The sequence below is a fragment of the Ursus arctos genome, unplaced genomic scaffold, assembly GCF_023065955.2.
Source record: "Ursus arctos isolate Adak ecotype North America unplaced genomic scaffold, UrsArc2.0 scaffold_16, whole genome shotgun sequence".
Taxonomy (NCBI): domain Eukaryota; kingdom Metazoa; phylum Chordata; class Mammalia; order Carnivora; family Ursidae; genus Ursus; species Ursus arctos.
Window position 1 is genome coordinate 34,744,414 of NW_026622830.1, and position 250,551 is coordinate 34,994,964.

Genomic DNA, 250,551 nt, shown 5'->3' on the forward strand with positions numbered 1-250,551 from the left:
AAAAAGATATCTGCACTCCCATGTTAATTGCAGTATTACTCACAATTGCCAAAATTTGGAAACAACTTAAGTATTGGTCACAATATAAATAGACATACACATAGATCAATGGAACAGAATAGAGAGCCTAAAAATAAACCCACATATAAATGGTCAATTAATTTATGACAAAGGAACCAAGAATATACAATGGGGAAAGGACAATCTTTTTGTAAATGTTATTGAGAAAACTGGACAGTCACAGAGAACACTTTCTCTGCAAACTCTCCTATGACTCATGAATGAAGTTTTAATACTGAACCTGGCACCTCAGTTGTAAGTCTCTTAAACTGTTCTCTGCAAGCTCGGGAAGATGATCCATCAGGGGAGGACAGGAAAGGCCACGGCGTGCCATGAAGCTCATAAAGCAGTGAGCCCGGCATTTTTAAATTTTTTTTAAACTGGAGCTCACTTTAAAACCTGAAATTATTTTAAAAGGTAAGGACAGGTTTGTAGATTAATTGTGAGGATCCTTATAGATACAAAACCAAGGGACAACTTCAAATACCTAAACAGAAAAATATTACTGAGCTTGGATATCTGTTTTTTGGGGTTTTTTTAGATTTATTTATTTATTTGAGAGAGAGCATGCACTTGAGCAGGGGGAGGAGCAGAGGAAGTGGGGGAAGGAAAAAAAGCAGACTCCCCCCTGAGCACAGAGGCTCAACCTCACAACCCTGAGATCATGACCCCAGCTGAAATCAACAGTCGGATGCCCAACCAGCTGACCCACCAGGCACCCGGATATCTGTTTTTAAAAGCCCCATGCGGCTCTCATGTGCTGCTGCTGGGAGTGAAAATGCGTACAATCACTTTGGAAAACTTACTGGCAGTGTGGACGGGAGAACATGTATATGTCATATGACCCAACTATGGAATCCCCCTTCTAGGTATTCAATAGGAAAGCATATATATGTGCACCCGGAACACGTACAAGAGTGCTTAAAGCAACGCTAGTCGTAAGGGCCCAGAGCAGCCACAAAGCAAAGGACCACTATGGTAGAACGTTTAAGTGGCATATCGTACATAAAGCCCTACACAGCAATGCAAACCATGGAACCACAGCTATCACAACATAGTGGATAATCTCAAAATATAATGTTGTGAAAAAGAAACAAGAAACAGGGGTGCCTGGGTAGCTCCATTGGTTAAGCGTCTGCCTTCGGCTCAAGTCATGATCACGGGGCCCTTGCGTAGAGCTTGCATTGGGCTCTCTGCTCAGGGGGGAGCGGGCTTCTCCCTCTTCCTCTGCCTGCCACTCCTCCTGCTTGGGCGCTCTCTCTCTCTGTCAAATAAATAAATACAATCTTAAAAAAAAGAAAAAAAATTTAAATTAACAAACAAAAAAATGTTAGTCTATTGTCTTAGAAGTCCCCATCCTTGGGCTGGGGACCATAGGAAGGGCTTCTGTAATGCTGGCCATGTTCTGTTTCTTAGAGCACTGACTACCAAGTGTGTAAACTTTGTGATAAGTTCACTTATCTATCTGTTCACTTATGATTTGTGCACTTTTCTGTATGTACACTATGCATTGACAAAATTTACATTACAAAAAACCTGAGATTATCTTAAAAGTGACTTTCTACTTCTGAAGGGCTTGGTTATTATATTCAGTGAAGTGTTTGAGAGGAAAAAATGATTTGCTTCTGAATTTTTAACCTATCTTTGATCTGACACATCTCAGCTTAGATCCATTCTTTAAAAGATGATGGCAAAAGGAAATTTTCAGGAATATGCTGAGAAAGAAAAGCAGCATATGGTTTCTGAAAGGAGGGCTACAGCCTCCTACTTTCCAACTTCTTTGCACTAACCTGTGAGGCTCCTTGAGCAAAAGCCAATTCAATAATCAAAGAAGACCCTAGGGATGCCTTCCTTGTCCCTGCCAAGAGAAAACAGTTAAGGAGCAGAGAAGAGCCGAGCATTTTGGATACAAAATCAGAAGATGTGAAGAGAAGCCATGAGATTTCTAAAAAGCTGCAAGAACAATGGATGTGTCTGAGGGTGGGCCAAGACATCCTGAACCACCCACCACTAACTGCGTTGATGTAGATGAATTTTAAAATGGAGAACGAAAAGGGAGCCAGCTGCCAACTGCTTGGGGGATGAATCATCGTTGAAAATAATTAGCCCACATACAAGATGCCATTTCTAGGTGCTCCCAAGCTTGTTATTATTTCTCTTGTTCTATGTCTCCCCAAAACCCATCACCCAGTCCACCTCAGTACCTTTTTATTGCAATGTCTCCTGGTTGGGGCTCTGAGCCTGGCCACAGACAATTTTCATTCCAAATCCGGATTGTTTGTGGGAAGAAATCTGTTAAATGAAATTTTCCAGTGGCCACCACTGCCATTGCTCATTTTTTTCCCCTTCAACTTTTCCCAGTTGAAGTTCACTCCTTTTTATTTTTATTTTTTTGCAGCAACTTGTACTCTGCGATCTCTTATCCATAATGCCCAGATAGAAAAAGCCCTGAAAACTAAAATTTCTCTTACATTTAATGACAAAACCAGAACTCACATGAGACTGTTCATAATGTGTATTCATCTTGCTTACTGTGAATTTTTGTGTTTTATTTGCAGAGTTTTAAATGTGTTTGTTACAGGATGCTGCTTTAGAACTCTCTGGAGATGTGGTATGATTGGCCGTCTACGCACTGCATTACCTTTCCACACCCCACGAATTTCAGATTCCAGAACACATCCGGGATTGTGGAGCTGTAATCAAGAATTCCTCTTGAAGAGTAGAGATGAACTGTTCTGCTGCTAGAGGGATTTGGGTCACATTTAAATAATAGTCTTATGGCCAGAAGAGTTAAAACTGGATATTTTCTCCCATAAGACTATGTCAGGTGGTGAGACATCAGAACCAATATTTAACCTGGAGTTCCAACTTAAAAGTCAATCCCAAACTGCCTATAGGACTCTCACTCTCACATATCATATCTTTTTCCTACTGATAAAATAAGGGGGTAAATGGGGAATGTACCTCAACACATTTGGGGGGAGTCACCAGATTAGGAAGAAGAGAAAATGAAACATGAGTATTAGGGCAAACTTTTGATGTGCCGACTCTGATGTGTCTGAAGCCTGTGATAAGAACTCAATTCCTAAAGTGCTTTTCGTATAGAGTTCACAATTGACAGGGTTTTTAGAGTGATGGTTTAGGTAGAGTCCATTTGCTTCTTGCTTAAAAGGCTCCTCAATGTGACATAGATTATGAGACTTTCCAAACTAAGAAGGCTTCTGTGTTTCATTTGCTTGAATTTCCGAGACTGTGAGTTTCAAGTATGGCTGTATAGGCTGAATTGTAGAGAGGAGGTATGGTAAGTAAGCCACACTTTAGATCATTGATTCTCTCTTTAGATCTTGGCTACATATTGGAATCATCCTCTGGACAGCTTTTAGAAAAAGATTAATGCCTGCATCCCACCCTCAGAGATTCAAATTGTCTGGAGGGATACTTGGATATCAGAATTTTTAAAGCTACCAGGTAATTTGACTATGCAGCCAGGGCTGGGAATCAGTCTTTAGAAGAAGCCTCTAAGCAAACTGGAGGACTTTTATATATCATCTCCCCAGATATCTTTGGGGTAAGCCTTTATGATGATTTTGATGAAGCTATCATAGGGGATGTTATATCAGTTAGTTATTGCTGGGAAACAAAACCAGGGGTAAGGGCTAGACAGGAGATAAGAGGTTTTGGGGGTAGTTATGCTAATTAAGGATTGAAAAGGAACACCGTGGATGGAATGGAATGAGATTGACATCTGCTCACCATTGGTTGAAATAATCCCCATATTTCACTGATGAGAGAAGTCCTGAATCAGGTCCAGTTGTCATTCTGGGGTGCAGGGACCACTCTGAGTCCCTAGTTCTTCATCATTGTCAGCTGATTAGACAGTGATGATGAAATGCAACATTCAGTTTTAGTAACTTCTAGCATACTTCTAAGAGGTAAGACTTCAATGCACACACAGATCACTTAGGCATCTTGCTAAGATGCATATTCAGGGGCACCTGGGTAGCTCCGTTGGTTAAGTGTTTGCCTTTGGCTCAGGTCGTGATTTCAGGGTCCTGGGGTTGAGCCCTGCCCTACAAGTTCATTCTAAACTGGTGATATTTGGCTTCAGCCCAATATTTATTTTAACACTAGGTCATTTGGCTTTGAGCTAAAATGAGTATTTGGTACAATTCCAACGTGAATCTTAAGAGCTAAATAAAGGGAACTCCCAAGATCCTGGGTCAGGCACTGTCTAGGGGGCCTCAACTCTTGGTTAACTGAAGCATCTCACACCTCCCTACCCAGCCCTCTCACTAAGAATCTTGCGAAAAGTCAAAACCAATCCATTGATAGCCCTTCTTCCAAGGATTAGGTGAGGTTAGGGTTTCCAGATTAGATATAGGATGCCCAGTCAAATTTGAATTTCAGATAACCAGTGAGTTACTCTTCAGCGTAAGGATGCAGTGTGTGAGACATTCCTATATTGCTATCTGCTGTATCTGGCAACATGAGGTAAGGGGCCAGCTGCAAGAAACTTGTCATAAGACGGTGTCTCTGAAACTCATAATTCCGTACCTTTTAACACCAGATGGGAGGCTTCTAGAGATAAATGAGCATTCCCTTAAATTCATAAGGTATGGCATAAAAGCAATTTGGGAGGGGTTCCATTTTTTCTTAGTGGAAATATTACCTAGCCATCAAAACATTACTTTAAAATTGAGGAAGCCTTAGTGCCAGTCCCAGCTCTACCGTGGTCATGAACTGGGTATGAGATTCTGAGCTAATCATTTATGATATTTCATAGCTTGAAGGTACTGGTGCTTATAAATTTGTCAATTAAAAATGTCACCAAGAGGGGTGCCCGAGTGGCTCAGTTAGTTGAGTGTCTGACTCTTAATCTCACCTCAGGTCTTGATCTTAGGGTTGTGAGTTCAAACCCCACGTTGGGCTCACACCGGGCATGGAGCCTACTTAAAAGAAAAAAAGAGCCACCAGGAAAAAAGAAATGCTGCCAATTAAACTGACATAATGCAAAAATACCGTTGATTATAGGATGCATGTTTATTTCAGAGATATTAAAATGCGGGTGGGGGAGTAGAAATGAGTGACTCAGAATTGATAAAATATAATATTTTGACTTGCCTCATTTATATAATGAGAATAATTATCATTTACTCTACTGAATATACATAAAGATCAAACCAAGAAATTAATCATCAGCTTTTGTTTCTCAATCTAGTTCTGAATTGCACAACAGGGAACTTCAGCTTCCAAGGTAGAATTTTTCCAGCGAGTACTATCAAAGTAGCATAAAGTGAAGTTAAAATTTCTTGTAGTCATTTTAGGACAAATATTCCACTCATACAAAGTATCTAAAATAGTCAAAATCATAGGAGGAGAAAGTAGAAAGGGGGTTACCAAGAGTTGAGGGAAGGGAGATGGGTCATCAGTATTTAATGGGTTATAGCATTTCAGTATTGCAAGATGAAAAAGTTTCAGAGACCTATTGCACAGCAGTGTGAAAATCCTTTTTTTTTTTTTTTTTAAGATTTTATTTATTTGACAGAGAGAGACAGCCAGCGAGAGAGGGAACAGAAGCAGGGGGAGTGGGAGAGGAAGAAGCAGGCTCCTAGTGGAGAAGCCTGATGTGGGGCTCCATCCCAGAACGCTGGGATCACGCCCTGAGCCGAAGGCAGACGCTTAACGACTGCGCCACCCAGGCACCCCTAGCAGTGTGAAAATCTTAATGCTACTAAACTGCACACTTTAAAATGGTTAAGATGGTGCGGTACCTGTGTGGTGCAGTCGGTTAAGCATCTGTCTCTTGGTTGTGATCTCAGGGTTGTGAGATCGAGCCCCCATCCCCATCAGGCTCTGTGCTGGTCACACTAAGGTGACTTAGTGTGGAATTGGCTTGAGATCCCTTCTCCCTCTACCCCTCCCACTCGTGCTTGCTCTCTCAAATAAATAAATACATCTGTAAAAAAAAAATTGGTTAAGATGGTAAATTTAATGTAATGTGTGTTTTACAACAATAAAAAAAAAAGTATAGTCTTTTTAAAAAGGTTTTTTTCCTTTGCGGGTCAAAACTAACTCAGTCTTTTGCTCCCCTGGGTTAGGACTTGCCTTTATGATTATCATACATCAGAATCCAGTGTAGCTTAAGCAGAAAGTAGCTGGATTCGTGAATTTGTATCATCGACCCACTCAGCCATCCTTTGATCTACCCAGTCATCCATTCATCCATCCATTTATTCATCCAATAATCCACCCAATATTTACTGAATTTCTGTTCTGTGCCAGGTACTGGGATACACTTTGAGAAAACAGAGATGAAAAAGTACTTCTGTTCAAGGAGGTGCCCAAAAAAGTACTACAGTGCCCTACTTACTTAAGAGATCAGACTTTTGCGTCTCAAATCTCTGAAAAATAGCTCACATCTTCCCTCCCTCCCCCGCCCACGTAGAATGCTCTCCTTTCTCCTCACTGGCTACTCGAATCCCATCTACTTTTCCAAAGGCAATTCAAATCATCCTGTGGTATGAAGGCTTTCCTGGCTATTATGAATCCTCCTCTTTCCCAAACTCCTAATTGCTTAAGTATTTAATTGGGCTCCTAATTGGATCTTGGATAAATAAAATAAATAGTATGGTAGATGGTTATATGAGCTAAGAAGAAAAATCAAGCAGCAAGAAGGAATAGGAGTATCTGGGGATGAGGAGTGTTGACATTTTAAATAAGGTAGCCAGTGAAAATCTTAAAAGCAGAATTTTGAGATGTGACTTGAATTAAGTGAGGAATGGGCAATGTACTTGCGGGTGTGGCGTTCCAGGAAAAGAGAATAGTTAGTAAATAGCGCTGAGGTGGGAGTGTGCCTGGTACATGAGAGGAATAGAAAGGAGACCATTGTGGTTGTAGTAGAGTAAATAACAGGTAAAGTTGGGGAATGAAGTCAGAAAGGAAGCGAGGCCAGTTCATGTAGAGCCTGTAGGTTTTATTAAGAAAGTTGGCTTTTATTTTGAATGGCATGGGGTGTCATTGGACAATTCAGGCTGAGAAGTAACATGATCTACATTATATAGTTTTTCTTAACATTTTTAATATCATCTCTTTGCCGTCTGTGTTGAGAATAGACCATGGAGGTGGGGCATGGGGCATCTGTGTAAGGAGACCAATTAGGAGGATGGTACAATAATTTAATCAAAAATCGACTGGGTGGCTCAGTCGATAAGTGTCTGCCTTCGGCTCAGGTCGTGATTGGGGTTCCTGGGATGGAGCCCCTCATCAGGATCCCTGCTCAGTGGAGAGCTTGCTTCTCCCTCTCCCTCTGCCGCTCCCCCTGCTTGTGCTCTCTCGCACTCTCAAATAAATTTTTTAAAAATCTTAAAAAAAAAAAAAAAAGGAAATAATGATGGGTAGAACCTAGTGGTGGCAGTGAGGGTAGAGAGAAATAGTTGAATTTGGAATATGTTTATTAATAGAGCCATTAGAGTTTGTTGATGGATCAGACATGGGGTATGAAAGAGGGTCAAGAAGGGCAACTAACTGAGACTGGGAAGACTGTGGGAGGTGCAGGATTTGGGGAAAACATTACGAACTTATTTTTGTATGTGTTAAGTTTGAGAGGAGTATTCGATGTGCAAGTGGAGATATTGACTGGGCAATTGAATGGAAGAATCTAGAGTTCAGAGGAGATGTCAAGTTTGGAATATATAGATGGCATTTAAAGCCATGATACTGGATGAAATCAACTAAACAGAGAAAACTAGGTAGAAAACTAGGTAAAAAAGAGAAAAGATCCAAGAGCTGAGGTTGTTGGAGATGGTGCTATAATTATCTCCATCAGAGCAGAAAACTCTCACCTGTCAGAAGTGCTGTCCAAGCCTTCATGATCCTTAAAACTTAAGACATGATAGGAAATCCTCTGGAGTGGAAATTACAAATGTTCACTGGGTATTTTGGCATGAAGGAGAAAATAGAAGGGAGAGAGCTCTGGAGATCAAAATAGAGAGCTCTGTGAGCACTTTGTGATACCTGGAAGCTTCTTCAGTGTGCAGAGTGGGCACCACATATGTAAAATGCTCCTGTAGGACAAGTGAGAATAATATGAATAAAAAGCAATTTGGTAACTGAAGAAGGACCAATGTCACAAGGTCAATTCTGTGACACCAACTGGGTGTCCTGAAATTCAATTCTGACATAACTACCCAGAATTAACACAGACCCCTACAGGCTGCCCCCACTTCAGATCACAAATGGGGTTTCCAGAACATCTGCACTTCTAAACAGCTGGTTACAAATTCGGGAGTCCCACGACCCCCTCAGGTTTTCTGATTTGCTAGAATTTTCAGAACTCAGGAAAGTCTTATACTTACAATTATAGTTTTACTATAAAGAATACAGATCTGACCAATAAAGAGAGGCACACAGCAAAGTTAGGAGATGAGGCAGAGCCTCTATGCTCTCTCCTCATGGAATCCAGGCACGTTACCCCTTCTAGCACATCATGTAGTCGCCAGACGGGAATCTCCACCGGGCCTCTGAGCAATAGTCTTATGCATCAGCTTGACTGGGGCATGAGGTAGCAAGATGTTTGGGAGATAAGTCTATCCACACGCACACACACACACATACACGTGTGTAATTTGACCCCTAAACATCTTACACAAAAATCCATTCCAAATGGATTATAGATCTTATTATAAAAGGTAAAATAATTAAGCTTTAAAAAAACATTAAAAAAACAATAACTTTGGGTAGGCAAAGATTTCTTTTAAACCATATAAAACACTCCTATAATGGAAAACATTGAATTGGGCTATATTAAAATTACAAACTTCCGTTCATCAAAAAGCACCATGAAGGGAGTTAAAACACAACTCGCAGAAAAGAGCATTTGTAATATATATGTATCCAACGAAAGACTTTTGTCTAGAATATATAAAGAACTCCTGGGAAGCAACGAGTAAAAAGATGGCAATCTGATAGAAATAGGCAACAGACCTGAACAGACCTCTTACAAAAGAGAACCCCTAAATGACCATAAACATTTGAAAAGGTGCTAGGATTCATTAACCATGAGTGAAATGCAAATTAAAACTACACGCAAACCACAATACACCAGAAAGGCTAAAATTCAAAGACAGAAAATATCAAATGTTGGGTAGGATGCGGAACGACTAGAACTCTCACACTGTAGTTGTGAGCCATCCTGGTGTTATCTGCTAATGACTGTAAGCATACATGTCCATCGGTTTCATTCCAAGTGATCTACCCAAGGAAAATATGTACATAGGTTCACCAAATGACATGTACAAGAATGTTCTCGGTAGCACTCTTCATAATAGCCAAATACTGGAAACAACTCAGATGCCCCTCAACAGAAGACTGGATATAAAAGTCGTGGTTTATTAGACAATATAATTTAAAAATAGCAATGAGAATGAAATATTTACTACAACTTCACAAAGTGTGGATGAATCCCCAAACATAAGGACGAGGGAAAGAAGCTAGACACAGAGTCCTTACTGACCGTGTGACTTCATTTATATAAAGCACAAAACAACCAGGCAAAACGAATCCATGTGTTAGTAGTCAGAAGAGTGGTTTCTCTTGGGAGGAGGTAGTGACTGGAGGGGGACACAACAGAGAAATGTCCCGTTTTTTGATCTGGGTGCTGGTTACACGTGTTGGCCCAGCTTGTGAGTATTCACCAATTGTGCGTTTATGTGCACTTTTCTCAGTGTATGTTGTAGTGCAATGAAGTGTACAACAAAACAAAAATACTGTGCAGCCTTTTAGAAGACTGTGGCTCAGGATGTAACCACAGTTATTTTATCTAATGGGCGTGCTCTTAACACTGGTAGAGTTAATCAGATTTGGGTTATTTATTTTACATGCTCAAGTGGAAGGAGCCATCTAAGGCTGAGGCCAATCTTTCAGTAAAATGAATCATGATTGTTGATTACATTTCAAAGTGCAGATGTTCTCGGAGTGAGCCTTTTCTCAAATCCCTTTTCATATTTTGATTCTCCCATCAATAGGTGCAAAATCAAGTTAAATTCTGTTCACTGGGGAGCCTAATCGTTTTAAGACCTTTTGAAGATTTCTTTTTCCCCCCACTGTTACTGCTATTGTTTTATTTTTTTTCAGAGCACATACTTTTATTTATTTTATTTTTTACTGTGTTCAGTTAGCCAATATATAGTACATCATTAGTTTTTAATGTAGTGTTCAGTGATTCCTTAGTTACGTATAACACCCAGTGCTCATCATAACACGTGCCCTGCTTAATACCCATCACCCGGTTACCCCATTACCCTACCTCCCGAAACCCTCAATTTGTTTCCCGGGGTCCACAGTCTCTCATGTTTGTCTCCCTCTCTGATTTCATGACTCCGCTTTTCCATATTTATTTCTACCTGCGTTGGTCCAAGGTGACCAGAACTGTTATTTTCAACTTCATAGATTATAAGAGCAGTTGGAGGCAGAAATTTAAATGTAGGCTGTATAAATATTTCATGTCAAAGATCGGATCAGAAATGTGAGAGAATTAACATGACATTTAATAATTTAAGAGAAAAAAGCATTTCTAATACTGAATTGTTCGGACTTACATAAATTGTTACTGCTTTATTGTGATAGCAAAGTATTTTACTTTTCAAAGATATACAGAAAGAGAGGTTACAGTATAATGAACCCTCCTGTACTCATCACATAATTTCAACATTTATCAGCATAAGGTCCGTATTGTTTCATTGATACTCTACCTACTGCCTCTTTCCCCTCACAAGATGATTTTATTTTATTTATTTATTTTTTAAAGATTTTATTTATTTATTTGACAGAGAAAGAGACAGCCAGCGAGAGAGGGAACACAAGCAGGGGGAGTGGGAGAGGAAGAAGCAGGCTCATAGCGGAGGAGCCTGATGTGGGGCTCGATCCCATAACGCCAGGATCACGCCCTGAGCTGAAGGCAGACGCTTAACGACTGAGCCACCCAGGCGCCCCTCACAAGATGATTTTAAAGCAAATCCCAGACATCATAAATTATGTAAAGGCTTCAGTGGAGACATACACACATATCTTTTAAAGACTTAGATAAAGACTGTGATATCATTATCATATTTAAAATAAATTGATAAAAATTCTTTAATATCATCAAATAGTGAGTCAGTACTATAACTTTTCTTATTGTTTGTGATTATTTTTTTACAGTTAGGGTTTTTTTTTTTATTTTGTTTTGTTTTTTTATTCAGGACCTAGTCAGGGCACACACAGTGCATTTGATTACTATATCTCTTAAGTGTCTCTTAATCAGTAGGCTCCCCATCCCCTTTATCTTTTTCCTCTGCCATTATTTGTTGAAGAAACAGGCTGTGACACCAGAGTTTAATAAGTTGACTTTGGTATTATAATTCTGTTGGGATTCACATTTACTGTTATTCAAATGTAGTTTCTTTGTAGAAGTGAGAAACCAATATTCCCATTAAATTCTATGTCCCACCAGAAGTCCACTATGAAATGGGATTTTAATGCTATCCCATTAGTAAGTGGCTGTATCAGCAAATATTTATCAAGTGCTTGCTGTCTGTTAGGCGTAGTCTAGGCACATTACAAGCATTATTTCACTCAATCCTCACAGCTCTTCATGAGGTAGCTGTGATTATTCCCATTTTACAGGCAAAGAGACAGAGGCACAGAGAGTTAAGTCATTTGTCCAGTGTCTCTAACTATCGGAACTGGGAGGAATGGGATTACATTCAATTTGTTTAACATCAAATCCATGCTCTTAACAACAGCACCTTTCTATGAGCTTAAGCTTTTAGAAAATATCCCTCATATTAGGAGGTGTTAGTATCCAGACCTGACTTCCATATTTTTCCAGTTGTTTCTTTGTACACTTCTTCTTCTTTGTGTGGCTTGCGGGCCAACAGGAGAAATGCAGAATCTCAGGTCCCACCTCAGACCTTCTGTAGCAGAACCGTTGGAGGTGGGGTGTACCAAGTTCTCCAGGTGATTCTTAGGCCTGCCAAAGTTTGAGAGCCACTGCTTTACACTGTACCAGGCTGGGGGACAGGATAGCTACTTAATTCTTCTCCCTACTACTTTGGGGCCATTTAGAGAGGTATAAAGAGAATTGCAACTCTGGATTATGTCTTTGGATTTTATTTTATTTTATTTTATTTTATTTTATTTTATTTTATTTTATTTTTTAAAGATTTTATTTATTTATTTGACAGAGATAGAGACAGCCAGTGAGAGGGAACACAAGCAGGGGGAGTGGGAGAGGAAGAAGCAGGCTCATAGCAGAGGAGCCTGATGTGGGGCTCGATCCCAGAACGCCGGGATCACGTCCTGAGCCGAAGGCAGACGCTTAACCGCTGTGCCACCCAGGCGCCCCGATGTCTTTGGATTTTATGACCAGGGAAATAAAAATAAATGCTTCTTTCTCTTTCTGAGAGCTTTTCCCTATTTATCTTTGTTTCCTCTACCATTTTTTCATTTTCTTCCTCTTTCCACCTGCCCCCCTCCACCTTGAACCCTGTGCAGCTGTTGTGTTAGTTCAGAACTCTGGGGTTCTTAGAAATACACACCCAGTGTGACGGATGTAGCATGAGAAGCCCCTTCCTCTACATGTTTTGTCTGAAGTTGGCACCTTATCTGTTCACCTTCAAGGCTCAGCCCAAACAGCATTTCCTGGGTGACCCTGCCTTCACTGCCTCCTTTTCTCAGACAAACTCCAATCTCATTTCCTTTCTCCTGGCAGCCGTCATACACACATACCCCATACCTTCACCAACACTTTTATTACAGGGGACTGTACCAGATGTTTAAGTGCCTGACCCTACCCCGACTGGTGCCTTTTGAGGGCTGGCATTATCTTTGTACCTTTTTCCTCTGTACCTTGTTCCTCTGTCTAGCACACAGTAGGTATAGTGATTTCTGAATGAAGGAAATGAATGCAGTGAGTCTGGGCTTCAGCATTCATGTAATGGGCCTACTCTCCATGATGCAGGGGTAGGAGTGTGTATGTGGGTGCAGAGGCACAGGAAGTGGTACAGAGAGAGAGAGAGAAGTAATAAATCAGCCCAGGGAGGCAGCGTGATTTGAACATCGTGGCAGCCAACTAGTACAAATGAGGGAGACTGGAGTGGGCATTTCCTGCTGGTCAAGGCGTTGTTAACCTTAAAAATAAAGCAAACAGTTATTTTACCAGCAAAAGATGGGTTCATTTGGGAGTCACAGAGAAGTGCAACCCACACAAGCAAGCTTCAGCAAGCTTCATTGTCTGAGTTGCAGGGGTGGTCCATTTCTTACAGGAGATGCAATGTACATCTTTCCCCGTTGGGACCTGTATTTGATGATTCTTTCCTGTTGAGATTCTTCTGTTAGAGGTCTGTAATTGACAATTCCTGTAATTGACACTGAGTGGTAAGGCTCCCTCTAACAGCTTCCCCTTCTAGCCCACTTTAGTCAGGATTCCCTTGATTACTTTTCGCAGCATAAAGTGTTACAACCACTTTGGAAATACTTGATAAAAATTCTACCAGGAGACGTGCACGTGAGTGGCCCAGTCAGTTAAGCGTCTGCTTTCCATTCAGGTCTTGACCTCAGGGTTCTGGAATCTAGCCCCACAGGGCGTGTTGGGCTCCAGCCCCCACCCCTCCCCCCCTAAATAAATAAATAAATAAATAAATAAATAAATAAATAAATCTTTAAAAAATTCTACCAGCAGAATTATTCTGCCCTCCTGTCTCCTTTTTCTGTTTCTGAGTGGTCAAGTTTCACCCTATGGGGATTGGCAGCAGGTGTGGATAGAGACCTGAGGGGTTTAAGATTTGACTCAGTTCAAGATTTGAGCACAAGGGGCGCCTGGGTGGCTCAGTCGTTAAGCCGCTGCCTTCAGCTCAGGGTGTGATCCCACGGTCCTGGGATCGAGCCCCTCATTGGGCTCCCTGCTCCGCTAGGAGCCTGCTTCTTCCTCTCCCATTCCCCCTGCTTGTGTTCCCTCTCTCGCTGGCTGTCTCTCTCTGTGTCAAAAACAAAACAAAACAAAAAAACCCCACAAAAAACAAAACAGACTTGAGCACAAGATTTCTTCTTTTTTAAAATTTATGTTTATTCAATACAGAGAGGATGTGGGTTTTTTGTTTGTTTGTTTTTAGAGAGAGAGAGCTGGGGGTGGGGGGGCGTGGGACGGGCAGAGGGAGAGCAATCCCAAACAGGCTCCACTCCCAAAATGGAGCTCGATGCAGGGCTCGATTCCACGACCTGGAGATCATGACCTAAACCGAAATCAAGAGTTGGATGCTTAACCGACTGAACCACCCAGGCACCCCAAGCACAAGATTGTTTCTAACTCAGCAACTTATGTAAAACTCCTAGCCTTGGAAAGCTTTACTCTAGCAAGCCTATTCCCTATTGCCTTGAATCAACTTCTAAAAAATACTAGTTTACTATGATTATGATGGTGATGAAAGTAATACACACTCACGTAATGATTTAAAAAAAAAAACCAGAAAAGTTGATAGGGCCATCCCTAATTCCATTACCCAGAGAAAATCATAATTAATATTTCTTATGTAATTTTTTCCTTTTTCAATTAGGAATCAAACTCCACAGAATGATTTAATTGGAGTATCATCTAAAATTTTCAATCTTTTATCTATGTTTAAAATCTATGAAGTGTGGGGCCCCTGGGTGGCTCAGTCAGTTAAGGGTCTGCTTTCTGCTCAGTTCATGATTGCAGGGTCCTGAGATTGAGCCCTGCATTGGGCTCCTTGCTCATCAGAGAACCTGCGTCTCCCTCTCTGTCTGCTGCTCTGCCTGCTTGTGCTGTCTCTCTCTCTGTCAAGTAAATAAATAAAATCTTGAAAAAAATAAAATGTATGAAGTGATATGGGGCTGTGCAGTGTTGCGTAGGACTTTAAAATTCTTGGTAACAGGAGAGTATGTATAATTCAACAAACTGAAAGCTGCTTGCTCTGTAGTTTAGTTGAAGTCAGAGAATAGTCTCAGTCATTTCATAATTTGAAAGTCATATACATTTTAAGTGAAAATATTGGTAAGTGACCATTTGGTCTAAATGCTTTCCTCTTTACAAAGTGTATTTTTCTGGAGATGCCTGGGTGGCTCAGTCAGTTAAGCCTCTTACTACAATCTTGGCTCAGGTCTTGGTCTTGGGGTTGTGAGTTCATGCCCCATGTTGGGTGCTGCGCTGGGCGTGGAGCCTACTAAAAAAAAAAAAAGTGTATTTTTCTAAAAGTAAATAATTTGTTCTTATGTATAGAGTGACATGTCAAAAATCATCATAGGTATATTCATTTTGACATTAAATGTTCATAAAAATTATGCAATTTGGCAGGCAGGTCTGACAGTCCTAGGTCAGTCAAATGTTTTGCAGATTAATGATGATAAGTTATGCTTTTCATTGATCAGCCTAGTTGACTATATCCTGAATTCAGAGCTGTACAATGGCTGTTTGACATACCTTTAGGCAAATTTATTTTTGTAGCAATTGGAAATATATATAAAAAAAGACAAAGGCAGTAGTTTCCACTTCACTGAAAATAAAAGCATTATTTATCTTAAGAGTAGTACTCATTACACTTTACATTACTCTATTTAGATGGCAAGCTATTATTAACAGGAAGCAAAATGCTCTTCACAGCACATGTTCCAGGGTCATCATTAACTGTGCAAGACTAGCGCTTTTGTAGCCTTTCAGACATATGCTCCAATCTGGCTTGGTTATTCCTGCTATTTTCTAAGCTTGCTTGAAACATTTTAGGGTGTAGATCTCAAACAGGAAAACTGAAAAGATCTTTCTTATTTGGAATTGCCAGGTCCATGTTATATCAGTAGTTTTTTGGAAAATCCATTTAAACAGTAAAACTTAATGTTTTGAAATTTTATAATAATGACAGAAGAGCCTACACATTAAATTATTTTATACATGACTCATTTTCAATATAAGTTCAAGCATTTGGGGACATTACCATAGGACATACATTTCTTGGTTCTATATCTCAAAAGGTATGTTTCATATTGACTAGGAAAGGATACAAATCTATAAAACAAAAGAAACTAAAAGAATTTCTAACTATCCCTCTTACTATTCAAATTGTACTCGTACTAACCAATGCAGTGATGTCAGAAAAGGAAAGAAGGAACAAAACTTCTATTATTTGCTGATAATACAACTGTTTAGCTCCAAAGGCCAAGGGATTCTGACTTATTAATTCTAATAACTGACTTATTAGAACTAGTAAGGGAGTTTAGTAAGGAAGTTGAGTAAATGTTCAACATACAAAAACCAGTGCCCTTTTTATAGGTCAGTCATAATCAATTGAGAAATATGACATAAAGATTCTGTTCACAGCAACAAAAAAACTTATAAAATATCTAGGAATAGGGGCACTTGGGTGGCTCAGTCGTTTAAACATTTGCCCTCTGCTCAGGTCATGCTCTCCCACCCCGCCTCTGGGATCTAGCTAGGGTAGGGCTCCCTGCTCAGCAGGGAGTCTGCTTCTCCCTCTCCCTCTGCGCCTCCCCCCCTTCATGCTCTCTCTCTCTCAAATAAATAAATAAAATCTTTTAAAAAATCTAAGAATAAATTCAACAAAAGAAACATGCAAGGCACATAATGAAACAAATTATAGAAGTATTAAATAAATAAAATCTAAGTAGATAGAGATATATATCACTTTTCAGGTTGAGCTGCCTAAATATTACATAGATGTCAATTATGTATAAATAATGAAATCGCAACTAAAGTCCCAAAGGTTTTTCATAGAACTTATCAAGCTGATTTTAAAATTCACCTGAATCCCAGAACCTAGAACAGTGCCTGACCATAGTGGGGGTGTAATAAATGTGTGGTGAAAGGGGCACCTGGGTGGCTCAGTTGGTTGAACGTCCAACTCTTGACTTTGGCTCAGGTCATGTTCTCAGGATAGGATCAAGCCCCAGGGCTGGCTCTGTGCCCAGTGGGGAGTCTGCTTCTCTCCCTCTCCTTCTGTCCCTCCCTGTGCTTGCTCCTTCTCTCTCTCTCTCACATAAATAAATCTTTAAAAATAAATAAATGTGTGGTGATTGAATAATTAGTGAGTGAACAGCTTCAATAACTACCTATATGCAAATGACTCACATATTTGTATTTCTACCCCCAAAATCATCCTCTGAGCTCCAGACCTGTATATTTAATTGCCTCCTTACTCTCTTAACTTGATTAGCAAGAAACCAATTTAGGCTCATTATGTTCAAAACATAATGTACTAACCCTCTTGCAAATCCTGGCCTCTACCAGTCATCAGGATGGGTAAACTAAAAGCAGGGAGTTATCTCTAACCATTCAACTGTCCATTTGTAATTATCTAAATCATCACAAACCCCGCTGAGTTTATCTGCTGAATTTTTCTTGAGTCCATCTGTGTCTCTCCTCTATAGTGCCACCACCATCTGCCATAATTTCTCCCCCATTCTGATGAATAACTTCCTAACTAGTTTCTTCTCCTCAAACTCAGTACTTTTCCCTCTGCTGCCCTCCTACCTCAAAACAACATCATGATTTTCATTGCTTTTAGGATTAATTACAAGCTCGTCATCATGGCTTACAAAGTTTGGCTTGGCCTGGTCTTCCATGATATTTGCCCTCACTTCTGAGTTTTGGCCACAGTGACCTTTTGATTTTTGAAATATGTGATGTTCCCTCCTGCCACAGAACCTTTGTACATGCTATTCTTTCTGCCTGGAATCATCTCGTTTCTTCCTTATCCTAATTAACTCTACTTCTTAAGATCTCATCACAATCATTTTCTTAGGTAAGATCTTCCTAATTCCCATTACACTCTTATATCATTCTGCTACATAGCTCAAATTAAATTTACCCTTATGTGGATGATTTTCAGACGTCAAGCTCAATCAGAACAGGGACGATGTCTTTTTGTACTTGCTATGGTGTCCCTAGCTGTGGTGCTAGGTCATGAATAAATGAATGGAAGAATGAGGCTACATAGGCAAATACGTGTGCAATGGCTTGACATGGTCAGCAATCAATAGCTCTTCGCTGAATGAATGAGGAGAAACTTAATCTGGTTCTAAGTAAGTAAGAATCGTGGGTCAGAAAACCAACTGCAAGTGCTTTCTACTCAATTTCACATTTTGAAATTGTTTCCACAGAAGAGTCCCAATATTTACGTCAATGCATTACAATGAAAATAAACCAGAAAGGATTCAAACATGAGAAGAGAGATTCATCCATGCAGATAATCAACATTTAATTTAGAATAAAAAATGATGGAGATATTTCTTACAGTGCTCAATAAAAAGCAAAAAAGAATATTTAAACAAGAACTCAAATTCATCTGTGTCGTAAAGACTTTGGTTTCATGTACCATAAATATAAAGATAAAATTTTCCATTATACTTCATCATCATGTAAAAGTAGCCTAATTTAATAAGATGTTCATGCATAGCAGATTCCTAAGTAAAATAAATAAGAATGGCTGATAGTTTATCTTTAAAAACTGATAGAGAAATTTTTGTTTTAGTTTTAAAATGTTCTTTAATTTTGATGAGTAACTTGAGAATTTTCAAGTTGCTTATATAATCGTAAAATAGATTCATACTTATTTTCACATATACTTATTCATTTCTTGTAGCCCCAATTTTTAATAAGAGTAAAGAGATGCAAAATAGAAGTTTTGATAATACTTTAAGCACTATTGAGATCAAATGTTAGTAATTTGTTGACACAGATTAAATGCATTTTTCTTAATTTCAAGGAATATTTAATTCCTTTGCAATGAAATCACCCATTCCATACTCCTAGATATATCTGATACACTGATAACAAGTAAAATGTAGTACATTTCTCTGTGTTTCTAGTGAACCAAGACTGTCAGGGAAGTTTAATAAATATGCCCATTGTGTAGTCCCTGACATAACCCAAGAGAATTATAAGATTATACCCAGTTAAGTTACTAAGCCTATATGAAGACTTCAACATTAAGCAAATGATTCAATCTCCTTGTAACCCCTCCACCCAACTTTATAAATTTGTAATTTTTCCTTATCTCAATTAAAATTTTAAAATATTATTTTATTAATGGGTTTTGACAAATGTATGACATGTATCCACCAGTGCAGGATCCTACCAAGTAGTTTCACTGCTCTAAAATCCACTGTGCTTTGCCTATTTATCCCCCCCCCCCAATCTCTAGCAACCATTCATTTAAATTTCCTCTGTATCTGTTCATGGCTTGAAAGCTCATTTCTTTTTAGCACTGAATAATACTCCATTGTCCTTCATCTAAAGAAGGACATCTTGGACCCCTCCAAGATTTCCCCCCCCTTAGGCGAGACAGGACAGCTGGAGGGGGCTGGAGGTGTGTATTTCCCTTTCTCCACCTGGAAGGCTAGAGGGGGCTGGAGTTTCTCCCTTCACTCAGGCAGGTTTGGCTCTGATAAAACCCCAGCAGGTTTGATAAAATAGACTGAAAATTAATAAAAGGAAACCTTGTTTAGAATGGAATCAGGAGGTCAGCAGGGGGAGCTCTCCTACCCTGCTACAGTTTGTCAATCGCAGAAGATGTACCTTCCAAGTCAGTTCTACTTTAGCTGCTACTTTACTATCCCAGGAGGAGGAAGAAAGGTTCTTTTCCTCCCCTGGCAACAGCCCAGCCAATGAGAGTTGTCACAACTCAGCCAATGAAAAGCCACTATACTTTGAACTCCGAGTTTACTCCAATGGACTTTTTGCTTATAACAGCCTTTGATATTTCCCCCTTCTTGTATAAAAGACCATTCCTTTGCTTTGTTTTGCTGCATTGCCTGTGATTTTGCCTGCTTTTGTTGTGTAGCTTGTGTGTCCCAGAGGAATGCAATTCTCCATTATTCCCAGATAAGCCCATTTGCTGGTAAAATAACTGGCGGTTTTATTTTTTATTTTTTTTTTTATTTTTAAAGATTTTATTTATTTATGTGACAGAGAGACAGCCAGCGAGAGAGGGAACACAAGCAGGGGGAGTGAGAGAGGAAGAAGCAGGCTCCCAGCGGAGGAGCCTGATGTGGGTCTCGATCCCGGAACGCCGGGATCAGGCCCTGAGCCGAAGGCAGACGCTTTAACGACTGCTGCGCTACCCAGGCGCCCTAGTGGTTTTATTTTTAAGGGTGACAGGCATTGGTAAAATAATTTCTCCTGAGGGCAGGCCTTGTTACGAAGAACCATATCCACACGGTTCCTTTTCCCCTCTCCCTGTTGAAAACACAAGGAGATTTTTCTTCGATAGCCAATGTAAGTATCTAGTAGAGCTCTGGAGTGGGGTGAGGGTTAAAACTCAGAGAAGTATGACTTCCCCGTATGACTTGGTCCCCCTCGAGTTTTTAATTCTCAGACTTGTCCATACTGAGTGGACGGCAGTTCTTTACACTTCCAGCTCTCCCACCTTGGCACTTGTTCCCGGAAATGGTTTCTGATTGTGGGTTTCTCCTCGGATAAATTGTGATTCTCTGTATCTGTCTGTTTGTCTCCAGTTTTGGGGGTGGCTGTTTGCCCTGTGACCTCACTTCTCTGATGGACTGTGATACTGGTGATTTATAATAAATAAATTTGGTCTTTGTCCCATGTCTAGGACAGAGCTCCTAAAACCCTTGGAATTTTCTAAGTTTTGAGCGCTAAGTTGTCTTTTGTTATGTTAATGAGGTGACTTTTGGACTCTGCCTCAGGTTGGGGGCTGGTTGTGTGTGTGTGTGGGGGGGGAACCAACCAAGAATATAGGCATGGAAATTTCAGCCCCATCCTCTGACATCCTGGCTGGAGAAAGAAGCTGAAGTTTGAATCATTCACCTCCAGTCAATGATTTAATCGATCATACATATGTAATGAAGCCTCCATAAACCCCCAAAAGGATGGGGTTCAGAGAACTTCTGGGGTAGTGAGCACGTGGATTTGCGGATAGTAGTACACACAGAGGGCATTGAAGCTCTGGGCCCTTTCCCTTACCTTGGCCTATGTAACTCATCCGTCTGGCTGTTCCTGAGATACGTTTTTATAATAAGCTGGTGACCTAATAAGTTCTTTGAGTTTTGTGAGCTGTTGTAGCAAATTAAGTGAACCCAAGGAGGGATGATTGGAATCTTTGATCTGTAGCTGGTAGGTCAGAAGCAAGGTGATACCCTGGTTTTGCCAATGGCATTTGAAGTGGAGTGGGGGGGGGGTGTCCTCATACAGAACTGAATCCTTTGCCTTTGGAATGTGATGCTATCCAGGGATAGTGTCGGAAATGAGCTGAATTGCAGGACATGCTGCTGGTGCCCAGGGAATTGCTTGTTGGTGTGGGAACCTCACCCCCACCAAACACAACAGACACACACTGGGATTTGGTGAGCAGGACACCTTTTACAGATCTAAAAGTAGTTGTTGATTTCGTAGTTTGTGCAGCTTTCTACTTGTTATTAGGATGTAGTGGTGACTTTGAAGCTCCTCACATGTGGGATGAAAAATGGAAGTTGTAATATATTTTTAAAATGCTTAAATTCACTAATAATCAGGAACTTTAAAGTAACTACAAGACAACAATTGGGAAAAACAAGAAACATAATACATATCACAGGCAGAGACGCTAGGGGGTGAAGAGGTCATGGGAGATCATACTCTCATGCATTGCTGGTGGAAAATGTGAGTTGTTACAGCCTTCTGGAAGATAATTAGGCAGGATTTATTAAATGGTACACATTTTTTTCTGACCTAATACATTAGAATCATTAGAAGCTCACACAGATAAATGAAATGGTAAGTAGGTAAGAATATGTGTACGAAGTTGTTGGGAGAGGGTCCTCCGTCCATATACACACACACAGGAAAGGGTCAGGCATAATGATTTCCCAGGCGTAATCTCCCTGGGAAGGTGGATTTTGTTTGGCTTTAGAGAAGTTCCCCGGAGAAAGGGTTAGCTATAAGCCCTCAGTAGCCAATTCACTCACAGCTTTTAGGGATGGGTGCAAAAGGGACAGCAACATCATCCACTACAGCTTAGAAAGGCATATTATGTGACCTTGAAAATAATGAATCAGACTAGTTTCAGCTGACTTAGAGACATTTCTGAAAAAGCAAAGCTATGTAAAATGATCGATCTCTCTCTCTCTCTTTTTTTTTTTTTGACGAAAGCAACGTTTTCTCTCTATGTTTGTATTTAAGTTATGTGGGTAAAGAGAAAGTATAGAACATCCAATGGGTAGTTTATATGTGATTCTTGGGGAAAGAGAATAAGTGTGAAAATGATGCAGATAGAGATGCGGAATAGAAGAGAATGTTCGGTGCAGGGCAAAAGTGGGGAAAAGAGATTGCACTTTGATTATAATGAACGAACAATAAACGGAGAAATGTTTTGAAATGTTTGGTGGTACAACCCGGTCCTAGTGCTTCTGTCCCTGTTGGGCATATTCTGCTCTCTCGTGCAACTGTAACCTGGGAAGGAAGTTTTACAGCTTGGCAAATTTTTACCATCTGTAGTGAGTTGAATGGAATTGCCCCCAAAAGATAATGTCTTGAGTTCTAGGCCCCATGTCTGTGAATGTGATGTTATTTGAAAACAGGGTCTTTGCAGATGTAATTAACTTAAGGATCTTGGGGTGAGATCATTCTGGATTTAGGGAATGACGGGTTTCCTAATAAGAGAAAGGAGAGGGAGATTTGTGACCCTGAGACAGAGAGCGGAAGGCCCTGTTGAGATGGAGGCGGAGTTACTTCATTTCCCTCTAAAGTCACAATTTAGTGTAGGTAATGGTATGACACTGCTTTTAATGCACCTAGTCTACTAATGATCTCTCCAACAGAAGGCTTCATCTCTATATAGGAGTTTTCAGGGACTGCACCATGTTTTATGAGTATTAGTATATTCTTAATAATGAAGTATATAAATTTTCTTGTAATCTAAAGATACAGGCAGACACTGGGTTTAGATACATTTAAATTCAAATTTTGTAGGTAAGTGGCAAAAATTTCCAAGGATTATGGGATACCATAGCTACTAAAGTGGAAACATTTAACTACATGATTAAAAAATTGTAAAGATATCAGATGTTCAAACTTGCCTTTTCCTTCCGATTAAGAGATAGATTTATTTAGACAGCTGAAACAGGACCCTGTAAGAGATGTTTTGTCTCCTTGACTATTCCCTCAAGATTATCAGAAAGGAATGAATGACCTAACTAATTGGATGCTTGACAGGGCCTGCAGTAATTATGTAAGTGAGTTTCGTACACGATGCTCTTACATAATAACCTGTGTAGTTTATGTGACTGTAAACAATGTTGTTTTATTTTAAAGTTATCCGAAGAACTGTTCACCAGTGTGATGGATACAGGACATGATGGATCTTACAGAGGTACTTAAGTTTTCTCTACTGTCATGTGAATGCCTAACTAGCTTTGATTATACACACTAAATGAGCTCAAGGATACTGTGATAATAAAAGATACTAATAATATGTAATTTAAATGTCCTGGGGAAAATACTTCAATGTTATGGTTGATTTAAAATATCTAATATGTAAAGATTTTTAAATATAGTACAAATGGAAGAATTAAGGTGTAGGGTGTTTATAAGACCAAATAAGTATTTTGACTTGAAAGACTCTTTTCATTTGCTTTAGTTTTCCAATTCTTTCCTTGCTGCCAAAATCCTAACCTCTTTTGATTAATAAGATGCTAATCCCATTGGACACTTATGGCTCAATAGACTTGGGTGCTGCCCGTCCTGTAAGTCCCATAAAAGTGAGCAGCTGTCACTGACTTCATTCTCTTGTGCATTATTCTCCCCTTTCCTTTTCTGTAACTATCAGGGTTTCCTGTTCTATCTCCTGAGGAACCTCGTAATGCAATATTTAGACCTCAGTTTTATTTTAAGTCACGAAACAGTGCCTGAGGCTTAACTTAGTTGCTGTGTTTTCTTGTCATTTATTTCTGTCAAAATGAGTTCCTCTGAAATTATTTTCATCAAGAATTTTCATCTTGGGGTGCCTGGGTGGCTCAGTCAGTTAAGCATCTGACTTTTGATTTTGGCTAGGTTCACGGTCTCAGGGTCCTAGGATTCAGCCCCGCGTCAGCTCTGTGCTCAGTGGGGAGTCTGCTTGAGATTCTCTCCCTCTCCCCCTCACCCCGCTCACTCATGCTCTCTCTAAATAAATAGAATCTTAAAAAAAATTTTTTTTCATCTCATATTTTGCCATCTGAGTTTGAATGATGATTTCCTTGAACTATTAAGGACGTGTTTTTTTTTCTTTTAATTATTTACAGTATTTTCTACTAAGGATTATACACAACTTCAGGAAATGACTTTATGAGACTATTTCAATTGACATATTAAAAAATGAGAGCACTGATGTTTCACCAATGGCAAAGCTAAAAATGACAGAGCTAATGGCTATCATGGGAAGTAGAAGCTCTTAACCTCTAAGGTCAACTGGAGAGATTCACCGTGGTGTCCCTTTGTAGGGTAACTTGGAAATGCAGTAGAAGGCCAAGGAAACCCAGGAGAATTCTCATATTTCCATGTGACTTCCTTTCCCTCCCTCTCTCCCTCCTCCTCCTCCTCCTTTTCTTTCTTTCTCTTCTTTCTTTCCTCTTTCTTTTCTTTTCTTTTCTTTTCTTTTCTTTTCTTTTATTTTATTTTATTAGGGAGAGTGAAGGAGAGGGAGAGAATCTGAAGCTGACTCTGCACTGAGCACAGAGCCTCTTCTCACAGCTGTGAGATCATGACCTGAGCTGAAACCAAGAATCGGATACTTAACTGACTGAGCCACCCATGTGACACGCTTTCTTAAGGGAATGTAAAAGCCCCACTGTGAACATGTATGATAAAGAACACTGCCTTTATGTTTGAAGGGATGGTGGAAATGTAGAGGCATGGCATCAAGAATGCTTTTTTCCATCATGTGACCAAGTTTTCAGTACATAATTATAAATAAGCATTTGCTCCTGCCTTTATTATGTCTATTGATGCATAACAAATTACACCCAAAACTTGATTTAAGATTTATTATCTCACAGATTCTGTGGGTCAGGAATCAATCTGGGAGTAATTTAGCTAGGTTCTCTGCCTCGGGGCCTCTTGAGTGGCTGCCAATGGCAGGGGCTACTGTTGAGGCTCCACTAGGGAGGATATGCTTCTAAAATCACTCTTGTGGTTGTCAGTAGGATTCAGTTCCTTGTGGGCTGTTGGCTGGAAACCTTTCTCGGTCTCTTGCAACGTGGGCCTCTCCATAGGTGGTTTTCAACCTGGCAGGTGGCCTCCGTCAGGGTGAGTGAGTGAGAGATCGAGAGAAGCCCATCTTTTTACAGCATGACATCCCATCACTTCTGCTCTATACTCATTAAAAGCTAGTCATTCTGTCCCATGCACGCCCTAAGGGTGCACTACCAGGAAGTGAGATCAGGGAGCCGTCTTAGAGGCTTCGCATCACATACATGCAAAATACATTCACATACTCCCTAGATTCCCAAAAGTCTCATTGCATTATAATATCAGCTTGAAGTCCAGGATCTTAACACTGAAATCAGGTCAGCGTGGGCAAAGACCCTCAGGTGTAATTCTTTAAGTACAGCGTCTGGGATCCTCTCCATCTGTAGACCCAAGAAGCTAATGGGTCAAGTCATCTGCCTTCCACTCGCAACATACAATAATAAAGCAGGCATAGGAGAACTGCAGTGAGACATTCCTGTTCGCAAGGGGCAAATGGAGACTCAGAGGGGTCTCTACATCCAGCCCACACTCAAGGGGAGGGGGTTGTGCAAGGGTGCGAAAACCAGGAGTGGGAGGGGTCACTGGCAGCCATCTGAAAGGCTGCCAACCACAATGCCCTTCTATTTGACTCTAAAAATAAAAAGAAGTAAAAATTTAAGAGCAGTATTTTATGAAGCATAAGGTACAGCTGAGTTTACAATATATATTGCATTCCTGTGAGCTTGTATTGCATTCTTTTCTTTGGCTCAGGGTAAAAATTCTTTTGCATTACAAGAATATTGGAGGAAATTGCTTAAAAATTCTGTCTCCTTCTATCATGGCTATAGATCTGATCACTGACTCTTACACTGTCTAATTTTCCAAAAATTTTCAAGATGTTTTCCTGAGGTTTAATATCACATCTGCTATAGCTCCGTACTTATTCCTCAAGCTGCATTCTGTATTTCTTCTTCAGTTTATCAATACATTGATTGCATTTGCATAACATTCAAATTACATTCCTTGGTGAAACATTAGTGTCTCTACTTTGAATATGAGAGCTGTTCTGGTTTCTTCTTTACACTACTGAGTGAACTAGAGAAATAACTTTTCCACTTGTTTTCTCTATACTCCTTAGTTACTATATAAGTAATTTTTTCCCCCCTAATCACACATTTCTTCAAAGTAACACAGATGAAGAACTGTGATACAAACTAGAAATTTTAGGTAGGTCAGGTTCGACATCAGTTACTTAACCCCTGAATGGTAGTGCCGCAGGTAACGAACACTGAAATTTTACTAAATGTGCAGTTTGAGTACTTCTCTTGATGGAGCAATATGTATTGGGTGCTTTGTGATACTTTGGAATCTAATTTTATATTTTAAACATGTGTAATTACTATGAAAAAGTATCTATAATAAGCATATCCAAACCAGAACATAGATTAGGAAATTTTTTTTTAATTTCTGTATGTTCCTGAATGATGTCAAAATAATAACAAAAATTTAAAACAACATACAGTAGCATCTGTGGAAACCCTAAGATAACTATAATATCTTTAATAATAATGCTTCATATTTTTAATATTCTATGGCATTTCCATTTAAGAATCATACTTTTCCCCCTTCTATAAGTATCTGTATAATTTTATGAATAATCTATCCAAGTATGCAGAACAGGCCTTTGGGAGAGAAAAAAATACACTCAATATTTTTCTTAATTGACACCTGACTAGGTTTTTTGACATGCTATGCTATCAGTTTTTATCTTCAATGATATATGAAAGATCCAAAATCAAATTGGCTGTCTCCACAGCCACCTGCAGGCCACTAAGCTTAGCAGTAAAACAGTCCAAGGTCAGGTTGTTGGTTGAGCCCGTAGCCTCATGTGGAAGGCAGGTTTGTGGTGCAAAGGGATGCCGAGTAGTCTTCAAGAAAGACCAGCGGAGTTCTTCCTGGCTATTGTATAGTCCGCAGCCACATCTTGAAAGCAAATCTGGCCAGTGAACAACAGAAGGAGACTCTGCCTGAGCGGACCAAAAGTGTCCGTACTTCATGTCAGTAAGAACTTCACCTCCATCATGTTCTAAAGAGCCAGCGACAGATTCCAACGCACTGCAGAATGCTTCAGTGATTAGCTGAAGCTCTGTCTGAGTACATCCATCATCTTTGAGAATGCTTTCTGGCTCGTTACAGGTCTAAAGAGTAATAAAACCATTGAAAACACATACAGAGAAATATTATAAAAATGTTTCTTAAAAAATAAAATACTTGATCGGACCCTTATCATAAAGTTACTATTTATGTTCAGTTTCCTTAGGGGTTCAGCACAGTGCTAATGGGCAAGCATGGGCCAGCTGGCCAGGCTATTATTCCTCAACTGGGTTGGTGAGAGTATAAATATATACTAGTCATGTTATCAGAATGAATGAATCAGAATAAACCCCATCATCAGCTTACTCTGAATGACTGCCCAGTCGTGCCTCCTCAGTACATGATGGACAGGGCATAATGCATACCTCACAGGTTTTAATACACACAGGAGGAGGTTCCTGGAAGGCTAACGTCCAAATGAAGTACTTATTTAGAGTCGGCAGAGTGTCTGAGATTTGTTTAAAATGAGAACACACGTAATTATTAAGACAAAAGCCATTTAGGAACATGTGTAATTTTCACATCAATGTTTTAAAAATAAATAATCTCTTTAAACTAGTGAAATGGTAATATAATTTTAAACCTTTTTTTTGGTCCCACCATTCTAAAGAAGTTTCTCCTAGCAATTTCATGGCAGAAAAAGTAATATATTAACAAGCTAATAACTGAATGATAGTTAAAACCCATATCCAAATTATTTCAAAGCAGTGACCACTTTTTTTTTTTTTTCTGCCCAGGAGGTGTGAACCAGATGAGACCATCGCTACTGAATGTTCTTTTCCCATGTTTTCATGCTGTATTGTTTCTTCAAAATCCTACTCAAAAAACCTTCCTCCTCCAAAAAATTTTCTAGTTTACTTAATTCCATTTGCAGACTATATTATTGTGTGTTCAGCATCAATACATGGGCCTGATTTTGTTTTTCATAATGTATATTCTGATAACTTTTCATGAATGGGCTTTATCATCAAATAGATTTTAAATCATTTTGGGAAACAGGGCATATCTGTAAAAAGCATTTACTCTCTCTCTAATCCTAGTCAGCCGCTGGAAGCTCTGCAGTCTGTCTCTCTCTCTCTCTTATTTTTTAAGTTCAATGCAGGGCTTGAACTCACAACCCTGAGATCAAGACTTGAGCTGAGGTCAGGAGTCAGATGTGCGACTGACTGAGCCACTCAGGTGCCCCCTGCAGTCTCTTAATAACACTCCCGACTAACCAAAGGATCAGCTGCAAATATCTGGAAAACACATACCTTTTTGTATCCATTTTCCAAAAAAGTAGATCAGTATTTATGAAATAATTAATCAGAACTATAATGCACTAAATTTATCTATTATCAGGACATATTTTCCTAAATGAATAAAAAATACTCTATTTGATAGAATTTATATCATAAATGGATACCAATTTAAAAATTATAATAGAATCTAATACTGGGAATGCATTGTTAATTGAAACTAAGTCTTTTCTTGATAGTCCAGAAGGTACTGAAATATTTTGTAGAATCTTAACACTTTCATTATGACTATCAATTATGATCATACCACAGCAGTTGAAATCTCTAATACAACTTCCATTAACAGAATGCTTATTTCAATATGCAGTATTTCAACAATACTCAAAGAATGTGATCATTTGGTGAAAGGATGGATTAATAATAATCATTGTGATAAAGATATTACCTTATATTTGCAAGTGTTATTTTCCTCAAGTGTTTTCAAATACAAAATTGGAGTTAGGTTACTGAGAAATTAAGCATTAAAGGCTCCAGGGTATCCTGATTTGGTTTATTATCTCATAAAACAAATGTTGCTGAGAATTCAGGTAATCTGAGCGGGTCCATCCAACCTACCTTGTGTCTGATATATGCCGCCAAATGAGTTTCAGTACAGCCGCCTCCCAACAAAACGTACGGTTCCTTGATTGTCAGCTGCAAAACATGCAGTGCGGTTTGACATGTGAGCTGAAAAAGAGACGAATCATCAGAATCAGACATTGACATCGGATTCACAAAGAAATATAACCATGTTTTCAAGGGAACTTAGTAGACTCAAAGAGCTGGATTTCAATTGCAAAAGAACAGAACTTGTGTTGCCAAGGTTGTAATGTAACGAATACATTTTGGAATAATAAAGACCAGAGATTAAAGAAAAATATTTTAGCCAGATGTTTGTTTCCCTGGACCAGATAAGTATCATCTTTCATATGCACTTAGCTCTTCAAACTGAGATTCACAAATGGATGGCCTCAAAATAACTGGGTCAGCAAGGTTTGCTAGTATGTCTACTAAAAAAATTATTTCAGTCTAAATAAATTAGCTGTATACATGCTATATAATTTCTTTCAAGTTGCTATGGAAGTAATAACAGCTATAACCCAGTAGTAGTAAAAAGAAAAACACAGAGACCTTTCATATTTACCAAGGATATATCCTTGACTATATATGAATCTTTAAGTTTGTGACAATACCATAGGTTATCACTTCTCTCATAATGTATAAGTTGCATGTGTTATTGCTGGTAAAAGACAACAAACTCTATCAAGAGGTGGATGATGGGTATGGCTGGGGAACTCATTTTCTCGGTGAATTATTCATACACGTTAGCATCAAAGAGTACACAGTTCAAGTTAATTGCTAAGAAAAGTTCACATGTCAAGGACCTTTAGACAGCATGTGAATACTAGAAATAACTGGTACCACTCGCCAAGTCTCCTGTAATCTCACAGGCAAGTCAGTCAGCTTACTTAGGACATTAATTCTGTCATTTTTGTTGTTTTTGCTTTCTAAGTCACCTGGGGAAGTTATGAAAAACAAAACACATAGTCCGACTATTTAATCCCAGCCTCAGCCCCTCAATAATGGAATTCAGTCTGTGACCTACCTTTAGCTCATCCCAGGCAGTGTCATTTCTGTTGCAGAGAAGCAAACTGCAGATAGTTGCTTCATTAGGAATAAGATGAAGAAAATGTTTGAAGCCAAATTTTGCAGGGCACAAATCTTTCACGCTTCCGTAACTACTAGGAGAGATTGAGCCTAGGGAACCAATAGGCTGTGTTCCTATTTTTTAAAGTTCAGAAAAGACAAAACGTATGAGTAAAGATGGAACATAAAATAATTTAAAATTGATTCCTAGCCAATATAAAAGTCCCACAAGCATACACTTTAAAGCATGAAATATAGAATAAATAACGAGATGCTTTTTTTTTTTTTTTATATCATGTTAGTCACCATACAGTACATCTCCGGTTTCCGATGTAAAGTTCCATGATTCATTAGTTGCGTACAACACCCAGTGCACCATGCAATACGTGCCCTCCTTACTACCCATCACCAGCCTATCCCATTCCCCCACTCACAAGATGCTTCTAAAACCTATAAAATAAGTAGTATTCTGCCATTAAAGTGATAGAGAAATAAAGCAAAGCAGAGGTTCTTTTGGTTTACAGACTTCTTTGAACATCTGTTAGGAGCTATTTTGTACTCTAGAAAAAGGCACACAAAAATGTGCATACATTTTCTGGGAGCTTACAAAATTTGCAAGAACCCAGAAAATAATCACTCACTGAACAATTAAACTTCTTTGAATATTCTTCTTAAGTCGCAAACAATAAGGAATACTTGAGTAATCTGAAATTTAAGGATAAAAAAAACCACACCTACAGGTTGTGTTATTTCACTTGGTGGACACAACAGAGAATCTTGTAGATGAGCCACTGGACGTAAAGCGAGTCTCTCATATCATTTAACTTTTCTGGGTGGGCCTCCCCATAGGAGAGTAAAATGGGGATAATGTCTGCTTCACAAGTAAAGCAAATCAGATGTTCAATGCTGTGTATGCCATGACAAGCTTCACACACACCAGTGGCCCACGCACAATAACCCCACTACTTAATCCAGATCAGTAAGGAATTATTCCTGAAAGGGGGAGAAAGGAGGTAATGTTAACCTAGATACACTAGGGAGGGTGGAAAACATAGTTTACCTAAGCCATGGGCTTGGTATAATTGTTTTTTCCCTTCCTTTTTATCTCAAAAGGTCTCTGCTCCCAAGATCCAGGACTAAAGCTCTGGCTACTTACATCATGTTGTAGTTATATGTGGGATAAGTAGGAGTTGTGGGCTGGTGTGGAAACCCAGTGCCCACTTAAACCATTGTTTCTATGACAAATGTTAACATTTTAATTTCTTTAGAGAGGGAGTGAGTGAATCTTAAGCAGGTTCCACACCCAGCATGGAGCTTGATGCGGGGCTTGATCCCACGACCCTGAGATCATGACCCTGAGCTGAAGTCAAGAGTTGGATATGGATGCTTAACCGACGGAGACACCCAGGCACCATTTTAAAAACTAATCTGCAACACCCAATATTCACAACTGGAAAAGTCATGAAAAACCAGTAAATATTTAAAACTATGGGTGATCCAGAACATCAACAAGGAGTTCCATAGAACTATTTCCATTATTTCTTAATAATTTCCACTTCGACAATCATAGGACAGCCTTATAGAGATAAGGCAATAACCCAGATATTAGGTATTCAATACTGGCATTCATACTACTGCTTTTTGAAGATTTGTAATAACACTAAAAATAGTGAACTTTAACAATGGCTTAAGTCTGATAAATGTTGCAGTCGATCAGAATGGAATGACTGATAGGCTGTCAATGCAATTCAAAGGGTATTGAAAGTGGCTCAAATCACAAACTCTACATTGTCATGTTTCTTTGGCTGTAACAGATGAATATCCTTATGTCTGATTTTAAATGGTAAAATACAGTGAACTTCTTGCCTGTTACAATTCTGCATCTTACCAAATATTAGTCAATTCAACAGACATTTTAGAACACCTCCTGTGGACCAGGCCTGTTGTCAGTGCTAAAAATAAAAGACAATCCTGATTCTCAAGGAGCTCAGCTGGAAATATCTGGGATATTTAAAGCTAGTGCGTGTGCGTGCACGCACACATCCACCCTCCCACTCACCCCTAATTAGGAATTACTATTTAGGCAGTACAGTAGTGAAGAAGAAAGAAGTGAAGGAAAGGATATTTCAGCTGCAAAATTACCTTCTGAATATAATGTGATTTCTACTTGTAAAATTCAAGTAGAAGAATTTTGTGTCAAGTATGAAAGACCTTAGGATTATGAGGCTGTTAAACTTAATTGGAGGGTTAATGGTTTGAGTATAACAGACTCTGTAGTCCTTTCTGGGGCTGGAAAATACAGAGAAATCGCCATAAACACTCACTTTTAAGTAAATGAACATTATAGGATGTTTTTGAGAAGCCACCTTTGCTGGCAGAAATGATACGCATGCTGTGAGGTTGGCAGCTTCTAAAATTTTTCAAGATGTTAACAGTGACACACACCAAGAATGTCTCTGCTCAAAAAACAGTGTGATTTATTAACTGTAAGGGGCAAAAGCAGAAGGTGCTTTTTACCTGTCACTTTACTCAGGGGTTCCATCAGAGCCGCTCCAACTCTGTCTACGGCAATTACACGGTGCACACTGAGAAACTGTTTCAAAGATGGGTGTATAACTTTTTGGCACATGACAAGATCTACGTGATCGCTAACTAGCTGCCTTCCTAAGTTAAGCAACTGCTCCAGGACTGCATTTTCAAGAGAGACCCCGGAACTGACCACCACAGTTCCGTCTCCAGTATCAGAGAGATCTCCAGATAAAGAAGCACAAAAAAGTGCCACCTTGAAGGCATCTGATTTTTTGATAGGTAAGATCTTCATTAATTGAACTTCTGACACTTCAATAAGTATTCCAGGGAATACAGTAGAATCTAGAACTCTTTGACCTTTTAAAGGCACAATTATACTCTTTCCTAAAACGAGGCGGTCTTTGGCATTTTCTGGAATTGTAAGCAAGAAGGCTCTCAGAACCAAAGCACTGATATGGTCTGTCTCCTCTCTGGTGAGCATACAGGCAGGTTTACTTGTTACTATACTGCGCACCAAACAAAGGAGGCGCTGAGGACTGCTAAAGTCAACTAGAACTCGACAAGCACAGGACTCGGACTGGACGTAACTGGTGCAGAGGCGCAAAAGATGCTGGTTTAATTTAATAACAGTGGTGGGTGTCAAGCCTAGTCTCTGAACATTTTCAATCAGATTGCAGCAAAGAATGGCCGTGAATAAGCCACAGTCACTGAAGCACGACACGTGATTCTGCATGGATGTTGTCAAGATCTTTAAAATGGGATGGGTGACGGGAAGGTTAGAGAGCAGGGCCGATGACTGTGAGGTTGTGCACACGCAGCCTCCAAGGCCGTTGTGCACCTGCTTCAGCCTGCCTGAAGGGCCATAGCTCGATGTCAGGATTCCTTTCAAGACACAAAGTGTAGCCCTGACTCTCTCATTTGTCAGTGGTTCACTTTTACACAACGACGGCTTTTTAGCTTCTAAACGAGACATCTTATCAGGTGATAATTGGTGAAAACAGTTTTTATTTTGTTAACCATATTTTTCTATTTGTTGCATTGTCATGGGTCTTGACATTTAGGAAAAAAAATATTCTTTAGGAATGAAAGTCTTGAATATGCCGTACTGTGGCTATTAATTAAAGAGCTCCAGGTTTATGAAGCTAATTAGCATGTAATGACTTAATGACATATTAGTAATTACAAATATTTATTTTTACTTCATTCTTCAATATTCTGTTGTTTGCCTCTAGATTGAGATTGAGATTTTACAGATTGTTTTGCAGCCCTCTGTATAAAGTATGTTCCAAGATGGACACCTATGAAAGACACCCCAGCTACAAGAAGCCAGTTCTTTCTAATCCAGCTGGTGTTTTTCATTTCTTCTTTCAACATCAAGCTCAGATTCAAAGATGCTTCTTTCTATAAGAAATAAAGGAAAAACATTTTAGAGAAATAAGTCCAAAACATTTAATAGAATGCAGTTTAATATTTTGATGCTCTGCTCCCTCTTTAGAAAAAGGAATTACCAACTGGCACAAGCCTCCACAAAATGAGAAATGTAAATCCACTTAGACTAAACAATCATTCCTTTATTCTTCAATGAATCTCTCCAAGAAAAAGTACTGATATTTTAATAATTTTGGAATGCAGAACAACATCGCTAAAAAGCTTACAGTACAGTTATTTGAATATGATCTGCTTCTAGAAAAGAAATGCTGCATTATAAAACTCATTATAAAACAAAGAGTCTTAAAAAAAAGATCCCAAATGTTTTTATTCTCTTACATCAGGATTTAATATTATGTTTTCTTCTATAACTTTGGTTTACTTGGAAACTGTAGGTCTGAACAAAGATCCACGTACATCAAATCCTGCCTGTAAATACTTATGAAATAAGAGAACTGTTAGTCTCCCTACTATAGACACACTCTGTATTATATAGGCCATCTCTAGCTGTATAAATCTGCACAGCACATTGTCCCAAAGAATAAACCATGTTTTCAATATTTGGCTAACTTCAAAGTGATTTTCTATAGCTTTATTCTATCAATCAACAATTGTCAGTTTCAGTGTCCTACAACTGAATCCTCCCTGAGATTTTGGTTAATGACAGTAAATACAAAAACCAGGGAATATGCTGTTTGACAAAGAAAAATAGGATCTGATTTGCAATTTGACCTCAAAAGGCCTAAATACCATAAAATGTTGTAACAAGTGCACTCGTACTAGTCTTCTTAACAAGGCTGTAAATAAATAGCGTGCCTTGAGGCATAAAATCCTGACACTTCAATAATGTGTGGGGAAAAAATAAAAAAATCTCAGGTCATGGACCTTATCTGTTGAGGTTAGGTGGTTTGAAGGTGAAGGTTCAGCCAATTACTATTTTCAGGAATATGGTAATTATGCTAATTACTTGGACAGTATTTAGCATAAATAAAACTAAGTGGTCTACCAGACTACAGTACTACCTGAAGTAGACTATGTATGGCACAGTGTGATACAGACCAAAAAGGTGATGGAAGATGTGCAAAGAAGAGGTGAAGAGAGGGAGGAAGTGTCATTCCAAGTGTTATTTTGGTTACCACTCCTCCCCATTTAAAGGACTGTAACCATGGCAACCGAGCCCAAATAAAGGGAAGGCAATGCTGGCTAGTTTTCTCTCTGCAATAAGGCTACGGTCATCTTTTTTTTTATAAGACGAGGAAAAAAATCTTTCATCTTCTGCCAGGAACAGTCAAGGTACTTAAATATTATTTCAATGGTTATTTTAGATTCAGCAAAATCTGTGATATACATTTAAATGAAAACTTAGTGAAGTGACTTCCATACATTATTTTACATGTTACATGTAGCACACACCGACACAAACCACAAAGCATAACAGAAGCTGTGATCAAGAAAATGATTTCTCCAGTTTAAAAAAAAAAAAGCATTTTCAACATATAACAGTGACATGCAACTTTTCAAAAGTGGAACGTTAAGTTGGCACCTCTAACAGTCTTGTGGTAGTGAGACCAGTAACCACATCATTTGGCTCGTATCTCTATAAAATGAGAAAGGAAGAAATCATTGAAAATACTGGTGACTCCAAAATCATTTTTAGGATGTCAAAACTTGATGACTTGAGGGTCTAGATCCAGACAAAACAAGGTACAACTGAAAGAAAATAAATGAACCAAACACTGGGCTGGCTTACAGAATATGCTTGCAAGTGTCAGTTTAGATCTGTTAAGACCCTTTTCTTCCTAACACTGTGACCCACAGTTCCAAAGGCTACCATCACGTGAACAACTCTGACTTCCTGAATGCATAGGCCTGGCAGACGGGCTTTTGCAGTAATCAATAACGTAATTAAAGTTAACAGTAAAACTTACATGACTGTATCCTAAATTTAGACACACACTATAAATTATGATTTAAAGAAATATAAACCGGTAAAATTTTCTCCTAAAAGGAACCAGGTTTCCTTGGAGAAATGGCTGATTCTAGGTCTGAGACAAGAAATACACAAGATGAGCTGAGGACTTTTTTTGCGAAAAAATATACTTGAGTCATATCAAAGAGCACAGGAAAAAAATAGACACAGGAGTCAACTTGGAGGGCATCCAAGGTGGTACAATTTGAGTCTTAAAAAAGAATGATAGTCATACCTTGAGATAATTCAAATAATTTATAAACTCATGAATTCATATTGTCGTCAAACCCAAAAACCCTCATTGCTGTTAGGTACTAACTCACTTATATAAAAACTGATAGAGGAAATAAAGCAGTTATCTTGCTTTTCTTGATATATGCATTTTGAGGGCTAACTGAATAGCTGATGAGGGGAAGCTGTTCTAGCTCATAAATAAGGAAAGAATGATAGAATTTGAAGAGCATCATTTTGGAACCCCTAACAAATAATGGATTAGACCTTCATGGTGGTCAGCAAATTACAGCCCATGGGCCACATCTTGCTCATCACCTATTTCTGTAAATAAAGTTTTATTAGCTCATGCTCATGTATTATGTATGAATGCTTTTGTGCTACGACAGAAAGTTGAGTAGTTGAAATACTGTATGGTCTGCAAAGCCTAAAATATTTACTAGCTGGTCATTTATAGAAAAAAGTTTGCCAATGCCTACATTAAAACAATGATCATAATTTTTTTTAGAGACAGGGGGAGGGGGCGAAGAGAGAGGGAGAGAGAGAATCCGAAGCAGGCTCCATGCCCATCATGGAGCCTGTCACAGGGCTCTATCCCACAACCCTGAGATCATGACCTGAGCCGAAATCAAAAGTCAGATGCTTAACTGACTGAGCCACCCAGGTGCCTGATTGTAAATAAACTTTGTAATAGATTTTATAATGGAGAGATCAGACTGATAATGCACTTTAATCTTAGCAACACCGAAAGTGGATCAGACATTAAATCCGAAACAATGTGATTCACTAGGATATATACCATAGCACATACATGAAGTATTCTTTTTCAAAAAGAAAAAAAGTAAACCAAAGCAGGGCTTCTGATCTAACTACCAGATTATAGGAGATATGGGAGAGTGAGAAACTTGTTAAATGACAAAATGAGGACTCAATCAACCAAATTCAGAATGTGGGACACTCAAAAAGTAGCAGACTGGGTGGGGAAATGTAGTGGCTGAAAAGAGATATATCTTTAAAATGCAATGTGTGGACCTTGTTTGGATTCCAATTTCAACAAACCACCTGTAAAGGAGATTTTTTTAAAAGACAAATTTGGAAATATGAACATGGCCCTGGGTATCCAATGGTAGTAAGGAGTTACCATTAGTTTTTTCAGTGTGATAATGCATTTGTAGTTGTGTATTTATCCTTAACATTAAAGATACACACTGAAGCCTGGGATTTGCTTTAAAATACTGCAGTAATCAAAAAGGGGGTGGGGACTGAAGGCTACATAAAAGAAGACGGGAAAAATGGGTGATGGATACTAGAGAGTTGAATATACAATCCTCTCTTTATTTGGGGGTATGTTTGCAATTTTCCATAATAAAAAGTAAAAATTATGGGGTGGCTCAGTTGGTTAGGCATCTGACTTGATTTCAGCTCAGGTCATGAGTGCAGGGTCCTGGGATTGAGCCCCGCATTGGGCTCCATGGTCAGCAGGGAGTCTGCTTGTCTCCCTCTCTCTCTCCCCCTGCTTGCACCCCCCCCCCCAAAATAAATAAATAAAGCTTTAAAAAAAAGGAAAAATTAAAAAATAATCAGGGACAAATAACAGTACATTCTTTTGACAGAATCAGTGTTTAACTCACTCTAAACCTGGTTTTAACATTTCCTCATCCCAACGTTGTTCTAATATCTGTTTCTGCTTGCTTGATTGGCAGTGTTGGTTACTCTAAGACTTCTAAATACTGCAGCACTGACATCCAAAATCTCTATTTTTACTTTAATGTTTTAGAAAGATGCTTTCTTTTCTCAATTTTACTTTTCTTCTAGGGAATACCTCAATAACATTCCTTGTATTTCTTTTCACAGAAGGAGAAACTACTTTCTTTTTTTTCCGCTCTAAGTTTGGCTACCGCAGGGCCCCAAACTCTTATGAGAAGAATTAAAGGAAAAACATGATGTCATAAGTAATACACACACACACACACTATAAATATATATCTATATCGCACTATGTATGTATTGTCTCTCTCTCTCTCTCTAATGATTTCATTACAGTCTAGAAAAGCTCACATATAAAAATCAAGCATCTAATAAACTCTTTAACTCCCTGCTCATGTCCACTAAAACTCCCTTTATAAACACAAATCTTACACAGAATGTTGTAAGGTTACTCTTTTAAGTTATTAAGCTTCTGATATTTTACTATCTGGCTTTTTATTTTTAAACAATTGTCTAGTACTTTAAGCCATGCTCTTCCCTTTCTCTTTAAGAGCATTTAAAAATAAAATCTTGATTTAAAATAATGTAATCAGAAATTACATGATAATCTTATCGTAAGTCAAAATCATAGATCTCTTAAGAATGAGGAAAATCTTACTGAGGTCTTCCTTCTGTAAGAAGCAGACCCTAAACTGACCTACCTTATGCCAAAATTTAAAAAACATAATTACTCACCACAAGGTCAAAATGGTATATTAAGATAGCAAATGCTCCACAATTATAGAGCCACTGTTCTCTATCTGGGGGCAGATGAGTTTCATAATTCAGAATTTCTGGGATTTTAGAAAAATAATATAGTGTCTAGGACCCCTAATCAAAATATAGTGTTTAATACCCATAAGGAATATAATCATAATGTAACACTCATAATCCAACACAATAGTTCTGCAGTGAAACTAAATATTCATATTGGGTGGAGTAAAGACTGCAAATGGCCTCATGTGTTAATGTCAAGTTTTCTTATCAAAGGAGTTATGACAAAACCTTTTGGATTTTAGAACTTTTTGGATTAATAGTTAAGGGATTATGATCCTGAATTATGTAACTATATTCTCTTATTTCAGTGACTCTCAAAAGTAACAAACTATTTTGAAGGTAAAATATTAGATACTAGGGGTGTCTGGGTGGCTCAGTCAGTTGTGTCTGCCTTCGGCTCAGGTCATGATCTCGGGGTCCTGGAACTAGGCCTGCATTGGGCTCCTTGCTCAGTGGGGAGTCTGCTGGAGGATTCTCTCTCTGCCCCCCCCCCCCTGCTCGTGCCCTCTCAAATAAATAAATAAAATTTAAAAAAATTAGATACTAAAAAAAAATAGATACTAAAGAAGGAATACAATACAATTATTTGCCTTGGAAAGAAATAGAACAACAACAACAAAGGAGAGAACTTCTGCAAGTTGCAGATTTGTATGTTCTGGGATGGATTTATGTCAAGTAGACAACTGCTCTTTTGGACACACTCATGATCCTGGTGACACCGTTAGTGAAAAGGACACGGTAAGTAATGGCCTGACTGTCCTCCTTTCATCCAAACGACTCTGCAAGGCAAGTGCCAAAGGTCTCTATAGAACAAACGTTTCTAGAAGCAACTGTAGAATAATATTGTGCCAGTGGGTCATGATAAAAACAAGAGGTAACTTACAAACTTAAGCTTTTTCTTGCCAGAGCCCTAATTTTTTAATTTTTAGAAAAGATTTTATTGATTCATTTGACACAGAGCACGAGCACAAGCAGGGGGAGCAACAGTTAGTGAGAAGCAGGCTCCCCGCTGGGCAAGGAGCCTGATGCGGGACTTAGTCCCAGGATGGGGTCATGCCTGAGCTGAAGGCAGACATTTACCCAACTGAGCCACCCAGGTTTACTTTTTAAAGATTATATTTACCATTGTTGGAACATACCATTTGGGTGACATTAAACTGAACTTACCTGAAGATTCCAACCCTGCTATTTCCCTTCAATGTGATTTTTCTCGGGACATCCAAGTGCTGGACTATCTGGCGCAGAAATGTTGTCCTTATTAGGCATTTGGAAGACAGGGCTGCTCTTGATTCTGTGCCATCCCAAATGTATGAATCCAACTAAAGGTACCATAACAATCAGAACTTTGTAGTCTCTCCAGAAGTTCTGAAAGCTCATAGTACTTCAGCATCAGTGTACCTAGGAAAAGGCCAACAGGTAAAGAAAATAAGAACAAAGCAACTCGCTCAAGTTACATTTATGAACTGCCACAAGTAGAATACTGCACTCTAATAGAAGTTGACTATTAAACATTTTTGGGTGCAATATAGTGTAATATTAACAAAAAAGGATATGTTGTAGGCTCAAAGGGATAGCAGGAAGTCAGGCTTGAGAAACTTATAACACGATACAAACCTTTAGTTAGAGATTGTTAAAAGAGCCACATCACCTGCTAGTAAAGCTATATAAGCTCATGCATATATATCATTTTCTTTATATAATTAATTATACATTCTCTGAGCCACAGTAAATTAGATTTAAAAAATATATTTAGTCAGAATTTTAACAGAAAAATCAAATGGTAATCCTTAAATATGCACTAAGAATTCAGATTCTGCATTCTGACACATGTAAGTGATGGTGTTTCAACTGAGCCTGGGAGTCATGCATGGATTCCAATTGTAGCAGGTGAATACTGGTATGGACTCTGAATTAGGATGAATTAATGCCATTTCTATTTATGTCCTGAAGCACAGGATTTTAGTGTTTACCCTTAATACTAATAACTCTACCCTCTACCCAGTGTAACCCTCTACCCAGAGTGTAAACCCTCTACCCAGTTTACATAGAGAAATTGGAGCTAGTAACCTGTCTGTAGTTACAAAGCTTGGTTTTATTAAAAAAGATTCCTTTCCTCTGTCTTTGGTTTGGAAAGCTTGGGATGTGGTCCAAGAAGTTTGTTTTTGGTGATTTGTTGGGTTTGGGAACTCGAGTCTGGACAACCTCTAAAGACTAATTATACTTTTTAATTTAAGGGACACTCATTAGGCTTTAGTGATTAGCTTATAGACTTGTGATGGTATGAATGGGTCCACTTTCAAAGCTCCTTTCTGAGCACAGAAAGACATATTATTAATACTGCTCCATCATCTATGGAATATACTAAGAACTAGGTTCAATTGCATATATATGAGTTTCAGTATCATGCAGTCTCTTATGTTACAATAATTTTGTATGAATGCCACTAGAAAAATGTCTGAACAAAACTTTTACTTATTTTCCCTTTTAAGTCAAGATTAAAATATACTGCTAATGAGTTAAACACCTTAACTGTCTCAGTGTTCTATGTGTATTAAAAATAAACAGGGGGGCACATGGGTAGTTCAGTTGAGCATCTGGCTTTGATTTCCCCTCAGGTCATGATCTCAAGGTTGTGAGGGAGAGCCCTGTGTGGGGCTCCCTGCTCAGCAGAGAGTCTGCTTGGGATTCTCTCTCTCCCTCCCTCTGCGCCCCGCCCCCCCGCATGTGCTCTCTTTAAAATAAATAAATAAATCTTAAAAAACACAAAAAAACAACCCAGAAAGCTTAGAGTTATGCCTATGTACCTATATCATTTCCAGCATCAGAAACCATTTCTCCCAGTGTCCAAATTCACATTTTATAAGGACTTTGTTATAAAACTTAAACTACTAGACGGAAAAAAACAATGGCCTACTTTGTAACTGAAAGTATTTTATGCCTTTCTCCTGTTTTTTTTTTTTTTTTTTTTTTTAAGATTTTATTTATTTGTCAGAGCATGTATAAGCAGGGGGAGCAGCAGAGGGAGAAAAGCAGGCTCCCCGCTGAGCAAGGAGCCTGAAGCAGGACTCAATCCCAGGACCCTGGGATCATGCCCTGAGCTGAAGGCAGACGCATAAATGACTGAGCTATCCAGGTGTCCCATCTTTTTCCCACTCTAAAGTGCTCTTGTGTCCTATGCACTTTTTGCAACCTTTAGGGACCGCACCTTTTATCAATCAACTTATGTTCTATCTTTGGAGAAAGCCAATCACAATTAACTGGATCATTAAATTTCATTGTGAAGCCCACTGTACAAAATGCCTTTGAGATTTGAGGATACAGTAAAACCCTGGGTGATATGGGAGTAATGAGCAAAGAACTATAGTAAGGATTACTTCATAGAGAAAGAGGGACAGAGGCTGTACCAGTTAAATAGCTTGTGTTGACTGATGTGACGTTTTTGTCCGCAAAATACCTTCAATTAAAGGTTTCGAAGATATTGTCATTCATATCTAGTCTCATCGGTACTTAAGGTGACTCAAACACCTTTGACACCCTCAACATGAGGTTATCAAGACACAGTACTTTTAATGGATGGCATCTCTTCTAGTCACAGTTTACTTTTCCATGATGACTAACACAGTTCAGTATTTGTCAGCTTTTTCCTGAATTATAAGCTTTTAGGGAAATAGCTTATAGAAAAGAGAGTTGATTGTATAAAAGAATAAAATATAGTTGGGATGAAGAAGTCAGTAACTAAAATTCAGAACAAATTAAACTACGTAACAGCGATGTTACGTGGAATAGTCTTTCCACGTAGAACATTGTATATGATGCGATGTACCGTGAACCTTCTTTGGGAAGAGTCTTGGATTAGCATCAAGTTAGCTTACACTTAAAGACTCTTAGGGGTCATTCAAGGGTTAAGGACAAAGGAGGCATTCCATTTTATTTACATTGTGTTTAACAGTCTATTATCATTTCCATTCTATGCACCTTTTTCTACATTTGGGCTTGGTTAAATCTGGGAATTATTATCTATTTTGGTTGAAAACTCATTATTGGCCATTATCACTGAGGCCCAGTAACAGACTTCCTGGTTAGTAAATGATGTAGACTGATCTAATGATTAATTGCTTTAATGTTTATGCAACACCTACATGTCCCCATTTCCTCAGATTCTCCATATCTCATATATTGATTTGGCTAATGGGAGCGAAAGGCAGGTAACTATTTTCCAACGATTCTGTTGTACTCTGAGATGCTTGGAAAATGATCAGTATCAGGATGATAGGGCTTTTTACTTTATAAGATTAACTTTTAGAGTTTTCACATTTAATCCACGTAAAAACACTACCACACTGTATATGTAACAGTCCATCTCCACCAAGCCGGATGGAACTAGCAATCTTTAAAAATGGTACAGTAACTTTAACCTCCTTCATTTAATAGCTTTCCAGCATATCACATGCATCCAATTCCCTAAACAACCAACTTCCCAGGACAAGACATGTTAGACTTCACTGAATAAGGCTCATTATTAGTTTTAAGAAAAAGACAACATAGTTTTGAAATTTGACATTCCATGTGGTAGTGAGGTAATGTGTCCCTTATTTTGTTCACATCTTCTTGTGGAGCTTTAAAATACAATCAAACATATTTTGGGGATAAAATTTTAACACCTTTTCTCGTCTCAATTCTTCTGTGGGATTTTTTCAAAACGAAAATTAGCATCCTGCCATTTCTAATATAATATAGGCTTGCTTTTTAAAGTTAAGAAAATATAGAAATAAGGAAAAGAAAGCTAAAAACGTCTGGCCTCTTTTTGGTTTTAACAAAAATGTGATGACCATTTACATGCTGTTTTATAATCTTTTCTCCCCCCAAGAATATAAGTCTTCATTACCATTTTCAATAGCTGCATTGTTTTTGATTGTATGGAGATATGCTAATTTGATAGATCTCTGACAGAAATTTGAGATTTGTTTCAATGTTAAATTTATTGCTAAATATGCTATGGCAACAAGTATTCTTGTAAATATCCCAGAGTCCTTACTTACAGTCCCTATATGCTGCTTCTCAGGGTAATACTAAGAATTACCAGACTTCTTCAGTAACTCATTTTCCAAATGAACTTATGTTTTTAAAACCTTGACTTTTACAAAGGTTTATGGTGCTGACAAGGGACACTGAGATTCAATTTGGGAAATGGGAAATTAAGCTAAATAAATATAACTTATCTTGAGATGGTCCTTCCCTCAAATCACTTAGCAAGTCATTCCAACTGAGATGGAACTGTTTTACTGACCAGAGATTCCTGAGTCTGGAACAAAACAAGAATGCACTCAAAATGATCAGATTTGATGAAAAGTAACAGGCTGGTCCCTAAAAATAAGTCAGTCCTTGCTGTTTATTCATCGAGCTTTTCAAGTTTGGTTGGAATAAAGCAACAGAAATGAGAACAGAATGCTTTTTCCTCCTCCTTACCCCCCTTTGGTACATGCAACTGCCTTTTTCTTATCTTTTCTGAATCTTCTTTAACACACTCATAAACAAACAGAGAAGGCATGGGACTCTTGGAAAGATGAGAGAAAGGAAGAGAAATAAAATTACTAAGTTTAGGTCAAGTAAAACAGCGTTTATAGTTTTATTCATTGAAATGCCTTTTGTTAAATTTAAAATATGTTTAGAGGCAATCTTTTTTAAAAGATTTTATTTATTTGTCAGAGAGAAAGAGAGAGCACAAGCAGGGGGAGCGGCAGGCAGAGGGAGAAGCAGGCTCCCCGCTGAGCAAGGAGCCCCATGTGGGGCTCCTGGGGACCCGAGCTGAACGCAGACATGCAGACATTCAACCAACTGAGCCAGCCAGCTGTCCCTGTTTAGAGGCAATCTTACCATAGATTATGCTTTCATATACTCCTCTTTCAAAAATACATACCTTGCATTATTCCAAAGGTTTCACATTTTTTATCTCATTTTGTCTTCATAGCAGTTTTATAAGGCCACTTTATAAATGAGGAAACACTAAATGATTGATTCCAAGATTATTTTCCGTTAATTGTGGCACTCAGCTTGGGTTGTGAAGTGCTGAAAGTCTTGGCTGGTATTCTTTTAGGTTATTTTTAAAAGTCAAAAATTAGTGACCCAGCTTCGGCAGTAGAGCTAATCAGAATTTCCAGTGCATGATGATGGATGAGAAGAACATTCTGAGTGCATCGTGCACACTCGTGTCACTGAGGTCAACTATCCTAATGCATTAAGCCTGGCATGTTCTTCTGATTCTCATGTCAGGTATGTAAGAGGTAACAGTGGTCTTGTGTCAACTTGTCCAAAATTAGAGTCTATATCCTCCAAATACACTTCTGTGACCTACTAATAGTTGAGATTAGCTGTACTAATTTTAGTTTTCTTCAGCTTAGTTCTTAGAACAGAATGAATAGCAAGAGCTAATGAACAGAATGGGGAGAAGCTTGCTGTATCTCCACCTTAATAAAATATTGTAATCTTCTGAGTACATATAAATATAAAGGCCAAGAAAGGAAAACACTGAGATCACCACTTCAGGCCACAAATATTCCGTAAAGTCAAGGCATTACTGTGTCTAAAGCAGCAAGTTTCCCTCCCCCTAATTTGTATTACAGAAATTATTATCCCTTCAATTTCTACCACTAAGGCCTCTCACAGGCTTGCTGCAGCTTGTTACATTCCAAGCTAAATGAAGGTTTCTAGGTGACAGAACTGGACAGTAAGGCAAAGGAGAGAAAAGCAATTAAGCTTCCTACAAAATCCTAAACAGCCTAGCTCTAGCTATCAGTTTACTCTTTCTATGTAGCATCATGTCAATTAAAATTTTCAAGTTTTGTTATCGGCCATGACTAAATTAGGCCTACAACACCCTGGATGCAGGAAATACTCTGTAAAAGGCGATCATTTTGTCTACTGGGCTTGCTGGGCGCCATCTGCTGGTCTTTTGGACACAGTGTAAGGTAGATTCTTCAGGTTTTCATTACTACTCTGCTAAAAGTATTCGAAAAATAGTAATTTTTAAAAACTTCCACTGAATATAATTTAAACGTGAAAAGGATATTAGACAGAATGTTACACCATCAATTAGCCCAGATCTTGTGACTGTGATTATGTGATGAAGTTTACTGGAGCTGGATCATGCCTTTTCTTTTATGACAATGTTGGCTTAGATATTTGAAAATTCTTCATTTCTGAACTCCAACTTCTGATACTAAAAATATCTTGTTTTTATTTTTTAAAAAGATTTTATTTACTTACTTGACAGAGAGCGAGCATAGCAGGGGGGAGCAGCAGGCAGAGGGAGAGGGAGAAGCAGGCTCCCCGAGCAGGGAGCCCGATGTGGGGCTCGATTCCAGGACCCGGGGATCACGATCTGAGCAAAAGGCAGATGCTTACTGACTGAGCCACCCAGGCGCCCCTATGCTCAGTTTTAATACGGCAATTCAAATGTTGGCACTTTTTGTGCCACGTTAGAAGGACTGTGTACTGTCTTCATGTTTATTCAACTGAGTGGCATACTAGAGACACCAACAGTTCCCTTTTTCCCCTTTTCTATCTGTATCACCTAAAATAACACAATTTTGCTGAATTTTCATCTTGTAAAAACACACACATCAAATACATTACTGTCGGCTCTTGATGAACTGAATGAATCATACCTGAATTCCAAAGTTTCCATTTGGCAAAATCCTACCACAGTTCCCTCCTGAACCCTCAAGGTCAGTTTGACCTACACCCAGTAGCTATAGTGCTGACAGCATAGCTGGTCAGGAGTAGTCAAGAGCACAGTGAAGGTCAGCATAGTTATGTATAAGTATTTTATGGTCTCCGCTATCTCCCCCATCACTGTGAATTCAGTGTCTTTATAAATAAATATATACTGAAAGCATCACATGTTTTGTATGGGAACTTTACTAATTGTCCAAAATGTGAACAGTGAATGAGTGATCAGACACTAATGAGGAAGAGAAAATAGCTTACTGCAGGCTGTGGCTTATCAGAAACAGTGTAGTGTTCTTTATAGAGTTTATACTTAATTTATTATACTTAAGTATACTTAAATGCATTCTCTTTTAAGTATACTTAAGTATAAACTGTATAAACAACACTACAACCCTTCCATTCCCTTTGTTTTTACACCGGGAGGCTGAGGTTGGTAGGGGAAGGGGAGTGGGTATCATGTTGAAAGCCAGCCTGTTCCAGCTTAAATGTGCAGTTAATTGGCCCCTTAGTGCTACAGCAGTGACTATGTACCCCTAGTTAGCCCTGAATCCCTAAAAAGGTGATTTCTATCTTCATCATTTTCAAGAACTCTATTTTACTCTTCACCTGTTTCTACAGCTAAGCTAATGGCCAGAAGAAAGTGTGGCTATTGGGTATTAATTACCACCCTCAACTTCCTGTCTCACATGTAAAAACCAATCCATCTCCGCTCTCATCTTAACCTCCTTCCCTGCTGTCTCTGCAGGGTTCTAACTCCACTATCCCTCTCTTACATCTCCCACCTCCCACTTTCGTCTTCCTCCTCTGCAAAACCTGACCATTCTTCCCCATTGAAAAAGAACCAAAACAAGTTTCCTGAAGCAACTGCCCTTTCCCAGTCTCCCTTCCAGCTACGACACAATCAAATCGGATTCCTTTCAAATAATGAATCTTTTCCTAGAGTCACTTCCCACTGCCATTTTCAAACTCAAGTAATCCGCTTTTGTTCTACTCTCCATGGAAACTGCTCTGACTGCGAAGATCACCAATCTCTCCCTTTACTTGATCTCTGAAGCATTTTGATGTGTTCTGGAAACTCACTTAAGTACTTGGGACTCTGGTCTGTTCCTTGTCAGTCTCCTTTAATGGCCCCTCAGTTTCCACCCACCTATTCACCCTTATCAAAGATCTGTCCTTGGTCGTCTCTTCCCGTGTTCGTTCCCTGGGTGGTTTCAGTCACATCCAAATCTTCTATTACTGCACATCCATTAATGATGGCTGGACCTTCATCTCCAGCTTACACCCACGTATCCATCCAACTGCTACTGTTCACCTCTAGCTGTACCCACCAACAGTCTAAACTCATTTCATATAAATATGAATCCTCTTTCATTCCCAAACTGCTGTTCTACCTCTATTAACTGTTTTGGTTGAAAAAAAAAAAAAAAAAAAAGCATTACCTACTAAGCCTTTCAATTCAGAAGCCTGGATATAGTGGTCTCTGCCCTCTTCCTTGTATTCCTCATCAAATCAGTCCCCCAGCCCTGCCACTTGACATGATAATCTCATATAACCTCTCCCCACAGTCACAGTCCAGATCCTCATTACTTCACATGAGGTCCTTGCTTATAATCCAGTGGCTCTCAAAGTGTGGTTCCCTCAGCAGCAGCACCAGCATCACCAACTTATGAGAAATGCAAATTCTTGGGCTGCCTCTGACCTACCAAATCAGAAACTCTACGGTGGGGTCCAGTAATATGTGTCTTTTAAGTTGAAGTTTGAGAACCACTGCTCTAGTTTGCTCTTCACTAAATATACGCCACCCACTTAACAGCCATCTTGCAAAAAACCAAATCTGGTTGTTTATACTTTGCTTAGAAGCCATTTGTGATATTTTTGATCAGAAGGTAAAATCTAAATTTCTTAGTACAGCACAAGAGGCCCACCAGGATCTAGTTCTTGGTTACCAGTTTTCAGAAGGTAAAGCACAGCAAATCATTTCAGTAAGAATGCACTGTCGTGTAGTGGGATTAAGGGGATGAGCTGTGGAATCCTACTGCCTGAGCTTTCAGTCGCCACCTCAGCACTTCACAACTAGCTGTGACTTTGGATGAGTCCCTTAACCTCACTATGCCTCAGTTTCATCATCTGTAAAATGAGCGTAATAATGATTTCCACGTCACAAGGTCGTTGTGAAGTTAGCACAGTACTTGGCACTTAGTCTAGACTCATTGATTTAGCTATTACTCTTGTTTTGATTATTTCAAAAGGAATAGAGCCAACCTAGAGTATAGCAAGAACAGGAGAGGACTGGAATGACTGCCCAGACTAAGAGAAGTAGTCCCCATAAAGGAGGCTCGCTTCTCTGGGCAGTTTTAGTTAGTCTAGATGTGAATAAAAATGCCCCGATTCTTATGAAAGAGCTTCCGAAATCTTTGGGGTTATTTTGATTAGAGAGGGGTGGAACTGTAATCAGATTCCAGGATGTTATAGGAAAGGTAAACTCCTACAGTGAAAGCCAGGAAAGCGAATCGTGAAGGAAACAGGAAAACTCAAAGAGCAAAGCAGCAAAAACAGGGTGAATAATTTATTTGTTTCTTTGATAAGTTAATAGAGTCCTAGTGGACTATATTTTCAGAAATGTTGTTGGTTACTTTTTTTTTTAAGATTTATTTTTTAGAGAGAGAGTGAGAGAGTGTGAGCACGTGAGCGTGGGGGGAGGGGAGAGGGAGAGAGAGTCTTAAGCAGACTCTGCTGGGCCCAGAACCCAATGGGGGGCTTGATTTCATGACCCTGAGATTGGGACCTGAGCCAAAACCAAGAGCTGGACCCTTAACCCAATGAGCCACCAGGGAGCCCCTAGAAATGTTACTTAACAGCAAAGGCATTAAGTAATGATGGGAATCCAATTCTAACCACCAAAAATTAGTTATAATCTGGGGCAAATCACTTCTCTCCTGCTGCAATTTAATAATCTGTAATATTAGCTATGTTATGAAGATCACTACATGTATACTTACATACTTATTGCTTAGTACAGTGTCTATTATGTGGGAAGCACTCAATATATGGCAACTATTACTATTGGAAATATATTATCTTTAATACAAATTAACAGAAATAGGCACATCTGGAGATTCCTGTCTGATCAAAGCAATTATGTATTATCATCTACTATTTCAACTAATATTGGGTTATAATTTATAAAACTGAAGAATATTGTAAAGACAGATCCCAAAACAGTGTTTCTATCACTTAGGGCTTATCAATTTTCACTTCAAATATGTGTGAGATTAATTCTATTCAAATGTTTACTTAGGTGCTAGCAGGACACTAGGCTGGGGAGGGGGGTGGGGTGGATGTGGTGGGACAACTAAGATGAATAAGGCATGGTTCCTGTCCTCAAAGAGAATATAAGCTTAAGAAGAGAAAGGCAAAATCCAAATAAAACCTGAATAAATGCTGTATACGAGCAAAAAAAAATACTGTAGAGATGAAAAGTCTTTACCAAGTTGACTAATTTTTCAAAACTTCTGGACTTCTCAGTTTGTCCTCTATCTTCCTCTGAATTAGTCTCCATCTATTTTTACGTACTCCATCTTTAGTTATAGCAGCGGGCTGGTATGTATAAAATCCAGTAACAGCCACCCACTGTAACAGAAGGTAGCAGCCATTTGTTTTGTTTCTCTGTTAAATTCTCAGTGCATAGCAAGAAGTGGAGCACCCTCCTCCCCTTGTCCTACACAGGGTGGCTCATTCTTGTGCTTCAGCTCTTAGTTCAGATGTCACCTACTCAGAGCGCCTTTCTCTGAGCACCCAGTCTAAAGTTTCTTCCCTCTCCCACCCCCATTATTCCCTAACACATCCCACCATTACTTGCAAGGCCCTACTGTTGTGGTGAATGCTGTGATGTGCCACCTCGATCCCTTTTAAGAATGAAAGGCTTATTTCCCCAGCTCTTGGGACTGCTAAGACAGCCCTCAGTTGTCAGTCTTGGCTGAAAAGAGTGGAAGTCACACTGTCTTTTCAGGACCACAGGCATCCAGTGACTGCCCAGGTATAAAGGCCTGGCCCTTCCCTCCAACTTGAGACACCTCTGAAGGGACAGACTGAAGGCACAAACCAGCACCAGAGTTCCCTTGGGACTACACTGCAGCTTAACTTTTTCTACCCCCCGATTCCTGCTTCCTTTATTACCAAGGGGTAAGATCCAAAAAAGTCCTTTCTAATAAACATCCTGCCCACAAATCTACTCCTTAGAGTCCACTTCCCAGGGAATCCAACCTAGGATAATCTGGAAACATCTTGTTCTTATCAGTGTACTTGTTTGTTTCTTCTCCCATCACTAGAACGTAAGCTCCATGTGGTCAGGGACTATGTCTGTCTTGGTCACTGCTGTATCTGCTAACTCAGCACAGTGTTTTTTATATATATATATATATATATATATATATATATATATATATATATATAAATATAAATATACATTGACAAGGTTAGTGAATGACTGAAACTGCCAGAACTGAGAGCCTCTGTAACAGCAACAGTATTTGGGTATGGTCCTCTTTGAGATGATGATGCACATGACATGACCTACGAGGTTTTCCTCTCAAAAGGATTTCCATCCCCATAATGTCAAAAGTCCTGAGTCCTGCTTCTGCTTTCACACGGTGGGCACTAACCATGCTGTACAACAGTTCTGACGTCCAGTTCCACGTCAGAAAGTGGCCCTCACCCCCTAGACACAGGCGTATAGTGCCCTCTCTGCGAAGGAGTTACCAACGAATTATAACAGGTTCCAGCCAGCAAGTGGCAGCGCAGGTGCAATCTGTGCTTTCACTCAACACCTTTTCCATCTCGACGGTGTGGCCGCGCAGATGGGAGAGGGAGGAGGGTCTACACCTGGAACTCTACCCACACGATTGGAAAATCTCCTTGCCATCCACATTTCTTTCTTCAGCAAGCATTTACTGCCTAAGGCTATGTTTAGGATAGTTCTTTAATCTTCTAAGGAGCCAGCCTCCTCCTTGTCCCCGCCCCCAAATATCCTTCAGCGAAGACACCAGTGACCTTTCTGAGAGGGGGCAGGGGGCACCAACAAGCCCACCTCCCGTCTCTTCGGCCAGGCAGAAAGCAGGTTTTTCCACCTGAGGTTCCAGCGCTCTCACCTGCCCACCAGCCGCTGAGCCTCCCTAGGCCGCCGCCACCAGCTGGCCCCAGAGGCCGACCCGCACGCAGCCGCCGGAACCCGTCCCGGCAACCTGCGCTCGGCGCTTGGAGACAGAGCATGCGCAGCGCTGTGGTTGGCTCCGGCGCTGCTGAGAATCCGCTTTTCCGTGTTTTAGTGAGGTTCTCACCCCAGAAAGCCTTTGGCAGAGGTCGGAAAGAGCCGGGGGTGGAGCTTATTCAGAGTCCTCAGTAAAGAAGTTGAAAGTAAAGAATTTAAATAACATCAAGTGGAGGTGTTAGGGCACAGTATCTGCCTTATGGCGCGCGCTTAAGAGCTATTATTGAATGAGTGACAAAGTAGACAACGGTTCCCCACAACACGCTGGCCTCCCAGATTGACCAATCACAAGGCGCCTGAGTCGTTGTTTGGCGCCAACTCCCCGCCCCCTTTTACGTCTGCCTCCAAAACGAGGAGAAAAGGAAGAGCTCATTATTCCTTCCCTGGATCGGGTGGGAAAGTAGACATGCGCAGTGGGAGCGGGTCGCTTTCAGAGAGCGTTTGTTCGCGGCCCTTCCTGTGGGGCTTTTGGGAGGTCGGCAGTTCTCCAACTCTTTCTCTTCACAAAGTGAACTTCTTAGTTCGAGGACAAAACTTTTATTTTTCTGTAGCATTCGAAAGAATTATGGAGGAAGTAATGCGTATCGCTATTTTAAAGTTTATCCGGCACTGTGAAAGCCACCTTTGCTTTCCGACGTTTTTTGTAACCGAATTCTTGTTGCTAGTAATTATCCGGTATCAAGGTGCTCTGTACCACAGAAACGTTGGGTTTTATTTTTCTTTTTCTCTTGGTCTCCTCCGCCGTCTAGCACTATGGGTAATCGTGATTCGTTACCTGCCAATCATATTCACGGCGTTTTTATGCTATGAATAGCCCGCCTTAGCCGCCATTTTTGTTTTGGGCCCTCCTTGAAAAAAAAAAAAAAAAAAATGGACGGAGGCCATTTTTCTTCGGGGAGGATTCCTCGGGGTGTCCCGGTCCCTCGCTCACTGTTTCACCGCCATCTTAAGTCCTGGTTTTGGCTTCAAGCAGTCGGTGAGGCCGCTCAGGTCATCTTGTGTTTGGGCGGCGGCTGCGTTTTCCCAGCGCACGGGGAGACCCTGGGAAAGGGGAAGTTAAGGCCGAGGCTTGAATCCCCAAAGCATCTGAAGGTGGGCTTGAGAGCCTGCTCCCTGTTTAGTCTGAGTTTCCTCAGCCAAGTACTACTCCACCAGTGACCCTGGACAGTAACAAAACTAATAAAAGCCCGAACCCAACCCCTGCCACCATCATAGGTAAGAACGTGGTACTCCGAACAATCTAAGATGTTCCTTCACTTGAACTATTTGGCCATCTCACCTCCCCGCTGTGGTGTTTTTTTTTTTTTTTTTTTTTCTTTTGGTTTTTTAGCCTTTTCTGAATTCTTTTCCCTGTGCCTCCACCTTTTTTCATTGTTTTCAAAGTGCTAAAGAGTTGTCAACATAAGGGTGCGGGAAACCTGGGCATAAAAGTGGGAAGCATTGGGGCGCCTGGGTGGCACAGCAGTTAAGCGTCTGCCTTCGGCTCAGGGCGTGATCCTGGCGTTACGGGATCGAGCCCCACATCAGGCTCCTCCGCTAGGAGCCTGCTTCTTCCTCTCCCACTCCCCCTGCTTGTGTTCCCTCTCTCGCTGGCTGTCTCTATCTCTGTTGAAAAAATAAATAAATAAAATCTTAAAAAAAAAAAAGTGGGAAGCATTGATCTGGAGAATTTTTTGGTTTTTGGGGAAAAAACGAAGTACAATGAATGGGCCAGGTATTTGTATCAAACTGTGGCTGCCCACAACCATTTATACAGATACAGTCTCTTTTCAGACATTTTTAGATTATAAGTATGGATTGTTTTTGTGTATACTGCCCGTTCACTCATTTATTCGTTGCATTTATTGCGGACCTAATGTATGCTAGGCCATAACGATTCTGCAGTAAACCAAAACGAAAAAACAACCCCTTTCTTTCTTGGAGTTTACATTCTATCTGACCTCAACAGCTACTAGGTTGGGGCAAGTAACAATATTCTGTGTTTCTTAGCACTGTTGGACTATGACAGGTATCTCCTTGCTTCTTCCTTGATCTCCTCACCTTCCTTTTTTTTTTTTTTTTTTGTGCTAGGAAGAAATTGTATTGACACTTATTTCTTGGGTCCTAGATGCCACCGTATTTGTAGAACAGGTGGCTAATTTTATGGCCAATGTTCCAGTTAACTTAGAGTTTGCTCAGAGTGTGGTCTACTGACCACCTTCACCTTGGAGCTCCTTAGAAACTTTAGTCTCAGATCCCATCTCAAGATCCACTGAATCAGAATCTTTCCTAGGGAGTGCTCCTTCAAATTCAAGGAGCGTTAATTCGGGACACGAAATAAAACTATAGAATGTCTCTTTTCAACCTGTGTTTCTTAAACAGTTCACAATATATTGTCAGTTTATTCCATGTTTTACATGCAGTGGACATATGACATGTTTTCCTGGGCTTTAATTTTTTTACTTTTATTTATTTATTTATTTTTAAGAGAAGGGGAGGGAGGGGCAGAGGGAGAGAGAATCCCAATTTTATTTATTTATTTTTTTAGAGAGGGGGGAGGGAAGGGAAGAGGGAGAGAGAGAATCCCAAACAGGCTCCATCCTTTGGAGCCTGAGATCATGACCTGAGCTGAAACGAAGAGTCTGAAGCTTAACGGACTGAGCCACCCAGGCGCCCCTTTCTTGTGCATTTTATCCATCAACCTGATGTCAAAATAACAATTTAGTGTTCTAAAAAATTGAGAATTTGTCAATCTGGTATATTGTTATGTGTGTTGTCATGGCAACACCGGTGTGCATATTTTTCCTCTGCATATTTTTACTTTTAATTTATTACAAGTTGAATTCAAAAGCCTGCATGTGTTCAACAGTTCAGTATTGATTTGGAAAACCTTGGGCCATGCTTTACCAAAGTTTTTTGTGGCATCTTGCTCTCTTCTGTCTTCCTCTAATGAGAAATCTAATCATTTAAGAAAAAGATTCCAGGCCAATATCTGCAGAATTTTAGACCCTGAGGATGGAATTTAGGGACCAGTAAGGTGTTTGAGAGAACAGCAAATTACTTTTATGTTTTTCACATGCTGTGTTTAGATTTTTCTAAATCCCAGGTGGATTTACTTCAAATAATTAGGACTTTGAAGGCACTGGAGAGAATTGGACTGGAAATGTGGTGAACCAGCTTCCTAGGAACCAGTCAACTTGCCATTTAATTGTTCTATGTCCTCAGTAAATTGTCCAGCTTTTCTGTATTGTTCTTCCACCTATTAACTGGGAACAGAATGAAGGTTGTGTTGTTGTTTTTATTTGGCCTCATGAGTTTTTCAAAATTAAGCAAATACTGAAGTATTGTGTAAGTATAATTTATATTGCTTTTGATTTTCACATTTTTTTTTTTTAAAGATTTTATTTATTTGACAGAGAGAGAGACAGCCAGCGAGAGAGGGAACACAAGCAGGGGGAGTGGGAGAGGAAGAAGCAGGCTCATAGCAGAAGAGCCTGATGTGGGGCTCGATCCCAGAACGCTAGGATCACGCCCTGAGCCGAAGGCAGACGCTTAACCGCTGTGCCACCCAGGCGCCCCTTGATTTTCACATTTTAATCTTACATTGTGTATGCCAGTAGAGCACAGTGGGTAAGGAAATGAACTTCAGAGCCGTATTCCCTGGATTCAAATCCTAGCTCCTCCACATACTAGTTGTGTGACCTTGAATAGATTGCTTAACTCTGTGCTTCAATCTTCTCATCTGTAAAATAGGGTTGATGTGAGGGTTAGGTAAGTTAATAATAGAAAGATAGCTTAAAACAATGCCTTGTGCGTGATCACAGCTATGTACACATTAATTGTTTTTTGTTATTATAATTAAATCTTTGGGTTATTAAAGTTTTGTTCATTCATGAAAATCACTAAGGGAAAGGGTATTACCGTTCCATGACTTTAGGACATGTACCTGTTGGGAAGAGAGGGGGGTGGTCTAAATGTTTTAGGAAGACGAATATTTTTTTTTAAATGGTCTTTTTCTTTTAAAATAGCCTTATTTAGGAATATGGGCATATCTTGCTTTATTGTGCTTTGCAGATATTGTCTTTTTTTTACATATTGAAGGTTCAGGGCAAACCTGTGCTGTGCAAGTCTTGGTGCCATTTTTCTAACAGCATTTGCTTGCTTCGTGTCTCTGTGTCGCATTTTGGTAATTCTCTCAATATTTCAAACTTTTTCATTATATTTGTTATGGTGCTCTGGGATCAGTGATTTCAGCTTGCTGAAACCTTAGGTGATGGTTAACACTTTTTAGCAATAAGGTATTTTTTAATTAAGGTATATACATTTTTTTTTAGACATAATGCTGGGCCACATTTAATAGACTATATAGTATAATTTAAACATCACTTTTTTAAAGGAATATAAGACTTTATTGACCACTGTTTACCAGTATTTACAATAAAGTAAACAATATACAGTTGGATAACATTCCGACTACAAAGTTATTGTTTTTCCTGGTTTCTGCTGAACCAGTAACTCAAATACTGAGAAGACTGAGACTACATGTCAGGAATAAGTTGGGATAGGGAAGCCTGGTGGCTCAGTCAGTTAAGCATCTGCTTTCGGCTTGGGTCATGATCCCATGGTCCTCAGATCCCGGCCCCCATCAGGCTCCCTGCTCAGCAGAGGAGTCTGCTTCTTCCTCTCCCTCTTCCCCTTCCCTGGCTGTGCTTGTTCGCTCTGTCTCTTGCTCTCTCTCACACTCTTTCAAATAAATAAATAAAATAAAATAAAGGAATAGTTGGGATAAAGAGAAAACATGCAGGTCAAGAATTCAGATTATAGAAATCTGTCCACCCATTTATTCTAGCAGGTGCTAAATTGTCAGCATCTCTACCCATCTGATTACGATTAGGTTTCCATGAACAAAGTTTTAGACATTCCATGAATCATGACCTTTTAGGCAGTACAGCACACGGATTTCATTTTCTTAAAAAGGAATGGTTCACTAGAAGGAACTTTTAAATGTCTGTTTAAGTTTTGCTTATCAAATTAAAACGCACAGGGACTTGTCTAGTTTTGTCATTTGGGTGGGGAGGTTGTTGGTGGTGATAAAATTTTCCTTTCAGGGATCTTGCAAATAAACTTGCATTTATATGACTGTAGATAAGGATATGGATTCTGATATGGCATCTTTTAAATTGTCCAATTTAAATTGTTTACATAATATTTAAATTGTCCAATTAATTACAAAGCTTGAAAGGTTAGGGCTTCAGGAAAAATTTCAATTTAGTTTTAAGTGATTTTCTTTTTTATAAAAATTATTATTTTTAAAGATTTTATTTATTTATGTAGCACAGAGGGGGAGAGAGTAGCAGGAAGCTGGACTGGACGCGGGGCTCAATCCCAGGACCCTGGGATCTTGACCTGAGCCTAACGCTTAACTGACTGAGCCACCCAGCCACCGCTTAAGTGATTTATTTCTTAAGTTACTGAAAATGATAGCATCCCAGAAACACAGGTTTATCCATGGTTATAAAATGCTTCCCATTCACTACACGTTGGTCCAGTACTTTTTCCACCACAAATTTTTCGGGCTCTGCCTCTTCTGCTTTTTTACTTTTTCCGTTCTGTTTCTTTCCCCTCTTTTGCAATGTAGTTTTATTGGAGGCCTTTTTTTTTTTTTTTTTTTTTTTTTGGCAGACTTGCATAGCTATTCACTGCCTCCGAGCTGCTCCAGGTCTCCGGTCTTAAACATCACTTTCATATGCACTGGAGAACCAAAAAATTCACGTGATTCACTTCATTGTGATAATCACTTTTTTGTGGTGGTGTGGCTGAACCAGGAATATCACCGTGTTATGTCTGTAATTGTTATACAGTAAACTGTATATTTTTAAAGTGTGTAGTTTGATGTGCCTGACATATATGCTGGTAAAACCATCACCACGATCAAGGTACATTCCCCCAAATGAACATATCCGTATCCCCCAAATTTCCTTTTGCTGTTTTATAATCCCTCTAGCCTCTCTCTTCCAGGCAACCACTCATCTGCTCTCTGTCAGGGTAGATGTCACTGTAGATAAGTTTGCATCTTCTAGCTCATCTAAAAGGAATCTTACAGTCCGTGCTGTTTTTTGGTGGGGGTCCTGAGAGTCTGGTTTCTTCTCATGATTGAGAGCCTGCTTTATTGCAAGTATCAGTAGTCATTTCTTTTTAATCGTTAGGTAATATTCTCTTGCTGGATGTCCTGCAATTTGTTTACCCATTCACCGGTTGAAGGACTTTGAGGTTCTTATTTTCACAGCACTCCTTTCACATTGCTTTGTTCTCCAGCTTATTTGAAGTGGGAAAAAAGTCCCATTCTTGGGTGTCCATGCCTTCTATGTACACTAAAACCAGGAGGTGACGGTGGTAAAATGGGTATGTATGGGGAATTTTTACCTTTGCCTTTGTTAGTTTATGGATTAATGCTTTCTGAGTGAAACATGTTATGGCTTTTTAAAAATGCAAAATGCATGCCTTGACTCTTCAGTGGGCTGTAGCTCTTGATGTGTACATGCCTAGTCATCTTAAGCTGTGTGAAATCTTTAAAGCCTACTATTTGTATATTACCTTTTGGAGACTGAAAACAAATAATGAATGCACACTAAGAAACCTACCCATCAAGCAACAAAGTAGAGATCTAAATGGAGAGTACTGCTCATTTAATGTTGGTGTAGGCACATTTCTGAAGTCTCTGCTTCTGTTATATAGAAAAGCAGTGCCTCCTGGTTATTATGGTATTGACATTTTGTGCTCAAATACGTCAGAACTGGGAACTAAAATTGGATTTGACTTAGGTTAGTTGTAGGATAATATGTAGAATATTGCTGTTATGATATCTTGGGCATTTAAGTTGATGTGTGTCACTGTGTTGATTCTTTAGTTAGAACTAAGTTTGGATTTTTTGTTTTGCAATTAAAAAATTATTTTTAAATTTGCATGGGGTAAAATTCATTCTTTTTGGTATACACTTTCATGAATTTTGACCAGTGCACTGAATTTTGTAACCATGATGTCAGTCAGAATGCAGGACAAGTTCATTATCTCCCCAGGTCCCCTCAACCCCCTGCCCAAACTCCCTCCTGCTGCTCCTTCAGTAGTAACTCTCTCCTGTCCCCAGCTTGGCAACCAAAGATCTGCACTCCATCCCTGTAGTTTTCATGTGGAAAGGATTAGATTTTAAGACAATTATGTTAATGATTATCAGAAGTTTTTTTGTGCTATGAAGGTGACTGAAAAATAGTTATCAGAGTGGGGCTTGGGGCTTGGGGTATGAAGTGAGTTGATTAGGTGCTCTTTGTGCCCTGCAGTGTTTATAATGATGATTGTTAACAGAGACCAAGAAACTGATGTAAGAAAGATGTTAGAGTTAGAAACCAACGGCCAAGAAAGAATTCTTGAGACCTCTTCGGTGCAAAAAGGTGACTTTATTACAGCACAGGGACAGGACCCGTGGGCCTGAGGAGCTGCACTGAGGTCATAAGGAGTGGCTCATAATATACTTTCAAATTGCGAGGGTGTCAGGGATAGTGGAAGCCTCTCAGGTATTTTGGAAGCAAGGTTTTCAGCATCCTGAGGGGGCTAGCTATTCTTAGGAAAAGGTCATTTATTACTGTTTAGTAAAAACTCAGTCATGAGACCCTTCAGATGTATATCTGTGGGTCATACATGACTGCCAACATGTATCTTGGCGGGTAGAGATAAAGGAAGTTTCCAAAGGAATTTTTATATGTTAAAGGAGGCTTACAGTGTCCTGGGGTTCGTTCTAAGGTTGCCAGAGTGGCAGCATCGAGGCAGTTGAGTCCCTAGAGGAATGTCACTCTGCCTGTTTCAAGGACTTATCACTCCCTGTAAGTATAAGGAAAGTTAATAATTGTTCTTCTGCCTTTGTTTCCCACATCACCACCACTGATGTCTCAGGAACTATGCCAAGTATTACCTGTCAGATCTTATGTAGTTCTCACAGGACCTCTGAATAGACACTCATTATTATCCCACTTCATAGATAAGAAAACGAGGGACTTAGAGGAATTGAATAGCTTGCCTGAGATCACTTGAGGAGGCAGGATTTGAACACATGTCTCTTTTACTAGAACCCGAAGGCCGTGACTGCCCCCATGAGTGGGTGCCTGTATCTGTTTCTGAAAAAGTATTAAATAAAAATTAGACCTTGCCTATTAGTGAAGCATCCCATGCCAGGATCAGTGAGGATTTTCTGTGCCCACGGCAGGAAGTGAGGGGCCCAGATCTTGGGCCAACTGGCTGGATTAAGGGTGTAGAGTGTCTGAAAGGTAGGACCATTCCATGAATTTGTGGTAGAGGATTTCAGTATTTGACCTACATTTAAAGACAAAAAGAAAAAAAGTCCTAATGTTTTTGTCACTTGCATTATCCTTCCTCTGTTAGAGCTTCCCTGTTTGTTTTTTTTTGTCTTGTTTTGGTTTCCTTTTTTACAAGCTGTTTTTGGCATTCAAAATTACCATAGGAATAATAGGAAAAGCTGATTCTCTCTTAAAATAAAGTTGCCTTCTTAAGCTTTATCTAGTTGTCAACAGCAAGATCTTTGCTCATTTGTCAGTTTTCCTTGGTATTTTTGTTAAAGTTTGTGATTCCTTCCTTGATACTGGTTTTTGGGTTTTGTGGGGTTTTTTTTGGTGATAAAATTAGATTGTGGGGCAGAGAATGAAATGATTTCTCATTCTTGAATTATGGTTGTTCCTTTAGGAGTCCTAGGGTCTTTGTTGTTTTCTGTTTCTGCTCCCATAGTTAGCAAAAATTTTTTTTAAGATGAAAAAAGGAAGTATAATAATTTATTTGATAAAATTTGAAATCCAGAGATTTGAAACCTAAAGTTAATTTCTAGCCTTCTTAATCTGGAGTAGTTGCTTTGGCTTATGACACAGGCCAGCAAATCTAAAAGGAAGACAAATGTGAACTTCAGCGTGACTTGGATTTTCCCACAGAATAATCTAGAAGGTCACTGACTTTCTTTATTAGCGTTTATCTCTGCTTTGTATTTAAATGACAGGACAATCATGTGATAATGTTTAATCTACTTCCATTCCCTCCCAAAATTAATTTTCCTAAGGATCTTAGGATCTTTCCGTCTGTATGAAAGACATTAATGCACACATATTTTTGGTGGGGTCATACTCTATCAAAGTCTCCTCTTTGTGAAAAGAATGACTGTTTTCAGGCCAGAGAAAGTGGGCTCAAGAATGCAGAATAGAGGATGAGATGTTATTTGCAAGATTTATAATATACTTTAGCTTCTCAGGATACTTATGTAAATTATATGTTTCAGATATTTGAAAAATTGATCTTTTTGGAGATTGTCCTGAACTTTTTAAAATCAGGCAATAAACTAAAAATTCTGCTGAACTTAGACTTCAACTGGAAGCTCTGATAGCAAGACTTTTTTTTTCCCCAAAGATTTTATTTGAGTGAGAGAAAGCGAGAGAGAACGAGGGAGGGGATGGAGAGGGAGAAGCAGGCTCCCCACTGAGTGGGGAGCCTAATGTGGGGCTCCATCCTAGGACCTCTGAGCCGAAATCAGATGCTTAACCAACTGAGCCACCCAGGTGCCCCTGATAGCAAGAGTTTTTAACATTACACTTTAAACCCCGGGCACTGAGCTTGTTGCTCCCTCTTGAAAGGAGCAACTTTAGGCCTAGGAAATAGTTTTTTAAGATGCATACTTGCTTTGTGTGTGTGTGTGCACGCGCGTTTATGATGACCAGTAAAGCAAGTCTAGAAAAACCTCAGGATGTTCCCAGATTTAAAATGGAATGAATACAGAGGCTAATAATATCTTTTCCATTCAAATGAATGTTAGAATGACCGTATTTTAAAAACAAAAAAAATCATGCAGCGAAAAACTCACATTTTTGGCCTACACTTCAACAATACCTCTGATCTGTTGCCCATTATTTTCAAGAGGAAACACTTTGATCTTCTGTTTACAAGTTTATGTGTATTACAACTCTTTCAACTTAGGCTGCATGATACATTCAACTTAAGTGTTATTTATGTATTGAAATAGGTCCAGAGTGCTTTGACTTCTTTTTAAGAAAGCTTAATGTGGAATTTGAGATTTGGGGACAGTAAGGATTTATTAGATAAATAGGTATAAATCTAACACCTCCCCCCCCCAAAACAGTCTGTAGACCCTTTAGTACCATCAACAGGCTCAAGTCAGCAAACTTTTTTTTTAATGTTTTATTTATTTATTTATTTGACCGGGGGGTGGGGGGGGGTGGGTGGGTGGGTGGAGAGAGTGTACAAGCAGGGGGAGCAGCAGGGAGAGGGAGAAGCAGGTTCCCGCTGAGCAGACAGCCTGACCGTGGGGCTCAATCCCAGGACCCTGGGATCATGACCTGAGCCTAAGGCAGACGCTTAACCTACTGAGACACCCAGTTGCCCCAAGTCAGCAAACTTTTGATGCATACCTGTGCCGTGCACCAGGTGTCAAAGAAGACAGGGATGGACCTTGTCCTCAAGACACATACACTCAGACAGAGGAGAGAGACTGAGGACCAGAGTTATGTGTAATTCGCTGAGCTAAGCAGGAGAGTAGTGGTGGTGTGAGGTGCCCATGTAGCCCAGAGAAGAGAGTGATTCAGTCTGGAGATTTATAGAGGCCTCCAAGGGGCAGGTGGTGTCTGAGTTGAGTTCCGGAGCAAAGCTCCCCTTAGCAGTAGAGGACATTCTCCAGGATTGCCTGTATGGGTGATGGTGGGGAGAGCTGCATGTTCAAGGACAGATGGTGGAGGTGGCTGTGTGGGGGCACTGAAGCTGTGGACTTGCCTGAGCCGGGAGATGGAGGTGTGGGTGGAGGGCCTATGGAGTGTGGGAGAGCCAGCCAGCAGTTCTGTTTGGAGGACTCCTCAGTTACCTCCAGTGATGGCTTTGGGGATGGAGACGTGCAGAGATGAAAACAGGAGGAGGTACTCTAAAAGGCTCTGGTTGTGGGGACCTTCAGGATAACCAGCTCCTTGGGGTCTGGGACTTCTGGCATCTCCAAGTAATGATTTTTCCTTCTCGTGGGAGGCAGATGGGTCCGTCTTTGACTTTCGTCTGTTCGGTCCCAGATGATGGATGGGCTGTGTGCCTGAAGTAAGAGAAGAGAGCAGAGTGTGTGCTTTCCCCAGATTCCCTGGTAAATGGTCTTTCTGTATTTAGATGTCATGCTTCTCAGCTTTTAAGAAAGAATAGTGAGAGACATGCCCCTCACTTCCCCAAAGGAGGTAAGAGTTATGATTGGTTGTTGTGCAGTGCTTGTAAACGCATAAATAATAGAAGGGATCAGGAAATTCTTCCACCTCCACTCCCTACCACCTTGCCAGACCTGCAGACTTGGCTAGGAGACAGGGGCGTCTTGCTCTGGGTACCGCTTTTGTCTATTTTTCTATTGGACTGTTTAATTTTGGAGTGTCGTCCTTTGCTGGTTATATGTCTTATAAATTTCTTCCAGTTTGTCAGCTGCCCTGCCCCATTTTTTTATGGTGTATTTTGATAAACAGAAGTTTTAATTTTTGTAAGCTTTTTATTTTGAAATAATTGTAGATTCACAGGACGTTGGCAAAAAAGGGGGGATCCTGTGTACCCTTCACTCAGTGTCCCCCCAGTAGTAACATCTTGCATGCTTATAGAGCAACGATTAAAGCCAGAGAATTGACATTGGTACAATACACAGAGTTTATTACATTTAAGTAGTTTTCCATGTATTTATTTAGTTCTGTGCCATTTTATCACATGTGCTTGTTCATGTAACCAACACCAACCACAATCAGGGTACAGAACTCCACTGCCATAGGCTCCTCCTTGCTACCTGTTTATTTAAAGCCACATACCCCTCCCCCATTCTTAATCTGTGGCAACCTTTAATCTGTTATTCGCTTCTTTCATTTTGTTATTTCAAGAATGTTATATAAATGGAATTGTACATTATATAGCCTTTTAAGATTGTCTTTTATTCATTCAGCATAATTCCCTTGAGATCCATCCAAGTTGTTACCTATATCAACAGTTTATTCCTTTTTTTGCTGAGTAATACCCTATGTATAGCTAGCTATACCACTGTCTGTTTAACCATTCACCCATTGAAGGATATTTGGGTTGTTTCCAGTTTTGGGCTATTATGAATAAAGTTTGCTGTGAACACTTGTATACAGATTTTTATGCGAGTCTAGGTTTCCTTTTCTCTGGGATAAACTCCCAGGAGTGAAATTTTTGTCAAATGGTAAGTGCATACTTAGTTTTATAAGAAACTTACCTCTCTTCCATTGTGGCCGTACCACTTTTACAGTCCCACTGACAATGAGAAAGCCATTTTCCCTGCATCTTCATCAACATTCAGTGTCACCACTGTTTTTTATTTGCATTCTGGTAGGTACGTATCTCATTGGAGTTTTATTTGCATTTCTCTGATGGCTCATGATGTTGAGAATCTTTTCACGTGCTTATTTACTGTCTCTGTATCCTCTTAGGTGAGATATCTGTTCACGTCTTTCACCCATTTTCTGATGGTGAGTTTTGAAAGTTCTTTATAAGTTCTAGTTATAAGACTTTGTTGAATACATGCATTGCAGATATTTTCATCTAGTCTGTAGGGAAGTTTTAATTTTAATATGGCCAAATATACCATTCTTTTTCTTTATGGTTTGTACTTTTTGTGTCTGGTTAAAAAACTCCTCCTTTACTCTGAGTTCTTGAAAACATTCTCAAAGAGGTTCTGTTTTTTTACATTTTAGTTTTTAGTCCATCTGTAATTGATTTTTGTGTGTTGTGTGAAATAGTGCTCCAATTTCATCTTTTTCCAAATGGATAAACAGTTGTTCAACCACAATTTATTGAATGAGTATTCTCATTTCCCACTGATCGGCAATGCTGCTTCTATCATCCATGTCCATAAGCGTGGAGGTTTGTTTTCTAGTCTGTGTGGCCTGTGCCTTCGGACTGTTTACCCCTTTGCCAGTACACATTATTTTATTTACTGTAGCATTGTAGTTTTGCTATATCTGGTAAGACAACCCCCCTCCTTTGTTTTTCTTCTCTTTTCTCTTCTCCTTTACAAGTATCTTAGTCTTCTTTGCTCTCAGATTCCCTGTTCAGGATTGTGGTTAGAATTGCATTGTTAGAAGAGCAATTTGAGGAGGTCTTCCGCATTTCCTATTAAATTTATTCCTAGGGTCGCCTGGATGGCTGGGTTGGTTAAGTGTCTGCCTTCATTCAGCTCAGGTCATGATCCCAGGGTCCTGGGATTGGGTCCTGCATGGGCTCCTTGCCCCATGGGGAGCGTGCTTTCTCCCTCTGCTGCTACTTCCCCTGCTTGTGCTCACTCGCTCTCTGACAAGTAAATAAGTAAAATCTTAAAAAAAAGAAAAAAATTATTCCTAGATATTTTATATTTGTTGGATGCTAGTTTAAAAGATATTTTAAAATCGACATTTTCTACCTGTTTCAGAGAAATTGTTTTTAATGGTTTGTCATGAAGCATGTTTGCTAAATTTTTGTAGATGCTTTTTTTTATGATTAAGAAATTTTTTAAAAAATTTATTTACTTATTTATTTATTTATTTATTTATTTATTTATTTTTTAAAGATTTTATTTATTTTTTTGACAGAGAGACAGCCAGCGAGAGAGGGGACACAAGCAGGGAGAGTGGGAGAGGAAGAAGCAGGCTCCCAGCGGAGGAGCCTGATGCGCGGCTCGATCCCAGAGCACTGGGATCACGCCCTGAGCCGAAGGCAGATGCTTAACGACTGCACTACCCAGGCGCCCCTATTTATTTATTTTTAATAATATGGTGATCTCTACACTCATTGTAGGGCTTGAACTCATGACCCTGAGATCAAGAGTTGAATGGTCTTCTGACTAAACCAGCCAGGTGTCCCTATGGTTAAGAAATTTCTTGGGGTGCCTGGGTAGCCATTTTATTACATTCACAATGAAGTCCATGCAAATCCATGTAAGAGAGGCTTGGAAAATACCCCATTAACCCGACAGGCTTGGTCCCTTAGGTTTGTGGCCTTTTCTGATTAAGTTGCAGAACCTAGGATGAAAAGGGAGCCTAGGAAGATGGGCACTCTGACAGCTCAAGGAAAGCCTAGGAGAGCTGGCAGAAACCTCGGTGACTCCACTGTTGAGTAGCAGCTCGGACGGGCATTAATATGTGTATTGCCCAGTGCGATGATCGGTGTCTTCTGAATATCAAAGAAATATTCACCATGTAGTATTTTTTTATGAAAGTCTTAAAGATTCAATATGCTTTTTGGAAAATTTCCTTAAAAACAGCAAAAATAAAGTGGTTGGGTGCATAAATGACCCTGCTCCTGTTATCTGGAATATTTCTTCATCCAACAGACATTTCTTGAGCACCCTCTAGTGTCAAGCAGTGCTCTGAGGGCTGTTCACCTTTGAGAACCTGTTCTACCAAGATGGATAAGAGTGCTTTTACCATATTTGGGAAGTAGCAAACTGCTTCAGTTCACCTTTTAGTTCATTTCTAGCACTTGACCCTAATGATGTAACAAAGCAAAAGAAGTGTATCTTCCTTATCTAAAATGACCAGCAGATTTGCAGGCTCAAGATCGAACCAGGTGGCTACCCAGATGTTTTTTGGGCTTTACGTTGGTGGACTTTATTTTTTTGTTTATAAAGATGTGTGCCATGTCACAAAGCACAATGGCATATTAAATTCATTCAGACTACATTTCCTTAGCTGTAGACTTCCTCTTCCATTAGCAGGAGAGAATCACCACTCATGTAGCTCTATTTGAAATCTTAGTCTGTTGGGATCTTGTGCCTTCGTGGTGGGAAGCAGGGAGGGGTGCGGTGTTGAAAGAGGGAGAGTACACATACCTTGACAGTCCAGTTAACAATCGACCTTGGCAGTTCTGCAGTTGGCAGATGGTCTTAGTTTGCCCTCAGCTGAGTTGACAAGACTCTTCTCTTGCCCTTGACTCTCAGCTGTGAGACCCTGGCCTGGTCTTACAAGTATACTCTTTAGGGGAGTAGATGGCAGGGCTGAGAGTAGATAGTTTGGGAGGTCTCTCTAAGCCCCAGAGTTGTGACTTTTTGAGCCCCCAAGCATTGTGGAAACAAATGAAAAAATAATATATATTGAGAGGCAGAATGCCACATGATATTAAAAAATGGATTAAAAATAAGCAAAATGTAAAAATATAAAATAGGTGAAGGGAATTAAAAAATATGTATGCAAAATGTATAATATAGCTCCTTTTCCCCATGTGGCCTATTTTTACATTAGTGGATCATATTATATAAAAATGTATACTATTCGGTCCTAGATTCCTACAGATCATATTTTTGAGATTGGGCTTTGATGATACTTTTTGAAGTATCCAGTCCTTAAAAAAATGCAGCTCCTCTTGCTTTACTGATAAAAGTGAAAAGAAAAAAAAATGAGTACTTTAAGAAAGAATACTGGAACCTTATTGTAAGTTGAAAAATGTAACCTTCACTGTCATATGGCCCATAATCTAATGGCAGATATGGTTCAAAAGCCTTGCTGCAGCCTCCAGTGTGGTCCACCTGTCCTTCGGGAAGGGAAGGACATGTGGGAAAACCAGCGTACAATTAAAAAATAATTTGATCACATGCTTCAGTGTGGTTGGGTACTTGCTGACAAAACTTTCTCCCTTTTCTCTTTTTTTTTTTTTCCTTAAGATTTTATTTATTTATTTGACAGAGAGAGAGATAGCCAGTGAGAGAGGGAATACAAGCAGGGGAAGTGAGAGAGGGAGAAGCAGGCTTCCCACTGAGCAGGGAGCCCCATGCGGGTCTGGATCCTACAACCCTGGGATCATGACCTGAGCCGAAGGCAGACGCTTAACGACTGAGCCACCCAGGCGCCCCTTTCTCTCCCTTTTCTTTATCAGTGGAGCACTTAAGCACCCTCCAGTGAGGGATTCCCTAAATTCTTGGCAGAAGTTATTTAAACCTAATGTAGTATATTTAAGGGGACCAATTTTGTGTTTATCAGGCTCAAATAACATAAAGATCTACCTAAAGTTTTCAGGGCAACCTTTATAAATGTTGTTTTCAAACACATGTTCCTGATTCTCTAGGAACTTATTTTTTCCATTTACACCTATTTCTAAATGGGGTTACTAGGTGAATGTCCTTCAGAACTTTTCTAAATCAAATGCACTACATCATTCAGAGAATAGAAATGAATAATTAAAGAGATTTGGGGTTTGGATAAAGATGTTTTCATCCATTAAAAAAAAAAAAAAAAAGAATCCGGGGCGCCTAGGTGGCTCAGTTGGTTAAATGTCTGACTTTGGCTTGGGTCATGATGCCAGGTTTGTGAGATCAAGCCCCTTGTTGGGCTTCGCACTCAGCAGGGAGTCTGCTTCTCCATCTCCCTGTGCCCCTCCCCCTGCTCCTGCTCTGTCTCTCTCAAATGAAATCTTTAAGAAAAAAAAAAGAATCAAAGGTTATTACATTTTGAAAAAAAAAATCATCCAGTTTTAAATCATCACCATTGAGTAAGTAGTTGTTAACACTCCTCAAGGGCCTAGTGTTTATAAAGGTTGCTTCGGGGGTTTTCATATATCATTGTATTTAATCCTTTTGATAATTTTGAATTAGCTATTACTATCCCTATTTTTTAAATTAGTAACCTGGGACACAGAAATAAGTGTTTTTTGTAATGAAACCAAGTACACTCAAATTGCACTGTCCCTTATGGTAGCCACTGACCACAGGTGTCAAACACTTGACATGTGGCCAGTCCAAATTAAGATGTGCTGGAAACATAAAATATACACCTGATATACCTGACTTCAAAGACTAAGGTAAAACTCTAAGAATGTAAATATTTTTATAGTGATTACATGCTAAAATGATAATGTGTTAGATTTATTAGGTTAAATAAAAAGATTATTAAAATTAATTTCCTCTGTTTCTGTTTACGTTTTTATTAACTGCAACTGCTAGAAAATTGAAAAGTACATCTGTGGCTTGCATTCTATTTCTGTTGTGCAGTGCTGCTCTAACATCTGTGCACACAGTTGAAAAAGGCAAATAGTTCCACGTGCAAGGCTTGTGAGTTAAGGTGTCCTTTTAACCTCATTCCTTCCCCTAGAGCAGCTCTCTTTACGTTGCTCTTCATGTTGGAGCCAAATTTAGCACTTAACAGTTGGGTCCAAATCACTAAATTACTTGCTTTATTTCTGCTTTATTATTTCTGTTGCCGTGGTGGTTGTTACTGTTTTGTATTGATTTTAGACTTTGCTTCTGAAACATCCCCTTAGCATTTAAGGGAGCTCTCGCTCAGTTTAACCCCTATGCCCCTGCCATGTAATACGCACATACACACACATTCCCCATCCTTGTAATATTGTTGTAAACGTAACATTGCTTAGGTCAAGATTCAGTGTTTGTTGTCATGACTACACATGCTAGCCGTAACTGAGCTGTGTATGAAGTACTTTTTATATTTTGTGCATGATTTTTGTTTATCCTAGGATCAATAATTGCCTTGTTATTATTCAGTTGCCCAGCTTTCCATGTTCCTGTCCTAATTCAATCTCAGATTCTCCACTAGTTGTCTAAGGTTAGTTTTGCATGCTTGCAGATGCTTTTGAAGATGCATTTCCTGGAGACTTGGAAACTACTGTAGCCCCCACTCATGGTTCTCTCTTGCTGTAGTCCATGATCTCATGCTGCAGGGATCTGCTTTTGCCAGATCCTAGATTTCCTCTGCCTTTTGCCTGTCTTGGCCTTCCTGTTTCCTCTATCTTCCTCTTTCTTGGTTAATTTCCTCATTTTGGTGAAGCACATCTTTAGTTAAGTTTCCTGAGAAAGAATGCATGGGACTTAAATTTTTTAAGACCTTGCATATCTGAAAGTGTCCCCTCTCCCTCATGTTTAAATGCAATTGGAGGTTGGAAACAATTTTCTTTAGAATTTTGAAGATACTTCTCTATTGTGTTTTAGTCTCTGGAGTTGCTTTGAGCCATTTGGAACCAAACATTCATTTACCACTCCTTCCACCCACCTCCCACCCTCTTTTAAAGATTTTTTTTTTTTTTTTTTTTTAATCTCTAGTGCCTGATGTTTTACCATGATATATGCCCAAAATGAGATGTTTCCATCCACTCCTGTACTGGTCCTTTAATTTTTAATTTATTCTTATTTTTCATCTTTTTTATTTTTGCTGATGACTTATTGAACTTGGTCCTCCAGCACTTCTGTTATATTTTTTTTATTTCAGCTGTCACTTTAGTTTGTTGTTTTCTGAAAGTTTCTTATTTTTTGTTATTGTATTTATTGCTTTATGGTTGCATTATCTTCTGTCTCCCTGATAATAATGATAGTTTCTTAAAAAATGGTTTCCTTCTCCCTGCATAGTCTCAGTTTTGGCCAAGTAGTTTCTTTCCTGTTTGTTTTGTTTTCTTTCATGATAGAGTCTTTCCTTAGATGGCCAGTGATTACTGGTTGTTTACTTATATTTAAGAGTGGGGTATTAAAAAGATGGAAGGCAGTTCTCCGTGCAGATGTGGGGCTTGTGAGGGTGCGCTTCACTTTGGAGCCTTCGTCTAGGGTGTTTCCTTGGGGAATTCCTGATGTCAGTACTTCTAGATCTTACCTTTTAGGTTAGTCCAGTTCCCTGAATGGTTTTAGTCTCCTATTTGGAGAGGCTAGGCAAGGTAGAGGGGTGTATTAGACAAGGTCCTCCAGAGACCCAGAACCAATACAAGGCATATATAAAGATTATAGGAATTGACTCATGCAGTTGTAGAGACTGAGAAGTCCCTCGATCTGCTGTCTGCTAGCTGGAGAACAAGGAAAGCCCATGTGTAATTCATTCTCCGTCCAAAGGCCTGTGAACCCGTAGTGCTTAAGTCTGAGGGCAGGAGAATAGGGTGTCCCAACTCAAACAGAGATTGTAAATTCACTCTTGCTGTAACTTTTTGTTCTGTTTGGGCCCTCAGTGGATTGAATGACAGCCACCCACATTGGGGAGGGCCATCAGCCTTACTGAGTGTATCAATTCAAATGCTGATTTCTTCCAGAAACACCCTCACAGATATACCCAGAAATAATATCTTATTAGTTGTCTGGGCATCCTTTAGCTCAGATAAGTTGACACATGAAATTAACCATCATAAGGGACATGCGGGTTGGGGAAGATAGCAGTTTGTAAATGTTCCCTTAATTTTCTCTTTTTTCAGTAGGGTAGCCCCTACTTTATGCTGTGCCTGGTGTTTTCCAGACCAGAGATCCTCTGTCTTACACTCTCCAAAAAATAATTCTCTATGTTTCTGCAAGGGTGAGAGAGGGCAGTTGGCCTGGCTGAGCACAGTAAAGGGGAGTAGACTCTTGAACAATACAGATATGAACTGTGTGGGTCTACTTATACATGGATTTTTTCCCTATAAATACAATACAGTAAATGTATTGTCTCTTATGATTTTTTTTGGGGGGGGAGGAGCAGAGGGAGAAGGAGAATGAGAATCTTAGGCAGGCTCCATGCCCAGTGTGGAGCCCAACACAGGGCTCAGTTTCACAACCCTGAGATCATGACCTGAGCCAAAGCCAAGAGTTGGACATTTGACTGACTGAGCCACCACCCAGGTGCCCTAATGGTATTAATTCTTTATACATCTGGTAGGATGCATCTGAGCCTGTGCTTTCCTTTGTTGGTGGTTTTTAAGTTACTAATTCCATATTGTGTGTGTATATATACATACATACATACATACATACATACATACATTCATACATACATATATGTAGGCTCCACTCCCACTGTGTAGCCCGACGTGGGGCTTGAATTCATGACCCTGAGATCAAGAGTCAGATGCTTTTCTGACTGAGCCACCCAGGGCCCCCGATAAAAGATAAAGATAGATAGATAGATATTTTTTTAAAAAGATTTTATTTATTCGTTCGACAGAGAGAGACAGCGAGAGAGGGAACACAGGCAGGGAGAGTGGGAGAGGAAGAAGCAGGCTCCCAGTGGAGAAGGCTGATGTAGGGCTCGATCCCAGAACGCCAGGATCACGTCTGAGCCAAAGGCAGATGCTTAACAACTGAGCCACCCAGGCGCCCCCGATAAAGGATATTTTTAAGACCAGTTTTAAGTAAACATTTATCTTGCAAATACTTGGTGTTGTTTTATTATTCAGCCAACCTTTCTCCTATATATTATCCAAATAGAAAGAGATTTTGATATACCTGCTTATAAATTTTTTTCTTCTGTTAAAGGTCTGTTATTACTCTGGAATCAGTAAGCCATGGCGTCAAAGAAATTTGCCGTTAAAGTAAGTAGTGCTTAATAGTCTTTAAAATGGTTAATCATTTTCTAATATAACTGAGTTCTGTGTTCACTGACAGTTGAAGCTCTGAACTTGCTTTCTACTGTTTAAATTAGTGTCTTTACTGAAAACTTTAAGTAGGTGATTGAAGATTCGCATGTTAAGAATGGCGGGGACAGAATAAATAGTTCATATGGTTATGGGAGTTTCTTGCTTCAAGTCTTCTGTAAGATGCCTTTAGGTCATAACTTGGTCCTTAATGTTAAAAATTGTCATTCTCATATGTATGTCTGTGACATGATTTTTGATTATGACAGAGCAGAGAAAAATGAAGTAGGCAGCAAATGCTGCAGCTGGGTGAATGCCAGGTTTCTTGCCTGGCTGCCCTCCTTTCTTTTCCTTTTTAAGTATCTCTTCTCTATCCCCTGGCAGCTGGGGCTGAGACCTTGTCAGGTGTGTGGGGGGGGGGGAGGGTGGGAAAACTATGTGTGAAGGGTGGTGGGAAAGGAGAGGAAAGGAACTGAGAAATAGTGACCATGAGGTCTCTGAGATGCCTTCATCTAGGCTGGCTGTTGAGGACATTTTTTCTGTGCTAGTGTTAAATTAAGTACATCCAAAAACATCAAAACAGACAAATTACGGTAGCTAACCAGATCAGATACTACTTAATATTGTAGTTATATCTTATTTTTACGAAGTCCTGGCTTATTAGATTTATAATGTGTTTATAAATGTCATTGCTTATCCACGTGTTCTGTAGTATTTCTTTTTATGAGAGATTATAAGTGGTGAACTTTCATCATTTGTCTTTCTAAAAAATGTATTTTTGTCTTAACTCTAGAAAGTTGGTTATAGAAATCTAGGTTGAGCATTATTTTTCCTTGGCATTTGAAGATATTTTTCCATTGTCTTCTGGAATCTGTTATTGCTACTGAGAAACTTTGTAGTTACTGATTGATGTTTAAAACCACCTTAAAACTTAGTAGCTTAAAACACAAGCCATTTTGTTTTCTCTTGTGATTGTGTAGGTTGCCTGGTATCATTTGGGTCATTTCTCTTTTTGATGATGGCTGGGTCTGCACTTACCTGGGAACCCAGTTCAGCTGGAACATCAAAGAGGACATGCTCACACGGCTGTCACTTGATACTGGCCATGGTTGGGACCCCACCTGGGGCTGTTCATTGTTGCCTGTCAGTTCTCATTCACATGGCTCCTCTCTGTGGCTTGGGCTTCTCCTAGCATGGTGGCTGAGTTTGAGGGATGGTGTCCCAGAGTTGCTAGAAGAAAGAAGGTAATTTGCCAGTTCTTTGAAGGCCTGGGCTCGGAAGTCTCACTTGGCACTTCTACATTCTGTTGGTCAGAGCACTCCAGGGCCCAGCCCAAGGGAAGCTGCAGCTTTTGATGTGAGAAGCAGCATGTGCCCACAGGGAAGCGAAGATTTGTGGGGGCGCATCTGTGGAGACTAGTAACCACAGAAGTCTCTCACCTGCCTCATTGTGATTTCTGTCTTGGTTATCTTGGTTATCAACTTGATTCTTTCTAGCTGCTCTTAAAATTTGGTTTTTGGCTTTGATGTTCTACAGTTTCACTATGAAGCCTCAAGCCATAGGCTTGTTTTTATTTATCTGGCCTGGGATGCAATGTGCATCTTTATTTGAAAGATGCAAGTCTTTTTATCAGTTTTGGAAAATCTGAACCGTTTTCTCTTCTGGTACTGCTCTTTATCCTCTCTGTTCTCTTCTTCTGGAACTCTTATGCTAAGTTTTCTGGGTAGGCTCATATAATAGTTTCTTATGTGTGCGAAGGTGATATTAACTTTTCCAAGACGGAGGCCTTGCAGGCTGTCTGTGTGCAAAGCTCTGCCAAAACTGGCAATGGCCCAGGAGGGCCGACAGTTCTGGTCAACCACAGATTTTGGACCCAAGGTGCCTAATTATGCGAGATGAGGCTCTTGATTTCTAAGCCATACACACTGGGGCAGATTCTGCTGCCTTATTGCCCCATCTCACAGCCACACCAGCAAGGCTTGGAACTTAGCTCCTAGATCATGCCAGACAGGGGAGTTACTCCATCCATGAGTATCAAATTAGCAAGTTAGGGATGCAGACAGCATTCTGACACATTATGTGGGTGAGTGTGTGCATCACATGATTGTATCTGTGCCTCTGATCACACAGGCAAGGGTCTAGCGCTTCCCTAATCATGCAGCTTAAAAAGCCCCACAGCCCAAGCATTGGGATCCAATTCTGGATGTCTGACATCCTTCCTGCCAAGTTGTCTATGCTGGCCTATGGTGTCATGGGCAGCAGGGGACCTGTGCACCTGCTACCGATGCTGTCATCAGGTGCTTTTTCTGGCGAATGCTGCTCCAGTAGGCTTGTATGAGTGCTGCTTGGCCATTTGCTTTTTCTTGTTTCTCTTTTTGTCTCCGTGTTGCATTCAGAGTGCTTTTTATTAAACCTCTTCCAGTTTGTTAACATCTTCTCATCTGGATTTAATTTGTTGTTTAATCTGTATTTAATCTACTCTTTAACTGGTTTATTTTTAGTGACTGTATTTTTCAGCTGAGAATTTGTGTTTGGTTTATTTTTTTCTTAATTCAAATTCTACCAGTTCTTTTTTAAATATACTTGTCCTATTTTTAAAATGTGTTTCCATTTCCTTTTATCTTCTTTATTTCATAGTCTCTTGTAGATTGTTCTGTTATTTCCATTATTATTTACTAAGTGTGGAATAAATTGGTGAATGAAATTGCTGGATTGTTCATGTGTGGAATTTTTTATTGTGTACTCATTTTCAGTCACATCCTACGTGTGCATGCATGCACAGATACACATAGACAAACACACACACACACACGGGTGGCAGGACCTATGAGCCTGTAGTACAGTTGAGCAGTTTCAAGTTTACTTCTGCTGGAGCCACTGGCATTTCAGTGGTTTTGGACCAGGCTTCACATTAATTTCATGGCTTGGGATTCCACCACCTTGTGGACAGTGCAGCTTTGCAACCCACAACAGAGTCTGGTGCAAGGTTGGTGTTTTTAGTATTTTCTAGTGTTTTCCATGCTGTTCTCCCTTCCCTTCCCTCCTGCTGAAGCCCTGGATGGATGGCAAACTTCCATGTTGCTTCCCTTGGTCTGTAAGCAGTGATTTTTTTTTTTTTTCTAGTTGCATTTTCATGAAGGTCACAGTTTATCAAGAGAATGAAGGAGAAAGCTCCATGGAATAGTTCCTGCTCCAAGAAATGATGAACAGACTTAACCTGTATGAACCAGAGAGTATTACATGAGGATGTCTACAAATCCAGTACTTAACTTATGTGTCAAGCATTGTACAAAGAACTGAAGTTGAAGTTCTTCACAGCTCTGGGCTTAACTGAAATGAGTTCCTTCTGAACTCTTCCTGCTCTTCTACCACTTTTGGGCATTAGGATCCCAGCTCTCGGCTATCCTGGCTCCCACATATGTTGACTGCCAGGCTCAAACCTTCCAATGGGGTGATTTTTTCCCTCCCCTCTCCCCACTTTATTGAGATGTAATTGACATATAACATTGTGTAAGGTTAAGGTGTACAATGAGGTGATTTGATAAACATATGTGGTGAAATGTTTACCATGATAAGGTTAGTTAACACATCCTTTACCTCACATAATTACCATTTTGTTGTTCTTATGGTGCGAACATTAAAGCTCTACTCTTGTAGCACCTTTCTAGGATACAATACAGTATTGTTAACTGTCATCACCATGCTATACGTTAGATCCCCAGAACTTACTCGTCTTACAACTGGAAGTTTATACCCTTTGACCAGCATCTTTCTATTTTCCCCACTACTTAGCCCCTGGCAGCCACCATTCTGTTCTATGAGCTTGATGTTTTTAGATTCCATTTATAAGTGAGATCATACAGTATTTGTCTTTCTCTGACTTGTTTCACTTAGTATAATGCCCTCAGAGTCTACGCATTTGTCACAAACAGCAGGATTTTTTTTAATGGCTAAATAATACTCCAATGTGTATTTACACCACATTTTCTTCATTCATCCATCAGTGGACACTTAGGGTGTTTCCCTGTCTTGCCTATTGTGAATAATGCTGCAGTGAACATGGAGTACGGATATCCCCTTTGAGATAATGATTTCATTTTCTTTGGATATATACCCAGAAATGGAATGGTTAGATCACATGGTAGTCCAATTTTTAGTTTTTTGAGGAAGCTGCATACTGTTTTCCATAGTGGCTGCACCAGTTTACATTCCCACCAATGGTGCACCAGCCAGGGTTCCCCTTTCTCCACATCCTCACCAGCATTCTTTATCTCCTCTTTTTGATAGTAGCCATTCTAGCAGGGGTGAGGTGATATGGTTTTGATTTGCATTTCCAAAGGAGCGATTATTAGTACTGTTAAGGGTGTGTTTATTTAGGAGTCTTTTCAAACAGAGAACCCTCTTTTGGCTTTGATTTTTTTTCCCCTATAGTGTACTTGTTTTCTATTTTATGGATTTTTTAAAATGATTTTCTCCCTTGTATTTTCTTTGAGCAAATTTGTTCTTCACTGTCAAGTTTAAGGTGGGAGCTTAAGTCATGGATTTTGAGCATTTCTTCTTTTCTAATATATACCCTTAAAGCTATAAATTTTTCTCTTTAAGCCTTTACTGCTTTAATTGTATCCCTCTTGTTTTGTTAGAGATGAAGTTAAAGTAGAGATTTTGTTTTTCAAATAAACATATTTTCTAATCCCCGCCGTGATTTCATTTTTGAGTGGGAGAAAGAGCAGAGGTAGAGGGAGAGTGAAAATCCTAAGCAGACTCCACGCCCAGTGTGGAGGCCGATGCAGGAGTTGATCTCATGACCAGGAGATCATGACCTGAGCTGAAACCAAGAATGAGAGGCTTAACTGACAGAGCTACCCAAGTGGGCCTGTGATGTCATTTTTGATCACCGGGTTATTGAAATGTACATTATATTGTTTCTAAGTATTTGAAAATTTTCTAATCATTTTGTTGTTTGGCATAATTCCTCTGTCTGTTTTGGAAAGTGTTCCATAAGCACTTGAAAAATGTGATGGTTGTCAGGTGCATTGAACTATATATGTCATTTAGATCAGGTTGTTAATTTTGTTGTAACAATTTAATTTTTTACTAGTTAGTAAATTAGTAATCTAATATTTACTAATAATGTTTTTGTATTCTTTGGGTAATACCTAGTAGTGGAATTACTGGATCATCTAGTAGTTCTATTTTTAATTTTTTGAGGAACTTCCATACTGTTTTCCACAGTGGCTGTACTGGTTGTACTCCCACCAGCAGAGTATGAGGGTTCTGTTTCTTCACATCCCTGCCAACACTTGTTGTTTCTTGTGTTTTCAATTTTAACCATTCTGACAGGTAAGGCAGAACAGAGACATTCTCAGAGATGCAAAGTCTAAAAAAATTCCCTTCTAATGTACCCTATTTTAGGAAGAATGTGGTTTTCCAAAATGAGGGAGTAAACAGAGAAGGAGTGAGTTATAGTGTGGTGGGAAATAGGGAATCTTGTAGGTGAGCGCCTGAGCAAGCAAATCTCATGGTGATCAGCAGTGTGTCCTGCCTAGAAAGCAACCAATCTGATGGGCACGGGACATAGAGTTCCATGAAAGATGTCTCCAACAAGAAATGAAAGGATGAAATATCTTATGTATTTGAAAGTAGAGGGGAGGTTTTATTAGGTCTGTCAGAGAGTGTGGGAATGATTAGTGATAAGAATATGGGAAACTAAACAAAAAAATGAAGCAACTCTTCCTATCATGTGCAAGATTAGACAGTAAACATAGTACACTACATGGCTCAGCTTTGAGCAGGGGGTACATCTCATATGTTGTAAACTCCAGATGTTGGAAGTCTGGGGAAGGTGATGTGCGGGTGGGTGGTGGGTTGTAAGCATTGTCTTCATTTTCAGTAGATAGTATGTGAAGCTGAAATAATAAGAAATTGGTAGTAATAACATAGTATTTTGAAACATGAAAGTAAATACCAGATCAAATTGCTGAAGTTTTCAGTGTGGCTGCTCTTGGTGAGAGCTGGGGAGGGTAGTGACAGGATAGGGCAGAGGAGGCCTGTTTTTGATAAGGCATTTTAATCTGTGTGTATACATCACTATAATCAGTAATTAAATGAGTAAGTAAAGTTTAAAAGGAATTAACCTTAGCAAATTTTCATATAGATGCATGTACTTTTGGCTCTCTGGATTGAAAAATACTTGGATAGAGCATGGTTTCTAAAGTAATAGAAAACCAGATGAAAACCAGATAGTTTGCCACTTGCATCTCAGTTGTTTATTCTGAGATTTTCCCTGGAATGGTATTAATTATCCATGCAAACAGCTTGTCCTTCTTCAAATGAAGAAAAGTCTTTTGACCTTCCTGCGTATAAGAGAGCTTTTTTTTTCTTTTTTAAACCGCTGTGTCCCTGTCCTTGAACTCTTTCTTGTAATTGTCTCCTAGGCCAGAATTCCAGGAAATGGCAGCAGTGAATGAGGTGACAGAGTCCTTGGAACCACGGCTTTCAGGGTCTCTTGACTTCTGGGTCACTACAACTTGTGGCAGGGAGATAAGTCCTATACTTCCATGACTCCTTTTTCAGTTGGGTGTAGTGGTGACAGATGACATATGTGTCCCTAAGGCTCCTTAGGGATCTTAATTCTAGCTCTGCACCTACCCCAGTATTTTAGAATTGCCAAATTATAAATTGTTTAGGGGTCAGGGGCCAGGGGTCAGCAAATTATATCCCACAAACTAGCCTCTTGTTTTTGTAAATAAAGTTTTATTGGAACGCAGCCGCTCCCATTTGTTTACATATTGTCTCTGGCTGCTTTTATGCTACAGTGACAGAGTTGAATAGTTGTAACAAAGACCTCATTGCCTGCAAAATCTGAAATATCTCTCTTTCTCAGTAAATCGTGGTTTAGGTATATAATCTATCTCTTAAAGCACATCTCAATTCCTGCTAGCCACAATGCAAGTGTTCAGGAAGCACGTGGCTAGTAGCAGCTATATTGGACACCATGGGTCAAAATCTGTGCTCCTCCCTCCTTGCCCCTTGTCAGGGTAAGCTTTCAATGAAGTTACCTTGGGTTAAACTGGCTTCAAGGGTGGATAAATTAGCAAGGCCAACACAAGGCCATTTCCTTTGCAACTGGAAACAAGAAATAGACATGGACATAAACTGTATTAATCATGGACTTTTATCCATGTTTTAGAAGTTTTAGTTTTAGTAAGAAGAAATCAGTAAAGAAATAAATAAAATAAATTTGAATAATAAATTATGGGCAAAAGTATCAAATCAGTATATGTGGTGTTTGCCTGTGAAAAGTTTATGGGTCTATCCTCTGCTTTAAAGGTACTTTTAAAAGTATGTAATGTTGCCAGGTCTCACTCCCAATAATAATTACATCTTAGGATTTAAAATTTTTAGCTCGGGTTCCAGCAAAGCACCACTTTGAAAGGTTCCTACCTCATTGTCTGTCTCTGTTTGTAGATCATTTCCTCTGCTTCCTGCATCTGTTTTCTTGGATTAGTTAGGTATTACACCAAAGTCTAGAATTCTTTTGGCTACAAAGCCTGCTCCGCTGCTTCCCCTCCCCCCAATCTACTTTATTGTGGGTGGGAAAATTTTTGTTGGGAGGGTTTGATTAATTAGAAGGGATTCCTGGCTTCCCTAGCAGTGGCAGCCTGGGAAGATTACAGAGCCTGGCTTAGTGACAGGCCAATCTGTATTTAAGGAAAAACTCGGACCAGACAGATTTCCCTGGAATGTGGATCTGGCTTTGTCTTCTTTCACAGAGAATGTGTAATGACCCCCTCTTCCTCCTTCCCACCCACTCCAGGAGACTTAACGCTTTTACTTTTGCTGTTGATATTTGTCCAGTCTTTATTCTGGGGAGGGTGGGGAGCTGGAGTTTTGGGGTAGGAAGACTGAATCATTTTCTGAAGCTAAGGTAACAGGTTTAAGATTTCATTAATGTTTAGGAGGAGAGGAGAGATTTTACCTTTTTTTTTCCTTAATTTCCCTGCATCTTTACTATCTGTACTTTTCTTTCTACTCCTTTGTAGCTATTATAGTTTTATGTACTGCTCTGAATTTCAGTTAACCTTAGTCTCTGCATTCCTTAGAACAACCACAAAAAGAGAAATATGTCCAAGAATTGACAGTAATTTCCCTTTTGTAGTAAAAGTGAAGAGCGGTGCTTTGAACTTTTAGAGAAAGAAAGTTGAATAGCAAATGGGCTTTTGTCTTGCTGGCTTGCCTCAGTGAACCACTTCAGTTCTGTGTCCTAGGTTTTTTAGTCTACCTAAAGGGGAATGTGGTAGTGATGCTGTCAGCACTCGTTTGAAAACTGATGCATTAACTTCATGTATGACATTGAAAAAAAAAGATTTATAGGAATATTTTCGTACCAGTTGAGTTCTAGATAACGATTTTCTACTAAATTTTAAGAATAAAACTGAAGTGTCCTAACAAATCACAGAAGTTTTAAATGGTTACATTCTTTATTAGAAATGAATGAGGAGTGTGCAACCTTTGTCCCTGGGAATGTTTTTGCAGAGGCATTTCTCTTTGTCTGTTTATCAAGGTAAATTTCTTCTCCTGTTACTTAAACTCTTCATCTTCCTGTTCCTTCTTAATTCTGTCTGTTCCTTGGGAGAGCTTTAAGTTTTCAAGACCTAGAGTCAGGAAGAGTGTGCCTAGTGGCGAATGACATGATCCAAGTATAGTAGGCTGCTGTTTTTCCCCTGTTGCATATTATGTGTTCTATTACACTGGCCGTGCTGGAAACTGCAGTCAACTAAATGTGTCCTGATTACTTGATAGACTCCAAATAAAAGTCACCGAGTTCACCAGTGGTCACCCAGTTAATTCTGCCTCAGGCTTAAAGCTCTTAGGTTCCTTCTCACTCAGTAGGGCATTTGCTCAGAGTGTTGATGACTTTGAAACAAAGTTCTTGTTGGATTTGAAATGAAACTTCCTTTCCCAAGTGTTCTCTCTGTCTTTCTGGCCAGACACCCAGTTTCTGGGCTCTCTTTTCCCAGTCCCTTCCTGTGTGTATAAGCTCATGTATTCTTTTCTTGGATGATTAGAAAGGGCTTAAATACAACCCTGGCTTCTCATCCTCTTTTCAATTTCAGCTTTCCACATGCCTCCTTTAAATCTCTGCCTGTATTGATCCCTAAAACCTCAGACAAAGAATTCAGTGTGTCATAGTTTTCTTCTAAACTGGCTTTTGCTTTGAATATCCGTGATGTTATTTTCACGCATCCCAGGCTTGTCAAATTATGATGTCTCCTTGTCCCGTATTCAGGGTAACCTGTATAATGCATCCACTCTCTGCAGTGTCTTGGGCTTGCCGCTTCTGTCTTCTTTTCTTACAAACTCAGCCTTTATGATCCTTGTGGTTTGTATTTCTTCATTAATCTCTGGATAATCTCTATTCCTTTCCTGTCCTGCCATTCCAGTTTATCTAGACAAGTGCCAGGATACTGTTTTCTTAACACCATTTTCATCATGTTACTTCCTTAAGTGATCAGATTAATTCCTTTTGTTTAATCAGATCTGATCTGAACTCTCTGGCTAGCTTTAAGGCACTCTGATAACTGTTCTCTCTTCCTCTTTAACTTTGACCCATGTTTTCATCTTGGAACTTGGGAACATGGCCCACCTTTTCCTCTGAAACTGATGCCTTTGCATTTCCTGCAGTGATCTAGCCTGTGGTTTTCTCTCTTCCTGTTCTCCCTTACCTTTTCTTCCTTAGTCTCTGTACAATGGCTTGTACCAGGTTTGATTAATGACTGGCTTTTCCTCTGACACACAGTCTACACTTGCATTGATTTTCCTTTGTTCCTTTGACTGCTATGTGTAGCTTATGTTTTCTGTATGATCCCCAATTGTTTATATATATGTTTACACATGGTTTTGACAACATACTGTACCGGCCATATTCCCTAAGAAGAAGGACGTGTGCTCTGCTTCTTTCATATCCACATAGGCCTTGAGTAATCTGGAATATTTCTGAGGTGCTCAATACCCCCTCACTTTCCTTATTACAAAGATGAGAAGTTTCTTCCTCATGGCTCATGGAGAACAGGGAAGTCACTTGAGCTTAGAGTTATTTCTTACTGGTGTTTTTTTTTTTTTTTTTTTTTAGTTCCAGACAGGGAATGAGTGTTGTAATCATCAATTCGTGGTATGTTTCTTTTGTTAAAAAAATTTCACCTCGACCTATTTCTCCTTTTAGGAGTCCACAGTTCCACTTTGAAAATATTTTAAGTAATTCTTTTGAAAATAGCCTCTGTTAATAGCCAAAATGACAATGTGTACAGTTTGCTTCTGTTGGTCTTTTAGGAAGGTGTATTATTTCAGTATAATGTTAATTATTTGGACATTATTATAATATTTTGTTTTAATTAGCACCTTAGCTTTAGACCTTGATATTTTAATTTTTCCAACATACATGCATGTGCTTTGTATGTTATAGCTTATTCAAGTTTAAAAAATAAATCTGGGTAGAACAGTAGACTCAGGATCTTTCTCCAGATACAAGAACTCAGTAAGTTCCTTGGATTCTCTCTGAAGGCTGTAGAGGGCATCATTGTTCTGTGTTTTGTTAAGTATGTGTGTCTGCAGACATCGTGATTCAAGGAAACACAGCAACTAAAGTGCTTTTAAAATCGCTGGCTCATTCCTAAATTATCATGACATCCTAAATGCGGGTGTTTGTTTGCCTGGGAGCTGTGTGCACGCTCTCCTCCATGGCCTGTTATGCCTGTGGATATTTCGTTTGCTCTTATAATTGTCCTCACCAGGAAACAACCACCACAATTAACGGCATCGGTAGAAAACAAGCGCCACAACCCAAACTATCCAAAGTGGCCTCAGAGAAAACATTCTTAGAGTGACATAAGCCTGCCTCTGGTGTACTTCCTTTCCAGATTCAGGAACTGGAAGTGATAGGTTGAGAGTGAGGATCCCCCTTGTCCTTGGAAAGCTTTGGCAGCCCAGCCCAGCCCTGGTCCTAGCAGTAAAGGCTGTAGGGTTTGTTGGGAGTGGTACAAGTCCTTGAAGCCAAGGGGTTACTATACTTAGTTGCTCTTCCTACTCACCTGCCTTATTGCTATCACTGGTCTTTTTGGGGACGCATGGTTGAGGAGGTGGGGTGGGGGACTACAGAGCATTCTTGCATTCTTCAGTCCCTGGGAATTGCATGCAGATGACATTCTGCTGAAATAGCTGTGTGCAGCAGTCCAGTCAGCCAAATCATGGAAGGGTGTACAGTGTTCGCTTACTGTCCTTTAAAAGTTTCTCTTGTAGTAATAATGTCTTGGAATATCCATGATTAAGTAATATAGGAAGCTAGGCCACTGCATATATCACTTTGTCACGTGTGAGTAGCATGTGACAGTAACATTCTGATTTTAAGACTACAAGAAACATCAAGTAATGAGTTTTTCATGGTGACCCTACATACTCACACAGGCATGTGCTATATTTTGCAAGTGTGGTCTGAGATGAGAAAGAATGTTACACTGTTTCCCAAAGGTGTAGTGTCATATGGATGCTGGCAAGGCATATGCCAGACCTAATATCCCCGTTCTCATTACCTGAAAATTCACTATATATTATGGATAATATTGAGGTCCTATCTAGTCCTAAATTTCTGTGGTTGGCTATATTCTATTCATGTTACTTTAAGTTCTCTTATATAGAACTTCTTGAAATTTAGATTATCAGGTTTTTGAGAAGAGGATTCTAGAAGATGAAATTAGCATCGGACATTTAATCAGATTTTCTGAATTCATATTGTGGTTTCACTTGTGAAAATTGGATGATTTGGGGCTAATCCCGTTACCTCTGGGTAACTTCATTTCTTCAACTCTAAGAGAGGAATACTAGCACTATATGTTTGACAGGGTTTCTTGTATCAGATTTATAATAAAGGACAATGCTATGAAAGTGTTTGGGAAAATGACATTTTATACATGTCATGGCCTTCAGTGATTATTTTACAGTGACAATTTGTACAGGAGTAGAGGGACTTGGAGTCAGCATCTCACTTCTTCCTGGTCTCATAATTCTTTGGAGTGAGGACTAGTCTAATTCTTTTCATATGGGAGGTGTCACTTAGCAAACTTTCATTTATGCTGGCACACAGGGCCTGGGGTTAGGCACTAGAGACACAGACAGGGCTGATGATCACCCTTCCCTATCCTCAGGAGGATTTGCAATGAGAAATGAATGTGTCAAACGGTAAATAGCAGCTTCGTGGAACACAGATATGCCAGAGTACCCTGCTTAGCTGACTTGTTAACAAATGAGTGTAGTAGTCCCCCTTTACCCATGAGAGGTACACTCCAGTACCCCCAGTGGATGCATGAAACCACAGATAGTATTGAACCCTGTATATATATACTATGTTTTTTTACTATATGTACATACCTGTGATAAAGTTTAATTTTTAAACTAGGCACAGTAAGAGAGAACAACAATAGTAAAAGAACAGTTATAACGATATACTATAATAAAAGTTACATAAATGTGTTCTTTCTCATAATATCTTTTTTTTTTTTTTAAAAGATTTTATTTATTTATTCAACAGAGATAGAGACAGCCAGTGAGAGAGGGAACACAAGCAGGGGGAGTGGGAGAGGAAGAAGCAGGCTCACAGCAGAGGAGCCTGATGTGGGGCTCGATCCCAGAACGCCGGGATCACGCCCTGAGCCGAAGGCAGACGCTTAACCGCTGTGCCACCCAGGCGCCCCGCTCATAATATCTTATTGTACTGCACTCATTCTTCTTGTGATAATGTGAGATAGTGAAATGTCTACATGATGAGATGAAGTTAGGTGAATGACACAGCGTTAAGCTCCTATTGGCTTAAGCTACTACATATTGTCAAAAGGAGAATCATCTGCTTCTTGACCTTGGGTGACTGTGGGTAACTGAAACTGCATAAGGTGAAACTGTGGACAAATACTGTACAGTGATTTTGTTCAGATTTGTTTTGAATGGGATGTTGTGGCAAAGCTGTAGGTGAATCAGTCGGTTTGGTATCCTATTTGTGTGTCAGTTGATGTGGTGGATTACAGTGGCAGGTGGCCAGGGCCAGAAGTCAGGGGACTTAGGTGTTAGTCCTTGCTATTCCTGACTACGGCCAGGTGAGTTCACCTTTCTTGTTTTAGTATCTACAGCTGTGTAGTCAAACAGCCCCAAACTTCATAATCCTATGGGTCAGACAATCCAGCCGGGAAGTTTTTCTGCTTTATGTGACATTGGCCCGGTTCACTATGCATTCAGATACCAACTTGGCTGGAAATCTCAAGAAGGCCTCACTCACATGTTTGGTTTTCCACCATATTGGCCCCTTTCTTTGTTTACAGGGTGCTTCATGATTCAGTAGTCTAGCTTGAGTCCCCTTACAGCATGGTGGCTGGCTTCTCCAGAGGACGTGGCAGTGGAAACCACTAGGCTTCTAAGGGCTGTGTCTGGAACTAGTAAACTGTTTCTTCCACCGTATTTTATTGGTCAGCAGATCACAAGGTCAGGAGGAGAGGAAATAGGCTCTGCCTCTTGATAGGAGGAGCCCCGAACATATACATATATAGAGGAGGTGAGGAATTGTTGATGGCCATCTTTGGAGATTTTTTACCAAAGTTCCCTTATCTATTAAATGACGTGTTGAATTAGCGAGTCTCTAAGGATGTGCTCGCCCTACATTTTTATGATTCTGTAAATTTTTATTTGAGGAATTTTTTGTGTATGTTATAGCGGAAAGAATTTGGTCTTTGGAGACAGAAAAGCCTGGATTTAAATCAGGGCCTTAACATTGACCTGCACTTTTGAAAATTTACTCTTTCTGAGCTTTTGTATTCGTCTGTTAAATAGGGTTAAATAAATAGCATTAACATAAACTCTCTTCTGGGGTAAGTGTCCATCTTAGCACAGAGTCATCCCTCAGAAAGTGTTAGCATTTTTCTCTTTCTTTTTTGTTATCTGGTATGGGTCTTTTTCAAAGCCAGTAGTAGTTGAAGACATTAATTGCAGGCTTTTTTGTTTAATTCTGGTATGAAGATGTTCAGGTATTTAATCGCGTTCTGTGGGTGCTAGGATATTTTTGTGAGATCAGGAGCTCAAACAAGATGATTCAGTTTGTTTAGCCATGTTGGTGTTATGAATTATCCCTAGAACACCACTGCTGTTTAGAAAACATGCTTAAAAATAACTAATTTGAAAATATTTTTTGGTCTGTGAACAGCTGACTTATTTGGCATTTCTAGTATCTTTTGTCTGGAAGAAAGAAAAAAACCATGTGGGGTGGCCAGCATTCTGTCTGGAGGTTTTGGACTGAGAGAGTACCTCGCCCACGGGCCAGAACCGATAGGTGAACTGGGCCATGTACTTCCACTGCCATGTGAAATGGGTCCAAAAGCTCAGAGACTAAGGGGAGTAAGAGGAAAGAAAGATTGTATTCTCTAAAGCACTGGTTCTCAAAGTGTGTTCCTCGGACCAGCAGAATTAGCATCTCCTGCGCTAATGGGGGTGTGTATTTTTGTCATAGTGTGATTGTGAAGGTTAAATGAAATGATTAATGTAAAGTGCTTAGCAAAGGTAATCATTTTCGTAAATATTGGACATTATAATAATATCATCAAAAATGGTAATCATTTTGATTAATTTTTCTTCCGGGTTGTTTCAGGCAGCAACTTATTTCACACTTCTAAAGCTGCCAGAGTTCTTATTAGTCCTTTTTAAAGTTTTGCAGATGGTCTGTCAGTCTAGCAGTATTTCATGTTGTTAAGTAAATGAAGACTTGTTTAAGCAATGTCTCAAGGTGCTTCTTACAAAAGCTTATAATTCTGAAGAAGATATTCCTCAGTCTAAAGTGATGTTGAGAAATCATATAACATAGTTATGCAAATAGGTTCAAAGCCAATGTTTGTGGGAGTCATTAATGCCGTTTAATGAGTCCCTAGGCAATGTCTGAACTCTGGAGTTTGCTTTTAAGAGCCATTCTCTCTCTAGATCTCCTTTCTTTCTTCATTTTAGATCTCGATGTCCTTAAACAAAAGTCTCTGTGGAGGTTTTTTTTTTCTCCTTTTTTTTTCCATTTGTGGTCACATAAGGATCATGGTTAACCCCAAAAGGAAGGCCAGCTAGGCTGTGGGGGCCCGGGTTGGGGCCTGGAGCCTCTACACCTCAGCCTGCTGCCTTATTCACTTCCTCTTTTTCCCTCTTACCACTATGTTTAAGCCAAATCCCAAAGTGAAAAGCAGTTTATTTGTCTTTGGGGCTTGCTGATTCAGAGGCATGGGTGCTCTCTGGGATGTCACTGTCTGACCGCTGAGCTGTCAACCATCCTTTGGCTGAGCTGTCAGCTTTCTTCTGGCGCCTCCTTCTAGGACTAGAAGTGATTGTTTTCCCCAAGGAAGCCTCGGGTTCAGGCCATGGCCAGTGATTGACAGTTTGTCATGCTTGTACTTGCTCCTCCTGGCTTGAGTGTTGGTGCTCGTCCTCTTGTCGCTTGCCTTCTCTGGGCCAGCATGTAGAGTAGCTCACATCAAACTGCTGTTCCCTTGGAGGATGAGATACTCAGGCAGAGCCAGGGGCCCTAGAAAGCATTCTGCTTAGGCTTTTCCACAGTGGTCCCTGGAAGTGCTCACTGTGTTCCATGGAAGGACCCAACTTCCCTGTCCCTGTTCCAGCTGAATGGCCCAGCTCCTATCAGTTTAATGTATTGACGTTCTGCATAGAATTTAATGGGGGAGGGAAGGCATAGAACACATTGAAGAGTACTGATGTAGTCCAGCTCCTTCACAGAGGAGGTCAGAATCCCTGTGGAGCAGAAGGGGAAGATCTGAAAAGTTGCCCAAGAGAATTTTGTGCCCTATGAAGAGAGTAAGGACTATTGGACTGGTGGTAGTGAAGGTTCATTGGAAGAAGAAACAAACCTGGCAAACTGCCAGGGCTGAAAAAGAGTACTTTATGATAAGGGAGCAGAAGTGTCTCAGAGTACCCAGCTTGGAGCTTCGTGAAGGCCTGGAGACAGCTTTTGGCCACCATGGCCCAACTCCACCATGGGCCTTTCTTTAACAAGCATCTTCCTGTCATTCTCCCTCGGCTGGTATCTTTCTGCTTCCCTGTGCACATTATAGAACATGATGGCTCCTCGCCTCCCAAGCGTGATATATTTTACAACTTCTGGAGGTGAGCGTGGGTAGGTATCCACCTTTGCTCCAGTGACTGTAGAACAGGGGCAGTGTCAGTACATATGTGGCTGGTCCATGCCTGTACCTACCCTAGGGCATGGCAGTTGTTAGGAAAAGGGGCACAGAGTACCTCAAAAGTTATACAGTAGTACTTAGGATTTAGAGATTTTACTATAAACTTTCTCCTTGGCAATCCTATAGACAGGCTTTCTTACAGAACGTAATAATGAGTACTTAAAGTTTGTAAGAGGCCTCAGGGGCATCCAGGAGGTAGCTGGAATAATCTGACCCTTGAGAAGGTTCTCTTGGTTACTGGGGATGAGGATGATCATAATTAGGGCTTTATTTAGGTTGCAACTTGCTTTATTGTTGGTATGCATGTTGAGGTGTTTTAAGATGGTTCCTATCCCACAATATTTATATGTTATGGTCATTAAACCAAAATATTGCAACAATCAAGAAAAGTATCAAAGAGGATGTCATTCTACTAAAATTTCTGAATGTCTGCTCTACAGATGACATTGTGAGTCAGGAGAGGACCCAACCTTCAGTAGCGTCAGTCTGTCATTAAATCTTAAACTCCAAAGCACTGAATACATTCCAAAGACTCAGCTCTGAGTCTGCATATTTGATTTTGACTCAGCATTCCATTTGTACTTCCTCCAGTGTGTGAAACAACCAAAACTGAATTGTAGCTTTTGTATTTTTAATTGTCACCAAGTTGTGGTGCTAGCCACTGTGCAAAGTCTTTTAACAGCTGATGAAATGCTTTTTTAAAGATGGCCTGATGGGATCAGATGTTGCTGCATCATTTCCAATGCTGCCTGAGTCTGTTTCACTTCCCACAATGACTGATTCTCCATCTGCCATGACAGTGCATTCCTGAGCTGCTGCCCCCTCACTGGGTTGGTGACTAGAATGTTTATTTTTAGGAAAAATTAAAATTATCCAGAGAAGGGTGTTGTCTATAAAATGTACATGAATCAGCCCTTCACTGCAGGAATCAGGGAGGGTCGTTGTGTGTGTGTGTAGACCTTAAAACACTTTTCATGGAAAATTTTAAAACTACCAAAATGGAGGAGTATAATGAGCACTGTTGTACCCATCACCCATCTTCACTGTTGTGGACAATTTTAAATTAAGAAATACACAAGTTGAAGGTTTAAAAAAAGTGAGTGGTGCCATGTGACATTAATACTTGTGTGTTGAAACTCAATTTTCCAAATTTCAACGCTGTTAATAATTCTCCTTCACAAAGTCAAAAGAGCCTTCGTTCTTTCCTTCAGTTTTCAGTTTCAATTCTAAGAAATACTATTACAAGTATATTAGTATAAGGGATCTTACTAGGGTGTTAATGTGGGTAGCCCATGACAAAAGCAGCCACTAAAACTGTTGAGTTTGGTTGTCTAGGTTCTGAAAATATCTTTTCTGATTTCTGATTTTACTTTGAAGGGGATTCTTATTGGAGTATTGCATGGTAGTGACATGGACCTCCCTGCTTTCCTTACTCTTTTTTTTTTTTTTAAAGATTTATTGAGATTTATTGGAGAGAGAGATCAAGAGTGGGGGAAAGGGCAGAGGGAGAGAATCTTCAAGTAGACCCCTCCGAGCGCAGAGCCCGACTTGGTGCCCGATCTTACAACCCATGAGATCATGACCTGAGCCAAAACCAACGGTTGGATGCTCAACTGACTGAGCCACCCAGGCGCCCCCCCTACATGTGGGATATTGATTCCTTTTCTCCAACATGGGAATAATGTGTCAACCTTCGCAGCATTGTTACATAAAAAATGTCTAACCCAGTGCCCGGCAATTAGTAAGCGTTCACTAAGTAAGTCTTAGCTATTAGTAATCACGTTAAAGACGCACACAGCTGGGAAGCAGAGCAGTTCTGAGATTGTGTAGGCTCCTTCCTGCCCTCATCAGGAATTTCATTTCAGCAGCTTAATGTGTGAAGCGCAAGCGGGTTGTGGCGGGGTTTTTTTGGTTACAGGCTCTTAAAAGCTTTTGTGACAGCAAAAGAAGGATACTCACATTTACTGACTACCTACCTATGTTTGTTGCATATTAACCTATTTAATTCTCACAACACTGCCAACTGCACTTTACTGTTGATAGTCATGGAGGTAAAGGGCAGTGAGGTTGAAGAATTGGCTCAGGTCAGAGGTCAGAATGGTGAAGGCGGGTTTCAAGCCTGGGATCTCTTATTGAAAAGTTGTATGCTTTGATGAAGAAGGTAGAGACTGCTAGGTGCAGTCTTGTAAGCAATTGGTTTAGAATTGCCGTTGACTGGTAATAATATGACTTCTTCTATAGATTATAATTTTTAATGTCAATAACTATATTACTAACTTTTACTAGCTGTATTAAAACCCCTATCTTGGGAATTAAGTAGGGCAGATGTAGTTATTAAAGAGGGAACCCTGGAGTCCCCGATTCTGGTTCTTTAATGCCCTCCCCTTCAAAAAAGTCTTTTCGGGAAAAAGATGCACTGAAGACCATGTTGGTCAAAGGACAGTTTTGGGCCCCATTCTCCTTAAGGAACCAGGCCACTTCTGCCAAGCCCTTCTTCAGGTAGGTGCCCCTCCCAAGGGAGGGATTCTTTTTTTTTTTTTTTTTTGAAGATTTTATTTATTTATTTGACATAAGGAGATAGCGAGAGAGGGAACACAAGCAAGGGGGAGCTGAGAGGAGAAGCAGGTTTTGCTGAGCAGGGAGCCCGACACAGGGTTCTATCCCAGGACCCTGGGATCATGACTGAGCCAAACGCAGACGCTTAACGACTGACCCACCCAGGCACCCCTCAAGGGAGAGATTCTTGAGCTCCTTTCGCTTACCAAATGGATGGAGTGAGAGAGAGAGAGAGAGGAACAGTGAGAGGGGGAAGGAATCAGTCCTAGAGCAAAAGGCATGCTGCCTCCATAGTTAGGTAAACGCAAAAGAAAACTGCCTGAGAGCTAGAATTCCAGGGACAGGCTGCTCAGTCCTCCCTGAGCTAGAGCCTCTGCCTAGATCCTGACCTAGTTTTGGGGAAGAAGTTAGGGTGACCTTGAGAAGTGGGTGGGATCATTGAGCTCCTAGATGCCAGCAATGACTATGGCTTCTTCCCAAGATGACAAACCTGCCTCTCAGGTTGGGGACAATTTGGGTAATCAGTTGGTGCGGATACAAAGTAAAAATCAGTGTCCTGTAACTGCTAGACTCTTCATATACTTCTTTTTTCCCTTTGGAAAATAAAAAAAATTCTGAAATGCATAAAGAAGAAAAATTTCCTTATGCTCACCACTCAAATTTATATTCTATTACCATTAACATCTTGGAGTATTAACCTCTAAGCTTTTATTTAAAAACAGACAATAGCCTTGTTTTATAAAAACTTGTTTTCTAAACAACAACAACAAAAGACCCATTTTCATTATGAAGAATTCAAAATGTGAAAAAAAAAAAAATCACTCCTGGGGTGCCTAGTTGGCTCAGTTGATTAAGTGTCTGCCTCAGACTCAGGTTGTGATCCCAAGATGGAAGCCACAACCTTTTTGTAACCTAACGTCAACATGATACCATCTCATCACCTCTGCCACATTTTGTTTGCTAGAAGCAAGTCATTAAACCCAGCCCATACTCAAGGGAAAAAGATTGTAGAAGAGCATGAAAACCAGGAGGCAGGATCATTGGGGCCATCTTAGATGGTGCCTATCACAACTTCTTTGCCATTTTATTCTGTTTTATCATGTCTTTGGGTTCTTGAGTTAATGAATTTTCTCCCTAGCCCTGAGTTGCTTTGTTTCCTGAAGCAATTAGATACTCCTGTTTCTCACGTTGTTTCCTTTTAAGTTTGGCATATGCCTTTTGCATGTTTGTTCCTTTTTTACATTGTGCTTTTCATAGAAACCCAAAGCCATGCTATTTATTTCTATCTCGGTTTTCTATCACTCTGTTCACACATTCTGTTTGCTTTGATATAGTGGGAATGACTTTTTTTTTTTTTCATTCTTCCCTCTATCTGATGCCAGTTTGATTTCCCCTCGAACTGAAGTTTGAGGATTGGGTATTTTGGCCAGTCCATTTTTATGTAGCTGTAAAGGATGGTCTCTGGAGGAAGAAAGCTCAGTTGCAGTAAGGAAGTTAATTCCACTATGCCTGGATTCTACTCTCTTCTGAGGTTCTGTTAGAGGTCCTGTGCCAGAGTTCATTCCTTGTTGGGGAGGGGTGGGGAAGGGCTGGATCCTCTTCCATGAGGACCTTCTGTTGTTAACTCTGCTTCCCAAAAGGCCATTTCCCGTATTTACTAGAAGGAAAGAAAAGCAGTTTTGCTGGACTAAGCAAATGGGCTGAGGGAACATTTTGGGGGTGATTATGCTAAAACTTAATTATGATGACAGTTGCACAACTATATAAATTTATTAAAACTTATCAAATTGGGGGCGCCTGGGTGGCGCAGTCGTTAAGCGTCTGCCTTCGGCTCAGGGCGTGATCCCGGCGTTCTGGGATCGAGCCCCACATCAGGCTCCTCCACTGGGAGCCTGCTTCTTCCTCTCCCACTCCCCCTGCTTGTGTTCCCTCTGTCGCTGGCTGCCTCTCTCTCTGTCAAATAAATAAATAAAATCTTAAAAAAAAAAAACTTATCAGATTGGCAACTAAAGACAGGTAAATTTTATGATATGTAAATTAAACCTAAATAAAGCTGTTTTCCAAAACGTATTTGTTCAGTGTGCTTTTTTTTGAGAATTAGAGGTATGAAAAATAATTTTCAGGATGGTGATGACTCAGTAGTCCCAACCATTCATGTTTATTAATTTAGTGGATATGTACTACCATGAATAAGTAAAACCAGAAAGATAGTTTTATAATTATTATGAAATGAGTTAGTTGGTTCTCTTTAGCTTCACTAGCGAACAGTATTGATTGGATGGTATGTAAATGAAAATGTCCTACTGAAATGTTGCAAAAATGCAAATTAGATTTTATTTACTTCCCAACTGTAAAAGAAACCAGTAGCAAAAAGGAAAAAAAAAATTCAAGTAATGCTTTCCTAAAAATGTTCTATGATGAGCTAGGCTTTTATTTATGTAGAGTCCAGTAGAGTCAAATCTTAATTGTAAAGATTGATGTATTGTGGATAAGGAATTACAAAATAACCTATATTTCTTTTAGCAGGAGCTTTATTCATTTATCTAAGGTGTCTTTATTGGGGGCTCATTACTCTGGTGATGAATTAGATGCAAAAAGCTGTATGACAAGCTTGCCACCAGTTAGCCTTCCAGCAAACAGATGGGTAGAAACTTCTATGTGCTTGTCACTGTTAGGTACTGTGGGACATACTAAAACTGTGAGGTCCTTAAGGGAAGAGCTGTATCTTATGAATTCCTTTTTATACCTCTGATCCTTTGTATATCACAGGTGTTCTGTAAATATTTAATGCATGAGTGAATGAAAGAATAAGTAAGATGTACTCCTTATCCTCCAGGAAAGTATATTCTAGTTAGAAGATGTGCATATGAAAAAGATAGCAGGTAACACAAGACCCTTTACAGATCCCAGGTATTCACGTTGTCTGTGTGTGCCTGAGAAAGGTGTAGGGTGCTGGCAGGAGTGCTCGGAAAAGCTGGGAGAGATAGTGATAACCAGGTGGGTCCACCTGCATCCCTGAGTAAGAATAGAGAATATACTTGGGAAGGCTACATGCACCGGCTCTCAGGTAGAAATGAAGATAGATTTTTGGGGGACCTGGGAGACAGGACTGATTCAGTTATAGAGGAAAGAACTGGGGAAATTGAGTTGGATAGAAAGACTAGCTGCAGTGCCCAGGCCTTGAAAGCCCAAGGGAGGAGATTGGTTTTGTTTCATTGAGCACTAGGGAGTCAGTGGGTTCTTGAGCCAAGACAAGATTAGATTAAAATTTATAAACTCACCCTTAAAGTTATTGATCGACCCTGTGGATAATTTGGCTGTTTTTCGCATCTCTTATGTGCAAGATGCTTATGGATTTAAGAAGGTTTGTATATTTGGTTGTTGCATTTTTTTTTCTGGCACCTTATTATGCAAAGTCGTTTTTTAATTTTCCTACATAGGGATTCTGACATAGTCTAATATAAACAAAAATATTGTATTTGAAACAGGGAGACAGAAATTCATTGAGGGTGTTGTGTGCAGAACATAGGTAGGAGTTGGGATGTGAGGTACTACACAGGATGTTCAGACCATTCAAGGGAACGATGAAATGCTTCTGGAGACAAAGAGAAGGGACTAGAAGATGGGACCTGTGTGCTAGGCACTTTCCTGTGTTTTCTTTTCGTTCTCACCACCTCCTGGTAAAAATTGTAATCCCTATATACAGAGAAGAAAGGAGGCTTAGGGGCTGATGTATATGGACGTGAGCACTCAGTCATAGGGTCTGGATGAAATTGTTGCTAGCGTGTTGATAGGAAAGGCAATCAGTTCTTATAAAATGACTCAGTATTGTTACATCTTTTCTGGGATAATTGATCAGGCAGAGGACATAACCAGGGCAGTCCCAGTGTCCCTGTTTACAAAATGTTAAACTCCAAGATAATTAATAGTCCTTTAAATGTTGTTTAGAATCAAGTTAGTTACCCTAAACACTCAACCCTAGAGTTTCTTGGAAGGTTTAAAAATTGCCCTTTGGAAGGATTTCTAGTCTGAAAAAGATTTCTCCTGTTGGAACAAAGTAATGCCCCAGATTTTGCATTCAAACCTACTTTGTTTCTTTCGAATAATCAAATGAAGGATGTAAGTAAGTGTATTGGTGTAGTTCCCTTGATCATTTGATTTTGATTCATCAGTGTGGGCCTTGGTGTCCTACTCATGAACAGATGTTTCTATTAGAGCAGCCCCCAGACCTTGTCAGCTGTTCTCTCTATCCCGCACTGTAGACAACTCTTCTTCAGGTAGTGGCTCTTGGAGAGTTAACAATGACAGCAAGGACAACCACCACCACCGCCGCCACCCCTGCATCCAGTCTAATCCCGCCCCGCCGTTATTGCTCTTATTTACTCAGACATTTTTTGGAACTGTAATACTTGTTAGATCTTGTGCAGTACAATATAATTCCCAATTTTCCAAGGCCAGCTGTAGATCAGGATTCTAAAGGCCTTAATGGAAAAGGGCGGGTATGTGTTTGTTAAGAGGCCATTTAGAGAAATCAGTTCCATGTAATTTTTAATACAGTTCTTTGGGTAGACTTTTTTATGACTCAGTGTTACAGATGTCATTAATTTATAATGGAAAATAGACAATATGACAATTATCTTCAGACTCAAGAATACTTAGGCACGGGGGTGAGTGATGATTGAACAGACTGCTGCGAAATGCCACTGTCAGGGTGCCGCTAAGCTGAAGGACGGGCCTGGGCCTTGTTGCCTCTGACCCTGCTCAACTAGCGAGCTGCTTACGTAGGTAGCCTGCCGGCAGAGGTCTGCTGGAATCCCAAGGCCCTCGAGGTGTTTTCTCACCAAAGGAAATTCCACATGTGCATTTTCTCTCCTAGGCAGGCCGAGGTGTGTGAGATGGGTTGTCTTGGACAATGTGGGAGATACTTCATTTGCTCTTCATCCACAGCCATGTTTCCACATAGTCCCCTCTGAACAGCAGACATTTTAGATGGGGGCCAGCCTGTGGCAGAAATATTTCAGGCATTTTTGTGAGGGAGGATGTTAAAATACATTGGTGAACATTTACTGACCAAATGGTAAAATGTTTTTCCCTCAGCTCCTTTTTGAATGTTTTATGGGCTTTTGCAAAATCAACTTACTGTGGCTGGGAGAAGTCCTACCTGAATTTGTAAGTAGGGCCTGTCATCTGTGGACCCCGCAGTGTGCAGTATGTGCCAGTGACAGAGAGAACCTTATAAATAAGAAAGACTCCTGGCATGGAGATAGGAGACCTGGGGTCCTCTCAGGTCCTGAGTGGAGTTCTCTCATAATCCTTGATATGTGTTGAGTTATGTCCCCCCCGAAAGAAATATGTTGAACTTCTAAGCCCCAGTACCTCAGAATGTAACCTTATTTGGAAATAAGGTCTGTAAAGAGATAATCAAGTTAAAATGATGTCTTTAGGGTGGGCCCTCAGCCAATATGACTGGTGTCCTTATAAAAAGAGGAAATTTGGCCACAGACAGGCACAGAGGGAAGACAGAGAACACCTACAAGCGGAGGAGTGAGGGACATGGAATCTGTCCCATGCCAGGAGTGAGGCATGGACTAGTTTATCCCTCACTGCACTCAAGAGGGAACCTACCTTGTGGCACCTTCATTTCAGACTTCTAGCCTCAAGAACTGTGAGACAATACATTTTTTTTTGTTTTAAGACATCCACTTTTTGGTACTTTAATATGGCAGCCCCAGGAAATGAATACAGTCCTAACCTCCTCGCTGCCCCCCCCCCAAGCCACAAACTTTGAGTGAGCCTGTCAACCTCGTGGACTTCTGCTTCCTTATTTGTCAAGTAGCAGCCTTGGAGTAGATGATGTCAGGACCTTCCTGCTCTGACATTTGATGATTAATACTTCAAAAAGTGTACTCCATTTCCAGCAAAATAATAATTGCTATATTTCTTAATGTAGCTAAAACACGCAAAGAAGACGTTTTTTTCAGTTCCCAATTTTGTTCTTTTCATTCAGGAGTCATTCTTGATACTTCCCTTAAGCTAAAAGATTGGGCAAGGCTGTCCCTTCCAAGTTGACACACAAAACAAATGACAGATTGTCTCGTCCGTATGTGATACGTAACCAAAGAACATGTCACTTGAAAGCATGCAGCTACATTCTATTGGTTGGAAGCTAGCGTATTTTGGGAGACATTTCATTAATTTTTCTTCTTTACATCTGTTGGGTGATTTCTTTTAGATGTCCACAGGCTTATTCTGTTTTTCTCAAAGGAACCCGCCACATAGATACAGGCCACTCAGGTATTTGCTAGAGGCCTCCCCTTGGTGACCAGTAGTGCAGCAAGCACCCTGAGCACTGTGGAGAGTTCTTCCAGCCCAGTCTCACATGTGTCCAGAAGTTCGGCCTGGGAGCTTGGTCTCTTCTTGGTTGACTTGTCAATAGGTGATAGTTGTGTCCACTGATGCAGCAAAATTAAGCCATTGTATTTAGTGTGTCCTAGAGGAATGCAGTGAGGAGACAGTTGCCCACCTCTTTAAGAAATGTCTTTCCTCAGAGAATTGGCAACTGAAACCTATAAGATATGTTTGAAATAATGCTCCCTTTGGATCTTCTCTGTAGTTTTTTTAGTTTTTTCCCTTAGTCCCTTTATTTTTATTTTTTATTTTTTTTTTAAAGATTTTATTTATTTATTTGACAGAGATAGAGACAGCCAGCGAGAGAGGGAACACAAGCAGGGGGAGTGGGAGAGGAAGAAGCAGGCTCATAGCGGAGGAGCCTGATGTGGGGCTCGATCCCATAACGCCGGGATCACGCCCTGAGCTGAAGGCAGACGCTTAACCGCTGTGCCACCCAGGCGCCCCCCCTTAGTCCCTTTATGATAGTGAATGTTTTTCTTTGCTTTTTATGTGCCTTAACCTTGTTAAGGAAAGATAAGTAATGTAAAATTATTTTCCCACTCTAAAGAAAAAATGTATATGATTCAAAGTACAGAAACGAAATCTTTTAAAACAAGGTAATGTAAAGTTTAATAGCACTTGCCCTCCTATCTGAGGCTCTGTCATCTTCTTCCTATTTTCCTCAGAGCCCTTTTATAACTTCTTCCTCTGTTAGGATATTTTGTCTTCTCAGTCTGTTAGGATTAAAAGACCAGAGGGTCAAGTTGGGCCTAGGGAAATAAATTCAAAGGGGAATGGGAATAGCCATGGTAGGATATGGCTGGGTGGGCCTTAATGGCTCTATTTTCTTTGTACTCCCTAGTGAAAGGGGTAGAGAAATGATTAACTTGAGGACAATTGCACTATATTCAGCCAAATTAAAGGCAATGATTTTATTCACATTTATTCACAAGCTTATCTGGTTCTTCAAGAATTACTGTGCTGTCTTCTGAAAGTGTTTTAACACATGTGGTGTTATCATGCATGATGTCTCACTCTTGGCTTCCAGTCTGATTGAAATGGTCTTCTTCACTTTTTTCTACCCCACCCATTTATACCTATAGGTCAAAGCTCAGGGAAGGGCCTAAGAATGTCCTTAGTCTTAATATTTATTCTGAAGAGGCTCCAGTGAATCACCTGTATGGGTTAGAAAGAACAACGCACCTTAGAAAAATACCATCACTGTGAGAGGCCTTAGGAAAGAATTTCTACGTGAACCTAAAAACATGGTGTGTTTTGAAAGGACATATTTTTAGTACTTAAAGTAGTGAAAGCTCTCTCTCTTTTTTTTAAAGATTAAAACTTTGTACGCCAGTTATTTATGACTATAATTTTATTTTGTTTCTGAATAAACTATAATAATTACAGTCTTCCATTTCTGGCTCTGTGCCTGGTTCTTTCTTCATGCTGGGTCTAGGCCTCTTCACTGGCTTAAGCAGAGTAGCAGTGACAAAGGAGATGGTCAGCTAATTTGTCCATGTCATTTTCTATAACATTTTCTTATGGTGTCAAGCGTGGATTAAAAATAAATAAAATTGATGAAGAGTCATAGTCTCATAGATTCTTTAGATTTAAGAGTCACAGTCCCGTTGATTGTTCTGACATCGCATTGTTGAGACCACTCGTTCTGTGAATTTTACCAGCTCTTTAATTCCAGAGCCTTTTCTGGAGACCTAGTATTTTGGCGTTTTATTTCTCCCTTTGCGCTTTTTCCAAAGGACTCTGAAAGAATGGAAGGTCTTGAAACCCAACCATTGGTGCTGCTATTAGTTAATAGAAGTTGAAAAGATTTGATGGGTCTGCAGTTTAAAATTATTGACCAAATAGTGACTTAGATTTTTTTTTTCATTGTTGTTTTTTTGTTTATTTTAAAGTGTCTCTGTCAATTTTCCTTCTCCCTGTGAGTATGGTTTCTCATGGTGAGAGTCCAGTTTGCATTCATTATTTGATTTGAATGCTCTGATTCAGTGCCTCTCAACTTGTTTTCTGCTACAGCACAGATGGCTTTCACATGCCTCACACACTCACAGGGGGGTATCCAGGGCTATGCAGAATTCCAAGCAAGCTACTTGTAATTCCACCCCTTTCTTTCCCATTCAGGATAGTACAGTCAGTGAAAAGCAAGTGAAAGAATGGTTTTATCACATTGCTGTCATTTGGGTCCACTTCTTAAAAAGCAAATGGTTACAAACTTTGGCACTCGATTATTGTCTTTCTTTAGTCATTTGTAGATTTGAATGTTTCTTACTAACAATTTATTTGTATCTGACATACTTAATAAAGCGGATAATGACATAAGCAACACCTTTGTACTCATTCTCCAATTTGAACATTTCATTAACATTTTGCCAAATACAGGCAGTATCTGTGAACTTCTCTTTAAGAATATGGAGTTAATACTTTTATGTTCTCTATTTCTCCCTCAACTTCCCTATTTTCTATATTATGATTTTATGCAGTAAGATTGTTCATGTTTATCCCCTGTAATCATGTTTATGATATTGTTTGGTCTTAGTTCTTTGTGTAAATGGGTTTCATGCATAACACCCCATCCTTCCCCTTGACCGCATTTTCGCTGTTTACCCCTCAGTGGCCAGAGTTCCTCATGCAGAATAATTTTTAAGAATGGCTCCTGGATACCATTTTCCCTGAGGGTTTTTGCTTTTTCCTTTTTGGCATATGCCTTTCTGTTGTCTGTATTCTGGACCGGCAATTCTGATGGGTCTCTTTTCCTCAGAGCTTTTGGACTTTGTCCCATCATCTTCTCCATTAACCATTGTAGGGAAGCATTATCACCTTGGGGTTTCCCCTTCATGACTGGATTTTTGTGTGTGCCTGAGTTCTGTAACCTAAGCGTCTTTTAAGCAATTATGCTGTATCGGTCTTCCCCAAAACATCTATCTTTTAGATCTGAAGATTTATTTATTTCTTAATTTCAGAGGTAGTTTCTTCTATTACATCTTTAAACTTGTGCATTAGGTAATAGTTTGATACATACAGAAGAACATCTGTAATGTATTTGTAAACTATGAAGCACTAAGTCAACAAAAATTCAGGAACCCATCACCCGACATCATAACTAGTATAGTGCCAGTATCATTGGGTTAAAAACATGGCAGACACATTGGAATCTCCTTATGTACCTCTCCTCAACCTGTAATTCTTTGGCCTGCCCAGAAATAATAATTGGTATTTATTATTTCTTTGTATGCTTTCATAGCTTTTCCACAAAGCAAACATGTCTATAAACAGCATATAGTATCGATTTGCATGTTTTCAGACTTGGTATAAATGGTATGCTGGGCATAGTATCCTGCAGTTTGCTTTTACTCTCATTCTTAGGTCAGTGATACAACCATATTGGGACATGTAGCTCTAGTGATGGGTCTGCTGGGTAGTTCTGTTTTCTCTTTCATGACTATATGCCATTTATTTTCCCATTTTTCTGTTGAATTTTTAAGTTTTTTTCTAATTTTGTGCTATTCCCAACAGTTTGTGATGTGCATGCTTGTGTATTTGAGGGAGTGGAGGGTTGTACACAGATGCTGGTTGCTCCTAGGAAATGTGCCCAGATTGGAATTACTGGACTGCAGGGAGCTGCTCCTTCTTCACTAGACACTGCAAAGTGCTCTCCACACTGAAGTGCCGGTTTTCCCTTCCACCGGCAATGTTAGAGAATTTCCTCTTCCTCACATCCTTGGGAATTCTTGGTATTGCCAGAAATTTTACTTGTACAGTCTTATGGGTATGAAATGATATCTTACAGTTGATTTTTATTTCTTCTACACATAGTTCATATCTTTTACTCATTTTTCTGCAGGATTATTTGTATTTATCTTTTGATATAATCTTTATCCTATGTATTCATCTTTTGTCATTTGTATGTATTATAGATACTGATCTGTGACTTTTTTACTTTGTCTCTGTGTCTTTCATGTAGCCCAAGTTTTAAATTTCAATATGGTTAGATATATCAATCTTTATGGTTTGTGTTTTTTAGGTCTGGTTTAAAATATCCATCTTTCAACCAAAATATGTCCTATATACAAAAATTTTAGAGTTCGGGTTTTCATGTTTAGATCTTTAGTAGTACACCTGGTATTTAGTTTTGCGTATGACATCAGGTATCTACTTTTATTTAATTCCAGATGGAAAGCCAATTGTCCCAGAACAACTTATTCTTTCCCCACTGATTTCTAATGTTCTTCTGTCATATGTTATGATTCTAGGTATACATAGATGTATTTTTGTATTACCTTTGTCTCTTCCTATGCCAATGCCAACTTTTTAAAAATTGAGATATAACTGACATATAACATTATATTACCTTCAGATGTACAACATGATTTGATATATGTATTGCAAAATGCTCATCATAAGAAGTCTAGTTAGTATCTGTCACCACACATAGTTAACGAATTTTTTCGTTGATGAGAACTTTAAAAATTTCCGAATTATTTATTTATTTATTTGAAAAGTGGGGAGAGGAAGAGGGAGAAGCAGACTTCCTGCTGAGCGGAGAGCCCGAGATAGGGCTCGATCTCAGGACCCTGGGATCATGACCTGAGCCGAAGGCCGACACTTAACTGACTGAGCCACCCAGGTGCCCCTAACTTTTTTTATTTTATTTTTTTAAGATTTCTTTATTTATTAGAGAGCAAGAGTTCGCACATGCATGCACCCACTGACACATATTCATGGGGGAGGGGCAAAGGGAGAGGGAGAGAGAAACTCAAGCAGACTATGCTCATTGTGGAGCCCATGTGGGACTTGATCCCATGACCCTGAGATCATGACCCTAGCTGAAACCAGGAGTTGGACACTTAACTGACTGTGCCACCCATGTGCCCCTTTGAATGAGAACTTTTAAGATGTACTCTCAGCAACTTTCAAATATACAAAACAGTATTATTAACTGGAATCACCATTGTACATTACATCCCTAAGACTTACATAATAACTGGAAGTTTATACCTTTGACCACCTTTAATATCAACTGTTTCATTTACTAGAACTTTATAAATATTCTACCTTTTTATTCATTTTCAAACTTGTCTGCTCTGGGGCCTTTGATATTCCTTAAAAATTTAGGATTTTGATTCAAGTAATGTTGATTTTATTCATCAGTTGGAAAGCATTGCCATTTTTATGATTCTGAGTCTTATCTTTGAACCAAGTCCAAACTGGCTTTATGCAAGATCTTTTATTAGCAGTTTTATTTCTGGGCTTTCTGTTACTGTTGTTGCTACTACTACTGTAAATGGGATCTTTTATTCTGTTTTGTTTTGTTTTGTAATAGGTTATCACAGGGTTTAGGAGAGTTCTTCATTTTTTTATAGATTGGTGTTGAAACCACAAAACTTACTGAACTCTTTAATGGTTTCTCTGAGGTTCTTTTTTTTTTTAAATGTAAACACTAACCATTTACAAATAAGTTCAGTTCTGTCTCTTTCATTTAATTCTATATATCCATTTTTATTTCTTGAATCACTGCATTGGGTTGGACCACTGATACAATGATGAATGGATGTAGTCTGTACTTGTGTTGTGCCTGACTTGAAAGAATTTTGATCTTAGTATTAAGAATAGCATTTGTGTTAGGTCTAGATAGATACTGCTTTTCAGATCAAAGAAGTTTCCTACTGGTCTGGTTTGTAACCATGCTTTTTCATGAATGAGTGTTGACATTTATTGAAGATTTCTAAAAAGCATTTATTGAACTGATTATATTTTATTCTTTAGTCTTTTGATATGGTATATTTTATTAGTAGATACTCTGATTTTGTTGATATTATTATTCCTGGGATAAACTCTGCTTTGATTGGCCAGTATTACATTTTAGGATTATTATAACTATTTTAATAAATGAGCTTTAACTTTAGGATTTGTGTGTGTGTGTGGTTTTTTTTTTTTTTTTTTTGGACCGTCTTTCTTTGTTACTAATCTCACTAAATTAGTTGAGTAGATCACCCCCTTTTTAATATTCTTTAGTGGGTTTGCATAAGATTGGGATTATCTGTGTCTTGAAGACTTGGTAGAACTCTCTTGTCAAACTGCCTAGGTCTGGTCTTTGGGGTAAAGGATGGGAATGTAGACTTTTGATTATTAGCTTGTTTTCTTTATCTCTTACTGATTTGCACACATTCTAATATTTATTTTGAGTCCATTTTAGGAGTTAATATTTTTCTAGAAAAAACAGCCATTTCTTCCATATTTTCACGTATATTGCGATAGAATTGAGCAATAGATTTTTCTTCCTTTCTTCTTTCTTTCTTTCTTTCTTTCTTTCTTTCTTTCTTTCTTTCTTTCTTTCTTTCTTTCTTTCTTTTTCTTCCTTCCTTCCTTCCTTCCTTCCTTCCTTCCTTCCTTCCTTCCTTCTTTTCTTTTTTCTTTTTTTTTTACACACTACTGTTGGAGTGCCCAGGTGGATCATTTGGTTAAGCATCTGACTCATGATCTCAGCTCAGGTCTTGATCTCAGGGTCATGAGTTCAATCCCTGCATTGGGCTCTGCTGGGTGTGGAACCTACTAAAAAAAAAAAAAAGGTCTTAAAAAAATGCTACTGTGTTTAAGGTTATATCATTGTTTTATCCAATATTATTTGTGCTAGAGGTTTGCCTACTTAATTTGGTTTTGTTAATATTTGCTATTTTTTTCATTTTCTGTTTAATTTCTACTTTCTTTATTCCTCTCACTTTTCCCCCCTTCTTCTTTCTCTTCCTCTTTCCTTTAGTTTGCTTTGTCTTAAATGGAAATCATTTTGGTTCCTTCTTATGTTTTAGAAAATACACAAAAGGCTCTAAAATTACATCTATATATTACTTTAACTGCATGTTATATTTTTTGATATGTAGTTCCTTAAAACATTATTAATTTCTAAATATTTTGTGATTTTTTAATTTTTATTTCCTAACTCCTGATTTATTTAGGATTGCATCTTAAATTTTTCAAACAAATAATTTTAAAGAGCATTTATATTGTCATTTTCTAATTTAACTGCTTACATTACGATTAAGAGAATGTGGTCTGTATGATCGCAGTTGTTGGACATTTGTTGAGGTTGCCTTTCTGACGTGGTACTTGGTCTGTTTTTGTAAATGTCCCGTGTATAACTGATAAGAGTTAGCATTCGGCATTTATTAAATGTAAGATTCTACTTAAATATCAGGTCAAGCTTATAAATTTTATTGCTCAAATATTTTATTGCTCAAATATTCTGCCTGATTTCTCAGCTTTTGATAATATCTCTTACTGTGGTTAGAGAGTGGTCATTTTCTCCCTATAATTTTGTCAGTTTTTGCTTCATATATCTTGAAGCTGTGTTGCTAGGTACAAATTCATAATTGTTCCATTACCCTCCTGTATTTCTCTATTTTTATTATCAAGTATTAGCCTTTAGTGATATTAATGTTTTTTCTCTCAGATAATATTTTGACATTGATACTCCGTTTTTGTTTTGGTTCAAATTCTCAAGATAATTGCTTTTCCAACTTTCTTTGCCTTTTCTCCTTCATAAGCAACAGATAGCTGTTTTTCGTTTGCTTCATTATTTGCCTAGTATAATAATACGACCTCTTCATTGGTTACATTTATTACAAATATTGATATGTTTGGACTTATTTCAACAACAGTATCTTTTTGCTTACCATTTATTTATTTTTAAAAGATTTTATTTGCCAGCGTGCGTGCGTGCGCGTGCGCAAGCACAAGGTGGGGGAGGGCAGAGGGAGAGGGAGAAGCAGGCTTCTGGCTGAGCAGGGAGCTAGATGCAGGTTCCATCCCAGGACCCCTGGGATCATGACCTAAGCTGAAGGTAGATGCTTAACCGACTGGGCCACCCAGGCACCCCACCATTTATTTTCTTTATTTTTTCCCCTTTCCTGCCTTCTGCTGGATTACTAAAAACCTTTTGTTTCCTTCCCTCTTAAAGTCCCTCTTCTGTTTCTGTTTCCTTCCCTCGAAGTCCCTCTTCCCATTAAATATATATATTATATATATTTACATATATAATATTTATATTTATATATTTATTTATATTTATATATTTATATTTGTATATGATTATATATTTAAAATTCTGTGCTTACGGGGCTTATTCTTAATCCTGCTTACTATATAGTTAAAGTGATATTCAACCACAAGTAGAAACAAACAAATAGGCACAATTTTCTTACACAGCACAAAATCTGGAGATGGGCCTGCCATCAGGGACTCTGGCTTCTTCCAGCTTTCTGCTGCATCACCCCCAACTCTTGGCTTCTCCTCATTCTTGCTGCTTCACTGCTGCAGGCTGGCAGCTGCACTTCCAGCCTTCATATCCACCCATCAGGCAGCAAGAAATTGGGAAAGGGCAAATGGGTGAAGAAAGATGCACTTACCAAGGAGTGTTCCCCGCCCTCCCCCCTTTTTTTTGGTCAGAAAAACAAAGGCTTTTCTGAGAGCACCAGCCGAGACTTCCATTTTGTTGGCCAGAGTTGTGCCATGTAGCCTTCCACAGCTGGAAAGTGGCTGGGCTGAAATTGAGAATAGGCTTTGAGGTGAGGCCATCAGCAGTGTCTTCCACACATACTTTAATCTAAAGTTTTCTGATAAACTCTGTCTGCTGTAAGACTTTATGATAGCTTTTAAGCATCACAGCTCACTTTTAATTTCTGTATTTTATGGTTTCTGGATTTATCAGTTTGCTTTGTACTCAAAGGTATTTTCATCTGTGGAATCAAGTCTTCCAATTTTGGAACATTCTCCAGTATACTCTCTTCAGATAGTGCATTTCTACCATTCCCTCCTCTTTTCTTGCCTGGAACCCTTATTCCAGCCTTATAATTCATCTTCTGTGACAGATGTGTTCTGTCATATGTATGTATTTCTCTCTTTCTCTTTCTGCTGTGTTCTGGGGAAATTCCCCAGAACTATCTGCCAGCTTACTAATTTTTTTTTTTTTTTTTGTCATCTCATTTCAGTCTAGACTTAATGCTGTCTAAAGATATTTCAAAATATTTTCCAAGATTTCGAATTTGTTCTTTTGGTATTTTTCATATCAGTTTCTTTTTTTTTTTGTCCCTTCCTGTATTTTTAATTTCTTAATATTTTAATGAAAGCTGTCCTTTTATTTCTCTTTAAACTTCTCAAACATTCTTATTTCTAAGTCTGCTAGACTTTTCCAGAAAAATCATTTTTCTTATTGACTTTGTTGTTCACCTTTCTTAACGTTAGAGTTCTTCATATACTTTGAAATTTGGGTTTGCCAGTTCCTGTTGGGTAGGTGGTGGGCGTGGCTGCTCTGCTGCCTCCTCCGCCACCGCCTCTGCTGCTGCTGGTTTTTGGTTGTTTCATTTTCCTCTGTTGCCCTCTGTATGAAATCTTTACTTCAGTTCTTGCATTTTCTTAAAAGCTCCTGAGAACCAGCTCTCTCTTCCTGTTGCTCCTCCAGCATGGGATCTAGAGCCAAATCACAGAGAATGTTTAGTTCCAAAGCTCACATTTTTCATGTATTAAAGTCTTTCAGATTAGGGTACACAGCATGCACACACACATGCATTCATATATATGACTGAAAGTATCACAAAACAATATTTAGCTTTTGTAATTTTTAGGAATGTTTCTTCTTTTTAACATGTAGTAGTGTACTTTGCTTTATTCAGTTCCAGAGTGTTCACTGTATTCAGTTAAACAAAATACTGATTGTAAACCCATAAGCTGATTTCAGGACCCACTAATGGGTTATTGTTTGGAGAACAGTTTCTACCGTATATGTGATAATTTCTATGAAAGTTAACTATTGTGCTTTATCTTCCTATTTGTGTTACTGGCACAGGAAATATTGAAACATATTAAAACTATTACCTACAGACAAGAGAAACTTTCTAGTGACCCTGAAAATGTTAGGAGATGTTATACATGAGAACAATGTAATTATTTACCCCTTTTCAGAGAGTGTGGCATAAAATCTATTTGCTCTGAAATCAAAGCTATTAAAAAAACTTTAAAAATGTCTTTAAAAATCAAAATGATAAAAGACAATTAAATGCTTCCATCATAAACTATAACCTGGGTTTAACTGGATTAAAAGAGTAACTAACTACAGCTAGCTGTGATGATTGCTGTGAAAGGTACAAATAAACTCAATAACTGAATGCAAGGAAAGGTCGTGTCAATGAAAAAGGAGTATCTGTGGTTAAAATATTGCACGATTCTTAGACGATTAATTTGAGAAACACATACCATTTCGTCAGGAGACCAGAAGATTATTTAAAAATCCTGACCCTTTATTGTTATCTGAACTCTGGGGATAGAAAGAGAGGGCCTTGCATTTATGATGTTCTGTGTCAGGATCCTGCATGTGGTTTTTTTTCATGTGTGGAAAAAGAGGGACTTTTCTAGAGGTCTACCCTTACATCCTTTGCCCCTCCCCATGCCCCAGGTACTCCTTTTGGGATTCTGTTTTGTAGCCAACTTTGTTTTCTGGGGTCATGTTCTTGCATCAGGCATCAGATGCAGAATGTATGGTGGAAGTGCAGGTCGAGGCCAGTTCTGTGGAGGGATAGAGCACCAGAGTGCTCTAGAACCAGTCTGTCTTTTCCTGAGTTCATTTGGCCTGGGCTTCTGTCTCCACTGGCCTGATGATGTTTGATGAGATCAGTTGGTTGTTTTGTTTACATGAATAATACCTAAAAGTAAATCATGGAAGTTCTCAGATGAAGTGCTGGTGCAGCCATATGTACCTGCATCGATGGTGACTAAAGTAGGTGAAACTCTTGCAGTCACTGTATAACTGGGAACACTAGTGGTGGTGGCAGTGATAGTGATAATGATAATGATGGGTAGCATGTGCATGTATGAGCCCTTTCATACACATCCGCCAATGAACTAATAAGCATTTTACATGGAGTAGCTCATGTAAGAGCCACAACCACAGCTGTCTTGTGACCTTTCACCTTTTCTTCAGATGGGAAATTGGGTGTGATGGTTAATTTTATATGGGCTAGGCCCTAGTGCCCAGTTTCTGGTCAAAGACCAGTCGAGATGTTGTTATGTCAATATCTTTTACATGAGATTAATATTTAAGTCAGTAGACATTGAGTAGAGCAGATTACCCTCCCAAATGTGGGTGGGCCTCATCCACTCATTTGAGAAAGGATTAAGAGAAAGGATTGAGGTCCTCCAGAGGTCCTCTACCTTCAGATTGCCTTCTAGTCTCAGGCTTTCCACTTCAACTCAACCCTGGGTAACTAGACTGCTGGCATGCCCTGTATATTTTGGACTTGTCTGCCCCCACAATTGTGTGAGCCAGTTTCTTAAAAACAGATCTCTCTTAGTACACACTCATGCCCTATTGGTTCTGTTTCTCTGCAAAATCCTGACTAATACCCTGAGATAACCCCCATGCCCTCTCAAATTGTTTAATTCCGGAACCTATGCTCTTAACCAATGTAGAAGAATTTTCACCATATACTGATGATTCTATTTAAATTTGAATTTTATTTGTTGTCCCCCCACCTCCTGGTCTGTCCTCTCAAAAAAAGTAATAGTGAGTAGAAGGAACTTGAGCTGAAAAAAATGAGCTGTTTTCCTCATAAATTGAGTCCACCTTCACTGAAGAGTTGGGAGTTGACTTGTTTGCATTTGCCAAAGAGCTCGTAGACAGAGACAAAGTGTTCACGTACCACAACAGAATATCCTTCCTCTAGGACTGTTAACAGTTAATAAGCACTTCTCTGTCCACAGAAGTCTCCTGTTTTACCTCCTCTTCACAGTTACCACTCTACTTGGTTCTTGAGGCTGGCAGGCAAAGGCGCTCATCTGTCAAAGCACTCAAGACTTACTGTATGGCCACAAAGAGATGGTGGTCATGCCGGATGGCAGGTTATACTTACTTCTACTTACCTAGGTAAACAGACTTAAAAAGGTCTGATGTTGAAATCAGAATTGTCACCATCAAGAAAAGTTTATGTTCTAACATATTAATTTCTTTTCATTTTCTTCTGAGATACACATATTTAAAAATTTAATAATTTAACAACATAATAATTTAATAATCATTTAAAAAAATGTACTTCTACCTTTCACTGTTTCGACTGCCTATATAAAGATGTAATTAAGGGGTACAAGGTATCAGAATTCTGATGAAGAGAGTAGACCATTTCTCCTTAAATAAAGATGGATGTGATCATTGATATGCATGTGGTTTCACTAATAAGCAAATGGCCAAATTTTTCATTGGGTAGTGCTGCGAGAGCAGTTAATGAGTTTTTTCTTTAGGAGACTTACTCAGAAGGGGAGTTCATTGACTGTACCACGTTGTCCAAGATTTGTAGTCCTCAACACTAGCAAAGGTGTGGCTGTTGCTGCATGAGCCTCCTCCCTGGTCTCGCCTTGGCTGTGTCCTCTCCCTCCATGTAGTGGCCAGAGTGATCATGTTTTTTTTTTTTTTTTTTTTAAGGTTTTATTTATTTGACAGAGAGAGAGACAGCCAGCGAGAGAGGGAACAGAAGCAGGGGGAGTGGGAGAGGAAGAAGCAGGCTCCCAGCAGAAGAGCCTGATGCGGGGCTCGATCCCAGAATGCCGGGATCACACCTTGAGCCAAAGGCAGACGCTTAATGACTGAGCCACCCAGGTGCCCCCAGAGTGATCATGTTAAACACTTGTCAGATCGTGTCACTCCAACGGAGTCAGAGCCCATGTCCTCAGAGCCCTGTGAGATCTGACTGTTGTCTGTGTGCATGTGCATGCTTGCCCACATGTCCACTTGGTTTCAGCCTCACAGGCCTTCTTTTTATCCTTTGAAGGCTCCGGCCCACATCTCATGGCCATTGCTTTTGCTCCTCCTAGAATGCTGCCTAGAAGGCCTTCCCCCAGATAGCTGCAGAGCGTATTCCCTGTCCTTGACCTTCTCTTTGAGGCCTTCCTCTACTCCATTTAATCCAATACCACCCCTGTTCTCAGCATTTCCTATCCTTTCCTCTGCTTTATCCTTCTGTACTACTCAAATCCTTGCCTAATTTTTTATTTTATTTTTTTGTTTGTTTTTTTTGGTCTGTCTCCATTACAATGAAAACTCAGGCAGGGATTTTTACCTGATTTATTCACTGCTATATCCTTAATGCCCAAAATAATGCCTGGTACATAGTAGGCGCTCAGTAAATATTTGCCGGTGTGTACAAGTAGCTCTTCAAAATGTGCATCTAGCTCTTTAGACTTGATTGTCTATACCACCTTTCTTGTTATTTGACCTTGGTGTTGGTGACTGTGACCGGGTTCTCTTTCTAGTTATAGTGCCCTGGGCTGTCTTAGATACATGCTCCTCCAGTGTTGTTACTTCTGTGGGCCACCACCATAATGGCCTATTCTACTGTCTGTCCCCCTGCCTCCTGTTAACTTAGCAGGATTCTCTCTGGGTGTGAATGGGATCCTTCTGTGTGCCAAGGTTTAGGCAGAGCCCTAGGATGTGTATGTTGCAGTCTTCTTGGGAGCTCCCAGGTCTCCAGACCTGCTGTCCTCTAGAGCTTCCCAGGGGTAAGGTAGCTACTGAGTCTCCTTAACAGCTGGTAGGTAGCTGATGGGCCGATTTTAAAGATCTTTTAAAAAATTTTTTATTTATTTTGAGAGAGAGAGAGCGTGCTTGCGTCGGGAGAAGCAGAGGGAGAGTGACAAACAGATTCTGTGCTGAGTGTGGAGTCTGATGCAGGGCCCAATCCCATGACCCTGAGATCACGACCTGAGCCGAAATCAAGAGTCGGATGTTCAACCTAGGTGTACCTAATAGGCAGATTTTAAATACGGAGCCAGACATTGCCAGGTGCTGAGCTGCTCCCCGGAGAAGTAGCCACACATGCTCTTTTCTGTAAAACTGCTGTTGAGGCCATCCTGCTGCCCCCTAGCACAGGAGGATCTGCTGTGTGTACTCTGTGCTTTCACAGGCAGCTTTGCTTTCTTTTGAAGGACAGCTCCAGTCACAAATGTCATGACTGTCTGTCAGAGAGAAACTGTTCTTTGTATTAGTTTCCCGGGGCTGCTGTAACAGGTACCACAAATTTGGTGGCTTAAAAACAACCATTTACTGTCTCACGGTCCTGGAGGCTGGAAGTCCAAAATCAAGGTGTCAGCAGGGCCGTGCTTTCTCTCTGAAGGCTTCAGGGAAGGATCCTTCCTTAACTCTTCTTCTGGTTTCTGGTGTTTGCTGGCAATTCTTGCTTTTCCTTGGCTTGTAGACACATCATTCTAATCCTTTCCGCCATCTTCACACAGCCCTCTTCTCTCTTTGTGTCTTTTTTTTCTCCTCTTACAAGGACACTGGTCATATTGTATGAAAGGTCCACCCTACTAACCTCATCTTCACTTGATTACATCTGCAAAGACCCTGTTTCCAAATAAGATCACATTCACAGGTACTGGGATTAGGACTTCAACATGTCTTTTGCGGGGGACACAGTTCAACCAACAACACAGTGAAGAAGGAGCAGCAACCAGATAGAAAGCCTAGAAATTTTGTATGGGTGGAAAGTTGAGTTGACCTCTTGGCCCCCTTGAGATTCTGTAAATATGTTTGCCTTTACTGTTGGCTTATCCTAGGACTGGGGTCTTTCATCTTCAGACCCTGGAGTTAAGTATGTATACCTTCTTTATTCTTTGGGTTTCAGGAGTCCTGGGAGAATAGGCAGATTAACTGTGAATGGAGAAGTCCCTGAAATGACAGGAAGAACCCCGTCCTGCAGGCATAGGCTGGTCCCTTGTAGGAGTTGCTGGACCTCTGGTGAGATAGATCTGGAAAGCTGCATCAGGACAGTGGACATGGTGGAGAGATGGTTAGAGTCTTTTGAATGTAAAGAGCCCCTTCTCAAGGGCTCTCCCAGACCCTTATGCTGCCTCTCCAAAGGTGTTCTTAGTGCTCCTTATTTCAATCATTGCTCTGTAGCATCGTTGTGTCATAAATGGGAGGGACCAAAGATGCTTGGTGGAGTTGGAGAGGCATATATCCACCATTTTCCTCTCATCACGTCTCTGCATTTGGGGAAGTGTAACATTGAGCTTAATTCCTCTTCTTTTAGTGCAGGAGACCATTACTGGATGTGTGTACAGGAGTCCCAGCAGTTAGAGAGGGGCCTCTCAGAGGCTTGTGGGATTTTCCTGGCCAGAAATATGGTGGCTGCAATGGAGGGAGGCCAGTTAAATGGCTATGATCCACCGTCTGCAGGGAAGAGTGCAACACACACCCAGTAGGGCTTAGGTAGCCGGAAATGTGGCAGCTCCATACCCCCAGAGTGAATTTTAAAGTTGACTTATTTACACTGTTGTCCTAGCAACAGGAAAACTGTTCTGACCTATAGCTGTAGACGAATGTAAAAGTAACTGTAGAAGGAAAAAAAAAGAATGCCAGGAAAAAAAAATTGTAACGAAGTACCATTCTTTCACTTATTCAGTCAACTGAGAATAACAATTTGTGCCTTTGGCAGTCAAATGGGAAATGGCATTTCAGGTTGCAACATGAACCTCCTTACATTAAGTGATTTATTATTCTTTTTAGGTATAGTGTACTGAGAACCTTTTTCAAGTGGAGAGCTATTAAAAATGTGAGAACCGGCAGTCCTCACTAACCTGAAGCATTTGGGGACTTAGAGGAATGATAAATGCAAACAGCCCAGAACCCAGAAACTGTCTTGAGCATTTAAACCCTAGACTCTGGGAATGAGTGTCTTCAGTTAGTCAGATGTAGATAATTTTTCTTTCTGTGAGGTCTTTTTTCAGTTATATCTTGTCTGGACAGGGCGGAGCCCCTGCTTAAATTCTATTTCTAGCTTGAAGAAAGACTGAATTATTGTAGACCGAAGCCAGCGCTACTTAGAAAGCGGAAAGACAGAGGAGACAGGGCATGTCTTTCGTTTGGCCGGGCTGTGAACTTGGGGCCCCGCCTCTGCCGGGTGCTTTGTGTAGGCTGCATAAGGCCTCGGTTGAGCCACTGGGCCCAGCCTAAGTAACGCCTCTCATCTCCAGTGTATGAAGTTCTGTGCTTGGGAACCCTTTCCTGGATCTTCCTATCACTTGAGTCTGGGCTTGTAGTTAACACTGTGTGCTCAGCAGATTTGTATGTGATTGTGAGTTGAAATCTCTAGGCCGAAGACCTTAAGCTATCTCTCTCCTCTCTCTTGTGCTCCTTCTCTCTTCCTATTTAGTATATATGTTTCTATGTATTATGTCTATGCAGATACAACCCAGTTATAGCAATTTTTTTTCTTCAAAAATATATTAAAATTACATTATTGGACACTCGCCCTTCCTTCCATTCCCCCACTGTCCCCCCCACCTCCTTTAACCTGCCCATTTATGAGTTAGTCCTTGCATAGTAACATCTCGATTCCCAATTTGGCTGTGGAAGGACATCAACTAGTTTGTTGCATGCCGCTCCACTTCGTATTCATGGTTATGATATTGAAACTTCAGGACCACACACAGATAGCAAAGTCTCTGGCCACTTAAGCATGTAAACAGTCTGGCTTTTTATAAAGTGGAAAAATATTTCTTGTGCACTATTTTAACATGATCAGCATGTTGAAACTTGGTGTGCAACTGTGTCAACATTTCTTTGGCTGGAGAGAGCAAACCTGGAGAGCCTCATGGTAATATATAAAATGCAAAGCTGGTTTGTTTACTACTGGGATTTGGGCAGCAATTACAGTCTGAAGTTGACTTCCAAACTTGGGATACAGAATGAGTGAAATAATTATTTTTGCATCATGATTATGCTAGTTAAAATAATGATTCCTTTTCAGATGGCTATGATTCTTCCAGGGAATTAGAGGAAAATGGGTAGCTAAATTCCCATGAAGTCCTTTTATAGAAAAACTCACATTAGACCTAGCCCCATAGTGTCTTCTTTTGTTTCAAATATTTACCGAACACCTCAAATGTGTCAGACTCTTTTCTACCTGCTGGGTGTGGGGTTTAAACAGGATAGACAGGCTGCTGCCTCATGGTGCTTTCCTTGGCTCTCGGACTCTCCTGGGGAAAATAGTAAATAAGTAATCAAGTAAACAAGAAAGACGGTATTTGTGATTGCTCTGAAATGGGTTTGTTCAACATCGGGTGTTTATTGAGGGCATTGTTGAGGCCCTTCAGGTACGTCAGTGAACAAAACCAATTTCTCCTCTGACGGAGCTTACATTCTGGTGCAGGAGACAGGCAATAAGCAGTAACCCAAATGAATACCTAAGTTACATTGTGTGGTGGTATGTAGTAAGTGCTATCCAACAAGAAAAAGCAGAACAAGGTAAAAGGCATCAGGAGGGGAGGGGAGCGGACAGGTTGTAATTTTAAATCAGCGACCCCAGAAAGCCTCACTGAGAAGGCTTGAGGAGGTGAGGGAGTTAGCTTAGCCGTGTCTGTGGACAGAATGTTCTAGGCCCGTGGGAGACCAATATGTTTGAGAACGGCAAGGAAGCCAGTGCAACTGGAGAGGAGTGAGCCAGGCAAGAAGAGGAGGGGCCACAGACACATACTAAGGATATCAGCATGAAAGCCTGTCAGGAGTTGTGACAGAATGACAGAGGCCATCATGCTGCCCCATGAAGGCAGGAGGTGGGGAAATGGAACGGGAGAGGCAAGAGGAGGCTTGGGTAAGGTTGTGTGGTCTAGGTGCGGGCTCTGGGTTTCACTCTGAACGGAAACAAGGTAGAAGGAGATGAGATACCTCCTTCCTCTTCTTGTCTGAAATTTCAGAGAATGGAAAAAGCATGCAGCTAAAGCACACAGAAGGATGGAGGCTGTGGAGGGCTGGGACCTGATCTGCTCCCATCACTGTGTCCCCAGCTCAGCCCAGCCCAGCAGCTACCAGGCCCCGCAAAGCAGGAGATACCTGAATGGATGGACACATGCACCAGTGATTTCGTGACATGACCTCCTGGGGGACAGAAACCCATCATCTTTTATTTTTTGAGATACTTGAATACACACATACGAATCCCAAGAATAATATAACAGTACTATTTATATACCAGTCACTCAGAATTTACAGCACTTAACATTCTGGCATAGTTGCTTTCAGCCTTTGTGAAATGTGTGTGTGTGTGTGTGTGTGTGTGTGTGTGTGTGTGTGTGTGTATGTGTATGAAAGTTCTTTTCAATACCAACCTCAGTTGCTTTCCCCACTGTAGAGGTAGCCATGTCGTGAGTTGGCCTAATAACTTTTTAGCAGATCTTCTGTTTTTTTTGGTTTATGTCTGGGGAAGGGGAAGGTGGAGAAGAGAGCCAGTGTTTTGTGAGAGGCTCATGGCAGGCGCTGTGGCTCAGCATTCCCCTGGCTGGAGTCAGCAGGAGTGTCCGTGGACACAGAGTCTGCTCTGGAACATCAGCCCAGCTCAGCAAGCACCTAGCTTGGGCTTACCATAGTGTTAGGGATGATGCCAATGTGGGCAGAGCGTACAAGAGCCCAGCCCCGAAAATCCCTGCCTTTCACCAGCATTCCTCTAACATGATATGTCCTGAATCGGTTTGCCCTTACTCCTGATACCTTCAGCAGATGAGGTGCTTAACGTGGGTCATTCTCTCAGATAACTGAAACTTGCCCCTTTAAAATTTTGTTTTATGATTTTTTAAAAAGATTTATTTAGAGAGAGAGCGCGCATGTGAGCGGGGCTAAGGGTAGAAAGAGAGGGAAAGGGAGAGAACCTCCACTGAGCGCAGAGCCCAACTCAATCTCAGAAAGATCCGAACCGAAACCAAGAGCTGGTTTTTTTTTTTTTTTTAAAGATTTTATTTATTTATTCGACAGAGATAGAGACAGCCAGCGAGAGAGGGAACACAAGCAGGGGGAGTGGGAGAGGAAGAAGCGGGCTCATAGCGGAGGAGCCTGATGTGGGGCTCGATCCCATAACGCCGGGATCACGCCCTGAGCCGAAGGCAGACGCTTAACTGCTGTGCCACCCAGGCGCCCCAAGAGTTGGGGGTTTAACCAGCTGAGCCACCCAGGCACCCCTCGCTTTTTTATGTGAAACACTTTTGGTAGAAATTATCCTCAAATGTCTCACAGGTTTAGATTTTCCTGACTTCTCAAATGAGGTCTGTTAACCTTTGGTGTGAATTAACCAGGATCATTCCTTTGAACACCTGTAACTATGTGCATTAATGGTCACAAGGGCCATGGCCAGCTTGCTCCCACAGTAAGTGACCCCAGACTGCTTTGCTAAAACTTCTGCCTGCTTTTGCTAACTTGTGCAGCCTCCCTCTCCACTAGCCACCAGCTCTCCCTTCTTGCTGTTGTTAGCCTGCCGCTAACACTCCTTCAGTCCCACTTCTCCTTACTTCTGAGTTCCTGTCTGCTTTGGCCTGGGGAAGTAGATAACCAAATTAAGAGAATTCTGGGTCAGGCTAAAGAAGGCTCCGCGTGAGTGGCTCTCCACTGAGCGTTTGCTTTGGGCCTCAGGGGTTAACTCAGGGCATCTGTTAGACTTTGCGGTCTGACATCCTGATACTGGCCCACAAACTTGTTTGGACACATGGTCTTTTTCCAGACAGCCGATGCTCAGAGCAGGAGAGCCGTGTGAGGATAGCCGTGTGAGGCTGTGTAAGCATTCTGTACTTGCTCACCACAGTGGGTTCATATTCCCCCTACTGTGCCACAGCGGGGCTTTACCTCTCCTTCCCTGAGTTCTTCCCACAGTGTCTGACCAAGAGCTTGGGGCACAGGGCCTCTCAGCTGCCATGATGGCCTCAAGTTGTAATTCAGCATTAGAGAAATCCAATTGTAAGATTGTTGAGGGAAGTCGCTGCAGGATCTATAAAACTCGTTCTTTTTTCTAAAACCAGCCATTCAGTTCTAAAGACAGCGGGGAACATTGAGATGATCTCATTTCAGCTCCTAGTTTTATAACTGAAGAAACCAAAGCCCCAAATGAGAAATGACCTGACCAAGATCACCCATGTCAATGGCCGCAGACTGAGGAGCGTTCCCACCATGGAATATAGTCTGGCTGCTGTGCTCACAGGTGCCCTGTTTTTGCTGCGATGTGTCTGAACACCCTGGCTGCCACGTGGGAATGCTTTGGCAGCAGTGTCAAGTAGATGGTCTCCTGTGCATCGTTTCTGAGGCTTGGTGGGATATCACCTCTGTGCGGACCAGATTTTCTACTGGCTAAAAGAAAGTGATTTGGAAACTATTCACTGTGTGGACAAAGGTTTATCCAGAAAGATGTTCATTGTGGCATTATTTATAATAGTGAAAAGTTAGAGACAGTTGGTCTAGTGTTGAGCTGATGAATAAATTTTGAAATAGCTATATAATTATGCAGCCATTTTTTTAAAAGATATTATTTTATTCGACAGAGATAGAGACAGCCAGTGAGAGAGGGAACACAAGCAGGGGGAGTGGGAGAGGAAGAAGCAGGCTCATAGCAGAGGAGCCTGATGTGGGGCTCGATCCCATAACGCCGGGATCACGCCCTGAGCTGAAGGCAGACGCTTAACCGCTGTGCCACCCAGGCGCCCCATATGCAGCCATTTTTATGCAGCCATTAAAATTACATGTACTGAGTTGCTAATAACAAGGACTGTAGCAAAGTCGCTGGTCATTTTTGAGCCGGATGTTATAATACTAAGTCAAACAGGCAGAATTAAGGAAGAAAAACAGTAGAAAAACTATATACACTATGACCCTAACAATATAAAAGTTTAAAGAGAAAAAAAACTGAAGAGGGAATATTCCAAAATGAGGCTGCCTTTTTTTGTGAAGGGCTTTCTTATTGTTACTTCCTTCCTGTACTTTGCAAAATTTCTAGAATGCCCATCTATTGTTTTTATGCATTAAAAAATATTCTTTAATGGGGTAGCAGGGGTGGGGAGGCAGAAACAACTCTGGTTAGGGAGACAAGATGAGAAACCATATTTGCAGTTCCCTGGACACAGTAGTGAGAAGCCACATGGCTCACACAAAAGACACACACCTGTTACGCTGTACATATACCAGGTGGACTTCTCTTATAATGTGATCCCTAAGTGTAAGCTAGCTGTGTTGTTTGTTACTTAACCAAAGAAACTGTGATTTGTTTCAACACTAGAGGGAAAACAGAAATAACTGGCCACATTGGATTGATTTCTATACAGACAGTACCAAACTGTGTTTTATTTATTTTTGTGTTTAAGATATTTCCAAGAGTAATTTTTAATATAGTCGTGTCTTGGTGAATTTAGAATCCAGTCATCATATAAGCTGTGATTCCACTCTATGTGGCTAAAAAATGAATGTTGTTATTGGTGTGCTTAGGCAAGCCCTTGAGGCCTTGCAGTGTAATCTTTGCCCTTGCATGAGGGGTAAAGAAGCCGGGGGAAGAGAGTATTGTTATCTCGTACCCCCCATCACGCCAGGATAGCCCACCTCCCCAGTATTGGGTAAAGAGGGAGAAAATACAGAGAGCTAAAGTTTATTCCCTAGCTACTGTATGCTAGATGGGCAGTACCAGATTCTAGCAGATGCAGTCTCATTGACTCTTTCCTATCTTTCCTGCAGCGTTTTGAGGTAAGAATAATTATCTCCATTTTTCACATGAGGCAACTGGGACTCAGCCAGCACTTGGTAGATTTGGAATTCATACCCAGGTCTGCGTAGGTCAAAGCCCAGATCAGTCCTTCACTTTCTACAGCGCCTTCAGGCAGCTCACGCTCCAGGGAAGTCAGGAGAGAGCTGCTGGCTGAGTATTGGGGTCATTTGTTGCCAGGATGTGTGGCAGTGAGGCAGTGGGGGAGCTGCGTGGTTCATTGTAGCCCCATCCTGCTGGCCTCAGTGTCAATGTTGTTTGGCCAGGATGGCAGATGTGGAACAGGGGTCCAGAAAGCTGCAAGAGAGATTCAGACCCTTGTCTTCACCTCCTGCTGGCTTTCTAGAAACTGTGGAGAAGCATAGAGGAAAGGATCTCTGGGGGTCAGGACAGCTCTCTTAAGTGGCAGTGAGAGCATGGCCATAGATGAGAGCATGGGATGGAGAGGAGGAGGCTGCTGTAGACAGTAACTTGTTTTTGCTTATTAGGGTTGAACTTCCTCTTTTCATCAACCACTGGTTGGTATGTTTCCCATGACTGCTTTCAGATTGGACTTTTAGAGCTTTGATTCCACCTGCTGGGATGGATAAGTATGCGTCTGAGGTCCCCCACTAGGAGACATGGTGCTCGGTCCTCCAGACCATCTCCTCCCTTCATTTCTCCTACCCTCACCCTTAACCCCTTTCCTTCTGCCTAGATCCCTGGTCATTTCTCACCAAGTCCCCAGTGCTGCTCCTGCCTGGGCTCTGGCACCCTTGTTCTCCGAAGCTGGTGAGCATCTCATTGTGGCACAGAGCTGCCTTCAGAGCTGCCCTCACTGTTTCTCCTGCCTTGTTGCCTCTACGCCTGGTTTCCAGGCAGCCTTGGGGTAGGGAAAACAGCCTGAAGTTAATGCCGTCAGCTGGTCCACATATGATCTTGAACTTGACCCCTCAGAGTCCACTTTGCCGTGCTGAAGAGTCCTACACACCCAGCAGGGTTGACTTCAGGGTTGTGTGAGGAAAAAATGTCTGAGAAAGGGCCTAGTGCTCCTCCTTCCCTTGTTCCCACTTCATTCTCTTCCCACGCGGTCTGAGGATCCTAGCTCCGTAAAGCCGTCTGATAAAAAGTACAGTGGGTTGGCAGACTGTGGTCTCCTTTAGCTATGAGACGTCGGCCAAGTTACTGGTATTCTTTGAGTCTGGGAGTAGAACTACCCCCCGTACTGGGTTTTGTATTGTGGTTGTGCTTATAAACTGTCAAGTACCACACAAAGGAGTAGCAGTTGTTACACATTCCAGTGCCTGTCCAATCTGGGGGAGGGGACTTAAGAAGGATGGCTTGGAAGATTTGATAACCTGTGAAAAGATAATTTCATACTTTCAATTCAAGAAGAAGACATGGACTATGTGTATTCTTTTACCTTTATACACTTATCTACCCCCAGCCTCACTGGCCTCTTCATAGTGTTTTAACTGCAATTTTTCTGTAGCAAATGGGCTGCTTTCTCCTCCTCCTCTTTCTGATCCTCCATTTAAAAACCAAAACCAAAACCAAAACCAAATCAAAACAAAAAACCCCTTTTGATTTGTATTCCGATCCTGAATTAATAACCCTCAATCCCTTAAAGCACTAAGGAGCGCGTGAGTCTATACTCCTTGTGGCCACGCTTACCTTTCATCCTGGGTAACTGGCAGCTGGGCCTGCAGGCCTATTATACAGCTGGCGGTCTTCCATCCACCATGATCTATGAGGAAGCCTCATAGCTTGTCCATAAATGATAAAGCAGGCTGTGGTGAGAGGGAGCCAGGGCCTAGCCTCAGGTGCCTGGCAAATCATCAGTGGGCCCAGCTTGAATGGACCCAGCCAGAATTGGGCACGGTGTGCCTCTGTAGGATCCTGCCAGCCAAAACCATCAGGTCTGTTGTTTGGGAGTGGGCCACTTCCTAGGTTAATCCATCAGCATTGTGGCATTCATTAGTGTCATGTTCTTGCCCCTCCATTCACTTTTCTGGTGAAATGGAACCAGCTTGCTTTCTTACTCTGTTTTGAGTTGCCGGTGGTCCAATAAAACGTCAAAAGTTTGCAATAATTGTCCTCATAATCTGCTGACATCTGTTTAATCTCTGGTGTTTCAGATTTCCCTATCAATGAGATGTTAGGTACTCATCTCTCAGGCACATGTAAGATGTTCTTGAGCATGGTCACAGAAGAAACAACATTGAAGTCATTCGATACAAATCACTAAATTCTGCAGCCCCCTCTGCATCCTCTCTGGCATAGGGTCATGACTCCTCCGGGGGCAGTGTCAGGGATTTTGAGGTCTACTTTATGAGAGCATCTGGTTATCTGCTTAGGAGGCTAAGACTTCCTAATGTCAAGTTGAAATCTGCCTGTCTGAAACCTACCCTTGGTTTTTTAAATTTTGTCAACAGAATATGTCTATCACCTCTTTAATACTAATACTAATGATTGATTTGATAAAAGCAACCATCTCATTTGATGCTCACCACCAACCTTTGAAGAAGGTACTGTTACTACCCCAGTTTCACAGACGAGGCTCGGAGGTGAGGACCTCAGTTAGGTGGCCACCCTCAAGAGCAGAGCACTGAGTCACCACAGCATGACAGCCCTTCCTGTGTGCCAAGACCATAGTCCTAGCCTTTCTAACCCCAAATCTTTTCTCCTTATATTTTAAGTAGTTTTTTTTTGAAGATTTTATTTATTTATTTGACAGAGAGGGAGAGAGAGAGCGAGCGAGTGAGCACAAGTAGGCAGAGTGGCAGGCAGAGGGAGAGGGAGAAGCAGGCTCCCCACTGAGCAGAGAGCCCAATGTGAGGCTTGGTCCCAGGATCCTGGGATCATGACCTGAGCCAAAGGCAGATGCTTCACCGACTGAGCCACCCAGGCGCCCCTGTATAGTTAAGTTCCCTTGACCATTCCACATGTAGTAATATTCCTAGACATGACACTCAAGTATTCCTGCTTCTTTGGATCCTTTCTAGTTTGACAGAATCTTCTGAGAATTTGGTGCCCATAAGGAAACTGCATTTTGATAAATTTTAGTTCATTTAAAACATGGAGTTGCTATATAAGAAGAATCCATGCTTATCGTAAGAGAAGTAGTTTGCTGTTTTATTCTTTTCAAAGAATAGCACACAACTGTGTGCCTGTGGGCTTGGGAGGCAGTGTCTCTGAATTACTTGAGCCTAGAACAGGGGTTGGCAAACTTTTTCTGTAAAGAGCCAGCTACTAAATATCTTAGGCTTTGCAAACCATCCGGTCTCTGCATCAACTTAACTCCACCCTTGTTGATGAAAGCAGACATTGACAATGTGTAAACAACTGAGAATGGTTGTGTTCTGGTAACACTTTATTATAAAAAGCAACAGCTGGGTTTGGACCCTGGATCATAGTTTGCATTTAATGGGGTTTTCCTTGATGGTGAGAAAGTGTTTACAAGTGGGTGTTAAGTAGGACAGTCCTAGTTATTTTGGCATAATTATTAATAGCACCCTCTTTCAGTTTTACGTGTCTTGGTCATAAATTAATATATTGTCACCCTAGTATTATGTCACCTTAAAGTTATTAATGAGACTAAGATGAAATAGAAACTTTGGTTTCTGTCCTTCCTTCACTCAGTTATTTTGTGTTGCAATAGTCAGGACCTCACTGCATCAAGTGACCTTTTCATAGATTCTTATCCTGTTCCAGTCCGGGAAGAGGGCCTGGCAGTGGAAGGAAGGAAGGAGGGAGGGAATACAGAGCCCTCCCAGAGAAGTATCTATAGCTCACCTTTTTTGCAATACTGCCTATGTGCTGGGCACTGTACAGGGGCTAGATAGGGACCGTGTCATGAGATGTACCCTAATCTCATGAATTAAGTATGATTATTATCTTCACTTTACCAATAAGGAACCTAAAGCACAGAAGGTTAGGAAATTCTCCCAGAATCACAAAGCTAGTAGTTGGATTTGGGTTCAGACCTGGACTGTCTGACCCCAGAACCTAAGCTCTGAGGCTGATCAACTGTGAAAGAATTAAATCTAATAAATCAGTCAAATCCAAGCAGGACAGGATTGGGATCAGGTGAAACCTTGCTCTTTTCCAAGGCAGAAGAGATGGCAGACATCACCTCCTACCTTTTTCATCATAGGTATAAATATCTTGAAGGTCAGTGAGTCTTAGGTAGGACTTTTCGGTAAAGGAATTACAACATCGTTAGGCCCTTTTGGTTGAAAGAAGCCTGAGGGCATTGGACAGACTTGAGGCCAAAAGATGCCAGATGGACTAAGGACATCCTTGGACTTTAAGGGATATAGAGTTTGATGGGTTAGGGGCTACTTTTGATTAGAGCTGCCTCTGGCCTACTCAGGTCTTTGGCTGGCTGGCCAAAGGATGAGAAGTCGTGGCTTTGCTTCTCACTGGTCATCGCTCCTCTCAGCAGAGTAGAGAAGCAGTGTTCAGCACAGCATCTGCCTGGGAATTAAGATGTGTGTTTCCTTAGGACACCTGTGGCTTCCAGATGGAGAGGGAATGACCCATATCAGTCTCTGGACTCATATAGGTTAGGCCCGCATATTTCCAGCTCAGTGATTTAAAGAGAACACCAAGTTGTATATACTTTTCAAAGGGAGTTGCCTTCTTCAGATAAACATATGCCAAAAGGAAATCTTTAAAAATAATTCCCATCAACTCTTATTATTTCTGGGTGGTATTTTTTTGTACAGTTTCCAAAGCAGTGACCCTAACTACAATGAGAACGGTCATTTGGAGTTTTTGCAAACTACTTACTCAGAAGTGCAAAGCAGGGTGCCTATAGGTTTGGTTACAGAACTCATCCCAAGGGTGGGAGGTGAGAGTGGAAAACCAGTGGGTATGCCTCCTGACCCCTGCTTTTTAACATGTATTCTTCGAGGTGTATTATAGTTGGTGTATTTTCCCAGACTTTCAGTGTTGCCCCAGGACAATTGTCTAAGTTCATTTTGGCATCAGGACAAATGAGAGGATGTTTCCTGTTTGCCTGACTCTTGCCCCAACTTCTTTCTCTGTTCTGTTAAGCTTTTGGCTAAGCTCTTTCCTCTTGTATTCCACATTTTAACTGATGTTAGGGCACCAAGTGCAAAAATCTGCAAACAGTTAGCTTTCATGTTTGAGCATTTGGGTTGGAGCATACTAAAGTTAAAGTTCTCATAGCATGGAAAGATCACCCTCTGTATAATGCATTAAACATTTAATAACTGTACTAATAATCCCAAACACTTTTAATGGGCCACATGGGAGCCTTAATGTGGTAAAAATGTATTTCTTCACTGTCAAGTTAACTTGCATCAAATTGAGAGAAATTCCTCGAAGCAGCTTTGAGGGGCTGGAAGTTTATAAGGTTAGAAACAAATAGCATATTCTGAAAGTAATTTTTATGTAGAAAAAAACAATAGAAATAAAGTGGGTATTATGAAACTAGTGCTTTGTGCATTTCTTTGCAGTTTAAGACTTTTGAGGTTGGGGAGAGGTGTCCCACCAGTGGGGTGCATCTGCTGTGTGTCAGGTTAAATGATCATGAGTGCTAATAGTGGCAAGACCGGTATGAGAGCACAGGTCTCTCTGGCCCCAAGACCTTCCACTTTGGTTGCGGAATGTGGATTGTTTGAATTTGACCTCCCTTGAAGTATTTTTTAAAATACACCACCTTTGGAAGGAAAAGTCAGAGGCTGATGCTGATGCGTATATTGCATTAAATTGAATTCACATTTATTTCTAAGTGGAAACGTTTTTTAAGAAATTGTTTTCTGGTGAAATAGGTGTGCATTTGAAATGATGCAGTTGCTTTCAGAAGCTCAGAAAGGATTGATTGATACAAGGACAAAGTCCAATCATGTAATTACCAATTTTACGTCGTTTTGGCTTATTTAAAATAGCCTTGGCTCCTGACTGCTAGGGAAATCCAGTCAAAACACTTAAAATTATAATGTGCATAAATGATGGACTTAGGAAACTGATATTTCTCAAGTGTTGGGAAGGAAATGATGTCTTCTGAATAAAATTCATGACCTAAATATAGCTCATCAGTTCACTAACCTGAATATTATACTTGAACTTTTTTTTAGCTTGAAGATTTTGTTGTTTAGTTGAAAATGTCAGATATTTGCATATATCATCATCATTTTAGGTCTGTTTGTATGGTTGATATCAGAATATCGATTAGTTTGTTCTTTAAAGCCTTTATTGTAAAGGTGATAAAGTCTTTACAGCTGATTTTGCTGTGTTGTTAGTTACCTGCGATCTCTCTCTCTCTCTTGCCTCCTGTGGTGATTTTTGTCCACTCCCATTATACCTGCCCTGGTAGTGGCTTCTTTGCCATGTTTAGGTGCACACACACACACACACACACACACACACACACACACACAAAATGTGGATGCTGACAAGTTTTTAATCGTTCAGGGGAGATTGAGTTTTTCACTTCAGAGAAGATAGCAGGCTGTTGACTATGGATGATAGATAAGGTAGGTAATGTTATTGAGCAAAGGGAAGGTTATGACTGTGAGGCTTATAAATGGACTCTGGGGTCTGTTCCAAAAGAGAGATCCCTGCATGTTGGCAGCATTCAGAAAAGGACATTATGCCTTCTAAGATGTATGTTTGTTTGCATGTGTCAGTTTTGGGATGTCTTAGAACAAGCAGGTCAGGTTCTTGCTTGAGGCCCCTTTTCCACCAAGGTGGCTCTAACAGGGAGAAACCCAAAAGCTCACCCCGCTGAAGACAGCCACGAGACAGACAGACATCAAACAATAAGTTTGCTGCTTTGTTTTTTAGAAGGAATTTGCTGGCATTAGCAAAGAAAATCCCAGAGTGGCTTAGGTTGTCTCCATTGGCTTTTATTCATCTTTCCCTTTAACAGAATGAAAAATGTCTGGGCAGTTACAGCTTTGTTCTAAAGTGGCCCATAATTTTGTCTGTGTTTTACATCGCAGTGGATTCTTAAGACCAAATATGGGATTGCTTCTCAGAGAAGTCTCCTTTTCTTTCCTTTCAATCTATACAATATTTAATAGATTTATTTTGAGGTCAAGATTATCTTTTAGGTCAACGTGCAATTTAAAACCTGATAGACTGGGGGAGAGTTAAGATGGCGGAGGAGTAGGGGACACCTTTTTCAGCCGGCCCCCTGAGTCCAGCTGGATAGGTACCAGACCAGCCTAAACATCCACGGAATCAGCCTGAGACGCAGGATGATACATCTGGATCTCTACAAATGAACATCTCCAGCGCTGAGTATTGAGGTACAAAGCGGGGAGCCGTGAAACCGCGCACAGATATCGGAAGATAAACGGAAGGGGGAGGGAGCCGCTGCGTTCGGGCGCCGGGAAGCGGCAGCCACCTGCACGGGGGACCGGGCGGACTCGCAGACCGGCACCTGCGAGAAAACAGACTGAGACCGTGAGCCGGGAGCGCGCGCCACCAGGCATCTCCCGGAACACCGGAATCCCAGTGTGCTCACTGGATCCAGACTGAGACCGGGAGCTTCCGGAGCGTGCGCGGGGCGGCTGGCGGGCCACCTGCACGGGGGAGCGGGCGGACTCGTGGTCGGCACCCGCAAAACAGCAGACTGAGACCCTGAACCGGGTGCGCGCGCCACCAGGCTTCTCACGGAACTCCGGAATCGAGGTGTGCTCACCGGATCCAGACTGAGACCGGGAGATCCGGGAGCGCGCGGGGGCGGCTGGCGGCGTTAGAAACACAAAGGACAGAGACGCGCTGGCCCTGGAAGTGAGGGCAGGGACGCCGGGTATAGGGCGCACATCCCGGGACGCTGCAGGGTTGAGCAGCACCAACAGAAACAGAGTTAAAGTGGCCAGAACATCAGTGGAGAACGGGCCGCAATCCCTCTGTTCTGTGACAATTCGGCCGCTGCTGCTCTGACTCTCAGAAGAGGCATAGCCGGCCGCCAGGGAAAGCTGCCAGAGAACAAAAGCCTGGAAATACCGGCTCACAGCGTGCCCATCCCCATCCCCCCTCGCAGGGGACACGGAGACTCTAACCAAACAGGGTTGCCTGAGTATCGGCGCGGCAGGCCCCTCCCCCAGAACACAGAAGGCAGGCTGAAAAGAAGCCCACAACCCGGGGCGCCTGGGTGGCGCAGTCACTGAGCGCCTGTCTCCGGCTTAGGGCGTGATCCCAGCGTTCCGGAAAGGAGTCCCTCATCGGGCTCCTCCGCTGGGAGCCTGCTTCTTCCTCTCCCACTCCCCTGCTTCTGTTCCCGTTCTTGCTGACTGTCTCTCTCTCTCTCTCAGATTAATAAATAAATAAAATCTTTAAAGAAGAAGCCCACATCCCTAAGATCCCTATAAAACAAGGGACACGGCCTGGGATCCAGTCAATAATTTGGGCTCTGGACAACCCCGCAACCTCTCCTCATCAGAATGACAAGAAGGAGAAGCCCCCCCCAGCAAAGAAAAGACAGTGAGTCTGTGGCCTCTGCCACAGAAATAATGGATATGGATGTAACCAAATTATCAGAAATGGAATTCAGAGTAACGATGGTCAAAATGATGAGTAGAATTGAAAAAAGTATTAACGAAAAGGTTACTGAGAATATAGAATCCCTAAGGACAGAAATGAGAGTGAATCTGACAGAAATTAAAAATTCTATGAGCCAAATGCAGGCAAAACTAGAGGCTCTGACGGCCAGGGTCACCGAAGCAGAGGAACGTGTTAGTGAATTGGAGGATGGGTTAATAGAGGAAAAAACGAAAATAGAAGCTGGTCTTAAAAAAATCCACGCCCACGAATGTAGGTTACGGGAGATTACTGACTCAATGAAACGATCCAATGTTAGAATCATCGGCATCCCCGAGGAGGTGGAGAAAAACAGAGGTCTAGAAGAGATATTTGAACAAATTGTAGCTGAAAACTTCCCTAATCTAGCGAGGGAAACAAACATTCGTGTCCAAGAGGCAGAGAGGACCCCTCCCAAGTTCAACCACGACAAACCTACGCCACGTCACATCATAGTGCAATTCGCAAATATTAGATCCAAGGATACAGTATTGAAAGCGGCCAGGGCAAAGAAATTTCTCATGTAGCAAGGCAAAGGCATCAGAATTACGTCAGACCTGTCTACACAGACCTGGAATGAGAGAAAGGGTTGGGGGAGCATATTTAAAGCTCTTTCAGAGAAAAACATGCAGCCAAGCATCCTTTATCCAGCAAGGCTGTCATTCAGAATTGATGGAGAAATAAAGACATTTCAGAATCGCCAGTCACTAACCAATTTCGTAACCACGAAACCAGCCCTACAGGAGATATTACGGGGGGTTCTATAAAAGTAAAAAGGCCCCAAGAGTGATACAGAACAGAAAGTCACAGCCAATACAAACAAAGACTTTACTGGCAACATGGCATCATTAAAATCATATCTTTCAGTACTCAGTCTTAATGTTAATGGCTTAAATTCTCCCATAAGACGCCACAGGGTTGCAGATTGGATAAAAAGAAATGACTCATCCATTTGCTGTCTACAAGAGACTCATTTCGAACCCAAAGATGCATTCAGACTGAGAGTAAGGGGATGGAGTACCATCTTTCACGCAAATGGACCTCAAAAGAAAGCTGGGGTAGCAATTCTCATATCAGATAGATTGGATTTTAAACTAGAGACTATAGTTAGAGACGCTGAAGGGCACTATATTATTCTTAAAGGAAGTATTCAACAAGTGGATATGACAATTATAAATATATATGCCCCCAACAGGGGAGCAGCAAGATACACAAGCCAACTCTTAACCAGAATAAAGAGACATATAGATAAAAATACATTAATAGTAGGGGACCTCAACACTCCATTATCAGAAATAGACAGAACAACCTGGCAAAAACTAAGCAAAGAATCAAAGGCTTTGAATTCCATACTCGACGAGTTGGACCTCATGGATATATATAGAACACTACACCCCAGAACCAAAGAATACTCATTCTATTCTAATGCCCATGGAACATTCTCAAGAATAGACCATGTTCTGGGACACAAAACAGGTCTCAACCGATACCAAAAGATTGAAATTATCCCCTACATATTCTCAGACCACAACACTCTGAAATTGGAACTCAACCACAAGGAAAAATTTGGAAGAAACTCAAACACTTGGAGACTAAGAACCATCCTGCTCAGGAATGACTCAATAAACCAGGAAATCAAAAATCAACTTAAACAATTTATGGAGACCAACGACAATGAAAACACAACGGTCCAAAACCTATGGGATACTGCAAAGGCAGTCCTAAGGGGGAAATACATAGCCATCCAAGCCTCACTCAAAAGAATAGAAAAATCTAAAATGCAGCTTTTATATTCTCATCTCAAGAAGCTGGAACAGCAACAGAGGGACAGGCCTAATCCACGCACAAGGAAGCAGTTGACCAAAATTAGAGCAGAAATCAATCAATCAGAAACCAGAAGTACAGTAGAGCAGATCAACAGGACTAGAAGCTGGTTCTTTGAGAGAATCAATAAAATTGACAGACCACTGGCAAGACTTATCCAAAAGAAAAGAGAAAGGACCCAAATTAATAAAATTATGAATGAAAAAGGAGAGGTCACGACGAACACCATTGAAATTGGAAGGACTATTAGAATTTTTATCAACAGCTATATGCCAATAAACTAAGCAATCTGGAAGAGATGGAATCCTTCCTGGAAACCTATAAACTACCAAGATTGAAACAGGAAGAAATTGATTTCTTAAACAGGCCATTTAATTATGAAGAAATTGAGTCAGTGATAAACAACCTTCCAAATAACAAAACTCCAGGTCCGGACGGTTTTCCTGGGGAATTCTACCAAACATTCAAAGAAGAAATAATACCTATTCTCCTAAAGCTATTTCATAAAATAGAAACAGAAGGAAAGCTACCAAACTCATTCTATGAGGCCAATATTACCTTGATCCCCATACCAGGCAAAGACCCCCTCAAAAAGGAGAATTACAGACCGATTTCCCTAATGAATATGGACGCCAAAATCCTCAACAAGATACTTGCTAATAGAATCCAACAGTACATTAAAAGGATTATCCATCATGATCAAGTGGGATTCATACCTGGGATGCAAGCGTGGTTCAATATTCGCAAATCAATCAGCGTGATACATCATATCAACAAGAAAAGACTCAGGAACCATATGATCCTCTCAATTGATGCCGAAAAAGCATTTGACAAAATACAGCATCCTTTCCTGATTAAAACCCTTCAGAGTGTAGGAATAGAGGGTATATTTCTCAATCTCATAAAAGCCATCTATGAAAAGCCTACTGCAAATATTATTCTCAATGGGGAAAAGCTGGAAGCCTTTCCCTTAAGATCAGGAACACGACAAGGATGCCCACTCTCGCCACTATTATTCAACATAGTACTAGAAGTCCTTGCAACAGCAATCAGACAACAAAAAGGGATCAAAGGTATCCAAATCGGCAAAGAAGAAGTCAAAATGTCTCTCTTCGCAGATGACATGATACTCTATATGGAAACCCAAAAGAATCCACTCCCAAACTATTAGAAGTTATAGAGCAATTCAGTAATGTGGTGGGATACAAAATCAATGCTCAGAAATCAGTTGCATTTCTATACACGAATAACGAGACCGAAGAAAGAGAAATTAGGGAATCCATCCCATTTACAATAGCACCAAAACCCATATGTTACCTTGGAATTAACTTAACCAGAGACGTAAAGGACCTATATTCTAGAAACTATAAATCACTCTTGAAAAACATTGAGGAAGACATAAAAAGATGGAAAGATATTCCATGCTCATGGATCGGAAGAATTAACATAGTTAAAATGTCCATACTACCCAGAGCAATCTACACTTCCAGTGCTATCCCGATCAAAATACCGAGGACATTTTTCAAAGAACTGGAATAAATAGTCCTTAAATTTGTATGGAAACAGAGAAGGCCCCGAATCTCCAAGAAACTGTTGAAAAGGAAAAACAAAGCTGGGGGCATATCAATGCTGGATTTCGAGCTGTACTACAAAGCTGTGATCACAAAGACAGCATGGTACTGGCACAAAAACAGACACATAGACCAATGGAACAGAATAGAGAACCCAGAAATGGACCCTCGGCTCTTTGGGCAACTAATCTTTGATAAAGCAGGAAGAAACATCCGGTGGAAAAAAGACAGTCTCTTCAATAAATGGTACTGGGAAAATTGGACAGCTACATGCAAAAGAATGAAACTTGACCACTCTCTCACACCATACACAAAAATAAACTCCAAATGGATAAAAGACCTAGATGTGAGGCAGGAATCCATCAAAATTCTAGAGGAGAACATAGGCAGCAACCTCTATGACATCGGCCAAAGCAACCTTTTTCATGACACATCCCCAAAGGCAAGAGAAACAAAAGATAAAATGAACTTATGGGACTTCATCAAGATTAAAAGCTTCTGCACAGCCAAGGAAACAGTCAGAAAAACTAAGAGGCAGCCCACGGAATGGGAGAAGATATTTGCAAAGGACACTACAGATAAAGGACTGGTATCCAAGATCTACAAAGAACTTCTCAAACTCAATACACGAGAAACAAATAAACAAATCAAAAAATGGGCAGAAGATAGGAACAGACACTTTTCCAATGAAGACATACAAATGGCTAACAGACACATGAAAAAATGTTCAAAATCATTAGCCATCAGGGAAATTCAAATCAAAACCACACTGAGATACCACCTTACGCCAGTTAGAATGGCAAAAATAGACAAGGGAAGAAACAACAATTGCCGGAGAGGATGTGGAGAAAGGGGATCCCTCCTACATTGTTGGTGGGAATTCAAGTTGGTACAGCCACTCTGGAAAACCGTGTGGAGGTCCCTTAAAAAGTTAAAAATTGAGCTACCCTATGATCCAGCCATTGCACTACTGGGTGTTTACCCCAAAGATACAGACGTAGTAAAGAGAAGGGCCATATGCACCCCAATGTTCATAGCAGCATTGTCCACAATAGCTAAATCGTGGAAGGAGCCGAGATGCCCTTCAACAGATGACTGGATTAAGAAGTTGTGGTCCATATATACGATGGAATATTACTCAGCTATCAGAAAGAACGAATTCTCAACATTTGCTGCAACATGGACGGCACTGGAGGAGATAATGCTAAGTGAAATAAGTCGAGCAGAGAAAGACAACTATCATATGATTTCTCTCATCTATGGAACATAAGAACTAGGATGATCAGTAGGGGAAGAAAGGGATAAAGAAAGGGGGGGTAATCAGAAGGGGGAATGAAACATGAGAGACTATGGACTATGAGAAACAAACTGAGGGCCTCAGAGGGGCGGGGGGTGGGGGAATGGGATAGGCCGGTGATGGGTAGTAAGGAGGGCACGTATCGCATGGTGCACTGGGTGTTATATGCAACTAATGAATCATCGAGCCTTACATCGGAAACCGGGGATGTACTGTATGGTGACTAACATAATATAATAAGAAATCATTAAAAAAAAAAAACTGATAGACTAATGGGTTTAGTAAAATAATTTCCGAGAATGAACGTGGGAGGGACTGTGTGTGTCCACTGTGATCACTTTAAGTAGTCAAGCCATTGCCTTTGAGAAAGCTTTCATAAGAATTTGTGAAATTGTTTAAATCAGTCATTTCTCTTGACTTCATGCCATTGTCTCTTACTGGTTCTTTGTTTTCTTATAATAGCACACAAAAAAGACCGATTCTCTAATACCTGTTGTCCTATGGTCAGCACCATACTGGGTACCACCAGAGGCCAGGTGTAATGCTGCACCCCTCAGTCTGGCTTGACGAAGGGAGATTCAGAGAGAGAGAGAGAGAGAGAAGGGGCCAGATTCAAGATAAAAGATAGACATAGGCTAGAACTTAATTTGAGGTAGGGATGAACAGAAACGATGTGTCAGTAAGTATCTTTCCATATATTAGAAATGTAAAATGCCAGCATTTATTGAAAGTGTAAGTGTGAAATGTTTGCTTTAAGGAAGTGGGCATATATTGTTGGTTAGAAGTTTGGGTTCTAGAGACAGATGGCCCAAGTGGGACTCCTGCTCCCTTCATCCAGCCCCTTGACTGTAGGCTGCATACTAACCGCCTGGTGTCTAATTTCTCACCAGTTATTTGGAGAGGGGGAGGTGGGTGATAAGCCCTGCTTCATGGAGTCAGTAGATGAGTAAGTGAGGAGAGCATTTCCTGTACTAGTGCAGTGCCTGGAATTTAGGAAGCCTTCAGCATGTGCTGATCGTGGGGGCCCTGTGTCTGGGGATGCTGGTCAGTGACTAGTGCTGTTGTTCATGGACAAGAAATCTGGTTACAGCTTTGTCAGTTTACCATCAGTGTGATCCTGAGCAAATCTTTAACTTCTTTAGGCCTCAGTTGGTTTCTACGTCTGTAAAATAAGGTGTTTGATACCCAAGTTCCTACCAGAACAAAAATGTTATGTTTTTAAGGTGAAATTGTGTTTCTCCCTCAAAACAGACTAAGAATGAAAAGTACTTTAATAATTAATACTCTATTTAGTAAATTAGGTGTTCTGCTAGGAAGTCGCTTTTACTAACTTTAAGAAAATGTTGATTAAACTGACATTGTAACTTTCCTGCTGTACATTGAATCTGTCTCTTCTGACAGATGACCATTGTTCAACCAGTATTAGAGGCCTTTCTAATGAAAGCAGATGATGTCTGCCTAACGATGATTAATACTAGTCATGGAAAGGTAGTAATGAGTTTGATGTTCTTCCTTGCTTGGTGTTCTGAAAGTATCCTTTGTCTAAATTCACTCTAATAAAGTTATTGTATTGGAGACATTTTTTAAAAGTCTGCTTTATTGAGGCATAATTTATACACAGTCAAATGTACCCATTTAAGTATACAGCTGGATGAGCTTTGACAAATGTTTGTATCTATGTAATAACCACTGCTTTATAGACTTTTTTTTAAAGAGTTATTTATTTGAGAGAGTGTGTGCACGCTAGCTCAAGGGGGAGGGGCGGGGAGAGAGAGAATCTTAAGTAGGCCCCACACCCAGTGTGGACCCTGGCGTGGGGCTCGATCCCACGACCCCGAGATCATGACCTGAGCCAAAATCAAGAGTCAGATCTTTAATGGACTGAGCCACCCAGATGCCTCCGCTTTATAGACTTTTAAAAACAACTTTATTGAGATATAATTCACATACTACAAAATTCTATGAAAAGTGTATAATTCAGTGGGCTTTAGTATATTCACAGAATTATACAACCATTACCACAGTGTAATTTTAGAGCATTTTCATCACCCCAAAAAGAAACCCATAACTATTAGCAGTTGCTTCTTATTTTTTGCCCTACCTCCTGCCCTCACTCGTAGCCTTAGACAACCATCAGTCTGCTTTCTTTATAAATTTCCCTGTTTGGGACATTTCATATAATTAGGACTGTACAGCATGTGGTCTTGAGGGACTAGCTTCTTTTGCTTAGCAAATTGTTTTTAAGGTTCATCCATGTTGTGCTATGTATCAGTACTTCATTCCTTTTTTGATTGATAATCCATTGTATGGCTCTGCCACCATTTATTTATCCATTCATCAGTTAATGGACATTTGGGTTGTTTGCTTTTTTGGCTATTAGGAATAATGCCACTATAAACATTTGACTTAAAGGTTTTGTGTACACTTGTATGTTTTCATTCTCTTGGGTGGAATTGCTGGGTCATATGTTAACTGTGTGTTTAACTTTTGGAGGAACTGTCAAACTTTTCCAAATAGGCTGTACCATTTTATATTCCCACCCACAATGTAGGAGGGTTCCATCTTTCTCCACATCCTTGCCAATACTTATTACTGTCTTCTTGATAATTGCCATTCCAGTGGTGTGAAGTGGTATCTTATTGTGGTTTTAATTTGCATTTCCTTCATGGCTAATGATATTTTCAGGTACCTGTTGGACATTTATTGATCTTGTTTGGAAAAATGTCTATTGAGATCTGTTCATTTTGAAATTGGGTTGTCTTTTTATTGTTGAGTTGTAAGAACTCCTTATATATTCTGATTAGATACATGATTTGCATATGTCATCTCCCATTCTGTGCATTGTCTCTTTCCTTTTTGATCATGTACTTTGAAGCACAAAGGGTTTTAATTTTGACAAAGTCTAATTTATCTTTTTTATCACATGTGCTTTTGTTATCATATCTAAGAATCATTGTCTCACCAAGGTCATGGAGGGTTACGTCTGTGTTTTCTTCCAAGAGTTTCATGGTTTAGCTCTTACCTTTAGAGCCATGATCCGTCTTGAGTTAATTTTTCCATATGGTTTGAGGAATGGGTCCAACTTCATGCTTTTGCATGTAGATATCTAGTTGTCCCAACCCATCTGAATGAACATATGTTTTCTTTTCTTTCCTTTTTTAATTCTTTCCTCCATTTAATTGCCTTGACATCACATTACAGACTTTGAAAGAAAAACAGTAGCTGCCTGTCCCACCTCGCTCTTTACGCTGTTCTCCATAGAAGTGAACACTCTGAACTCTTTTATCTGTTTCTTCTGGTTTTTACCTCCATATATCTAAGTAGCATGCTTATATGGCAATTTCTTTCTTTATAATTAAACTCAGTACATTTAATTTTGATACATTTTATAGGAATCCATAACTTGTCTCATTATTTTGACAGTATTTTATGTTTTTATGACAGTGTTTACTGCTGAGCCACATAGTATACTCTGACTACATTTCTTTTACTGTATCATTTCTGTTTTCCTTGGAGTTAATTCCTTCCCCCACCATTTTCAATCCCCTGCCCTCTTTAGCAGTCAGGCTGATTTGTCCTTACCCACCAGCATTTCTTTAAAGTGCCTGCCTTTCCAATTTTCCAAATGATCAGACCCAACAGATAATCTTTCTATTCCATTCTTTCCCTTTGTCTTTCTGTCTTTTTTGTTCTGGGAGTCATCTGTCCTGGATTCCTCTCTCGCTCCATTCATTCCAGGCTGGTCACTCTCCAGGATTGCTGCCTTCCAGAGACTTCCTGTTGCTTTTTCTTTTAGGAGTCCCCTTCATGCTCCCCTGCCTTGGAAGCCCTGCTTCCTAGCCTAGCATGAATGTTTCTATCAGAGATCCTTTCTGTGTAGTTGAGGTACCTGATGCCCAGATTAATGAAGCTCCTTATTAATATCCTTGAGCTAATTAGCTTTTCTCCTCTGCTCCTGGCTACTGAAAATGAAATAAAGTCAATTAAAAATTCCAAGTCAAGAACAGCTCACTTACCCAGAAGGGCAGTCTTATTCACCAGATCTATAACTCTGGGAACCAAGAAGCTACCAGGAAAAGACCAGAAATGGTGCCTTATCCCCAGATATGGCCACTGAAGCTCAAATACTTTGCTCACTGCATCTCTCTTCATTCAGGTCTGCTTCTCTTTTGCATGTAGTTCTAAAGTACTTGACTATTTGGCTTTCTAGGGTAAAACAGATAATAAGTCAAAAAATTTAAAAATCAGGAGCAGAGGAAATGCTAGAGATAGACACACTGTGAACAGTAAGAAGTGCCAGTTAGCTAACGGAATAGATGGGGACATTATTTTAAAAATTAATGTATAATTAGTAAAGACCTGATGTATGTAGAGAGTATATATCATGTAACATTATTACAAAAAGTTCTGTGTGTGTCAGAATCACATGCAGATATCACTTCGTTACAGTGCTCCTCAGTGGCCTGCCTCCCCCCAACACCTTCCTTTCTGAGATACTAAACAGCTCCTTTGTGCCAGCCATTATGCCTGGTGCTCTTCATGAACACAAAGCGTAAGGAGTAAGTCTTAATTATCTGGAAAATTATCTTATATAGAATAATGAATTTGTCACAGTTACAAAAAGAAAGGATTATTACCTTATATTTTTATGAGAATAGGATACTTGGTGGACTCTGGACTTAATCTCCTTTATTTCCTTTTGAAAACACATTATAATGACTGTCCTTATAAATGGCATTTGTCACTAAAACTATTTGTGTTCAGTAAGTAAAAAAAAGTATATATACATGTGTGTATATATATTACCATATCAATGATTTTTTTTTTTTTTTGAGAGAGAGAATGTGCGTGTGTGAACAGTGGGGGGCAAGAGCAAGAGAGAGACAGAGAACCCCAAGTGGACTCCACGCCCAGCACAGAGCCTGATGTAGGACTTGACGCAGGGCTGGATCTCATGACTCTAAGATCATGACCCAGGCTGAAATATTCTGATGCTTAACTGACTGAACCATTCAGGGGCCCCTCAGTGACAGTTTCAAAAAGCTTGAATTCTCTCCTTCTGTCTTTTCTCCCATCTTATGTTGTAACAGTGTCTTAGTTAACCAGGAAATCTATTATTACAGCATGCTCTGATTCTAAAAAAAGAGTTTTGTATAATCTGTTTAATAAAAATAAACTGAATATGTTCATTGGAGCGCTGTCTTCAAGTCAGACCATTTCTTAGAACAAACCATCTGGACATGGTCTTCGCCATGATCGGGACTGGCCCCTTCATATTGTCCAAGGAAGGAGACCGAGGTTAGGAGTTTTTGAGTGAAACAGGCCTGAAGTGGAACCGACCTACCCGGCTGTGCCATCATCTCTGTTACATCAAGAAGAGACAGCTTCATTGTGGGATCTGATCAAGACCTTGCCCATTAAATGGAACTCGTTAGAACTTCCATTAGCCATAGTCATGAAGAAGGAAGAAGCCACTGTGGCAGGTGCTAGAGATCACTGCAGTAGACTGGGTGGCCGCTTGAGGCCAAGTTCAGCTCAGCAGAGGCTGAATAGGAGTTTGATGGCATGTGTTGTGACATGCGAGCATTGGAAATAATTATTTGTAAGATAAAACTGGAAAATGGCTGTTTCGATCTTTTGCTGTCAATAGAAAACATAGGTTGTGTTGCGGTTAATATCAAGGGATTATTAGTGTCACGTTTTTCTTGGGATCATGGATCTTTTTGTAAAGATTTATTAACACCCTCCCTGCAGCACATTGGTACAAATGGATGGTTTTCCAGCCTCTTCTCTTTGTCCTCCCATAGAGTGGGGGTGTCCTCTTGGTAGGAGCCTATCTCCCACCCTCCCTGCCCCCCATCCAGGCTGCTCAACAGGGAGCAAGGAAGGAGATACGAAGGAGAGAGGGAGATAACATGGCCCCTGGCCTCCTCGGCCCATGGGTACCAGTGACGCTGCATAAAACTAAAACCTGGATTTTGCTGACCCATTTTTTTTCTCGCCCACTTGCCTCATTAAATGGCCTTTGCCCACCCAGGTCTGTGTGTTCCAGGGGAGGAGGGGTTGTCCCACGTGTGCTTATGTATCAGCCCAGGTGGCTGCTGCTGGTCTTCCCCAAAGAACACCTTCCTTATTCTTCCTCGCCACTGAAGCACCTATTCCATAATCCACCCGTGTGACAATCCCAGCTACAAAAATAATGAAGGAAACATGCCCCGATGGTGGGGAAGGGGTCCCACCACAGGACTGGTTGGGCCTTTTGTGAATACAGACTTTAGTAGGATCTCAGGTCACAGCCATGAAGCTGGACGCACAACCCCCTTCCCTTCTGCCCTAAGCTTTTGCTTTCTTCCCTGCCATTTAGCCTCTAAGTCTCCCATTCACTGGTCTTCCCTGCTTTTGCTAGACGTGCCTGTGTGTGCAAACAGAGGTCTAATCTTTCATCTGCGTCAGACTTCTTGGTACTGGATGGATCAGTGGGGACAAGTGTATGGGGAAGGTGGCCATCACTGCCTCCCTGACCAGATGGATCTCGAGCTCAGATATGCCTGAAAGGGACACTTGGCCACAGATATTGTAATGGTCACTGAGACATGGAAATTGTTGATAGCTTTCTCCTGGCAGAAGTTTATATTAAATTTGTTTTTTTTTTTAAGATTTTATTTATTTGAGAGAGAGAGAGAGAGCGAAGGAGGGGCAGAGGGAGAGGGAAAGGCAAAGATTCCGTGCCAAGCACAGAGCCCGAATGCAGGGCTTGATCTCATGACCCTGAGATCATGACCAGAGCCAAAACCAAGAGCCGGATGCATAACTGACTGAGCCACCCAGGCGCCCATATTAAGTTTATTTCTAACGATGAAGTTGCACTAAGCCAGTTGGGAGGAGGGGAGTTGATTGAATTCATTCAAATCATATTTCACTGATTTTCATGCTAATTGTAGATTGGCTAAATTTAAATTTATCTCCTCTGTATGGGGACACAATGAAATGCTTTTGTATTTATTTCTCCATATTTATTGAGGTACAGTTATATGGAGAGAGATTAATTATAGGATAAATTAGGTCAGATTCCCTTCACCCTTTTAAATGTTATGTTAAGCCATGATAACTGTTTCTAATATGAGACCCTAAGCACTGGGGAAGGTGGGGACGGTGACTGCTTCTTCGCATCATCCTCCCCAGCACCTGGCACGGTGCCTGACACCAAGGCACCTGGTGCTGCCTTATCGAATGAGTGAAAAATTTATTGCAGGAGATGATACGATAGAGCTGTCTGCTGGAGGAGGTATTATGTAAGAAACTCATGTTAAGCTTTAAAATTATGAGATTAGGAAATCTTTGTATGAGTTATCTCTCATATAAACAATAACTCACATTATTAGCTACAGCAGAATTCTTTTTTGAATCTATTAAATCCATTTTTTTAAAGGATGTGAACCATAGGAGAAGTATTTTTTATAAAATGAATGAGGAGGAGGAAGCAGTGAAGTTTGATGGTTTGATTTTGTTCCTGCCGGGCACGAGCCTGGGAGGGCTGGGCTGGCTGGGGGCCCCCAAAGACCCTCAAGATGGGAGATGTGGAGGAAGCAGAAAGGTCTGGCAGCTGGGCTCAGCCCGGGGCTGTGTGAGGGAAGAAAGCTGTAGGCCTCATGGGGTTCTTAGTAAAGTGGACCAGCTGTGTCCATTTGCCATTTATGACCTATCGCAGGGGTGGTGCACAGAACTCTGTGGCGGGGGGAGGGCCTGTGCTGCATTTCACAGGTCAGCTCTTTGGGCTTCGGTGTGGTTCTTCTCAGGCTCCCATGCAGCCCCATCATTTCCCGGTTCACGTGTTAAAGGTATGGCGGGCGAGACGCTCTGGACCACCTGCCTTGCCCCAGTTCCACATTGCTGAGGAACATGAAATGACTGTTCCATCAGCTCTGGCCAGGCCTGGAGGGGGGAGTCAGACACAGCCAGGGCTCCACACAGGGCTCCCGGGGGCCTGTGCAGTACTGCCGAGAGGATGGTCCTGGGGAAGACATTTAATTGGAAATTCGGTTTACTATGCACATAAAAATGTCTTTGATGTTTAAAATAATTAATATTTTTGTGAGTTGCTTTCAAGTTTTTATTTGACCCGAGGGGGGTGTGGGATGGTACTGGAGCCACGGACACATTAGGCAAGATGCGTAAGTTCAGGAGACAACAGCAGTGTCGAGAAGAGCCGGGCATCCACCGGTTACTTGCCATTTGGTCTTCTCAGAGCCTTAGTTAACAGCTCTCCAAAATGAGGAGAATGATTTGTGCTTGCCCATGTTTTAAGATTCTGTGCAGATTAGGTGACATTTTGCCCCAAACCCTCATCGTCTTACTTTGTATACTGTCCCCCGGGGTCTTAGTTTCCCAGCTTCTGTTGTTACCTGAACCCTGGTGATACCAAGAGCGTACAGCTAGCCCAAATCGCCAGGCGAGGCCTCTGCACCTCACATCCAGAAGCCTCATCTCCTTCCCTGCCGCTTGAGTGTTTCTGGAACTTCTCCCTTCTCTTCTTGTTTCTGTTTTTTTTTTTTTAAAGACTTTATTTATTTGAGAGAGTGAGTGAGAGAGCACAACGAGCGGGGAGTGGCAGAGGGAGAAGGAGAAGCAGATTCCCCGCTAAGTAGGGAGCCTGATGCAGGACTTGATCCCAGGATTCTGGGATCATGACGTGAGCCGAAGGCAGACGCTTAACCGACTGAGCCACCCAGGTTCCCTCCTCTTGTTTCTGTTGCCATTGTCTTGGTTTCCAGGTGGCACCTTCTCTGTGGCCACTTGGCTATTTCTCTCTTCTTGCAGCCACCCCGCCCTGTGGAGCGGGTGTGATTTTTGTTACTTATCTGTGTGGGTGTGTCTGTGTGTGCACGCATGCACGTGTGTGTATGTTCATACTGTATGATTAAAAGTCCTTAGCACGTTATTTAAAATAGAAATAACAAAAGATGGAAAATGAAAGAAAAGCTTTATGTTCTTGTCCAGTCTACCTTTTTTCTTTCAAGTGTGTTGTCTTTATAGTTGATGTATATATTTTTTATCCTTTTATATATGTTAATAGTTTCACATGTGAAACAGTACTGCAGGGACTTTAATGAAAAATAGCAGGTCCCTGGCTCCCACTCCTCATCTCGAAATCCTGTACCTCAAAAGATACTTCTTTTTAGCTCTTTATATTGTAATTTCTTGATTTGCCAAATTTTGACATTATCTATGCACTTCTGTAGACGGAAACTGGCACTCTTACACCTCTTGCTTCCCACTGACCCACATAGAAACTTGTCCTGTGTCCTCCATAGTTGTTCCACACTGTTTAGCTAAATCTGGCTTTGTTGTTTGTATTATTATAACTGTACAAGTATTTTCACTGCTGTACCAAACTATACCATGGGTATTTTCTTGGTGTTAAAATATTTTGTGTTTCCTGGAATTTGGAGTTGCTTCTGTTTGTTACAGTTTTCTTTGTTTCTGTCACTTTTTTCCTCCCACATTATCCAAATGAACTATAAAGTCCTTCTGAAGAACATTTTCCCATGATCAGCACTATTGGGTAATATTATTGGTACATTTCTTTGTCTCTTCCCAGAGATGTTATCCTGCTTTCTGTACTGGCTGCATATGAGACTCAGTGCCCAGGCTTCATCCTCGATTTCTCCTCACCTCTCTCCTATGTTAGATCCTCTTTCCTCTTTCTCTTGCCTTACTCTTTCCACCTTATATTTGTTTGGTGGGACAAACTTCTAGTAACTTCCTGAATAAGGACTGTGGATTTAGGGGACAAGACTTGGGGTTTTGTGGTCAGTGCCTCTCTGCCAGCATCCCTGAAGCTGAGCATCAAAAGGGTCTCACTGTCCCCTGAAGTCCTCTCCCCTGCTCCTGCTGGGCCTGTGGGTTGGTCCTGTTCATCATGGCCGACAGGTAGAGCCTCATCTTACCCACCACACCCTCCTGCATAGTTCAGCATCACTGTGACCTTTCACACTGTTACATTTGTTCATGCTGTGCCCTCAGGCTGAAGGGGTTTTCTCCAGCTGTGTACCTGTAGAAGTCTAGTCTGCACGCTAGATGTCTATTCAGGTGATAAAATTATAATTGAGAAAGAACATCATTTCTACTTTTGTTCAGCAAAGCACAAAATGACAGTTTTCAAGCAGGCTTATGGCAACTGTTGGGTTAGGGTTTGTCGACTGCCCTAATCCTTTTTGGAATGAGCGAGGGTATAATTCATCAGCAAATACAGTTAATACTGTTTCAGCATAGCTGGTGACTTTCGAAATGGTAAGCAAACTAACAAACGCTGGCTGTCTGAAATACATCTTCAGGATTGCCATTCAGGTATTGTTTCCATCAAATTATTTTTGATCTTCTGAGATAATTTTTGTAGGCCTCTGTATTAGTTTCCTAGGCTGCCTGAACACATTACTTTCAACTAGGTGACTTAAAACAATAAAACAATAGAAGCTTATTCTCTCACAGTTTGGGAAGCCAGACATCTGAAATCAAGTCTGAAGTTGGCAGGGCGTTGCTGCCTCGGGAGGCTCTAGGGGAGAAGCCATTCTGCGCCTTTCGCAGCTTCCAGTGGGTGCCAGCGCCCTTGTTTTCGGACTGCATCCCTTGCTTTGTCTTTACATCACCTTCTCATCTGTGTGTTTGTCTTCTCTGTGTGTTTTGTAAGGACACTTATGATTGGATTAGGGCCCATCTGGATAATCCAGGATGATCTCTTCATCTCAAGATCCTAAATAACACCTGCAAAGATGTTTTTTTCTAAATAGAGTAGCATTTGCAGGTTCTAGCAATTAGGGCATGCACCGTGGAGGGCCACTGTGCAACCCAGTACGGCCTCTAAAGCACAGTGTCGTTTGAGATATGTTGTCTCTGCTGCTAAAATTGTTCTCTGGTCACAGTGATCACACATCAGCCAGTATTTCCCCAGTTCATTCGTTACTTAACAGATAAATAGATCGTGAACCAGACCCTGCGCTAGGTGCTGGCTTTATAAAAGCCCACACAGACCAAATCCCGACCCTCCAGAACCCACAGTATTATGAGAAAGGCCAGCTTTCTCATGAGGATTCTAATCTATTACTTGAGTACATTTTTGAGTAACTATAGACATAGATTTGGAAATACAAAGGGAAATGCTGGCAACTATAGTAGACACAAGTGGAAAGTGCAGAGAGGTCCCGTCAAAGGACTACTGTCATGGTTTACCAACCAGACGTTGGTAGTGTGCACAGTGGTTTGATGATACAAACAATGTCAACTCTTTGGTAAAGCCAGGTGTTGAACCTTTCTACAGAATCATCTCATTTTTTTAATAGGAGCCCTGTTACTTCTTGCCCTAAAAATTTATTCTGTCCCCAAGGAAGATATTTTTATTTATTTTTATTTTTATTTTTTTTAAAGAATTTATTTATTTATTCGACAGAGATAGAGACAGCCAGCGAGAGAGGGAACACAAGCAGGGGGAGTGGGAGAGGAAGAAGCAGGCTCACAGCAGAAGAGCCTGATGTGGGGCTTGATCCCAGATCGCCGGGATCACGCCCTGAGCCGAAGGCAGACGCTTAACCGCTGTGCCACCCAGGCGCCCCAAGGAAGATATTTTTAACAAAGCAAATAGAACGTGTACCCTTCAGCCTTTGGAAATGCTTTATTCCTTTCCATTGTTTTAGGGTACTTGCCTACACTGAAAACTACTTCTTTAAGATATTCTTATAAGACTCTCTTGGACTCAGTTAATAAGGAAGAATAATTTATAAATCCAAAATTATCACTTCTATTAAAGGTTCTAATCCAAGATTTCTTAATAGTGAAGTGTGTTTTAGACAAGTTGTTATGAATAAAGGACCTGAGTGTGTCAGTGCTTTCTTTACTGGGGGAAAAGAAAAGATTGACACACATTTAAGGTTATCCATTAATATAATTACACCTGTTCTTTTGCATTTCATTCTGCATTTTCATTTGGGGAAGAAAAGGTGGAGGGACAGCTGGCATTCTGTAATTGCACATCACAGCCAGGCTACCGTATCTGTGCACTCCTGGGAGTGGGTCACAAATGTCATCCTCTTTCTTGCATGTTCCAATTAAAAAAACAAAAATGAAAACAAAAACGTTGACAGACCTGGTGGTTCTGCCTTCCCCAAATAACTGATCATTATGGGTATTGTGTAACCATTTAGAATTGATTTTATTTTTAACTTTTGAAGCTAATTAAAAAATAGTTTTAAGTTCATAGAAGATAATTCAAAATGTGTTATTAAGAAATTCTCTAACATTGTACTGTTCTCACAATTTTTCTGAAGTTTCAAATTATATCAAAACAAAAGATGGGGTGGCTAGGTGGCTCAGTCGGTTAAGCGTCGTAGTCTTGGTTTCTGTTCAGGTCATGATCTCAGAGTCATGAGATCAAGTCTGTCTCCCAAATAAATGAATAAATATATTTTTAAAAAAAAGCATCAAAGCAATTTTTAAGAGCTTTATGCTCATTACAAGAACTGGACCCTTCATGGGAACATGACATCAGTTTGACAAACATCATTTTTGAAATGTAATTAATTTTCATGGTGTGATTAAATTATTCAAGTGGGATTTGTCCCTTCCATAATCACTCATCCTCTTGCTCCTCTTTTTTCCTCTCCACCTGATACTCATGAGTAATAACAAATGCACCAGCTAACATTTATGAAGTAGAAAATAATTTTACTTATGTTACCTGGGAGAGTTAAGGGGCTTGGGGCCTTAAGCTTCATTGACCTTTGCTGTATTTGTAGATTTTTCTTTTCTTTAAACTCCTGGGAATGTGTGTTATTGTTATGGACTAGGTCTTTGGAGTGCACTCTGGGTCTTTCTCCTTATGTATCAGGACAAGGGAGGAGGGCCTAGACTTGTCAGCCCCCATCTGAAGACCCAGAAGACAAACCCCTTGAGTCCACATGAAGATCCATGCCCATCCAGAGTCACTGGACATGTTTGGTCGTGTTCGGTGTCTTTGCAGTATGGGATTTTCCTTCTGAACATAGATGCAAACATCTCAGATACCCTCAAACTATGCGACCAAATGCAACCCAGCTCCAAGTTAGGAGGCTGTCAGGTACCCTGGAGCTTTCCCTTCATGTGCATGACTTATAAATGTGACAGTGTTAAATTTCATTTTGATCTGTGCAAGGAAAATTACATGGTATTCATCAGTGATTTATTCAGATGGATTTCTATTTGCTTTGTAATAATAAGTTTAGGATAGTGTCTAACAAAAAATATTCAGGTATTGTCCACTGCTTTCCTTTTATTACAAGTCTAGTTTCAGGTGGAGTATGTGGATATAATTTTCCTTTCGTGGTGACAAGAGTTATTTAATTTTTATAATTCAATCATATATTTTGTTCTTTAGCCTTTTGGTAGAAGAAGATAACATAAATGGCTCACTGTTGGAAACTCATTCTCATCACTTTCTTTTTTTTCAAGTACTAGTTTTGTTAGAATTTCGTATCACTAAGAAAGAAGGAACTGCAAAATCATTGAAAATTCAAGGACCCTGTTCAAGGATTCAAGGACCCTGTTCCATAATTGCTATCGTGTGAAGTGTTCTTTTCAATTCTAGTTCACCTGGATGGAAACCAGCTTGGGCCAAAGTTAGCATTATCCTTGTTGCCAGGAGAATTTCATGAGTGCAGGAAGCCTTTTCAGTCTCTGCCCTCAGAAGAGACTCACTGTGGCAGTTGTTTCTGGTTCTCCACTGATGGAGAATTCTAAGACCATGTGCAGGCCCCCGAACTGCCACCTATGGGACAGGAGTTGTGAGTCAACCAGTGGAGTTAGCACTATTAAGATTCTAGTTTTCTCTGCTGTAGCTTTGGCTGCCTAACCAGGGCTCGGCCATGGGATGTGGTGGTTACCAGAAGCTCTAGGAATCCATATTGGGACCCTGTTATGAACAGGCTTGGCACTTCATTTAATATTTAAGGGAATCCACTTCATAGTAAAGACAAAAAAAATTGCTAAAAAGCTTTGCAGGGGGATGAACAAAGACTGTTTCTGGAAACAAAAATAGCATAAAAAGGCTTTCTTATGTTACCTGCCCCAGAGTTAGACAGAGCAGTCTCTGAGATACAGATTTGTTGGAGTTTTGAAGCACAGTACTGTACTGGTTGGGACTGTCGTTTATTGTTTAGTCTTTATGTTTCTGGTATGAGTTTGTGTGTTTAGATGATTCAGTGAATCTTTGAGCTTTTTCCTTTGTGAGATCTGTTTGCATATTTGGAAAGGTCTGTGAACATGGTACCATTGGTGTTTTGTGGCTTTGCGCTTCTGATTTCCTTCTGAAGCTGCCACCATGACGTTAACCTTTGATGAAGTTAAGAGCATCAGAGTGTAGAAGAAAATGATTACCAGTGGTTAATAACGTCCCAAAGTTTTAGGAGTTTGGGAAGAGTGCCCATTTCCATGAAGGAGTCTGAGAGCTCACGTGGGGAGAAGCTCCCTGACCACATGTAAATTGAGAAATAGATTTCAAAATCAGTTTTGATTAAAATGGGAATTTGAGCCTGTCGCTGAGAAGCAGCCATCTTTCTATAAATTATTTATGGCATGAGCATAAGGGTTTGGGGTAGAGGCTGTAGGCCTTTTTCCATTTTGCTTCAAAAACTGGTTTGATTATAAAGAGAAAATAATGAATTTTGGTATTGAAACAAATTTCTTAAAGGGAGGTTTTAGTTGCTAAAGTGATTCTAAAGTGGAAAAATAAATGATTAGTAAATACTTTCACCAGTAATAACAACCAGTGTTGCAGCCAGATTGTATGTAAAAATAGAGATGTGGAACCCTGATGAACACAGTTTATCATATTAGGCACATTTTGAGACGTTTCTTACAGTGAGTACCTCAGTGGCTTTTAAGGAGCCTGTATTTGTAGAGTCGTCTGCTTATTAATGCATACTTAGATTTATTCCTGGATAACTAGGTTATAGTGTATCTTTCTGTTTAGACTGTACATGGAGAGTCCACTGAGCAATATGACATGAGGGAGGAGGGTCCTAGGAAACAGGTTCTGGCCAGTAGCCCAGCTTGTGGTGTTGACCCCTTTTCTGGGCTTGGACCTCTCCCCACACCTTGGCTGCTATATCTTGCTATGGGATCAGACCCTCATTCCCCACCTGCTTCCTGCTCTGCCTTTTCAGTGAAGTTCAGATTCATTTGGGAAATTAGAAGTTTAGACTGACAGATACAGAAGCTGTTTATGCTTGAAAAAAATGAATGCTTGAAAAGATGGTGTATTCTCTGCTTTCATTGTGCAGGGTTTGATATATATCTTACAGGTCACCATTGTATATTCTGTGTTCTCTGTGGTCTTATTTTTTGCCTCTCTGATCTGACATGGGCTGAAAGAAGTGGATTCAGTCTTCTATAACTTCTGTGTTTCTCTTGCTATTTGCAGACATTTTATTTATTCAATGACTATATAGCGCTTGCTTCCTATGTACCAGAGTGGTTCTCAGCTGAATGAGACTGACATGTTCATGGTCTTACGGAGGTGACATTTTAGGGGAAAACAGACATGGCACAAGGAAAAACTCAAGATAATTTCAAATACTAAGCTGTGTGATGAAGAAAATAAAAGGGGGTAGTTGGAGGCGAGTGACTAGAGGTGGCTCCAGGTTAAACAGGATGGCCAGGGGTGCCTGGGTGGCTCAGTTGATTGAGCGTTCGACTCTTGATCTCGGCTCAGGTCTTGATCTCAGGGTAATGAGTTTAAACCCCACACTGGGCTCCGCTCTGGGTGTGGAACCTAGTTAAAAAAAAAGAAAAAAAAATTAAATAGGATGGCCAGAGAGCCTCTATGGAGGAGGAGCATTCCAGTTAAACAACCAGGGAAAAAGAGCTAGGTGCCTCCTCAGGGGTCTGGGAAAAGTGATTCTTTTTTTTTTTTTTAATTTTTTTAATGATTTTTTTTTATATTATGTTAGTCACCATACAGTACATCCCCGGTTTCCGATGTAAGGCTCGATGATTCATTAGTTGCGTATAACACCCAGTGCACCATGCAATACGTGCCCTCCTTACTACCCATCACCGGTCTATCCCATTCCCCCACCCCCTCCCCTCTGAAGCCCTGTTTGTTTCTCAGAGTCCATAGTCTCTCATGTTTCATTCCCCCTTCTGATTACCCCCCCTTTCTTTATCCCTTTCTTCCCCTACTGATCATCCTAGTTCTTATGTTCCATAGATGAGAGAAATCATATGATAGTTGTCTTTCTCTGCTCGACTTATTTCACTTAGCATTATCTCCTCTAGTGCCGTCCATGTTGCAGCAAATGTTGAGAACTCGTTCTTTCTGATGGCTGAGTAATATTCCATTGTATGTATGGACCACAACTTCTTAATCCAGTCATCTGTTGAAGGGCATCTTGGCTCCTTCCACGATTTAGCTATTGTGGACAATGCTGCTATGAACATTGGGGTGCATATGGCCCTGGGAGAAGTGATTCTAGCGAGGGAACCTCAGGAAGGGGCTTTGGGATGGAAACACACGTGGCATTTTAGAGGAACAAGTTTTGCAGCTTTTCCATCTACATTAGCATGCTATCTCTTACTAGGATTCTCAGGATAGTTTAAATTTCTTCATAGCTTTTATCCTCTGCCATTATAAATGCCCTTCTTTGGTTCCATTTAATTCTCATTGATGCCAAGTAACAGTTTCTGACATTGCCTCCTGGAAGTTGGTAGGTTTGCATTTGCTGCCTTTATGGAACTCCTGGTCTTCCTGGAGTCATCCAGATGTTTCTCTGGTTGACCGCAGTGGTCTCCAAAGTTAGTGTGCATATGCCACGGTGAGGGGGCACTTAAGTAACCCACTGTGCTGTGGAAGAAATATTAGAACTTTTACCTGTATTTAGTTTGGTTGACGTCAGTGCCCTCATGATGTGGATGCCCCAGAGGGTCGTCTGGGAAGGTGACATGAGGGAGGGAAGGGCTCCCCTTGTGGAGGGCGTGACTGTGGTATCTTCAACCTGCTGGCTCATGCTCATGCTGGGACGCAGTGTGGTTGTTTCAGAAAATACCACCGGTCTCCAGGTCCCACCTCATGCCACCCCCATTGTTGTGGCATTTTGTGAAAATAACCAACATTTTGAATAGGGGTTCACATCCTTTTAGTATCCCTTCGCTGCCACCAGGGTGGTGGCTATACCCAAGCTGAAATTTGTATTCAGAGATTTTAATCCATAAGGGGTAGGAGCTGACAAAAAAAAAAAAAAAAAAAAAGGAGTTTTATAAGCCACAAGCAGTATTCTTTTGTCAAGAGGGAGAAACTTCATATTTCAAAACCTCTTAAAAGATGGTATTCAGAATACCTGCTTTGGATGAGGTATTTTGGCTCTTTGCTCCTTCGGCAGTGGTTTGCCAGGTAGACCTTCCCCCAGCCCTTTTCTGGGAGTGAGAGTCTTTGTGCAGAGCACAGAGTGCATCTCAGCTGAGGGGGGGTAATGATGATGGGGAGGAGATGATGATGATGGGGGGGGCGGGTGGAGGCCTTCTGCTCCCTGCCAGAGTGCATGAATCAGGTTTGAGCTGAAGAGGGTGGGGTGAACAGGGCCAGAAGCTGAGATCAGGAGAAGATTTGTAAAATTCTAGGCACCCTCAGGGTCACACTGGGACTCAGGAGGGACGGCTGGCCCAGAGCTGAGGAGCGGGGTACACTCCATGCCTCCTTCCTTCCTTCCTGCGGTGCACTCATGAACACCTTCTATGGGCCAGGCACTGCTAAATATTAGGGCTTTAATAACTAGCAAAAATAGAGGCAGACCTCATCATCTCTTGGAAGAATCTGGTAGTCAGATCAATGACACAGAAGCAGGAAAAGTTGCAGTCTTTTTTTTTTTTTTTAAGATTTTATTTATTTATTCGATAGAGATAGAGACAGCCATCGAGAGAAGGAACACAAGCAGGGGGAATGGGAGAGGAAGAAGCAGGCTCATAGTGGAGGAGCCTGATGTGGGGCTCGATCCCATAACGCGGGATCACGCCCTGAGCCGAAGGCAGACGCTTAACCGCTGTGCCACCCAGGCGCCCCGGGAAAAGTTGCAGTCTTGAACCGTTGTTTCGAAGAGAGGCATATGATGCTGTTGGCAAGGTAAAGGGTGGGACGCTTGGTCTGGAGCCCTCAGAAGGTATCCATGAGGAAGAGGCTTGAGCCAAGGCTGAATGAAGCCCTGGTGGGAGTCCAGGGGGAGGTGGGTGCAGGCAGGGTCGGGGAGTGCCTTCCAGCAGAGCCAAGGTCCTGCTCCGTGTTCAGCTCCTGGCACAGGGTGGGTGTCTGGTATATGTTCAGTAAATAAAAGTTAAGTGAATGAAGGCCAGCAGTGAGTGCAGAAACAGTGGATTGACATGAGCCTGGAGAAGCTGGCAGGAGCCAGACCTCACAGAGACTTGTAGCTAAAGAGACCATATATATGGATTGTTGTGGAACTATTAATAGTTGTGTTTGGACACTAGGGCATAAAATGAGACTGACAGGCAAACTAGGATGTATGATCAGCCTCTTATAGGCCACCATAAGGAATTTAGTCTTTTTTTTTTTTTTTTCCTGAGAGGTGAAGGCCTTTCAAAAGGTTTTCAGCTTGAGTGGAGGGCTGGAGGCAGGTCCAGTCTTGATCACTCTGGCAACGGGCTGGTAGCAGGTTGAAGGTGAGTGGACTTAGGGGATCTTGGGAGACTGGTGCAGTTAAGGGCCATGCAGGAGGAGGTAGTGGCTTGGACTGGAGGCCGGGATGGTGGGAGATGGGGGAAGGACATAGGATGTGGTGATTTTTGCACGTGGCTGCTCAGGAAAGGGAGGCGACAGGGTCTCAGAAGTGGACAGCTGTTGGGGGCTGGTCTGGGGAGAATGTATAGTTTTGGGCAGGCGGAGAAGTCAAGGTATGAACTTAAGAGCTTTCATTCTTTGGCTTGTGAATTCCCAACCTCGGAGGTAATAATGCAGCTCCACCAGTGTGGCATGTGCTCGTGCCCCGTCCCTCTTCAAACTCCCCCCAGCCCCTCCCACCTGTTCACTGCTCGCTTATGCCTGAAATTGGATGAACCAAAACCAAATCCTTTCCTTCATTGGAGGTAGATGTGTTTAAAAAGCAAACACTGAACTAAGCGTGCAAGCCAAGTGAAGTGTTTGTGAAGGAGAGGAGGTTGGAGAATGCTTCGTTTAGAAAAGCTCGAAGACCCTGAGCTGGAAAAGGACTGCTGGAAGAGAAGAACGTGGAAACACTCGTGAGGGAGAAAAGGATCGCAGAATTGAGACTCCACCAAAGGGGTCTGAAAAGCTTGGGTACTACAAGTGAATGTGAATCTGAATTTAGAATGGCTCTTACGGTACCTCTAAGTTGCAGACTTCTAATGTATTATTTATATATTATTTGCTATCTGGAGGTCTTTAACAGACCCTCTTGTTTCTGGAGTGGGAAGAGTTTTGTGGCTAGTATGACCAGGGAGAGAAGATAACTTCAGAATGTGTTGGTTGGGTTGCAGTGAGCAATAGTTCTCCATCATCAGTTGGAAATATTGGAATGATTTGGTCTTGCAGCCGCCTGTTAATTCATTCCAGAAAACGGAAAGACAAAGGGGCTGGTCTTTGCCTGTGAGATACTTAGAAGCCAGCAGTCCTGCCAGCCGTTTCCGGAGGTCTGACTCCCTTGGCAGGTGATACCTGGACTGGAGGTAGCTGCCACAGTTTGGCAGCACGCCAGCGGGGCCACCATTGCCCTCTTCTGGTAAGGCACTCCTGCTACAAACGTGCAGAGTTTTACAGAGCGGGAGAATTCAAGCTCGTTTTTCACTTTTGGTCAACTGTGCTTTGCCAGCTGGCATGAATCCCTCTAGTGAAATGAGTGTTTGGTTTGAAACGTTGTAATGTATACTCAGACCATGGAACCATGTGAGGGTCTAACCTTATTTACAGTTTTGGCTTGTGGGGGCTACCTTAGATATCCATATCATTTTCCACAGTTGGGCCACTTTCTCTTTGGCAAAAAAGATTCCTTTCGGTCTCTTCTCTGCCTATGAAACCCTGTCTGACTGCTTCATTAGCTAACACATGTGTGAATTTGCATCATCGATAATGGCAGCAAATGCAAGGAACATGGTTTTAATAAAATTTTAGTATCTAATATCTCTGAAGCATTAGGGCACAGAACATTATAGGCCTGGGATAAACAATTCATATTCAATAGGGGTTTTGTAGCATTTCTTGGTGACATATTTACAAAATTTATAATTTAGAGATGAGTTTATGTTACATGGTAAAACTTAAGAATATATTAAAACAACTCCATTGGGAAGGGGCAGTGAGAAGATGGGGTTACTGTGACGGTTTATGCCATAGCTCAAGGACAGTTGCTGTTGTCCAACTGGTGCTTATTCTTCTCTGATCTGTTTTTGAGTGGCAACCTCTCTTTTCCTACCCAACAGAAGGTAAGGGCTCAGATGAACTCAGTGGGCTTTGCTGTTTAAAGGAACCCTGTTGAGAATCCCTAGAACGGAAATACTGTTTTGTGAGGCATTTAAGCATGTCCTTAGCATACCCCCTTTTAAAATTTAGGTTTTTTCAGTAACCCATTAAGAAGCTCTTTGGCATTTAAAATCTGAAGAGTATCACAAATAAAAGCTAGCTACCATACTAATGTACTAATTTATATAAAATGTAATTTTTGGTCACTAAGATCTAAACACATGGTGTTGATCTTTTTAAGCTGGAGCAATTGATATTTACAGTTCTGTTGATCAGGGTAATGTTTCTAGGAATTCAGTAGTCACAGGACAGGCATCTAGTAGTCACGATCTCATTATGATATGAATGATGTGTGAGAAAATTCCTTAAGTACTACGCGATCCACCCCTCTGCAAAGACCCTAATGCAGATTGCCCAAAATAAAAACTGTTAGATAACTGTCTCTCAAGAGAATGAGCAGTTCTCGTTTAGATTTTTAGAAAACTAAGGATATAGTCTATTTCTAAAATATCTGTTCAAAATTCCTGCATTGATCCTTTTTTGTTTCTTTTTTTCTTTCTTTCTCTCATTCATTCATTCCTTGGTTTAGGCCTTGTTCAAAGTTAATAGTGATAGAAGAATGCTTCAAAGAGTGGGGGCGGTCTGTCAGTTGGTCAGGTGATGAATCATGGAATTGAACTGTTTTACCAAATTAAACCTTTAACCCTATTTTTTTAAAAGGCCCTTACTGACAAAGTCTGGCAAGGTCAAGACTAAGAGGACCCTCTTTTTCTAGACAGTTGGCAAGATGAGCAGCAGCCTCAGCTCTCTCTTCTGGCTGGGCATTTTGTAGTACTTCTTTGACTCTGGACCATTTGACCCTCTCTCTCTTCCTCCTCTCAGCTGGCCTCAGATCCTGGCAAATTCTCCAGTGCCTGAGAGGTTAGCTGGCTTCATATAGTAATTTCTAGAGCAGGATTTCTCTGCTTGAGCACTAATGATAATATGGACCAGGTGACTCTTTGTCGTGGGCTATTCTGTGCATTATAGAATGTTTAGCAGCTTTTCTGTACTCTCTCCTACTAGGTGCCAATTGTGACAACCCTAAATGTCTCCAGACATTGCACATTCGGGGTGGACAGGTGGTGGAGGATGGTGGTGATTTTGCCTGAGAACCACAGTTCTGGATTATGAATGATATATTCCTTCTTCTTTAGCCTTATTACTTGGAGGTACACCGCACTGTCACACTTAATCAGTAGGTACTGATGTAGGACACACGGTGTATTTTAGCCAGAAGGTTCCTTAATTTGAGGAATTCAGGGTGGGAAATAGGTTTCCTGTTGAGGGCTAATGCCCAAGGCAGAGTTAATCAGGAGGTACATACCAAAAATAATCTGATTTAACTTCTTTCTTCTCACCAAGAAAAATATTTAGTTCCCGATTTTATTAAATTAGGAGCAGGCATCATAAAACTATTTCATAAGAATAACTAACTCTAAACTTTATACTTGTCATATTAAGGCAGAGATAATGAGGAAAGACTAGAAGCAGGCAAATGATGTATAGAGATGAGGAAACAGAATTTGATTTGCAAAGAAGGAAAATGAGTTTGAGGAGAAGAGAAAAGAGATTGAAGGAAGGAAGATGTTAGGTGATTTTGAATGAAGAATCATTATGTGCTATTCATCTCGTTGTAGGGTTCTCATTTCAAAATTTATTCATTCATTACCCACAATATTTTCAGGGGATTAGCAGACTTAACCAGTGTTCATAGATCTTCAGTTGCTGTAATTCGTAAATCTTCAGAGAATTCTTGGACGGAGAGAATGAGAAAGAGAGAGAGAAAGAGAATGAAAATGTGTGGTTTGCTGGTACAAGGAGGATTATTATACTTTTGTTTGTGGGGGTAAAAATGACCAGTGAAATATCAGCACTAAGGGTAAGTGGAAACAAGCAGATGCCAGGGTCTGCCTCCCTATCTCCAGTTTGTAAGAGTGTGTGTAATCTCCAGATTTAAATAGTTTGAACCACTCTTTTCTGCAGTGGTTCTCAACCTAGTTAGCATATCACATCAAATCGGGAGTTTTTAAAATATACTGGTACCCAGGCCCCATCTCAAGAGAATCTAATTAATTGGTCTGGGGTAGAATTTGGACATAATCTTTAAAAATTCCCCAAGTGATCATAAGGCACTGCCAGGGTTGCAAACCCCTATTTCTAGGCCAGTGATTCTCAAGGTGTGGTCTCCGGCCCAGCAGCATTAGCATCTCCCTCACCCCCGTGAGTAGGTTAGAAATGCAAATTCTTGGCCCCACCTCAAGCCTATGAAATCAGAAGACTCTGGGGGTGAGCCTTTGCAATCGGCGTTTGTGACGCACCCTCCTGGTGAATCTGATGCACGCTCAGGTTTAAGAGACAGTATTTCAGGCAGTGGGTAATGGTGCTTGGAAGACACCGAATCCTGAGAATCAAGGATATGTATATAATAGTGGATGTTGGAAATACTACTGTAGAGTCAGTGCTACTGTCTTCAGGGTTCAGTTGCCTCAGGAGACTCTTCACTCACCCAAGGAGGAATGCCTGGGAGCTGTAACTTTCCACTGAGAGCCTTCACAAGGCTTAATTGCTAATGTGTAGGTCGCAGCTGATACCAAGTTGTGCCTCCCACTTGTTCCAGAGAAGCTTTCAACCTCACTCTCAATATTCTTAATTAATGATCTTCAGCTTCTGAAGCCATTTCATCAGTGGGTCTCCTGTCCCAGCACGTTTCCCCTCTGAGCAGTCCTTGAAGAGGGTGTTATTCCCAGCAGTCAATTAGAAAAGGAAAGTAGAGGTGGCTCTAAACAAGTCCTGTGACCAATTAACCACCTCCCTTTATTCCTCTTTGTAGTTCTTTAAAAATGGGTCAGGGGGAGAAAAAACTCGGGCTCTCACCAGCGGACCTCGCCTGTGTTTGTCTAACATTCTTCTATTCCACTTGGTATTTCAATTTCCTGCCTTAGGCATGAATTGGTTGAAAATTCCCTTTGAACTCTTGCTCATTTTGTAGAAACTTGATGAAGTAGTGATGAGAGTAGTTAGGGGATTGTGTCCTGAGCTCTGAGAAGCAGAGCAGGGTAGGAAGGGAAATTCAGCACCACACTTAAAAGGTTCATTCTTGGCGAAAGCCATGGGATTAGGAATGATTATTGTGGCTGCAGTAATAATTTTAAGAATTCTCCTTGAATCTTGTTCCCTGATTGGATAAAGCAGGGTCACAGTGAAAGGGGTGAGAGGTGAAGGGAAACTTAAACTTCTTAATCCTCTAATTGGCGGTAACAGTTTTTATTGCTTCATTTTCTGTTTATGAGGAAAACACCTTTACATAAAACAGTTCTATTGGATCAGCACCATCCTTGGTAAAGTTCATAGAATTTCCCAGGTTAGTCCCTATCATTCCCTCACATGCTGTCCTGAGGAGGCTTCTGGAATTCCCTTCAGGTTGGGAATCCCCTTGCATCACTGGGCACTTCCTAGTATGGGGTTCCCGATGTTGTTTGCTCTTTTGGTTTTATTCTCTCACTAAAGTAATAGAACCAGGATTTCTGACCTAGGAGTCACTTTAGGAAAGTATCTATGCTGCTCAATATGGTAGTCACTAGCTTACCTGCAGCTATCCAAGATAATAAATTAATCGCAAATAAACCAATTAAATTAATTAGAATGAAATAAAATTCAAAATTGGCACTAGCCTCATTTCAGGCCTTCTTATGGCTTGTGACTTAAGGTATCAGACAGCATAAAGAACATTTCTGGGGTGCCTGGCTGGCTCAATTAGAAAAGCATGTTAAAAATAAAATAAAAAAAAAATTCAGTCACCAAAGAAAGTTTTTGGGCAGTGTTGGTCAGTTTTGTGACCCTCAGTTGTTGGGATACTGAGACCAAGAACAAGGTATCATTATTTGTTAACTACTCCCAATTTATTCATTAACTACTGTTTGTCATGGTACTCTATTTTCTTCTCCTTGAATTTAATCCTGACAACATCTCTGTGGGAACCGAACCCCATTTTACAGACAAGGGGATGAAGACGCAGAGGCTGAAAAAACTTGCCCAGATCATACAACCGTAGAAGGGGCAGCCGTTGTTGGGACACTCATCTGCCTGATTCTAAAGTCCAAGCTTTCTTTGTTAAGGTGTCTCTCTCTCTCTCTTTTTTTAAAGATTTTTTTTTTTAAAGATTTTATTTATTTATTCGACAGAGATAGAGACAGCCAGCGAGAGAGGGAACACAAGCAGGGGGAGTGGGAGAGGAAGAAGCAGGCTCATAGCAGAAGAGCCTGATGTGGGGCTCGATCCCAGATCACTGGGATCACGCCCTGAGCCGAAGGCAGACGCTTAACCGCTGTGCCACCCAGGCGCCCCTCTTTTTTTAAAGATTTAATTTATCGATTTGTCAGGGGGGAGAGAGAGAGAGCACAGGTAAGGGGACTGGCAGGCAGAGGGAGAAGCAGGCTCCCCTCTGAGCAAGGAGCCCTAAGTGGGGCTCAATCCCAGGACCCTGGGATCATGACCTGAGCTGAAGGCAAACACTTAGCCAACTGAGCCACCCAAGCATCCCTGTTAAAGTGTCTCTTAAGAAGATGAGTTCTCTGGCTCTTGAGGTCAGTAAGCCCATATCTTTAGGGGTACACTAAAAAACTCCAAACTGTAACCAGTGGTACTTTGGATGATTTAAGTGGCTAATTGATAAAATGGAGCAAGTCAGTAGCACATCTTTTCCTCTGTGATTTTCATCACTCCTCACAATTAGACCAGTGACCTGTGATAACAGTTTATGCAGTTATCCGTTATCATGTGCTTTATGCTTTGATCTCCTGGGTTGGGTGGTGAGCACACCTCCTCCCATGGCGTATCATTTTCCCCTCGGAAAGTCTTGCTTATGTGGTTTCTCAGCTCTTACCTGGTTCTCTATTTTGTAAGGCCTTTACTGAAGAACTAAAAGAATTATTTTTCTACCTTTAGAAGTCCTATTAAGGGGCACCTGGGTGGCTCAGTCGGTTAAGCGTCTGCTTTCAGCTCAGGTCATGATCCCAGGGTCCTGGGATTGAGCCCCACATAGGGCTCCTAGCTCAGCGGGAAGCCTGCTTCTCCCTCTCTCTCTGCTGCTCCCCCTTCTTGTGTGCTTGCTCTCTCTCTGTCGGATAAATAAATAAAATCTTAAAAAAAGAAAGTCCTGTTAATATTATTTCATCCTGGTTTTTTCTTCTTTTTAAAAAGGTGAATCATTCGGCCTTCTTCAGTTGATCCTTATAATATGATTTTAAGTGTCGTTCTTATTCTAATACAGCTTGTCTCAATATGTATATTGAAACTAATTGGACACTAAATGCATAAAGCATAGTGATCATAATGTTTCCTCTAGCTGCTCCTGTTAAAGGAACGTAAAATGAAAATGCCATCATTGGCTGCCACAGCATTATGCTGCCCGCTCATAGTGCTGACTCTTGTTAAGAGTACCTCTGTGCTTGGACGGTTGGTATTTTGGAGCCAGAGGTTGGCCCTTACATATATCCTTGTTAAATTTCATTTAGTTAGATTGATCTAACTACTTTCTTTAACTCATCCTCATACCCTGATTTTGAGTGTCTCTGAGTCACAGATCCAGTTTTGTTTTGGGGTGGTTTTTTGGGGGGGGGGCAGGTCATTTTTGCTACCCCAAATATTCACTATTCCATCCTATACAGTATTATCCACCTTTTTTGTTGACACTCTATCTTCACACCTTCTTCCATGTCACTGCCAAGAATGTGGACTAAGACCAAGGTCAAGGCAAAAGCTCTTTATCATCCCCTTCCATGTTTTTCTATAGCCATTCATGGCTCCTGTGGTTATGGCTGTTGAACTAGTTATGAATCCACCTAATCATTGTTTCTTCCACCTCTATTTTTCTGGTTTTTCTTCACCAGCATCTGTTTGTTCATTCAGAGATTCATTCATTAATATTTATTGAGCTCCTTCTGTGTCCCAGGAAGGCCCTTTTGGAAGTAGAACTGTTAACAGTTTTGTTAATAGATTAGGTGTAGACTATGAGAGAAGAGCAGCATTAAAGATGACTCTACAGTTTTGGACCTGAACAACTGAAGAGTTGCCATTTACCAAGCCAGCTTAGCAACACCTGGTGGGAGCGGGGTTGAGGGTAAAATATCAATAGTTTGGTTTTGAACTTGTTAGGTTGTAGATGCCTGTTTGATGTCGAGTGTATATATGTGGAGCTCGGGGGAGGTCCGGGCTGGAGCAGGAACGCTAGGTGTCATCAGCATGTGAACTGAAACCTGGACACTGATGAGGGTGTAGGTGGAGACGGGAGAGGTCTAAGGACTGAGCGCTGGTCAATTTAGATTTAATGTGATGGGGATGAGCCAACAGAGAAGACCAAGAAATAGTGGCCAGGGAAGAGGGAGGAGAACCGGGAAAGAGGTGAGGGTTTCCACGGGCACATGGAAGAACCACTTTCTTAGATGGCACTGAGAGGTCACATAACATGAGGACCAAGAACTGACCATTGTACTTGGCTACATGAAGGCCATTGGTAATCTTAACAGAAGCTGTTTTGGTGCAGTGGTTCAGGCAAAAGGAGATCATGGGACACTGCCTCATTCCTGGCTGAGGTTCACACTTGCTTTGTCAGCCACATTTCAGCAGTCATTGCAGTCAGGGAACCTTGTTAAAGGGCAGAATGAAGTTAGTTTTTCATACCTTGGGTTTTCTTCTAGATCCCCTCTAATCTGTTAGGGATTAAGTTTATAGTTGCCAGATCTTTCTCCCCCTTTTGCAAATTGCAATGTCATTTGCTCCCTCTAGGATCTCATTGCAACTGCAGTGCCCCCTCATCATCTCTGTGGCCGAGCCATGTACAGCGCCCATCTCCTTGTGCCCTGGGACAGCTTCCCTCCAATCCAGTGATCTGACTTCACTTAAAGGACGAAAGTGCCACTATATCACCTCCCTGTCTGTGTGGGGCTTACAACCTCCTTTCTTTGTATTTCTGCCGAAGGCTCGATCTCAATCTGGCATATAGGTCATGTTTTCCAGTGGATTTCTATCACCATCTTTATCATCCTAAGCCAGAGCTGAGTTTTTAAGGTTCTCAGCAAGACATTATTGTATCTGTGGTTCTCAGCCCTGGCTGCATATCACTTTCACCTCTAAAGAGTTTCTATGCTTTCTTTTTAAGGAAAAATCATAATTTGAGTTTCTTAAAACTCTAAAGGAATTATTTTATCATTGTGATAAAATTGTGATGTTCTTTACTTGTGAGTTTTAGAATTGTAATATTTTCACAGTTCTGGTGTGTTGCCACCTTCCATAATTTTACGTGATGAAACCCGATGAGATTTTTTTTTCTTCCTTTTTTATTGTAACTTCCCAAAATTTCCTGTATCGTACTGAGAATGCCGTAAATGGTCTTCAAGGAGACACAGTGGCCTACAGCAGTGGTTCTTAAACTTGATCATGCACCAGAATCACCTGGAAAACTTGTTAAAACACAGGGTATCCCTAAAATTCCTGATTGGGTAGGTCTGAATTTGCATAGCAGACAAGCTCCAGGAGATTCTGATGCTGCTGGTACTTTGAGAGCCAGGGCTCTCTATCTAGGCTTCAGTGGGTTAATATCCTTAAGATCGTGCACACAGATTGCTTTCCTGAACTGGCAGAACCAGGAGAATAACTATGGCCACGGGCAGAGATGAGGTTTGCACTTGACTTGGCTGGGTCTCTCTGAAGCTCTGGTAAGCTTGAGCCGTGCTGAAGTGGAAACTTCTCATGTGCCATAGGTCTCAGGAAGTCCTCACTCTGAGCTTGTGTTTTGGTTTGCAGCCATATGCTTGAGTTTTTTGTACCCTCCTGTAAAGGTTACATGTAGCCTCATCTTTGGCCCCTTTAAGTTGCCTTCAGAAGCACTACTTACCCTGGCCCAGTTTAGAAGAGCAAACTTAGCCCCTTTTATCAACAATATGTACACAATATTAATACTCCACAAAAAGTTAAATGACAACTAGATTGAACAGAGAGTGCCTGTCGTAGCTTTATCTGGCAAGTCCTTTGTTGTATTTGAAAGTAGATGAGAGGATTCCAGAGAAAACATACTGATGTGGAGGATTCCTTAAATTGTTTTACATTTAACCAAATAAACAGAATTCCTCTAGGTCACCCAGATTCCCAGAGTATTCATCAAACACTCTGTGTCCCCCATGCCAAGGAGGTCAGAAAATTGTGCCATCTATCTTGTGTCTCCCTTTCAGTGGTTCTTAAACTTGATCATGCAAGAAATTTCAAGAAATTTCCCTCCAAGATTGACCACCCTTTAGAACAATCCACGAATTCTAGGCATTGATCACTAGAGGAATATTTAGAGGTTTTTTTTTTTTTTTTTTCATTCGGATTCATTTATAATTGGTCGTAAATTTCTTTAACTCATAGGCTGCACTGCTTTTATTCTTCTTGATGTTGAAGAACCAAGATTCTCCAGGGATATGAAATAATATTTTCTAAGATGTTAATTTTTAGAGAGTTTAAAATCAAACCCACATTCCAAAGTTTCTTGATAACACGTATGCTGGTTAAAGTTTTGAGGGGAATTTGTGGGGACTAACACCCCTGTTTATCAAATTCCATTTTCAGATTGCTAAGTGGTTGGCCGTAGTTGGTCCTGAACACACTCCTGACAGTCTTAACTGTTGCTAACTATGAATGTTGCGTGTTTTTCTAGCCACTTAAGACTCTCTCAAGACAAGTTCCCTATAGGCAGGCACATAATAATTTCTTTCAGGTTATCTTTTCATTTCACATTCTCTGTTGCAGAAATATGGGAGCGGAGTGTTCATATTTTTACTCTGTAATCTGCTGTGATTACAAGCCATCTGTTGTTCTTCTCAGAGGCAGTGTGTGGCCAGAGTAAAATGGAACGAAAGAGTTATGAGGCATTTATTAGCTCTTAGTAGGAATAGGTGGAAACCTGTGCCCTATCTGTTTGTAAATCTTATGGAACTGACAATTCAGAGTTCATTTAATATGCCCTGGAATTGGAAGCAAATTCTACCTTGGGAGGGGGGAAAAACCCCAGAATGACCCATTGAGCTCTTTGTGTGGCTGGCGCCGTGCCGGAGCTTCGCACCTGCGTGCCCTCATTTCGTGTTCGGACACCGCCATGAGGTGTGTTCCTCGCCGTCCCCGTTTCCCATTGCAGGCGCTTCCTCTGGTCTGGGAGAATTGAGGTGCAGGGCAGGGGTTTAAAGTCAGGTCTGGCCTCCTCCCCAAGTCATTGTGCTCCCTGTTGCTGCACACGCTCTGCGCACACCACAGGCCAGTCCCCTGAGGAATGGCGGCCTGCCGGTGATGTGTGAACGAAGAATTCCTTGAAAATCGTCAGGGAAGGTGTCTGAAGGAATGAAGTCAGTCCTTATCTTTCAAAAGGAGTGGCTGAAGGCTTATGCCTAACAGTACTGTTCCTGCCACGGTGGGTTTTAGAGTCTGTGATTCAGCCCTGAGTGCTACTTAAAGGTTCCAGTGGCGTCTGTTAAATTTAAGCATCGCTTTATAATATCTACCACTTTAGCTGGCCTTTGCTTTATTCCCAGCAGAGCTTTACGTCCCTTCCCAAGTCTTACCCAGGAAGACTGTGAGCCACTATATGAGCACTCGAGGCCAAAACCCCCAAACTCTTTCTTAGTAGGAGAACAGAGGCAATTTACTGAAAGACATCAGCCTCTTACTCAATTTTTTCCTCCTTGTCATCAAACCCATTAGCTCTGCTTCTCCGTGTTTTTTCTCATTCCTTTGTGACTTGGATCTTACCCATGTAGAGTCTTTCCCCATGTAACAATAAATCTGTTAACAAAAACAAACAAGTGACTGGAAAGGTGTACATCCCTGACCTATAGCCAGAAGTCCCACAACAGACACCGAACAGGAGAGAGAAACTCCTTCCCCTTCTGATTCCTTTTCACCTGAGACAAGTCACCTCCTCCCCTGCATCCCTTTCAGCCCGTAAAAGTTGAGCTCAAAGGACTAGTCATCTGTTTGCAACCAAGGAAGGCCCCACACATGTTCCCTTTATGGGGTTTGAATTCACACAGTCCACCAGGGTTTTGCCTGATTGGAAGGTGGGAAAATAACTGTGTGGCATGGAGGAGTGGGCATTGCAGCCTGTTTCCTGGGCTTCTGGGGTGACACTTTCCTGGGGTGACACTATTCTGTTCATAAATAAGGGAACCTTAGTTGCAAGCCATGAGACTGATTCTGTGGTGTTTCTTATTCTGAGGACAGGGTGCAGGTAAGAGGAAGGTAATCCCTCCTAGACAGAGAACAAGGCAGACGTTTAAGTAATTTTTATCATTGATATATTTTTTAAATTCATTTAACAAGCTGTCTTCACTGTCCTCTCTGTGCCAAGCCCAGTTGGAGGCAGTGACAGGCCAAGGGTAACAGAAGGCAGCTCCTCCCCAAAGGCAGCCCATGGGAGATGGGTGGATGCCGCCATGTGTTTACAGCCTGTGGTGATTCCACAACGGAATCATGAATAAAGTGCTGTGGCAGCAAACAGGAGCTTATTCCTTCCTGAAAGGTGTCAGAGAATGCTCAGGGGAAGGACTCGTTGGTTGCTAAGGTTTTTCCTATTGCGCTTGCGTGGCCCATGGTGAACTGACGCAGGACGAGACAATGCGCCAGACGCAGTGTGGCTCTTTCGTAACCTATACATTGGGGCAAATGTGTGCAAATAGAATTCAAACAATTATGGTAAACTGAAACACCACCAGGAGGTGGGAACTTAAAGTGGAAGGCACCTTGAAGGAGATCGAGTTGTGGTCCCTCCTTTTACACAGAGGGAAACTGACACCCCGAGAAGGGAGGTGGCACACCCCTCCGAAACTGGGGCATCATCAGAAGAGATTTGTGGCCTTGGACTTCCTGTGTGAGACCCTTCTTCTTTTTGTCATCAAAGGGCTTTCTCCAGGCTTTCTCTGTGTGCTATGATCTTGAATTCAGGCTGTGTCTCATTCTGTTACTAAGGTTATAGTGTTCCTTCCACCTGGCCTGACAAGTATTGCCAGGTTGGCAAGGCACCACACCAAACAAAACCTAGCCATGATCACCAGGGATCTTCTAAAAGTGAAAGAGAGCAGAGCTCTTCAATTTCTCAATGTTTCCAGAACACTGACTGGTAATCGTTTATGACTCTCTGGGTTGTCATGAGAGTCAAATGCAATAATGTACAGAGACGGCTTCACACAGTATCTGGCACACAATAAATGCTCAGTGAATCTTAACTCTTGTTCTTGCCAATTTGTTCACCCTTGAGTTTTTGCATTTAGATTAAGGGAACAGTGTATTCCAGCGGAATGACTCTTTTTTCTCTCCTCTCCTGACCTGTCTGCTGTTTTATATTGTATATGCCATCCTAAAGGTATGCTGCTTGCTTTTCTTGATTGAGCTTGGATTCCTTGGGCGAGTATTGTAATAAGGAGCAGGCTAAGGGGGTTAAATCGACAAAAGATTTGTGTCAGCTTTTCTTCTGCTTTAACTCCAGGTAAGGATTGTTACTGTCCGGGGACCACTGTGCCTCTCCCCTCCCCCCACCCCGCCCCACCTTCAGTGTGATTTACTGCCCTAGTGCTCTTCTGCATTCTTTCCCTTCCCCTTTTCCTCCTGCTTCTACCAAACTAGCCCTCCTGCCCCAGTCCTTCTGCAGTAGGGTTTTGCCACTACCCTGCCCTCTTACCCAAGAGGGAATCCCACACCAGCAGCTTCAGCATCTGAACCCTTAGTGCCTCGCTCCCAGGATGGAGTAAGTCACTCTGCTCAGGGAAGGATGCTGAGTGACTCCGGGCAGAGTCCTTGGTTCAGTCCCCTGGCACTAATGGCTAGACACAGCTGCCAACACTCACCCCAGAGGGAACAGGTGCAGTGGGGTAGGTCCGGGCTAGGCAGCCTTAAATGTGGCTCCACATGGCTGCTGGAAGCGAGTCTTTCGAAGTAATGCATGGCAGTGGGCTTTGGAGTCTAAGAGATTGGGGTTTGATCTGGGTCTGTCATTTACTCACTGTGTCATACTGGACCAGTCCTTACCTTCTCAGATTCCACTTCCTTATCTATAGAATGTGAGTAGCAGTTGTGTCTTTTATAGGCTAGTGGTGAGGATTAAATTGACTACTGTAGGTAAACTTTATTAGTACAGTGCCTAGAACATAGGTGCTCTGTACACTGTGCTTTTTCTTGAAAAATCACGCGACTTTTTAATTCCACGTTGTAACATATTGCAGTTTATTTTGATATGAAAATATTTAATACATTCCTTAAAGCCTTTTAGTAAAGTTGATACTTCAGGAAGAGAATTGCCGTTTTGTTTTTGTTTTTGTTTTTTCATGAAAACCTTCAGGAGAAATGTTTTTCTAGATTTAATATTTAGGAATGGTCAAATTATCCTCAGTACTGATTCATTCTCAGAGCCAAATGTTGCAGAGACCTACGACCATGGTAAGAATGTTGTACAGACCTACCATTGGTTTCATTTTATGTGTCTACTCTTGTTTTTCTTATTTCCTCTGTTTTTAGTCTGTGCCTTGTTAATCAAACCTGCCTTAAATCCTTGATGACAGGTGAGGATAAAATGCCAGTGACAGAACAGACCCATCTCGATGAGCTGCCTGTGGACAGCCCCAGGGGCATGGTTGACACTACTCACGTGCCTAGAGCACCGTCTTTGCTCTTCCTCCTCCTACACCCAGCCACATCCTCTTCTTTCTCTTTTGAGTTTCTCTGAAATCTGCCCCTTCGTCTTCACCCATCACCTTCCATTGTCTCTTATTTGGGTTTTTGAGGTGGCTTTACACCTGTCCGCATGGTTCCATGATTTCGCCCCGCCAGCGCACACACCACTCTCCTACCGGAGAGAGCTCTAGAGCCTACAGCTTTTCTTGTTCCCCCTTGGCCTGACCCATTGGCCTCATCTGCTGACGTTGCCCTGTTTCTGCTCACCGGACTGTTTTGACCCCAGAGCACACCAAGCTGTTCAAGCCTCTTTCCATGTGTGGGTGCTGTTTATTTTTCTTTCTCCACCTCTTGCCCTCTTCCTCAGGACTTGTCTGAGAGGTCATACCCCTCAGCCCTAGCCTCCCCCCAGCAGAGTTGCAGCCTGGCCACCTCTGGTCCTCGGGTGTATGCTGTGTTCACACTTAGCTGCAGTGCTCTGTTGCTGCCTCAAGTTCTGGCCAGTGCCCCTGTGAAACTCAGCAGGTGTTGAAGGAACGAGTGAATGAGAGAGAGAGAGAGAGAGGGAATATACACGGATCTCGCCGCCTGAGCCTGCTTCTGAGATACCTACATGTATGAGAAATGTTAGCATTTCCATCTTTATTTTACACATAAGGTAAAATTAGAAGATAAGCTCTTCCACCCTTGGCGGTGAGTTTAGGGCAAAGTAATTGTAGGATCCTCGAATTCTCTTTTTTCAAACTATAGAAAATGGCTGCCACTGGTGATGGGGTAGTTGTTGCCACTCTACAATGATGAGGGAGGAAGTTGTTCTATAATGCATCAGTGTCCTGGGCTGAGTTGGAACAGCCTTGTCCCCAGAATGGGCTCAGCGCGCTCACTTAGCAGATAAGGCTGTGGTTTGCCCAAAATTCAGAGCCCATTTATCCTGTCTTCGTTCATTCATTCCTTTCTTCCTCCTATTAAATATTAAGCACTTGCCCTGTTTCCTTCCCCTTGAGAAAGACTCTTCAGGCAGAGCAGTGGTGGCCTGGATGCTGGAGGGCAAGGCCAAGATTAAAGCTGTCTGTACACATACACACACACACACACACACACACACACACACACACACACTATTAAGCACATTTTGTGAGCTGGTCCTGTGCCGATTGCTGCAGTGTAGAGTCGAATGAGATTGGGACCCTGTCTGTCTATACCAAGGAGCTAACAGCCTAGCAGGGATGGCCCCTACATAGACCAGCCGTTTAGTGCAGGAATAAATAAGCATGTAAAGCATATGCCTGATCCAGAGGAGGAAGTGACAAACTGTTCAGAAAAGCTCCACAAAGGTGTCCATGCCCTTGCTAAGGTTCGAGGATGCATAAAAGTTCACTAAACACAGGAGCATTGAGGTGCGTTAGAAGCAGAGGGCAGAAAAGAGATTGCTCTGATAGGGGCATTGAGAGTTCATGAGATACCAAGAGAAGCAGCCCTAATATTCCAAGCGGGAGATGATAGGAACTGCAGAACAAGAGACGGGGGTGTGTTTAGCTCTTTAAGAAGTAAAATTGACGAGACTTGGTGACTGATTGTGGAGGGTTAGGGAAAACGAGGAGTTAGGGTTGACTCCCAGGCTTTTGGCTGAAACCTCTGGGTGGAGGGGGCTAGAAGCTGGATCAGATCCTGGCCTGTTGACTCACAACCCAGGGCATGGGATGCGAAGCTTTTTCTAGTAGCCTTTGGTCTGTTAAAGAGATAACTTGGCCCGTGTAAAATGAGCAGCTCTGGTCTAAGAAAGAAGTGATGGTTAGTGTGTTCCTCCTTTTTGAAGAAAGCTGGAGAGTTTATCTGCTGAGAGATGAAATGACCTCCTAATTAAGGAGAAGTGAAGGCTGTGCTTCTGGCAGCAGTAAAAGACCCCCCCTTCACCCCACGACAACGTTTGTTCACTCATGGGAGCAAAGCTTTGAGAGCAAGGAACTTCAGAAAGGCAAAATCTGTTGCTTAGTGTGGGAGTTTGAGAGAGCTCTTGCTGGATAACTCAGAACTGCTGGCTGCAGAGGGAGAAGCCTGCTATTGGGGGCGGGGTGGGGACTGCACGCGTGCCCGATTGGGGAGTCTGGCTGAAATCCAGGAAACTTTGAACACCAGAGTAAGATTCCATGATTTATTAAAAAAAACAACAACAACAATGTTCTCATCAGTCTGTTTATAATCAAATGTGCACTAGGTTATTTGTGATCAAAATTATGAAATGATGAGAAAATACCAGATTGGACCTTGCTATTTAATTCTTTAGAAAGCTACCATTATATACTATCAATTCAGATTGTTCAAGCATCACTTTTTTTTTTTTTTTTGACTATTTTAAAAGATATTTTTGCTAATGGAGAAGAGGTTGTAGAGAACTTGGTTTGAGGAGTCAGGATTAAACACTTGCAGGAAGCCCAGTAGATGTGTGTAAGGCACATCCCATAGCTTTGGAGAGGCTCTTGTTATGCCATCTGTGGAGACTCAACAGATAGAATTCAGAGGGTCACTGAACTTGGGTGGGAACAAAATTAGTTTTATTTTACCAAATTCTAATCAATTTATTTTTTATTATAAGTTAAATATTTGTTTATTTTAAAGATTTGTTTATTTTAGAGAGAAAGAGGGTGCGTGTGCGCGCACACCCGCGCAAGCGTGGGGAGAGGCATAAGGAAAGGGAGAGAACCTCAAGCAGACTCTGTGCTGAGTGCGGAGCCCAACATGGGGCTTGATCTCACAACCCTGAGGTAATGACCAAGAGTTGGGCGCTGAACTGACTGAGCCACCTAGGTGCCCCATAAGTTAAGTATTTAAAACACAGTAGTATTTGCAATATACATCACCATTAGAATCATAGCTCTTTTCATATTATATTATAATTGTAGCACATATCTGAAGATATCATTTATGCTTATCTCTACTTTGAATTTATGGTGGTTATTAGATCTACCACTTGTGAGAAGAGCCAGTGCCTAATAAACAAGTATATACATTACTAAATCATACACAGCATTTTTTTAAATTTGGATAATCATACTTCAGCCAAATTGGTGTTTTTTTTAAGTCCTATGCAATGTGTTTCATGCATTTAAAAACATTCTGAGCAGATATCTTCAACTTCACAGCTGCCCAAAGAGGTCCATGGCACACAAAAGGTTAATAACCCCTGGCTAAGATCCTGTAGTTGTGGCATATGACCTCCACCTGGTGGCAGCATACTCCTGAAAGGTTAAATCTATAATCAGCATTGTGAAGAAACTTTTAAAATAACAGTGTACTCGAGTATGGTTTTCAATCAGTTTTGACCACAAATCCACAGTAAGAAATAGGTTTTACATCATAACTCATTATACTCATATATAAGTTTCACAAAATAAGACCTGACCTTACCATGTGACTTACTGATATTTTTTATTCTATTCAAATATTCCCTTTGATTCTCTTTCTTTAAATTAAAATACTGGTTGTTACACAGTATACCACAGTTCAGTGGGTTACGCTACACTGTTTGACATCATAGGAGACCTTCTTTCACCATATTCCATGATTTTTTTACCTGGTGAACTTCACTTTGGTCTTCTCCGAAATACCCATACGTTTTCAGGGACATGATACATTTCGTATAACTGTCAGTAAATATAAATGTGTTTTTTACACAGCTTTTAAAAAATTATTTATTAGTGATATATAATTTATATATGCTGAAATGAACTGATCTTCAGCATATAACCCACCAAGATACAGAACATTCCCATTACTTCCCATCACCACACAAAGTTCTTCTGTGCCTGTTCTCAGTTCCTCCCTAGGTAATCACTATCTGATTGCTTTTGTTTTTTTTTTCAATATTTTTTATCTATTTATTTGACAGAGAGAGAGTACAAGCAGGGGGAGTGGTGGGCGGAGGGAGAGGGAGAAGCATGTTCCCCGCTGAGCAGGGAGCCCCATGTGGGGCTCAATCCCAGGACCCGAAGGCAGACACTTTAACTGACTGAGCCACCCAGGCGTCCCGCTATCTGATTACTTTGACCACAGATTTAGTTTTGCTGTTCTAGAACTTTATATAAGTGGAATCATACAATATGTATTCTTTTAGCCTGGCTTCTTTTGCTCAACATAAGGTGGAGATTAGCCCGTGTTGAGTGTATCAGTAGTTTTGTGAGGAGCATTCCACTGAGTGAATGTCCACACTTTGTTTATTCTCCTGTTGATAGACTTGGGTTGTCTTCCGTCTTAGCTATTATGACTAAAACTTCGATGAACATTTGCATACAAGTCTTTCTGTTCACATGTTTTTATCTCTCTTGGTAAATACCTAAGGTGGAATTGTTGGCTTAGTCAGTAAATTAAATGTTATGTTTAACTATAGGAAACTGACCAGCCGTTTGCCACTGTGGTCGAACCATTTTACATTTCCACTAGAAACGTACGAAAGTTTGGGTTGCTCCACATTCTTACCAACATTTGGTGTGTCAGTCTTTTTAATTTTAGTCATTCTGAGAGGTACGGAGTTGTATCTCTTGGTGTTTTAATTTGCATTTGTCTGATGACTGATGTTGAACACTTTTTCATGTGTTATTAGCTGTTTGTTTATCTTGCGAAGTATCTATTCAAACTTGGGTTGTTTGTTTTTTTAATATTGACTTGTAGGAGTTCTTTATTTTGGATGCCAGTCCTTTGTGTCAGATACACGTTTGTGAATATTTTCTCTCAGCCTATGACATACATATTCATTTTATTAATGAGCAAAGGTTTTCAATTTTGACAGAGTTCAATTTAATATTTTTCTTCTGTATTTTGTGCTTCCTGGGTCCTAAGAAAAATTTTTTTTCTGTTCTAAGTTTGGCAAGACAGTTTTGGTTTTTATGTGTAGGTCTGTTATCCATTTCAAAATAATTTTTGTGTATGGTACGATATAGGTGTCAAGTTTTATTTTCTTTTCATATTTATGTTTGGTATTCTCAGGTCATTAGTTGAAAATACTTTCCTTTCACCATTGAATTATAGCACAGAATTTAAAAAGGAAAAAAAAAATAGCCAAAGAGGTGCAGAAGTGATATTTTCCTACAGGCCATTATGGACTCTTTGGGCCTCAGAGACCATCCCCAACCTGCAGTCTTGGTCTTTGATTCCTTTCTGAGGTAGCTCATCCACAGTTATCTAGAGATTTTCAGAAATTACTCATAAGGTGTGAGGATTTTTAAGGCTACAGCATTTTACAGGGTCTATAGCTGTGCCACAGAGCGGCTAGCCACATATGGCTGTTTAAATTAAATTAAAGTTAAATACAGTTTAAAATTCAGCTTCTCAATCACAGTAGCCGCATTTCGTGTGCTCAGTAGCCACACATGGTTATTGGCCACCCTACTGTACAGCAACAGGAAGCAGGATTTGGACAGTTTTATAGCATATTTTAATAAAACTAATTTACTTTTGATAACTCTCATTGAGCATCTACCTTCCTCTCCTTAGTTCTTTTTCGTGTGTCCTCACTTCCATTTCTATTCCCAGCCATTCCTTCTGTCTGTCTAAAAATGCAGTAGCTTGTATCTGTTCTTTCCTACGTAGAAGAAAGACTTGCCCTGACTATCCACGGAACCCTTCTTTTCTGGAGCCTACCCAGGACTGACCTATTTGACTTCTTTCAATGTCTGATAGTCTTCCAACTGCCTCTGGATGTCTTGAGCAATCCCCTGTCAAGGCGTGGCCCAGAGATAGACATTTTGTCTTTACTCTCATGACTAAAATTATATTTCTCCTTAGCATTTCTACCCTAAATATTAAACTTGCAAAAACTAGTGGGTTTTGACGTGTAGCCCTGCCCCATATGAAGGTTTCTGTCCACTAGGGAACTTTGTTGCCATTTCATCATGAGCAACCACATCGGAATTTGTGAGATTTTCTTTCATTGTTTGCTGGGTGTGAGCTAACTCTGCCATTAATGTCTTTTTAGTGTGGGAATTTTGCTGTCCTGGTGGATCTTCACATACTGCCCCAAGGGTCAAACAAAGATACCAGCTGGTTTTCTGAACAGAAGAAAGAGGTACCACAAAACTTTTCACTGTTTAAATGCAAGTAGCTGCTGCTAGAAGAAATAGTAACTCTTTACAGCTTTTATTTTCGTTTGTGGGCAAAAAATATTGAATGATATTTAACCCTTGAGAAGCAGTTGTTATATTCCCAATGACAGACATATACTTGCTTCTTTTTTCCTGAGAAAGAGACCCATCTATATATTTCATAAGCTGTATTATTTAAACCAGAAATTTTCTACCTTTTTGTTTTGGGGGAAAAGGCTCATTATAATTAAAACAGAAGAAAAAGGTAAAATAAGGGTTCTAGGCAAGCAGGGATTTTAATCTACATGGTTGTAAAGGACAGACCGAGCCCCTGAAGCAGGCGTGGGGTGAACGCAAGGCTGATCTTTCACCCCTTGAAATCAAATTCTTATTTAATTCATAAATTCTCATCATCCACATTTGTGTCTTCTACCATACTTTTATTAACAGGAGTCTTTGATGGCAAGTGTGGAGATGTTTGACTGTATTCCCTCTCACTGTGGTCAGTGGAGGCAGAAGGCTGGATGGTCATGTGATGGGAGCCTGGGGTTTGATCTCTCTGGGCCTCAGTCTCCTTATCTGCAAATGAAAGAGTTCCACCAGAGGCCTTTGAGTCACTGGAGCTCTCAGTGTCCGTGATCCCACCCCAGTGCTGCTGTGGCAGAATGTTGGCGAGTGCATCTGGCTCTCCTCACGTGCTCTGCTTCCTTCTCTGTGTCCTTGCACTAAAAGGCGGGGGGAGTGATAGAGAGGCAGTGGCTCTCACGTAACTTTCACAATTACAGCACTTTGTGTCGTCTGCGGTACTTGGCACAATAGCTTTTTAGAGCTAGGAATAAAAATAAGTTTTATTGAAAGGTAGCATGTGGAGAAGAATCTAGTAATAGTGGCAACAGAACAAAGCAAAAAAAATACACAAAAAACAAGAAACCTTTATTATGGTGACTGTATTTAGTCAACTTCAGAAGACTACTAGAAAACAAAAACTCCCTCAAAGAAAATTTGTAAGTAAGACATTTGCAATCACAAGGTACTAATATAATCAGGACTTGGCTGGGCACTATTGCACTGGATATCTAGTGGCCCACGGCTGAGAGAAGGCAGGCACAAGATTCGGTACAATGGGATTTATCGTTCAGGTTAATAAATGGATTTACCTCTTCAGGACTTAATATCTAGTAAGCCAGCGTCTCCGACTACAACTCAGCTCCATGGAATTCCAAATTTGGCTTACCAACACTCTGTTTCCCCAAAGGGACGAATGCTCACCTGAGGGGACCTCACCCCAAAAGTCTTCTGACTTGACTGACATCAACAGCATTCTAGAATCCACTGTTTGGGGCCCACCTTTTCTTTCATTCTCTTCCAGCTCTACCACCTCAGCCTTAGCCCTTTCTTGTTGATATGTAGTCAGTTTTGCCAAGAGTCAGTTGATTTGGAAGGCTTTAAAATAAAGCTATGAATATGTGAATCACCTCCTAGCTGAAACATGAGGCTAGATTTTTCCAGGGTGCCACACACAGCTGTTGCTGCTCCACCTAGTACTACGTCCGGACAGCAAGGCATGACTTAGCAAAGGTGCTCAGTGCACGATTGGACCTGCAGAGCTTGGCAGGTCCAGGTTGGCTGAAAGAGGGCAAGTTATGCCAGCAAGCCAAGCTTCCGTCTCAAAGCAAAGCAGATGGTCTGCTGCTTATACTTGAAGTTGTTCCTTTCAAGTTTGTTCCCTGACATTAAAACTGCTCTGAGAGAGAGAAACAGAGAAAGGAGAAAAGCTAGTCAAGGAGAGGATATGACTCTAGCCTGCGTTCAGTGTTTCAGTGCTTTCATCTTTTTTTATTATTAGATCATTTCATGACCAATCAGTTTGATTGCATTTTAGCAGTCGCTTTATATAGTGAAAGTCTTAAGAATGTCCAGTTCCTTTTCAGAAAAAGGAACTAATTGCATGTATTAAACCCAAGTTTATTTTGAGTCCAGCACGAGTAGTCTTTGTACCCAAACAGGCAAACTTGAACTGTTTCATTTGTGAACTTGAGAAAGCAAGCGTGAGCCCCCGTTAGCCTAGAGGTACTGTATGTATCTCTGTCCTCTTGCTCACCGATTTCAGCTTGGTCTTCTTACGTGTCCTTCTGGGATAGCTGGGAATTTGCCTTCTCTTGCATTGCTCTGGTTCTGAAGAGAATGCTGTGCTAAGTGTGGTGTGGTCAGTTCCTAGGGTATCTTGACCACACTGCACATGGTCTACCTTCCATTCGTCAAACCTGACTCATAGAAGGAAAGCCCCGTAACTATAGGGAGAAAGTTTGTGTTGTATGGGCCTTTGTTTTATTTTTGTCGTACTATTTTTAGTTCTAGCCTTATAGGGTATTTATGGCCAAATTTTAACAATCTCTGTTTCCATGTATGTCTTTCACATATTTTCTAGCTCAGTCATAGTTGAACCCTGCATGTGAAGCAAAATTCTTTAATTGTTAAAACAACAGTATGAGGCAAGGCTGCCTTTCTGTTGTGTGAACAATGCCAAAACGCTCAACTGTAAACGGATATCTCTGTATTCCACAAGGCACTGCATCTTTGGGCTGCAAAATGAGAGCAGGAGAGAGGAGACCAGTGTTTACATTTTATGTAGATCATGTTTGTGAATTAAATCAAGGATTTGCAGTACTGTTGAGGAGTGTACGTATTAGCAAGAAAAGAAAAGTTTGGCAGTCATTGCCCTGCAGGGCTGCTTAGAATTTTGTTCTTGTTTTAATGTATGAAGATTCTAAGAGATCAACCTGAGATGGCATTGAAGAAACCAGTGAAACAGGTTTGAGTTGACCTCGGCAACTCTGAGCCTTCTGCAGAGGCTGGGACTTGGACCAGAATTATCAGTCCTTACACACTGGTTTCTTAATCTAAGTTAAGAAATTCAGATTTGTGTGCCATTTTCCCCTTTCCCTGCATTGGCTACATGTCTCTGGTAGACAGTTTCTTCCTATTGTGTGGTGGACTTTTTAAGAGTTTTGTTTTTCTTTTCATAAGTAACACTGATACATAAAACAATAGCTCCAGAAATTTGCTAGTGGTGTGGTATGTTGACATTGAATTAAAACCATGTGTTTCTGTTGCCTAATAAATATTAATCTACTTTAGAGAAATATGAGAAGTTAAATTATTTTCACCATTAATCGGTGGATATAGTGCAGTTTTCACAAAGGCAAATGGGCATATACAGTATCATCAACAAGAGCGTGGAAGAAAATCACAGTACTGGTTTCCAGGTCTCTCTTCGGCCCATCACTCAGTGCTGTTCCTTTTTTCAGTAGATTTCTAAACCCGAGGTCAGAAACTAATGAATGGTGGTGTTTAGGTTAAAAAAGGTTTTGAACCAAGTTTGAAAAATGGGAAGTATTCGAATAAAAATCACCATGGCTGGCTCCATTTGAACGAATTGGAAGAGCTAATGACCCTGTCCCTTGTATCCCCACATGACAACAGTCCACTGAAAACCTTGGGGGAGGGACTGCCATCCCCAGTGTTGCCTGGCCACACGGGGCACTTCACTGTTTTTATCCTCCTTTTAGAAATGTGAAAGTGAGGCAGAGGGAAATGAAATTAATTTCTCAGGCCACAGAGTAAGCCAACATCATGGTTTTGAACAAACCTCAGTAGCAAACTTAAACCTGGGATGTTACCCTCGAGCACAGATAGCATTCTTTTCAGCTTTCACAGCTAAGTAAAACAAACAAAATGAAACGTTCAGTGTTGACTTTTTAATATGCACGATGTTGACTCTTTTTGCATTGCATTACATGAGAAAATTATATCTCATTTTTCAATTTACTCTAGGAAGTCTGTTTACTTTTAAGAGAAACCATTGATTCAAGAGTTAAGGAGTACTTGGAAGTTCGTAAACAGCACAGGCCATCAAATACAGAATTCACAAGATCCAGTCCCTTGACCTTAAAAGGTAGGCACTGAGTACTTTGATTTCGGATAAAATTTCTGCTTTGTAGAGATGGCAATTATGTTTGACTCTGTCATGTTAGTACAGTGATACATTTAAAAAATATGTTCTAATGAAGATGCTTTGTTTGGGTAAAGAAAATTAACCAAAAAGCCCTGGAGGGTTTTTAATGGTAGGCAAAATATATAAAAATGGAAAATAAAACATTCCTAAGGAAACTGTAAATACTTTAAAGGATTTTTTTTGACAAGTAGTCTTACAAATAGGTTTACATTAATGCTGACTTGATTTGGGGCTTTATGCTTTTTTAAATGCTTTCATATATGTCATCCTATTTCAGAGGTTCTCACCTGGGCGTGATGGGTCCCAGGGGACATTGGGTTGTCATCGAGTGGGAGGGGTGGCAGGGAGCTACTGGCATCTAGGGAGTAGAAGCCAGGGATGCCACTAAATATCCTACAATGCACAAAAAGCCCCCCACAACAAGGCATTATCTGGCCCAAAACATCAAGGGCAGTGAGGTTGAACTATCCCTCCCTATTTCCTAATAACACGTTGAGAAGGGTGATGTCTGAGTTGTAGGTGATGAAGCCGAGGATCTACAAGATTAAGGGTTCACCCAAATAAAAGATCATCATTTTGAGGACAGAGATGATCTTGTTTATTTGGCATCTTCCCCCGCATGCCCCCCTCCTCCTTACTTAGCCCAGTGCCGGATACATGGATTCAGTGACTTGTTGAAGGAAACCGTACTTGGGTGACAGGTGGCAGAACCTGACCCCAGACCCAGCTCTTCTGACTCCTAGCCCACTGTTCCTTCCACTCTGCCATTGTTGTGTTTTTAATTTTTTTTTAACTTTAAATCAGTGTTTCATAACACTCTTTGTGGTACAAATAAGGTTAACCTTGTGTTAATCCTCAGAGGGCAACACTGGACAGCCGTGAACTAGGTTATGCTAATGCAGCACCCCCTTAGGAGAAGAATTGTGTTACGTAACCCCCTTTGAAGGCATACTTAATCTCCAGTGTTCACCTGGGCACAGCTGATAAGTAGGCAGACAGATTAATTTAACCCTAACTGAAAGCCTCGAACAAATGGAATTTTCAGTCCAAACAATATTGTATTAGATGACGCTTTCTGGTATTTTGCTTAGTAGTAGGATAAAGCTTGAGAAAAGCCAGAGGACCTTGTATCCTTTGTACCCCAGCAGACCTGGCTAGTCTCATTTTCTGACTGGTACAAAAGGAGAAGGACAGAGAACGTTCTCAGACCTCCATTTCTGGTGCGGAGGTGGCATGGTCAGTACTGATTCTCAACTAGCCCTTCCCCTGGCTTCCTCTACCACTGAGTGAAAAATGCTAAATACTCAATTTCCCAGCCTCTCTCACAGTTGGGGAAGATGTGTTGTGTGTTGTTCTGACCCCAAGATGAAAATCAAAGTCTTTCTTGGGCTCATGTGGGCAAGAAGTTTGTTTTTATTTGAATGAATGAATGAATGAATGAATGAATGAATGAATGAATGAATTTATAACAAGAAAAGCGATCTTTCTGTACATACAAAAATTTTTTTAAAAGATTTATTTGAGGGGCGCCTGGGTGGCAGAGTGGTTAAGCATCTGCCTTCGGCTCAGGGCGTGATCCCGGCGTTATGGGATCGAGCCCCACATCAGGCTCCTCCACTGTGAGCCTGCTTCTTCCTCTCCCACTCCCCCTGCTGTGTTCCCTCTCTCGCTGGCTGTCTCTATCTCTGTCGAATAAATAAATTAAATCTTTAAAAAAAAAAAAAGATTTATTTGAGAGCAAGCGTGCACACGTGAGTGGGGGAGGGGTAGAGAGCGGAGAGAGACTCCCCAGTGGACTTTGTGCTGAGCGTGGAGCCCAGTGTAGGGCTCGATCCCACGACTTTGCAGTCACAACCTGAACTGAAACCAAGAGTCCCACGCTTAACTGACTGAGCCAGCCAGGCGCCCCATGCATAGAATTTCATAACCTATTTTTTTCACCTTACATAATATAGAATTCCTTTAAAACCTATACATCACCATTTTTTAAATTGTTTTAATGTGGTAAACTATACATAAACTTGGCCATTGTAACCATTTTCAAGTGTACAATTTAGTGTCATTAAGTACATTCACATTGTTGTGCAGTCATTGTCACTCTCTATCTCCAGAACTTTTTGCTGTGCGAAACTGGAACTCTTTACCCATTAAGCAGTACCTGCCCATTACTCCCTTCCCTGGCCCCTGGTAACCACTATTCTGCTTTCTAATTTACTACTTGAGGTACCTCATATAATGGAATCATGAAGTATTTATCCTTTTGTGTCTGGCTTATTTCACTTAGCTTAATGTTCTCAAAGTTCATCTCTGGTATAGAATTTATAAGAATTTTCTCTCTTTTTAAAGCCGAATAATACACACACACACACACACACACACACACACACACACACACACTTTGTTTGTTCATCTGTCATAGGGTAGTTGGGTTATTTCTACCATTTGGCTATTGTGAATAATGCTGCTGTGAATATTTGTCTTCAGATATCTCTTTGAGTCTCTGCTTCTTTGAGTATATACTTTGAGTATATACTTAGAATTGCTGGATTGTATGGTACTGGTTTGTTTTAATTTAATTAAATTAATTAATTAATTAATTTTTTTGAGGGACTACCATCCTGTTTTCTGGTGATTACACCATTTTACATTCTCACCAAGAATGGGTCCCAGTTGCTCCATAATCTTGCCAATACTTGTTTTCTGTTGTTTGGGTAATAGCCATCCTAATAGATGGGAAGTGGTATCTTATTGTGGTTTCAAATTGTGTTTCCTGCATTTGTAGTGATTTTGACCATCTTTTCATGTGCCTATTGGCCATTTGTGTATCTTCTTTGGAGAAATGTCTGTTTGTGTTCTCGGCCCATTTTTTATTGGGTTGTTTGCTTTTGTTCTTGAGTTGTAGGAGTTCTTTTATATATTCTGGATATTAATTCCTTATCAGGTGTATGATCTGCAAATATTTTCTCCCACTGTATGTTGCCTTTTCACTCTCGATAGTGTCCTTTGATGTGGAAATGTTTTAAATTTTGATGTAGCCAATTTATCTATTATTTTGCTGCCTGTGCTTGGTACTATATCCAAGAAATCTTTACTGAATCCAGTGTCATGAAGCTTTTCCTATTTTTTCTTCTAACAGTTTTATAGATTTAGCTCCTTTTAATTAGGTCTTTGATCCATCTTGAGTTAATTTTAAGGAAAGGGTCCAACTTCATTCTTTTGCATATGGATATTTAGTTGTCCCAGCACCATCTGTTGGAAAGTCTGTCCTTTCCCCCTTTGAATGGTCTTGGCTCCCTTATTGAACATCTTTGATCGTAAATATGAGGGTTTCTTTCTGGGCTCTCTATTCTGATCCATTGTTCCATATGTCTGTCTTTATGCCAGTACCACACTGTTTTCATTACCATAGCTTTGTATTACGTTTTGAAATTAGGAAGTGTGAGTCTTCCAACTTTCTTAATGTTTTTCAAAATTGTTTTGGCCGTTCAGTGTTCCCATCACCACTTTTAATGACCGTGTAGTATTCCATTAAATATCCATACTCTGATTTATTGGTGGGACATTTAGGTTGCATTTAATATGCTCACTCTTGTAAACTAATGGTTCAGGGGATATCCTGATGGTATACATGTCAGCACACAGCAACTCCTTTATAATGTTCTTAGTTTTAATGTGCATATTTTTATTAGTCTGTAAGAGCTCCTTAAGGATATGAATGCTTTGTATGTTTTATATGTTGTCAGTGATCTTTCTGAGTTTGTCATTTGCCTTTGACTTGGTTTATTTAATTGCACAACCACAAACGAGAAGCAGCCTGTATTTGCTTCATGGAGTCTTCAGTGACCAGCCACTTGTGGGATGATGGCTAGGCTTCCGTGTAATGAGATAAGTAGTGCAGCCGATTGCCAGAGGGAGGCAGGATGATACTAGTGCACTGTCGTGGTGTTCACTCAGCTGTGCTAAGGATTCTTCCTTGAGAGTCATCTTGGTATGAAAGCAGTCTCTTCCCTTTCCTTCCCACTTCTGCTAACAGTTAACCTTTAATTGACCATGTCTTTTGATGTTCATACAAACTCTGCTGCCACCAACCAGTCCCTGCTCCGGCTTCCCCTGCCTGCTGAGGCACCCACAGCAGCCCCCGGCTGGCTTCCCTGCTTCCGCTCTGGCCGATGCCTCTCCTGCTGTTTACACTTCAGTTAGTGTCATCCCTTAATATCGCAGGTCTGATCTTGTGAACCTCTTCCCCAAGGCTCCCAGGTGCAAGCCAGGGTCCTTGGAGTAGCTGCCTCTCCAGCCTCATCTTGTCCCACTTTCTCCTTTTTCCTTGCTCCAGTGATGGCAACTTAATTCCTTTCTTCCAAAGCTTTTTCTTCTGCTCATCTTGGGGGCCTCTGCCCATGTTGAAGCCCTAGTCTTCCCATTCCCCGTGCTCCTTTTGCTCTCTGCTCAAAATCACTCCTCGGGGAAGCTTATCCTGGGGACCGGTTTCTTTATTACTGGCCCACAAGCATCCCGAACACTATTTGATCAACATCCATCTCTCCACAAACGTGTAAGCCTCCTGCAGACAGGTTCTGCCTCTTTTATTACCATTGTGTCTCCAGCTTGGAGGATGCTTTCTGCTTTGCAGTAGGTACTTAATAAGTATTCGTACAGGTGATAAATTACACACATGGTTCTATCTTTCCTCTTCCTAGTAAGGTCAAGGCCATAACTTCCCCATCCTGCCTTGTCTCCTCCCGCTACTCACATTCCTGCCTCCCACAAACGTGCTTTCTCGATACCTCTGCCTTAACATTTAGTTTTCACCTTTGTCTGGAAAATGCCTATTTTAGCTTTTAAGATCCAACCCAAATATTACTTCTCCAAAGTCTCCCTCAGTTTCTCTCTTTCTGGCACTTAACACTTTTAATACATTTGTCACGTTGTATTATAATTGTGCTATAATCTGTTTACCTGCCTTTCTCCCACCCCTTCATTGGCAGAGACTGATTCTTTGCCACCCACAGAGCTCTTTTCTTCTCCAAATTACATTACCGCCTAGCTCTAGAGCATAAACAGACAGCTCTGCTTCTGGTTATAAGTGCTTAACCTCATACTAAACTGTTAATTTCCAAAAGGTAGGGAGACCATTGTTCATCTATCTCTCCCACAAGGTTGCTTTCCACAAAGAGCTTCCTCTTGCTCTAGGCCGTGCGTACCTGTAGGAACGAAGCGGACACACACGGTAACATACTGTCGCCTTCTATTGTTTATTAACAGCATCACTAAGACTGGAAACTGAATACGTGTTTTTAGTCTTGCCTCAGAGCCAAAGACATCTCTCTACATTTATCTGACTGCCTGTTCTCAGCTGTTCCCATAATCTTACTTAAATGCCTTTTTCAAAAGCAATTTCAAAGCCACTAACCGTAAGGCCTTGCCTATTTCCTCCTCAGTATCCAGTTCTGTGTCTCATGTTCCCTGAAAATAGAGTTGTCCTTACTATATTGGTGGTTTGGATAAATGAGAGTGGTTTATGCTTTTGTGTAAAGTGGATATCTTCTCTCATTCGCATGAATTTCTTACCTTTTTCCATTTCTAGATCTATGTAACAAATAATGTGCCTCATCACACTACAGATACTTAGTGCATAATGCTGGCTGAGCTGAAGTCTCTGGGCTGGTAACTTTCCTGATTACTCAGATAAAAATATTTTTCATGCTCTGAGTTTTCTTTATGAGAAAAAGAACCTAAAGGGTTTTGAGGCCATTTCCTTAATCTTACAGTATAAAGGAATGCAAAAAGTATTTGCAAACTCAGTGAACACCATAGCGCAGACATTTGCTGATAGTGTCATCTTTTTTAAATCACCTGGAATGTTATTTGAACAGATTCAATAAAACTTAGTGTTGTAAGAAAGTTTTGTAAAAGACTTAACTGTCATGGGGCACCTGGGTGGCACAGTCAGTTTTGTGTCCAACTCTTAGTTTTAGCTCAGGTCCTGAGATCGAGCCTTGCATTGAGCTCCACACGCTTGGCACGGAGTCTGCTTGAGATTCTCTCTCCCTCTGCCTCTGATCCCCCCCCCGCCCCCGCACACTCTTAACTCTCTCTCTCTCTCAAATAGATAAATAAATCTTAAATACTTAACTGTCAATTTCTGTCAATTCTGTCTCATTAGTATTTTCCCCTCTAACCTTGCCAGTACCAGGTGTTACCAGTGTTTTTAATTTTTTCTAGTCTGACAGGCTAAAAATCAGAAAAGGAGATACTCTGCTCTTTGATTTTTATCTTTCACTTTTTGATGTGCTTATTGACTCAACTGTGTACAGCTGTTGCTTATCTTCATATTGGCTTGTTTGCCCTAATTAATTTTTACTCTTTCCCATTGTCCCTTCCTTGGTCAGAGCCATCTTAATCAACTCTTGAATTACTACCACAGCCTCCTGATACTCCTTCCAGTTTACCCACACCTCTGCTGCCACAGTGGCCTTTCAAAAACAAAACTGTGGTAGTCTCCGGCTTAAAACCTTCTGTGGTCAGGAACCTTAGTTGCCTAATATCCTTTATTTAATTTCGTTTCTGCTTGAGACTAGCAGAATGGGTCTGGCTCTTGAGCAGAGTGGATTAAAGATACTAGATAGCTCACAGGATCTACTGTGGGAGGGCTCTGAAGGCACAGTGTCAGCCGCAAGATGGGGACAGCTTTGGTACATGTGCTGTTTCAGCTGCAGTCTGCTATGCTCAGGACCCGGAGTCTGCCTCTGCCCCAGCCTGAAGAAGACTGACTGCCGGGCACATGGCCACAGCACCATGCTGCTCCTTCTGAGCCACTGCAAGGCGAAACTAGATCCCATGGCCGTACCCTAGTTGCAGGTGAGCCAGGGAGGACAGAGGGTTTGGCTTTTACCTTGGAAAGTGGGATGTTAAAACATGGGAAGTTGCCAAAATGCAGGGAGGATGGTCAGCAGTTTTGGTGGGTGGACACAAGTTACAAAATAGCCTCTCAAGCTTTCCTCTTGGCTGCCTTCTTCCACAAACTTCCAAACAGGCTTCTGCCTAATGACGCAGCTCTCCCAACAACAAAGGAAATAAGCCCAGCATCTCCTATGAGAGAGAGAGAAAAAGAGAACCCAAAGTCTCATGCCCTAGCTCCAAGCCCAGGTTTTTTGAGTGACATGAATTCACAGGCTCATGTTTGTTAACTTATTGACGAATTTATGAAGTTAACTGTTGCCGAGCCAAAAAACTCAGTTAACATACGAATATATATATCATGCAGCAAGGAAGACAGTGGAGGAGGATGCCACCATTCTAACTTTTGAAATAAATAGTTGATATTTATATCAACTTCCCTCCTCTAACATTTATTTCATATTCCCTTGGCCCTTAGCCAGTAACTCAGCTGAGTTATTCTTTACCTGGAAAGGCGATCCACATCTTCATTCTGGAGGGATTTGAGCTGGCAGTGGTCCTGCCTTTAGGAGGTTGCCCACAGTTCTCGTGAACTTTTAGCACTGGAAATGTGCCTCTTGGTAGAGCCGGTTATCCTCCCTGTGTTTTATCCACTTCTTTAGTGTCATCTTGGGCCAGCATTTCCGCTCCCCTTTTGGTCTGTTTGTCTAATGGCATAAAAAGCCTGAAGTAGTTACGTGGCATGTTTAACTTTCAGCCTGGGTCATTGTTATCCCCTCCGTTCCAGTATTCCTTTGGATACTCATGAAGCACAGGCGTGAGGATGGAAAGCAAACTTTTGCTGAGGTGGTCACTTCCCACTTCCACTCCCTGGTTCCAGGAATTCTTGCCAAAGGAACAGATTGTTCTGCTGGTCACAGCATGTAATATGTCTTGTAGGACTTTACCCCAGCCCCATAAGATCCTGCCTTGCAGTTTGTATCATGACACAATTTTCCGTAGACCCTTCTACCATTCCGTAGGGTCAGCTGCATTTGATCCTTGCTTGATTGCTTGGTAGGTCTGTTGCATTTTATGAATGCACTGGCTTCTTTGTAAAATGAGTTTCTTGGTCAGAAGCACTATGGTGGTGATGGTGAACGAGGCCTTCTGTAAGTTCGTGGATGATGTGGCTGGCAGGACCATGGCAGGCATAGAAATACATTCAAATTCTGAAGAAGGGTCTATTCCAGTGAAAATATTGTCTCCTCTGTGATGAAAGAGGTCTAATATAATAATCTGCCTACCACTGCTGACTACTGGCCCATCTCCTTGCAATATGAGAGTTGGTAGGGAGACTCATATTAATTGCTGCTGTTGGCAGATTTGCTCAGTGTTGGTGAGGTTAAGTCCATGGTGTTGAGCCCAAACATAATATTCGTCCTTGCCACCATGGCCACATGGCTCATGAGCCCTTTGAGCAGGTAATCTGGCATCTGGGGTAAGAGGCCAGCTAGCATCCATAGGGCAGGTCATTTTGTTGAGCTCATTACAAGAATTTCTAAATGGAGCCTTTTGGAGAACATTCACATAAGATACTTTCACACACACTCTACTTAAATTTTCCTCAAATAACCTTGTCACCAGTCTGTCTGAGTTCGTGCCAATGAATGAATGAATGAATGAATGAATGAAAGAACACACACACAGAGACACACACACACACACACAGATATGCGCGAGCACGTGCACACATATATATATCAGGCTATCTTTCCTTATTGGCCAAATGAACCCAAAGTATCTTCTTTGACATTCTACTCACGGGACAGATTTTTTTTTCTCCACCCCAAGTGAGGTTATATCATTGCATTCATTCACTTCCGGCCGATACTGTCATGTTGGGCAGAGCCATTGGTTAACCAGACACAAATTTTTATCTGCTAGTAAACTGGTCGCTGAAGCTGTCACCCTTTCAGGTCGTTTATGTAGGTCAGAGAAACACACAAACATCCCCACAAGTGTTTGTGCTTATATCTTAGTAGTAAGAGTCATAGGGTGCAGAAACTTGAATGAACTCTTTGACGTGCCCAGGATGAATTCTTTGATTTCCAGGGATCAGTATTGCTTTTGTTTTTGTTGGTTTTCCAAAAGATTTATTTATTTATTTTGAGGGAGAACGTGAGAGCGAGCAGAGGGAGAGAATCTCAAGCAGACTCGCTGCTGAGTGGGGAGTCCAACATGTGGTTCCATCTCACAACCCTGAGATCATGACCTGATGCAAAATCAAGTGTCAGATGCTTAACTGACTGAACCACCCAGGCGCCCCTGCTTTTGGTTTTGATGGGGAGAGGGAACTCCAGAGACTTTTTTCTGGCCCTTCATTACTGTATAGCACTTACTCCATGAGACATGGAGTCCAGCTTTAGGTTCTGTCAGTTGCAGGGTAAATCTGTCCCAGTTAGGTACTCATCAACTGAGAAGACAAAAACGGATTTTCGTAGACTTACAGGGCCCTCTTTGAGATGAACTGAAACCAAGTTTCTTTCTTTTTTTTTTTTTTTAAGATTTTATTTATTTATTTGACAGAGACAGCCAGCGAGAGAGGGAACACAAGTAGGGGGAGTGGGAGAGGAAGAAGCAGGCTCATAGCGGAGGAGCCTGATGTGGGGCTCAATCCCATAACGCCATGATCACGCCCTGAGCCGAAGGCAGACGCTTAACCGCTGTGCCACCCAGGCGCCCCTGAAACCAAGTTTCTATTTATCACACTCTGGTGGGTCACAGTGGCAGGAACCCGAAGAATTAGCATTATCTCAGAGCCAATGTCCAGTCATTCTTGGAAGTTCTGGGTATTCCCCTTTTCTCATTGTGCAGGTCCCCTAGGAAACAGGTGCACATCACAAGTGGAAAATTTATGGTCCTGACTTGAGGGATGCCTGGCTCTCCATTCCAGGAGCTATGGTTCTGAGAATTGAGTCAAATCTGGGGACTGGGTAAGAGTTCGTGGCTCTCCTTCAATGTAGCCCAAGTCAGGCCCCTGTTCCCCAGATGTAGATTTTTTTCTTCCCAGTTATATCACGTATTATTTTACTAGGGCTGCCATAAGAGAATACCACAGACTGCGTGGCTTAAACAAATTTGTTTTCTCACAGTTCTGGAGACCTGGAAGTCTAAGCTCAAGGTATCAGCAGGGTTGGTTTCTTTTGAGGCCTCTCTTCTTGGCTTGTAGATGTGGCCATCTTCTCCCTGTGGCTTCACATGGTTTTCCTTCTATTTGTATCTGTGTCCTGATTTCCTCTTGTAATAGGGACACCAGTCATACTGGATTTGGGCCCACTCTCATGACCTCATTTTAACTTAATTACCTCTTTAAAGATCCTATATCCAAATACACTCACATTCTGAGGTGCTGGGGATTAGGATTTCAACATAGAAGTTTTGGAGAGACACAGTTCAGCCTGTAATATAGTTTAAGTAGGGCCCAAGTATGCTCTCCATTTTATTTAGAATTATGGACATATCTGTTAGCCAATAAGCCAAAGAGGTCTGTGGATTGAGCCATTGGCAGATTTCCTCCCAAGGTTACCACTGAATAATCTTGGACCAAGTGACTTGGCCAGCCATGGGCCTTAGTTGACCGCAAATTTTAGGCCACCCAGTCACCAGATGACGCACCCACGCTTGGGCTTCCGTGGTCTACAGACACCATGTCTGCCCTGGTCATTAGCCTTCTCAGCAACTATCTCTCACTCCCTGACCCTCATCCCCAATGTGGCTGCCCACTCAGGAATAGCCCTGGTAACAGTGTCCATTCCAGGTTGACCCCCCACCATTGTGCAGAGGGTTCTGGGGATGCCAGGGCAGTCACTTGGCACAGGCTGACATTCTCACACAGATCAGCATGCATACTGTCTGCTCTCTTGGCGTCCTGTAGCTAGGTGTGCATGACTGGGGTGCAGCTCAATGTACCTTATATCTGTATTCCAGCAGAGGGACCCTGGTTCTCCCACTGATCAGCCTTTTTACCGAGCAGGTATGAAAGTGACCTGTGGGCATGGTGGTGGCAAACATTTTAGTACCGGTTTCAGGCACCAAGCAGTCTGATTATTCAGAAGAATGCTGGGCAAGCCAACTGCCCAGTGCTTGTAGACCTTGCCAGCCCTACAACTGGACCCATGGAAGCCACATTCAAGAGGAGCCCCTCTCCCCTAGGAGTCACTGGTCCCAGGTGGCTTTGGCCAGGCAATGCTGGGAGAGCTTCTGTGGTCATTTATCAACTTGTCGCTGTAGCCTAACTGACTGACAGGACCCAGAACATCATACTCTTGCCGCTGGACCTTTGCATATGTTGCCCTCCTCTCCCTGCAGCTCTCTTCTCCTTCCCCGTTGCTGGGTCAGCTCCTCCTCCTCCTGCAGGCCTGTGCCCAGGTGTCACTTCTCCTAAGGAGTTTATCTGATTCTGTGCACCTTCTCAGGGAGCTGCCCCCTGCCCTTTCCCAGGTACCTGGTCCACCCTCAGCAGTAGCAGCACTCGCCATTCCAGCTGGTTCCTTGCATCCCAGAGAGACTTCCTTTTCATTGAGGGCAGGGCTCTTGTGCTGTTGAGCACCCAGTGCAGAGCCTGTCAGTCAGGAGGAACACGAGCCCTGGAAGAAATAAAGGAACGAAGTGTAGTTTCTGTTCACCAGTCACGTGTTTATTTGGCAAGGCTTTTCGGCACACTTCCATTGCAACATCTCTTGCCCCTTCAATGAAAGGCAGAGGTGAAAGTGGTCTGTGAGTTAACAAATTATTAAGTAGTTGTTCTTGTTTGGTTTTCAGAAAGTCAAAACCACATCCTACTCCAGTAAGATCAGCTACAGTATCTTCTGGCTCTTAGGCGCCGAGGGACTGAAGCTACCCTCCCACCAGCCCTCCCTATCCCAGGTGTCTGTTAGTATTCTTACCCCGACTGGTTACCAGTTAGTGAGCTTCAGCCTGCTGGGTACCAGCCCTGTGCTGTGTCTCCTGCGTACCCACGGCGGATCCTTGGGGGCAGCCCTTGCTAGCCGGCATTCTTTTTTTTTTTTTTTTTTTTCAGCAGGGCTTGATTTTATTTTATTTTATTTTATTTTTATTTTATTTTTTTTTTAATGATTTTTTATTATATTATGTTAGTCACCATACAGTACATCCCCGGTTTCCGATGTAAGGCTCGATGATTCATTAGTTGTGTATAACACCCAGTGCACCATGCAATACGTGCCCTCCTTACTACCCATCACCGGTCTATCCCATTCCCCCACCCCCCTCCCCTCTGAAGTCCTCAGTTTGTTTCTCATAGTCCATAGTCTCTCATGTTTCATTCCCCCTTCTGATTACCCCCCCCTTTCTTTATCCCTTTCTTCCCCTACTGATCATCCTAGTTCTTATGTTCCATAGATGAGAGAAATCATATGATAGTTGTCTTTCTCTGCTTGACTTATTTCACTTAGCATTATCTCCTCCAGTGCTGTCCATGTTGTAGCAAATGTTGAGAACTCGTTCTTTCTGATAGCTGAGTAATATTCCATTGTATATATGGACCACAACTTCTTAATCCAGTCATCTGTAGAAGGGCATCTCGGCTCCTTCCACGATTTAGCTATTGTGGACATTGCTGCTATGAACATTGGGGTGCATATGGCCCTTCTCTTCACTACGTCTGTATCTTTGGGGTAAATACCCAGTAGTGCAATGGCTGGATCATAGGGTAGCTCAATTTTTAACTTTTTAAGGGACCTCCACACTGTTTTCCAGAGTGGCTGTACCAACTTGCATTCCCACCAACAATGTAGGAGGGATCCCCTTTCTCCACATCCTCTCCAACAATTGTTGTTTCTTGCCTTGTCTATTTTTGCCATTCTAACTGGCTAGCCGGCATTCTTAACCCTTGATCAGAAGACGAGAACCAAACTCAAGAGTTCAAGCAACTCGCCCAAGGTCACAAAGCTAATAAGTGTCAGGCGCTAGGTGAAAATGTGGCTGTCTGATGTCTGGCCTGTCTTCACTGCTTCAGTATCCCCATTAAGAGAGAATGAGAGCGAGAGAGGGAGAATGTGTGTTTTCTCTTTTAATAAAACTTTCCTCTAATAATGAAAAAAAAGAAAAGCTGTCTTTCAGTTAACCATGTGAAAGCCAGGAGCAGTGTGCTGCTAGCTACCACATGGATATCTTTGTTTGGGTTTTATATTCCCTGTTCTCTGATTGCAAGATGGAAAGGTATAGACTCCAAAACTTAGAACTCATCTTTCAGCTCCAAGCACTTACCTCAGTGCATTGTCTAAATAGTAAGGGTTCACTACATTTTTGTGTTTGTGGAGCAGTACATTTTTTTTTTTTACTGCCTATTATTCCATTTTGTATAACCTTTTTCTTGCAGTTAACATCTAAGAAACCCAGTCCTTTGGAAAATGCCATAAAATAAATTAAATTTTCCTGGGTACTGTGGTTTCTGTCTGCAGTGGCTTTCTTTTTGGCTTTTCTTCTAAGCTGAGCACGCCTCTAAAAGCTTAAATCTTTAGCCAATGCATGTAGCCGTCTGCTCATTCTTTTGTGGCATCCAAGGTATCTTCTGCGAATGTTCAGGGCTGAATTACCAGGCTTCCTCTCTCTTCATCGACACCCACGCAGCGTTCTGTGGTGGGGCACATTACCACCATGTTAGGAAATCAGTGGGTGTTCACACCAGAGAAGAAAAAGACGAGAATCGCCAAAACAAGCAAGTTCTTCCTATTCTTCCCTCTGTCTGAGAAATGTTCCCCTCCTTTCCTCAACGCCCAGTGTGTGGTACCTGCCAAAGAAAGCTTTCTCTTTGCTCTTCAGACACAGGCCTGATTGTGAGCCCTTCTCTCCGGTGGCCCCACGAGTGCAAATTTGTATATGCGCTGTTTGGGTTTGTATTTATTTTCCCAGCCCATTGAAAACAGGGCCTTTTCCTATTTAAAATAGATTTTTGGAAGTGAACCACTTTTCCCTTTGAGTCCAGCTCTTCCTCATCATGAACAGGCAGGCATTTTCCGAGAGGACAGTGAAAACTGGCCGTGAGACACTGTCCTTACACATTATCAACAGTACGTCCAACAACCATTAACCCTGAAAAAGCCCCCCCTTGACAAACGCTACTGACTGCCGCAGTCACTCCTGATGGCCATCAGGCGTCCCCGTGGAGTGTCAGCCTCTGCTCCTGTCCTGCGGCCCTGCCACGGTAGTGGAACTGGGCTGCGGTCACACACACAGCCATGGAGGGGTCCTCAGGCTTCCGCAGCCAGACACGGACGGCTGAAAGGGGGAGAACCCAGCCCTCGTGTGGTTTTATAAACAGCCAAACAGCACAACACATTTTCAATTATCTACTGTTCTGGTAAATATTCTTAATATTTAGGCATTGTTTTTTCTATTTACAGCCCTTTACAAATAGAAATGGATTTCCTTAGATTTGTCCTAGGGCACAGTGGAAACATGTGTTTTCTTTTTACACATGTGTTTAAATAGCTTTGCTTATTATTTACATTTCTTCCCATAGTGTACTCAATCAAAACATTTTCTAGGCTTTCATCCACATGAGAAGCCTAAAAGAGCAATAATGAAAGCAAGTGCCTAGAAGCCCTCTGGTGAATGTGCCACAGTGTCAGCAGAGATTATTTTTCCAGGAAGGGGCAGTTTGCAGAACTTAAAGTTTTTATGCTTTCTACCAAGTGTGCTAAAACAGCATTGACAATGTAAGATGCTTTTCATTCTCAAAAACTGGGGAGACTTTGCTAACCCTTTATTGCAACAAACGGAAAGAAAACAAAATCCTTAAACCTTGAACGGTAATATTTCCACTTGTTACAGTCACTGGTAATGGAAATTGCCAGTTTCAGGGACTGATCTTCTGTTCACTTTTCAATTTTGCAAGAAATTAAAACACACACAACCCCCGCCCCCCATCACCTGATACACAAAGCTTCAGAACAGGGTAGGATTCTTTCTGCCACACCAAGAGGTTGTCCCACTTCAACTGGAACCACCTAGAAAACTTTGTCGATGGTGACGTGAACCTTACGAGATCAATCCTACTGGCCTGTGAGTAAGCTGCTTCCATTTCTCCCACCCCACCCTTCTCCCTTAACCTCCTACCCGCACATCAGAAAGACAATGATTTTTCCCTCATAAAACAAAGTCTATATTGCCATCGCTTAGTTTCAAATTACAAAGCCAGTTCTGTTGGAGCTTTTATGGTGATGAAACTCTGTATTACTTTTGAGTCTGCTTGTTCACGTTTACATCCAGACTCAGTGCTCCCACATTTCTGCATATTCTGGAACTGGGGAGTTCAAAACAACTCTACTAAATCCCCTGGGACTCCTGGATTCTAGAAAGATCTTTGTCATCAAATGGCGATTGCGAGACCTTTTCTAAAAGCAGTTGGCCCAATTGGCTGAGAGCCCTGCCCATTTACCAACTCTGTGAAGACTGATGATTTATTACCAGATATTCCAAAGACAAATCCCCTTTGGTGGTCAGGTAGAACTGGTTGGTACTCCCGCCCTGCTAGGAGTGGGAGGAGAAGTAATGGAGGAAAAAGTCACTGGCCTTTAACTGATAGTAGGGGTGCGATTAAAACCTTTCTTTTGGTGATCTCTTTCGTCACATTATCTCTGATTGTGACAACTGGATGGGAGGCCTGTGATTCTCTGGGTTCACCCAGTGAAAATTGTGATTTACCCCAGCATTTTGTGAATGCGCCCCCTGTGGCACTGGTTTTCTGTTGCCCAAATGGCTTGGCTACTGCTTATTGTTTGTATGTGTGTATGTATTGAGGTGAGGGGGTGGGGGGCGTGGGGAGCACACAGGGATTGTGAGACTCCTATAAGGCTGTACGTTCTTTTGGCACATCCCAGATAAAGTCTTAAAAAGTGGCAACCTCCTTTGGGGCGCCTGGGTGGCACAGCGGTTAAGCGTCTGCCTTCAGCTCAGGGCGTGATCCCGGTGTTATGGGATCGAGCCCCGCATCGGGCTCCTCTGCTGGGAGCCTGCTTCTTCCTCTCCCACTCCCCCTGCTTGTGTTCCCTCTCTCGCTGGCTGTCTCTGTCTCTGTCAAATAAATAAATAAAATCTTTAAAAAAAAAAAAAAAAGTGGCAACCTCCTGTGTTTGACAGATGCTAATGGGGACAGCTCCTCTTCCCCACCCTCCCACAGCCACTCATAAAGCAGTGGCCTTTTCTCATAGGGGTTGCATATAATTTTTTAATGTGTAGAATGACAAGGGATAGTGGAAACTATTTGCCTTGGCATGTACTGCTCATTTCTCAGGAGTTTTATGCACATTACACTATAGCAGTACCCTTCCGATGTCTGGGAAGTGCCCGGAGCATTTACCAGCTTGTCTGTTCCCTTTAAATTCTTTTCCTTGGGCCAGGCTCTCCGGTCACATGCCAAGATTTTAGAATTTGTCGTAATTGAGTTTCACTACCGCATCACTAATATTAATAGCCATTAGGAAACTTGAGAGAGAAAATAGTAATTATCTAACAGATTAAATATCTGTAAGGACCCCTTGATTGTGAAGGGTGCAGAGGACAAGTGAAGAGGCCCTAGTGTAGGATAAGACACTGTGGTTTAACACTTTGGGACTGAGATTTGCTAACTAAATACCTTGGGAATTGTGGGGACTACAACCCAGATGATGATTAAAAACCAGAGTGCTTTCATTTTCAAATTCCCTAACACGGCACCCTGGTTACTCTAATTATTTAGAATAAAAATGAGAGAATCTAAAATTATATTTTTTTGTAGTTACTATTTTCAGTTTACCACTTCAGTTGTTTGTAATCAAAATAATCTTATACTCACTGTCAACTTCTATGAACTGGGCAGAGAGTATTTGCTCCCTTTGGTAGAGTAGACATTTCTATTGTCTCTAAGTGAATCTGCCACAGATTTCCGAGGTAGGTATTTGTGAAGCACTGTGAACCCCTGGGCTATTCCCAGGGAGTTGAGCAGAAGCATATTTAATAACTGCTCAGGTCCACTTAATTGTGGAGCTTGTTTATATTTGTTGTTCTAACACAGTGCTGTTATTACTTAGAGCCTAAACTCCAATCAGATTCAAATTTACTTTAACTATTTGATCATGAAGCATGCAATCTAATGGGAAACTTGGCGTAACCTATTTAGTGAAATGTCTTGAGAACCAAATTATCCATGTCTGTGTCAAGCAAAAACAAAACTAGGTCCGCATAATCTGAAACATAAAAAATAAATGCCTAGAAGAGATGCTAGTTTTACCTTTGAGGCCAAGATCAAATTGCAGTTCTGGGGTCATAAATCGGTATGTATGTGTACATAAATGTTTATGTTTTTGTATTTCTGTGTGTCTTTAATAAATAATAGATATGTATATACCCACAAATACAAGTTGCTGTTAAAGAAAATAAAAAGTTACAAGGACTGAAAGGAGACACCAAAAATATGATTTCCTTACAAATATTTGCAGGAATTTTACTTAATTGCAACCAGAAGTCTGACCTGGAAGTGTAGTGTTTTGACCCCCGAGCTGTCTGGTTTCCTATTTGCAGTGTTTTGCTCTCTCCTAACTGTGAGAAAATCTATTTTACACGGTTTTAACCCTGTATATTCTTAGAAACACTGAAGTAGAAATTATTCCCTTGGGGGAAAAGAAATTCTCATTATTTAAAGAATGACTTGTAAAGGTTTCTCTTAAATAGAAAACATTTTTGAAACACTTAGGAAATCTTTCTTCATAAGATATATTTGAAAATAAAACAGCTTCTGAGTTTCCTTTCAAGGTAATGTGAACTTTTGGAAGACTGAAATTTTTGCGTTGTGGAAGTTTATCCTTATTTTAGTAAAATACTAACTTGTCAATAGCAAAAGGGTAGAGTTTATAAATAGTTCTTGTATGAGGAAGCATTTTCATACTTTTTTCCCCTGTTTCCAGCGTATTAAACCTTTTGTTTTTTCCTCTAGTATTTTAGAGAAGTAAAAATGAGGCTGCATAAACTCTGGGGACTTGGAGTAGTATATGGTATTCGAATGCACTAAAAGACACCAATGAAATGTAATTAGGATAACTGTGGGGCAAGGAGGCCTACTGTTGGAAAATTATAGAATTCACATATCAAATGCTCATAGATGGTATTTGCTGAATCTAGTAAAACGGTGGGGAACATTTTTTCTGTGTAGCCTCTTAGAATTTGCCAGCATGACCAGCCAGTCATACACCCCATTTTAAAAGTCTCAGAATTTTCAGTTAGAGGAAAGCATCATTCTTCCCAAGTATTTGATTTAGGGATTTAAGAATGAGGAACACTGACGGTTCCCATCCATTTAGTTGAAGAGCATTTCATCCCATTCTTTTTTTGTTTGTTTAATAACAGCTTTATTGAGATATAATTTACATACCATACAATTCACTCATTTAAAGTATACAATTCAGTGGTTTTATATATTCTCAAAGTTGTACAACTGTCACCAGAACCAGTTTAAGAACATTTTCATCACTCTATAAAGAAACTCTGTGCCCATTAGCAGCTACTTTCCGTTTTTCCCCAACACCCTTCCCACCTGCACCCCTAGGTAACCACCAGTTTACATTCTGTCTCTACTGATTTGCCTATTCTTGACATTTCATATAAATGGAATCTTAAAATATGTTGGTGTTCTTTGTAACTGGCTTTCACTTGGCATAATGTTTTCAAGGTTCATCCATGTTGTTAACATTTGTTGATAGTACTTCATTTCTTTCCGTTGCCAAATAATATTCCATCGTATGGGTGTATGACGTTCTGTTTATCCGTTCATTAGTCGGTGGACACTTGGGTTTGCACCATTTGGCTCTTAGGAATAATGCTACTATGAAGTTTTGTATAGGTCTTTGAATGGAGTGTTTTTATTTCTCATGAGTATATATCTAAGAATGGAATTTCTGAGTAATTTTGTATCTCTGTTTAATATATTGAGGAACTTGGAGACTGTTTTCCAAAGCAGCTGCACCATTTTATATTCCCACTGAAAGTGGATGAGGATTCCATTTTCTCCACATTTTTGCCAACACTTGTTATTATCTGTCATTTTGCTTATAGCCATCCTTGTGGGTGTGAAGTAGCTTTGATTGTGATTTTGGTATCCATTTCCCTGATGGCTAATGATGTTTACCCTCTATTCAAGTACTTACTTGCCATTTGTTTATTTTTTTTTGGAGAAATGTCTATTCAAATCCTTTGTCCATTTTTAAATTGGAGGTTTTTTTTTTTATTGAGTTGCAGGAGTTCTTTACATATTTTAGATACAAGTCCCTTATCAGATAGATGATATGCAAATTTTTTTCTCCTGTGGATTGTCTTTTCACTTTCTTGATGATATCTTTGAAACACAGAAGTTTTTAATTTTGATAGTGCCCAGTTTATTCAATTTGTTTTGTTTGTTGCTTCTGCTTTTTGTATTATATCTAAGAAACCATTGCCTAATCCAAGGCCATGAAGATTTGTGTCTGTGTTTTTTTCTAAGACTTTTGTAATTTTAACTCTTACATTTACATCTTTGATCCATTTTGAGTTAATGAGTTAATTTTATGTATGATGTGAGGTAGGCTCCAGCATTATTCTTTTGCACGTGGTTATCTAGTTGTCCCAGTACTGTTCGTTGAAGACACTGTTCTATCCCAGTTTGTCTTGGCCCCCTTGTTGAAAATCAGTTGTCAGTAAATGCAAGGATTTATTTGTGGACTCCTGGTTCTATTTCTACATGTCTGTCCTTATGCCACTACCAGACTATTTTAATTAGCTTTGTAGTAAATGTTATTTTTTTCCCAACAGGGTTAAAGCTGACATTTACTAATCAAGATCAAGAGTCTCTTTTAACCTAGTCAGTGTAAGCATCATTTTAAATTGTTATAAATACCTTGTTTTTTTAAAGATTTATTTATTTATTTGTTCATTCATTCTTTCATTCATTCATTTGACACAGAGAGAGAGAGAGAGCAAGTGCACAAGTAGGGAGAGTGGCAGGCAGAGGGAGAGGGAGAAGCAGGCTCTCCGTGGAACGGAGAGCCAGAGGCAGGGCTTGATCCCAGGACCCTGAGATTATGACATGAGCCAAAGGCAGACTCGCAACTGAGCCAACCACGTGCCCTAAGCACCTTATTTTTAATGAATTAATAAATTATTAATTATGCCAAAGATTTTTTCTATGATTTTTAGATTAAATCCTTCCACAAATTTATGACCTGAGCTGAAGGCAGACGCTTAACCCACTGAGCCACCCAAGCGTCCCTAATTATTCCATTTTAATCAAATCAATGGAGAGAAAAATGATCCTCAGTATAGTTGAGGTCTTCATATTAATGGAAACCCATAGTGAGTCATTAGTATTTGTAAGGTATAACTGGGGATGCTAATGGGTCTCAGTAACTCCTGTTAAAATCCTTTACTGTAGGTTGTAAGCCTGACCACGTGTCAAAGTCCGAGCTCCTTTGCTTATCCCTCCCCATCTTTCCCCTGTACCTCGCCTCTCCCTATCCTTCTGTGCATCCTGAACTCTAAGCCTCCTCTACCTCCCAGGGTTCCCAGGAGCCAATAGGAGTTGTCTGTGGTTTGACGCAGACATGCCTGTGGTGCCCACGGGTCTCAGTCTTTGATGCTTCCAGACTCTGTGTAGATGTTTCCCTTCCTTGGAGATTGCCTTCCTCCCAGTTTAGTTTGTTACTCTCCCTTGTTTAATGAGACCTACCCTCTCTTGGTCTCCCCGGCTCCCAGTGCATGTCTTTGTTGTAGCACGTATGTTGTAACCATCATCTTTTGCCTGCTCTGTCTCTCCTCTGACCTCAGTTGAGTCCCTCAGGAGCTGAGAAGTTTTCCTGGCCCATCCGGGGCTTCACATAGTACTTATCTATGGTAGGTGCACAAGTAGCATGATTGGGAAAGACTCTGGTTTGAGTATTTCTTTTAGAGGAACACCTGGCTTTTGACAGGATGAAAAAAATGGAACCGTTTTCTGTTCACAGTAGTCCCTATAACTCCTCTACTGAGATCATTTTCAGGGTCGGAAAGAGTAAAATCTCTACTTTGTAGAATATCTCACTTGTACAAAGCTACTCTAGTTTGCTGCCATCCTGCTCCCTCAGTAGCAGCTCACCATCAATGTGATGTTTAATTTTTGTCATGTGACTAACATTTGATTCCCAGATGGAGATGTACAGCTCGAACTGGTTTAACAATGTTGGCCTTATTTCCGTTTCTAAGGAATTCTCTATTTTTTCTGAGCCCAGAGAAATTTTTTCTAGAAAAACTGTATTTTCAGAAGAGAGCTGAGAAGGAAGGAAGACTTGCTCTGATGTGTGGGAAAGGGTGTCAGTGATGGGACTGAGCATAGTGGAGGGATGTGGGTGAAGGTAGACAGGGAAAAGCAGGCCCGTGGAGCATCAGCTTGAGTAGACCACAGGGTAAGACAGAGGGGGGCGGGTGGTAACAGGAGGTGTGGCTGGGGCTGGTGTTGAGGAAAACGCTAAGAAGTGATAGAAGCTTCTCGTAGAACGTTGGTGGTGGGAGAGCCCGTGGAGAGGTTGTGCCATTGAGAAAAGACAGAGACAAACAGAGTATGCCAGTGAGGAGCACAAGGTCCAGGAAGGAAGTGGAGGGGCGGTGGAGGGCATAAGACAGAAGGAAGTACACAGGGTTCTGATGTCCTTGCTTAGGTGGGTATCACTTTGAAACTCACAGCCTGCTCCAGGGCCTCCCTGGGATCTCCAGGACTCCCTTTCAGAGACTCCAAAGCACCGCAGGGTCCAGTATTTTCAAATACCAAGTGCAAAGGCCTCCTACCATAGGAACCTTCTACAAAACCAAAGAGCGAAAGCTGCTATAAAAAGAAGGGAAAAGTCTGGCTGGAAATCACTTCCACTTCAGTCACGTGACTGAGAGCTGAGGGGCACGCTGAAAATGTTTGCCTTTGGAAGCTGGGACTAGAGGAAGAACCTGAAGAAGGGTGGTTCTGTGGGATGAATATCCAGGAAGCTGTGAGGTTTGGGATACTGAAATGTTAAGAGAGGCCTTTGTGGAGCCTTAGGGGCATTCAACAAAAGGAAAAATACACAGGTCAGGAGAGAGGGGGGTTTTCGTGGACTGATGGAGCAGCGTCTACTCCTCGGGGTGGTGGGACAGGGCTGCAGGCAGAGTACGGCTTCAGCCTTCTCCTGCCTTTGTCTGACCGGACGCTTCTCTGGAGGCCATTAGAGCGTCAGCCCATAAGTTTCCTGTTCTTTCCCTCTTCGTTTCTGGTATTGCCTTGGTATTTCCATTTCATTTGAGCTCTACTATGTACTTGAGCATGTTTTTCTTTTACCCAGATTCTCTATGTTTTTAGCAAGAGAGTTTCCTTTATCTCTGCCAGATTCCCCAGATTCCACTTTTAGGCATGTGCTCTTTTTACTGCAAGGCTCAATTTTTTTAATATATGGTGCGCTTTTTACTCCATACTTAAGAGGTTAGTAATGTGGCTTGAGTCTGCAGAATGTATGTATCTGTATATTTATACCTATGCCTATATCTATAACCAATTACGTTTTCAACTTGGACCACTAGTAGCTCAATAACGAAGTTACTATTCCTATTGTGAGGGCGACTGTGCTTGCTTAAGACTTAAGGAAGATGAGAGCTTTACAGTAACCCATTAGATAATTTTTGTTAAGGTTGCTTTTTAGTTGTTAATTACTTATAAAATTATTCTAAAGATTATGGTTAAAATTCACAACATATTAAAGAATGCTTTTGCATTTTTCGTATAATGTATTTTCAAAGTTAGCAAATTGGAAAAGCTTTAATTGTGACTATATGTTCTGAAACTTTGGAATAAGGATGATATTAACACAAATATTTAAAAGAAAAAATGTGGGATGCCTGGGTGGCTCAGTCGGTTGGGCGTCTGCCTTTGGCTTAGGTCATGATCCCAGGAAGCTGGGCTCGAGTCCTGTGCCGGGCTCCATGCTCAGCAGGGAGCCTACTTCTCCCTCTGCCTGCTCCTGCCCCTGCTGCACATGCGCGCGCTCTCTCTCTCAAATAAATAAAATCTTTAAAAATAAATAAAAGAAAAAATGTATCATCTTTAAGGTTCTTGAATATTTTCATCAAATTATGGTGGTATTTTAAAATTTAAGTCTTCAAAAGAATTGTCACTTTCTTTTTTTAAACTTATTAGAAATTTTAAATGCATACAACAATAGAATTATACAACGAACCTCCTCTTATTCAACATGCAGCATTACATTTTAAACATATGGCCAAATGTTATTTCATTTATCTCCCCACTTGCTTTTTCCTGTCCCCACTTCCAGACAATTTTAAAGTAAATCCTGGATGTCATATATTGTACACGCAAACAATTCAATATATACAGCTCTAAAAAATAAGGGTTTTTTTTTTCTTTTTTAATGATCAGAGTGCCATTAAGGAAAAAAAATTCTTGATGTCATCAGATATATAGTCCATCTCCGGATTTCTCTCTCTCCAATTCTTTTATAGTAGGATTGTTCAAATTAGGGTTCAACAGAGTTGGTCTACGCGTTCATTGCATTTGATTGATTCTCTTTACCTTAGGTGAGTATCTCTTTGTATGGGAACACCCCTCCCAAGTTTTTTTCTTGCTGTTTACTTATTGAAGAAACTAGGTCAAGTGTCCTCTGGAATTTCCCACATTTAGGGTTTGGCTGGCTGCATCTGCATGGTAGTGTTAACATACTCTTCTAGCCCCTGTATTTCCTGTAAACTGGTAGTTAGATCCACAGACTTGATGAGGTCGGATCCCTGTTGTTGTTGTTTCTTATGCAACAATACTTTGTGGTAGATGGGGTGTATTTCCTGTGGCCTCTCATTGGGAAGCACATGTCTTGTTATATCTCTCAATTTCACGTTAACGAAGTGTCTATGGTGAAGGTGGAGGTTCTGTCTTATGATTTTTTTTATTAACCATTTTTTGATTTGTTCGTTTGATATGTATATTATCAGTAAAAACTGTGTAAGCAAAACAAAATTAAAAAGTCCTCTTTACATATTCTTCTAAACTTGGCCTCATTTAGGCAGTTAAGATAAGAGCATCAAGGTAGTGTTTCGGAAATAATAAAACCTGAGTCATACCATACATCGTTAGTTCCCTTTTAATCTGAGTCTGTGCGAGGTCTGATTTAGCATCTTAATTACGATCATAAGTCATTGCAAACCTATCACTTTAATTTTACATACCAAAATGATGTACTTTTTAGGTGAACTCTAAGTACTTGGGGAAGGTAAAAAATGAAAAGTATGTGGTGATTTTTTTTTTTTTTTCTATGAAAGGTACATCATCTGGCAGTTAGAGAGAAAACAAAACAAAGGAGGCATGAGACTTGTTCTTTGAAATCCTCCAGAGATGCGATAATAATTGAGCTAATATGCATTGGCTTCTCATAAATTGCCTCGGTAGTTTGGGCCTTGAGTGCCTTAGAAATTAGCTTTCTCCCCATGCCTCTTCACTGTTGCTATAGTATTCCTACTAGAGGCCTGTTTGTTTGTGTTTAAGGAGCTAGGATAGTCTCTCTCTTATATTTATTCACTTCCAGAACTTGCATCTTGTTTTTGTCTTCCAAGAACTCTGTAAAATACCACCATTACTCTAGCAAGACTGTTGCTACTAAGGTCATTATAACATACCAGAAAATCAACAAAATAAGATTTAGAGCAGTGACTTCCAAATCTGAACTGTGCGTCAGAATCCCTCGGAGCTCTTTAAACAGAATACAGGTTTCCGGAACCCACCCCAGATCTACATCAGATTCTTGGGTGCTGGGGATACAGGAATCAGTTACAGGTGAGAAAGACCCCAGCCTTGGAACTTCTGATTCCCCAAGTGATTTACATATGGGGGTAGTGGGCTCAGGATTGGGAATTGGAAGGACTCTAGACTAGCAGGTAGTTACTTAAACTTCATAGTGGTTTATTTAATAACTGAAGATGGTAGGATTGATGATAAACTTTGGGAATATTTACTGTTTTTACATGTGACTTAAGTGAATGCACCAAAATTGGAAAAAGACCCAACACATTGTAAAATGGGATACAAATCCCAAATGACCGTGACAATACCGAGGGGGATATTTGTTTGCTTTTCTTTGAGGGGAGTGTTTGTTACAGACAAATGCTGAATAGAAAATATAGAACAGAAAACAGCCTACATAAACATCGTAGGAGAAAGTTCACTCTGTGTCATGAAGGATGGAGCCACAAATCTGTGATGTAGTGCCTATCATGAAAGCTAATAAATATGAAAACTTAGGTGAAATGGAAACAAATACTGTTCTCAGTGCTGAAACATTAAAAATGTCCCTTTTAGGGGCGCCTGGGTGGCCCAGTCTGTTAAACGTCTGCCTTCGGCTCAGGTCATGATCCCGGGGTCCTGGGATCGAGTTCCTCATCGGGCTCCTTGCTCTGCGGGAAGCCTGTGATCCTGCTTCTCCCTCTGCCTGCCGCTCCCCCTGCTGTGCTCTCTCTCTCTCTGTCAAATAAATAAATAAAATCTTAAAAAAAAAAACCTGTTCCTTTTATAGTCAGGAGTCCCACAATGATTCCTGCTAGCAGCGATAGTCAACATTTACTGAAGATTCCCGCCCAAACAATAAGTCAGGGAAGAAAAATACAGGTGAAAAAATCGGAAATAAAGAATAAAAGTGTCATGAAAAGTCTAAGGGAAATATGGCGACTGATTATTAGAATTTTTTTTTTTAAAGATTTTATTTATTTATTCGACAGAGATAGAGACAGCCAGCGAGAGAGGGAACACAAGCAGGGGGAGTGGGAGAGGAAGAAGCAGGCTCATAGCGGAAGAGCCTGATGTGGGGCTCGATCCAGCAACGCCAGGATCACGCCCTGAGCCGAAGGCAGACGCTTAACTGCTGTGCCACCCAGGCGCCCCTGATTATTAGAATTAATAAGAGGGTTTAATAGTTTTTTCAGCTGCAGGTTAACATACAAAAGTCAATTGCAACAGCAGATGATTTGAAAATGAAGTTTTTAGGAAGTAATATGTATGATGGCAACAATAAAAAATAGGAAGTACCTCAATAAACTTAATGAAGTATGCAAGAACATTACCTAGAAAAATTTTAAACCTTATTGAAAGAGATTTTTAAAAATCCTTAAAAATAGTTGGGAGGTCTGCCATGTCAGATGTATAGGAAGTCCCATTTTTCTCCAAATGGATCTATAAATTCAGGGCCTTTCTAATCAAACTCCCAACAGAATTTTTTCATGCAACTTGGCAAGCTAATACGAAAAGCTATATGAAAGCATAAAGGAACAGGTATAACTCGTAAGTACTCAAGAAGAAGACCAGAAACAGTGTTGAGGGTCAGGAAAAGAACTTGCCCTACTGGATATTAAGGTTTACTGTAAATAAAGTTAGGTAATCGATACAGTGTATATTGACTGATAAGTCAGTGGAATAGAAACTCTGAAAGAGGGGCCTGTATACATGTGGCAGAGCTGGCACTGCAGATGATAGGAGCCCTCTTCTATTGAGTATTAAATTGTGAAAAGAGCAAAAGTGGGTTCGTAAGTGATACCATACCGAAAGTCAATGTACATAACATTGAGTTTTTTTTAAAAAAGAAAAATCAGGTTATAAAGCAGCATTTGTCATGTGATTCCATGTTGTTTAAAAAAAAAGAATATATATGTATTTATATTACTTGAGGAAAGATCTAGAGGACGTCAGAAGTCAGGGTGACAAAAGTAACTGTTTCTGAGTGGTCAGATTACTGGCAATTTAAGTTTCTCCTTATGCCTTTTTATTTTTGTCTAGTTGGGGATTTTTTTTTTCCACATCGAGTTGCGTATACATCACTTTTAATTAGAAAAAATTTGTTTCATTTGGAGTTTTTTTTTCCTTAGCTATTCTTATTTGTTTTCTTCTTCTAGATTAATTTTAGAATTGTTTTTGACAACTTCCAAACTGCCTCCTACCCTCACACACACACACAAAAATAATGTTTTCATTGTGATTTTGATTGGAATTTTCTGGTGCATAATAGGCACTAAGTACATGTTTGTTAAATAAATAAAGGGGGGAACAATTGGCATCTTTATAACAGTTAGCCCTTCCAACCCAGAATGTGGTATGTTACTAAAGCTTTTCAAGTCCTTTTTTAATAAATGTAAGTTTTGTGATTTTTAAAATACAGATCTCACACATTGACATGATTAATGATTTCTAAAATTGTACAGTCTTTTCATTTTCCTCCACGTTGAGTCAAACTGTTAGCTGTGTAACTTTAATGTCAGGACTTAGAAGTGTCAGAATGATTTAAAGGTAGATAAACATGTCCTGTGTAGCAAGGTTAAGGACCTGGGTTTATTTAGCTTAGAGTAAATGACTAGATTGAAACGACTACCTATCTCCAAGCATTTGGTAGCGGCCAGCGTTCTTTCAGCTCTGCCGAAAACAGAACACAAGAAAATGAACTTCAGCTACAGCGCAAAGAATTTAGATTACAGATTGCACACTGGCAGTGCAAAGCTGAAGCCGCCCTCAGAAACACTGTATTTCGATTGCTTGGTGTATCTTAGCTCATCACTAATTTAAAATTTGGGAGATTTCACATAAAATTTTGGATATTCAGCTTTTCTGGAAAGGCCTAAATCTGGTGCCCCAGTGCCCTAATTCCCAGTGGCAGCTGAGCTGGAGTTCAGTAGCTCCTGTCTTCTGTAAACCAAGCATACACTTTCCCCAGTTTTCCACAGCCCCATGTTACTCTCCTGCCCCTTAAAGCATGTAAGTTTGCAACCTTAGTTCAAATGATGAAGAATCAAGTTGCACGTGGCTAGGTGTTGCATCTTCTCCTTTGGAATTTCGGTATTGTTTTTTAAATATGATTTAAATACGGTCCCAGCCAAGACAAGCAGGAAGTGAACGGACTGATTCTATAAGGATCTTTCTTGTCCTATGATTCTGTGATCCTGTTAGAATAGTCCAGTGGTTCCTAAACTCTTTTTCTCATTGCACATGGTCATAGAATTGCAGAGTTGGGATGGACCCCCTGCAAGACAGGGAGGCCACAGAAGATATGCTTCATCTGGAGCTCGTCCTACACACAGGAAGTGTGAAAGTTGTTGCAGAGGGGCCAGCTTGAACAGCCAGCAGTTCAAACAACTAGCTGCCTCATTGAGAAGGTTTATTAAAAAAATCTCTGTCTTTTATGCATAGCTATTTAAAGGTGAGGGAAGGATTTTGTAGGGGACTTTGGGTTTTATAAGTACCCAGTTCTGTCATCCTCATTATTATGCATGGTCCGGCAGCGTTACGATTGTGGGAACCATTGTTTTGAATATCATTTCATCGGTGCTTACACGTCATCTAAACATGGTTTTCATACCTAATATTAAGGGTGTACTTTCATAAATCAAAAAATGGGAAAGCAGTGTAGGAAAGAAATTAGAAGCAATAATTTCTCAATTTGTTTTCTTCTAATTTTTGTCTGCCTGAGAAGCTTTTTCATTCAGTGGTAACATTCTCAGATGGATCCCATAGATAGTAAAATTAATAGCACATGTGGCCAGTGGTATTGCATACAAAGTCAATGAAGTGACAGGTAGAAAAAATTTTTTTAAGTAAATTTGGCCTCAACTAATAATTTTGTTCGTAGGCTTTTTCATGGAACTAACTAGTTTGCCCCATTTGTTTTGGCATCAAATAGACATAGCTTTATTGTGACTCAGAGTCCAGTACTGTCCTTATTTAAGGACGTGAAATGTTATCTCAAGGGAGCCTTTTTGGAGTCTGTAAATGTCTTGGGTAATAAGTGAAATTTTTAGCCCAGGACCAAATATTCCACTTACCCACCCAAATTGTTTCCCAGTTGTGGTCTTAAACTAGGATCCTGTGTGTGTGTGTTCTTAAACTTATGGTAGGACTCTTATTTTTTGGTTCCCACAGAACAACCCCTGTCCTCAACCCCACCCATCACCAGCAGTGGTGAAGATCATACTTTGGCCTATAACATGTTTCAAAGGGCCCCAGCAGGGCTTTTCCAAGGTCTCCATCTTATACTAAACCTCTCTGTATGTTCTAAATGAAGGTATCACACTTGTGCTTTGTCTGTCCTTGGCCATCTGATAAGGACAGGTGTAACTTTCTGAATGGACAATTTCAGAAGTAATGAGTTATAACTTCTATTTTCCTGAACAAAATAGCTTTAAAATACACATATTCTTCATTTTTAAAATGATTTATATGTTCCTGGTCTAGTCTAGCATAGAGGACAGTGTCAGTACTTGGTAGCTATCAGCCCCTTCCTTCCTACCCTCTTATTAAATCTCACCAAGTCTTCAGATGGAGAATGAGAGCTGACTCATGACCTCAGACTGGAAGCAGTCACAAGTCTGAACTGGTCCTCAATGTGGAGCTGCTTCCAGGTCAGCATATAGTCATCTGATTGCCACCAAGTGCCCTTTCTTAAAACAAGTATGAGACCACTATCCTACCTGCTTACCTTTGCTAAAAATTTAAGTGTTTATAAATTTAAGGTCTAATTTCTTTGACATTAATCTTTAGGACTAAATCTTCAAGTCATCTATGTTCCAGACTTTGAATTATAATTACAGCATTAGTTTGAACCTGCTGTTTCCTACAGCATTTAAGGAAGCTATCAAAATTAATAAAGGGCTGACATTATAGAAGAGCATACAGGTTGAAAATTTGTATTTAGTTAACTGAGACTTTTTTTTGTAATGCTCAAATCCTGAGTGGGGTTCACTCTACAAGACTGTTAGCCTGATCTCTTTAAAATGTCAGAGTTATGAATAAAAGAAAGGGAGAGATTATTTTAGATTACAGGAAATGTAAGAGACATAACTAAATAAAATGCTTGATCTTTGGCTGACTTCTAATTCAAGAGGAGAATCATTGATACACATTTTGGGGGTAGTTTGAGAAACTCGAATTTGGTTATTTGATGGAGCAATAATGTCACGCTCAGTTGTGAATATAGTGTCCTGGTGATATAGGAAAATGTCTTCTTATATATGAGTCTGTGCTCACATATTTAGGAGTGAAGGGTCATGATGTCTAATTTATTTTGAAATGGTTTACCAAGGGGTGCCTGGGTGGCTCAGTTGGTTAAGTGTCTGCCTTTGGTTCTGGTCGTGGCCCGGGGTCCTGGGATTAAGTCCCGGTGGGGCTCCCTGCTCAGCGGGGAATCTGTTTCTCCCTCTGCTCCTCCCTGCAGCTTGTGCGTGCTCGCTCTCTCTCTCTCTGTCAAATGAATAAATAATATCTTTAAAAAAAGAAGAAATGGTTTACCAAATAAGTGTATGAAATATGACAAAATATTAACCATTATTGAGTCTAGATGGTGGGGTTTGGGGTGTTCATGGCACTATTCTTCTACTTTTCTGGATGTTTGACATTTTTCATGATTGTGAGAGATAATAATGAAGACGTCATCTTAAGGGGAGACGTACTGTGGGACAAAGTAGGTCTTCCTACTTTGAGGCTGCTTTGTGGTTTGGGAGAAGGCTTGGCTGGAGGAGAGACGAGCAGCGTTGGGTGGAGTCAGCTAGGAAGCCACGCTCACCTGTCCTGCAGTCCTGATGGCTCAGCAGGCCGCTCAGAGGCACTTTCCCAGGCTCCACGTGCTCTCAGAAGAGCTGTGGGAAAGGGCTTTGCGTTGTGATGCACTGTACCCCAGACTTCTCTTGGCAGCCTGGGGGAGGTTCACATCACCTTGGCTCTGAGTCCCCTGGAAAGCAAGTGAAGCTGGATAGTTTTACCATAAAAACTCCATGTTGGATATTTGTTCTCAGCGTCTTGGGACTATGAAATATAACAACCCCAATACACGACCACTCCCTTAAAAAGTATTACTCACTGGAGCACGGTACTACTTAAAACTAATCTACTCTCCTGCTAAGCCAGGATGGAATTCGTTCAACCCATACTTGATTTTTGTGTTGTTGTTTTCCCCTTTCTATTCATGAAGTCTCTGAATTTCTATTAAAGCCATTTTGGAGCAGCTTATTTAGACAAAATATGGAATAAAATAGCAGAACGCAGGTTCGTCCTTAAAACATGTGCCACTCTTTCTTTCTCTCATAAATATCACCGAGTCCCTTTCCCCTGGAGACTTAATGCTCTTTGGTGAATGACCAGGTGGGCCACAAGAATGTTAATGTGGTAACAAATCATCATTTGGGGCCTCACTGGAGGTTGAGAGGTCTGAACAAAGGTAGTAGACCAGCAGGTCTTCAAAAACTACAGAATGCCAGAGGCCTGGACTGGGGACCCTTGGGGGCTGCTTGGAGGCCAGTGGGGGGGAAATGGACTCTTGCTCATGCTGGACGTCGAGTGACATTAAGCAGTGCAGAAATATAAATTATTTCTAGAAATACACATACCCGAGGACTCCTGGTAGAAAGCAGATTCCACAACAAAACTGTCCTCCTCCTAACCCCAGTCTCTTCCTGTGTCTAAAGACAGTCTTAGATTTAGGAGGACCACGGTAACTGGCAAGAAAGCAGGCGTACTTAGATGTGATTTACAAGTGCCTCGGAATCTTGGAATGCCATGGTCAGGTAGTTTTCAAGTGAAGAGATGCTCACTTTATGATTTCCATTTTGTCCCCCAATCCCAGTCTCCTCCTGACTCCAGTTCTGTGCATTTAGAACATCAGTGTTAGCAAGCTTGGAGCTAAGGCCCGGAGAACGGAAAAGAAAAGGGCCTCCTGGATTCTTTGCCAAGTTGCTATTTAGTTTTAGAGAATAGTGGAACTTTGCTTTAGCTTTGGGTAAGTACAAAATCTCAGTGGCCCGCTGAACTCTGTGAGGAAAGTTAATTACATTAAAGAGCAAAGATAAGCATGTAGTCTTTATCACTGCCTGTTATCTATGGATAAATGAAATACATCTCTGTAGCATTTCAAGTCAGTATATTTCAGTGGCAGTGATTTTGTCTGTTTATATATCAAAATTAGTTTGCCATAAGAACTGACACAGTATCTTTTGTGTTTAATCTCTCTTCAAGTTCTCTTTAAACAGTAAAGTTTCCTATGGCCAGTGGAATTTGGATTAAAGCAGGTGCAAATCTTTTTTACATGTTAAACTTGCTGTTTTTCTTGTAGATGCCATGGGGGGGGGGGGTTGGGGGGCTTGGCCTTCCACTGAAATCATTACAAATGGCCAGTTTAGGAATGATTCTCTTCAGCATAATCCTGTCTTAGGGGTGGGAAGGATGGGGAAAAGGGTTCAATGAACTCAGTTCTCCTAGTAATTTCAGTAATCGCTTAGTTACAGTTTTCTTTATACTGCTTTCTTTTTCTGTAGAGGAAGGTGTCATAGTGACTGTTGTTTTAGCTTACCAAGTAAGATTTAGTTATCACTCAAGGTATGTCCAGACACCTTGCTTCCTGAATTCAGAGCTGTAGCTTTGGTAGTCAACTTCAGTTTTAGACCCTTCCTAATAATAACATTCTATTGCTGGAGATTTTGTATAGGGAGATTTTTGAAAATCTCAATCTTAGTCACCTAGAGCTGTAAATATTAAGTATGATTCACCAGCAGAGGCAGAATGACTTAGATACCGCATCTTGTTATTGTTATTCACACCTTTGGAAGACTGACTTTATAAATCATTACTTTGAAAATCACTGTAAAATTTTTCTGGGTATATTTGTGAATTCCAAATTGTTAAGGACTCCTTTCTTACAACCTCCACCACCCCGCCAAGCAGGCGTAGGACAAATAAACAGATACAGAAGTCTCTTCCACTCTCAGTGACCAAGGAATAAAGGATTTGTTTTGAAGCACTCAGAATAATGCCAGTGGTGTGCATATTTTGTTCGACATTTTATGCAGAAGAAAGGCACATGACCAAAAAGCAACCCATTTCAAACGTGTTAGAAAAAATACATTTCATCTCTGTAAGTCTGGAGATTATGCTGTCATAGATGTCACTCTTATTTCGCAATCCTTGGGACTGAAGCAGTTGTGCTGTCAAAGCCGTAGCTTATGTAGACAGATGTCAAATCTGCAGTCACGATGTTCTGGATCTTTCTACAGGGGTGTCAGGAGGATACTGTATGTAAAAGTGGGAACTTCTTTGCAGTTTTTTAATATATATAAAATTTACTTCAAAACAATTATAATTGCGGACTTTGAAGAATCTGATGGCCCTATAGACCCCTTCTTATAACTCCTGGCCCTTCCAAATTCGTGGATATAATACTGTCTCTGAGGTTGTCTTAGAACCTGGAGGTGCTTACCCCTCTTTTCTAAAGTCCTTAATCTTTTCAGGAAGGTCAGCAACAAAGTAGTTTATACCTGGAGGAGCTGGAAGGGAAGGAAGAGAGGAGGGAGGAAGGAAGGGAGAGAGGGAGAGAAGAAGAAACCATGCTGGTACTTTTTGTGAAATTCTGTTGCTACCCTATGAGACGAATGGTAATGTCTCCATTTTTAGATGGGATGTACGCCTTTGTATCAGGCTTCTTTACCTAAACTTTTGTTAGACTTTTCTGACCGGGCCTGGAGTTGTAGTTTATTCATTTTTAGGGGCAATGTAGTATTTCACTGAGTTGCCCCCTTCTCTTTAAGTTTCAGATGTACTTGTTTGTAATTTGACATCTATATGCATTACAAAGGGAGCACCACAGCTCTAGTTACCATCCATCACCATCCAGATAACATCCAGATAACTCTCTTCACCCTTTCACCACCTGCACACCCCCCCACACACCACCTGTAACCACTAGTCTGTTGTTTTTGTTTTATTTTGTTTGTTCATTTGTTTTTTTAGATTCCACATATGAGTGAAATCATATGATATTTGTCTTTCTCTGTCTTACTTCATTTAGTCTAATACCTTCAAGGTTCACCTGTGTTGTCACAAATGGCAAGATTTCATTTTTTAAAAATTTTTGAGTAGTAGTCCATTGTATAAATGTATCACATCCTCTTTACCTATCTATCGATGGACACCTAAGTTGTTTCCGTATCTTGGCTATTGTAAATAATGCTGCAGTAAGCATGGGTGTGCATATATCTTTCAAATTAGTGTTTTCATAGTCTTTGGATAAATACCACAGAGTAGAGTATCAAGGTCATATGGTAGTTCTGTTCTTAATTTTTTGAGGCCACTATGTTTTTTCCTTCTTTTCTTTTTTCTTTTCTTTTCTTTTCTTTTCTTTTCTTTTCTTTTCTTTTCTTTCTTTTCTTCTTTTAAGATTTTAATTATTTATTCGTCAGAGAGAGCACAAACAGGCAGAGGGAGAAGCAGGCTCCCCGCTGAGCAAGGAGCCCGATGCAGCACTCCATCCCAGGACCCTGGGATCATGACCTCAGCTGAAGGCAGACGCTTAACCGACTAAGCCACCCAGGTGTCCCACTGTGTTTTTTATAGTGCGTATACCAATTTATATTCTCACTAACAGTGCACAAACGTTCACTTCTCTCCACATCCTCACCAACACTTGTAATTTCTTACCTTTTTTAAAAATAACTATTCTAACAGATGTTAGGTGTCTCTCATTGTGGTTTTGATTTGCATTTGCCTATTAAATAATGGTGTTGAGCATCTTTTCATGTGTCTGTTGGCCATCTGTATGTCTTCTTTGGAGAAATGTTTATTCAAATCTTCTGTCCCTCCCCCTTTTTTTTAGAGAGGGGGAGCTGTGGGGGAAGGGGTAGGAGAGGGAGAGGGAGAGAGAGAATCTTAAGTAGGCTCCATGCCCAGTGCAGAGCCTGACATGGGACTTGATCTTACAATCCTGAGATCATGACCTGAGTTGAAATTAGTAGTTGGTTGCTTAACTGACTGAGCCACCCAGGTGCCTCTCTTCTGCCCATTTTTTAATCAGGTTGTTTTGTTGTTGTCATTGAGTTATATGAATTTTATATGTATTTTGAATATTAACCCTTATTGGATATATAGTTTACAAAAAAAAATTTCTCCTACTAAGTGGGTTACCTGTTCATTTTTTTTTGATGGTTCCTATGCTGGGTAGAAGCTTTTAAGTTTGATGTAGTCCAGTTTGTTGTCTTTCACTTTTGTTTCCCTTGTCTTTAGAGTCATATCCACAAAAATGTTGCTAAGATTGATATCAAAGAGCTTAACACGATGTTTTCTTCTAAGAATTTTATGGTTTCAGATCTTACATTCAAATTTTTAATGCATTTTGAGTTAATTTTTACGTATAATGTAAAACGGTGGTCTAGTTTTATTCTTTCACATGTGGCTGTCCAGTTTTCCCAACATCATTGTTGGAGACTGTCCTTTCTCCATTGTATGTTCTTGGCTCGTTTGTCATAGATTAACTATCCATATATGTGTGGGTTTATTTCTGGGCTTTCTATTCTGTTTCATTGATCTGTGTGTCTGTCTTTGTACCAATACCATAATGTTACTTACTATAGCTTTGCAGTATAGTTTGAAATCAGGAAGTGTGATACTTCTAGCTTTGTTTTTCTTTCTCAAGATTGCTTGGGCTTTTCAGGATCTTTTTGGGTTCTATACAGATTTTAGACTTATTTGTTCTAGTTCTCTGAAGTATGCCACTGGAATTTTGATAGGTATTGCATTGAATCTGTGGATTGTGTTGGGTAGTACAGACATTTTAACAATATTAATTCTTCCCAATCTTAGCCCAGGATATGTTTGCATTTATTTGTGTTTTCTTCAGTGCCTTATAGTTTTAAATGTCCAGGTCATTCACCTCCTTGGTTAAATTTATTAGTAGGTATTTTATTCTTTTGCTGATGCAATTGTAAATGGGATTGTTTTCTAAACTTCTCTTTCTAATGTTTTGTTATTAGTGTATAGAAATACTACAGATTTCTGTGTGTTGGTTTTGTATCCTGCAACTTGACTGAATTCATTTATTCTAACAGGTTTTTTGGGGGAGGGGGGTGGTTTTGTGTGTGTGTGTGTGTGTGTGTGTGTGCTTTACAGTTTTCTACACATGGTATTATGTCATCTGCAAGTAGTGACAGTTTTACCTCTTTTCCAGTATGGATGCCTTTTATTTCTTTTTCTTGCCTAATGTTTGTGGCTAGGACTTCTAATACTACTTTTGAATAAAAGTGGTGAGAGTGGGCATCCTTGTCTTGTTCCTGATCTTAGAACTTTCAGCTTTTCACCATTAAGTATGATGTTAGGTATGGTTGTCATATAAGGCCTTTATTACATTGAAGTATATTTCCTCCACACCCACTTTGTTGAGAGTTTTTTATCATAAATGGATGTTGAATTTTGTTAGATTATTTTTCTTGCATCTATTGAGATGATCATGTGATTTTTATCTTTCATTTTGTTAATGTGATGTGCAGTATTGATTGATTTGCAGATGTTGAACCATCCTGGCATCGCTGGAATAAATTGCACTTGATCATGGAGTATGATTCGCTTAATGTATTGTTGGATTTGTTTTGCTAATATTTGTTGTGGATTTTTGGATCTATGTTCATCAAGGATATTGGCTTTTAATTTTCTTTTTTTGTGGTGCCCTTGTCTGGTTTCGGTATCAGGGTAATGCTAGCCTTGTAAAAAGTGATTGGAAGCTTTCCATCCTCTTCAATTTTTGGAAGAGTTTGAAAAGGATAGGTGTTAAATCTTCTTTGAATGTTTGGTAGAGTTCTCCAGGGAAGCCATCTGGACTTTTGTTGTTGGGAGGTTTTTGATTACTGTTTCAATCTCCTTACTGGTCTGTTTAGATTTTTATTTCCTTATTATTCAATCTTGGAAGATTGTAGGTTTCTAGGAATTTATTCATTTCTTCTAGGTTGTTCAGTTTTTTGGTGTGTCATTTTTCATCATAGTCTCTTAGGATCCTTTGTATTTCTATGGTATTGGTTATAACTTCTCATCTTTCTGATTTTATTCGAATTCTCTCTCTCTCTTTCTCCTTCTCTCTTAGTTTAGCTAAGTGTTTGTCAAATTTGTTTATCTTTTCAAAGAGCTAACTCTTCATGTCATTGTTTTTTGTTTTTTTTTTTTCTATTGCCTTTTTAGTTTCTCTTTCTCTTCAGGTCATTATTTCCTTTCTTCTGTTAATTTTTGGGCCTTGTTTGTTCTTATTTCCTGATTCCTTTAGGTGTAAAATTAGATTTTTTTATTTGAGATTTTTCTTGTTTCTTGAAGTAGGCCTGTATCGCTATGAACTTCCCTCATAGAACTGCTTTTGCTGCATCCTCTATATTTTGTTATGTCCTATTTTTATTTTTACTTGTCTATGGATACTTTTTTTTATTTCTCTTTTGTTTTCTTCAGTGACCCATTGGTTGTTCAGTAGCATGTTGTTTAATTTCCATGTTTTCATGATTTTTTTCCATTTTCTTCTTCTAATTAATTGTTAGTTTCATACCATTGTGCTTGAAAGAGATGCTTGATATGATTTCACTTTTCTTGAAATTACTGAGACTTACTTAGTGGCCCAACTTGTGATCCAAACTGGAGTACATTTCCTGTGCACTTGAGAAAAATGTGTATTCTGCTTTTGTATTGAATGCTTTGTATATATCTGTGAAGTCTATCTGGTCTAATGTGTTTAAAGCTGATGTTTCTATATTGTGTTGTTGTTGTCATCTGGATGATTTATCCATTGATGAAAGTGGGGTATTATACTCTCCTAGTATTACTGTATTGCTTTCAATTTCTCCCTTTAAGTCTGTTCATATTTGCTTTATATATTTTGGTGCTCTTCTGTCTGGTGCATATATATATTTATAAATGTTTTATTTTCTTGTTGGATCGGCCTCTTTATCTAATGCCTTCTTTTGTTTTTGATTACAGTCTTTGTTTTAAAGTTTATTTTGTTTGATATGAGTATAGCTACTTCAGCATTCTTTTCATTTCCATTGCTGGGAATATCTTTTTCTATCCCTTCACTTTTAATCTGTGTGTTCTTACTTCTGAAAGTGAATATCTTGTAGGCAGCATATAGATGGGTCTTGTTTCTTTTATCCATTTTGCACTCTGTGCCTTTTGACTGGCGATTCTAGACCATTTACATTTAAAATAATTATACATAAGTATATACTTAATTGCCATTTTCTTCATTATTTTCTTGTTTTTGTAGTTCTCTCTGTTCCTTTCTTCTCTTTCTCTCTTTCTTTGTGGTTTGATGGCTTTCTTTAGTGTTACGTTTAACTTCCTTTCTCAGTTTCTTTTGTGTATTTACTATATATTTTTTCCCTTGTGGGTTACCATGAGGTTCACATAAAATATCATATGTAAATAGCAGTTTGTTTTAGGTTGATAGCAACTAAATTTTAAATACATTCCAAAGCTTACCTTATTACCCCTCCCCCATGTTTTATATTTTTTGATGACACATTTTACATCTTTTTTTTTTTTTTTAAAGATTTTATTTATTTATTCGACAGAGATAGAGACAGCCAGCGAGAGAGGAAACACAAGCAGGGGGAGTGGGAGAGGAAGAAGCAGGCTCATAGCGGAAGAGCCTGATGTGGGGCTCGATCCCATAACGCCGGGATCACTCCCTGAGCCGAAGGCAGGCGCTTAACCGCTGTGCCACCCAGGCGCCCCACATTTTACATCTTTTTATTTTATGCTGCCCTTAACTAATTATTGTAATTTGAGGGAATTTTACTACCTTTTTCTTTTAACTTTCATGCTTGCTTTAGGAGCACTTGTGCACTACGTTTGTTATATATTTTCCTTTTCTAGTGAGATTTTTTTACTTTAATTCATATATATGTATATGTGAATATATATAATATATATTACTTATCAATATGTAATATATAATAATTATAACCAAATATATATTTTTAATATTTTATACCCAAATATATATATTTGGTTATAATTAATAGTGCCATTTCTCTTTGGCTTAAAGAAGGCCCATTAGCATTTCTTATAGGGCCAGTTTAGTGGTGATGAATCCTTTACCTTTTGCTTATCTGGAAAGCTCTTAATCTCTCCTTCAATTTGGAATGATAACCTTACTGGGTAGAGAATTCTTGTTGAATTCATTGTACCGATAAAGTAACTGAGCTACTTCAGGGACTGGAGACCATCCCAGCCAGGTGCTTTGGCCAGGCTAGAAGAGCTCAGATTGTAATGTTTACCCCTTCCTCTCAAATGAGTCCCTCTATTGATTCTTTTTATTCTTTCATTTGCTAAATAATTATTGAACATATACTATGTAGTAGGCACTGGGAGGCTTGTGAGAGTTAGTGGCAAACAAGCTTTTAGTCTAATGATGTCCTCTTTCATTTTACAGGTTATGGCTTTCAAATCACAGCCTATTTCCTCAAGAGAGGGATACGCCTTCACTGTTTCAGGAGTTCACAGAGTACTGGTAAGAAACTGATTTCTTGAGTTGTCAGGTACTATTAACTTGCTCTAGAGAAGGAATGAAAATTAAGGAATGAAGATTCCAACTTGCTTCATTGCCTTTGTGTAATGGAAGTACTAATTAAGAATTTTCTAAACATTTGTGATTTTTTATTTTGTTTCTCAATTTTCACTGATTTACTGCCTGTCTGAGAACTGTGAGCTGAGCCACATTATGCTTCACTCTCCTGCTGCATCTCAGCACTTTCGTTGAGCTTCCAGAATGATTTGACAGGCAGTTAAACTATGAATCACTTCATCTTTGTCTGTGCACACCAAGTCCCTGGGATACAGAACAAGTGTGTACACGAGAAAATGCTTTCCCAGCCCAGAGCTGTCAGAGCCTTTCTTAGGTGTGTGACAAGGCCAGCTTCCCTCCTCATTTCCCCAAGTCAAGAAGTCCACTGGGGAAATGATGTCAAACACGTCCAGCCAACAACAATAAAGTCAGATGCTAATGACAATTCTCCAAGCTGATCTGAATATTGGAAAGAAAATCTAACTGAACTTCTTGGATGATTTTAATATACAAGATATGAAACAGGGACTTTGAAAATAAACTGTATGGAGATTTGCTTTTGGAATCTTAACAATGATCTGCACTTTTTAAACTTTAAGTGTCACTCAGATATATTGGTCTCTTAATGGGGCTTTCCACTTTGTTCAGTTCTCTTAGTAAAAGAAGCCAGTTAACCTTGTATCTGTCTGTTAAAATGAAGACTAGCTACCTTGTATGGCAGAGATTGTTACTGCCTAAATCTTTACTTTATTTAAGTATTAAAATAATAAAAATCTCAGTTATGACCTAAGCAAAGAAAAGGTATACAGAAGTTGCTTTCTGTTTATACAGTACCTGGCCCCAAAATGTTCAAAATTCATCATTCTAGCATTCTTATTTTTCAGAGGAAGAAATGAAAGGACAAATCAGAGGAATTATTGGATAGAACTGATCATTTTGAATTTGAATTCCGATCTACTGAGTTTTATTTCAATGTTAGGTTTTGGGCAGGGGGCAGATAATGAATTCTGTGGCTCAGTTCCCCCTTCCTGAAAGTGAGAAGCAGACTACTTACCACTTATCTCATTAAGAAATTTTAAGAATTGGGGGGCCAGGGTGGCTCAGTTGATTAAGCATCTGACTTCAGCTCAGGTCATGATTTTGGGGTCCTGGGATTGAGCCCTGTGTTGGGCTCTGCGCTCAGCGGGGAGTCTGCTTCTCCCTCTCCCTTTCCCTCTGCCCCTCCCCCTACTCTTGCATGCGCGCAGGCTCTCTCTCTGTCTCTCTCTCAAATAAATAAATAATTTTTTTAAAAAAGAAATTTTGACAATTAATGAATAAGGGTGCCTGGGTGGCTCGGTCAGTTAAGCATTGCCTTCAGCTCAGGTCGTGATCCAGGGGTCCTGGGATCAGCCAAGCATCAGGCTCCCTGTTCAGTGGGGAGCCTGCTTCTCCTCCTCCCTCTGCTGCTCCCCCTGCTTGTACTCTTTCTTTCCCTCCCTCTCTCTGTCTGTCAAATAAATAACTAAATAACTAATCTTAAAAAAAAAAGAATTAATAAATGTTAATGACTTTTATTTATTTATTTATTTATTTATTTATTTATTTATTTGGCTTTTCAAAATTCATCCCTAGTCTTCTAACCAGGTAGAGCATCCACGAGAGGTCAAAATTCCCACACACTCTGGCCTTCTGAAATGGGGATTTCTATATGAGGAGGACGAGTGGGGGTAAGACCAGAATGACAGGTTAGGTCCCACTCAGGGAGGGCTTTGAAATTTGCAGGTCATATGGTAGATACTGAGGAGCCAGAATGGGGTTTTGAGCAGGATAAGTGGAGCTGGTTTTTTTTTTTTTTTTTAGAACTGGTGACCTTGCACTGAGTAGGATGAAACAGAATAGGGAAGAGTGATCACCAAGGACACAGCAGTGGTCTAGGGGAGAGGTAAAGAGATGGCTGTTACTAGAATATCAACTCATTAGGCCTATGGTGTAATTTAACCTAGCCAGGTGGTATGGTGTTAACTGCGTTAAGTTGTGTCTCTGTAATCAGCACGTTCGCACTTGGCTCCTAGTGTACCAGGCTAAGAGGCACTCTTCCCTTAGTCAGTCCCTCACGTTGTCATCCACTGTTGGAAATGAACAATGTATGTAAAAGGCTTCACTTATCTGATTCATACCATCCCTCTTTAAAAATATTGGTCATCTAAGAGGGAAGCTTTTTCTTTTAGAAAAATGGCTTTTTTACCAGTATGATCCATGTGTATTATAGAAATATTAGAGCAATACAACCAAGTATAAAGAAGGGAGAAGATCCTCACCTCCCACGTAGAATATACACTGTTAGCATCAGCTAAACATCACTCCAGAGGCAGGTGGAGGCTGCGTAAGTGAATGTGGATGGATAGACAGATGAGAGAGGAGGAAAGATACAGATGGCATTTACCACTTTATATTCTTTTTTTCATTGAATGTTGGGGCATCCAGTTCTGTGATTCCTTCAGCCTTCTCCATCTGGAAGTCAGTGGTTTTGCTTTAAGAAGATGATAGATTAGTGTGAGTATAGTGTAATTATATCATCTTTGCTATCGCGTATTTTACTATTTCCTCATTATTATTCCTATTAATGACACTGCTATTTTCATAGCCTGATTCAGATTGGGAATTTGCCCTCTAGTTTTGGGGACTGACCTAACACCAGTTGACCAAAGAGATGATAAGTAAAGTGATTAGTAAGAACGTCAACGAGTTTTCAGATTTTATCTCCTATTCTTCCTCTTCCTGTATAAATCCACGCACTCATTAGAGAACGTTGATCCTATTTCCCAAATGTGAGTTCTGGTCAGACAATAGCAAACTGATACAGGGGGAGGGCTGCAAGGGCCCTGCCTGGGGGTTTCATGGGATGTAATATAATGGTCCAGGGGCTCAGGTGGACCAATTTGCAACCTCCTGGGTGCTCCCCAGAGCTCTGTGCTTGCCCCGCCCTACTGATTGCAAACACTGAAAGGAGAGGAGGAGAAGAGACATGTGGCTTATACATACATGCTTGTAACTATAACTGAAAAATCTGGGACCAAGCATTCCTCTGCATAGATTTTTGATGCCTTTAGTAACTTGATTTTCTTCATTTTGTGCAGAGCTCTGCGTATTTCCTGACAGATTTGTGGTCTGTGTAAGTCAGCTTTCATTCAATCGTGATCTTTTGGCAAGTCAGAATGAAGAATTGGTATGTACAAAAACATTCTATAAATAAATCTGCTTAAGTGACAGCTTACTGTAAAAATCGAAAAAAGTATTGTCTTCAGTTATCATTTGGCTATCCAGCATTGGGATAGGGACCCAATGCATGTTTTAAGGGACTAAAAATGTCCTACCTATTGCATGATAATATTAACTGTTGGGTTTTAATTTGTTTGCTTTTTTTTTTTTTCCTGAAAACCCCTTGAAAATTTAGTTTGATCAACCATATCTTTTCCACGTCAATTTTAACTGAGAAAGCAACATATCACAAAAACTGTGATGATGATTATGATAATATTCAAATGAGATAAAGCAAAATCTTTCAGGGAAATGAAGCAAAATCCACATGTTTCCACTGGAAGCTTTCATTGGGGTCAATGGCTTTTGAATTTTATTCCATGGTGAATCACTGACATTTTCATGAGAATCAGTACTTTTCCCCAGTGTCTTGTTTCTTTGCTGATAGGGCTTGTTTTCTGTCTCTTTTCTCAGGCTTAGTCTTAAGCTTCATCAGGTCCTGTTTCATTTGTGTTTATTGGAGTTCTCGATGCAGTTCCATAGATACAGAAAACTCACCCATAATATTGTAGCTTACAGCTTTGTCTTGTAAGCTCAACGTATACACTTGAAAGAAACTACTTGGGGTTTGTGTGTGTGTGTTTGTGTATGTCTTGCTGCAGCCACAGTCCTATCTATCTGAACTTACCTCTGTGCAAACTTTTTTTCATATTTTTAGATATATTACTTGAGCTTTAACAAAGAGGAAAAAAATCTAGCAGACATGAAGGCTGGACATGAAGTGTGACATGATTATTATGCTTCTAAAATAATTTATGGAACTATTAGATTACTCCTTATGTTTATTATTTTTTAATCCATGTGAAATGTGAAATTTGGCCCGCATGGTCTAAAAGCAGCTTCTTACCTCATCTTAAATAAATTCATAGAGACTAGAAGGGTGAATAGGGACCTAGGAAAAGTAAAGAGCAGAGAAGCTTTTGTTTGGAGCAGATGAGTCCTTTGGGAAAGCCAGTGAGACCCTTATTTCTTCATCTATCAATTAAATGGCATAAATGAAGCAAATCTGGTGAAAAATATTAAAAGTGTATTCTTTGAAATGTTCCCAGGATGTTAGCGTTGTCTTAGTAAATTAAAAAATACCAAAGTAGTAATGCTGTTGGCAAACAACTATAATACAACTTGATTCTCAGAGCAGTGATTAAGAAAACAACAATTAACTGTACCAAAAAACAACAATTAATGAAGTGTCATTGCTTGTATGATATGTAATATTAATACTTAATATCTTAAATTATTAAGGGTGAATTAAAACATTTCAATACAAATGAAATATTATCCTCCCTAGGGGCACTGGTCTTTATACAGATCTGAGTTTTCTATAGCTGCTGTCATATAAATCCTGTAATCTGGAGGACTTCCTACATGCTAAGAATTTTCATTCTGAACAGTTGACTAGCCTGAGCCTTTTACATAAGCCAGTTCAGTTTTCTTATCTTCGGTATGTTCTGACTTCTGGTGATAACACTATCAGAGTTTATATCATGAGGATCTTTCATTGTTTTCCGTGACTCTCTTTAGATGTGCTCGGTCTCTGTCTCTTCAGCTGCTCTTCTTCCACCTCTGTGCCTGCACGTACACACACTTTCCCAGACGCGCACCCGCGAGTCAGCTAACACGGAGCGCCACTGACCAGCTCCCTGCCTGGACACAGGCTCTGTACACCCCTTTCTCCTTTCATGCCTCCAGTCCACCACTTCCTTAAGCTTGTTGTCCCTAGAAACAGTGAAATATCCAGGCCTAGCAAAGGGCCCTCCTGCAGATTGCCCATCAAGCCAAGAACATGGGCCTTCCACCCTAGGTGCCCTGGAGCTTTCACCCCACTGATGTTTGACCTCTGCAGAGCCCACCTGTCTCAGCCATTTGAGGATCAGTAAGCCATCCTTCCTTCCCAGAATTGCCTTCTGTCTGAGAGAATGTGTGCATACTCCTTGTTATATACTTCAGATGCCCAAAGCCAGTGATATCTGGTTCTTGTGTGCGTATTCCTTGAACTTCTGGAAAGCTCTGACTTCTTTATCACTTTACATTGATACTCGACAAAGGGCAGGATCCATCTCATTTCCGTTCATAGTTATTGTCCAGGAATGTCTGACTGGGCAAGGTCTGGGAAATTGGCTTCCTAAATAGCTGTATTGGAGATGCGTTTTTGTCAATAAACATCAGTGATTTGCCTGTAAGTATTTACTGAACTCGTCTTCCATGGCCGCAGAAGTGAGGCGGGAGTGAGCCAGTACCCAAGCAACAGCCTGGGCACCTTGCTTGTGCCTCAAGGAGCAGATTCCTTTTCCTTCTTCTTCTTCTTTCTTCTTTCTTCTTTCTTCTTTCTTCTTCTTTCTTCTTTCTTCTTCCTTTTTTCCTTTTTCTTTTTGGTTCCTCAGTGTCTGAATGACAGTTGGTTAGGAAATCTGGGAGTGCCTATTCAGAACTGCTCTGCCAGGGGAATCTTTCAGCCTGTATAGAAGGAAGCCAGCTGCACTCAGCTCTCTGGTTCTTAAAGGTGGCCGCACAAAAGAACCGCTGTTCCCGATCAGGCAGTACAAAGGGAGTGATCTCCCTCCTTTGGAGGGCAGAACGGGTGCAGCCATGCCACCCCCTAATGCCCTCCCCCTGCACCAGGGAGGTCTGTTACCCCAGCATTTCTGTCGCCCACCGAGGGGCGTTGGTGCAGGAAGATGCTCCATGTTGCAATAACTCTGCACCGAGTGCCCATGTGCCAGGGATGTGGGAATTGTGATGTGTACTTTGGGAAGAAAGGGCATTATTATGAGATGAGTCACTGTATTTTTCTTACTACAGTTTCTCATAAGAAATCTCGAGGCCCTTGTAGCCTCAGTGTTTGACCTATTGCTAGGAATGGAGCTGGGAAGTCTTTCTGAGGGTTTTTACCTTTTGTTTTGTCTCCTGGTGTTTGTTCTCCCTTGCCTTTTTTTCCTGAGAAATATGAAAAGCATAAAGTAAATTTTGATTACATTCAGTTATATTCCATTTCAACAATATTGTCTTTCATATTTACAAACCCAGGTTCCTCCTCAGATGTAAAGCTCTAGGGCCTTTGGGAAAATAAAAATTATTATTTTTATTATTTCTTTATTAGAGCAAATAGCCAGTAATCACCAAAGTAATTACTTTACAAAGTAATAACTTTATTGTGTAAATAGAACTCCGTATATATCTGGGACATTTCAGGGTCAGCACAGAGCTGTTAGCTCATAGAGCATTGGTTACAGGCACTCCTACCTTCTGGAGATCCTTCCCATCTGTTCTTACCATCACACTTGAACATAATTTCTGAGTGCTGACTCTATGCCAGGAGCTCTGGTGAGCACTGGGGAAACAAAGAAGAAATAAGAAAGTGGAGCTTGTAGTCTGACTTCAAGGAGCTTATAGTCTACCAGATCAGGGGTACTGAAGGTTACCCTGGTGACCTAAAAAAAAATGTAATTCAAACAGAGCCTCCTTTTTAAAGATGTATCCATTCTGCACCTTAATGGTGCACTTGGATTCTTTGCTATTCAGAAGAAAGCCCCAAATTCTAAATTTCTTTCTTTCTTGCTGTAAAAGTCTTTGATTTTTTTTTTTAATTAAAAATGGCATGTAGTACACCAGTGCTGCCTGAAAGTGGATATATAATTAAGATATTTGAATTCTCTGCCTCATGCTCCATTGGGGTTGTGGCCAAACTGTGACAGTAGTGTCAAGGTTCTGCAGACCTACCCCAGTCACCAGGCCCTGTGTGGTGGGCCCTCACTATAGCATCCGCTCGGGGGACCATCACTGGCATGTCCTGACGGGAGACGCTGTTTAACACTAAACTGAACACGCGAGTCAAACTACTGTGTGATGGTAAAGAATTCTGCTCATTTATGAGTATAAAATTGAAAAGAGAATGGGTCTAAAGAAGCAATAAACTATGCTAGCCGGGGTTATTTTTAGCTTGGCTGTCATAATTGAACCTCTGTGGGCCTTAGCCCTCATCTCAGTCAAGGGGGGAGGGTATCAAATGATCTCAGAAATCCTTTCTCACACTGAATTTCTGTCCAAGGAAGCAGATGAAAATGTAGCTAAATAACAACCGTAAAATAATTTTGTACAAAAGAGAACCTTACTTGTAGATTTAAAAGTTGTGGTAAAAAAAAAAGGGGGGGGGATAGAGCTACATTTTATTTTAGGAAAGATCAAAAGAATATATAAAGAAACATTTCAGACCTTCTGTTTTTAGAAGAAATAAACTACTTAACAATTTGACTATGCATTAACTTTGCACCCTTACTGACAGAATTAGTTTTATAAGGGAATTTCTGCATAAATATAAATCAGACTGTTCGAGAAAAGGACTCTTTTTTTGTATCAAAAAATTAAATAAGTAATGGATTTTTTCTAGGTTTTTCATGATGTGTCATAAGCTTTTTAAGAATCCATTCTTCTCATCTTATTGTATTTCCTAAACAATGCTAGTGGTAAATTACTTGGAAGCCATTCACCAGAGATTCCTGTAGCACTAGGCAAAATTCCTTGAGGGGGAAGAGGTTGTTTCCATAATTCACATTTCCCACAGTGTTCTGAACTTAGTTTTTTACTTTAATAACTGCTTACCAAAATTGTCCATGTTCATTGTACAAAAACTCTAGAATCCAAATATAAACAAAGAAAGTAAAAATTATCCACAACTCCCAACCTAAAGACAGCCTCTCTTAATGACCTAGTCTGTACCCCTCCATACTTGATACTTGATAGCTGAGGTCACTATGTACTTATTTTAGCCAGGACCCATTCATTTGTGAATTGTGTGTTTGTGTCCATTTTTCTATTGGTATTTTTGTATTTCAGAAACTCCTGACTGTTTAAAAACTTCTTACATAGTAAGGAAAGTGAACTTTTAGTGAATTTATCATTTACCTTTCAGTTATATGACATTGCTGTGTGGCAGGTGTGTATGTCCTCAATTTTATGGGTTCCGTAATGATTGCTGCCTTTGATGATCTTGGTGTTTTGGTTTTCATAGTTGGACAGACATTTACTTATATTTTCTTATATTTTTGTGGAATTTGTTTTAGTTTGTAATGTGAGGTAGTTTTTATTCTGTATATTGATCAGTGTGATAATTGTGGTTTTTGGGTTTAAGGGATAAACACGCTCAGTCTACCTGTACTATTGGGCCTTCACTTTTGGGGTGCACACAAGCAGGAGGCTCTCTGGGACCAGGCTCTCCTTTTGACCTTGTAGCAGTGGGACTTCTCCAGTGCCCACCGTCTTGCCTTCTTCCTCCCGAGGCTGACTGCCCTCTCTTCTTCCAGTCACCTGTGGCCAGTGCTCAGGGTCAGAACATGGTCACCAGATAGTTGAGGAACAGATTAGGGCCACAGCCTCGGCAGGGCCTACAGATGGGCTGTTCTCTTTGGGTTGAATCGGAAACTACAACAGCCATCACACACCTGCCCTTATATGGACTGATAGGTGCGATGTCCTAATGAAAATGCAGGTGGTGGGGATGAGATATTCTAGGTTGGTTTGGTCTGTCTAGAATAGTTTTGCTAGACTGTGACAAAGAAGATAAATTTTTCTCAGGTGAAATCATTTTTTTTTTAAAGATTAACTGCCCTTGGGGTGCCGGGGTGGCTCAGTTGGTTGAGTGTTTGAATCTTGATTTTGGCTCAGGTTGTGATCTCAGGGTCGTGGGATTGAGCCCTACATTGGGCTCCATGCTCAGCGCAGAGTTGACTTGAGATTCTTTCTCCCTCCCTCTCTGCTCCTCCCCCGGCTGGCGCACGCACACTCTCTCTTTCTCTTTCTCTCAAGGAAATAACTTAATTTAAAAAAGATTAACCATCCTTTGGTTATATGTTACAGTAACCTGAGATCTCATTCTCCTTTCCTAATAATAAAATTCTCCCCAATGAGTAGCCAGCAGTATTTGTGAATGAGATGGTTCATGTTCCCCTGTCTCCAGCACCCCTAAGGAGCCTGCTCTTTGGGCACCTGGGTGGCTCACTGAGTTGAAGGTCTGCCTTTAGCTCAGGTCATGATCCGGGAGTCCTGGGTTGGGCTCCGCATTGGGCTCCTTGCTCTGCAGGGAGCCTGCTTCTCTCCCTGCCCCCACCAAGTGTGCTCCCTTTTGCTATTTCTCTCTCTCTCTCTCAAATGAATGAAATCTTTAAGAAAAAAAAAAAAAAGGAACCTGCCCTTTGCTGAATTAGAATTGAATAGGCTGGATAAGCTGGAATAGGACGTATCTAAGTTAGATTAGTTCGATAGAATAAGTGAGTATAGACTGTCTCCGGGCCCTCTTATCCTTTGTGCTTGTTCTCCATAGTGCGTATTTAAAATCTTCCTTTGATGACCAGTTAGATGATGGATTGAATTAGGAAAAACAGGGCAGGGAATAGAACAAGTAGAAAAGAAATCAAACTTGAAATTAAAAGACCTGGCTTTGACCATTGCCTCTCTCACTCCCTGGATGACCTTGGACAAGTCACTTGGCTTTTCAGAGTATTGGTCCCCTGTCTTGTTAATAGAGGTAAAAGTGATGCCTATTATACAAGTCTTCCCAAGTTTTACTAAGGATCAAGTGTGAGATAGTGAATATAAAAATGTCTTCTAGACTCAGAAGCACTTATCCAATATTAATTATCATTATCATTTCCGTTCTTCCCCGAAGAGGAGTTAATTTAAATGTCATTAACACCAGATTTGCAGATTGCTATATATCTTACCCTGCCTGCTAGAAATGTAATATCCATCTGCACATTATTATTTTCCCAAGAAGCTCAGCACCCTCATTTTTTTGTCTCCACTTGCCAGCCCAGCTTCATTTTGCAGCTATAAAAAGAGAGGTACCAAAAAGTTAAGTGATAAACTCCCATTTAGCCAGCAAGTCAGTGGTGAAGAAGGGATACAATAAGAGCATAAACTGGTGACCTCCAATGGGAGCTTTGTTAACCAACATCCAGAGGAGGAGAAGCGGTAGAGACCACCAGCTAAAAGGCCTCTCATTTCCAGCAGCTGCCAGTAGACTCATGATGAGATACGGCTTTGGAGGAAGGGCCCAGTCTCTTCTCTGAGGAACATAGGAATTGGGAGTCCACAGACTTCTCAGGCCCAAATTTGTAAAAGCTCATATGTTCATGTGAACACCCACAGTGATAGCACAGTTTGACGTGCAAGAGGATTATGTTTAGAAAGTTCATTTAGTAAGCAGATGATTTAGAATTCAGTACTCATTTTCCCAAGGAAACCGTGTCATAAATGGGGTGAGATTCCCAGACTAGTTCACAGAAGCTGTTACTGTCATGAGATGGGAGTCTTGGAAAGGGGTTCTGTCTTGCTGTCTGTGTTCAAGAGAAATGGGAAAAGCTATTCCTTCTGCATCCCTGGGCAGAGGGCCAGCTCTGAGCACTCAGAATTTTGAAATAAGACAGTCATCTCTGATGTCTTCTCTCTGGCTCTTCTGTCTCATTCCCACTGGTGTCCAGGGCTACCGTGGCCCCTCTTCTGGCCGGCCCTACCACCCGTGTGCTGGATACACATTTACCCACCTGGCTCCTCTCCCATTCTGTCCAGGCCCACCCACTCAGCCATGGGAGATGTTAGGGGAAAAAATCATCAACCTGAATGGAGGGCTAGCAACCTTCCTGTAGATCTTGGCATTTTTCAACCACAGATCTCTGTGGGAGGAGGTATTTTTAAATAAGGAGACCCCTAAAGGTAGGGTATCTCGCCTGAGATAGTTCCCATCAAGTTTCTCTCAATTTTTCACAGATATTTCCCTTCTGCTTTTAAACTGGGCACTATTAACCTATGATTCATGAATTCCCTGAAATTTAAAATAAAAGTTTTTTTTTTAAATATTTTTCTGGTTAAAGTTAAATAGCTTTCATTCAGTCCTCAGAGTGGTCAGTGAACCACCATCATTAAGAAGCACAGGTCCCAAACCTACAAATTCTTTAAAGCATCCAAGTTTCATCATGCTTGTATGGCACCAGAGACTCGACAGTGGGGCCTAGGGGTGCTTGGGATTTATTTTTAGGTTCTCAATGGTTAGGTGAATGTAAACTGGAAAATCCCTGTGAAATGTGTACTTCCTGCAAAATAACTTCCTTGATTTTTTTTACTGATTTCATTTTCAGGTTAACGTTCTTCGCCACTATTTATTGGTACTTCCCTAGATCTACACAAGACACTTTCATAGTCATCAATTCAGAATAAAAGAAAACTTTAAAATTTTTATTAAAAAAAAAAAATTAGAGTGTTTGCTACTGACCCAGGCAGCAGCAGCAGCAGCAAGGCTGCACTCCACTTTCCCTTAGAGATCGGTCCTTTCACAAGAAGGCAGAGAAAAGGAGGCCTTGGAAGAAGGACTTGTCCCAGAGAAACAGAGTGAAGCAAAAGGTTTGTCCCTCACTGTGGGAATTGGACAGATGACTTAGCCTCACAGGGCATCAGTTTCCTCATCTCTGAAATGGGGAAGGTCACGTCCTCCTCTTGGGAGCCTCAAGAGGACTCACTTGGTGCTAGTCCCTGTATTAACTGCTTTGTCTGTGCTATCTCAGGACAGATGGCTTCCATCCTTATCATCTTTAGAGAAAATGACTTCAGTTTCCAATGGAATTCATGAGCTACCCCTTTCCCTTTCATTTGACCTCTTTTTGCTTCAGTTCCTTTGAGTCTATATATAGATACAGATACAGATACAGATATAGATAATCTGTAGATATCTATCTATAGTTTCTGTGCATTCTTTTAATTGCTCATTACTACTCCATCCCACCTGTGTTACCTTTTTTACTTCTGTAACTTATTAATTACCAAATAATTTAAGAAAATATTGGAAGTGAAATTTGGGTAAGAGAGACCTCTTCCTCATTTTAAGACATGTGGCTTCTCTATGGTCACAGTGCATCATGGTCCAGGATTGTGGTCGTCGTCAGAATCGTGCTGTGCTGGGGCTCTTTTTCTATCAGTGACTCAGCCTTCCCTCACATGTCACATTTCAGATCGCCGATGCTCCTGAAAATCATTGGGCATCACACTAAAGTACAAGAATAACTTTGCTTTCTACCTTATCACAAAGTTATAAAGAATCAAAAGTAGTCTAGGCTTATACTTTAATACTATTATTTGCTGCCCGGATAAGTTGGTAATATATTACTTTTACTCTGCTTTTATTGTTTGTAAAAGACTTTTATTGTTTGCAAGGAGCTGTCACATACAATAACTTATTCAATGCAACAAACCTGAGAAGAGATTGTATCAGTCTTGAACCTTTTAGTTTTCAAGGGACAGGAAGGCCAACTCAAAATGGCTTAGCAAAAAAGGAAGGTTTTTGGCTCATGTGCGTGTCAAGTGCAAACTGCAGGTATGGCTTGTTGATCAGAAGCACAAAGAATATCATCAGGACTGTTTCTCACATCTTCTGGCTCTGCCTTCCACAGTGTTGGCCTCATTCTTAAGCCTGTATGTGGTGGTTGGCTCCAGAAGCTCTAGGTGCATGGGAACAGAGAGCAGGCCTCTTCCCAGGCCACCTGCAACTCGTGCAGCTCTTTGAAGCTCAGGAATTCAGTACTCTGATTGGCCTGGACAGGGTCACGGGCCTACTTCTGGAGTCTGGGGTGGAGACAAGGCCTCCTGAAATACATGGACATTGGATGGGGACTAGAGACAAAATCTGAGTATTATTTCCAGGAAATGAATGAAGGTCTGCCAGAGAAATTCTTATTCTAGTTGAGGAAACTGATGCTCAGGGAAGATAAGTAGCTTGTCTAGATCTCACTGCAAGGAAGAGACCCAGTCGGGGCTAGAACCAAGGACTTCCGACTCAGCATCCTGAACTCTTTTTACAAGTCGCATCTCTGACAGTGATGGCAGATGACACACTGGGCACAGTGGAGCGAGCACTGCACAGAGAGCCAGGCCTTCTCTGCTCAGTTCTGCCCCTAGCTAAAAGCACCCTTAGTCTCTTGGGTCTCCTTCTTGTCTGTCAAATAGGGACAATACCTGCCTGCCAGGTAAGTCAGTAAGACTCTGATGAGATGTGGGGAAAAGGACTTTAATCATGTAAGTTCTGTGCAAACACAAGGCAGCCTTGCCTTCTCAAAGACTCTTTATGGTTTCTGCAGGCACCACGTTTTCTTTTATAGTCATGTCAAGAAAACGTGTTTAGCACTTTGCAGTTTCTAAGGTGTGCTTCATATAGCTCGCTGCATTTAAATTTCCCAAACAATCCTGAGGGACAGATGAGAAACCCACTGATCAGGGAGTTGAGAGATGGGCTCCGGTACAGGCAACCAATGAATACCAGACCTTGGCTTCCATCTCCTGCTTCGCTGTGCTCCCCTCTCATCCCAGCAGCATTAACCTGATTTGATCACCTCGGGATATATGTGATCACAAATAACTCAGACATGGTAACAGTTTGAATGTGACCTAAGACTGTGTGTCCTAATACTTTACTATAAGTTACCTACTTAAAAACATTCTGGTTGGGTTATTAATTATTTTCATTTAGGGGTGACTAAAACAATCAGAGGAAACTCACGTACATAACCGTAAGAAAATAGATCTCTAAAGAAGGTAAAGCGCGAGAGCACCATATTACTACAGTAAGTACGACTGTGAGAAAAACTTTAATGGCATTGAAAAGCTTTTTTCCTGCCTTCTCCCTTTATTGCCTTCATATCAGGCAGGATGTTCTGCAGTCCTAGAAACGAGTGTGGTGGGACAGCTCCTGTCATCCCTTATAAGTGTGGCTGGGAGCTGTGCTGGGAGCCCCACACTGGGGGCCGCACTGTGATGGCCGGGTGTACCCACAGGGCTCTTTGAGTGACCTGCAGTCTGGTATCATGGCCCCAGGACCTTCCCCAGCAGTTCCTGCCTAGGCTAATACTGATGCCCCAGGGCCTACCGTCTGCTGCTTGAAAGCTGAAGCAAGAGTCTCCGACAGAAGCCCCATTTGTCAGATGAGTAGTGGCATTGACGTCCATGCTGTTTGTCCATGTCGAGTGAGGTCCCTGGAGTGTGGGAGTAACAATATTACTGCCTCACCAAGCTCTTCCGAGGGTGACGTTGGTGAGGAGTTGCAGAGCTTCTGAATAGTCCCTGACACCCAGTTGAAACTTGGCACACAGTAGCTGATCACGTCCTCCAAATATGCCCAGAATCATCACTGATGCACACTCCATTAACTACCCCCAATCCAGCCACTACCCCATTTCTGTGCTCCCCCTTACTGCAGAACCCTTCAAAAGTGACTGGCCCTGCACGGCTCAGCACCGTAGCTACTGGCCACATTTGGCCATGGAGCATTTGAAATGTGGTGAGTCAGGAATGGTGTCCTGTAAATGTCAGATACATACCAGATTCCAAAGACTTAGTATAAAAATATAAAATAACTCAGCAGTTTTAATTTACATGTTGTAATGATAACATTGTATATATTGGGCTAAATAATATATATTATTGAAATCTGATTTCACCAGTTTTCTTTTACTTTTTTAGTGGTCAGTAGAAAATTTAAAGTTATATATACAGAACAGATTATATTCCTGCTGGAGACCACTGGTCTCTACACTGTCTCCACTTCATTCCTGAACCCATCCAGCCCAAACAGGTTTGGGTCCCAGCACTTCACCAAAAAGAGCTTTTGTCGAGTCTCCTTCCACTGCTCAGTTCTCAGTCCTAACTGCTCAGCAGCATTTGATGTGGTTGTCACTTTCAGTGAAACACTTTATTCCCTCATGATCTCCTTTTCTAAATCCTCCTTATCTTCTTGACTTCTTTCTTTCTCATCCAAACTCACGCTGTAGTGGAGTCATCCTGACTCATGACTTTATATACCATCTTCATGGACTTCCCAGCTTTGTGTCTATAGCCCAGACCTCTCTCTTCCTGGAACCTGTATCTTAACTTCCTGTTCAACATCTCCATTTGGATACCTAGGAGGGCTCTTCAAGTTTACATATCTAAGGTTGATTTCTTGGTTCCACTTCCCCAAGCTTGTCCCTCCCCCAGTACTTCCTGTGTTGGTAAAGGCTAACTTTCTTCACCCACTTATTTAAACCACAAATCTTGGAGTCATCCTTGATTTTTCTTCTGACTGACTATATTCAGTCCATTGACACATTCCATTGGGCCTCCCTTCAAATTATATTTCCAGTCTAACCATTTCTTACCATCAGCAGCTCCTGGAAGACCCGTCATCTCTGAGTGGACTGTTGCAGTAGTCTCATTACTGGTCTCGCTGTGTCCATCTGTCCCTCTACTGCACCCAGAGTCCTTTTAGAACGCCAAGTCACTTTTCCCCTTAGAACCTTCCAAAGGCATATCATTGTCCATAGAGTAGAATGTGCCATCCTTATAAAAGCCATATGTGATTTGCCCACCTCACCACCACCAATACACGGACCCGTTACCTGCCCTCCAACCCCTTCCCCTGGTTTGCTGTCCTGTTTCTTCTCCCCTGAGGCACACACTGTCTTCAGAGCCTTGGTGTTCATACTTTTCCCTGCCTGAAATGCGCTATGTTCATATGGCTCACCCTCTACTCCAATCTCTGGGTAAAGCTCATCTTTGTACCTACTACAGCCTTCCCCCACCAACATATCTAAAACAGACATTTTGGACATTTATTTCTCCTCATAACTTCACAACCTTCTGACACATCATATGTTTGTTTCTTGTCTTCCCCATGGGATGGAGACTCCGTGAGAGCAGGGATGTTTTCTGTGAGTCCACATCCTTTTCCACAAGGGCCTCAAAACAGTGTTCAGTACAGAGTTCAGTGTTGCCTGATTGGATGGTTCTGCCAGACTCTGCTCAGTTATCAAGTCCATCTGTGCCCTGTTAGAGTAGGCAGAAGTTCATTAACTCTGCTGGGTATCGGAATCACTGGGGAGATTGCCTAAAATGCATATGCTTTGACTCTACCCGCTGGAGATCCAAATGCAGTAGATTCTGGGGTAGAATCCAGAACATTTTTGAATAAGCTCCCCGGGTAATTTTGATGCCTGAGGTAATTGGACCATACTTTGCCAAACACCGCCTCAGTGTACCAGTTTATATTTATCTGTTGCTCTATTCTGTCGAATATTATTTCATGTATATCAGCAGTGCTTGAATCAGCTGGGAACCTAAGTATAGATCTCGTAGCCCCACCCTAGATCTGGTGAATCAGAACTTCCAAGGATGGGTCTTGGGAATCTATATTTTTTGAAAAGCTCCCTTGGTGCCAGTCTTCCCAATAGCCTTTGGGAGCCTCAGCTGTGTTTTACAGGCTCCTTGAGGAGGTTATAAACTCAAGAGCAAGTGTTTCTTAAGTCTTCTTAAGCCAGCTTCTCTTCCCATCCCTCATTAATCCAACAGTGTTCTACTCAAAAGTGGTATTCAATGAGTCACTATGGAGTGAACACCTTGATTTATCCACAATTTCAATTTGCCTTTGTAACTTGAACATCAGCCAGTATTGCTAACTACATTTCAATCCAGCCCATTCTCTAGTTAGAGGCAGGAAGCATGTCTTTGCTGCTTCACTAATTCTGGTGGGGATTCTCTTTGCAGTCTTTTCTATCCACAAATTTAAAATGTGTTTCCCAGGTCAGACCAGACAGTGCTGAGGTAACATCACCCATCTTCATGCTTAAACACTCACCTATTCAACCTTCCTTTTGGACCTGTACTAGGGTGCACATCCTTAGCCTCAGAGTGCACTCTAGACTACACAGCATCCCTGGGGATGGTGACAGGACCTGACCCTTGCTCTGGGAGCTTGCCTGGGCTGCTCAGTCTGCCAAGGAAGGTGTCCCCCTGGATTAGATTCCCTTTGGGGCCTGTGGACCTGCCCTACTTCTTTCTTGTTCTATCCTGGAACCATATATAGACACTCTTTACAGCTGGAAAGTTTAAAACTAAAATCAGAGCATTACCAAAAATTAAAAAGTAAACGGGTGGGGAGTGGACGGGGCAGGCGATGATACTTGCAGAATTTTATTCCTTGGCTAGACTCAGAGCTAGTCTCTAGGTTTTTTTGTTTTTTGTTTTTTTGGGGTTTTTTGGAAGATTTTATTTATATATTTGACAGAGAGAGAGATAGCCAGCAAGAGAGGGAACACAAGCAGGGGGAGTGGGAGAGGAAGAAGCAGGCTCCCAGCGGAGGAGCCTGATGTGGGGCTCGATCCCAGGACTCTGGGATCATGCCCTGAGCCGAAGGCAGACGCTTAAGGACTGAGCCACCCAGGCACCCTACAGAGCTAGCCTCTAGGTTAAGAAGAATCACTAATGAAGGCCCAAAGAGAGCCCCTTGGTTAACTTCTCTCCTCTCCTCTCCTCTCCTCTCCTCTCCTCTCCTCCCTTTCCTTTCCCCTTTCCCTTTTTCTTTTCCTTTCTTTTCTTTTCTTTTTAGTGGTATTTTGAGATTTTGAGGTTTTTTTTTTTAAGATTTATTTTATTTTAGAGAGTGAACAGGGGAGGAGCAGAGGGAGAGAGAGAATCCCATGCAGACTCCCTGCTGAGCATGGAGCCCGATGTGGGGCTCAGTCCCGTGACCCTGAGATCATGACCTGAGCCAAAATCAAGAGTCAGGTGCTTAACCCACTGAGCCACCCAGGCGCCCCTTGGTTAACCTATTTCTTAAGTAACCGAGTCCCCATGGAGTATGCACTCTGGACTTTGGATGGCCAACTGGTGTAACCTTTTTAATATGTTGAGTTTGTGTGTATTCTTTGCAGAAGATGTCCGGGTCATAATTCAAGGCAGAGTCTAAAAAGGAGTAGTGTCATTTAGGTAAACCCAAGAAGCACTTCCGAGCACACACTGTCTGTACCTTAGAGTTTTGCCTCTGGATAAGCCGCAGATTACATTTTGGTGCCAGCTGTGAGAAGCCATTAGTAATCAGGACAACTCCCTTGGGAAATCCTGTTCCCAGTCCCTTTCCAGAGGATCACTGCTTTCTCTGGAATATTTGTTTGGGGGGCTCCGGAGGCTGCGATTTAGTGACAAAGGGGAATGAATTGACCCTAGACAAATAAGAATGAGAGATTTCTAATGAGATCTGACAGTTCAAGGACTGAAGAAGGAATCTAAGCTTTTTTTTTTTTTTTTCCTGCCCACCCAGTCTTCATACAAATGTAAATATGCCTCCTTCAACAAATTGCCAAATGTGGTTTTAATTTGTAAGCAGGAGACCCTGCCTTGCCGTTTTCTTTTCTTTTCCTCTCTTTTTTAAAAATGAAGTCACAGGTTTCGCACTTTTTGAACTGGACATTTCCTACTGTCACTCTATCACGTTTTCTGTTGTCCTTTTCCTTCTAAGGACATTTTCCTCCATTGTTTGTGATCAGAGGAATTTGGGACGAGAGTCAATTGTCATGTTTCTTAAAGAAGTTTTTGAAGTTCCCATAGGAAATACATAGTGCTCTTTCAACTGAGTTTAAAAAATAAATAAATAAAGGCAAAGATTGGACCTAGTATGAGATTTGAAGAGTGTCACTATCCGGCATCATACTTCATGTGGTCTATGCAGTATCCATTGTTGTTATTTATGACCCTGTCTGCCTTCCATTGTGGACTTCTTCAAGCCTTGGGGAATTTACATCATTCCTAATAGCAAAAGGCTCTCTGGTTCCCACAGAGTTGTTCAAAGCCTGACTCATGCTCCTTATGTTAATTGTTCAGCTCTGAAAATACAGCACTTACAGGGTGTGGTCGTAAGGGGAAAATCTACTGTACTTATAGGGCATGTTTAGAAGTGTTTCACACATAAATCTCAGTCTCTCGCTCTCCCTGTCTCCCTCTCCCCTCTCCCCCTGTCTTCCACCTCCCCTTCCATCTCTGTCATTTAACTTTAAAACTGTAGCTCTATTTAGTCAACTAGTAAGTGTTAAGGGGAGAGAGGGAGAAGCATCAAAATGCAGTGTAATCCAATAAAACCTACAATATCCTGTTCACGAACTCTTTAAACTGACTTAGGTTATAAATGGATATTACCAGGAGCGACATCGATCCAGGTCTGAAACCATAGGCGGGATTAGCAGGAGCTAAAGGCTCATACTCGGTGGTGCAGGGCAGTGATTGCACAAAGGCCAGAGCACCAGCCTGTGGGGTACCCAGGCATCATACTGATGGCTGCTGTCTACCAGGAGTTCTGGACTGCCATTGTTACATTTTAGTGTTAAGTCTAAAGCAAGGGACCTACTGATAAATTCCCAAAATTGCTCCAATGGCCTCAACATTTTACTGTGCAGCCTGGTGGAGGAGGGTACGTACTATCCCAGGAAATAAGAAGAGTTAACACCTTGTCTGGATTATCTACTTGCTTAACAAAAAGGAAATGATTCCAAAACTATGAAATAGGTCAATGTTGGCAAAGGTTGGGAATTCTTGACATTTTATAAGTACTTCTGTATGAAGCTTCCTTGGGAATATATAAGGATAGATGCACAGATAATCTCTGAATTATGTAAAACTGTGGTAGTGCTGTTAGGTTAAGAAAAAACTCCCAGTTTTCTGGTAGCCAAGAATCACAAACTTCAGTTTTCAAAGTACCAGGATTCAAAGGCTTTAACTCACTTATGCAGCTTTGAGTATTGCAGAGGCCATGTTCTGTATTTTTGTAAATAGAGAAAATGTGTGGAATTCCTAAGCTAATCAGGGTCCAGACCACGGTGCCACCAGGTCTCTGTGGAAGATCAGAGCTCACACACACACTGCTGCCTGGTACTGTGATTCCGGGCTTCCTCACACTTGGGGCCACAGAGATAGCAGATACTGGCCAAGCGCTCCCAGATGGTTTGGAACCAACATCCTTTCTCTTACAGTCTTGTATGTCTGTGGTGCATATTAACGTACGAACTGTGTGGGGTAGGAGTCCAAAAAAAGTGACCGTTTACCCAAAAGTTCTAGATTTAGAAAAATCAAAATAGCCTAACACTAAGCGGTTTCATCTCGTCCTCACAAAAATCCGTTCACTGGGGCATTCAGAGTAGAACTGTTCTTTCTCATGTTCAGCTAATAGATTTCTGGTTGAACCTTTGTTATCTTTTGGAGGAGACGGAAGGAGCTCTCCACGGAGCGTCTGATTATTTTGCTGAGTGTGCGGAGACTGCACTTCCTCCCAGTGCACAGCGCAGGAGAAATGCTCTGAGAGAAATGTAGGTCCGACAAGTTTTCTTTTCCTTCTTTTTGACTGTGTGTGTGTGTGTGTGTATGAGTATGTGCATGAAGTCTGGAATTCAACAGGAGTTCATGGAAATGAACCACAAAACCCCTCTGGCACTGACCTTACCCGAAGTCCTATGCTTGCCTTCCTGACTGTCTCTTGCATTCTGGACAGTGGGGAACGAGGCCTTGCTTCACAGGTGTGTTGCAAGGAGTAATTAATTACAAGCGCTTTGAAGATGAAAAGCACCTGTTTGGTGGTGTGTTTCATACAACTTTCCATGTGACTACAGACCCATCTAAAAAAATACATTCTTTTGCTAAAATGCAGGTTCCAGTTCTAATATAATTATGATAATCCTCATGCCTCTGATTAGGAACAATAAGAACATGAGAGAGAGAGAGAGAGAGAGTGTGTGTGTGTGTGTGTGTGTGTTTCCAGACTAAAGCTTAGCCAAAATAAATATTTCAGCTTCAGTGTTTTGAGTTTGGTGGTTTAAGAAATTTCTTGCTATTCACAAGCCTGCAGATCTCTGTTGAAGTCAAAGTCTCCAGTCTCTCAGTTCTCCCCATGCAGCTCCTACCCTGCCCCAAAGTGAATTTTACACTCAGAGTGATGTTTGCATTGTCTTCTATGTGTGCTATAGGTAAGGCGTGTGTGTGTGTGTACAAGCACACCCTTATGTGTGTGCATGCGCGTGTGTGTGCACATACCCCCCCCACACACACACGGCCTGTGCTTTAGGTGTATCTGATCATTTATTTCTGGGGAGAAAAATTCAATACGTCAAATTTAGGCAGTACTGACCCTTAATATCTGAAATGAACACCTGCCTGCCTTAGTTAAAATAGAGCCATCATAACTCCAATATAACTATGTTGAAAACCCAGTGATCAAGAAACAAAGCCTGTCCTCATGTATCCTAATAACTAATCCTCGCGTGTTGGAAAGTGTGATGGCTGTTGCTTGATCCAGTCTGAACTTAAACATTATACGTAGAGATTGTTCTAGATTTGCCAGGGAGGTAAGGAAGTAGGAATTTGACAAGGGGCATAGGAGTTGGAGGACAGCATGCCATTACAGCTTTCCAAAGCAAAACAAAAAAATCTTTCTTTGTTCTAGTGTGAAAAGAACTGAAGCAAAAAGCAGCGCTGTGAGCAAATCATGGAGCAGCAGGGACATTGTGGGAACATCTAGTGACCCAGTGATTGCGGAGATAGCGAGGAGGAGGGGTGACAGTCGGGCTTCAGCCAGTCCCCCATCAGAGTCCACGGGACAAGCAAAAGATTACATAAAGGCAGCTGAGAGCCACTGGGGGCTTCCTGTTCAAAAGCTGGAAAATGTTCATCAGACCCAGCCAGAAGACACTAGCAGCCAGCAAAAACCTCATCTTGGGGAGTGGTTAGAGACAGGGCTTCTAAGCAGGAGCCCTGTCTGTAGCTGTGAGTCAGCATCACCAGGTCCAAAACAAAGTCCACAAGGGGCCAGAACACAACAGAAACGCAGGAACCGCGGCTCTGCGGAAGACGTCGACCACCACAAGAGAGTTTCTCTTGGAAGTGATCGATTAGTCCCAAGAGAAATAATAGTGGAAAAAAGCAAAACTGTCAGGGTTTTGCCAGCCTCAGAGCTGTCAGATCCGGGGTTACTTTTGAAACAAGGTTTGGCAAAAACGGCGTCTAATGAAGAGTTGCATGTTTTGGAAAATCTCTCCTCCGGACATCTTACAAAAAATAAGCCAGGGCAGGCACGGCAAACCGGCTCAGCCACAAACACTGAAAGATTATCTGCGATCCGGGGCAGCCCAACCAAGAAAAGAAAGAAGTACGAAGGAGGCCACTAACTTACTATTGGGGATTACAAATCTGTAGTTGGGTATATAATGGTTGAAGGTGGGGAAGGAGGGGAGTGTGTGTAGCTGCCCTGATGTTAAAGGAATTAGAATGATTATTTTGTATAGAAACACAGAGCTCTGTGTGAGGGTTAGTTTTTAACCCATTCATCTCTAGGAGGCTATGTGCTTTTTCTAACAACATCACCTCTTTCTCATCATACTTTTATAACTGTCTTCAGAGCCATTCACCTTGTCATGGATGACCCCATTCTTGAAGGAACTACATGAAGAAACCAGTTGTGCTCCTTCATGACTCATCACTGTGCAGACCATACAGTGGGCCACGTGAAGACAGTGCTGTATCTAGGGGTACAGTTTCTCCTCCTGAGGAACAGGAGTCGGGCAGAAGTGAAGGAACAGACAAGTGGTCCTCAACATCTGGTTCTAGGCCCAGCATCACTGTCTGAAAATGTGTTAGAAATGCAGACCTTGGGCCCCACCCCAGACTTACTGAATGAGAAGCTCTGGGCAATTCTGAAAAATGCTCAAGTTTGAGAACCACCGGACTAATTGGAGACTCCCTAGTGTTTGTGTCCTCCAGCCTGGCTCCCATGGCCTCCATCTCATCAGTCTGAGGTCCACATGTGGCCAGGCACCCCCTTATGCTCCCTCAAACTTTTGTAAAACACCTGGGTTCGGCGTCTGAGCTGCTCAGTCCCTGTCTTCTCTACAGCACGGCGGCCACAGCACCCACAAAACTGTTACTTACCCTAAGAAGTGCTACAAGTTTATGGGTAATTTGGCCCCGCATTAGAGGAAGACAGTAGAGGGAGAGGCTTGCTCTCCCTTGTAGCCCAGGCGTGTCCCTGTCCCTGCCCTTGCCCCCACCTCTAAGATTTTGGTTAGGTTCAGGAAGGATTAGAACCCAAGGGGAACTCAGTGGCCAGAGTTTCCAGTTTCCCAGTTGGAAGGCGTCACAGGCAGTTTAAATTTCAAAACAGGAGCCTTCCATTTGCAGTATCACCCACTAATGTCTCCAGTGGGCTTGCTGAAATGTCACAGAGTGAATCATTGCAATGACTTATTTTGGATGGACACCTACTAAAGATTTTCTTAACCCAATTTCATTCTAAAATAGAGGAAAAACCGTATTCAAAGGCCACCCATCAAATACATCTTTTTTTCTGCTCAACATTGTGTGGTCCTTTGCAGTAGCACCTCCCTAGTAACAAGGAAAATCAAGTATATTCCCAGAGTGTCGGAGTTAGCAGAAAAATAACCCAGAAAGACCCCATTGAAATAAAAGAATATGGAAAGAGACACCGTGTAGGTGGTTCAGAATTTTTTAAAACTAATTGTGGTTTTGTTTCTCCTAGCTCATTCTATACTTGCCTGTGACTCCTTTCCCACTTGTAGGGTAAGACTCCTTAAGAGGCAACCATACTTCCTGACACCATTTTGGGTCGTGAAGTTCAGTGTTGGTCACTACGCCTGGCTATGAACATAGATGCTATTCCTTTGATGTTCCCCACGCTGCCTGGACACCTGTCCCCTTCTCATAGTCCCAGCCTCACCACCCCCACCAGGAGTATGGCCCACCGGTGTCCTTTCCCCTTCCTGCAGGGTTTTCCCTGCTCTTAGCTGATTCCAGTCAAAGCATTCTATAGGAGAAGAGGGAGCCGGACAGAATCCTAACCACAGTGGAGTGGATTGTATTCATCCAGTTGGGGTAGACTGGACAGAATGGAAATGCTCCACCCTGGGCCCCCTCTCTTAGAGTCACAACTGTTCTAGGTGTGCTGTTCACCGCAGACAGGGGCAGAGTGTGTCACTGAACCTTCTTCAACAGAATTCTTGGGACAGTTTAAACAGAGAAGGCCCAAAATAATAACCTGGGTGATCGGCCAAGAAACAGTAAGCTCTCTGGAACGGAGTCTAGGATAAAAAAGACAACCATTTCAGAACAATAGCTGCTGCTAACCCAGAACTGGAATGTTTGAAATGGAGGCACCAGAGAAAAGCTTTTAACTGAAAAGTTTTTATTTCATTTGTTAAACGGGGCCTGCACAGTGGGTAAAGCCAATCCTTGTGATTTAATGATTTTCTCTCAAGAACAGCCTTGGCTTTAGAGTTTGGTATATTTGTGGAAATAACAATTACTGTAACCTCAAAGGGAAAATAGCACCTTTGGTTGTAGATTGATAGGGTCTTTCTCACAGCCCGCATGTACATGGGATTGTGACAGGATTAACGGAGGGAACAGCTCTCTGCTTCCGCACTGTGGCATGTGTTTGAGGAATTTTGCCTTTAAGCATTTTCTTCCACATGTCTGAAACACCCCCGGATCTCTTATTACTTGAGTGGTTGTGTGATTCCTTGGATGTTTCAAAGTACAAAGGGAAAATGGCTGCCAGGTTTTATTGTTGCTTATTAGCTGGGAAATGCAGTTCTCCACGACTGGGAGTGGTATGTGTGTTGACATTCTTAATAATCTTATTAATTCCGCATCTGAAAATCTGAGAGCCTGTCAATATTCTTAGTCAAAAAGAAAAAGTTCTTCAACCACTTAACTTAATAACCCAAACTCAATTTATAGTCAAGTCCCTGTAATTCTGATGCTTGGGAGAAATGTGGATCCAATTCTGTTAATGTTACAACTTTGAACTCCCTAACTTTCTCAATGTCATGGCTTCTAAGTCACATTCATGTGCTTTCAGATGACTCTTTAATAGATTGATGTTGAGTTTTGTGTTTTTGTTGTTGTTGCTTAATGTCTATAAACAAGAAATGTCTGAGAACACTCAGATTTTTCTTACACTTTTTTTTTCTTTGCCACTGGAGGTTAACTGTTGTCCAGATATGCATATAAACTGTTAAATGCAAAGGAGCAACCATTTGGGGAGAGAGGAGTGAGTGCTATAGCTTTTTTGTTTATTTATGTTAAAGAAGTAAGAAAATGTATTTCATTTTATAAAAAGCCAAAGTCATTAAAAACTCTGTAGTTTGACTTATGGAGAATATAGCTTGTTTCTTATCTCAGGATTACAGGGGGATGACAGTTAATTGTTTGCTTCTGGTGTCACGTTTGGATTTTAGCATGAATGGTTGTGCATCGCACGGCCTTTGATTTTAGCGAGAGCTTGGTGAGGGCAAAGCACATAAGGGAAGGAAACCTCTGTGCCCAAGAGAATGGCCTGGGATCACAGTGCTCCCATTCCCAGTTTCCTTGAATGCCTTCCTGGCAGGCCCCACTGTCCTATTTCCACAGAATTTTAGTGAGTGGCCTTCCTTTTGAGGTAACAAATGCCTTTCCTCAGTAAGAGCCAAAAATCCTCTCTTCAGCGTTCCATGACTTGAATATGGAAATCATTTTAATTTCTTCTTTTCTCTTATGAGGAAATTTCCATGCTTGTTCTGTTCTGTTAAGACGATAGAGTTCATTCCTTGTTATTGAAACACTAATGAGTTGAAACACGGTGGAGCAGGTAAAAAATGAAAATTAAGCTGATTTCTGTTAAGTAGTTTAAAATCTTCCTTAAGTAAATTAAGCATTGTAAAATGAAGTTAATGCAGATAATTACTCAGGACAGAAGTCTAACTATATAGATCATTGGTGTTACATTTAATGATATAATTAAATTCTCAGAAATCTGCAGAACTTCTAGTTTGGTTTCTGTATTTATTTAACAAGACAAGGAACGAATATAAGTCAATGTGTGCACTTAACAGAGGGGACTTGAATGGATGAAATTATTACCTTTAATTGTGGAGAACTACTCAATACTGAACTTTAAACACATTCAAGTAAGTTTTATTATGCAGCATAATATTACCATGTATTACTTTATAATTGCTGTTAGAATTACTTATCAAAAATCTTGATTTTTTAATTAAATCGGAATCATTAAAACCGTACATATGACCCCAAAGCATCTGATCAGGTGACCGTAGCTGTGGATTTGACAGAACCCCAGAATAAATTTTATTAGTTAAGTTAGAAAGCCAGACGCTGCAGTCATCACCAGGAGAGTTCTTTTTTCCCCATCGCCTTTATCCTGTTGTTTGTTATGTTTAAACTACTTAAATAGTTTAAATAGTTGAATGTGTCTGAAAGCACATGGGTCAAAGTAGTATGTAGAGGAAACGAACCTGCTTTATAAATACAAAGTAAAATTGTTTAAAAAAATTAAATTAGTGTGTATCACTTTTCTCCAAAGCAAGTGAATTAGCCCCAAGGAATATACATCCAAAATGCCCTTTTCTGAACGTGCAATTTAAAATTGTATTCCATGAGAGACTCTTCCTCCTTGAAGCAACCCTGAGGTTTTGAACACTATGTTAAAAGAATCCCAAGGAGCTCTGCTTCTGAGCATTTAGGTCTGGAAAACCCTGTGTGGGGTGTTGTGATTAAATTGGCCCATAAGATCCTGGGGTGGTCTTTACAATGCAGAAATTTTTCCATTTCTTCCAGTTGTGAGCTAAGAGAGATCCCTCTTGTGAGAGGTTAAAGTATGCAACCTTGACTCCTTTCCAGAAAAATCTTGACATTTCCCAAGTGGATTCATTTCCATTTTCTAAGTGGATCTAGTCCTTGTTCATCACTGAATAAAGTCCTGGGCCAACTCTTTGTCTATACTGCCTTTTATGACAGGATCCCAGGCCCCTCTGATTGCTTGTATATGTATCTCCCCCTCGGTTCTGTACATAATTTTTCAGAGGCATTTCAATACGAGGTTGGGATAATACATTTGGAAAGCTGTGCACGAAATGCCGAGAACCACTGCAATCGTTGCGGCCACGCGCCTTTCTTTGTGGTTTGCTCTGGCCCGCGTGCTGGCTGGCCTGGCCCAAGGGAAGGCTGGCCTGCCCAGGGCCTGGGGTCTGGGCGGGGGACCCAGAGGCTGGAGATGGTGTTGTGCTCCAGGCAGCAAACCCCGGGTTCAGGCTATGCTTTGCCGCTAATTGGTTTGTGTGTTGTGGGACAAGTCACTTAACCTCCCGGGCCTCAGTTTCTTCCTTTGTCAAATAAAAGTCTCTCTCCTATTTTAAGTGCCACACTGAAGGTAATCTGTATCCATTTAAAAAACAGGTTGTTCGTGCTGGCCGCGCTTCAGAATTACCTGAGTAGCTTCTAGTTAAATCAGAATCCTTGAAATTTGGCCTGGGTATCAGCAGTTTTAAAAGCTCCTCAAATACTTATTCTAATGAGAAGCCGTAGTTAAAAATTGTTTTAAAATAGACGGTGTGTGTGTGTGTGTGTGTGTGTGTGTGTGTGTGTGTGTGTGTTTAAATAGTGGATATTAAAAGAGGCAGGGTATGCTCAGAGCTGAGTGTCCTTTATAAGAGGGGCGTGCAAGTCAGGAGTGTGCCTACTTTCGAATGAATGAGAAACGCTTTGGTGACAAGGTGTCAGTAGGCATACGTTTTAATCACACCGAGAGATATGTTTTGTTCCCTCCTGCAGGCCCTCTGTGTTAGTGACGCTGCTTTAGACCCAGCACGTCAGAGCACCTTCATCTTTGCCAACCCCGAGAAATTGTTGCCCTCATACAGAAGACGAGTTTTTATTTTTTATTTTATTTTATTTTTTTATTTTAATGTTTTTTTTTAATATTATGTGAGTCACCATACAGTACATCCCTGGTTTCCGATGTAAAGTTCGATGGTTCATTACTTGCGTATAACACCCAGTGCACCATGCAATACATGCCCTCCTTACTACCCATCACCGGTCTATCCCATCCCCCCACCCCCCTTCCCTCCGTTTTTAAAGCACCTAAATAATTGTCTAGGGTTTGCCTTTGATCCATGATCATTAATATCACTAATAAGCTCTCGAAAAGTGCGTGTGAATCTCAAGTTCACGTTTGGCAGGGCAGTGGAAGAATGAACGCTTTTAAAATAGTTTGGCTCAGAAAGCACATCTGAAATAACCCTGTGGGAAAATCAGGAGAATTTCTCATCCTCCAAAGGATTACCTAGGATGAGATGCTGACCTTGTATTTTAAGTTCAGTTACATTTCTTAAAACCTCATTCATTACCCAGCCTGATTTATTTTAGTGGGTGAAGTAGGCTGTGGGAGGGGACTCGGGTGGTGCACCGTGTTCTTGTTTGCCTTCTGTTTTCTCCACGGTTCCCAAAAGATCACATATATATATTTCTTTAAAACACACATGCAGACCGGCTTCCTCACGAGATTTACTACAGCTTTTCTCTCAGAAATTAGAGCTGAAGATTCTCTCGTCTTCAGGCTTCTGAGGCGCTCAAGCCCCAGAAGGCCGAGTGTGCATAGGGTGAGCGGAGCGCTGACCTCTGCCGGGGAGAGGTCAGTTCAGCACACAAGACTCAAAAGGGAGGAAGAAAAAGCAAGTCCTCAGCAGGGAGTTTGACTTGCTTTAGGGCAGAAGAGCTTTTATAAATAAGTTCCCAGTCTCCCACGCCCTCTCACCGGCTCCTCTATTACTAGTCCTGTCTCCGTGCTTAGATACACACACACACACACACACACACACACTCTCTCTCTCTCTCTCTCTCTCTCTCTGACATGGGGACACAGACACAGCTCTTACTTCCACTTGCTGCCTCACATCCCTCTCCCCACCTGCCCCGGGAACTGTGGGTTGCACTGGCAGACCCTTCTCCGGAGGAGGCAGGTGATGGATTGACTGGGAATTTTTCTAAGCCCAGTGGCTCATGAGGCCTTTTCTCTTCCTCCTTAACATGCTCAGCTGGTGAGAAGCATGCAGAAGGCTCTTTCCCAAACCCACTGTGGGTGCCTGGGAGGATTAATACCAGCCCATCCATTTCTGTTGTCAGAGGGAGAAGGTGGAATGGTGAATTAAGGCGACCTCCAGCCTTGATGTGGCAGACTGGGTGTTTGGGATGTGTCCCAGTAGGAGGAGCCTAGAAGGCCCTTCTATAAAGATGCCAGAATGAATCGAGGCATGTGAAGCAATAGTACTGCTTTGATTTGTACGTTCCCCTTAAAATGCTTCCCTGGTGAGCCTTTTCCCAGTGCCTTCTGCTTGGCTCAGTGACCATCTAGGGCAGAGTGGTGACTGCATGGGCAGACCCTGGGACATCTAGTGAAGTGTCCATCGGTGGCTCCCCAGTAAAAAGTGCCCATCAGTGCGAAAGCATTTCTGGGAGCAAGAGCTCTCCATGTCAGAGATTCAGGGAATTTGCTATTGGGGATTCTTGTTTTTTTTTTGTTTTTTTTTTTTTAAAGATTTTATTTATTTATTCGACAGAGATAGAGACAGCCAGCGAGAGAGGGAACACAAGCAGGGGGAGTGGGAGAGGAAGAAGCAGGCTCATAGCGGAGGAGCCTGATGTGGGGCTCGATCCCACAACGCCGGGATCATGCCCTGAGCTGAAGGCAGACGCTTAACCGCTGTGCCACCCAGGCGCCCCTGGGGATTCTTGTTTTGATGCTAATTATCTCCAGCTGGAAGAACCTTCTGGATCTCACCTAAAATCTCTCTATACAGGCTCAAAGACAAGAATAGTGTCCATCTTGAATTTTCCACATCAAATTGGCTTTGCTCTCTCTTGAGGATAGTATTCCTCAACACTGGCTCATCAAATCGTATGTTCCAGATCCTGGTTGTAGAAATGATTTTGGCTGTTGTTCTGCAAGTGTATAAGGTCTAATTGTAAGCCCTGGTAACACTTTAGAAAAGCTTCCTGGACTCGAGAGAAACCTGAACTTTCTGCCCCTGGCTGTGCATGCTCACCTAGGCCAGCTGCCCCAATGTGGGCAGACTCAGGACAGAGGAGATGGTGCGAGAGAAAGCTAGGCTTCATGTTTAGCTCTGACTCATTCCAGAGCAAATGGCCGCTGTGCAGTGAGTACAGCTGAGGAGGGAACTTCCTTCTAGAGAAAGGCTGCTTGGTGGGAGGGGGGCATTATCAAGTGTTTCTCGGACGTCCAGTCCTCTGGAAGCCTCATCAAGAAAACAAGTCAAACATTATCATATTCCATAAGGAGAGAAAACTGACCCAAGACCGTGTATCCTGGAGTCCTCCAAGGCCAAGCACCTGGGCTTACCTCGTCTGGCTCTAACTGTATAAAAGGGTAGGGAGGATGGATGTGGAAGACAGACCCTTTTTTTTTTTTTTTTTTTTAAGATTTTATTTATTTATTTGACAGAGAGAGACAGCCAGTGAGAGAGGGAACACAAGCAGGGGGAGTGGGAGAGGAAGAAGCAGGCTCCCAGCAGAGCAGGGAGCCCCATGCGGGGCTCGATCCCGGGACTCTGGGATCATGACCTGAGCCGAAGGCAGATGCTTAACGACTGAGCCACCCAGGCTCCCCAGAACCATGTTCTGTTACTATTATTTAGAGGCTGTCAAGAGCTGTCTACACTGGCAGACCATACATTGCTGTAGAATTTAATTGGGAGCCAAGGTTTTTTTCTTTTCTTTTCTTTTTTTTTTTTTTTGTGGTCCTGTAATTTATTCTTGTCTTGAATGCACTTTTCTTCCTGCTACACTGATAGCAGGCACTGAACTGATTGGGGAAAAGCCGACGATCTGTGTAGCCGAGACCGTGGCAGCACGTGGCACCACCACGTGACGAGCCTGGGACAGCTCTCTTTGGAGGAGAACGTTGCCACTCCTGTGTAACAACCATCCACTTAGCAGCTTGCAGCGGTGCAAACTGATTATCTCACTGGTTCTGACACTTCTTAGCTGGACCCTCTGCTCTGGGTCTCATGAGGCTCAGATCAGGGTGTCAGTCAGGCTGTATCTTCCTTCATCTGGAGGCTCCACTAGGGAAGGACCTACTCCCAAGCTCCCTTAGGTTTTTGGCAAAATTCAGTTCCTTGCCATTTTAAGACTGCGGGTTCCGTTGTCCTGTTGGTGATTGGCTGGGGGAACTCACTCGGCAACCGGAGGCCGTTCTTGGGTCCTTGCCGCATAGCCTCCTCCATCTCAAGAATGGAGAAACCTCCCTTGTGCTGAATCTCTCACATTTTGTATCTCTGACTTCTCCTGTGACCAGCCAGAGAAAAAACTCTGCTTTTAAAGAGCTCCTGTGATTAGGTCAGCCCCACTTGGAAAATCTCCATAATTTAAGGCCAACTAATTGGGGACTTTAATTACATCTGCAAAATCCCTTCACAGCGGTACTTGGATTAGTGTTTGATCAAATAACCAGGGCCCAGGAATCTCTGGGGGCCATCTTGGATTTCTTTCTGCCTCCAGATCCAACAGCCCTTCCTTAGCTCTTCTCAGACAGGAGCCCAGTTTAGTGGCGAGAACAGACACTGTCACTGGAATCCAGCTGGATTCCTTAATCTTGTAGTGGACTCTATCCTATCCCATAGAGCAGCGTTTTTTCTTGTTTCTGCAGCCATTTTCATGAATACAAACAGTGGCACACGTTTATTATCACCATTCCACGGAGGAGGATACTAAGATGCAAAGAATTTCAGAAAACTTCCAAAGTCAGTAAGTAGCAGAGCCTAGAATCCAGGTCTGTCCAACCCCAAAGGCCAGAAATCCTGCCGTTGGGCAGCAGCTGTATGAGCTTAACACCACACAGGCAAAAAAACACCATGCCAGAGATCGGGAAGGAAGAGCTGTGATTGGAATCAAGGAAGTCTGGCTCCAGAGCGTATGCCTTTGCCACTCAGCAGACAGCCTGGCTTTGCACACTGAGAAGGTGAAAGCAACAGGCCACCCGTCAGGCCCACGTGGAGGCACGGCGCCTCGGAGGAAATGTTTAGGACCGCTGTAGCTGAGTGTTGTACCAAGAGTTCCCAGGAAACGCAGAAATACTGGGGTTGTGACTGGGGGGGGGGGGGGGAAGCCTGAGGCTGTGGTGAGGTCTTGCCCACCCCCTTCGGGCCCCTTCCCACTCGCTTTCCTTCTGCTCACACTTTCTCCTTAGTTTTGTGCAAACCTGTAGCTGTTTCACATTCGTGCTTTCCCTTTCTGTGTTGGGCCTTGATTCCTTTTAAAAAACACTTCCACACACCATCCCGGCAAAGCCAGACAGAGCCCCAGAGAGAGAGGATATCTGATTGTTAACGTCCTGAACTTGGAGGGTTTACGTTTCGGTCTCCAGGATGGGGTTTTTCCCAGTCGTTCAGCGTGGGTGCCTCAGTGCATAGGAAATTTTTGCATAATATGTAGTTCTGGCTTACCCTGACACGACAGGCAGGTTAAAGATGACTTGTGGGATATGTTCCTAATCCCTCCATGGTGGGTGGGGAGAGCACGGGGGAGTAGGCTTTTTGGGGTGTTGGGTGGAGGGAGGAGAGCTGCCCACGGGCAGTGCCAGAAACTCCCAGATCTGCCTGTGCTGGCCTCGCTGCACGGTGGACGGGGTGAACTTCATTGCATTCAGGCTACTGGATGTTAGTATTTTTCAATGCTTGGGTGATTTTTCCATGAATAACCTGGAAGTAGCCTGCCAGGGGAAGCAGGAGTGTTTAGGGAATGTGGGATGAAGCCAAATCACAGTTGCCATCACCTGACAGTGGCCAGGACTCTGCCAACCACTGTCATACACGGAGAGCGGCACCAGCGTCCTGAGGGGTGTAAAGTGTGTGTGCGTGCACGGGTGCGTGCGTGTGCATGCCCTGGGTGTGCGCAGAGGAGTAGGGTGTAGTGAGCGGGGCTGTGGAGTTCTTTCTGAGCCTCTTTTCCTGCAGTCTTAAGTCGTAGTTCTGTGAAGCAGAAACTGCGAAGGAAATCTGAAGCTGCCCCAGAACAAAGGAACCACCTCTGATGGGACAGGGCTTGTCAGCCTTTGGTTCAGAAAATAACCTGTTGCTGTCAGATTTAGAAAGATGTCACTTTCTAGTGACAAAACCTGTGGAAGGCACCACTCAGATTGGGGACAGTGTCTCTGTAGCAGCTCTCTGCAGCCTCCCTTGAGGCTTTGCAACCCCTTTTCGTTAATCACTGCTCTCCCAATTCTATACCTTTGAAATTCACACCAAAGCCAGGATCCAGACATAAATCTGGCAAATTCTCAGAAATTGCAGCAACCCAAGCTGCAGGGAGCCTGAGGTTCTAGTCCTGGCCTTTGCTAACCCTGTGTGTGGCCTTAGGCAAGTCCTCCAACCTCTCTAGGCCTCAGTTTCCCCTCCTGGGAAAGTAATGTGGGTTGGAGCCTTTGATGGGTAAGGTCTCCAATTGCATCACTATCCAGTGAGTCTAAGACGGAGGCTTTTCAACTGCGCCTTTCTCAGCACTGATGAAATGAAGCAGCTTTGCACTCCTCAGGTGCGGAGTGGGAGCCAAGCCATTCAGTTGCCTGAGTAGTCATTAGGAAGCCAGCTGCAAACTTGCATTCCCCTCGGGGACCACGGAGGAGCCCCACTGGCCCTGCCAGGAGAGCTTCTCCTTAAAACAAAGCTGTTACTTTCATGTTGCTGGCATCTGCTTTTGCTGTCTTGATAATTCAATCCTTGGGTGCCCTGGTGTGGATACTGCAGGGGAAGGGGAGGGGGTGGGGTCGGGGAGGCAGCAGGCAGGCCTCAGTTCCAGGTTCTTATTGGTTTAAGAGCCTTCACTCTCTCCAAGTTAATTTTCCCGATTTGTGCATATCACAGGTTAATACCAGACCCATGCATGATGATACATAATTTAAGACTTGTAAAGGCTGCCTGGGACTTGAAAGAAACACACTGTAAGCCAGGAAGGTTGTGCCCGGCATGCAAGAGCAAGTAACACAGGTGGAATTTATGTCCAAAGCAAGGGAGCCGCACCCTTTTGACACGTTCTCAAAGGGTGCCATGCAGGCGTGCTGTGGGACCTGGGGCCCCGGGAGCATCACCCCCACTTGCCCTTACTTTTAACCACCATCGGAAGGCAGCTGTTCACAAAGGGAAATTCGTTATTTTTAATAGTCCCAGAAATACCTCATGGATTTGAAGTGACGCAACAAGATTGCCCTAATGGTTTCTAACCTTTGTTTTTAAACTTCTGGGGCCGGCACCCTACAGAACTGCCACGGGGCACCCTTCTGCCTCCAGTAACCAGGCTGTCTGTTGGCATTGTTGGAGCCTGACACAGCCCAGGCCGGGATGTTTAGCTGCTTGTGGGGTGGAAAAAAAAAATGTTAAGAAAAATAATTGTTGTTTTTGCAAACTATCTATTTAAAAACAGAACCTCAGGAAGCAGATTTCTGTTCCAATGCTAGGATGAATCAGAGCTCACAAAGTATAAATACACATTAGCAGGAGGAGGCTTCCCATAACCCAGTGCTTGTGTGTCTTCCCAGACCAGGAACCTCTGAACTCCTGCTTCTCATTCCCAGTAGAGGCGAGGAGCCGCAGCCGAGGCGGAAATGATAGAACACTGCCCAGCCCAAGTTGCAAGCTCCTGTAGGTCCGTAGGACTTCTTTACTCTTTAAAGGCAACTGGTTTTTAGCTACACACTCGCTCACTTTTGGGTAGACAGGTCTACACTGTTGAGGAAGGTGGGAAACCCACGCTCTTGTTCCTTGGGCTCTTGGGGACCTAAGACCTCTTACCAAATAAGTTAAATGACTCACTGACCCCTCAGATCAGCCAATAAACATGAAGCACTTAGACCACAACTTGCTCAAGGGGCAGCATAATTATTTTACTTAAAAATGATGTCAGGTGGCAATTTAGCAACAAACTGGCTTGCAGGCTACTTAATTCAGTTTAACAAGGAGGAAAAACATTGTAATTAACGAAGAGCTTATACTTTAGTACTTTAGTAGAGTTGTTCTTAAATTTTACTATACATAACCTGGAGAGAAAGGGGAAGGAGGGGAAGGAGGGGAGAGCTTATTGAAAACACAGATTCCTTGGCCCCACTCTTGGACCAGGCCTGGGAATCTGCATGGAGAGAAACCTGCTTGTGGGTTATCCTTCTGAGTGTTGCTCAGTCTCACTAGACTTGTAGTCAATTAAGATAGACCCACCCACCCCCTTTTCTGATTTTATATTGTCTAAGTCTAGAATCTCAGCACAGTCGGCTTCGGGTAAATTCCTTACTGGAGTTTCGTGGTATGGTCTATTGCTGGGGTTTGAGTTGGTCCAGTTTCTGGACTAAAAATTCTTTCTCTACCAGGGTCTGCTTAAAGAGGGCCCAGAACCTTGATGGGGAATGGGAAAGGTATGGAGTCCCTTCTTTTCCACCTTGTCCCCAAGATAACCAGGGCTCCCCTGCCTGATTACCTCTACCTGGAGTAAGGGGAAAACTGCCCTTTACAGTTAAGGGCCTGGTGTTCCACCATGCCCAGAGGAGCCTCGTCTCTGCCTTCTCACCACTGAGAAGGCTTCTTAAAACAGCAAATGTGAATCTCAAGA

At 41.2% G+C, this 250,551-nt stretch overlaps 4 protein-coding genes across 6 annotated transcripts; 1 reads left to right on the forward strand and 3 right to left on the reverse strand.

Moving 5' to 3' along the window:
* Window positions 1–26,705: 26,705 nt before the first annotated feature.
* On the reverse strand, window positions 26,706–52,005 carry MKKS (MKKS centrosomal shuttling protein). The gene is made up of 6 exons (XM_026503025.4): window positions 51,898–52,005; window positions 40,190–40,420; window positions 32,860–34,272; window positions 30,302–30,477; window positions 29,272–29,382; window positions 26,706–27,462 (listed from the first exon to the last, which is right to left on the reverse strand). Exons 3-6 carry the CDS (start codon window positions 33,842–33,844, stop codon window positions 27,022–27,024), a joined length of 1,713 nt encoding a protein of 570 aa, XP_026358810.1. The 5' UTR covers window positions 33,845–34,272; window positions 40,190–40,420; window positions 51,898–52,005; the 3' UTR covers window positions 26,706–27,021.
* On the reverse strand, window positions 33,857–34,245 carry LOC130543790 (uncharacterized). Its single transcript, XM_057312664.1, has one exon. The coding sequence runs from the start codon at window positions 34,243–34,245 to the stop codon at window positions 34,072–34,074; it is 174 nt and encodes a 57-aa protein (XP_057168647.1). The 3' UTR covers window positions 33,857–34,071.
* Window positions 40,190–40,399, reverse strand: LOC130543789 (uncharacterized). Its single transcript, XM_057312663.1, has one exon. It carries the CDS (start codon window positions 40,397–40,399, stop codon window positions 40,208–40,210), a length of 192 nt encoding a protein of 63 aa, XP_057168646.1. The 3' UTR covers window positions 40,190–40,207.
* A 435-nt stretch (window positions 52,006–52,440) lies between the features above and the next one.
* Window positions 52,441–241,161, forward strand: SLX4IP (SLX4 interacting protein). Of its 3 annotated transcripts, none has more exons than XM_026503029.4 (9): window positions 52,441–53,231; window positions 64,508–64,546; window positions 72,262–72,317; window positions 171,561–171,650; window positions 175,501–175,621; window positions 214,837–214,914; window positions 218,088–218,176; window positions 235,303–235,406; window positions 236,537–241,161. In XM_026503029.4, the coding sequence occupies exons 3-9, from the start codon at window positions 72,291–72,293 to the stop codon at window positions 237,255–237,257; spliced, it is 1,230 nt and encodes a 409-aa protein (XP_026358814.1). In that variant the 5' UTR covers window positions 52,441–53,231; window positions 64,508–64,546; window positions 72,262–72,290; the 3' UTR covers window positions 237,258–241,161. The 3 variants fall into 3 exon arrangements, with proteins under 3 accessions (XP_026358814.1, XP_026358813.1, XP_057168649.1); XM_057312666.1 differs by lacking the exon at window positions 52,441–53,231 and adding an exon at window positions 57,729–58,397; XM_026503028.4 differs by lacking the exon at window positions 64,508–64,546.
* The last annotated feature ends 9,390 nt before the right edge of the window (window positions 241,162–250,551 follow it).

Bases quoted from the DNA above. Each gene is read 5' to 3' on its own strand.
- LOC130543790 (XM_057312664.1), bottom strand. From the start codon at position 34,245: ATGTTGAAAGAAGAAATGAAAAACACCAGCTGGATTAGAAAGAACTGG.
- LOC130543789 (XM_057312663.1), bottom strand. From the start codon at position 40,399: ATGAGCTTTCAGAACTTCTGGAGAGACTACAAAGTTCTGATTGTTATG.
- SLX4IP (XM_026503029.4), top strand. From the start codon at position 72,291: ATGGCGTCAAAGAAATTTGCCGTTAAA. The intron at 72,318-171,560 runs GTAAGTAGTGCT...ATGTCTTTTTAG, and splicing joins CAAAGAAATTTGCCGTTAAA to TGTGGGAATTTTGCTGTCCT. The intron at 171,651-175,500 runs GTACCACAAAAC...AATTTACTCTAG, and splicing joins TTTCTGAACAGAAGAAAGAG to GAAGTCTGTTTACTTTTAAG.
- MKKS (XM_026503025.4), bottom strand. From the start codon at position 33,844: ATGTCTCGTTTAGAAGCTAAAAAGCCGTCGTTGTGTAAAAGTGAACCA. The intron at 30,478-32,859 runs GTAAAAAGCACC...TTTAAAAAATAG, and splicing joins ACCCCTGAGTAAAGTGACAG to GAACACAGCCTATTGGTTCC. The intron at 29,383-30,301 runs GTAGGTCACAGA...TCTCTTTTTCAG, and splicing joins CTGCCTGGGATGAGCTAAAG to CTCACATGTCAAACCGCACT.